General features: G+C 37.9%; 9 protein-coding genes and 1 long non-coding RNA gene across 17 annotated transcripts; 6 read left to right on the top strand and 4 right to left on the bottom strand.

The window, feature by feature from the left end:
• Positions 1–2,496: 2,496 nt before the first annotated feature.
• Positions 2,497–58,724, bottom strand: ppm1e (protein phosphatase, Mg2+/Mn2+ dependent, 1E). Of its 2 annotated transcripts, XR_014202423.1 has the most exons (8): positions 57,710–58,724; positions 17,067–17,188; positions 13,192–13,391; positions 10,283–10,471; positions 10,048–10,191; positions 8,982–9,075; positions 5,308–7,898; positions 2,497–5,274 (listed from the first exon to the last, which is right to left on the bottom strand). XR_014202423.1 is itself a non-coding variant. In XM_082158265.1 (7 exons), exons 1-7 carry the CDS (start codon positions 57,889–57,891, stop codon positions 6,955–6,957), a joined length of 1,875 nt encoding a protein of 624 aa, XP_082014391.1. In that variant the 5' UTR covers positions 57,892–58,724; the 3' UTR covers positions 2,497–6,954. The 2 variants fall into 2 exon arrangements, 1 of the variants encoding a protein (XP_082014391.1); XM_082158265.1 differs by having other exon boundaries at positions 2,497–7,898.
• Positions 58,725–61,208: 2,484 nt separating this feature from the next.
• Positions 61,209–66,478, bottom strand: rad51c (RAD51 paralog C). The gene is made up of 10 exons (XM_082158291.1): positions 66,417–66,478; positions 64,717–64,842; positions 64,365–64,608; positions 64,102–64,259; positions 63,781–63,914; positions 63,553–63,684; positions 62,310–62,376; positions 62,165–62,225; positions 61,526–61,586; positions 61,209–61,406 (listed from the first exon to the last, which is right to left on the bottom strand). Exons 2-10 carry the CDS (start codon positions 64,832–64,834, stop codon positions 61,314–61,316), a joined length of 1,068 nt encoding a protein of 355 aa, XP_082014417.1. The 5' UTR covers positions 64,835–64,842; positions 66,417–66,478; the 3' UTR covers positions 61,209–61,313.
• atg101 (autophagy related 101) lies at positions 65,726–67,159 on the top strand. 3 transcript variants are annotated; one of them, XM_082158296.1, is made up of 3 exons: positions 65,726–65,854; positions 66,093–66,350; positions 66,534–67,159. In XM_082158296.1, exons 1-3 carry the CDS (start codon positions 65,756–65,758, stop codon positions 66,936–66,938), a joined length of 762 nt encoding a protein of 253 aa, XP_082014422.1. In that variant the 5' UTR covers positions 65,726–65,755; the 3' UTR covers positions 66,939–67,159. The 3 variants fall into 3 exon arrangements, with proteins under 3 accessions (XP_082014422.1, XP_082014423.1, XP_082014424.1); XM_082158297.1 differs by having other exon boundaries at positions 65,754–65,854; positions 66,098–66,350; XM_082158298.1 differs by having other exon boundaries at positions 65,788–65,854; positions 66,080–66,350.
• A 395-nt stretch (positions 67,160–67,554) lies between these two features.
• zbtb21 (zinc finger and BTB domain containing 21) lies at positions 67,555–75,770 on the bottom strand. Its single transcript, XM_082158256.1, has 2 exons — positions 75,619–75,770; positions 67,555–72,981 (listed from the first exon to the last, which is right to left on the bottom strand). Exon 2 carries the CDS (start codon positions 72,974–72,976, stop codon positions 69,896–69,898), a length of 3,081 nt encoding a protein of 1,026 aa, XP_082014382.1. The 5' UTR covers positions 72,977–72,981; positions 75,619–75,770; the 3' UTR covers positions 67,555–69,895.
• A 325-nt stretch (positions 75,771–76,095) lies between these two features.
• Positions 76,096–94,794, top strand: umodl1 (uromodulin-like 1). Its single transcript, XM_082158255.1, has 19 exons — positions 76,096–76,738; positions 77,692–77,958; positions 78,703–78,945; positions 79,119–79,313; positions 79,407–79,510; positions 79,669–79,852; positions 80,727–80,867; positions 81,141–81,206; positions 81,326–81,451; positions 82,037–82,300; positions 82,497–82,609; positions 83,872–84,085; positions 84,229–84,366; positions 85,387–85,844; positions 89,493–89,626; positions 90,066–90,305; positions 93,235–93,394; positions 93,742–93,826; positions 93,947–94,794. The coding sequence occupies exons 2-19, from the start codon at positions 77,883–77,885 to the stop codon at positions 94,132–94,134; spliced, it is 3,129 nt and encodes a 1,042-aa protein (XP_082014381.1). The 5' UTR covers positions 76,096–76,738; positions 77,692–77,882; the 3' UTR covers positions 94,135–94,794.
• Positions 94,795–99,436: 4,642 nt separating this feature from the next.
• map6a (microtubule-associated protein 6a) lies at positions 99,437–115,998 on the bottom strand. 5 transcript variants are annotated; one of them, XM_082157233.1, is made up of 5 exons: positions 114,943–115,998; positions 107,629–107,842; positions 106,379–106,593; positions 101,559–101,669; positions 99,437–99,942 (listed from the first exon to the last, which is right to left on the bottom strand). In XM_082157233.1, the coding sequence occupies exons 1-5, from the start codon at positions 115,647–115,649 to the stop codon at positions 99,810–99,812; spliced, it is 1,380 nt and encodes a 459-aa protein (XP_082013359.1). In that variant the 5' UTR covers positions 115,650–115,998; the 3' UTR covers positions 99,437–99,809. The 5 variants fall into 5 exon arrangements, with proteins under 5 accessions (XP_082013359.1, XP_082013361.1, XP_082013363.1 ...); XM_082157235.1 differs by lacking the exon at positions 101,559–101,669 and having other exon boundaries at positions 114,943–115,997; XM_082157237.1 differs by lacking the exon at positions 101,559–101,669 and having other exon boundaries at positions 106,416–106,593; positions 114,943–115,997.
• Positions 115,999–116,856: 858 nt separating this feature from the next.
• Positions 116,857–127,102, top strand: mogat2 (monoacylglycerol O-acyltransferase 2). The gene is made up of 6 exons (XM_082158295.1): positions 116,857–117,053; positions 117,551–117,729; positions 123,365–123,569; positions 124,157–124,331; positions 124,837–125,036; positions 125,400–127,102. The coding sequence occupies exons 1-6, from the start codon at positions 116,960–116,962 to the stop codon at positions 125,552–125,554; spliced, it is 1,008 nt and encodes a 335-aa protein (XP_082014421.1). The 5' UTR covers positions 116,857–116,959; the 3' UTR covers positions 125,555–127,102.
• A 4,294-nt stretch (positions 127,103–131,396) lies between these two features.
• Positions 131,397–141,429, top strand: dgat2 (diacylglycerol O-acyltransferase 2). The gene is made up of 8 exons (XM_082158289.1): positions 131,397–131,748; positions 132,437–132,565; positions 132,713–132,820; positions 132,951–133,021; positions 135,858–136,062; positions 137,093–137,267; positions 137,850–138,052; positions 140,007–141,429. Exons 1-8 carry the CDS (start codon positions 131,709–131,711, stop codon positions 140,159–140,161), a joined length of 1,086 nt encoding a protein of 361 aa, XP_082014415.1. The 5' UTR covers positions 131,397–131,708; the 3' UTR covers positions 140,162–141,429.
• Positions 141,430–142,915: 1,486 nt separating this feature from the next.
• On the top strand, positions 142,916–257,286 carry uvrag (UV radiation resistance associated gene). The gene is made up of 15 exons (XM_082158260.1): positions 142,916–143,258; positions 149,601–149,718; positions 150,424–150,458; positions 154,687–154,848; positions 156,797–156,871; positions 157,047–157,132; positions 169,993–170,098; positions 177,255–177,381; positions 184,957–185,041; positions 187,298–187,385; positions 187,780–187,840; positions 190,598–190,763; positions 208,979–209,054; positions 243,247–243,338; positions 254,015–257,286. The coding sequence occupies exons 1-15, from the start codon at positions 143,151–143,153 to the stop codon at positions 254,730–254,732; spliced, it is 2,103 nt and encodes a 700-aa protein (XP_082014386.1). The 5' UTR covers positions 142,916–143,150; the 3' UTR covers positions 254,733–257,286.
• On the top strand, positions 209,842–212,979 carry LOC309489497. Its single transcript, XR_014202427.1, has 2 exons — positions 209,842–212,616; positions 212,768–212,979. It is a non-coding gene; the product is annotated as an uncharacterized lncRNA (long non-coding RNA).
• Positions 257,287–288,358: the final 31,072 nt, after the last annotated feature.

Here is a 288,358-nt window from a genome sequence, read left to right as displayed (position 1 = left end):
TCAGTGCTGTGTGAGAATAAGCCCAGCAGTGTTTATGTGGATGAGTGCGTGTTGGCTCTGATTCTGTCCTCTTCACATCCGTTCCCTCCACTCCTCCAGCACCTGACTGCCAACACTCACTTCAGTCTCTATGAAGACATGTCGTGATGGATCCGTGTCAATCTCGAGATTCTGATAACTCCTGGTTTGGCCTATACATCCTTTAACATTCCCAGCTATTTAAGCCTCTAAATGTGTGTGTGTGTTTTGTGCAGTCATGACTGATCTTCAGGCAGTTTCAGAGGATTTATGTAACAGGCTGGACCTTTTTTTTTTTTTTTTTGGGGAAAGTGTTGGACGCTAAGTACACAGTTTTAATTTACTGCTCATCCAGAGAGCGGAACACTAAATCCTGTTCTCGGTGCAATTCATCACCTTCAATCTAGACCACTCAACTGGAAAAATCCAGCTTAAATCTGAACTCAAGTACATCTCTATTTTTTTTTTTTGTTACAGGTTAGACACAAAAGCACTAGCTGGCTTTCCACTTAAGTTGTGCTGGGTCATGATCGAAAACAAAATACCTTTAATGTCTTGATTCTAATGCTTTAACACAACATCACTGTTGATTTAGTTTGAAATTAAGTCTTTTAGACCAAAATTGACCTTGCTTGCTTGGTTTTCAGTAACAGCTTGAGTCTTGACACGAAAATACAACGCATGCCCTATTTTGGTTTGCGTAATAATTACATAAACTACATGTTCGAAGAGGAAAAGCTCTTCTGAAGTTCAGCAGGGACTGGTTAGGAAGTGCTTCACTGTGGACTGGCTTTAAATATAAAACCATTAATAATTTAAGAGTGATTAAAGTTTAATACACTCAACACAGACCAGGAGGCACTTCCTGCTATAGCTTACATTACACCTGTACTGCTGATAAACGTAGCATGGTGTTATGTATGTGTGTATTATGTATAGTCTATAGGCCTACACATAATTATAAAAACTATTTCATTATTATTAAATTAAGTCATTTAAAATAGTCAAGTAACAAACGTACTCTACAAGACAATGTTGCATGTGTGACACGGGCTCACGCTCCTATCGCCACAGGAAGTGCATGTAGCTTGATTAAAAGGCAGCTTGTTCAATTAAATTGTCCTGTGTTATTGCCAAGGCCTGACAGGTGGAGGACGGAGACTATAATTACTTGTCCTGGCTCAGAAAACCTTCAGGGGTCACAACCAGGTCTTGTGTGTGTCAGCAATAAGGACTTGCTGTACTTCAGATCTCAGAACACTCACAGAAATTAATAGAAATAGTAAGGCTACTGTTAATGTGTAGCCTACCGTCAGACTGTAACATGTCCGAGACGGTTAAAACTACAGTAAATCTTATGGGCTGATAGAGACTTTATCAGCCATAAAGTGTACGGGTTTGGGAAATCTGAAACTAGTTAGTGAATATGGCATACTCATGTAAGCCTCACGAACATACAGACATAACTAAAATATGACTCTTGCGAAGAGTCAATTGCGAACTTAACGATTCACTGACTGAGTCTGATTCAAACCGAATCTCACGAGCACAAGACATTTCATAAATGTTCTGTTTAAATGACCCTTTACAGACCAATCCAAACATTGCGTTGTGACCACTGTTGCGTGTGGGAATATATATTTAAATAACGCCTGATGGTATATTTCAGCTCTTAAGGTATATTTAAGTACGCCACCTCACAAGATAATTGACAATAGGCCTACCGCATATTGACACACAAAGTTTTCAGGACTGTTGCAAATGTTGATAAGATTTAGGGTCCATTGACACGACACCGTTTTTCACTAAAACAGCATTTTGAGAGCCTGAAAACGCAAACTTTTGAAAAACGGGTTTCAAAGTGCACGTTTTTGAAAATGAAGCCATTATCGTCTTCGTGCAAACTACAAAAATGCTAATTTAGGAAAAACTATGACGTCATACGCATACGTGTTCAATCTATAGGCACGTAGTGTTTCTTTGAATTGACATCGCCAACTACTGGCCTGTCAGCAGAATACAGCGTTTTTAGTCGTTTTTGCAGATCCGTGTGAATGGCTGTACGAAACAAATGCAAATAATTTTTTTTCCTGTTTTTAGTAGGCTCTTAATTTATTGTAGCATTTTTGTTTGTTTGTTCAGTTGCATTCCTTCCAATATTTGTATGGAGGATCTACAAAACATAGCCTATCTGTATGATTGAAGCAAACCGGCATTTCACACAAAAAATTGGAGCAAAAAAAACTTTTTGTTGTTGTTAAATCTGAACCTTGAAGCTATTTAAATCATGAATCACATCATCAGTGTGTTCAATCCATGATCTAAATCTGACTGACTTCCAGGTCACCTTCCCTCTATAAATAGCTAATACTATGACCAAAGTGATCAGTAAAAAATCTTGAAGATGAAACTGCTTTCAGGCACAGACCATTAAAACTATTACACATCAAAAAACAAAAACTCTTTGGAGTACAGTAGTGGTTTCTCATCAACACAGGTTTAATAGAATACAGTGATGACCATTAACATAGGTTTTCTTTTTTAAGATACTTCCCCCCCAACTCTAAGTTGTCTGGAAACCCTTCCTCATCTTTGCTTTAGAGAAGACAAGCCCTTTGAAGAGCTCTCTTCACTCATGGCTTGCGTAGGTTCATTATTGCTAGCAGAAAAAGAGCAGTACTGAACAGTACATGGACAAAAAGCAGTGACAGCAAGTAAGGAGAGGGCTAACCGTCATGAAAGATAGAGCGCGCGCCCTTGACGCAGAAACTATCGCTAAGGGGAAACGCTGCGTCTAACAGTCAGTCCATGGGGGCCAAGGCTCAACAGTATCATACTGAGTATGTGAAGACGAAGTGAGATGTTCTTCACTGAAATTAACCGTCCGAAAACTTTGGTCCTTTGACTCATTACCACTCGGTGAATAAGCGAGAGCCTGCCTGTGACTGTATTACAAACGCCCAGTGCTGCATCTGTTAGACTTTGCGCACTTCCAAGTAGTTTTCAAGTACGTACTTCAGTGAGAAGGGGGCGGGGCCAGGGGTTAGGCCTACTGAAAAGCGTTACAGATTTCTGTATCCATCTGAGTTATCAGTGGTGATTAAAATAGCACATTTAGCAGACAGACATCACATACACATCTCAACTGTTACGCGCACCCACGCACTCAAAACACACATACGTACGTACATGTATACAATATATGTAAGTTACTACACTTCTGATATATAATTTGTGCCCCGTACGAGGTGATGATCGTGAGGGAGATTGTACATGATGGTGAGGGAGAAAAGGGAAGGCTCTATGAATCTATAATCCGCATAGGCTATATCATGTGGAGCGGAGCTTCGTCGTGAGGTCCATGTCCTGTGAACTGCACTCATCAATTTCCAGTCATCAATCCTGCACCGAAGGCCTTGAGGAAACGTTTTTCCGCTTCTAGTGCAGATCTACGATTTACGATTCATGATGGAGGTGGCAGGGCAGCCGGTGACGTGCTCAGAAACTTCCACAAGGGTATAAAACCAGTTGACGAATCTCATAATGGGCGGTAGAGTGCGTACAGACATTCGGGACAGTCTTTTAATGGGGGTAAATGTTTCATTGATCCTCCTCCTTGTTCGTGTTTCAAGCTCTAAGGAGGGTTCCTCTTACATTCGACATCTGGATGTACATTCTGGACCAGTTAAAATGCACAATGACTGTTCAACTTCCCATTCAAGCCCCCTTTTTTGACAGGAGAACACAATGGTGTCGGGTGAGAAGTTGGGCTCAATTCGTGGCTGGAAGCGGATGATGAGGGGAGCTTGAATGACAACACAAAGGCTGAGTGAATGATGGATGTTAAGCCCCGCCCACAACCCTCTGCAAACTAAAATAAATAAATTGAAACTGATCAGTGCAATTCTTCTGTTAAGTTTTCTAAATGAGTTTGAAGACTGAATATAATATTGCACTGACCATTTGGTGATTGATCACACCTGTCTCAAACTAACAATGTGAGTTATACTTTTGTAACTGTGACAGTTGCTTCAGTTCTGTCCACTTGGTAATCGGTAAAGCACGATCAGCTTAATGTTCACCCAAAAAGAAAATTCGGTCATCATTTACTCGACCTCATGTTGTCCCAAACCCTTATGACTAAAACTGTTACCAACATTCTTAAAAATATCTTCATTTTGAGGGTGACGGAATTGTCATTTTTGGGTGAATTCTCCCTTTCAGGCCAAGAATTTCCAAAGCATGTTGCTTCTAAATGGCGCCATGATATCAGTGACTGAGAGACAGATAATAATTTATATTTCTAAACTGAGTAATGAGTCAGAGTACTCTCATTAAATTTTAATGTTAAAGTACAGTATATGTACTTCTACGATTTCAATTTTCAACAAATTCTGATTTAAAAAAAGAAAAGTATGGTAAAGATGGTAATAAAAAGAGACAGTCCTAATCTTAAGCATCCATTTCTGAATAAAGAAACTGGTAGAGTTTAGAATAAATAAAGTAGTAGAGCGGTAAAATTGACTCTACATCAACTTCACAGCGTGTCAAAAACAGGCCAATGTTGGAGATAATAAAGGCACACATTGTGCTGCTGAAACTCTATTATCCATGTCCTCAACACCTGAGGGGCACTTCAAACTATGAGCATCTCCTGTCGGCTTTGTTCTGATGTCAATCAAGCCTTCTGGGCTACACTTACACATCCTATACAAGCTTAGATTGACAATCAAACAGATCTTAATCCAGTTTGCCAATATAAAGAAATACAATATTTGGCTGAGCATATTTGTTTTGACTGGTAACTTTGACTGGAGTCTTTGAGTACTTTTCCTCCGTAGGATTTAACATCAAGCTCTTTGTAGGTGGTTGTAGGTGTAGCGCTGTCTAGGGATGGTAGTGTGCCTCCTGATGATCATATTCTTTGGTTTTGAAACTGAATATGTATAGAATATTTACTGCATCTAAATTTGATCTGATATGTTCACTCCAAGGCGATGATTGGAAAAGCAACAGGTGTTGTTTGTCAGTGACTTATGTTATTTCTAGTTAGCATCATCAGGGTGGTTGGAGATATGTTGAATGTTCAAATGCTTTGACGTGGCAGCCGCCCAAAAAACAGCCCAGAACGTTCCACAAATAGAATACAAAATAAGCCTCTTAAAATTAAAATCATTTTTGTTCTTTCAACAAATGGTCAGTGAAAGTGGTGCTTGACCTTTAGAAAATAGTGACTGTCAACCTCAGGAGATCAAACTAAATATATGAGCTGGTTTGCTTTTTTGCAACTCTTACTACAATTTTGTGATTTTGTTATTTCCTATAGCAATAAACATTTAGCAAAACTAAATTGTACCCTCTTTGTGGAAAGTGCCATTTATGGTTTTCACGTCTTACAAAACGAACAAGGTAAAACAAGGGGCCATAAACAGCACATACATTATGTGTGCTAAAAACATACACAAATGAATATGATGCCACTCGCTTTTCAATGACATCCTCACACCATCATCGAGTAACCAGTTCATACAGCGTACGCTTTGGATAAAAAGGAAAAAATAAATAAAAGGTCTATGAGGTTATTCTGAATAAGTTCATCTGAAGGTGTAGTGTCTGGACATTAAAATGGCTTTAATAACCAAGAGCTGTATCATTTCTCTTGCCTCAGAAACCAGATTTAAGATCTGTACACCTGCTTGCTTCTACACTGGGTTTACATTATGTGTGTGTGTGTGTAAATAGAGGATAGTGTTAGGACAGGCTTAACACTCTTTCCACACACACAAATCAAACTGGATCAGAGAGAGGGTTATGAGGATGAGGAGGAAGCTGGCAGAGAGTAATGAAGGATTCTGAGGCTGGCTCATATAAGATAAACGTGGAAGCGTTAATGCAATGTAGTATCTCATATGTTTGAGTGTGTGTTTCTGTTCCAGAACCCAGTGAGCTGCCTCGCTGCCTGCTCCTTACATAGACAGCAGTCCGGGAAATCTCAAAAGTGACTCATTTGGACCATCTACATAGGCAGTAACACAAATAGCAATGAGCATAAAGGAATTTAAGTAGGGTTTGCTGTCAGCATGTTACTATCATAACAACATGATAAGGTACGGTCACATAGTACATATCAATAGTGTTGAGACAAATGAAGCACAGCTCACACAGACGTCACTTTCAAACCAAGCAGATTTCTTTTGGTCAACGTGGCGAATTCTTTAACAAAAGCGAAATCTGCATAGTGAACATTTCTGCTCTCACATGAAACTCACAATGCGCAAATTCCTATTGGAATTACTGGATTTCGTAAATGTGACCGCAACTATTCTCTGATAAGTAAATACTGTAGCACTCACGAAAAAACTCTGGTTTTAATTATATTTAACTCTTTTAATCAATAGTTTAATTCCTCTCGTTCGTCTACCAAGTTTGTCTTGTTTGCCTTCTGCACAAGTATACATGCAATGCTGCCTTAGAATTAGTCCGAAACGAGGTATCTTTTCCATCTGAAGGGTGCTTTAAAATGCTGTCTGCTCACACAGACGTCACTTCCAATCTAAGCAGATTTCCTTTGGTCACCACAGCGAATTCGCATGACCAACTTAAACATGAGCGAAATCTGCATGGTGAACTTTTTCGCCCTCTTTTTCGCACGAATTTCTATTGAAATGATTGGATCTCGCTCATTAAATTTCTCTAAGCAATGGTAAAAGTGACCGCACCTTTTCTCTGAATAGCATAAAGTTTGTCACTATCGCTTAGAATTTGTCCAAAATGATATATCTTTTCCATCTGAATGGTACTTTAAAATGCTGCCTATGAAGAGTGCTCACAAGGTTTTGGAACGGAGCGTACATGTATGTGTGCGTGCGCCCACTGCATGAGTATGTTTCATCTTCAGGGACAGAGGGCGGCATGATGGGGCAAGGAAGTTGTCGATTAGACCCTTTTGCTGTGGGTTACATGGGGAAAGGCTATCCCAGGCTTCCTCTCTGGGGAGCGGAGAGGATAGGGCACGCTAGGGAAGCAGCTCAGAGGACCGTGGCTTTCTCTGGCCCTCCGAATCAAGCTCTTCGATTCCCTCCTCAGCGGCATGACCTCCAGCCGCCTCTTCCTCCGGCCCTCCTGAGGGAAGAGCGCAGCCACCTCCAGCAATTGTCCATCTGAGGTGGTCTGCGTGTAGGAGGGCACTGTGGATTTAGACTGGGGCTTTTGCCTGTACCCACTGGGGCCATCCTCTTGATAGGGACGCCAGGCCGTGCCGAACCCGCCGTAGGGGTGTATGAGGTCTGGCGTGACGGTTCTCATTGGGGGCAGGCCGGATGAAGCTGGGAGCCTGAAGCAGCCAGTCTCTGCACGCATGTCTGGCCCCGTGATGCTCAGACTTGTTCTGTCCGTAAACGAATCCATGCGGTCTTCGTAGGCCAGGTCAGCGGGCGCCGAGCACTGTTGGAGTGGCCAGCCGCTCCGGTTCTTTCCTCCGTTCTCCGCCCCTCCGTCTTGACACACCAGCTCACTCTGCAAGGGCTCCACTTCCTCTCCCTCCTCCTCCTCTCCCGCATCCTCCACCGGATCCTCTTCCCGTTGCTCCTCCGGTTCATCTGAGGGTGGGGGCAAACGGGGATCTCTGAGGAACACCACAATGACCGAGATGTTGTCGCTGGACCCCGCGTCTCGGGCCGAGGCCACTAGCTTGTGGGCCACCATGGAGGTGTCCCCGCTGTTCTCCTGCAAGTGGTCGCTGACCACTCGCACGGCTTCGTCTGGGTTCACGGTGTCGTAGAACCCGTCGCAGGCCAGGATCAAGTAGTCCTCGCTGCCGTCCAGGGGGAAGGTGGCGCAGTCTGCATCACCACAGATATAGGGCTTGTGTTCTGAATCACCTGCACGTAGACATACAAAAAAATACTTAATTGTCAAAAAAATGATGCCCTAATGCAAAAAAACTAACAAAAATGTCCAAAAATATGTTTCAATATTTTTTTCTTTTGATCTTGGAGTGAAATATGATTCGGACATGTTCTGTACTTTTGTAATTGCAAACAACCAGTTGCCTAGGCTATGGCAGAATTAGCCTCACTTGTCCTATTTATGAATCAAGAGCTTTAAGGGAATTAAATGCTAAACTGATGGGATTATCTGACAGATTAGCTATCAGCATTTAGGAGTGCAACGGTTCCTGTGCACGAAGCCGTGGGAACACTGCCTAAGGATTTTGCTGGAGGTCAGTCTTTGTTATTACGGCAATGTTCATTAGCCTGAAAGCCGTAATCTTACACTAGCTAATGTACATACTATAAAGGACACTGATACTGTATCAATAATTTATTGAGGTAATGAAGAAGTCAGGTAATTCAAATACATTTTTGGTTGGTACATTTTTCAACTCCAACTACACAGTTGGTCTGATTACGCAAGTTTAGAATCAGTATAGTTGATTAAGTTTTAACAATAATCAATATTGTTCTTCACTAGTACACAGACTCAGCTACTGATTTACACCAAGTGGAAGCTGCACAATCTGGCTACATTGATTAAATCGAGTCTGTGCCAGGGTTTCCTTTCTAAAATGCTGTTTCCTTCATACTGAAATCTGTAGTGTGGTGATAAAGGGTTTTCTGCTGTGGCCTGAACATCCTCTTCTAAAAATACGCACACACTGACCTTTAGTTCACTTTAACTTACAAAAGATCCTGTCTAAATAAGTGAATATCTTCTAGGAGCCCAAAAGGAAAGTCCTTTAAAACCGTCTTAGGGAGTTTTTACCTCTCAGCTGATGGCTTTAGCTTGATTACTGGGATTTGTGAGATACTATACTGTAAAGCTGGTTTAGAACAGTACTGTATGTATAGTGAAAAGTGCTATTCAAGTGATTTGTGCAGTTGTTCATAGCATTTTACAGAGCACAAACAGGACTGTCAATTCTGCATGTTAAAATGTGTATTGTAATCTCAAAGGTCGCATACCTATGGCCCTTGACACGGACAGGCTGCCGTTCACCCTCCATGTGCCGAACCAGATCACACACCCACCCAGAGCCTCAATCCTCTTTTTCTCATCCTACACACACATAAACAAACAAACAATACAGTCATGAGGAGTCATTAACTATAACAGCTAGTATCATTTTCAGTTCAGTGTCAGTTATTAAAACTCGAATTGGCTGAAATGTCAGACTGTGACTGACTTACAATTTCATTATATAGCTAAAGCTCCAAAGACTCGGCTCACTCTTGGGAGTGTGTTGTGACTTTTGTCGATTGAATGGGCTGTGAAGGACATCCTTCATAAAGAGCTGGGCCTCGTGTATAAATGTTGCACACAATTTTGCAATTTTCCACACACAAATCGGGATTTATAAAAAAAAAAAACTTGCTGAAAATATGTGAAAAATATGTAAACAATTTTTCAAGACGTTTTTTGTGCGTACGCAAGGTTTATACATCAGGCCCCTGGACTTCTGGGGTAAAAATTAAGGTCATTTGCAAAAGATCTGGGACCAATTTTTGCCAATTCTATATTGGTCTCTATTTTAAATTAAATCTTCTGTAAGGTTTTTTTTTTTCTTTGAAAGAAATCTCTTAATCTCTCCAAGGCTGAATTTATTTGATAAAAAATATAGTAATATTGTGAAATAGTATTACAATTTAAAATAACTTTTGTCTGTTTTAACATGTATCTCAATGTAAGTTTTTCCTGTGATGGCAAAGCTGAATTTTCAGGGTGTTCAGTGTCACATGATCCTTCAGTAATCATTCTAATTTGCTGATTTGGTTCTTATTATCAATGTTGATGATACATTTTTTCAGGATTATTTAATGGATAGAAAGGGTTTTTTTTACAAATAAAAATCTTTTGCAGCATTATAAATGTCTTTACTGTCACTTCAAAACATACTGATCAGTTTAATGCATCCTTGCTGAATAAAAAAAGGTGTTAACCTCTTACTGACCACAAACGTTTGAACTGTAGTGTACTGTATATCAATTAAATATGAAATGAAATAAAAAAATAATGGACAATACACCTCACCTCTCTGTCTGGTTTGTGTGGTTTCATCAGCTCCACCGGTTGACCTCTTTTCACCATCATGACCTGTGAGTCGCCTAGCCAGGCCACGTACAGCGTGTGACCCCTCAGAAAGGTCACGACCCCTGTGGTGCCACAGCGCAGGTTCTGTTCCAGACATATGGATGCACAAAGATGTTATCAGTGCACGAAGGGCTGATAGGAGCATCTTGACTGTGTTTATAGGGAAGGAACTCACCTCACGTGACGCCTTCTGCATGAATCGCTGATCTGTCAGTCTGAAGGAGTGACACAGGGCCTCTATCGGATCCTGACTGAACATTTCCTGTCTGACCAGGTTTACATGCAGATGATTGGCAGCGTAGATGGCAGCGTCCACCCCGCCATGACCGTCAAACACGGCGAAAAATGCCTGCTCTTCCTGATCCTAAACACATGATTTTTGTTTTGTTAGCTTTACCTCATAAAACAACTGCGACAATAATTAAACTTTTAGTTTTTTTGTTTTTATATAATTCATTTCAGATTTGATCATGATTCAAATTTTGTTACAGTCACTCGCTGAACTGAAATAAATGTTTCTGTTGTTAATAGCTTATTGCCACAGAAAAATTCCTATAATCCATTCTTAATTGAAATAAATCTCTATAAACATCTCTCAATGCAAAACAAAACAAAAACGTGCCAACCTCTGGCATCCAACAGATCAGAAGCTGTTCGCTTAATCAGCTGCAGTGAACATGGCTAAATGAAATATTACACATGAGAAATATATGCAAATCAAATGTTGGTGTTTCCTCTAGTCGATCGGTTTTCATTATCAGCCGCTTATGAATCATTAAATGGCTTAGTTCCGTAGCAGGGCTGGTCAAACAGGATAAGCTCTCATTGGTATAAATAAGGATTTCATAATGAAAGACTCCTTGAGCTGCCATTACAGACACTGTGTCGACGATGAACCCAAGCGGCTCGAGGCCAATTGAAAAGCTCCAATTTTAATCAACAAAGCATGACACGTGGATGCATTGAACAACAATTTTAAATTGAAGTAATTTTCTTTGATTATTCAATGAATACAAATTTCCACATCTTGCATGCAATGTTCTGTAAAACAACAGCTGTCTGCCGGAAAATGAGTTTCCTCACCGACTAGGGAACAAAACATACAGTACAAATCAAGATAATCACGCCAGTAAAATCATAAAATGTCTACTTTTTCAGTGTAGTTTATTGAAAATTAAATGCATAATCATCCCAGATTTTGATACTGAGTCTCAGTTATTTAATGTATTCAGGACTGAAATATTAGCATTTGGAATACATTAGTTTGTATTCTAGTTTTGATGAGTCTCTTACATAGAACAGCACTGATAGAACAACAACTATGTTTACATCTCTTGCTCTGAATGATATCCACTTATGGCCTAGACTGGTCTCTGATCTGTTTCTGCCTAAGGCAAAGGGATGCTGGTGTTCACCAATAATACCAGTAAAAGCCCAGCATTTATGTACAAATGGCAGATGTGAAGAACCGCCCAGAGACTATGAGGACAGGGAAGAGCGTATTGATGAAATGTGCTGCCATCAGGATGGGATATTCTTTAGGGAGGGTTTATTTCATGCTACAGTGGACGGCTATGCAACAGTGTTTACTCTTATTGGAGGAAGAATAGCCCACACATCTCATCCGAAAAATCAAGTAGATCTAGATGCGAGACGGCAAATCTGCCTGCACTTATTGCTTTCCAGTGACGAAGCACATTCACGCTCGACTGGAAATTACACTGGCAATCAGGAAAGAAATTACATAATGTTGTTTCTGCTGGGATGTTACATTCCGCACAACTCTATTATGTTGAAAAGTGATGCTAAGTGTATCGGTGCTTTAGCATCTACAGAACCTAGACTCACATTTGTGAGAGTTATTTGTTAAGGCACGGAAGGCTCAGCAGAGGCTTTAACATGAGTTTTTGATGAAAAACAATCATGAGCTGTTGACAGCCTTAGCATTCATGTTAGATGCCAGTGGCTTAGCAGCTCGCGTAGATCCTCAGACACATTGAGCCCTGGTGCTCATGTGGGCATTGCAGGTTTAAATCTGTCTTTCAACATTTCCTGCTGATATTAAATTCTCTTCTCTCCATCAAAAAGGACATAAAAAGAAACTTTAGAGAAAAATTTTCCTTTGCCTGAAATTTGCATGAAACAATCTCTATACGCTGATTTCACGCAGCCGTTATTTTGAAATCGAAAGCGAGGCTCCGGTGGGAAGAAAACCGGAAGTGTCGCCTGTAATCACAGGAGAGTCGTGAATGCGATGGCGTATTGTTGTGTTTAATGATGTTGTGTCAATTCTAAAAATGTACATACATTTCTTTCATACTTTAGACTATATACAGTGAAATTCATTGTGTGAATTCAGAATGTAAAAACAGAAGCAGGAATTAACTATATACATATCCTATATTGAATATTAACATCCAATAGTGTAAATCGCGGCAGCAGCTTCAGGTTGGTAATCCAAGGCATTGTTGTTTATCTTTACTTCCGGGGTTCTTCCCACCGGAGCCTCACTTTCGATTTCAAAATGGCGGCTGCGTGAAATCAGCGTATAACCATTAAATGTGTTGTAAGAATTTATTTGTCATACCACGGATAAAATGTCCCTATCTGACAGACATTCCTGGAATAAGTATATATGAAATTATATTTGTCTCTGTGACAGAACAGAAAACTTGGATTATTTGATGTTCATTATACACTACTGTTTAAAAGTACTGTATGCGGTCGGTATGATTTTTGTAAGAAGTCTTTTATGCTCACCAGCACTGCATTTAATGGATAAAAAACAAAACTGTAAAACTGTAATGTGGTTGTTAAGTATAATTATAATAAAATAAAAAAATTCATCATTTATTCCTGTAATGGCAAAGCTGAATTATTCCAGTCTTCAATATCAGATGATCCTTCACAAATCATTCTAATATGCTGATTTGCTGCTCAAGAAACATTTATTATTATTATCAATGTTGAAAACAGCTGTGCTAGTTTAATATTAGTAATCCTGAAACTTGATACTTACTGACACCAAAAATTTCGAACGGTAGTGTAATAAAAGGTCATTCAAACTCACGATCAAGGTCATACCTTTATATTGAAGAGTGAGTTGAAGTCAGGAATGACAACATGTTTGTCTTCCATCTTTCGGCGCATGTTTTTAATAGCGTGGATGGAGGTCTCGTAGTAGGGCATGTGGCGGCGGCGATACGGGAACTCTTTTAGCCAATGACAGCACGTCTCGCACAGCTTATTAAAGATCAGCCGTGCCAGCTTTACCGAATCGATCTCTGCCAAGGCAAATAACATGTTACATGTTACACATGCTAACACAAACACTCTGCTTTGATTCATGATGACTAATCAACCATTGTTTCATATGTCACAACACTGTAAAAACAAAACAAAAAAACACACATACATGCACCATACGCAAACAGACAGTGCTGTTTTTTGCTCACAGGCCAAACAGATTTGACTGTAATATTGTGTTGGAAAGGAAGAGTGCATGAGCTGCTGATTAAATGCACAGTGGAAGCGGAATTGAGGACAGTGGGCAAAAGAGGCCATCTGCCAACTGAGAAAGAGAGAGAGAGAGAGAGGAGGTGACTGGTTAATGATGATGGGATTGTTCCAGCTCTGGTCTCTATGGACTAAAGCTGACGTTCCTTAGTTCTGTGAAGTTCGATATCAATATGTTTGATACACGCTCTCCCGTTCTCAAAGCTTTTCAGGCGATATTATGAAGCATTTGATGCACAACTAACAGGTTTGTTTTGTTGTTTTAAATAGCTTGAGTATTGAAAAGTGCCTATAGGGATAGTTCACTCAAGAATGAAAAATCTGGCATCATTTACTCATCCTCATGTTTTTACAAACCCACATCTTAAAAGGTCGAGATGCATCGCGTCAGGTCAGATTTAAGTCAGACCAACTGCTATTAGTTATTATGTCTCTCATAACAATGCACCAAATCAGTCCAAACAGAGCAGGGATCTCCCCATTAAATGACTGACAATGATTTTCAAGATAAGGACAAGATCAGCAGTGTAAATAAGATTCAAAAGTTACAGGCTTAAATTTTAGTCTGCTTGTTACATCAAATTGTATTGTATTGTATGACTTTAAAAGTCTTGGAATATACCATATGATAATTACTTTTATGATGCTTTTTAAAACATTTTAGTCTTCTGGTCACTATTTGCATAAATCTTACTATACTGAGTTAAAATTTATTTAGACAAAATACTATAGAATTTTAATATGCATTTTATTTATTTTAACGTATATACTATTTACTATAATGATCATTATTTTCATGTTATGGTCGATATAAAAATTCTTGATTGTCTAAATAAATTAAAAAGTATAGCAATAAAAACTGAAATTATTTTATATGCTGTTTAAAACTGTTATTCAACTGTTTTATATGCGACAAGTGTATTTAGGCAACACAAAATTGTAATGTACCGTATGAAAATGGATATTTATTTTAAGATAAGCTAAAGATTACATTTAACAGTGTTACATAAAGCTGTTGTATGACTTCAAAAGATTTGGAAAATAGCAAGAACTATGAACAACTTTTACGGCGCTTTGGGTCTTCTGGTCACTATTTGCATTCATTGTATGAAAAAAGTACAGCATGGACATTCTTTAAAACATTATGGTTTTTGAAGGTTATGGTTATGGCATTATGGTTATGGTTTTGAAGAAAGAAAGTAATACAGGTTTGGAAAAACATGAGGGTGAGTAAATTAAGACAGCTTTTTATTTTGTAGGTGCAAAACCTTTAAAAGTATCACTGGCAATCAAATTATTTGTTTCTCTATCTCAAAAATTTTTGCTGGAAGAGTTTGCATAGAAAAACTTATGGCAAAGTCCCAGATTTGCCTAATGGAGTGTCTGTTTTTTATGACTCAATTTGTGGCATATTTTTCAATGGCAGTATTTCCTCTTCCCTTTTTGTCCATCAGTCCACCACAGTGCTGCCTTTGACAGATGTATTTTATCATTGTGTGGACGAAGAGGCCTTTTAGATTGTTTGATGGTTGTAAAGTAGACATTACATGCTCTTTCCTCTTCCCTTATCCTTTTAGATGCGCTCTCTCTCTCTCTTTCTCTCTCGCTCTACATCTTGTCTCCGTGGGCACAGAGTCTAAATTGAATCTGCCATCTCAGGGCTGCGCGGGTGAACAGTACGCACTGCCTTCGCCCTGAGCAGACGTCTGTCTGCCGCCCAGTGTACTGATGTCAGTCGTTTCCACTGCTACAACTTCCACTGAACATACTCTCTGCTGCTGGCATGGGTCACGTCACGTAGGCCTGTTTGAAGGACCACACCTCCCGTGAAACCCTTGATGAACTGTCCCGGCTGAGGAAACCCAGACTCGGCTCAAGTGGAGTTCTCGAGCTGTGACGTATTTTTGAACAGTGCTTAAACTCAATGCAGATTGCGGTCCATCTGGCCTTATAAATCTACCGTCCAATCAGGAAAGTGTCTGGGATTAGTGTGCTAAGTGAATGTCTGTGCTAACTCATGACGGCAATAGTTGGATGTTAACCACAGAATTATTTCAGCCTTCGTGACTCGTCGGAATGATTGTATTTATGAGATCAGTGTACATGAACGCCAGCGCAATGTAATTTTCTTTCCGAGTTGGAGCATGTCTATTAAAGAATTATGACAGAAACAAAATGCTGTCGGTCATAATTAAAGATGAAATTTGTCATTTCTGAGTCACTAGCAGTAAAAAACTGAATTGTAATCTGTTTGGTTGTGCAGCCAGACCTAATTTCCCATAATTCACTGTGGCAGCACGAAAACGTTAAAATACATAAATAAAATAGCATACTATTTTGTCGAATTACATTACGAATCACTAACTACATATGGCAGCACGAGAATGTTAAAATACATAAAATTACAAATAGTTATTTTTATTTTATTTAGACAATAAAGTATAGAATTTTAATATCTATTTATTAATTAATTAATACATACTATATATTATAATGATAATTATTTTCATGTTATGGTTGCTGGTAAAATTCTACAGGAGCTTATATTGTCTAAATAAATGAAAAATATAACACTAAAAACTAAAATCAATTGTTTTAAATGCTAGAGGTGAATATAGCCATCACAACATTATAATGTACAGTAAGAAAAATTCATATTCATTTTGATATTTGCTAAAGATTACGTTTAAAAAATTGTTACGAAATTATTTAGTGTTAGTGTTTTTAGAAATATAAGGTGATCCAAAAGTAAAAATAAAGCAACTTGGCATGTACAATTAAGTGCAATATCGACCGATACGTATATAAATGTAAAAAATCTTAAATATAGGCTGATAACAAATATGGTACTGAAAGATTTTGCATCCCTAACTTCATGCACAACATTTGAATGCCAGGCATTTTGACATACTTTCAGTTTGCAGTTATTGCCACAGAAAGAGTCTTGACGGTGAGAGCGAAGTGAAGGGGGAAATGAATGAGAACGGACATGATTTCATATCAAAAAGAGGTGATTGACATTCAAATATGAATCGATTTTCGGAGCTCTCCTTTCAACAACAGCTAAAACTGTGGCACATTAGCAGCCTTTTCCATCTCAAATTCCTTTGCCATTTCAATTCGAATATAGAAAGATAAGAAAGCAATTCAGGCCAGCGTTAAGTTAGTAAGTGACCTAAATTTGCACTTGAATAGGAGGCTCAAAATTGTGCAGAATGGCCTACATTCGGATCAAATATTATGTGATCTCTTCTCTACTCGATAGCAAGACTTCAATACAGATTCTCTGGCTTTATTGATGCTGCATGACTTCAGATGGGTCACGACAAGTGTCAGAAACTACAATGAATCGACGCTAGACTAGTCTCAGTCCAAGATATCCATTCATTAACCGAGTCTTTTCAGTTTACGTTTATGTGATGCAGTTTTTATGGGTCACTCACGAGGAAGCCTGTCTGTTCCGTCCTCCGCATTCTTGATGCGATGGTACACAGAGAGATCGCTTTGCAGAATACTGTCTGCTGTACCACGGGCCAGAGCTGCAGCCAAGGAGAAAGGGCAGTTACTGTGAAAGAGAGATGAGGAGAGAAAGAGAGAGCGCTTTTAAAACATCTGCTGAGTAGATCACGGAAACATTATGCAAAGGAGCGCTGTCAGGATTTGATTCAATTTCCCCTTCATTTTTTCTTTTCTCAGCACCAGAGCGAGAGCTCGTTTAACCGTGAGATGATGAGTAGGAGGCAAAAGGTTCTTATGATCACTGTGCACCAAAAAAAACCTCTTTGTAAACAGACTTTCTTTCAGTATGGGTCAACTATTCCTTTAAAAAAGCTTATGCTGGGGAACAAGGGTAAAAAGCTGAACTGTAAGTGTTAAAGCCTGGTTTTTTAACTACTGATGTGAATATCCTTTTAGGGCTTGTCGCTCTGATGGATTGAGAGAGTGAGGAGAGGCACTCTAAAACTAGCCTGACCCAAATCCACTTTAGCACTCCGCAGTGCTGAGAGCCGGGACCCTGCTGGATCACTGAAAATAAATACAACTGCACATTATGAAATCAAGAGCCGACACTTAAAGACAAGCCCCGTCATCCCCATAAGAGGATTTCATAAGAGATGATCGTGGAATTCTCATCCAAACAGAGCAGGGATCTCCCCATTAAATGACTGACAATGATTTTCAAGATAAGGACAAGAAATCCTATATTTTATATGACATATTGACATGCTGACATTTTTTTGGGGGGTAGATTACAAGAATATAATCTAATTCAGAGTTGAAATGCACATTTTAAGACCTTTATGGAACCGGTTTTGACTGTGAATATATATATTATACACACACACACACACACACACACACACACACCCACACACATACACATACACACAACTACCGTTCAAAAGTTAAAGGTTGGAAAGGATTTTTTATGCTTTTTGAAATAAGTCAAATGCCCACAAAGACGGCATTTATTTGATCAAAAATACAGTAAAACAGCAATTGTAACGTTTTCAATTTTGGTTCCGTTTCACTGTTTTCTGTTCCTCTTTTGCCTGCCTAAGTTCTCTAGTTAGTTCCCCTGGTTGTTAATTAGTTCCCACACCTGTTCCGGTTTATCCTTAATTACACTCGCCATGTATTTAAGCCCTGAGTTGTTGTTTTTTGTTCAGTTCTTTGTCAGTCGCAGAAAATTAATCTAACACAACCCCACACTAATATGTTTTAGTTTGAAAACGTATCTTTTCTCTCTCTGTTTTCGCCTTCCGTCCACACGGAGACAGTGTTTTTGTCTGAAAACTGACCTGGATGCATCAGTGAATGGTGAGATTTTGCTAAATAAAATGATCCTGCCAGAAGAATAGCATGAGAATTTTCCGCCTGTATCATCTCAGTGAGCTTTTATGAGGTTTTGCGCATGCGCAGTGAGGTAAATTTAGTGTTCTCTTACGAGAGGTCTCTCGTACTGCGTAAGATATCTTACGCTAGGGGAAAATCCTTTTTCCGCGAGATATTGAAGCCAAAAATTATCCTTAATTTTGTTATAATGCAAAACGCGTTGCAGCAGCAATGCAGACATAGGCGAGACAGCTCGCGCGCCTATTGGCTGCTCTGCGGCAACTGCAGCAGCCTATCGAGCGAGGCCTGGCGTGACGTCAGACCCAATCAGGGCACTTCGCGCCCGCTACGTCACGTCCCGCCGAAATGGGCGTGGTCTAGGCCTATAAATATCGCTCGCAGGCAGCTATTATCTGATTTTTCATCCTTCAAGCGAAGCACACGCATCGCTGGAGCTGGATTAGGAGCCGCGCCGTCGAGAGAGAGCACCTTCAGCGGGACGAGTCACTGAAGTCGCTGGCCGCGCCGCCTTCCTGCCTTCCTGCTGCGCTTTCCGGCGCTTATATCCTTCTCTTTTATTACACTGTATTTCTGTGTGTGTGTGTCGCCGCTGCGACACACATTTCTAAAAGAGCTAGCGTCTTTTTAAAGATGCCTTCCTGCGGCTCGTGCAGAGCCACACTCAGCGACGGGGACCGCCACGTGATCTGCGTTTCCTGCCTGGGTGAGGAACATGCAGCTCTCGCGCTCGCTGACGGCGGATGCCCTCACTGCGAGCTGATGGCAATGGCGACTCTGAGGACTCGCCTAGCCGTCTTCACCGAGACTGCTCCCCCGCCCGCCGCGGCGTCGCGCCGTAAAAAGCGCCGTGCCCAGCGGGCCCCGGAACCCTCCCTCAGCCGCCAAAGCTCGCCGGTTCGCCCGCTTGCTTCCCCGGCTTCTTCTATTTCGCTTCCTGACGGACAGCGGCCGCCGTCTGCCGCCGCTTCCGTTGATATCGCGGATGAGGAAGCCCTGCTGGGAGAGGATGATTCCTGCTCTATCCTGGCGTCAGGCAGTGAGGATTGGGCGGGCTCTGAGGACCCCGCGCCCCCTGCCCGCACTTCGTCAGGCAAGAGAGCTTCCATAGAGACGGAACTCATGCGAGTACTCGCACAGGCCGCGGCGAGCCTCGGCCTCGAGTGGTCTTCGCCTGAGCAGCCCGCTCACAACCGGCTGGATGGATTTTTCCTGCCTGGGGAGCGCGCTTCACCTGTGTCCAGGCCGGCGCCCTTTCTTCCTGAGTTACACGAAGAAGTCGCCAAGTCCTGGAGCGCCCCCTATTCTGCTAGAGTGCGTCCTGCTGTTTCTTTGGCATTCTCCGCTGTTGACGATGCCAAGAACAAAGGATACCTCTCGCTGCCGCCGGTTGAAGAGGCGATAGCGGCCCACTTATGCCCGCCCTCCGCTGGACGGCGCGCTAAGCCGGCCCTACCCTCTAAAGCTTGCCGCACGACGTCGAGCTTGCTCCACCGCGCTTTCTCCGCCGCCGGGCAAGCTGCGTCAGCGTTGCATACCATGGCAACGCTCCAGATCTTCCAGGCCGATCTCCTCCGTAAGCTGGATGAGGAAGGACCTGACGCGATCTGCGTGCCGGACTTAAGGAGTGCCACGGACCTCGCCCTTCGTGCTACTAAGTCCGCAGCGCAAGCCATTGGACGGACTATGGCTTCTCTCACCGTGTCTGAGAGACATCTATGGCTGACGCTCTCGGAAATGGCCGAGTCTGAGCGCACCGCGTTCCTCGACGCCCCGCTTTCCGCCGCAGGCCTCTTCGGATCCTCCGTCAAAGATTTCGCGGAGAGATTCGCAGAGGTACAGAAAGCGTCTCAGGCTATGAAGCACTTCCCCCCGAAGCGCTCCAGCTCTGCAGCAGGCCGTGCGAAACCGTCTGCTCAGAGCTCACAGCCACAGCCACCGTCCACTGCCTCCACTTCACAGCGCCGCCAGGCCAGAAGCGCGAGACCGCGCTCCCGCTCATCCGGTCGCCGCCCCGCAGGACGCGGCCCGCGACCTAAGGTTACGGTGAAGCCCGAGGCCCCGAAGTCGTCCTAGCACAGCTAGGAAAACGACGGTGTTCCAGTCCCGCTGCGGCCGGACTCACACCAAAGCTATTCGCTCGTCCAGTTCCAGAAAATGTGACTGTTCCAGTGTTTTCTGCAGCCAACAAGTCGGTTCTGTCACCCGCTTGCCTGCACACAAATGCCGTTTTCACGGCTACCCAGATAAATCCCCAAAAGAGCGTATTTTCTGGTGTCCCGGCCACGGCCGATGGTGTTTCGTGTGTAGTAAGAATGCCCACTGCCCAGTGCCCATCCCTACACATAAGCACAGCCTGTCACACAGGGCTCGCGCACATAAAACCGACTCAGGTCGGTTGCGCTTCAAACATGGTGAATGTGCCCACTACCCAGTGCCCACTAACACCACGTTACGCATGTCTCACGGTTTCTGTAAAAACGAAACCAACGTGCACTCGCTTCACGCAAGCGAACGATGTTTTCGGTGTGATAAATGTGCCCGCTGTCCCGCGCCCACATCCACACATAGACATGACAGTTCCCACGGGAACCGCCCAGCCCTCCCCCTCGCGGTTAACCACCGTAGAGGAGTCGAGCGCGGGCAATCTGCCCGCTGTCATCAGCGCGCCCCATGCCTCAAATGTCACGAGCGACACGCTTGTGTTACAGCACACAGAAGCTTCTCCATCGCTGAGCGAGCGGAGCGCGCTTCGTATTCGACCCCTAGCTATCCATGCAGACGCATGGGCAAAGCTGCCCGGGGTTTCGAAGTGGGTGCTGAACATTATAAAAAGAGGCTATTCGCTGCAGTTTCGCCGACGCCCTCGCCGCTATGTGGCGCGCGTCGAGACCACGGTAAAAACAGAAGTAGCACATCTACTTCGAGCCGAAGTGACGAAACTATTGAGAAAAGGGGCCATAGAACCCCTCTCTCAAGATCAGAGCGAAGGAGGGCTATACAGCAGATACTTCCTGGTACCGAAAAAAGACGGGGGTCTCAGGGTGTACTCACACTAGGCACGGTTGCCATGAACCGGGCCCGAGTACGATTGTCCCCCCTCCCCACTCCCCCTCTGGCCTGCACTCACATAGGGTTTCAGCATTCGTGCCGGAGCACGCTTACTTCATTATGGTGCGACGGTTTCGGGATAAACAGGAAGAGCGGCGCTCTCACTGAACACAATGGAGTCCAGCACGGTTAGCGCTCACACTGCATGCGAACCGCGCCCGAGTCCAACTGAACCGTGCTCTGGCCCACCTCTTCCAAGCGGGCCAGGGCCGGCTAATCGAGCCGCGCCCGGGCACGGTTCGGAGCACTCACACTAGTCAAACGAACCGCGCTTTGGTGGTCAAACGCACTCGGGCACGGTTCAAACTGGCTAGTGTGAGTACACCCTCAGACCCATACTAGATCTAAGGCAACTGAACAAAGTGCTTGTGAAGCGACAGTTCAGGATGCTCACGACCAGGCAAATCCTTGTGCAGATTCGCCAAGGAGATTGGTTTGTGTCAATAGATCTGAAAGACGCGTATTTTCAAATACAGATAGCGTCACGTCACAGGCGATTTTTGAGATTCGCCTTCGAGGGCCAGGCATATCAGTACACAGTCCTGCCGTTCGGCTTGTCCCTAGCACCCCGTACATTTACGAAGTGCATGGACGCGGCGCTCGCACCCCTCAGAATGAGAGGCATACGAGTGCTGAATTATTTGGACGATTGGCTGATTCTAGCGCAATCTCGCGCAGTGCTCATAGAACACACGACCATTTTACTCGATCACCTCGAGGATTTGGGTCTGAGTGTCAATTGGGCGAAGAGCTCCCTGTCACCCAGTCAGAAAATATCTTTCCTGGGCACAGAACTGGACTCACTATCCATGATAGCGCGACTATCACAACGGCGCGCGGTAGACATTCGACGCACAGCGAACTCTTTTCGCTGCGGCGCGTCTGTCCCGCTCAAAAGATTTCAGAAGATGCTAGGTCTCATGGCCTCAGCATCGTCAGTACTCCAGCTGGGTCTGCTCCGCATGCGCCCGCTGCAGTTTTGGCTGAAAGCGCGAGTCCCACGCAAAGCGTGGGCACCCGGTTTGCTTCGCCTCAGGGTCAATCAGAAATGCGTTACAGCGCTGAAACCCTGGAAAGCGAACGACTGGTACCAATCAGGTGTAAGCCTGGGGACTTCCTCGAGGGTGAAAGTGGTGTCCACGGACGCGTCCACCTCGGGATGGGGAGCGCTGCTCGAGGGCAGACCGTTCTTCGGCCAGTGGTCAGAACGGGAGAAGCTCCTGCACATAAACTGCCTCGAAATGCTGGCAGTAGACAACGCGCTGACGCGTTTTTGTCCCCAAATAAAAGGTCACCACGTCTTGGTCCGCTCGGACAACATGTCTGTGGTATCCTACATAAATCGCCAGGGCGGCATCAGATCCGAGAAACTGTACAGGCTGGCAGAACGCCTCCTGGTATGGGCTCAGTGCAACCTGCGCTCGCTCAGAGCAGCGCACGTGCCAGGGATCATGAATATAGGACCAGACAGACTGTCCAGGAACAACGTTCCGGCAGGCGAATGGTCCCTACACCCACAGACAGTCCAACTGCTGTGGAAGAAATTCGGCAGAGCGGAAGTGGACCTGTTTGCGTCTCAAGAAAACGCTCACTGTCAAGAATTTTTCTCCAAGAGCAGGAGCGCGCTGGCCCATGTGTGGCCCCGCCGCCCGCTCTATGCTTTTCCCCCCGTCTCTCTCCTGCCTCAGGTGATAGAACGGATCAGGGAAGAAGGATGCTCAGTACTGCTGGTAGCACCGCTCTGGAAAAACCAACCTTGGTTCCCAGCCGTGATGCAGTTAGCAAGTACTGCCCCGTGGCCAGTACCAGTGAGGAGAGATCTCCTCTCACAGGCCCGCGGCTCGATCTGGCATCCTCACCCGGATCTATGGTCCCTTCATGTCTGGGCCATCAACGGGTACATGTTGGACTCCCTAAAGGAGTATTAAACACGATCACGCAGGCTAGAGCTCCGTCTACAAGACGACTCTATTCTTCGAAATGGTCAGTGTTTTCGGGCTGGTGCACAGCCCGTGGTGTGTCACCCACAAATTGTGATGTGACGGAGGTGCTTTCCTTCCTACAAGAGCTGTTGGATGGGGGCAGGGCCCCCTCCACGCTCAAAGTTTATGTGGCGGCTATAGCAGCGTTCTCAGAAACAACGCTTGGTCAGTCAATAGGAAGGAACGATTTAGTCATCCGCTTCCTTAAAGGAGCTAGGAGACTGAATCCTCCCAGACCTCCCTCAGTCCCCGTATGGGACCTTTCTACGGTTCTGGAAGCCATGAAAGGTGCGCCATTTGAGCCTTTACAGTCAATCGATTTGAAACACCTGTCTTTCAAAACGGTGTTTTTGCTGGCTCTCGCTTCGGTGAAGCGCATAGGGGATCTGCACGCGCTCTCTGTGAGCGCGGCGTGCATGGAGTTTGGGCCCAATGACTCAAAAGTTATACTCAAACCTAAGCACGGTTATGTTCCAAAATCCCTCAACACACCGTTTAGGGCGCAGATTATCTCTCTGTCAGCCCTACCGGTCCCTGATGAGGAAAGAGACGCGAGCCTCCTTTGCCCAGTCAGGGCATTACGAGCTTATGTGTCTCGTTCGTCTGTTTTCAGACAGACGGAACAGCTCTTTGTTTCGTTTAGCGGACGTTCTAAGGGACTAGCCGCGTCGAAACAGAGCCTATCCAGATGGATAGTTGATGCTATAGCGCTGGCATACGCCTCCAAGGGCATGCAGTGCCCTTTGGGTGTCAGAGCGCATTCCACAAGAGGCATGGCCTCTTCGTGGGCTTGGTCGAGTGGGATTGCCTTGCAAGATATTTGTATGGCGGCAGGCTGGGCCTCCCCGTCTACATTTATAAGGTTCTATAACCTAGAGGTTCCCGCCCTGCAGGCCAGGCTGCTGTCGGTCTAGACTACCAGTATTATCTGACCTGATGCGTTCAGCTCAGAATGCTGCGTTTACTGAGCACAGCTCAATTTTCGACAGTTTAAAGCTGGGCAAACTGTGTAAGACCCACATTTTTTCCATCAGTTCAGGCCGTACCCCGCCCTGTCTGTATGATGAAATTTGCGTCCCTTCGACGCTACTCTATGTGGAAAGTGAGGCTGCACCCCTCCTTCTCCCGGACTCTCTGTGAGTTCACTGAGTGATTGTGCACTATATGTACCCCGGGCTTTTCGCCCTTGGGTCTTTGGTGTCAGATCTCAGCACGCACGGCGTTTTACACTGGGTCCCCTAGCGTAAGATATCTTACGCAGTACGAGAGACCTCTCGTAAGAGAACGTACTCGGTTACTAACGTAACCTCGGTTCTCTCTAGAAGAGGGACCGAGTACTGCGTATCTTGCCGTGCATGCACACGCTCTGGTTGCTTCGATGATGAAAAACCAGATAATAGCTGCCTGCGAGCGATATTTATAGGCCTAGACCACGCCCATTTCGGCGGGACGTGACGTAGCGGGCGCGAAGTGCCCTGATTGGGTCTGACGTCACGCCAGGCCTCGCTCGATAGGCTGCTGCAGTTGCCGCAGAGCAGCCAATAGGCGCGCGAGCTGTCTCGCCTATGTCTGCATTGCTGCTGCAACGCGTTTTGCATTATAACAAAATTAAGGATAATTTTTGGCTTCAATATCTCGTGGAAAAAGGATTTTCCCCTAGCGTAAGATATCTTACGCAGTACTCGGTCCCTCTTCTAGAGAGAACCGAGGTTACGTTAGTAACCGAGTACGTTTTCTGACGTTTCAGTGTGGATGAGAAACCTTTGGAGAAGGCTTGAAAACGCTAGTGTGGACAAAGAGCGTTTTCAAAACGCCGTTTTCTTAAGTATCCGAATTAATGTAGACATTCCCTTGGGAAAGCGTTTTCGAAAAGCTTTGCAGGACAAAAACTGCATCTCAATGTGGACGGAAGGCCAAAATGGAGAGGAAAAGATGTGTTTTAAAATGAAAACATATTAGTGTGGGCAAGGCCTGGGTGTTCTGTTTTGGATTTATTAAAGACTGTTTTTGTTTCTCCACTTCTTCTTTGTGTGCTTTATTACACCCACACATTACAGAAATATTGTGAAATAGTATTACAATTTAAAATAACTGTTTTCTATTTTAATATATTTTACAATGTAATTTATTCCTGTAATGGAAATATGAATTTTTCTTCAGCCATTACTGCAGTCTTCAGTGTTACATGATCCTTCTAACATCAAGGAACATTTATTATTATCAATGCTGAAAACATTTCTGCTTAATATTTTTTTGTGGAAACCATTTATTTTCAGGATTCTTTGATTAATAGAAAGTGCAAAAGAAGAACAACACTTATTTGAAACACAAATATTTTGTAACATTACAGTAGCATATCTATTGATTAATGTAATGCTTCCTTGCTGAATAAAGTATTAAAAAATCTAACTGACCCCACACTTTTGAAAGGTACTGCATATATAAACTACACAGTATATTACAAAGCAAATCCCCCCAAAAAAGACTATTTAATTATTGCTTTTCCGACCATTCAATAATAATAATAAAAAAACACACAAATAAGTGCAGTTTCTAACTGTGGAAAGAAACAGTTATCTGACTAGAGGAACACATTAATCTCAGTGAATAAATATACCACAGAAATCTTCTAAACGTGTGTCTTGGACAGTGTCAATGTGCCATTCCCGTCCTCTCAGTCAGTGAGGGGCTTCAGCAGCGTTTGCCAACATTCTGTTGAATTAATAGCTTCAGCTGTGGCCTGATGAGAGAGGATAACACAGCCATCCAATAATGTGATGGCCTAATCCTCAAAACATTTATAATGACGCGCTCAATTTATGAACGATGGTCAATAATGAATTAAAACAATTAAAACAATGGATTTAATTCTAAATCAAATTTTTTTTTTTTCAGTTTCTGGTAACACTGTCTAGGAATCCTGTATATGTAATGTATTATAAAATGTTCAATTATAATGCCATATAATACATCTTATACATGTTGTATGTCATCTATACCATTATAATACTTACATATTCTTGGTTACACCCATTAATTGTAGAATATAAAGTATGAGCAACCCACAACTAAAGTCTTGTATCAGTTACAGTTCTCTGTCAAGGTGCTACCACGAGTAAGTATTAAGAAAATATAACCAAAAATGAGGCATTATGAATATGTTAATAATGCATTAAAATGCCTCCGCTCTGGTGGCCATAGAAACATGAGGCTGTACAGCAATGGCAGCTGATGCGCCTGCGTAACCATGACAGCACAACGTGGGCTGCGCCATGACGACGGGATGCTGTGGTGAGTGATGTTGTAGTGAGGAAAAAAGCCGCCATCTGCCCTCAGGTCAGAACACACGTTAGATATTAGAAATCAGAGCAGTCTCTAACTGCTTCACACACACACACACACACACACACACACAAACACAGTCAGCACAAGAGGCTTGAATACCAGCCCCGCAGACAGGAGGGCGGAAAGTGGAGCGTTCTCAAGGACAACTCAATGACGGTCTGCTCCAAATGAAAGGATCCAGCAGAGAGATGAGAAGGAGGCTAAAAACTAACAGCTAACAGATTCTTCCAGACAACATGATATAGTTGGCTCTCTCAGTATGAAGAAGTGATGAAAGAGATTTTAATCAGAATCAATTTACCCACATAATTATCCTAATTACACTGTTCATCTTTTTTGGATCTATCTATCCATGTATTATCTATCCATCTTTCTATCTGTCTGTGTCCATCCATCCATCCATCCATCCATCCATCCGCAGATCTGTCAATCTAGCTATCTGTATATCTAGTTTGGATCTATCTCTCTATATATCTTTCTATCTGTCTCTGTCCATCCATCCATCCGCAGATCTATCTATCTATCTATCTATCTATCTATCTATCTATCTATCTATCTATCTATCTATCTATCTATCTATCTGTTCATTGATCTATCCACCTTTCTATATTTGTTTATCGATTTCTATCCATTTATCTGTTCATCTATATGTTAATCAATCTGTTTATTACTCTCTCTTTCTCTCTCTATCTGTCTATCTGTTTTTTGGACACCTATCTATCTGTTCATCAGTTTATCCATTTATCTATGCATCTATTTATCCACTTATCCATCCACCTATCCACCCATCCATGATACCTAACTATCAGATCCTAAAAGACACTGGAAGTCTTTGAAATCATGTGTGTCACAGGGACAGCAGTGTGCTTTAGTGTCCGCCATGACAGAAATATGAAAAGATGGGAAAGAAAAGTGACAGTGAGATGTGGGAGGAACTGATGGCCTGAGGAGGGGACGACGACAGAAAGAGAGAGAAATGACATGCCAATTGCCATCACATTCTGGGATCCTCCTCCGCATTTCCATTCATAGAAAATGCTCTTGCTCTTTCTCTCCTTCTCACACGCACGCAGCCGTCACTACCTGAGTGGGAGGGGGTGCTGAGGTGGGGAGCTCTGATTGGCTGAGCCTCTCGGGCACAGCTAAGGTGAGCCAATGGGAGACGCCCGTTTCTTAAGCAGCACAGAGGAGTCTGAGGAATGCTAAGGAATGAGGATTAGAGAAGATTCTTTTTTTGTCCTCTCAACCAAGTTGCAAAAAAAAAAATATATATATATACACGCTGCTTTCTTTTTCCCCAGACTTCAAAGCATCGCACAAAGTGCCGTCTCTGTTGTAGACTAAGATCTCACAGCATGGTTATGTGTTGCCAGAGAGACTGTGAACGGAAATTAAGCATAAATAGAATTGTCTCTGCTCTCATTTTGGTTGTGTTTAACAGATTAGCCTGGTTACGGAAGATAAATGCAACTATACAGCAGGAGGGTAAAAAAAGAGAAGGAGAGTGAGAGAAACAGAAATGTGTGTCGGGGAGCCTTGCTTTGACGTCATTCAGAGGAATGAAGGCTCAGTGTGGCTAACACTATATAGTCACACTTCATGTCAGGAGAGAAATGACGCTTTGCGCACACACGCACACGAATACACGCTGTTGATGCGCTTGCATTGCATATGAATGCAGTAATTATAACTAGGGACGTAATTAAAGACCCACACACACATTCAAAATTAGTTTCATCTCATAATACAATAATTAAGCAAGGTACAAGAGGCTGTGTTATATTTTAAAGGGCTCTTCCAAGCTCTGAAGTGCCTTATTGCTTAAATTAAATAGATAATACATAATAAGAATATAAGATAAATAATTTTTCAGTATATATAACTTAACCTTTAAGCGAGTACACTGAAAAAAATTGTTGTAGGATCTACACTTTTCTCTCAGAAATTGCTAGTAAATTTCACAAATAATTACAAAGTGCAAGTGACATTGAATTAATCAAGAAATTTTGTAGAAAGACCGAAATAGTATTTTCTTGTAAAATTAAGTTAGAAAAATCATTTTCAAAAATCGACAACAGTAACGCTGGCTCACCCATTTGGGGCGGGGCTATCTGTCTGTTCAACCAATGGCATACAGATGGAAACTAATGTGAAAACAGTCATTATATTAGCAATTCTGTTTAATAATAAGACTAGATGAACTGCAATTTTATTTTCCAATACATCTGAACTAAATATGGAAATAGTTGTGTATCTGGAAGAGCCTGTCTTTGTTTCAGTGTGGCTTGGCATTCACGTTCTAACCCACCTACAGCAAAATCATGTCACACACACAACAAGGCTCTCAAGGGGGTTTCTACTCCTACATTAACTTTCAACGTCCTTGACTGTGTAAGATCTCCCAAACACTCAACATCACTAGTGTCACACACAGCTTCTCCTCTGAGACACCATTTCAGTTTAGCTATAAGTGGCTGTTCTGTTGTGATCCATGTTTGTGACGTGCAGCCATAATGAAGTATCATTTATCATCAAGATTAAACTATGATAAACATGCCTAAAATGATTATTAATGGGATAGTTCGCAAAAAAAGAAGCAAATTCTTTCATAATTTACTTACCCTCATGTTGTTCACAACTCGTATGACTTACTTTCTTCTGTGGAACGCAAAAGGATTTTCAGCAAATAATGGCTAAAATTTTTGGTCTGTTCCTTACAAAGCTATCATATGACTTCAGAAGAGATGATAAATATGGACTACATTTATGGTGTTTTGTTTCTTTTTTGTGTATTATTTTAGAGTCTGATAGTCCTAGTCCCCAACCACTTTCATTATATTTAGGAGCCAGGATATTCTTTATAAAAATCATCATTTATGTTCCACTGAACAAAGTAAGTCAGATGGGTTTGAAACAACATGAGGGAAAGTAAATAATGACAACATTTTTCACTTTTCCTTTAATGAGTACAATGTGCGCAACATACCATGTTTAATTGTGTAATACAGCATGTAAGTGGACTTTCCCCAGTTCATCAGAAGAGCTGGTGGGTGAAAATTAAATGAAATTTGTGGGTGCTTGTTGATAAGTTGGAGTGTGTGTGTGTGTGTGTGTGTGGGCGCTCACATATATGACTCAAGGGTTATTAATAGAAGCATTCAGGATTAACACCAAACTAAATCCTCTTCCTGTCCATCACTCTCTCAATCTCTCTATTACACCCACTGTCCTCCCACACACACACACACACACACACACACACACACTCACTCTCTCGCGTACAACAACAGCATGCCTAAATAAAGACAAGTGCTTGTTCTGGGTCAAGGACCTTCATGAAAACCCCACTTTTCCCATCATTCCTCTTCTGCTCAGTATAGCGCCTCAGAGTCACGCTTTCGGAAAGGGAGGGAGAGAAAAGAGAGAGATGGCGTCATCACACCCACACATTGCGCTAACCCACACTTTTCATACTCTCTTCCTTTGACCTGCCTGCTGACGTCGCACAGGTTGAAAAGCTTTGCATACCTTTACCGACAAACTGAGTAAGAGCTAAATAGAAAGAGAGACAGAATGAGACCTAAAGATAAAGAGAGAAATAGGGCTTTATCAGAATAGGCTGCTTTTTGATGTCACAGGAAGTCGTGTTATCTCAGGTAACAGATAAAGGTGGGGTACACAGCGCAACCGGGCCTCAGAGAGCATCCTCATTATTTAATCTTTATACGGCAATTTCAAGGCACAGACAAGCAGCATTTAGTTCTAAATGTCACGGACTGTTTCGCCTATCATCATTTCTGGAGGCTTTGTTCAGAGTGGTGTACAAAAATACATTCAAATGAATCAAATGATGTCCATGCCATTATTTACAGAAAAATAAATGACTAAAGGAAAGCTAGATCTTTTCACTGCCTGTTCATACCAAGAACGATAACTGTCAATATAACTATAGAGAAAACAGTGTTAGTGCCCACACTGACGCACAGTATAAGCACACTACAGTTGTCTTCTGCCACTTTAATCATTCTGAAAGTGATTCCAATAATATCGTTGCTCTGTGTGATTAGAGTTATAGTTACTGGTGTTCCCAATTCTCATAGAACTTAATATAGTTATCGTCCTTGGTGTGAACTGTGAACCAAGGTCTTCAGAATGTCATTGTTCTTTGAAGGAACCACCAGCGTGATGCTTTTAGAATGTTGTTAGGGTGTTGCTATGTTCTTTTAAAGGTGTTCTGAATCGGTTTTAGAATGTTGCTGTGGTGGCTAGGATGCATGGTTTGGTTGCAAATTGGTTGCTTACTGCATATATATATATATATATATATATATATATATATACGCTGCATCCAAAATCGAATACTTTCCTACTATATAGAATGCGAAAAACAGTAAACCATAGTAAAAGTAAAAACATTAAAAGTTCCATAGTAAAAACATGTCATATTGAGTTAATGCATATAAAAACAAAAAACAACACATTTTCACCTGTGAAAGGTTATCCCATTTCTTCTGGAATTTAAATTAGCGGTTGAATGTGGCATCTAAGTTTTTTTTATCAATTTAATCGTCCAGTAAAGTATAAAACAAAATTACCTTTTGAAAATAGTAAAAGCACACTTCTCAACAAACTGTATAATTTGATTAAACATTCATGCCCTTTTTTTTTTTTTTTTTACAAAAACGGTGCAAAAAAAAGTCTAATTCTTGACTCTAATTCTTAGTTATGAATTTAAGCACACCCCTATAATTTGACAATTATTGTCTATAGAGAAATGTTGCCCTAGTGTTCTTGATCTCCAGTGTTAATTGGACCACAGGACTGAACAGATTCGAGTGCACTTGTGTTGGAATCTAGGCCATCAGCCCTCCAAACTCTTCACAGACGTTATCGCCATGCCATCTGGGCATCATCTCTCCCTGGCAAGGCGGCTCTATGTCCGAATCTCCAAAGGGGCAAGAACACAGTGGCCTGAAACCCGGGCTGGACGGTTGCCATTAGAGGCTCCAGGCTCTGACATAATACGACACACACCTCCCCCACCTTGACACCTAGCGAGGGGATTGAACACCCCTGAGAGAATCAAAAATTATGCCTGGACATCCTGCAAGCATGTGAAAAATAAAAACAGAACGAAAATCGCTATCATTGAAAAAAATCAACAGGCTGATGAATTAGAAATATGGGGCAACAGAAATGTAGAAACGTAAAGGAGATTAGAGCTAAAGAAACCAGCTGTCTGAAACAGAAAATATGAAATGACCTCACAGATCATTTTTACACAGTACTGATTGATAATGCTTGATAAAAAAAAAACATAGCATGGATTTCCTAATGGGGATCTTCTAGGAATTCTAAAAGCAGCCTATATAAAGTTGCATAATCTTAATGGCATCCTAATCATAAAACCATAAAACATGAACAACAAATAAGTGTGAAATATATGCATCCTCTAGCTAACCTAATTCCATCCTCTCCAGTAGTTTTATTACAGGTCTGTTAAGGTCATTGCTCAGTACTGAATGCATGTCCACAATCATCATGTTGATTGTACATTGCCATAATGCAGTTGAAATGATACTGTGGTCAGTTTCATCACACCCTAAATCAACCATAAGCAAGCAATACAAAACATAAACTGGTTAGCCAATTCGAGTTATAACACCATATACCGAGTCCAATCTGTTGCTAGGTGCTACTAGGCAGAGCGTGTACTGTGGTTATTAAAGATCTTTGAATGTGCGTATCTACCCAGGATGTTAATGGGGCCTGAATAAACACATATTTGACAAAGTGTCATCATGTAATAGAGCCACTGTTTAACACACAGCTCTCAATCACGTAGTTCTGTTTAGCGCAACCAGTGAGGTCGGATATTACCGGACACTTTTTGAGTCATAAGCTCCCTCTGGAATATTTGTTTTTCCCCACAATGCATTTGCCAAACAAATCTCTTTTTGGATTATGGAAAGCAGGGTTTGAACTTTCACTTGGTAATACACCTTTCCTAGAAGTGATATTTGGTTGATTTGTAAATAATAGATGACCATTCAACATTTTAAATATCAATATTTATGAATTTTTTTCAAATTCCTTGTATTTCATTAATTATAGATTATAGTGTATGGAAAAGCAATGTTCAATGATTTCATACATAAATTAAAACATATTATTTATAGTAATATATAAATAGAAAATTATGAAAATATATTTAAATAATTATAATACAATTTTGTACATAATTATAAAAATGTAATTTAATATAAATAAGTGTGTGTATATATATATTATTATAGTCAAGTCATCTTTATTTATATAGCGCTTTATACAATAGATTGTTTTAAAACAGCTTTAGAGGGATATAGAGGAAAATAATGATTCAATAATGCAAAGAGTTCAATTATGCTTTAAAGCAGCTCTAAAAAGACAAAAGTGTCATTGTTCAGCTGAAATTAGTCGATCCAGTTTTGTTCAATAACTGTGTAAAGATCATCAATATGAAATGAGTTCAATTCAGCTAAAAACAGTGATGTCATCAGTTCTCATCCAATTGTGTCAGTAAAGTCAAATTGCGAATATTAAGTGTCCCCAACTAAGCAAGCCAGAGGCGACAGTGGAAAGGAACCTAAACTCCATCAGGTGACAGAAATGGAAAAACAAAAACAAAGTTGTCTCTCTCTCCATTCAAAATTCATGTTGATGTTAATCATAATTCAAAGGTTTCGGTCCATAGCAGACAAATTAGGTCTCAGGCTGGCAGCATGTAGATGCTTGAAAATCTGAAGGATAAATAAGGTGAGCGATGTGGGCTATACGAAATGAAGTGTGCAAGTCTATTTGAGAGCAGATGACCTAGTTGAGCCAAAGAGGACGGTAATTTAGGCTGTAGTGACACCGACGCACAGTCCTACCTTCTGACCAAAACTTTTTTCTCCCCCCTCTAATAACTTCCAAATTTATATTCCACAACATCCAGTTTTCCATATTCATCGAAAAATGATTCCACCCATCCTTAGCAAACTTCATAAACTATTTTAGGCTTCTTTTGTTTTAATTAGAGAGAGTTAGGTCAAGGTCAAAGGTCAAAGCATTTATTGTATAAATGCTAGCCTTATATTGTCAAAACAAGTTTCCCTGTACAATGAAATTCTTTGTTGTTCACAGTGAATGCCAAGACAAGTGCAAAGTATGTAAAAACAAAAACAAAACACACACAAACAAAATAAAAATGCTGTAGAAATAAGAGACTGTATAAAATATTAAAATATTGTACATCTATGTATGCAAATGTGCAATATTGACTATGTGCAAAACAATAATACATTAAAGTGCAATTTGAGTGCAGCTAAATGATAATAGCAGCAATAACATTAACAGATGTGCAATTGATGCAACAATTGGTCCAACTATTCTATGAGATAGATGAGACTAATCTGTGTCCACTGGCTACCTGTTTAAGAGTCTGATAGTTGAGGGGTAGAACGAGTTCCTAAATCTAAAAGTCCTGCATTTCACACTGCTATACCTCCGTCCCGAGGGTAGAAGAGTGAACAGTCCATGTTGGGGGTGGGTAGGGTCCTTAATGATGGAGGCAGCTCTCCTGTGGACTCTGAGATGGTAGATGGCCAGCAGAGAAGGCAGTGGAGTCCTGATGATCTTCTCAGCAGTCTTCACAATTCTCTGCAGACATTTGCGGACCCTCACAGTAGTGTTTCCATACCACACAGATGTTAAAGATGCCAACTAAAACTAATATTGTGTAATGGAAGCTATACGTCAACTACAATGGTGTAATTTATTGTTTTATGCCATATTTATAATAGTTTGATCTTAAAAGGGATTAAAACTCACAGAAAATGGCTGCCAGTCAAAAAAACATGAACAATGTATAAGCACAGAGGCATAAATAGCCGGACAAAAGCCTGGATTCACTGTGTTTCTTATTATTGAGAGCTCCCCCTGATGAGCTTCTTCGTCCTTCACCTGTAATATTTGGTCAGAATAACTTGAGAGGTTGACAAGAGCAATTTTTCAAGAGAAACCAGGGCACTTGGAGAGACTCTACACCTTTAAGTGCACTTATACGGCACTGAGAGCGTGCCGTATAGGACAATGGAACAGACTTGGTTACTTCTTGTTCCGCCCAAGCCAATCATGCTGCTTGGACCAAGGTTGTCTCCATGGCGATGGCGATGCTCAGTTCTTGAGGTAAACCAAGTGAATTTTCTTTGACACTTGAAAGAACACAAACATCTTTGTTATTAATCTGCCAGTTAATTAACCTTAAATCCAGATACCAGGGCAGCTTCATGAATAAATCTTACCAGAAAGGCTTGATATCTTTGGTTTGAATTCCCAAAAGAATTATGTGCTATCTTAGACATAAAATCTTATTTCCCTAAAAATCGGGAAATCTAATGCTTGCTATCGCAGGATTTGACATTGCTCCCTTACAATGAAAAAAAGATGCCTTAGAACCTGCAGGACAGCCAGCCAGCCTCATTTCAGGACACAAACAGAACCTCTCGCCCTATTGTCTTCCAACCCGGGATTAACACCATAATCCAGAGATTACCATTTGCACTATTTTCCAGCTGTATTTGGCTATAGACAGACAAAGAGTCCGGGATGTCTCGGGAAGCAGCCGGCGCTTCCGGCGCGATTGTTAATTTCGGAAGTCCCCAAGAAGGAATTAATCAGCGGCATGGAGATTATTACCCAACACGCCTCTGCTGATTAAGAGTTACGCAAAGAGACATCACGAGTGCACACAAGGCCATGACTTTGGAAGCGAGATGCTCAGCAATGCCCTGGGTTCATCGTCACTGATCTATAAGGCGATCAAATTAGAGTCTCCCGTCCACAAATGAAAGCACAGACACTGCCATGATCGGGGCAAAATAATCATCATGCCCTGTTAGTACTTATGTACTTAAAGTTCTGCTCCACTAGCCTCGAACGCATACCCTGTCTGCCATTGGTTGGACAAACAGATTTTTCCACCACAAAATAACACAATTTTTTGAGCCACTGTTGTCATGCTGGGCTGATCAGGTAAAACAACCTTTGAGGGTATCAACCTAGAAAGTATTACACAAAGATCTACACAAACACTGTCTACAAGACTGCTCTTGTTCCAGATAATGTCATTGTTTGGGTGTGTTCAGATCTCTGGAATGCAGAGGTGATTAAAACAGTTCACTCAGCTGAACCTGTAAAAATACATTTGCACAGCCATGTATGATGAATATATTTTAGCTGTGTTTCAAACCATAGTCAGTTCCCATATCACAAAAAATATATATATTTAAAAATATATTTCAAATTTATCTATAGTATATAAAACTGGGCCGTTTAAGGAAATATATTTTTCAAACCGGAAATATATTCCATTTAAACCTTAAAATGCCAAAATATATTACAAAATATGTTTCAAATCTTTACTAATTTATTAATGAATCTTTATATATCTAATTTAATTTTGGCTAAATGCATAATGTGTTTATATATATATATATAAACAATTATAAAATTATAATTTTTGTTATTATATTATTATATAACTATTGTTATATATATAGGAGAGAGAGAACCTAAGCATATTTTATTTCATAATATAAATATGTACAACAAATATATTTGTCATCGGTATAAAATCAGATGTGCACTTCAAGCGTAATGCATCTTAAGTGCCGTAAACCCATATTATAAGGTTCAATTAACGTGCATGTTATATTTTAGCCCAAATCAAATATGCAATTATTTTCTTGAGAGTCTACCCTCAGGACTTACTAATTACTAATCACTGGAGACAATTATTGAGAGGCACTGTGTGGTAGTTGCTCAGTTCAGAGTTGACTTTGCAGTTTGCTCAATGGCACTTTGCAAAATGAAATTGATCAACTTGGAACAGGCAGTTCCTCTTTAGTATACAGGGCATTTTGACCTCACCCTGAATTTCAGGTAAATCAATGATAAGGTTGTGGATTTGGTTCACTGAACTAAGCCATACCGCAGCCTGCTTCTAAATTAACTACATTTCTTTCAGAAAATTTAAGTTGATCGAGTTGGTGCTTTACGCCATGGTGCATGATGGGATTTCGAGTGTTTTGATGTTTGTTTTGAGTGGGGATATCCTGAGTTAACCATTTATCCTATTATTTCTTCCCTCTCCCTTGCAAGTACACACACACACACACACACACACACAGGAGAGCGCATCATTCTTGTCGCTGATGTATTCCTTCTTCCCAGGTGGAGAAGAGGGGAGCTGACTGGTCGAAACGGCAACGATTGCTGCTGATGCCACAGGAAGAGTCTGTGTTAGTGTGTGTGTGTGTGTGTGCTCAGCATGCATAATATTGCCCTGCACAGACAGGGTTTCTGGCACTGATACCTGTCCTTGTAAACAGAGAAGATTGACAAATTGGCTTTACTCTGATAGGAACACTCTGACAAACTGTCCCACTTGTTTAAAGAAACAGTTCACCCGAAAATGAATCATTTACTCTCATTTCATTCCAAAGGTTTTTTGCATGACTTCCTTCCATGGAACACAAAAGCTTATTTTTTTATGAAAATCCTGACCACTTTTTTCAGTACATTGGAATTGAAGAGAGACTGGGGCAGCCATGCTTAAAAAACTCAATAAATGCATCATAAAAGTGCTCAATAGAGCTTGTGAACTACATTTCTATTCACAAGTTTAATATAAGATATAAATACCAAATCAAATATAAAGCAACAAAAGAAACCTCAACATTTTTTAGAAGATATTTTGCTTTCATTTTTGTGAAGCAAGTCAAATTAGCCAGGCTAAGCGTCGTCAGAGAGCGACATAAGTGGCCTTAAGACCAAAGACTGGATTATGTAATCCACCAGCTGGCAGATCTGTTGTTTTGAGCAGCGAGATCATCTTAGGGGAAAAACCTGCACAGTCATGTATCTATGGACAAAAGGCTAATGAACACATGCAAAGTCTATCCTGTGGTAAACACAGATCCCAACAAGGTCACGATTGCAGGCAACATGGACAAGAGACTGCATTCCATTTCCTCTTCCAAATCCTAGGCTTTCCTCTATAGTTATCCCACTCTAAGAAGCCCCCCCAAAACCCTGATTTAGAGAGATGAGTCAGAATCTAAGCCCCACGGTGGTCCAGATTATTCACTGATGAGTCAGAGCTTTAGCGGAGAGAGAGAGAGAGAGAGAGAGCGGGGTACATCCAGGCACTTGACTGGAACACTGTGGCTAGTCGTGGATCTTTGGGGCGGCTCTGCTCATCAGCACATTGCTTATTATGACTCAGCCCTCACGCGGTCCACTCTCCCAGCGCTGACAGCTGAAGGCCACTGCAGAGGCGGACCGACGCAGCACACTATCTTCAGTCAGCTAATAGCTCCCTGCGACTCGGAGAGGGCCACGCTGTCACTGTGTGCTTTCTCCTTGTCAGTGTTGTGAAAGTTACGGTACCTCATCTCTCTCCCAGTGTCTAAAACGTCTTACTCACTATGTACAACACGCAGGGTAAAGAATAACGCAGGTGTGCGATTCAAAATAGCACTAACGTGGTTTTCCGCCTCAGTGTTTTTCCTGGTCGTGAAGGTCACGACGATATCAAGAACTGAGCAGGAAAGGCTGGAGAAACGGTATGGAGGACAAAGGTCATGACAAAAGGGGAAAACAACTTTGTTGTGAAAGCTTTCAACAGAAAGTTGTTATGACTAAAACAGTCAGTGAAGAATTCTGGAGCCTTGGCCTGCTGATTTCATATTTCAAAAGTAATACTTTTATTCAGCAAGGACGTATTAAATTGATCAAATGTCACAGTAAAGACATATTTCAAAAGATTTTTCAAATAAATGCTGTTCTTTAAACTTTTTCATTCATCAAAGAAACTAGAAAAAAGTATCCTGGTTTCAACAAAAGTATTAAGCAAATTGTTTCAAAAAACAAATTTTTCACAATTTTGAGCACCAAATCAGCATATGAGATTGATTTCTGGTGATTGAAATAATGATGCTGAAAATTTTTCTTTGCCATCACAGGAATAAATTACATTTTAAAATATATTAAAATGTAAAAACATTATATAATATTATTATATTTCATAATATTACAGTTTTTACTGTATTTTTGATTAAATAAAATGCTGCCTTGGTGAGCATAAGAGACTTATTTCAAAAACATTAAAAAAAATTCATACCAACCACAAACTTTTAGTTATTTGAATAATTATAAAAATATATTCTTGCAGTAAAACCAAATGCAAATGGTTTTTTGGTATAATTCTCTTTGGACTTATTGTCCATGCATTGTCCATGATGCAACAGTGATGAAAGTCCAACATTTTGGTTCAGAATTTGATCTGTGGCTGGGCTTCGTGGTGACAAGCTGAGACCCTGAAACACACACACACATACCGCAATACAAAAGCCTGGACTGAAATGAATCTGCTGTTCCAGTGCAATGAATCTTGAAACGGTGCAGGGGGGCATTCTAGTCTGAGGGGGTGGCGAGGGGCGGCAGGGGGGCGGGGGCGCTTGGCATTGTGTGCAAGCGGAGCGCTAGCCTGGAAAGTCAATAGCGGGGCCAGTGTGTTAAATATGTAGATGCCAGTGGCGTCAATAATGCAGATTTTCTCGGTGGTGGCAGGAGCCGCTGTCATAGTACGCCAAACTGCAGACACTAAGCTGTTCGACTAAAGTGGGTTTGATGGGCCAGAACTGGATCATGATGTCCACAAAATCCTATCACGTCCTGACCCAGATGTGAAGTTAAACTTTTATTTTTTGAATTTCTTCCATCATAGAGAATGCAGAGTTTACCTGGCTAGGTCACCCAAAAATTAAATGTCTGTCATCAAGTTGTTCTTTCTTCTGTGAAACAAAAACAAAGATGGACCTCAATGACTTTCACTGTATGGACAAAAACCTAACCATAACCCTAAAAATCCAAAATATCTTCTTTTGTGTTCCACAGACAAAAGAATGTAAAATATGACAGAAATGCCATGCAATGCCATAAAATGCAACAAACATAAGTGACCCATACCTGGACAGAAATCAATATCTTGACACATAACTGGTCATTTGCTCATTTTCATTTTTTTTTTTTTTTACGGATAAAAATATGTAATAAATAATATATGTATCAAGCTGCATATGTTCAGTGAGCTATCAGGGACACCAAAATATGATTTGAGCCCCTGGAGAGTCAAAACTTTCTGACCAAGGAGGAGTTTAACCTGAACCGTCTCTACATTTTTACAACATTTTGCTTATTGTTGCATTTGCGTACATCATCCTGATGCAATAACTATATGAAGACCATCTTAGAGCAATATGAATATAGCATGCAGTATACACACAATATGGCAACATACTGATGTGATAGAGTTACATAACCAGACTGTAGATTGGATTAGCTTTCTAAAGACTGCTGGACAAGTAGAGCCATGGACATGTAAGCTGCAAATGTGCTCTAACTTCAGCCACTGGAAACTGAAATATGTCACTCAGGGGTCTTGACATTCACTTAACTGGAACAAGTCAATGTCATGACCCAAAACTGCAATAGATGACTTCCACAGCAGCAATGTTACAACAAGAATCAGGGGAAAGGTACAACTGGAAAAGGTACAACTGGAATAATGTTCTGGTTGCATTTTGAAGATGCTGTTTCATCCAGAGGACTAACACTGGATGAAGAAGTAGCCTTGAATTGAAACTAGGATCCAGGTCCTAGGTCAACTCTACTTGACCCTATCTCTCTATCTTTCTGTCAGAAGCTTCTGTTGGTAACTACGCCTGGATCATGGTTATTTGATCTAATCCAGTTTATATCAAACTTTTAATTTGGAATCCAAATAATAATATATGGAAATCCAAAGATAATATAGAAATGCTGTGAAATACAAACAATGACAATTTTTTAAGGGTAGAAGTGTGATAGGCAAATACACCAGTGCTAACACTACCATATAGGGGTGAAAATGTACACTCCGTAAAAATAAAAATAAAAAGTTACAAAATTATTTTAAAGAAAATAAATTAATACCATTGTATTAATACCAATGATTAATATCATTCAGCACACATTAGATTATTACGACACTTTAGATTTATTAAAAGTGACAGTAAAGTTATTAGGTTACAAAAAAATTCCATTTCAAATAAATGCTGTTCCTTTGTTCCATCAAAGAATCCTGAAAAAAAAAAAAACGGATCACGGTTTCCGCAAAAATATTAAGCAGCACAACCGATTTCAACACTGAAAAGAATAAGAAATATTTTCAGAGCAGAAAATCAGCATATTAGAATGATTTCTGAATGATCATGTGACACTGAAGACTGAAGGAATGGCTGTTGAAAATTCAGCTTTTCCATCACAGGAATAATTTACATTTTAAAAGGGTGGTATAATGCCCTTTTCACCAGATGTAAAATAAATCTCTGATGTCCCCAGAATGTGTATGTGAAGTTTTAGCTCAAAACCCCCCACAGATATTCAAATTCTTATATAGCATGTTAAAATTTTCACTTTTTAAGGGTGAGCAAAAGGCCGTCCCTTTAAATGCAAATGAGCTGCTGCTCCCGGCACAGAGCGCAGAGCTTCGACAGCTCGTTCTTAGCAGCTTCGATTACCTCACATAGACAGGCACTGAAAATTTCAAAAACTTTTAGCCTTTTATGTTCAAACCGGAGTCAGACAAAGATGGAGAGACTCAAGAAGAAGTGACAACATGTAGACAACATTTCTGAATGGTTAGTTGATGAATTTATCTTGATAATCTATAAATCGTGGGGGTGGGGTTTATGTAAATTTTAGGGTTAGTGATGTCACTAACCCGGGAGGAATGTTGTGTAGTCCTTACCAGCCGTTTGTTGTAGTCCTTAAAAACGATTTCTTTAAAAGTAAATATCTCCCTTTGCTTTGAACTTTGAGCGTCGTAACTTTGCAGATGTTGTTTATGCTCAAAGTACAGCAACATTACACACTAACTAATGTTAGAAAAGTGAAATCATAATCAACCACCCCTTTAAAAATAGAAAAGAGTTTGTTTTTATTTGGAATAATTATATATTTTTTTGCTGTATTTTTGATCAAATAAATGCAGCCTTGATGAGCATAAGAGACTTTCACAAATAAAAAATCTTAATGATCCCAACCATTTTTAACAGTGGTGTATATAATCAAGGCTTTATGTGCATTGTGGGTTTTTTAAATTCACATGGCAAAAATATAATTTTAATTTTTTTCAAGCTAGTCTGCCCTAAAATGGAAAAAGTTAAATATTAGGATGGCCTACTTGTATTCTAGCATTTATGACAACAACAATAACATAAATATTATCAATACTGTAATGCTATTTCTTGGATTCAATATGAGGCTTTTAGTCCATACAATGGAAGTCAATGGTAACCAAAACTGTTTAGTTCTTCAAAATATTTTCTTCCACAGAAGAAAATGAATCTTAATTTTTGGGTGAACTATCCATTTAAGGAGTGCATGTATCAAATTGCACTGTAAACATGATGTCAACCATAAAACATTGTGATACAGTCAACATGAATACGGTGTGTCTGTGAGCTGAAGAGCTCCAGATCCAGGGAAGCAGTGTAATGTAGGTCACTTTACTACTCTGCCTCCACACAGCCCCAGTTCCACAGCCCAGGGACTATAGGTAGAAAGTAATGATCAAGGGAGAGTATACACATACACACACACACACACACACACACACACACACACACCAGCACACTGTATTGGGTCATCCACTCCAGCTAGTCCACTTTCCCTGTCCTCTACAAGGTCACCTTCTGAGGTTGCCAAATGAAACCAGAACACTTTTCTCAGGGCGATGATCCATATTCAGAGTCAGACTGAATCAAAATGAGGTTTAACTTATAGCAACTCACCACCATTTACACTGAGCATTGCAGGACAACAGGTGCATTTCATCCAGATCTCCTCAGCCACAAGGTTCACACCAAAGAGGTCAGGGACTATGCTAGCCAGCAAAACCATAAACCTCTGATCCAACTAAAAAGCACAGATGCATAAAAAAACATTTTGCACCAAATGTTCGAAAACACGACTGAATTATTTGACATTTGGAGAACTGAATAATTGATCTAGTTTCGTAATAAAAATTATATTTATAGATTTGATGTGAACATGTTGCAACAAAAAGATGCTGCATTAATACTGCCATAAAACTAAACTTAAAGTTCAGTAACATCAAGTGTTTGCAGGTCTGGACAAAACCTGAAGTAAAACAGCCGGAGGGAAAATTGCAACTACAGGAGAGAAGAGAAGGCAAAAGAGGAAAAAGGCAGGACGGAAAAGAGAAGAAGAGAGAAACTAATTTTTCAGAGCCAGATTGGAGACGTCAAGTGTCAGGATTAAGAGAGATTAAATGTGCCAACAGTTTTGGGCATTCTGCTTAACAAAAGATGCTTTTAAAAAAGCAATTTTAAGACTGCATCTCAGCACAAAACAAACTCAACACATTTTTTACTTAAGTTATAGATTAAGCAAAACCACAAATTATACTTCAAAATATCTTCAAAGTCACAGAATTTTCATAATACATAATTATTTCATTAAAAGGAACATAAGGTAACTTAAAGTATTGTTATTCAACTAAACTAGAACTAAAACTATAAAAAAATCTTTTAAAAAAAGAAATACCTAAAAAAAATGTGTTAATTAAAATATAAACCAAAGTAAAATATAAGATTAGAACTTAAAAACTTAAAAAACTTAAATGAAAATTACAAATATTACCTTGGGAACTAACTGGGAAAAAAAAGTTGAATTTTAAACTATTAAAAACCAAAAGCAAAAGAAACCTCAACAAAATTAAAACTCAATTACTAAATTACTAAAACAAATGAAAATTAAAATTGAATATAAAAAAAATGTAATCTAATTCAAAATATTATTAAATACTATATATAATACTAAAATAAGAATGAAATAATACTAAAAGCTCTCAAAAGAGGCCTTCGGGCTTTCTATTTTAGAAAACAAAAGGAAATAAAATAAATCAGAGGAAAAAATACAGAAAATAAATCGTACTGAAAATAAATCTAGCTAATTCTGTTAGTTCGATTCATTTTTTGTGTGTGTGTGTTGCTACGTTTTCTAATTATCAAATGAATTACATATCAATTATATCATATTCTTCATTTGTCCTGAGTTGAATCCTCTGCACGTTCTCTAACTCACACTCTAAAATCACTGTAACGCACAGCCTTGAGTGGCTCATTCTATAGAGAAGTACCTGCTAATGACTAGCACTAATCTGGACGACGTTGTGTGCATGACTCTACCACTTCTGACCTCAACGATATTGCAATGGGAAATCCAGACCCTGTAGATCTCAGAGTGTTAAATGAACAGTGTCTCTTCTGACAGGCTGAATAAACGAAGCCCTTTATTGCAGAACCTGAGGGGACCCTGTGATGTCGAGAAGGCCACTGCACTGGTCCATCAGCACTGGTGGAAGGGCAAGAGCTGCAGTGCTGGGACAGCCCTTAGTAATCCCAGCACAGCCTGATGATTAAGGGATTACCACAGCAAGTAGTTTTCCATCCCAGGAGAGCCCTGCTCATTGGACTGGTCAGCACAATATAGACAGGAAGAATGAAAAAGTGGATGAGAGAGAGAGAGAGGCGAGAGGAACCAACTGAAGGGTAAAGATCAAAATCTGGCTTTGGGCATGAGAAACGAATGAAATTATATGTCAATAGGTTCCCTGAATGACTAGATGACTAGTCAGGCTTAAGGAATCCATGTTAAATTGGGTTGACTTGATATATATGTACAAGTAAAAACAACTAGACAGAGGGCAACAAAATTAAACAGAATTCAGGGGTCTCGAGGCACGTTTTTGAAAGCCGTCTTAAAAACGGCTCATGACGAGGTGCAAAAAAACTAAAAACTTAAATAGTTTGTAGAAGAATTTAGGCATTACAACAGTATAATGAGAATGGAAGATTAAAGGGATACTTCACCGTTTTTTCATATTAAACTATGTTATTCCCTTAACTAAAACGAGTTGATACATACCTCTCTCGTCTCAGTGCGTGCACTAAATCGCTCTGTCTTGCAGCGAAACTTTGTTAGCACTTAGCTTAGTCCAGTTCATTCAATATGGGCCAAGCAGAGAAGCTACCAAACACCTCCACGTTTTCCCTATTTAAATACAGTTACTCGCTTAGTGTAACTCGACCTAGGACGGTGACACAAAACAAAACGTTGCGCTTTTCTAAGCGTGTAAAATGGATCACTATATTGTATGGCGGAATACCATAGCAAGTGCTTGTAAGCACTTCGACTTCGGCGCAGTAATACCTTCACTCGTGAAAAATCCTCTCACCGGCCCCCGCTCCCTCTAGTGAAGATATTACTGCGCCGAAGTTGAAGTGCTTCCAAGCACTTGCTATGGTATTCCGCCATACAATATAGTGATCCATTTTACACGCTTAGAAAAGCGCAATGTTTTGTTTTGTGTCACCGTTCTAGGTCGAGTTACACTACGCGAGTAACTGTATTTAAATAGGGAAAACGTGGAGGTGTTTGGTAGCTTCTCTGCTTGGCCCATATTGAATGAACTGGACTAAGCTAAGTGCTAACAAAGTTTCGCCGCAAGACAGCGATTTAGTGCACGCACTGAGACGAGAGAGGTATGCATCAACTCGTCTTAGTTAAGGGAATAACATAGTTTAATATGAAAAAACGGTGAAGTAACCCTTTAAAGATAAATTATCTGAATTTTAATAATAGGAGTAAACATTTTAAATATCTAAAATACTGACTGGAAAATGTACCCTGGTAAACCAGAGTTCTCGCGAGAGCACAAGTTGAATTTGCTCAGCGAGTTACTCTGGTGTCGAGCAATGGAGCTCATTAAATATGCCCCTCGATCTGAGCTGCACCAATCACATCAGGTTATCTGATATAGGCGGGCCAGAGGCGAGCTGAACAGATGACGACAGCGCTCTGACGTCGAAGTCATCAGTAAACATTAAAGAGATGCCTATGGATGAATAGCAGTTGTTTGAAACGGCTTTGGCCGCTACAATGAACGAGTTAGACTTGGCTTTTTCCCAAAAGAGGAACAGAAGACGGCGCTCGAATCGTTCCTTTGCAAGAAGGGTGTTTTTGCAGAAGAGTCTAATCTACCAGTTAGCTCCGCTGGTAGCTAAGCGTATGGGTTTTTTTTTTTTTGTGATTGGTCGTAGTGTTATCCAATTGCGTGCTGTGAGATTTTCAAATGCATGCTTGGTGCCGCCCCTCGAGCTGGCCGATTTTCATTGACCGACACCAGACCATTAATCTTTTAGATTTAGGTCTGGATTTTCAGGCTATGGTAAATGTCCAATTTGAGCCAATAATTAAACTTTTTATTTTTTTAATTGTGCTGATATATCATCCATCCCTAAAATGTATAAATAGTATAATATATGTATATATAATATTACATCAGGAATACAGTAATATTATATTTTATGGTAATCGATAAATTTTGGCATCACGATGGTGGCTCTCCATCGTGATGTCGTCTATCAGCACAATAATTTGAAATGTTGTAAAAGCGAGGTGGAGATGACATTTTTAAGACTCAACATGTGAGCAAAGTATTTTATTGAACAGATAAATTGCTATATGAAGCTTTCTAACAGAGGTCATTGTAAAACATCTATTATGGAGAGTCATTTCAATATGGTTTTTGTAGCAGTGTGTTGGAAGTACCATGTCTATAAATAGATCCTTTCAACCTGTGAATGTTTTATGAGAAGTAGGATAACTACATTCATCTGCAGTCACGCAGAGCTGAAGCACAACCAAAAACAATGTTCATCCACAAAATACATGTTTTTTAACCGCAAGAGGGACAAAAGTTACATAGCGTACCTTTAGTGCTATATGATGGCAAAATGGCAGAACCAATTAAATATTCTATATTGGTCAATAGCAGCAAGACATTTAAAATGAATAAATAAGATAATATGTATATAAGTTGCTGATATACATCATCCATCTTTAGACATTTCTGAGAGTATCAAACCATATGTAAGTGACAGGAAAGATCAATATGCCACCAAACAGCTAGTCAGTTGTCAGACAGCTAGTTTACCATTGCACATCTCTAAATGTACTACAGTATATAACAACTTAAAATGCAAAATTATTGGAAAGAACATAACAACAACACAGTGATTTTTCCAAATGCCATTCCTGATTAAGGGTTTCAAAGCTTTGGCATTTCAAACACACTTCTTAAAGGGTGAACTTTGCCTTTTGAAAGTACAGCGAACTGCACGGTGCACCTGAGCGCGCCAGCACCAAACAGAAGGAAAACCAGCCCCCGTCCAACCCACTCAGCTTAATTGCTCTGCAACTGCAGAGAAGCGGGGAATCAATCATATTTCCATTCAATTAGCCAGCCAGCAGTTAGAGAGGAGGTGATGGACCTCTTTTAAACAAATGAAATACAGGCAGGAATATACAACCTTGGAGGACCTGTGAGGGAGACACTGCTGGCAGCTCTACGGTGATGAGAATGTTGCACAACGCTTTGAATGCTTGTGTTTTTGTGGTCCAAGGTTTACGTAACATGGCGCAGGTGCTTTTTTTTGTTTGTGATGGCTTGTTGACGAGAAAATCCAAGAAAACACAAGTATTATAGCGCATTACACTGACCCCGATCCGGAAAGACATTTCAGTGGCAGATCTGAAATGACATGCACTTTAAGTCAATATGAAACCAAAATGGATCTTATTACCTTTCTTCAAACATATGCCTGACCTTATAGAGCGCTGCAGTGATGATGTATTTTTGTAGGCCAACCCGGAAGTTAGAATCACACTGGTTTCCTCAAAAAAAACAAAAAAAAAACTAATAGGATTTTTTCATAGACTTTTGATTGTCGCAAAAGATAAGCTCTGTGATCAACAAAAGTTGATGACACATCACTGTAAAAAGTGAACAGTTGGATCAACTTAAAAAAATTACTTCAATTGGTAACACCTAAAGAAATTAAGTTTTCTCAACTTAAATTATCATGTGATCATTTAAGTTGAGAAAACTTAATTTCTTTAGGTGTTACCAATTGAAGTAATTTTTTTAAGTTGATCCAACTGTTCACTTTTTACAGTGTACACATTTTGTCCATAAAGATAATTTTCACAAATGAACACAACTTTTATGAATTTTGAAGCCTAAATAAAATCGGCAGGGAATAAAAAGCTAACCTTAGGCTATGAACGAACTACACCCCACGGTCGCACGACTTCAACGGTACCACCACACCACCAAGATTTCGACGACTCTTTTAGCATTCCAGAGTAGGAAGGCATCAAGCAACGTCCGAATCCAAAGTTAGCTTAACTTCCTGTCTCCATAGATGCCTTAAAGATTTTTGGAGGCAGCATAGATGTATCCTTCACTCCCTTTAATATCCCAGAATCCTGTGCTTTCCATTCTGTGACAGTCGAGCTAAAAAATAAAGATGCGGTTGGTGGTCAGTTTGTGTAAATGTACGTTTTTGACCAACGTTTTCCACTTTTGATGTCATGTCTTTTGACGTTCTAGCGAGAAATTACTATTGTGGTAATTAAATATTTGCTTGGTTTTAACGATCTTTGGTGAAAACTGTTACATTGCCTCAAATGTCTGTCCGAAATCAGTTTCGTGAGGTACCTTTGTTCGCTAATGCTGCCTGCAAAGTCATTGCCTGATAGGGCAGCGAGGCAACAAGTCAGCTGCACAAGTTTTCAGATGCAGACTTAGTCTTTATTAAAAATATGATAAAAAAAAAGATATATACCCATACACAAAAGAAATATATTGAAATATATTTTAAAGTGTCAAAAATTTATGTGGCACATATTCCAAATACAATATATTTGTATTGTTGTTCACTTATATTTATCATTTTGAAATATATTCTGAAATATAACAAAAATATATGATGTTAAGTGTGAAATATATTTACATTTATAACATGTAATGTAAAATATATGACAAAATATATGGTCATAAAATGTTTAGCTTGCTAAAGAAGGGTCGAAAATGAATTTTGATCATAGTAATTCCTCTACCTTTTCCCCTATATACAACAGTAGGCTACCATATTTCACTACTGTATTATGACACACAGCTATAATAAATACTGTACTTACATTTAAATGACTGCAATGTAAGATAGTTGCTTTACACTAAGTGCAATTATTAGATTTATTGTTGTTTTATTGACACCTTTCCTGAAGTCATTTAAATATTGAAAATATGCACAATATTTATGATGCAAGTATAACAGTGAAGTACACTTAAACAATAGATATAACTCAGAGTCTAACACTGCATACACACACTATTAAATAACTGTAATCAATTCTGTAAAAATAGGGGAAAAAACTCTGCATTCTGTGTGTTCTTTCCTACATAAAATTGTCATGTTAGACCAATAAAGTCAGTAAAGGGCCGTGGCCTACTGGTTAGGGCTTCGGGCTTCGGGCTTGTAACTGAAGGGTTGCCGGTTCGATCCCCGACCAGTAGGAAAAATGTGGCTGGGGGAAGTGGTAGAGCACTATCCACAGATGAAGTGGTCTATCTAAAAAAATAAACTGAAAATGTGTTGTTTGTGAAAATGTTAACTTTTTAAATTTCAAATGAAACAATTTGCAAAAGTTAAAAAAACATATATGAACATATATGTAAACATATATGAAAATATATTTACATATATTGAACTAAAATATATTTATTGGGCCAATATCAAATATTTGCATATATTCCAAAAATATATTTCAAATATATTTCTTTTGTGTATGGGTATAGCCTGAAAGTTAGAATAGTTTGTAAGAACACAATTATAAACACAACGTAGATGCGTATAAGAGTTAACTGTTCGGTGTGATGGCGTTTAATGTTCCCGACAACGTCTGCAGCAACTTGTAAGCAACCACATTTTTCAAAAAATCACGAGTGGGGTATTACTGGTGTGTTTTATGTTGTGGAATAAAATGTGAAAATATCATGAGCTTGTTTTAATCAGTCACCACAGACCTTATTTCAGGCTTTTAACCAAAATCCCCCAAAAAACAAAAAAACATTGACTGCAGTTTCCAAATTGACAGAGTGTGTTAAAGATATAAAAGATTGGATGACGCGTAATTTTCTTTTATTAAATCCAGACAAGACAGAGGTAATACTTATCGGTTCAAAAAACCGCCCACAAAACCTCGCACAATACAACTTTAACATCATAGGATGTCCTGTTACTTTATCCTCTACAGTAAAAGACCTGGGTGTTATACTCGATTGCAACCTGTCTTTTGAAAATCATATTTCATATGTTACAAAAACAGCCTTTTTCCACCTTAGAAACATTGCTAAGCTACGTAATATGCTATCAGTTTCTGATGCAGAAAAGTTAGTTCATGCATTCATGACCTCGAGACTGGATTACTGTAATGCTTTATTAGCTGGTTGTCCTGCATCCTCAATAAACAAGCTACAGTTAGTCCAAAATGCCGCCGCTAGAGTTCTTACGAGATCAAGAAAATATGATCATATAACACCGATTTTATCATCACTGCATTGGTTACCTATAAAGTTCCGTATTAATTACAAGGTATTGCTACTGACTTATAAAGCCCTAAACGGCTTAGCTCCAGTCTATTTAACGGATCTTCTATCACCCTATAATCCATCGCGCTCTTTAAGATCACTAAATTCAAGGCTTTTGGTCATACCTAGGATATCCAGAACCACCAAAGGAGGGAGAGCATTTTCACATTTGGCTCCAAAACTCTGGAATAGTCTTCCTGATACTGTTCGTTGCTCAGACTCGCTCTCCCAGTTTAAAACTAGATTAAAGTCGCATCTCTTCAGCCAGGCATTCATATAATCCTACAGTTCAAACTACAATCCGGCCTCTATCCAATGCCAGAGGAGAACTGGCCCCCGACTGAGCCTGGGTTCTCCCAAGGTTTTTTTTTCTCCATTAGGTCACCTGATGGAGTTTTAGGACACCATTAGGTCACTTGATGGAGTTTTTCGGTTCCTTGCCACTGTTGCCTTTGGCTTGCTCAGTTGGGGATATTTTGGGGATATTTAATTTAATTTTATCAATCAATAAATTCCTCTTGAAACAAACTTTGTTGTATTATTTTAATTTAATACTGTGAAGCTGCTTTGATGCAATCTGTATTGTGAAAAGCGCTATACAAATAAACTTGACTTGACTTGACTTGACTTGACTTGACTTGCAGTACGATGGATCAGGAAGTGCTAAAATGCTAACTCGTTTCTTGGTTTTGGCCTACAAAAATATGTTTCATCTGTGCGCATTATTCCAGATAAAAAAATAAATATATAAATGTCATACCTTACCCCACATCTGAAATATCTTTCCTTTTCAGCTGACATAATTTGTGACGAAACCCTCTTATTTGTCAAACCTTCGCTGGATATTTCACGACACAAAAATACATAAGTAAAATGTAGCGTAAACACCATTTCATGCTAAAGTCAATGGTATATTTTGCGCTCAAAAGGCCTTAAGCTTACAATTGTATGCACACAAAACTATTTAAACAAAATGAATTACATAATATGCAAATGAATTAATCGAATACTTCAATTCCCTTTGAGATGAAGCACCCTGATCTCTGAACAGTGACAAAAAGACAAGACAATCTGGTCTTAGGCTCTCTCTTATCCTCTCCTGACCTCCCAAGAGGCACATTTAGGGAAAACCGAAAAAGAGAGAAGACCTTAAGCCGAGTCCTAATTAATATCTGGCCCAGAAAACATCCTTCATGGAAGTGCAAATAACGGCTATGGATGCCAATGGTGGTTTATAAGTAATGACTTGTGAATCCTTGAGGAGCAGCTCTCTCCCTCTCTCTCTTCTTGGCCACTGCTGTCATCCTTGTTTGTCCCAGTGCAGTTCTAAATTTGTCCATATAGACTGTCGAAGCGGAGGCTAGTTCATTCTGCCGTCAGCTGAAATGAAAACAAGCTGAGGGGAGCCACACTCGCTTCTCTTAAGTGTCAGGTCTGATCACAGTGGAGATGAACACACAGTCCTAGAAGCCTAGGGGAGGCAATGAGCTGGATTGATTTATTGATCAAATATTCTTCACTGTGTTTTGTGGTTTCAGCTGCAAGCTATTACTCAGAAAATGAAATTCAATTACAGGCAATAGGAGAGCCACAGGGGTTTAAAACGTTGCAAGGATCTGATGGTATTCTGAGCACTTCAGAGCTTGCAAAGGACAAGTAAGGTACTCTACGTTGCTTGCCGAATGCGTTTAACTTGCATTCTTGCATTACTGATCAAAAAGTGTGCAACCATTTTGTTTCTTAACTACTTTAAACCTGACAGAGGTTTTTGAAAAAAAGATCACAATTATTAATTTATTTGGCGGCTTTTCCCACAAAATACTAATTAGTGATGCACCTTTATTAAAATTCTGGCTGATACCAATAAGCAAGTAATTATTTTCAAGCTATGGCTGAATTATCAGTGCCCAATATTACAACTCAATTCTATTTTGTCTATTATTAAATTAAATTAAATCAATAATTTAAATGCAACAACTGAATTTAGGCATCACAACAATTTAAGACTTCATTTTACAATGTTAGCAGATCATTAGCATTTTAAATATTAACTTTAAGTGAGTGTTAGATGGCAATTTTTTTTATATCAATGTAAAAATAGGGGAAATGAGCATGAACAATTAAATATCAGTTGATACAGATAAATAAAAATAAATAAAAAACCCGATGTTTTATATAAATTTTATATACTAGGCTATATATAAATTGTTCTTGATAACCAATATATTGTGCATCCCAGCATATCGTGCAAGTATTTTGATTAAAATTGTAAATGGATTGACAGTTCTAATAATACATCAATAAAAAATTAAATAAAATATATAATTTACAGAATTGTATTACTTTATTTGTACTTTTTTTTTAGACAGCACACAATAGACTAGTTAATAGAATAGAGGTTTTGAGCCTGAAATAAATCTAAATCTGATTATAGCTCTACAAAAGAAAGTCTGTATGTGATCGGAGTGGTAGGGGGTTGGGTGAACGGGCTACGCTGATCATCTGAAGCACAGCTGCTGTCAGTGTGTGCCTGAAGAGAAACCAATACTCTAATGCCAAGCCAAGGGTGCCCGTGGCCACACTGACCCAGATGAAAAATAGCATCCTTTCATCTAGACAACACCTGGCCACAGATACATTGTCTGCTCTAATGGAAACAATGCGCTGCTGACACATCTATTTGTTTTGCTTAATTATCGGATCAATGTTGTCATGATCAGACATCAGAGGACGGATCATCTGTGATGCTGATCAAACACTGATAATGAAGAATCCATGAGAGGACAGCAGTTTAAAGGGACCAAAAATGAGTACTCAACACAAATGTGCTACACATTTGTAATATTTTTCCATTATAGAAACTAGATAATCCCATTTTATAATGTGGTTTATGATCACATTTGTGTGTATATCCTTAAAAAATACAATGTGATTACATTTTTGAATTTTAAACCTTCCATTCTCTTAAATATTTGACAATAAATCCTCACAAAAGAACCCTAAACCTGATCTTCACTCGACATAAAGGGAAACTCCTGCCATCACAGATGAGTGAACGCTGCATATGATGCCACAACATGCAAATCCTTCCCTCTGCAACAGATATTTCCTCCATCATTGATTCTATCATGACACAGTTGTGTTGTGTAGTGTGCCTTTTTTTCATTACCATAGGCGCTCCCTTGGGCTCTGTGCGTGTTGATGTGTTGCACATCTTTTGTGCGTGGGCACACGTGTATGTGTGAGTTTTGTGTACCTCTGTATGTGTGTGGTTTACAGCTGCGAGAGACGGGGGTTTAATGAGCTTTAGGAGAGCGTTCCTCTATCCATTAGTGTCTATCAGGACTCCCCATGGGCTTGGAGGGCCTGCTCACCACAGGAGGAGGAAACAACCTCCCTCCCAACCTCCATTTTTAGCCACACATTCGCCTCACATCCCCATTTATCAGAGAACAACAACTAAACCAGACTGTGCTGGATAACATCATCGAAGGTTTACTGTCAACTAAAATAGAATGGGTATTCCTGTTCGACTTGATTTTGAATTTAGAGAGAGAGATCACTGACATACTGCGGAATAAAAACGCTTTATTATACTTACAATACTAGCATCATGAATTTCACCATTCAGATATGAGGGTGGGTCACAAGGATTGTCACAAAACAAAAGGAAAAACTATCCAAAATGTAATAATAAAATGCAACTAACCATATAATTATACATTTAGAATATCAAAATGATTGTAATTTTTTTTTTTTTAATAATACAATATTTTAATATTCTCAAATTAGTTGTTGATGGTAAAGTATGTGCAGCCAATCAAACTCTATAATATTTTAGAAAAAATTCATGTCACTAAGAAACCATGCCAACATGCATTTAAAAATAATAATAATAATAATAATAATATGTAAAAAAATTTAAAGAATTTTTTTTTTATAAAAGCATGGAGCAACTAGTTGTAAGAAAAAAAAATTATTAAATGAAATACAATTCTGACATTCATGTCAATTAGAATACCAAAATGGAACAGTTGCAAGGAAAAATGAATAAATAAATAAATAAATAAATAAATAAAATAACCTGCCTACATTATGTACAGCATAAAATCTGGGTGCTAAAGCAAAACCAGTTGAGGAAGACTATATTACAATACTGGACCTTCAAAAAGAAAAGTAAAAGCACAAGCTAAACCCTTTCTGTCGTCATGCATTGAGGACCCCACCAGCGGAGTACGCTATATTAATATAAAAGATGCCGCAATAAAATACTTATGTGTAGAGGTCTGCTGTGCTGAGTCACTGTTTCTCTATTGATTGGCTCTTATTAAATGATACCCTGCATTCTTCCCCAGTCAGACATGTCACGCCACTGGTGGGTTGCCACCATCATTGGAGCTCTGTATTTGCAACGAAGCTTATTCACTGTGCCGTCACCGACCTCCCCCTCCCATTTTTTTGCTTCTCTTCTTCTTCTCCTTTTTACACATACACACACAGCCACCCTGTACCCGCACTCTAGAGGGAAAAGAACAAAGGGGATCTCCACTTTTCTCTCAGGACTATTATTAGATCTTCAACCCAGCGACAAAATAATCATACGTTCAGCTGAATCACCACACAGGAAGCAGAAGCTTCAGTCCTGAAGTATGCGAGGCGAGCGAGCAAGCCTTCGTTTAGAGCTAGGATAAACTGATGTAGCTAAATGGAAGAGGATGCATTATTTAGGGATCTAAATTCATGTTTAGATTTGAAATTAATGCATATACACCGCTCTGACTATACAAAATAATTATGCATTCCAGTGGCAAATGGTTTAATCAATCTATGTCAGGTTAAGGTCATTCAACTTAGCTCCCTGTCAGAAAAACGGTAAATACCCATCAACCTCAGGCAAACTGACCATATAACTCTCTCCTGAGGATCAGATATTAGTCAGGGTCAGTAACCTAAAATAAACATTAACATCTGAGTATCCAAACAGACATCGGTGCATTGAGCACTGCAAAAATCTGAATGTGGAAACAGCTCTGTGTGATTTGCCAAAAAACTGTATTTGTGTGTTTGTTTGTGCGCGAGCAAAAGGGATTCTCCACAGCAGGCCATGGCAACCTGCTGCTGACATTTGAATGAAATTCAAACACAAAAACCAATAACCTCTTTGTTGGACGCAGTTTAGATCAAAATGAAAAGGTCTGTAGATGTGTAGAGGTTGGGTAAAATATGATTTGAGCAAATGCATTCAAGGATGAAACAAAACAATCAAGATTCAAGTGTCCAAAGGTCAAATTTTATGAATCACTCATAGAAAATTCCACATTGATTGACCACTAATCTGAATAGTCACATTATAATCCATGTCTAAGAACACACATATTATAAGTGGTGTCTAATAATATTAAGAATCATTGTCGAGTGATATTCATATTATTTACATAATAATCAGTTCATAATAATATAAAGATTTTAATCAATCTCTAATAATATTCAGATTATAACCAATGTCCATTAAAATTCAAGATACTCACATTATAATCAATGTCTAACAACATTTAGACTATTCAAATCATAATCAATTTCTTGTAATTCTCAGAATATTCTTAGAATCATTTTCAAATAATATTCAGAAAATTCATCTTATAATCAATGTCTAATATTTCTTAGAATATTCATAGAATCAATGTCAAATAATATTCAAAATGTTCTAATTATAATCAATGTCTGTGATGGTAATTTATGGCCCTGAAATCATATAGTAATCACAAGACAAAAAAGGACCTATGTATATGTAAAATAATATACTCCATTATAGCCACAAAATGGATGCAGATAGCCTATATGAAACGTGAAACTAAAAATAAATCAATGTAGCACAGTTGAAAACACCTGACTCAGGAAATGTGCAACTATATGGGCATTTGCGCACCCATTTATCACCAGATCCATTAGATGTGTATGAGTAGGTCTATTTCATGCTCATAAAGGTTCTGCTGGGTTTGAATGGGCTATTTATAGCAAGCCAATGACGTAGTTTATCAAACGTAACCCCTTCCCACAGATCTCGCCCAGAATTCAAAACACCGCGATATCCCAATGCTCGCTACACTTCGTTTACACTAAGCTGTTCACGTTTGAATGTACATGAAGATGTAGACAGGTGTGCCTCGGCATATGGCGATGGCACACACAACTGCCGAAATCTTGAAAGAAAAAAGGTAACCGTGTTGCATGAAACATGCATGGGGTCAAAACCAGTCATGCTAAGTTATCTCGTCGACCGACGAACCCCGTCCAGCGCTTGATACTGGCGACACGGATGCGGGATGCTGTATGCTTACTCAGATTACAAACTGATAAGCATGCGATCATCTCAGATGAAAACATATCGTTAACAACTGATCGAAAAGAAAATGGTAACGTCAACTCAAAATATGGAGAAATACAAGTGCTCGTACCACATCAGAGGATTAAAGACACGAGTAAAGGGGGTCACTGGAGAACGGAGGGTGTAGCCTAATCAGAAAAATGGTATACCAATATCTGCTTGCATTGCACTGTGAACGAAACACATAACAAAATAAGTATTTTCCCATCAGGATGACTTTCACAGTTGTCATATTTTTCCTTAATCTGTAATTGCAATCATTGTTATAATATCAATTAGTATCTATTATTAAATATTAAAATCTGACAATATAACGATAATTATTACTATTCAAATTATTGACGCACCTGTAGACATATCATAGTAACACATGAACTATTTGGGAAAAGCCTAGTCTTCGAAAGTGGCCAGACTAAAACTTTACCCGTGTCAAAATGTACGAAACATTCAGATCTGGCACAGTGTGAAACTGTGAAGTTCCCTACAGTAATAATATCCAACACTGTGCTTGAGTTATTAAGAGTGATTAATATTCCTGCGCTTCTCATCCACACACACACACACACACACAAATAACTGTGCAGGTTACTTCTAGGCAATTCTCTTACTTGAACACGGGACAAAAAAAATGTTTTCTTTTGTCTTTCGTCCACATATTTTTATTCTTACGCTCTCTAATGTTATAAGCGCAATTTTACGAATATAACAACATATGCATAGTAAGTGAAACAAATGAAGCGCGACGGCGCATCGGTACTTAACTATTTACACAGGTGCTGGAGACACAGGTCGAGGCATTCCCCTTCCACCTCTTCCTCCGAGATGAGGTCCGACAAGGGGCGCATAGGTAGAGGTCCGTCCTCTTGGAGAGGTGGCTTCATCTCACGCAAGAAGAGCTCCAAGAACCTCTTGAAGGTTTTCTCCTCGTTGGCAGAACCGGCCATTGCTTCTCATTCCTGGAGAGACCAGAGACAGCTGGAGCCGGGAAAGAAGTCTGCACTACTTTGAATCATAGGCTGGAGCGACTCTCTAGTCGCGCTAGTTGGGGAGGGCCCGCGCCGCGCGCGTGAAAAGAGAGGGGAGTCGCACAACAGACCGACGTGACGTCACAAGGGGCGGGGTATGATAGAGGGGGAGGGGGGGGGGGGGGGGGGGGGGGGTGATTCAGGAAAATGAACTTTTTCATTAACCCATTTAATTCCATATTTGTGATGAAAATATACTTTTACATCAAAGGGTCTAATTTGTTTAAGCATTTTACATGGAATGTTTCATTTACGTGGCTTAAATAGTCACGTGACCCTTTCAGTTGGCCCTTCTGAAAGCTGTCAAAGTGCCATAAAAGGAAGCATGTGAAAGAGATACACTTATATGCACTTTAAAATATTATATGCACCAAATACACTTATAATAGCAGATACACTTATAATATTTGTTGCATATTTTGGTACATATAATATTTTAAAGGTCTATTATTAATAGGCTATAATGATTGCTCTTATGTAAATCATGACATGATATGAACATGTCGCATTTTTGACCAGTGGAAACACCAGAGCCTGTTTTCCACCAGTTACAAATATGACCAGAGATTAACAAAGAAAGCATACTTCCCACGTAACTGGGAACATTTAGACATTAAACGGGTTAAAAGGCCATACAAACAAATGTGATTTCATTATTTTGCATTGGAATACTTGAAACCAAGTTTTTATACCTATATTCATTTAAATTAGTTTTTTTTTAATACATTTGGGATTTTTAAAAACGTAGGCCTAATTAAATAGAACATTAATAATGCAAATAATAATAGATTTTTTTTGTGCATTGTGGAGAAAAACACATAAAAACAGACATAAATAACGGAGTGCCATGGTTTTGCACGTGCCATAGGCTAGCCTACTATATATAAAACACTGAAAGTGTGAGAATATCAATTTTGTTATAAATAACTTTCCAGTAGACGCAAGTCCGTGATGCGTGCACTAAGCCAACCTTTTTTAGCCACATCAGTTTCGTAGCTGCTTGAACCTATGACGTCGGTCGAGCACAAAAGCTTGTGACGTAATCAGCCTATGGTTCATTCTGATAGATTTTGGTTTTGTCTGCATTGTCCTCATTTGGCACTCCTTCAACGTTATCTCGCAAATAAACACAATTTAGACGGATTATAACCTATTTCCTGCCAAAGTTGAAATAAGTATCCGATTAATAGCATATTCATATTCTTAATGGCCCCAATACTACAAATACATTTAAAACTGTCAACATGAGGGCTGTTTGCTAGCCCTCATACATTTGATGTACATTAGGCTATTATTAAAACCTGATTAGGCTGAGACTGATTCAGACGCCGTGCGAAACAATTATTTAATCGTTTAATCGAAACGGCCGAGGCTTACTTCGACAGAGCTCTTAGAGAGAATGTTTATGAGTGGGAAAACTCGATAAGTGATGCTCGCTGTGCGTGTATATAGGACATCAGAGCTTAAGCTAAAAATAACAACTGTTGTAGATTTCACATCATCGCTGGGAATTAACTGTTCTGCTCCCAGACATTGTTAGTTCAGCTGCAGGTTGCCTGATATTATCATTAACCATTTAAAATTTAAATAACGGGGGGAAAATCTAAAAGCTTTTTACATGGTTTGAAAAATACCCAATATTTACCGTGGTTTTAAAGTATGCGTTGTTAGTTCAACCGGGGGTTGCCAGATCACATTAAACGCAAAATTAACCCTTTCAAAAATCTACTAGTGTAAATATTTTCACTCAAAATATTATAAACAACTACAGCTATTGCTGAGAAATTAAAAAGACAGAAAATCCTGAAAGCGTCTTAAACGGATTATTGGAATATCCCATATTCAGAATAAACATTGTTATTTCAACTGTGGGTAGCCAGATACTATTATTAGCTTCTTATATGTTTAAAGGATATTCCATATTTACTTTGGTTTTACTACTTGTATTGTTAGTTCAACTGACAACAGCTATCTAATCATAGTTTCTGAAAAAAATATCACAGTTACCACATTTATTGCTAGGTAATGAAAATGACGGAACACTTTTAATATGTTTTAATGACTGTAACTCACTATTTTGAAACTGTTCCCATGGTGCGTATTTGTAAAGGATGACAAAGTGTATCCTTGCCGGTATACAGCAATCTGAAATTGTTTTCATAGTCAGATAGTAACCTGTGATATTATAAGTCTTAAGATAAAGGGTTGTCTGATGCAGTGACTCAGGATGACAGTTACACAGGTGTAGGAATAATACCCAGTGTACCTTCCTCACCTGAGGTCTAGTGTCTGTTAGGACACAAGTCACTCATCTTAAACCAGCCCTGACAAATGATCTAATCCTATTAGTCTAGCAGTCACAGGCAGTTCTTCATTCATGATCTAACCATGTGTCTAACATGGAGGTTAAAAACATCAAGAACACAATGTCCTCTTCAGTCCACAAAATCAATTCTTCTGCCAGATGTCTAAACTATCCATTGCCAGCCAAGGAAATATGAGGTGAAGTGCTCATATTTTATCTTTGTGCTGATGTAATGCTGGCTTTCCAGTGTATAATTCAATTAAAGTGATGAACCTCACACATACACGCTGGGAATAAACTGAACCTGGATGATATACTGATATTGATCAGGAACAATCTGCAGCTGAATTATTACTGTTACTTGGAGGTGAATGTGAGCGGTAAACTCTTTATCTTCATATTGTCACTCATGCAACAAGCAAGACAGAAAGTCATCCTGATGACCTGTACAACACAATATACACAACACCTTCTCACTGGGTTCATTAGAGCCAAATTATTCAATACACTGTTACTAATTTAGCATATTATGGCACAAAGTTTTGGCCCATGCAATTTAAGTGACATGATAAATGACTGGTGATTGTCAATTACTTTGACTAATGGATGGCACTTGAAGCTGCAGAAAAACAATTTTGCATATATTATATACAGGAGATTAGCCAGGAAAAGTGGTGGGGAATATTAAATGGCAAGAATAGTGTGGCGTGCAGGACGAGGCCGAGGGCCGTGAGAGGACGGCGCGAGTGATAATGAGCTACACCTGCGCAACGCGCCGGTCTCGTATCTCTCGCGGAGGAGAGCGACGACAGTGAAGATCGAGAGAGGACAGACCTGGACTTGTGTTGTGTTTGTCTTATTATATGTGACAGCAGTCGTCCGTGAGGGGAAATTTATATCATTACCACAATAACACCAATAACTAAGGGCCAATAATCGATATTCTATACTTTATTATATTAATAATCCAAGAACTAATTGTTATTATTTGAGTTTTCATATAATATATAAATATCTGTACATTCCTGACAGATCCTCAAGACAGATCCTCCATTCGAGGGCGTTTGCTGTAGTTTTCTGAAGGAGATGCATGTCTGGGTTCATCTGTGGCATCCCTGAAACCCTGGACCTATGTGAGATCATATATATAAGGAAAAACTATGTCATACATTTTCGATATAAAGAGTATATATAAGTATATCATATATTCCCCCCTGTCACTAATGTTTCTGTTACTATTAAACTTACTGTAATCTGATACTGAATTGTGGCCTCCATTTGACTTGGGGATTTGTACAGGGAGGCAAGCCTAAGCACAAAGTGGACATGTGAAAAAAACATAAAAATGACTTGTTATATCATTGCACAATGGACATTCTCTTCCACTTTGACCTTGTCTGCTCAGTTTAAAAACCAAGAGGGTCTGCGGCAATTCAAATGCAGGGAAGCTGAACTTTACAGCCAGAAGAAAGACCTTCAACTTTATAGAGAGAGACGAGAGAGCAAGGTGGAGATGCTCTCTGTGCCTCTCAGCTTCCTGCAGTTACAAAGTAATAGACTGGCAGGAATGCAGGAGGCATTATGAATAAGGTCTGGCTACAAAAGGCAAAGCAAGCTACTTGTTCAAAGTGATTCATTCCATCACCCACAGAGGTGAAGGGTAAAGAGTTTATGCAACATACTCTCGCAATCTCTCTCTCTCTCTCTAGAAGACACATTTGGCTGAGAACACCACAGATGTTGGCTGTTTTTTTATATTTTTTTATTCTATAGCAATATTTTGCTGTGTCAGGTTGAGTGGACTAAAAGACTAGGTTAAATCCAGTAGAAAAAAAGCCACAATAAACACCTTCACACACAATTAGCTAATTAAAAAAGTCTGTTTACCTCCTCAGTCCCTCCCAGTGCAGGATGAGCCTCTGTGTCGCGGCATGACCCCAACTCTCACCTAATGTGTGAATTGTAATTGTTAAGACGGTGACTATGCAAAGCAAAACAATGCATGAATGCCCTCATATCTGTTATGTATTACCTAATGCAGGAACCAGCTTGGATTGGCCATTTGAAACTCTTGTGGTCATCTGATTGGTCAAAACAACCTAAAAACACATGGTAACTGAATTAAAAAAATGTTTTATTAAATTTGATGTATATATATATATATATATATATATATATATATATATATATATATATATATATATATATTAACATAGATTATTGTAAATACACATACACACACATATATATATATATATATATATATATATATATATATATATATGTATATATATGTATTTACAATAATCTATGTTAATATATCATATTAATATAGTGATATATATATCAAAATATTAAAAGCTATTCTTGCTATTTAATATTCCCCACAACTTTTCCTGGCTAATCTCCTGTGTATATATATATATATAGTACCCGTCAAAAGTTTAATGTTTGGAAACATTACTATTTTTTTATGTTTTTGATGCTCATCAAGCCTACATTTATTTGATCAAAAATACAGAAAAAAACAGTAGTATAGTGAAATATTATTAACATTTAAAATAGTGGTTTTCTATTTTAATATACTTTATTAAACTTATTTCTGTGATGCAAAGCTGAATTTTCATCCTCCATTACTCCAGTCTTCAGTGTCATTCTAATATGATGATTTATTATACTATTATGTTATACGTTGTAAACAGTTGTGCTGCTTAACATTTTTTATAACCCTTTTTTCAGGATTCTTTGATGAATAAAAAGTTCAAAAGAACAGCATTTATTCATAATCTTTTGTAACATTATACACTACCATTCACACTGGGTTCAATCAGTAATTTTCTTCTTTTTTTTGTTTTTTAATTAGCACTTATATTCAGTAAGGATGTGTTAAATTGATTAAAAAAGTCATAGAAAAGATTTCTATTTTGAATAAATGTTGTTCTTTTTAAAATCGGCATATTATAATGATTTCTGAAGGGTCATGTGACACTGAAGACTGGAGTAATGATGCTGAAAATTCAGCTTTGCGTCACAGAAATAAATTTTATTTTAAAGTAGGCTAATAATATTTCACAATATTACCGTTTTTTTTCTGTATATATATATATATATATATATATATATATATATATATATAATTCAAATAATTGTTTTATTAAATTAAATTTTATTTATTTCAATTTAACCAAATATGAGTATTCTGCAAAAAATTATTAAATCCTAGATTTGTCTACTACTTGTTATTCTTTGTTTCAGTGGTATGAGGTGCTGCGTACCGCTAAACTGTGTTGTGTTGCTAGTTGGATGAGCTGCTGGGCAAGGCCGTTCAGGAGGCGGGTCCTCTGAGAAAGATCCTCAAAGTCATGGCGGAATGGGAAGGCAATGCTGTCAATCACTATTAATCGCACCTATGATTGAACATGTAATTTATGAGCATCTAAATAGGAGTAATATCACTGTGCTGAAAGAGATATCAGTGGTCTAGAAGATTATTCATATTTTACCTCAGGATGCTCAGACAGGAAGTCAGGTAGGAGGTAAACCTCAGCTAACAGCTCTACATAGTCATGGCAACGGACCAAGAAGAGGTTGGATAAGATCTTCTCGACAGTAAGTTCCTCTAAAGCTTGTTTCTGTTCTAAGAGGAAAAGCAAAGACAGATGACAATTATAGCCAACATTTTGTGTCTCATTAATTAATGAAAATTCTCAATAATCTACAGGTAAAGCTGATCAGTATTGAACCTGTAGAGTCAATTAAGCAATTTTTCTGAATATACGTACACATTTAGACATCCCAACTAAGTCTAGCTACTCAAATCAGACCTGTATCCTCTGCTAGGAGGGTGCAATGCTGCACGGCTGCTTTCGCCATATCAGCAACCCTCTGCACCAAGAAACTGCCTTCTGTGTCTACATACAGTGCCTTTCCTCCCAGGCCTCCGAAACACACAGGAATCTGCACATCCACAGCCAGCTGCATGCTTTCAAATGGGAAAAACAGACCACTTTTGAAACTATAGTATCAACACAAATATGTGCCGCTTATTACCAATTTAACACATTTTGAAATCTGTTTCCTCCCATACCATAGCTGAGTCTTTCCGACACCAGGGGCTCCACAGATCTCTGTGGTCTTTCCCACAGGCACACCCCCTCCAAGGACATTATCCAGGCCTGAGCAGAATGTTACAATGCTCCCCAGACTTTGCTCTTGGTGCAGAAGATCCAGGGCTGTTACGCTCTCTGTTGCCGCCCTCTGCTGGTGAGGCTGGGCGTCGTCCCTCAACATCTGCAACACCTCCACTGCCTCCTCTTGTGATATACCTGCCTCTGTCAACGAAACAGGCATGGATATAACGAAAATGTACTTCTCTAGTAATCTGTAACTAGTGTGAGGCTATTTTCAAATTCAAAAGTTGGGTTTAGTTATACAAATACCTTTGCAGAGCTGAAGAGGACGCATGTCAATTAAGTCTGAGGCCACTTGGAAACCCGCATTGATGAGTTTTACCTTCACTGACGGCGCCAGGGGGAGGCTGGGCACGGTCCTGTGCATTTTCAACACTAACGTTGAATGATAAAAACCAGGCTGAAAAGTCGGTACTATGACAGTTTAGAACAGATGATAGCCTCAAATACGCAAGCTTTTAGTTTTAACCGCGTAAAATCTACTCTGCAAGATTTATTATCTATAGATTATTTTCGCTAAATGAAAATAAATATAAACCATTCAAATATAAACATACGAGGACTTATGTTTCTTTATATTTTTCTTCCTTTTGATACTCCCTCCAAAACAAGAGACGACACGGAATGGGAAAATGCTCTTCAAAATAAAAGTCCCAAGACGCCATTAACACATTTCTAGTTTACGAGTACATGTTGAAATGCTGAAAATATATTACTCATGTAATTTCCGTAGTAATGAGAAGGATTTGCATTTATTTTTTCATTGTATGGAAATATTTGGATTGACTAAATATAATTTTACAACTGAGTGGAAGGTCCAAGAAAAAGCATATATATTATACTTTTTTTTTTTTTTTTTGCATTGGAAAGGTTCAATATGCATACAATTAAATGGTTTGGCTTTAAACATTTGGTTTATTTTTTATTTTATGTATTTTATCATGCCTCGGAACAGTACGACTGTAGAATGTAATAACATTATTAAAACAACAATCGATATTTATTAGTAGTAGTAGTTTTACCTGCCACCTTTTATTTGTACATTTTCTTTATTGTTTGCATCATTTAACCACTTTATTAAACGTTGTTCACTATATATTGACTGAACATTTGTTTTGTCGTAAAAAAAAACGATTGTTGACAAGTAGCAAATACAACATCTACACTGATTTAGAAATTAGTTAAAGAAAACAGTTTTTTGCCATTAAATCTTGCTAGCACGATAATGTCAGTCCAGTTCTTCCTACTGAACCTCATCTAGAAACTTTCGTGAAACGCTAAAACTAAAATGCCCCTTATCCCGCCCTGTACGTATTTGACGTATGTTTACAAAACAAGAGTACCACGTCGGAAGAAAAATAATGCGCATCGACATTTCGTACTTCAGGTAACGTTAAATATGTTCTGTGAACGACCTTTTGAGTCTTAAATTACATTTGATTTTCATAATTATATTGTTATATTGAATCTTAGGCTGTGTCACTCAGTCTAAAGTGGCGCTTTTTAGAAGCAGAACAGCTGAAGGTGTACAGCTCCGAGTCTATTTGTATTTGACACGTTTGAGCTCAGATCAACAGATCGAATGAAAGCCCTTTTGTTTTAATAACTCTAGAACTGTATTATAGAGCAGCATGAACTGTCGATCAGAGGTCCTGGAGGTGTCAGTGGAGGGCAGGCAGGTGGATGAGGCCATGCTAGCCCTCCTGCACACGATCCTCCTGCACCGCAGCACAGGGAAATTTCACTATAAGAAAGAGGGCACGTACTCCATCGGTACAGTGGGAACTCAAGACGTGGACTGCGACTTCATCGACTTCACATTCGTGCGAGTGTCTTCTGATGAGCTGGACAGGGTCATCAGGAAAGCGGTAGCAGAATTTAAGGTATTTTTGATCACAGTTACACTTAAAGGGATAGTTCACCCAAAAATCCTGTCATCATTTACTCACCCTCAAGTTGTTCCAAGTCTGTATGAATGTCTTTCTTCTATTTTGAAGAATATGGGTAACAATCTTACTGTTGCGAAATTGCACTTTTTATAACCACAACCTTTTTTTTCTTCCCAGGATGCTCTTGGCAATTCCGGAAGTGATGGCGTGGGTCAGATCTCTGTGGAGTTCTACCAGAAGAAGAAGTCACGCTGGCCCTTTTCTGATGAATGCATCCCTTGGGAGGTCTGGAGCATCAAGGTGAACGTGGTGAACCTGGCCAACGAACAGGAGCGTCAGATCTGCAGAGAGAAAGTTGGCGAGAAGCTCGGCGAGAAAGTCATCAACATCGTGGAGGTGATTAACCGTCACGAGTATCTTCCCAAGATGCCCACACAGTCAGAGGTGGACAATGTGTTTGATACGAGTTTGAAAGACGTCCAGCCGTATCTGTACAAGATCACGTTCCAGATCACAGATTCTCTGGGCACGTCAGTGAGCACTACCATGAGGAGGCTGATCAAAGACACGCTGGCATTGTAAAAATGTGACTGTGAACCTGCTGGAGCCTAATGGTCGTTGGACATTTATGATGATCTTGTAAAAAAAAATAGAAAATAACATTAGCGGGATTTAAAATAAATTCACTACACTTTTCCAGTATAATAACGGTATCCACTATCTTTCAGCTAATTCAAACAAGCATCTAGTTCAGTTATTTTTTGTTGTTTTTGTTTTTAATAAATCTACTTATGCACCCTAAATTATATCATATTGTTGTTCTTTTGAATTTGTTTGTCTGTGTTTTTTGTTACCCTGATAAACACAAATTTAAGAACAACGTGTGTGTTAGTGTTCTTGGAAAATGCAGTGTGAGAATAATTTCAAACATAATTGTTTTATAATCATCACCACAATTAAGCCACAAGTAGGTGTTTTTTCCATGAATTCACTTAAGTTCAGATGGTCATTTAAAGCCTGTTCTTAATTTAAAAAAGAAAAAACAACAACATATCGCTGCAAATTTCATGACAAACGTCTTTACCATTAATTCTTCCCACATTTAAATATTATTTTGCATATTATCAATTACAAGACTTTCTGTAAAATTTTAAACTGACACAATGTCCATAATTACGGTAGATGAAATAAACACAAGTTACACAGTATTGATATTTATTTTATAAAGCAAGCACAGAAAACAGTAGAAAATGCTTTAACACAAAAACTGATACAGTTTTTAAAGCCACATTAGAACAATTCAAGTGCTTACAAATATTAGTTATTGCAGTGATACCACAGGAATACCAAAAAAGATAATGGCTCGGTTTCACAAACAGGGCTTGGATTAAGCCAGGATTAGGTCCTATTTCAATCAGGGCATTTAAGTAGCAAAACACTTGAGACAAAACAATTGCACTGACATATTTTAAGATATGTCAGTGCAAGTTGCTTCAGTTTAAACAGCTCAAACATGCAATTTAGTCTGGGACTAGCTTAAGCCTTGTCTGTGAAACCGGGAGATAATGTTCATGTACAAACAAAGACCATAAAAATGTGTTTGAGGATTAAACGTTCTGTTCTGTCATCACTATTCATTTAATGTCATACAATCTTTCATTGAACCACATTAAGAAATGTATCAATTACTGAGTGAAATACTCGTTTTATCATCTGTCTGCTAATAATATGGTTGAACTTTTAACCCTAAACAAAAAGCTGATGTTAAGTGTCAAGTAATACTGGGGACAAAAGTAAATGCAAACTAAATCAGGTATTTCTATCCTGAGAAATAGCCAACTTATTCATTAATCATAATCAATACCTTTTTTGGGGAATAAGATCAAAAGGAATGTATTACTGTTTTATCCATCAAAATATAGAGTAAATGACAGTAGCTGAGGGAAAATGCAAAGAGCAAGCAACATATTTAGATTTTGTGCTTAAAGGCCACAAGCTTGCTAAGCCAAACATCCCCTAATGTAAGGGAAGAAGACTTCCTAAAATTTAAAATACTTGCTAAATATAAGATTACGGCTTTTGTGCTTTAATATTTTAGAATAAAGATCTTCTCTGGGTCATACTGTCACAGAAAAGGGCCACTGAACATTAGGAATGTCCAACCATTCAACATCATTGCATCAAGACTTCATTAATCACTGAGTACTGAGTTCTGGTAAGTTGAGCTTACACTATGGTAGAGCTCACAATGTACTGATACAGTACTGATACAGTGTGAATATCTACTTAAACTTCATCTCTACACATTTATGAGAAGTAATTCCCACATATACTGCATGTCCTGTACAACAAAAGTATTAGAAGATCCACATTGCAGGCACACACTAAACAGCTTAAAGAACGTCACTCCAAACCTGCTAATTGTACACATAAAGCCTTCTATTTGTTCAATACAATCACTGAATATTATCTACAACCTCTAAACAAAAATACCATGAAAGCCTACAGAACTGGCAAAACACATGAACAAAAATACTCTTAAAATGAGAAATACAACTTAAGTAGCAATGTTGAAATTAAATTATAAACATGTTTTCTTCACCTCGTACATACATTTTAGTCTGCTTAAGATTTGCTTTTTATATGGTGCTTAAATTATCAAAGCAAAAATTCAATATTAAAAGCATAGTTCACACAAAAATGAAAAATTTGACAATTTACTCCAAACCTGTATGAGTTTCTTTCTTCTGTGGAACACAAAAGAATATATTTAAAAAATGTTGGTAACCAGACAGTTGACGTAGCCACTGACTTCCTACTATAGAAGTCAATGGCTGCCGTCAACTGTTTGAATACCAGCATATCATTTTTTGGTGAACTATCCCTTTAATAGCTCTTACAACAGTGGCAGGGCTGAATTGTGTATGTAACAGAAAAATCTAAATGGGGCAAAAATAAACTTAAAGCTATCGTTTTAGGATAGAAAAGGGGGAATACATTTTTAGTTTTGGATGTGATGGATCTTTTCTAACTAAAGAGCCATGTCGATACCAGCCTGTGCTTTTAATAGAGAACAATGTTTATTTGGAATTGCTTGAAAGTGCTAAATAACAGCATAAAGGCCACTAAAACAAGAGAGGTGTACATCTTCTGTGTAATAACCCAAAAAAAGAAATCACACATTTGTTTGCAATAATTCAAAGAAAGTAATTTAGAAGAGTTCTTAAGGTGAAAGAAGTCCGTTTCATTTAACAGTCTTTTTTGATCACTGAACAATAAACCTAAAATAAAAAAATAATACAGGGAAATGCTTTAGAAAACAAATTTGTTTTAAGAAACTCTTGGCATGCAATCCAAGATGCATTCTGAATACTGTTTATAGAAATAAGATGTATTAAGTATGATTAAAAGCTGTTAATAAATCCCTGGGTTTTGGCTGCAAGTGTGTCCCAAAGTAAATCATGTTTAAAAGAGAAACTGTCCAAGTTAGTTGATTCCAATGGTTAAGGGCTACAAATGTGCAACTGCATTTATCACTCTTACGTATGGCTCTGCTCGTGACTCCACAGACTGAAAGCCGTCTTAAATGTCCGGTGACAGAATTTGCACATGTACTGCCGTTTAAAGGTGAGTGCAGAGAAGGTTGGCGCATGGTAAAAAAGCGTGTCGGATTCCTGCGGGGTGATAGTTTTGTCTGTGCTGTTGGACTTGGCATTTGAATGTTCCCCAGGCTCATCGTCACTAGTCTTGTCCTGCTCTGGCTTCTTGAGTTTGGTTGACGGTGACATGGAGCCTCTGGGTTCCTCCTCTGAGGTGTCCACCCCAGAACAGGTCGCTGTGAGTGGAGGTTTTTGAGAAGTTGGAGGCTCTGGGATGGAAATCGTAAGAGGTGGAGAAGGAGATGGAGAAGACGGAAGCCTGTCAATCTCTCTCATCCCTGGCTCTTCAGGTGTGGACATATGGGATTGGTAGTGGCTCCAGAGACGGAAGTTGGTCCTGAACGCTTTATGACATATGTGGCAGATGAAGGGTTTGATATGGCAAAGCAGTTCCTGATGTCGTTCCAGGTCTTTGTGGGTGCTGAAAAGCTTTCCACACTTTTCACAAGGCCAAACGCCCGGTTCCTCGGATCCGGTGCTCACGTTATCCTTGGCTGATACTGCTTCTTCTTGAGGTTCCTCTTTGACCTGCAGCTCCCCTTGACCGTGAGCGCTCAAGTCCTCTGGGACATAAGACGATGAGTCTTCAGAATCATAGATGGGTGGAACAGATGAGTCGCTGTACACTGCTTCCTCTCTGGGGTCACGTATCAACTCCTGAGAAGAGGGAGGAACTCCGAACACATTGGATGATTCGTCGTGATTGCTCTCCTGGAGGCCGAGAGTCAACTGCTCCTTTACACTCATCATGTTGTGATTGTGAACTTCCACCTGATGACGCCAAATGCTGAAAGAGGACTTAAACGTGCGCATACATTCAAGGCAGGTTAGCTTTTTGTACTTGCAGTGAGCTTCATGGTCTTTCTTGACGACTGTGTTGGAGAATCGAAGTCCACAGTATGGGCAGACTGTAGCATACCTGCAAGCTCTCTCATGGTCTTCTAATTCAGGCAAAGAGGGCAGCTTCTCATTGCAGAGCCGGCAAGAAAATACGTCCTTATCTTGGCTTTCTTTAAGATGTGCCAACTGCTGCTGCTGCTTGTATTGAAGGTCTCTCTCAGCATCCGTGTCAAGGTTAGCAGGCTCAGCGGAGTGTCCCTTCATGTGTAGCTTTAAGTGTGACTGGAAAAAAAACATTTTGCCACAGTAGGGGCATCCGTATGACCTTGATCGCCTGCTTTTCCTGCCAAAGGGTTGTGACTGCAGGCCTTGCTTGGTTCTCCTGAGCTTCATAATCAAGGCCTTCTTTATCTCCCGCTCTCGGACTATATCGATTAGTTTCCTCTGAAACTTCTCATCCAGGACCGAATAGGAACTGGAGGAGGGTGCAGGATTTTGCACCACACCATGCTGGGTTTGGCAGTGAGTCCAGACCTTGAAGTTTGTATGAAAGCGCTTATGGCAGATGTCGCAAGCATACGGCTTCTCTGGGTTGTGGTACATGTTTACGTGGCGATACAGACCCGCATTGGACCTGAAAACCTTCAGGCAATTCCAGCACTTAAACATTTTGTTTGGCCGAAGTTCTCCAGGTTCCTCGTTACTAGTGTCCATGTTGGAATTGTAAGGTACCTCATCAAACGTGCTTTCCTGATGCAACAGATGATGCTCATTAACAGGCCTGGATCTCTTAAAGGGCATATAACTACCATCTATCTTACTCTTCCTCTTCATCGAGGGAGTAAAATACCCCCTAGGACCTTCATCGTAGTTTGCCTGAAAGTCTTTGAAATTTACCGGCAGGTTGTCTCCAACAGTAATGCGAACAATTTCAGAAGGGTCGGCAAGGGGACTGCTGGGCTCTGCTTTGATTCTGAGTTGAGTTGTTTGAGTGCCGTCCATCTCATACGCATTTTGTTGTCTCGACCTGAGAAGAAGTGGCATATCTTTTGACACCCGGTCCTCATTTTCAGGGGATGGTGACCTAGCTGTTGTGGCCATTAACTTGACCACAGACTGTTCTCGACTTTGTGAGTCCTTTAGCTCCAGAGCTGGAGAAAAAACAGGAACTGGACTATCCATAGACAATGATCTGCGTAGCAGACTTTTAATAAGTGGCCCACTTCGGTCAACAGTTTGGTTGCGTGGGCCATGTTGCTCACCCACTGGTCTGGAATCATGAGATGCATCCATTCTGCCATTGAAGGTGGTGTCAGTTTGATCTGATTGTAGGCTAGCATGCTGTACAGACTCACTGAATGACACTGATGATGTTAGTTGCGGCCTCGTAGATGGCGATCGGTATTCAGTTCGATGTCTCAGTATGGATGTTGGAGAGGAGATTATAGATCTGCAGTCACCCTCAACTGTGTTTTTGTTTAAATTTCTGCTGTTGGAGGTACTGTTTGATTCTTTTTCATTTGGTCTGATGTGTCCTGAGGATTGGGTCTGATCACTGAAATTGTGTGTGAGCGAGGGTTGCTCTGTGACCTGTTTAAACGGTTTTCCCTGAAGACTCAAACTTTTCCTTGGAAACATTTCCATGTTAGGCTGCTCACCCTGACTTTGATGTACAATAACACTTCTCTTTTGAAAAGCACCATCCTCCTCCTCAGAGAGCAACATTTGTTTTCTCGACACACAGTATGACGCCTGAGGTCTTATAGACATGATGTTAGTTAGAAATGGAATGCCGAGGCTATAGCCCAGCTCCTGTATTGCTGCCAGACTGCATTTCTCCACAAACAGAGATGATGAGTAGATGTAGTTTAGCACAATCTCAAAAGCATCAGGCTCACAGAAGTCAAGTTGAACAATGGAGCGGTTCTCCGAGTCCCTTCTGGAAAACAGAGACTGGAAATACTCACTGCAGGCTGCAAGGATGCTTTTATGGGCCTGGTACTGTTGATCACCCACTAACAACACAACATCACAGAGCTGACCCATCAACCGCTGCTCATTGAGGGCACCCAGCAATGAAATACCATGGGCAGGGTTACAGTAGTGCCCCAGGCTCTCCATTTTGGCTTTGAAGGAGAATAAAAGAGAAGACAAATTTAGTGACATTGCAAATTCGTTACAACAGTACATCAGTACATCAAAATAATCTTGGTAATACTTTCATTCATTAACATTACTTAATGCACAAGGTATCATAAACTACAAATGGACAGCGATTTTTTTTGTCATTTATTTATGTTCATGTTCATTTATAAATACACTGTTTATCCATTGTTCATTAATGTTCACGCTGGTAAGACTTTACAATAAGGTCTCATTAAATATTCTTAATATTTAGCCTTCCAATATTGTCTTGAATAATAAAGCACCTTGGAGTTGAGGTTGAGAACCACTGCATTACAGTATACACTCCTGGGCAAAAAAAGAAAACAAAACAAAGGGCCAAGCCCAAAAGGGCCAAGCCCAAAATGGCGAAACATTAAGCTTTTAATTGTCTTAACCACAAATTATTGTTCAGGAAATTAGCTAAATTTAAGTGCACTACTACTTTTTTAATGCACTACTTAAAAAAACCATTGCGGTCTCAGAAAATGAAGTTTTTGGCAGAATATGGGAAGTTTGATTTAGAGACTGTGGTTCAGCAGTTGTGTGGAGTGATGAATCACAATGAAACACGAGTTGCATAGTGATGCTCCAGAGTGGTGCCTTCAAAAATCTGCTGAGAAATATAATAAATGCATCTCTACCACAGTGAAGCATGGAGGAAGAGCTGTCATTGTCTGCAGAGCCTTTTTAGCTGCTGGGATTGTTGAGATACTTCACTGTGAAAAGTAATTTAATGCTTTGGAATACAGGAGAATATTGCAGAATGGCTTGCTTCCCAGAAATTAAAAGTTGTTATCTAAAGAGTAACGATCAGATGTTATTTCTCAACAAGACAATGCTCCTGCACAAATTGCAAAGACAACCAAGAAGTGGCTTGAGAACAAGTCCATCGGGCTCATGTTTTGACCTGGTCAGAGTCCAGATTTGAACCCTATAGTGAATATATAGATTGGTCTCACATTAAACTCAAACAAACTGGGAGAAGTTTTTCAACTACTCATGAACTGTTTAAAGCTATTAACATTGACTCTTCTTCCTGTAAAAATCTGTCTGCAAGTTGGGGAAGGCTATTCCATGCTAAGTTACTTTATCTACAGTGTTTCTGCAATTCTTGCTAATTTCCTGACCAGTGATTTGTGATTAAAATGGTTAAGACAATTAAAATACCACAAATATTTTAGTTTAGCCCATTAGTAGTGGCCAAAAATTATGCCAGGAGGGGATATTTATTTTTAATGTCCCAACACATTTGATTAAACAAAAAAGAAGAAAAAAAAAAAGAGGAAAATATTTTGTATTTAAAAATAATATAAATATATATATATATATATATATATATATATATATATATCTTTTTTTTTTTTTTTTTTTTTTTGATAGAAGAACAAAACACTAAACTTGGCTAAGGTATTTAAATTAGCCTATTTGGCAAAACAAATAAAAAAATGCAAACTACAGCTACAGGTTCTAGCTTATTTTAATATGCTAAAAAAAAGAATGCATAGAAAAAAAAAACATTGACTACTACAACATAATCAGTTATGAATATTTCATTGGTTCTTCTCTTGTTTTTTCATGTGTTCATAATTTCTTTGTTTGAGAGCATGGCCAAAAATTATGTCTGCATAATTTGGTGTGTTTCCTTGCATTATCACAAATAAAACAATTGACTCCAAGCACAACTATGCAATGTTTACACATTTTAGTAATATTTGAATAAAGGGGGAAGTTGAAAAATCTCCTAGGCCAGACACCACTTTTGGCCATTGTAAAATAAAATAAAATAAAATAAAAATAAAAAATTGGAGCAACATATACACTGTGCAACATTTTGCCTGATTGGAAACATAAATTTATTATGAAATAAAACACTGTTGTTGCGTAAAAGAAAAAATCATGTCTGCAAACACAAACAGAGAGAGAAAAAAAAGCATAATGATCTATTTTGCACGAGATAAACAAGAACTTTTAATTGAAAAATTTGAATCTGTTAAATTACATGTTACCATAAAAGATTTCAACAAGCAAATAAAAGTCAGAAATGCAGTAACCGGGCCTGCCCAGTGTCTACGCATGCGCACAAGGACCGCTGATTACATCATGTCTAACGTTACAGTTGGTTTTACGCTGCCTAGAGTATTCGCTCATGAAAACGCGGAGTGAGTATTTTTACATTAAATGATTTCGCTAGATAATCCAACCTCTTAATCGCGAGTTCCATTTCAAATTAATCATTTGGTGATTCGCCGTTGCCAAACTGTGACCATAATTACCCAACACGTCACAAAATACAGGCAACTGGTTGCGTTTCTTTACTTTACTATTCACAAGATAGGAAATGAAACGATTATAACACGCGTCTGCGCACGCGAGACACACACACACACACACACACACACACACACACACCCTCCTCGGTCACCGACTGCGCAGACGTCGCATCCTGCACAACAGGCTGGAGCAGCCGCTTATGTCAGGAAAGAGAGAGAGCGAGAAAATCTCCTCAGCGTTACGTCAGGAAAGACAAATTTTACCAAAACAACATCCAACTACTTCAGTTAGACGGTGAAATAAAGTTGTTCAGCATTTCAACTCACCCTAGTTTGGTGGCTTTGAATGCCGCGGAGCTCCGACACTGGACTTTGTTTCAGAGTTGCGTTGAGCATGAAGCAGTCGTGATTCCATCCATCTTGTATTTGACGTCATCCCACTCTAGGGATGAGGTCATCGCTAAGAACGCTCGTCACGTGTGCTGCTCTCTGATTGGCTGCTGTATAAGCTGTGGCCTGTGGGCGTTCATGGAGGAAATGAGCGGAGGATGACGGACTGATAAACAGTTGAGTTGAGTTCGCATGCATACGCTTATTAAAGAAACAGGAAGCATTTTGTCTTTAAGGTATACATATAGAAATCAGCACTTCCAAAGAAACGTGTTGTCATTCCCCTGGAAGTGATTTGAAACAACGTGTATTTGTTACTTAATTCACTGTTTAATAATAGGTTTGTGAAAACTTTAAAGTGTATTCAAAATGAAAAATTATTTTTGCACAATGTGTTGTGTGCATTTTATTTAAAAGTGAGAGCTTTAATTGTATTGAATTGGAAAATAATTTCCATCTGATAAATAGAAATTACCCAAAAATATTATTCAAATATAATATTAATCATATTAAGTTTTCAAAATAATAGTTACAGCACGAAGAATTATGTTTTACCATTTTAATTTGCAGTATCTAACTAAACAAACTGCATTGCTCTGAAAGACTTTTTTATTATACTTAAAGTTCCTTATAGACGTGATGTATTTTTGTACTACAATATTCTGTATATGTTGCGTGCTTATCAGAGTGAATAACAAATTTCTGATTATTCTAGAAGATCTGGGTTCTTTTCCCTCTGCAACTAATTAAAATGACATGATAATAAAGTCTGTCAAAGAATCACGGACGTTGTACTCATTATATCTTCCTTGGGGAGAGTTAAATTGTGTTTACCCACAAGCAAGTTAGCTCATAATATGAAAGTGAAACTGCATGAGGAAAGTTCAACACCATCACACATAGTGATTTCTGATGTTTGTGTAGGAAGATGACATGCTCTATTTCCAGGGTTCCCATCGTTACGGAAAACCTGAAGCTATCAAGGATATTTAGAAATGTGAAGCACAGAATTGCCTCGCCTGGGCACCACAGCAAAAATGGCTGCCCACTGCTCCAGGTCTGTGTGTCCACGGTTTGCATTGTGTGTGTGTTCACTTCTCAATGCTCCTCATGTGTGTGCACTTGAATGGGTTAAATGCAGAGGACAAATTCAGAGTATGGGTTACCATACTTGGCCTCCATGTGCCACTTTCACTTAAATCAGGATTTGAAATCAGCGTGTAGTTTGGACAACATATCATTTCTGACTCAACACAGCAGGAACAGCTCACTGTTTAAAAGAAACTGCAATACAGAAACACCACATATTTTGTACTGTAATTTGATATATATTTAAACTTGATTTATTTTCCTCAGTCTATTATTTGACAAATAACGTGTTGAATTATGATCCTCTCGGTAGTTTCTCAAGCACACGGTACATTGTGCTCTCTTGCTCTCTGCATGAGAACACATTAGTCACTCAGTGAGCGCATAACACTAACATTCTTTAATTAGGCAATTTTTCACACCACATTTATTAGCTGCTAGATTTATCCAAATGCCAGGCTGGCTGCTGATAATCTGGTGTCCGTATGTGTGCGTCTGTGTATTTATGACTTGTAGTATGTTCTCATAGGCTAAGTATTATGTGCACTGCTAATTCTAACTAAGCTGGTTCAGTCACAGCACAATTTTAACCAGGAAGAAAATATCATGAAGCAAAAAGCCTTTTGTAGTTCAACAAGTGTGAGCTTAGAGGTTTGCAAAAGTGTGTAAAATCACCATGGTGACACATGAAGAGCATCATTAGGGAATTTTCTCACCATTAACTCAAATAAAGCCTATTGCCATGACTAAAATGTCTGATAAGACTAAAATCAAACCACATTTAGTCATTCTTGTTTATAATAAGCAGCATTTTAATTCCCACTACCAGCCCACAAAGGTAAATTGTCAATATCACATATTACACCAAGGTTACAGTGAAATGTTTTTAAAAATGCCACTAATTTTCCACTGTTGTTACAGGAGTCACCTGTACAGAGCAATTAGAACAGACTCAAGGGAGTTAATGGGCGTCTGTGGAGAGCAGTGGGAGAGGGGCAAGAAGAAGGGTTTGCTTCCAACAGTGTATGTGGAGCTCATAGAGTAACCTGTTCTGTTCACAATGACTGGTTTTTAAAAACGAGAAGCAAGAATTTGGCAAATCAGGAGTCAAAATGCATTGGGTCGTTGCTACCTGGTTAATCACATCTCTCCTTGGCCTTGGAATGGGGCATAATACTTTATTTGAAGGTAGGAAAAATCTGCTTATGTTATCCAAATATGTTTCATTTCAGTATCAAAACTGTGTCAGATGTTTTCCTAAAATTTCCAATAGAAATGAAAATGAGACATACAGGGAAAGTATCTAAAATGAATGTGGATAAAAGTAGAGGTTTTGATGAGAAAGTTTATAATGAAATCTCGGACATTTGATTTCATACTTTGGTATCTTGGCAAACCAGAGCAATAGTTTCACCTCTGAACTTCTTAAGGAGATTTCTTTCTCCCAAAAAAAAATTAAATAAAAAAATCACACACACAAATTTTTTTTTATTGAATCAGCTGGAAAGTTCTCCATTTATAAACTTCCCATTCCCACTACATTTAATCTCATTGATTTTTCTTTTCCGGAGGGATGTTGTCTATAAATATGAATCTCTTTTAAATCTTTTTATATATGTACAAACCAGTTAGAAATATTACTACAATTGGGACATATTATTACAATTTCAAATAAATGCAAATACATTTTTTAAAAACTTTTTTTATTCATTAAAGAATCCTGAAAAAATGTATTATGGTTTCCACAAAACTATCAAAAAGCACAACACAATGTTTTCAACATTATTAATAAAAATAAATGTTTGTTGAGCACCAAATCAGCATATTAGAGTGATTTCCGAAGGATCACGTGACAATGACGACTGTAGTAATGGCTATAAGATTGTAAAATTAGTAAATTCCAGACAATTTAGAATTTCTTTCATTTTTCAGGATATGACCGGACTCTGTCAGGTTATCATCTGTGTAACGTGACTGAGCATGTTTCGGTGACCAATGTGATCTCCTATCCAACCTCGTACACCCAGAGGAGACCGTGTGGTGGGTGGCTGCCATGGGCAATGTGTGATGTCATGGTTTATAAGACAGAATACAAAACACAGGTGTATAACATGTCCAAACAGGTCATGAAATGCTGTCACGGCTACGAACAAGTTGGGAGTTACTGTGCCTTGTGTGAGTATTTTAAAAAAAAATGATTTGATATAGATTGTAAAATTGTCCCAGGAAAGAGAAGCGATGCTGCGGATTGTCTTAATCAGCATTTAAAGTATTATTGTAGCCTTTTTTGTTTTCCTTTTTTTTTACCGTAAAAGTATTTTTATTTATTGATATTGTCATTATCTTAGCCTTGAACAGAAGTGCAGAATTCACATCTAAGCCAGGACTGTGTCCCTCAACAAGTGTGACAAGGTCTCTGTGGAATAATTCAAACTCCTCTGGCTCCATGTGCAAGTGGGACATAGATTGTCCTCAGTGGAAAAAATGCTGTCAGACAGAAAACATCTCCAACATCTATCAGTGCTCAGACCCAGTACCACCAGGTATACACAATCCCATACACTGCATTCCAGAATTCTTATAGGCACATTGTTAAATAACATTCAATAAGTTTAAAATGTCCATTTGTCCTCAAGCCAACAGAACCTGCTTCAATGTGACAATAACAGTTAAGACAAGCTTTCAGCTAGTAACTATGGACAAAGGTCTCTTCAACCACACCAGACTACTGCACTCCGTGGTTTGTAATCATCGGTCTATCATTCAATTACATTATGTAGTTGAGCTCCCTACCTAGGCAGCATACTTGGAGAAAACATTACATTTTGAAATAGCCCATAGGCTTTGTCTAGTGGCTATGTTGATCTGCAGAGATGTAACAGCTGGTTCTTTTCGTAGGTAACTGGCGCTCTGGGAACTGCTGAAATTTCTGTGCATCATGTCCGGTCATGGTCAGCAGGGCCCTTCACAACCTCTTCATCACTGCTGGTTTGTTCTACTAATGTCTTATTTCAAGAAGATATCTCTACAAGACTGGGTTGGTTGGGAAACATTGAGGAGGTGACTAGTGTGGTGGTCCAAGGTACGACAAGTAGGGAGCGTGATTGGCATTTCATATGATTCATTTAGTCAAGAATGACAAAATGTGCTTTTAATGTGAATAGTAACATATTTCAATGTTTGATATTTTTGAATACATTTGTATTGTGTTGAGTCGCCACTTGATGTCTAATGTACAATCCAATAAACATAGCCATTATGTCTTTATGACTGTTCATAACTTTTTAAAGTCAGTTACATAGCTAGATTGGCCTAGTTTGGTACCCAAAGTAAGATTGAATACCCCTAACTAACTGCTAGTTGGTCATACTAGTTCTTAAAGTCCCCCTGTAGTCAATCATTTGTTCCCTTAAAACTCACCTTTGATCACCAAAATTACATATTAATCGTTTTTCCTTGAAAAAAGTCGTCATGCCTTAAAATAGCTTGAATGTAAAACACTACACCCTTGCCTCTTTTAGTCTACGCGTTCTATGAATATGCAAATTAGCCCCGCCCCCCACTCACACCAGCTCCACTCGTTGACGATCACACGTTGACATGATTGGTTACAAGGTAGTTTGTGACGTCAGAAACACCAGCGATTTCAAACCGCCAATGAAACTGTCTTTGGCTCACTGCAGTTTTAAGGAGAAAATCCTCAGCAATGGTGTTGACTTATGAATTTGCACATGGTTTGTCTTAAAGCATATTAAAAACACCACATAGACATATAAACAACATTAAAAGCTTGATTTTCACCACAGGGGGACTTTAAGACACAGTCTTAACAAAATGGCTGTAGGTTTTGGGAACCACTGATCTATATTAACTAACTTTTATGTAATAATTACAGCTTGTCCATTATCTTGATGAATACAAACACACTCATGGATACATTATCATTTCCTACACAGATGTGGATGAATGTGCAGTTCCGGAATTGAACAGTTGTTCTCCACAAGCACACTGCATGAATTCACAAGGATCTTATTCATGTGCCTGTCATCATGGGTATCATGACCGCAATCCTTCACAGCCAGGAACAGATTGCATGGGTAAGAAAGGACAATCATTCAATCAACCACATAAAGCTACCTGACGAAGACTAAAAGGGTTGAAACGTTTTTATTTGTATTAAAATAGAGTTTGAGAGCTCTAGCCGTTTCCTTCTTTTGCTTTTCTGAAGGCCTTCTTGGATGTTTTTGGTCACACACCTGTTTTTTAAAGGTGCACACACCATTTTGTTTTGTTTATGAAGCCCCATAATTCTGAAAGGACCAAAAATCCAGTTAAGTGTTTTTTTGTTTTTTGTTTTTTTTCTAATGCAGCCTCCACCACTATGCAACCTTTCACGAACAGCACTACTCCATCCTCGATTACTCACCCCCCGCCAGGTACACTTGGAATAAGTTCTGCTTTTCTCCAACTCTGTCAAAAATGATCAGTTATGATGCACATTTTCATCAAGAATCACTTCGAATCTAGTTTGTGCTGCTTTCCCTTCTTTTTTAAGGTAATAGAACAATCACTGATGGAGAACAAATGAGTCCCATCCCCACTGGACCAATCTGGACATCCACTGCTGATCCCTCTTCACGTTCAAACAATCCTTCCATCAGCCAACCACCTTCTACATGCGGTGTGTAATGCAAAAATGCCAAGTACACATACAGGCAGAGGACATTTTGTTAATAAATTTTAAGTGGCACAGTATACGTGATTCTTGGATCAAGTAAATAATGCTGAAAAAACAGACCGACAGAAAACAAATGGCTTTGTGGTTTAGTCCCATTTGCCCTGTTTCCAGCATGCACTGGGGTGTGAATAATTAACATGGTTGCATTGTTTTATTTGCAGGTTTTATATTCATTTGTGTTGTCGATTATATCATCATGAGATGATACATAATAATTAACCATTTAAAACCATGTAAATAAAGAAAGACTTTTGTGCAGGTTTAATAAGAGAATCTAAGAAATCTCCTTAAAGAGGTCGTCTCTAAATCTGTCTAGATCTAAATTGGTATAATGTTTATCAAATTTTAAGTCATGGTAAATCTGTGTTTAGAATTGGTCTGAATCAGTTATTAATGGAAACTCATTGTTCAAAAATCGCTTTTGTTAAAACGAATGTCTTTGAACCCCCCTCATTTTCATACACTGCATGTGTAGCCTGTTTTGACTTGTATAGCTATCCAAATACTAACTTCTTTTTCTTTGTTAAGACTACATACCTGAGATCGCCAGTCTGTTCTCTTATGACGTAAATGCATCAACCTTTCATGTGGCATGGACCACCAACAACCAAACTGGGGTCACTTTCCACCTGGTTCTGCTACAAGGGACCACTGTGCTGGAAAACATATCGCATGTGGAGAACTTTAACTGGATGTTCAATAGCCTGAATCCTGCGGTTCTTTATACTGTACGTGTCACTCCATTTGTCTGTGGTAACCAGGGAAACTCCAAGGAGATCAAAGTGAGAACAGGCAAGTATAGCATTGGGTTAATTAGTATTAAGTGCTTAATGTGTAATTTATGTATAATTTTAGACTTTCTTTATTACAAATTCAGACTATAATAATACTCTGGATTTTAGATTCCTGAAGTTTATGCAGTATATTACGGTGTCAGCATGATAAAATGTGCTCACATTAAGGTAACTAAATACTGTGTTTTCTTTAGATGGACAGTCACTTCTAGCTACGGCCCGTTTGACAAACATGAACTATACAGAGGCCTTGAGTGACCCAGACAGTGATGCATATAAGGAGTTCTGTAGAAGTGTCATAGAGGAGGTTTGATGGATTCCATATTTATCTAAACACATGATTAAAAATGTATCAACATAATACTTTAAGCTTGACATAAAATACACTCTTCAATCATCCAGAAAAAAAAAAAAAAAATTGGTAAACTTGATGTTATTAGAGCTATTGCACATCCTTAAGGTTTGATATTATTATTATTAAACACCGTCCTGTACATTTAGACATGAATGAAACCATAAATTATGCAACTAATTGAAGGAAAGGTGACTTACAATTTTCACCTGGAAACAGTAAAATCCTCCATATTTACGTTGAAGGCAATGGGGCTACAGACTGTCCATGCACACTGAGTCCGAAATTTTCGAATGCGTTTTTTCGTATTCGTCATTTGGTGGCTCTGAATTGTCAAAACACCTCTAAAAATGCTTGCTAGGGATGCGATAAACGCAGAAAATGGAACCCGTTCCAAATTTTTTTATGATGGACTAAAGTTTCGGAGGCAGTGTGTAAACGTGTAAAATTTATTTTTTAACGTGCAAAAATTTGGTTTGAGAATTTTGGACCTTAAGTCTACAAATAATCGTGATTATGATTACTGCTGCCTCTTTTTGTGAAAAGTGTTGATTCACCTTTACCTCAAAGGTTTCTATTTACAATTTTCTTCAGCAATGAGCACTGTAACCAATCACAGACTAGCACATAAAATCAATGTCCAGAGGCACAGAAGAAATATGCAAATTTTTGCTCTAATTATATCGAAAAATGTGTAGACACAATGTAAATACGAGATTCAATGTGGAGTATACTGTAGTCAACTTCATTGATTTACAGCGGGTGGAGCTTGATGTCCAGTTCCCCCTCGCTGGACTTAATGGAACGGTTGGTCCAACCACACCCTAACCCTACCGTAACCCTATAGCTAAACATAACTCCACCCATTAGGTCCACAGAGGTGGAGCTGGACTACGTCAAGCCCCACCCATTATGTCCAGAAAGGCTGCACTGAATGCCATTTGGCTCTGCAGTGAGCACCACTTGGACCTAAATGTGACTATGAAATCATTGAGACTTGGTGGTGGGCTCAGTCAGCAAACACTTTAGCAACTACATAGCAACACCTTGGCAACCACCCCGCAACACCCTAGTGTTTTGCATGGGCAAGCACTCACATTTTCATCAAATAATGCAAAAATCTTTTTAACAAAAATCTTTTGTTTTAAGCTATATGATTCATAATAACCAAGATCAATTTAAAAAATGTGTTGATTCTCTTTCAAATGTGTCTGCAGATTCTTTTGCACTTGCCTCCAGAGACCCGTGCACTAGTCAACTCTAGGCAGGTCATAATCCAGATCACATCCCTCTCAGCTGGCAGTGTAATCGTGAACTTCTCCATCACTTTTCAACCCAGCAGCAACCTGACCATGTATAGCATGTCCAAAGATTTTATTGCATCTTTACAAAAAAGCTCTAACTACACAGTAGACAGTATATACACAGAAGGTACGGGTTATTCTTTCATGTATTAAATAATTAAATAAGTTATTACTAAACATTAAATGAAGTTTGATGTTGGAACTGTTTCCACTCTTGTTAATGATGTGACATGTTGACTTGAGATGTGATTGATCTCTTGTTATTTATAGATTTAAATGAGTGTTTGACAGCTGAGGCAGACTGCTCTCCGTGGGCTTCCTGTGAAAACACAAATGGCTCATACACCTGTGCCTGTTGGTCTGGATACACAGATTCCAGCCCCAGTAGACCAGGACGCAGCTGTGCAGGTACATGCTGTATAATGTTACTGTTGAGAGATTTCATTAGAATGTCACGCCTTTAATTGAGATAAACAGAAGTCAATCATGACATGTACAGATACTTGTGACTAAAAATTACAGTATGGATGTGGTATACTGCAGCAATAGAGTGCCACAGTGATGACGTATTTTTGTAGGCCAACTCAGAATTTAGCATCACCCAGGTTGATCCCTTGACAAAAACCCAATAAGATTTTCCCATTGGCTTTTGAATTATTGCAAAAAACAAGCTGCTTGACCAACAAAAGTTTATCATTAAAGTTCATCATGATAATCTTCACAAATGAACTTTTATGAATTTTAAAGCATAACTACATTACAATTTATAGAGTTAAAAAACTAATTGTAGGCTTTAAAGAAACTATACCACAGTCACATGACTTCAACGTCACCAGCATTAAGCTTTCAATAACTCTTTCAGTCTGTACTTAAAAAAAAAAATCTCTTAAATTGAGTTAGAATAGTTACAAAAGTGCAATTATAAATTGTAGTAGTGAGTAGACAAGTTTACCTGTTCGATGTGATGACGTTTAGTGTCCTTTGTAGTCCCATTAAGCCACTTATTAGCAATTGCCTTTTCAAGACAAGTAACATCTTTGAAAAAAAATCACTAGGATTTTTTTTCACTGATTTATTTTAATGCTGTAGAACAAAACTTGAAAATATCTTAAGCCTGTGTTAATTACAGACCTTATTTCAGGCATTTAACCCACTCAATAAAACCATTGACTTCAGGACAACAGAACCGGAAATGCTAAAATGCTAATTGCTAACTTGTTTCTGGGTTTTGGTCTACAAAATATGTCATCCCTGAAGCACTCTATTAGCAAGTGACAACAATCCAATCAATTCTAAGTGGATACAATCAAGTCCTCCCTACATTTTTTTCTATTTCAAAAAGCAGTTTCAATCGAACAGCTATTTTATTCAGATATACTGTATCTGTTATTATATTCTCTTCTGTGTTTCTTCCTGTTCATGACATAGCTTCACCTAACGCCACAACCGTTAATCCCACCACAAACTATCCTGGAGTTTCTTCAAATTCCACTGTCACGGACACTACAACGTATATTACAAAAACTACGCTTGGAAACCTATCTATGAGCAGTACAATGAGCACAGCTCATGTTCAGAGCACCGCCAAAACAACAGTGTCTTCGACTTCCACAACTAACAGACTCACAACAATGCCAGCAAACATTACTACAACAATACTCGCACACATTACACCAAACATTCAAATCCATTTGATCTCAAATGTAGCTGTTGAGTGCAGCCTAGGGTATATATCAGTCTTCATAAGGCGAGATGTCTTCATGGCCTACAACATCCCAGAGATTGCCCTGTACCTCGGTAAACAAGAATGTGTTCTCAACGAAAGAAATGGATCCCATGCGTGGGTCACTACAGCTTGGGATAAGTGTGGTATTACACTACAGCATGTAAGTCCTCCAGTATCATTTAACTCTATACATTGAGTTTATATCAGTGCAACTTTAGTATCATTATCAAGATAATATTGTAGTATTTATTAATACCTTGGATTGTTTTTTCTTTTTCCATATTCATTTTCATTTTAATTTATTTTTTATTTTAATGTTTTTTATGTGTAGCCTATTTGTTTTTTATTTCAGTTTTAGTTATTTTATTATATAAAGTTAAGCCAGTTTTATTATACAATAAGTTGACATGCACTTGACATCCCGTAACAGACATTCTTCTGCCTATAAGAGTATTAATTTTAGTAGACTGTCTGATTAATATCTGCCAACACTTTATTTTGATGATCCCCCAACAGACATTCTTCTTAACTAACTTTGGCAAGTGCCTGTCAACTTTTCTGTTGCTAACCCTTTCCATAACAGTCTACTAGTTAGTTGTGGAGCTCCACGATTAATCGTTAAAAGATCATAATCTCGATTTTAACACCCACGCGAACTCATTCCTACAAAACGATTCTCCCGTGTATATTATACCTTTGAAAAAAGCACAGCGGAACATTCAAATCTGCGTTCGTGCTGCCTGAGTCAGAAAGAGCAGATGGCATGTAGGTATTAACACCTAGTAGCCTATATGAAACAGACAAATATTCATATTATCACAGAAGAACTGGGATAAACGTTTATAGTTCGGATATAAACATTGATGTCTATGGAAGCGATAAAAATAGAGCAGCCTAGCCTAAATCACCTTTAACATGGCCTTTCAAATAACGACTGTATAGATTACATCGTTACGCCAGTAGGTGGCGACAAGTAGTCTCATGTAGTCAGACCTTAGTAATGTTCAAACCAGAGTCAGACAAAATGGAGAGACTCAAGAAGAAGTGACAACATGTAGAAAACATTTCTGAATGGTTAGTTGATGAATTTATGTAGCTTATGTGTAGTTATCTTCTAGTCATTGATTAGCATATTCTGTCTTGATAATCTATAAATCATCTTCTGGGGGCAGGGTTTATGTACATTTTAGGGTTAGTGATGTCACTAACTCGGGAGGAATGTCGTGTAGTCCCTACCAGCCGTTTGTTGTAGTTCTTAAAAAGCAATTTCTTTAAAAGAAAATATCTCCCTTTGCTTTGAACTTTGAGCGTCGTAACTTTGCAGATGTTGTTTCTGATCAAACAGCAACATTACACACTAACTAAAGTGAAAAGTCAGAAAAGTGAAATCGTAATCAACCACCCCTTTAAAACTTAATTTTGGAAAAATACTTTGTAATACAAATCTTTATATTATTAACTAGCTTTTTATTAATGCAATACAGTGAATGACAGCCGTCTGCGGTCTCCCATGGCTTACATTATTGTCAGTTTAATGTTAGTGATTAATTTACAGCAAAACAAAAGATAACATCTATGCTTTCATGTCCGAAAACATTATTTTTGTCCTACATTTCATAATAAAATGAAAAGCTCAGTACCGACTAATTTTCATTCCGTTTATTTTCGTGAATTTAAATGTGTGCAAAGGATTGTGGGTGATTTAAAGGTGCTCTAAGCGATCCCGGGAGTTGTAACTTCTTGTTGACATTCGAATTGTTGTCAAACAAAACGGAGGCTAGCTAGACCCTCCCTCCTCCTCATCCCGTCTCCTCCCTCCTCCCCTCCCTTCCGACATAAAGGAAAGTCAAAATAGTCACTACAAACAAAGTTAAGTTTTACTGATACTTCATTCAATGTGTAATGTCGCCAAGTTAGATAAATGCTTTTATATATTACAGAACAGAATGCAGAAAAAGAGAAACATTATCTTAATCGTTTCGCCACCTGAGGTTATAACTATAACTAATAGCTCCCATACAAGGACGCAATAATAGCAAGATAACGTTAGCTTCGCGTTTCCCAGTGAGCATAAACAACGGCAGCGGCGTAAACAAATTTATTCAAAGTTGTCAATAGCCTATAAATGAACATTCAAATTCATAACAAACCGTGGGTGAAAACAGTCATTCACACAAATTGTCGCCCTATTGTGAATTTGCTTGATCATTTACAATAGAGATTGATCGCTGCTAGAAACATACATGTTGTTCACCAAAGTTAACGCTGACTGCATAGTTCTAGCTAATTACATTCTTGTGTTGGTTTGGCGAACATGAACGTCAGTTTAGAAAGAAAAATGGATTTACCTGTTCTGCAAAAACAGAGCAACTATGTCGGATTGGAAGCCCTTCTTCAAGGGTCAACAACGTTTGTATTTTCTTAGAAAGCTTAATTATTTTAATGTTGATAATAAAATGTTGACTCTTTTTTATAAGTCCTTTATTGAGAGTATTCTCTCCTGCATAGTATGCTGGTATGGACATTCAAAAATCACCCATAGGAACAAATTGGGGAAGATTGTTAAAACCTGTGGAAAAATCATTGGGAAACAACAGGTAGACCTGTACCAACTATACCTGATGAGATTGGCACAGAAGGCAGACAAGGTTTGCATGGATAAAACCCATCCACTTTCAGTGGAGTTTAAGCTTCTCCCTTCAGGTCGTAGATATAGATACCCCAAAGTTAGAACCAATCGAGCAAAAAACTCATTCATTCCCATGGCAATAACCCAATCAAATAAGGTGTGGGGAGGGGTATGACTTGAGAATATATGTGAAGTAATGTGAAGTAGTTTTTATTTATTTATGATATTGTGCATGTGGATAATGTTTATGTTGTGGATTATGTGTCAATATGTCTGTACTGTACAACAAATTGCCTCTCTGAGGACATTAAAGTTTTCTAAGTCTAAGTCTAAGTCTGCCGGCGGAGTTCTCGCCACCTTTCGAAGGTTTTTCCGATGTAAATTCGGGACTTCACGCGTTCCTTATCCTTGTCCCTCTTCTTTGCAATTTGTTCATCGAAACGTCGTCTCTTTGGTCGTGTGTCGGCCATAATTCAAACTTCCCTCTTCATGCTTCTCTCTCCTCCAAACACCCCCTTCATGTGTACGCGCACTAACCCCCCCAAACCCCACCCTCCAATGCTTCTTGTCGGTCATTGGCTGGAGCACTGTTTGTTATGTTTTGTGGTGCGGGTGAGCCCAGTTTGTTTTTGTTGCCGTTTGTGGAGCCTGTGGTGTCTAGAGAGACCGCGTTTTTTTTACAGTGTGTTCAGGGGACAGGCAGCTAGCGGATAGTGAGGAGATGTTTGCTGTATGTGACAAAAAATGTTTGGGCCTAAAAAATGCGTCGCATCACTTAGAGCACCTTTAAGGCCACAAAGGATACATTAGATGCATCCTTCCAAACAGGCCGCGAAATGGGAATGCAATGCGAAGCGAAGACTGCCCTTATAAGGATACTTAAGATTGAGCTGGCCTTCAGCGACGTTTAGCAAATTACATGTTATTATGTTTAGTTGTCTGGTCAGAATCATGTTTGAAACAAAAAAATCGTGATTCTCAATTTATCCAGAATCGTGCAGCTCGGTGACATGTATAGGTGCAATGTTACTTATAGTCAACACAATGTTTGAAGTGCACCATCAAAATAAAGTATTAACAAGTTGTGTTATGGTTTTAGTTTTTGTTAACTATAAAAACTGGTTTATGTAGAAAATTAGTATGATAACCAATGCTTTTTTAAATTTTTTTGTCTTTCAGAACAGCACCCATAATTCATTTAATGTGACTCTATACAACAATGTGTCGGTGTCTTCTAGTGTGCATCTAGAAGTTCCCATCATCTGCACTTACCCCAGTCGCATCCTCATCTCCGCGGGATACGAACCCCCAGGGTACAGTGCTTCCATAGCAACTGTCTCTATGGAGCTTGTTTTTCTCGCTTTTCAGGCTCAGTACCCCGTCTCTTGTCACGTCAAGTACATCTAGACTCAATTTAAGGTGTTAATTATGTCAGCGTATATTAAACAACATACATTTTTCCTAAACTCAGATACCAAACTGAGACCAGATACCTAACTTAGGGGTGGAAACTCCAGATGTCCAGATCACATTTTACACCAAAATCCCCCCCCAAAAAGGAAGGAATATTTTCAAAAAGAAAATGAAGACTGTTTTAAGAACCATTAAATATATATTATTAAAAATATAATTCATGAAATTGCAAAAAATTGCATTTGGTCACAAAAGCAAAGCAGGCTTAATTTTCTTTAAGAATTTTGATTTCTGAGTGAAACTCATTTTGTCGCTACTAATAAACCCTGTCTTTTAAAGGTATTTTGATATGATCAGTGACCCAGTGGCAGGATTGGGTAGCTTCCAGGTTACAGTGCGTCTGCTGAATGGGACGTCTCCATTACCTGACAATTATGCCTTATACCCTGATGAGGAGGTCATTGTTGAGGTTGCGATCAACACTAATATCACCCAAATCAAAGTTGTCATCAGCAAGTGTTGGGTCACTTCAAGCAGCAACTCATCAGAGTCACCCAGCCAAGTGTTTCTGCTGAATGGGTAGGTACAGCTGAATAATGTCTTTCAATATGGGAATGTAAATTTTGCAATGACTATTTTAATTTGGCAAGAACTTGCAGCTTTTAAAGACACACTTCGCAGTTTCCGTTTTTCACAAACAGCGACCCCTAGAGTCGCTGTGGAGTACTTGTATTTAACGTTACTGTCGTAAATACCACTCACACAGAGCCGTCGTTTTATTTTCCTTGACTCTTCCGACCGCACTTTCTTTGTTTTCTTCGTCGACTCTGCCATGATTAACGTCTGAAATGCGTGCTAGTGTCCTCCATAGAGGCTGCTTCATATGTTGTTGATGTATGTGACATCGTCCCGTAAAGCAAGTCGTGATTATCGCGAGATTTGTTGGGGCACCACCTCTCAAAGCTGCATTGCTGGTTTGCCAGCGGCGTATAATTCGTTATAATAATTCCTTCCTTCGATTTACTAAATAGTGCGGACGATGTACTAATTTGTTCCCACGATTTCTAAATTGAGGGAACGAATTAGCAAATCGTGCGCACGATTTAGCTTACTATTGTTTTCCTGCATGTCATGTGCGGGGCTCCGTACTCGCCATCTTCGAAAAGCCAAGTCAATGTTGATTCTTGAGAATCTACTTCTACATTTCAAATACTTATATCACTGACAACAGAAGTCCGGCCAGGATATTGTCATTTAAAAGTGAAGTTGCAGCCCTCAACTGATGTTGATGTTGTCATGTTGTGTTTTGGCCTGATGCGCCACCCTCCACCTATCTACCAATCACAAAGTCAGTAGTGTTTCGGCATCCGGGTTGCCAGCTCTGCTCTAGTTACCACAGCTGCAGCTACAAACAGCCTATCTGGCAACCTCGAGTCAGGGGGGAGGGGATACACCGCTCTGCAGTAATTTGAATTTGTGCGTCGTCAGTAGTTCACGGGCAGAACTTTCCACTCCCATCGGCGCTTCTTTTGGAAATTGCGCTCTTATGGCGCGTTTCCACTGAGCAGTACAGTACGGTACGGTACAGTACGGTACGGTTCGGGTCTGTTAACCATGATCTGGCTAGCGTTTCCACTGCCAACAGTACCCTTACTTGATGGGCGTGGTGTTTCGATCGACGTCATTTTCGCGCGAAGAAGAACATAGTAAACTACAATGGATGACATATACAGCAGATCTTGTTCTTGCTCCTCGACATGTTTGTCACAAGAAGACAAGCGCCGACATTAGGCTTTTCTCAATATTAAGTACGCAAAGTTTGTACTTGCCATGTGCGACTCCTACATGCAAATGGTACAGCGCGTTCTTAAAAGGTCACTCAGCTCGCTCTGCTACTCCGGTTATCTCTGTTACTCTGTATGTACATTTTAAGCAACAATAAAACGAAATATGTTATAAAACACTACTCTGCCTCTTTTCGTTTTCATTTAAATAAATTAAACATTATAGGGACACAAATGTGGTTCATGCACAACGCATATTGATTATTCACTGCACGTTATACGTTATTCTATTTAACGTTATAACAAAACGAAATTTAAAACACAACCCTAACGTTACCTCTTTTCGTTTAAATAATACAAATAATTACACATATTACAGGCAATATATGCATTTGTACAAATGTTGCAATAAACATCAGTGTTAATCTTGTAATAAGAAAATGACAAGAAACCATATTTCTTTTTGTAAAATTTCAGTTTTATCAATAATAGCCAATATAAAAGTTTAAGTAAAAGGTACAAGAAGCTATACAATAAGAAATAAAGCAAACAATTCAGTCAAATGTCCAAATGCTGCGCTCTAATCTAACATTACAACAGTAAAGTTAAATACAAATAGCCTATAATATGAAACTAAACTTAGCCCTCGGCCAAAACGATTGACAGGGAACGAATTATATATTCACGAGACCAAAGATCGCCCGTTAGGTCTGCACAAGACGAATTATTATATCTCATGTTTAACCACTACCGTCGGAGTCATCGGCGAACGTCAGAAGAACTTAGCCGAGGAAAGGCTCATCCAGCCGGGAAACATGAGCGCCGAGCGCCCGCTGATCGCATGGATCTCACAACCGGGGAAAAACAAATAATCTTTATAAATAAACCACAGATTTGAGCTTTAAACAACTACATTCTCGCCTGAAAAACTCTTAAAATTACATTTCGTGACACAGTAACAGTAGTATTATATTAAACTGTATATTAAAAAATGGCGCTTCTTATGTTGTCATTCCCCTCGTCGTAGCACGCGCAAGTGACGATTCTCTGTCAACCAATCAACGTCCTGCAGTGAGTCTAGCTCCACCTTTTAGTACCGTACCACTGTGCTAGGTACCCCAACGGAAGGGTACCCAAAAAGTGGTACGGTACGGTTCGGCTTTTTGGTACCATTCTCAACTTTTGGCAGTGGAAACGCAAATAAAAGGGTACCGACCCGTACCGTACCGTACTGTACCGCTCGGTGGAAACGCGCCATTACACTAATTTGCCCTGTTTAGTAAATCTGGCTTTTAGAGCCATGTCAACCTTTCTCGCTCGCTGTGACAACTAAACTGTGCCACTCGGAGCAACTTTTCTCTATTTACGGATATAACAAGAAACGCAATGGCGAGTGACGTATGTAGGCTATGCATTTTCCCACGAAAACCGTCCCGCTAGGTCTAAGGGGTCGCCGTTTACACGGCACCGTTTTCAACTAAAATCGTACAGTAAAACTTTTTATGTGTTTGGCCACTCATTTACACGATACCGTTATCGTCTCCGTATCAACTACAAAAACACGAATTTTGTGCATGAAAAATAATTTTGAACAAAAACGTTTCATAGTGTATCTTTAAAATGAGGTTTTACCATGATATATAATCACAGGTGCTCAACTGTCAGCATTTAACTGTTCTGTTATCAGAATGCCAGTGTTCACACATCTCCTCACTGCTCCTCAGATGTGCAGTGGCAGACTCCTACACAACTGTTCTTCAGAACGGAAACAGCACTGTGTCTCTGCTGTCAGTGCAGATCTTCTCACTCGTGAATGTGGACGTCATCTACCTGCACTGCCAGATCCAGATCTGTGTTGAAATTCAGGAAAACACCTGCAGACCTGTGGGTTGAGAGCTTACATTTCATGTAATTCTTTCATATACAGTGGCCTTACAAAGCATTTGGACACTTAGGCCTCACAAACCAAGAATTAAGAATTATTTTATACTATACATTTCTGTATTCTAAGTGTCCAAATACATATTGGGACCACTATAGTTTATGCTAAATAGATAAATAATTAAATAATTGCTGTGGTTGTATTACAATTTATTTTACAAATGATTTATTTTTATTTCTGTCACATTTTGTTGTTTATTTTGTACTTTTTGGCATAAATTAAAAGAACAGCATGAGAATGGCAATGTGAGAAAGTTTAATATATATATAATCTTTTTGCAATTCATTAGGAATGTATGGGGAGGGCATACAGGGCTTCCAGCTTATTTGGATCGACACAGGCTTCCGTTGGACCCTTAAAGAGATTACGTAAAGGTAAATTCTTGAGTACTAATGAATATGAATGCTCATATAATGTCTTTATTCCTTGTATATAAGGACATAATTTCAGTTGACAAAATCATTACTAAATCTTTTTTTTCTTTTTTCTTAAAGCATCGCCCCAAACTGATACATCAGATACTCTGCAGACTATTGGATTTGTTCTACTTGGCGTTGGTGTGTTTCTATTTTCCCTGGCTGCCATCGCAGGATTGGTGTATCACAAAAGGAAAATCGGGGTCTACAACTTTAATTTCAAACCACAGCAGGAGAACTTCAGCTATAATGTTTTTAGCACGTAACTGCTCTGTAACCGTAAACTGAGGTATAATGTTATTATTGGATATTACTAATATGCCTATTACTAAATATTACACATTACTACTAATATTACTGCACTGTAAAAAAAATATTTTCATGATTTATCTCAAAATGTTTTCTTTTGTCAAATTAACTTAGATAATTTATATTGTTCAGATAACATATTTTGAATTTATGTTGATTAAACCAAAGTTCTTCATAGTATTAACTCACATTTTCAATTTCAATAAACTCAAAATTAAGGCAATCAGGTTACTTACTTTTTTAAGTTAAACCAACAATATTTTTTTTACAGTGTAGAATTGGATATTTCTAATAATTTAGCATAGAACATTAAAATGAAGAGTTTAATTTAACTATATTTTTGTACTAATTTACAAGTTACTTTAATTTAACTACTGTTTTTTTTTTTTGTCAGCACTATAAAACTTAAAACAAACTACCAAATACACAGCTTTGTCAGTGATGGCACTCTCTTAAATATGCCACTAGAGGACGCTGTTGTATTAGCGGTGCAATTTGATACCAGCTTTGGTCTGTTGTCTGCATGTGCTGTAGTGGCAGATGAAAATTTGACTTTTGTTTTATTAGTTATATTTTAAATAAATGTATACTTTACCTGTCTATTAAATGTTCTATCAAATTAGTGTTTCAGACTGTTCATTTCTTTATTAAAAAAAAGGTTTAAGGAGTGCATGTAATATGAGTAGCCTATATTATTATTATTTTTTTCTAAACCCTATGTATAACCCTACAACTCTTGGAATATATAATATATGGACCATTTTTTTAATACTTTTACGTTTTTTTTTTTTTTAAACCTTAATGCTGGCCGTGGTCGTTATTCACCGTGGAGTGCGAGCGGGACTTTTATTTTTTTAATTCTCATTTTGTGGTACGAAAAAGAAAGTAGGGCATACACAATTAGAATAACACCATGCTGAGTAAATGATTAATTCATTTTTACTTTAGAATGAACAAACCCTCTAACATTTCCTAAAAATGTAGGCCTATCTGAGACTTCGAATGCATGGAGCCTATGGGAGAGAACAAAACCTCCTTGCATTTATTGTTGGCTGATAGTCCAGGCAAAGTAACTCATTTTGGAGCCAAAAATAGAACTAATTGTAAAATAATTTTTTTTCTGCATAGATCTTTTCTATGAGGTGTCCAGAACAACATACTAAAAGTCCTAAGAAATCCTAGTTGAGGAAATATGTTAAATTCTCATCAATCCGAGATGTGTGCCAATAAGGCCAGGCAACAATACACCCCAATGGGGCTATTTTTTTTCCTTTACTCCTATCAAAATGAAACTTTACACAATGTTAGTACCCATGAAAAGTAAAAAAAAATGTACTACAAGTTTCTTTGAAAATGAATTTGAATATGCAAATGAGCAACATACTAATCGTATATACTCCCTAATGGACTTATTTTTTCCTTTACTCCTATCATAATCAAACCTCACACAGTGAAAGTATACATGAAAAGTAACATTTTTGTTTTACAAGTTTCTTTGAAAAATCTATTTTAAATATGCAAATGAGCTCAACACTAGGCCTAATTGACTTATGGCCAAGAAACCATAAAGTAACAAGTAGAAAAAACAGGGGCCAAATACACATTCATGTCCATTCAGTAAGTTAACCTATGCATAAACACGATAAATTTGAAGTCACTTGCCACACTTACCTGGGTCACTTACTACAAAAAGCCTTATATTGACCTTAAGAATTGATTGCACAATCTTGCCTCCAGTTGCTTTCTAAATTTTTTTTTTCTTTCTTCGAACAAGCCTTACCTAATGACATCCCCCCACAGATAACATCAGAAGAAAGTCAGAATAGCCATCTTAGTCATTAGTAACGTGGTGAGATAAAATTTTGGGCTGGTAGATTTACAAATGATTGGTATTGTTGGTAAGATTACGAGATTACAGGCAGAAGTGATTCTTACCAACTAAACGATTCACTCTCACACAGAAGACAGATGAAAAACCAGATAGACACACTTTCCAGACATTCCAGCTCTTTAAAATAATTTTGCCAGACACCAAAACTGCTAATGTGTATATTCAAATTCATTTCAAAAGAAACTTGTAATACAAAAAAAGTTACTTTTCATGTATACTTTTACTATGTAAAGTTTTATTGTGGTAGGAGTAAAGGAAAAAATTAAGCCTATTTGGGTGTATTTTGGGCATTTTCGATTAGTGTATAGCTCATTTGCATATTAAAATTCATTTTCAAAGAAACTTGTAATACACATTGTTTTACTTTTCATGGGTAGGCCTACTTTCATTGTGTAAAGTTTCATTTTGATAGGAGTAAAGGAAAAAAATAGCCCCATTGGGGTGTATTGTTGCCTGGCCTTATTGGCACACATCTCGGATTGATGAGAATTTAACATATTTCCTCAACTAGGATTTCTTAGGACTTTTAGTATGTTGTTCTGGACACCTCATAGAAAAGATCTATGTTGCAAAAAATTATTTTACAATTAGTCTGTCGTAAAACGCTACTTTGCCTGGACTATGAACGGGTTTGTGAATTCTCCAGAGACCTGGAGTGTAATGTAAGTGCATTTCGGAGAGAGGTAAGTCACACACACAATTCGTATTATAGCCTACATCTAGCCTAAAAGTAAAGTAAGGCATCTCGGTGGCAACGTGCCTCCTGGAGCTGTATAATTGTGTATTTGTGTGTTTTCACAGATATACTGAATGAGTGTGGGTGGATCTGTGAGCATGTTTATGTCTGCTGTAAATTCATACCTGTTGAAAGAAATATGTTATCTTGCACACTGGATTTCACTTTCTATGGATATTTAAGTTACAAACATTTCAGTTCTTCAAATCTGGATTTGTAAATTGGGTCAGGATAAAGATGTACATCAACAGATTTGAAATATACAAATATATATCTGTTATTTTAATTACTGGTTCCCTCTGCTTCTGTTAATTAGCACTAAAAGCCCTCCAGCAATTGACCTTCACAGAAGCATATTAAAAGATCCTGAGGAAAAAAAAATTGCTCGTTTGGGTCAATTAAAAATTGTTAAATACAGTAATAAATAAAACAGTATTACAAATCTACATAAAATGTGATTTCATGCTAAATATTTTAAAGCTATATATTTTTGTTTGTTTATTCTTTATTTTCTTCATTATTGTTCTATTTATCATCTATAAAAGAGGATGTGTAATGTAATACACCCAGGTCGTGATATACTCATCAGTGTTTATTAGAAAGAGCAATGGGCTGTAGAAAGGAAGGACACAAAGTTAATGTCTTTTATTCCAGTAAATACAATTATAAGGATGCAGCTGAAGCATTAGTGTTGTAATAAAAAAAAAGTCCATGTTCAATTCCATCTATTCTGCATCCTTGGGTCTCTGAAGATGAGATCAAGTCTTCATCTCATCTAGAATTTCAAGAGTCTTCTTAATAACGCAAGGGTTGTTGTTTTTAAACGCATCCCTGCGGAAATGGCCAGTTTAGATTAGTTGGTTTGGTTCTGGTTAGCTGATGGTGGATTCCAGTTAAACCAGCTATTAACCATCTTTCACTTCCTCCCTTTCTGCAATATCCCTCAGCGTACATGCGCAACCCAATATTATCAGTGATGCTGTTGTAATGAAGGCCAGCTAGTAAAGAGCAAGTAAACCTCACTCCCCAATAACCTCAAGACCTGTGCTATGGACTGACTCTAGAAGCTGCAGTTTTTAGGGTCCTTGTTGCACCCGACTCCCATGCCGGTGACACCGTTTAGAATCCCGCTAGGAGCAGGTGTGAGTAGGAGCAGTCACATTGGTGCCGTGACCCGGATGGGAGTCAAGTCATGTCTAGTAAAGGCCAGCTAGTAAAAAGCTGTGCAAATAAACCTCACTCCCCTGGCCTCAAGAGGCGCGTCTTTAGCATCCTTGTTAGTACGCCCACCTCCCATGACGGTGATGCTGGTTCAAATCCCGCTCAGAGCGGGTGTGAGTAGGACCAGTTATAGCTCGTTCACACAGAATGCGTTTTTCCTTAGAAAAATGCGAGATACGGGCAGTGGAATTGGGAAAAACCGAAAGATCTCGAGACGCGTCTTTTTAAAGTTGAACTTATTTTAACTTGAGCACCGCGTTTTTAGAATGCGGTGTCATGCGCGAGACGCTGCAAAAGACGCAAGACGCCAGCACAACGGTGAAACACGTCTGTCTAGTGTGTTTACATACACATTTCTGATATGAAGGACAAATGGATTTGCAAAGGGCACTTTGTCCCATCCAGTGTAGACAGCTTCTAGCTTTTGCGGCGCAACGTGACAACGGTCGTGTCCGGTGTAGACACAGTTTTAGGTTCAACAGACAATCCCACAATTCACATCAGACAGGAGTAGGCCTACCTATGGATCCTTGTGTGAATGCCTCTTAAAGGGATACTCCACTTTAAAATAAAAATTCTGTCATCATATACTAACCCTCATGTTGTTTCAAACCTGTATGAATTTCTTTCTTCTGCTGAACAGAAAGGAAGATATTTAGAAGAATATCAGTAACCAGACAGTTTCTGGTACCATTGACTTCCATAGTAGGAAAAAAATATATACTATGGAAGTCAATGGTACCAGAAACTGTCTGGTTACTGATATTCTTCAAAATATCTTCCTTTCTGTTCAGCAGAAGAAAGAAATTCATACAGGTTTGAAACAACATGAGGGTGAGTATATGATGACAGAATTTTCATTTTAAAGTGGAGTTTCCCTTTAAGTAAATTTTTCATTAGATCTCTGTCCAAAGACAAACTTGGAATTGAAACTCTACACTTTGAATTATTCTGAGGATTGGTATAAAGAAAGCTGACTTGGAAAATGGGAAATGACAGCTCACCCGTTTACATCAAGATGGGGACTTTCCGTTGACTTCTTTTGTTTTAATGAGCTGAAATCAAATTTGTTAAATGTATACAATATATCACTTGGTGAATAGCATAAGAGCTTTCAGGATGGTATAATTAAATCAAATCTATACAATTTAAATAAAGTTACCATGTCGGGGAGTAGGGGAGAACGATGCTAGTCATTACCTATAAGATTTGGGGTCAGATTGGGGCACATGTATTTTAAATGTTAAACAATTAATTTTCCAATAATATTTCTTGGTCATAATAATAATAATAATAATTTATTTTAATATGATGGTTAATATTATGCCCTACTGAATAAAAGTGTTGGGTTACAGATTTCTTCATGGATATTACAATGAATACAAAGTAGAAGAAGGCAAGAAAGTCGGATAAACTCATCACATTTATTAGACTCTCAAACAGTATGTTATACTATAAGGAAGCACTTAATGACAGATGATATTTGCTACTCTAAACAATCATCATGGCAACACTGTATATGTTTTGAGAAAGAGCATGAAACCAAATACATTTATAGCACCATTTCAGTTGTTGCAAACAGTCTGGGAGCGCAGGTACTATTTGTTCATGTGTTTCTCATTGGGAAGCTCATAATTTAGTCTTAATCATAACATACAATATATACATACAGTACTTTAATTCCACATGTCTCTCTATCTGCAAAAATACATCCTAAAATATTTCTCATTACTTCATTGTTCAGTCTATAGCTGCCTGCCTTCCTCTCACTCGTGTGCTTTGTGTCAGTACTTGACATCCGGAGCGAATCGGACTACTCCCCGACTCCGTGGTTCTGATCGTTCCACCAGTGGTTCTCCTCCAGAGGTACCCTCGGAATAATAATCGCTGACTCGTCCGAGGCCAGACTCAGATTCTCTAGGAAGCAGCACAGTGTTATTGCCAAAGGAGGAGCGGAAGGGCGACAGGGAGAGAAAGAAAGAGAGACACAGAGACACAACATGAGGTGTTTTATCTGGTAGATAGCATTGTGCACTAGAAGAAACAAGTCTTTGAGCATCCTGAGACCACTTTTTACTCATTTCTATTTATAGAGATTCTATTTGTAGCGAGATCAATGTAAGTGAAAATAGATCAAGCGAATGTTCGAATGAAATACGTCTAATATCCAACATATGCTAAAGAAATTATTTACGACCTCGAGTGCCTTCTGTTCGCTATAGTGAATATAGTCGTGGCTAAAGGATCTTGTTTGGTATAACGCACAACAGACTTCAACTCATTTAGCTGGGACTATATTCACAACATGGCACAACTTCGCAGCAAAAGCACATTGTAAGTACTGAACTTTGATGCAAAGGGAGAAAATATAAATATAATGCTGTAATATGTAGTTTTCATGATAAGGTTGTCTGTTGTTCTACTACTTTGATTAATGATAAAGGATGGAGCAAGATTTTTTTTACAAACTTTAATGTTACATCAGCCATTCACGTTAGTGCTCGGCTAAATATGCACTGTTATTGATACTGTTAATGATACAGTTCTTCCAATGTTTCATCATCGAACTCATGCTGGGATTGATATGGTAAAATCAATGTCATCGTTACTGTATTTACAGTGTGTACAATCGATGAGCTTTAGCAAGCTTACGGACGGATCTGAAATTCAGTTATGGTAATGTGTGTTAGTGTAAAAAGAACAGCAATCCAAGACTTTGAAAGTCATGCTATTATTAATAAGTACATATATTATTTAAAATATTTCTTAGTTAAATATTGTACTGTATTTCTAGGTCACTAATTGAAAGCAAATTTGTCCCACTTTTTTTTTCTTTTAAACAAAACTATTTTCACCAGTGGTCTCACTGGACCCCCCTGGACCACTGGACCCCACTGTATATAAATAAATAGATGAATTATGACTGTAATCTCAGGTTGTTCAAAGGAAAAGTGCAGAAATTAAAACCAGCATGAAAACAACAAGACAGACACCACTAAACAAAAATACAATGTGCTGTGTTTCTAAAACTAAAGCAGTTTAAATATCAAGTTCAATTTCATTAATCTTTTGAATACAAAAAGAGAAAAGAAATTAATCTACGAGTGACATTTAAAGTTCACTGTAAATTGATTGTTCCAGTGTTAAGGAGAAGAGATTGATGGTACATCAAATTACAAGTACCACAAATATGTGATGTATGTGTATGTGATGTTAGTCCACACTGAAACGAAACACACATGTATTAAAAAAAAAAACCCCACTGTGACAAAGTTTTCAACATCCTCCAAAAACAACAAACAACAGGAAAACAACATACAGTACATGAGCAGTCAAACTGTCAACCTTTGGCCAAACACTTTCCATATGGAAGAGAATACGCATGGGAGCAAATCAAAAGATGAAGAACATTGAGCAGTTATGGTGTACTCAATTCTCAATGGAAACACGAGCGCAACACTACAGTTCCCCACAGTGAGTAATAATTGTACGGATGGAGACGGAAGAAGCTTTTATTCTCAGGCGAGTATTACCTTGGGTCGGGCAGTGCACAGCGCCACAGGTGTTGCTTTAGTGTCTGCACCCAACCAATATCTCGGATGGGCTGAAAGAGCTGAATGTAGTGGTACTGTTTTAGCATAACCCTTCAAACGAACGACAAGATCACTCGTTAGCTGAACATTAAAGTAGTTAAAGGGATGGTTCACCCCAAAATGAAAATTATGTCGTTATAATTCTGGCATAACTATAATGATAAAGTTCTAAAAATCGTTCTAAATATTAAAGAATAGCAGAGACCACACCATAACTATAACAATAATGGCACAGAGAAACAATATCGTTGAAATCACTTTGGGAACGATTTTTTTCCAGCTGATACGATAAAACACAGACAGCCAATCAGAATACATCCTGCTTTCGAGCTCGAGCATTAAAGCAAAAGATGACAAAGAGCGATATATTGTCCATAATAGTTATTGTTATAGTTATCTTATTGGTCTTTGTGTGAACGGGCCTTTACTCACCCTCATGTCGTTCCAAACCTGTATGACTTTCTTTTTTTTCCATGTAACACAAAAGGAAATGCTGCCGCAGAATGCTCTTTTCCATACAACTGTCACTATGTGTCAAACTTTGTCGAAAACTTTTGTATTCAATGGAAGAAAGAAAGTCATACAGGCTTGGAACGACACAAGGATGAGTAAACGATAACATAATTTTTGTTTTAGGGTGATCTATTCCTTTAACTCCCAAAGCACAAAATCATTATATAGAATCAACCAAATTTCAATCAATCAATCAATCAATCAATAAATCACATCATTAAGCCAATCATTATAGAATGACACATTGATCTTTCAAGGATTATTCTATTCAGGATGGGATATCAATAGTTTTTCATTTGTACGTACATCTATGATACTTGGTCCTGGAATAGGAGACTGCATCTTTTATTACTTTGCACATATGAGACACTGAAAGCTGCAATATATCAGATTCACTCAAGATGCAAACATATATTTCTCAACTCTCAGGTGGCAGCAATATGCACAACCATAAAGATGCCAGAACCTATTCCAGAGCCTGTCACACAAAATATAAGAGTCGCAAAACCAAACGTAAACCATAAACATCGGAATAGTTCTCTTCCATGTGGATTCGACATCTATGACAGCGACAGAGAGACAGACAGAAGGACAGGGCAGAAACGATACAGATGCACCTACCATCGAGTCCCCAAACCCTCCCACATGAACCACCACAAAATGAACCACGACACCTCTGTTTCTGCGTTTGCATTTATTAATTTCAATAAATATGAGCAAGCAAGAGAGAAATCACAATTCACATCATCAAAGTTAAATCTGAGGCCCTTTCATATAACATTGTTTTTTTTCTCTCTCTTTTTCAGTATGCATGGACTATATAGCACCTGTGCTAAGCACACACACACACACACACACACACACACACACACGCACGCAAGCAAGCACACCGGACATGTACATTCCCGCTAGCTTGTCCTCCTCTGTCTCCCCAGGACACCTTCCCTTAATTCCCAGATTATATTAGCACAGTAATTGAGTCACCAAAGGCTGCAAAATACAAGAAAAGGCCCTCACCCTGTGGCGTAGTCATTCAGAGCACAGCACTGAAGAGAATGGGATCCATGTAGCTGTTCTAAAGCCAGACTGAAGAAATGAATACTTTCATTCGTTACAAATTCTGAAACTCTGTGTTTAATTCCACAAGGGACTCTGGATTTGAAGCCTGTATTTAATATATTTATATATATGGTACAACTGCTTTTAAATGGCATTTTACATGGCATGTGGCAACTGTTAGTTCACAGAACATTATCAATGGGAAAGACGTTACAGAAGCACTGCGTCACTTGTCAAGCTCATTTAATAAAGTCGGCATGAAACAAAATTTGCTATAGTCTTTTCTTCCCTATTGTGATGTATATATCCAAGTAAAGCGGCATCTCGAACAAGAACAAATGTAGGGCGGGACTTGATTTTGTCCATCAGGAATTGATTGGATAGTTGTTTGCTATTGCCGTGATCACATGCGAGTGACAGGTTGTCCTGCCTTCGTGCCAGTAAACACGTCATCAGAGAAGAGAAGAGATGAGATGACGCTGCAGAAGGGAGGGGAAGTTTTGATTAAAGATTATAAGGTCACATGAATTAAAAAAATGTGTTATAATAAATACTGCAATATTCCATCAAAAAAATTTGATTTGTCCCTTTTGGTTTCATGGTGACTAAAACCAACCACTTTGTTGTGCACGACAGCGGTTCCTGGCTGAATTTGGAATAGCACACTATTCTTATTATTCCTGTCAAGAGAATTACTCTTAGAAAAATAGTATTATTATACTATTCTGAGTTCAGCCTCTATCTTTTGTGGTTGCCCCCATCATTGACCAATCTGAGATGACTGTATTTGCAATTCAAACAGCATTTTTAAAAGGCGTTTTGCATTATTCACATTCCACAAATGGAAACACGTCAATTTATGGAGGAATAAATGCAATTACCCCTAAACTTAATAAATGCTTGTCAATTTATTTCATACATTTTGTTAGATGTTTATTTATATACCTTTTAAATGCTTTATTTATACAGGCTTCAAGTACATTTCTTCAATCTGGCAATAGATCACGGACTTACTGTGCACTGATAGGGCAAACAGGACAATGAGATCACATATTTGACATACTGACAATGGAGAAGACCTCAAAGGATGAAACCAGAGACAGAGAGGATTTGCAGAGGGGAGGTACATGGTAAAAAAAAAAAAAAGCATGATCTTACACTATGCACTTCCATAATGCCAGGAAATTAAGACATTAGGATACCAAAATTAATGTCATTCAGTCCCATGATCTACCAACATCTTTAGTTCTTCCATCACAAACAGACATGAATCTGCGTCAGTCATGTCACATGCAAAGAAAACGAAAGCCATGATTATGTGCTGTTACATCAGGCCTGATCAGATTATATATAAAAAGGTTTCACTGGCAACACAAAATCATCTCTGTGAATGGATCAGCATTGAAATTTAAAGGGATAGTTCACCGAAAAATGAAAATTCTGTCATCATTTACTCACCCTCATGTCCATGTACCAATCTCATATACCGTTCTTTCTTCTGTGATGTAAATGTTTTTGTTCAGGTGAGTAAATTATGACAGAATTTTTTCCCTTTAAGTCTGCATAAAATGTCCTCTTGTACATGTGCATCATGGGAAAAGGCCATTTTGGGGCCTTACGTTTGAATATAACAAACATAAAGAAATATGACAATGGTCATGCAGTTGAGAGTAAACAAACAGCATTCCAAACAGACTGCATTCGACTTACCAATACATCAGGGGACACGTGATAATAAACAGAACAATTAGTCGAGAATACAGGTCATGTCAGTCATTGAACAACAGGGGGGATGCAGGACCAAACAAAGCAGGAGACACTCTGGGAAAAGTAATTAATAATTAATACGCTGAATCTGCATTTACATAAAAAGGGGCTTTGATTTAAAGCTGGCTAATCTATTGACCTTTTGAGTTCCCTCTACTTTTGGGATCCCCCATCTGTCTACCTCAGGGGCTCCCTTAGGGGGGATGGGAAGTGTGCATGTGAAACAGCTGGGCAGAGCATGGAATAGAAGCCCACTAACACCTCAAAACCAAACAATACAAAAACATGTTTTAGTTTATCTTAGATTTTCTAAAGGTTTGTTTTGCACATAAAAATCACAGTGAACATCCTATTCTATCCAAAGACAAATTGACATCCCATAATGCAATATCATGTTACTGTAATCCAGTTGGCTGTCCAGGCAACCAAGTGGGCTGAAACAAGGCCTAATTTGAATATGATATTGACAGATGGCTTTTTGGAGATACTGGTGTTCCCACAAAGCTATTCGGAGATATTCTGTTCCTGTAATGATTCAACAACATTTTCATGATGGAAAAAATTAGCAAGAAAACAGAGAAAATAATTAAAATAATCACAGCACCAAAGTGATCTGAGATCATAACATATCACTTGGGAGCCTGGGGTGTTCAATCAATAAAATTATTACATAAAACAGGCAAAGCAAGCAGGTAATAGATCGATATAATTGTAAAACCAAAGATGCACATTTATCAAAGATTTTGGACTAAGAAATTGGCCTTTGTGGCTTTTACATGTTCCCTAATTGACATAAACGTGATTTAAAAAGGCTTATCGTACACAAATCAGCTTGATTGTAAAACCCTTGATAAATGAAACCCACCAGTCTGAGTATCTGATGGGAAGTAAAACATACAGAGCTTCTAGCCAATGGCTCCATGCAAGATAAAAGCATCCACTAGCCAACCAGTAGAGTGGTTGCCATGGAAACCTTGTTGTGGAGATGAGGAGAGTGTGTGGAGCTATAGTAAATGCAAACGCTTTGATATTACTGGTGAGATTGTGAGGCAAAACTGGAGAAAAACGTAAAATTCCAACCCTGAAAATGTTCTAAAAACAGCCCACTGACCTCTCAAAGAGAGAGAGAGAGAGAGAGAGAGAGAGAGAGAGAGAGAGAGAGAGAGAGAGAGAGAGAGAGAGAGAGAGAGAGGCAGTGTGTATTGGAAATATACAGTGAGGAATAAAACGAGAGGTGCATCAGATAGATAAAAAGAAAGAGAGAGAGAGAGAGAGAGGGGGAAAGAAAGGGAGGGAGGGGGAAGCAATGGACAGAATAGTAAAGGAATGAGAACCTCTTGTTAAATAATTTTGCAGCCTTCGTTCTGCTTTCACCCTTTCAGGAAGAGATTAAATGAGAGAAGAAGTGCAATGGTTTTTACTCTTTCGCCTCAGCCAGTTTGTTGTTGATCTCTTTACTTTTCTCCTTGTCGCCCTGCGCCGCTCTGCTCCCCGGCTGGTTCTCGGAGCTCTTCTTCTTCGAACCGCGCACCGACGTCGCCTGCTTCTCCTTGGACTTCTTCAGCGGTTTGCCAGGTGTGGCAGATGTGGAGGTGCTCTTTTTCGGTTTGGATCGAGGAAGACTGGTTTTCTCTACCTGTACAAGACATGAAATGGCACACAAATGGTATTTTACTACTGACATGCAACGTATTCCATTATCCAATGGGAAATGTAGGATAGGACTTGGATTGAATGGAAATGTTAGAGTACGTTATTACTGGCTAACACATTAATTGTCTCACCCATTCAGCCCTGGGTATGCCAGCAGAAAAAATATTTTAGAGGCAGAGAAAGTTGATACGCTTGAACTTACGCTTGAAATTTAAGTACATTTTTTCTTCTGTAATGAACATCTGAGTGAAACGTATTATTGAAAAAGAAAAAGAAAAATGTAGGGCAGGCACTGATCTGAATGCGAACTGCGAGATTAAGGCCAGTAATAAGAAAGGAGTGGGTTTAAGTGGACTAATTGACTGGAGAAGTTCATCATGTCACCAGAGAGAAGTCTGTCACATTCAAGATAGAGTTATGACATTTTAAGAGTTATGAGGTTGCACATTTTTTTTTAAATGAAACAATAACATGCATTTAAAAAAACAGACATGGTGAATTTTCCTGTCATGCCGACTTTCAAGAAGTAAATCTTAAAATTTTGATTACACATTGTTAAGACCGCACACAGATTTTTGTGATTCAAAAATAGTAAAAAAAAAAAAAAAACTTTTGATCATACAGTTTTAGTCACACAAAAGCCACACAGTATACGGATCTCAAAACAAACACTGTTAGCAAAGATATTAATTAGCCAGAAGTCCAGAACTGACTCTGATGCTAATGTAAAGCAAGTCAGAACAGTTCAATGAAACAAAGAGCTGATGCTGATTCGATGCTAAGAAAAGACACTAAACCCCTGAAGCCAAAGTTACGTCAAAATACTTTGAAAAAGTACTGCTGAGAAAAAAAAAACTGTTGTTCAGTTCTTTTCCAGCCACTGAGCACATAAATTGCTGACATCAAAAATTTATTTCCAGCCTTCTGCAACAAACACAACAAGAACGTAACTCTTAGTGCTCAACCTCTAATCCGAGTACTGTGTAGTTTTTCTTAACTTCTACACACAGGCTCTTACCTTGCTGCTCTCTCTGTAAGGTTCATGGTACAGTGAGCGGATCCTCCTCCTATCCACGCCCTTGTTGTCATCTAGCTGCTGACTGCCCTGGCAGCCCCTGTAGGTGGCGCTGTAGCTGGTCTCCAGATTAGCCCTCTCATCGGGAGGCTTATACTGAGACTGGGCCCTGAAGACCTTCACAGATTTCACATCTGCGTAGGCTTTGAACTCATTCCTGACATCAGGAAACAGATAACATCACAATTATTGGAAAATTTGTAGTGGGGGATTCATCACATGCATATTGAATTTTAAGACCACACTGTGAATCCAGAAAGGTATAAAACTGAAAGAGCACAGTTAAATCTGAGACGTGTAGTTATAGGCAAAAAAATGGCTTGGGTTTTCACGGCCGTGAACTATGATTTTCAACTTGCTAGTCTGCAGCAGTTAGGGGAGGGACATTCTCATTCTAGAGCGCATTTGATCGGATAAACAAGTCCAAGATGAGTCATCAATATTTTAGATCCATTTTTTCCTGTAAAGAAATGCATATTTTAAATTCATATATCTGCTAAAAGTTACATAGTCAATGTTTAGAGGTACAGTATCATATACTTTATCTAATATACAAATACTAGTTACTAGGGCTGTCACTTTACGTTCGAAAATCGATTGCACAATCGATCGGACCAACAAACACAAGTTTCGAAAACGAAAATAGGGAATCGATTTTAACGGCCTTCTCTCAGAGCGCGTCCAGCTCGTCACGATGTGCCCGCAGCGAACGCGTGTCACACAGCAAATACAGGCTCTGACAAACACACATGACAGCAAATCTACTTCTGCATAATGTTTCTCTTTTTACTACAAAAATGTGAAATCTCTTGCATACAGATTCAGGCTACGGTCTACAATCGCCTACGTAGGCGAAATTTGTTTGACATTTCTAATCGTAAACACAGCCATGTTGAAGACTGCAGTAATGTTTTTCATTGATGTTATGGCAGTCCACTCTGCTTATTGTTTTTCGAGAATGTTGCACTCCTGTTTGTCATTGTGCATGAAACTTCACGCGAAAAAATCATCAGGAATATTGCTGACTTGGGCACGTCTCAAGCGCGGCGTGCCCTTTTTACGTTAGTCCTAATGTCTGTTAGTTGTCCGTGGATTTGCCTATATCTGGCGTTTAAAATGGAAACGTCTTTAGACATGGAAAATTGATTTTACAATCGATTCAATGAATGAACACTTAAAAATCTAACAGAATTTTTTCACAAAAGTGACAGCCCTACTAGTGACAAAACTTCAATTTTAATAGGGTCAATAATTGCTATTCTTCAACCACATATTTTGCCATTTTTACAAGTTTTGACAGATCACACAAATCAAGAGAGCAATCTTTCAGATTACAAGGCGCTACACTATAATACACAACAATGATTGCATATAGAATAATTATTTGATATGGCTAAATATAGACCTAGATATTATGCACCCTCCATAATGCAGAGATTTCTCTACATCTGCATCTCAACTCAACAGAAGAGTTTTTCCTGAGGCAGTGGCCACTTCTTCTGGATGAGTAATGAGTCTTTATTCACAGAGATGACACAGACAAATGGTATATACTTCACGGGTGTGTGCATTGCAGATTACCCAACATCCAACTTATCCGCAGTACATCTAACACACATGCACACACAGACAGAAATCACTGAGAGCAGCAAAAAACAGAAGTCTTATACAAACTCTGTTCACCTAAAGAAGTATTTCAAAATCATTTAAAAACAGACTAATTCATGAATGAATCAATTCAAAACGATTTGTGAACTGGTTTTAACGATTCAGTCAAAAGATTCACTGTCAAATCAGAATCACTCTCTTGCGAGTTTTAGCTGAGGAAAGATGGAACGTTGGATTTCCACTATATACATTTACATGATTTTTAAAGACTTATATTACATTTTCATGACTTTTCCAGGCCTGGAAAACATAGTATCAAAATTCCCCAATTTTTAATAATGGGAACCCTCTCTCTTTCTTTTTGGTTCTGTAACATTACAACCTCAGAGGAGCAGACTATATTGATTAGGACTGATAGAACAGGAAAGCGACGTCAGTGTCAGGCAGGGTGAACCATTATCATACCATTAGATCAATTAGTTGCTTAGCTTCCATGAATAAGAAGCTATTTCATATCAAATCAATACCTCTTTGTATGAAACAGAATCAACCATTCTGACATATTAAGATTAGATTTTAAAAAAGAACTGAGAACATTTGATATCACACACTGTTCTACTGGAGATGAGATTAGATAAGATTACTGGATCTGAAACTCCTTTACAGTAAGAATTAGGAAAGATTCTTAGGCCTGTTAGTATGTGATTGCCAAGCTGATGAACAAAGTCATGGGACAGCATGTGGGAGAACATTAACCCCCACAGAGAAAATAGGGGATGTGAAAACCACACATGCCCCATGCCGTGCTTTATAGAGGAATATTACAGGTTAAAAACGAGTGACTCTTTATCAACAGCAAAAATAGCTGAATACAATTATTTTGACTCTCAGTTTCCAGAAACGTTTAAAAAAAAAAACTTTTAAAATTATCCAGAGGTTGATGAACCTATATGAAGGTCGAATAAAACAATCTTGGAAACAATTTACTTTTCAAATCCTTTTTGTGTATATGTATATATGTTGTTCCAGACCCATTTCAATCTTAAACTATGAAAAATCATTATAAAAATATAATTATTTAATCAAACATCTTTTACATTTCTACCACACAATGCTATTAATGGTGTTATTTTTAGTATTATTTATATACTATTATAGTATTTCATGAATTTACTGATTCATTTCAATTGACAAATTAATAAACAACACTTGCTAATATTAAAAATACATAATTTGAGATGTGTTAGAAATGACATTGTTGTTTTGATCTATTAGATGCATGCATTCTGAGTTTGACTATAAAATTGTGGCTAGTGTTTTGATTTAATGTGATGCCTCCCTTCTCTCCCTGGTGAGAGCACAGAGGAGCGAAAAAGAAAGAACTGAAAATTGTTACATAAGACAAATGAAGTCCAGTCAGAGTGCTTGAAATGTCAGTACAAAGGCAGCTTATAGAAGTCAAGGCCACAGGCAGCAAACACTCACAGGACAAACATGAAAGAAGAAGGGGGAGGAGTCAGAGTTTATACAGCACAAGATAAAGCAACACACACATACACACACACACACACATAGAAAAAGACATAAAGACAGAGAGAGAAGGATTTACACACATACAATTGGACTGCTAACAATGAACTTAGTGTGCTTATTGTAAATCAGTGCTTGGTACCAGCTGTCAAATCATTCATTTGATAAAGGACATCAACACTGTTCATCAATGTTGTTTTATACCTATTTCTTACTAATCTAACAGATTTAATGGAAAAATCACAATATTTATTCAAATGAGCTCACACATTTAATTAACTGTTGTCATCTGTATATTTGAGCATACAGTGAGGTTGATACCTCTTCTTCTCCCCAGGCATTGAGCTTTTGTGAACAGCCATCACTATGGTGATATGCTGGCACTAGAGAATTGTGTGGTGGGGTGCCAGAGCAATGCATCATGGGTAGGCTTGGCACACTGGAGTAACGTGGTGTTTAACAGAAGCATGTAAAGCTGTTTTGCTTTTTACTTGGATCCAAAAACAACATCCTGATTATTTTAATGTAGTCTAGACCTGTCAGATGACAACACACAGCATCTGACGGCGCTATAATAAACAGTATTTGAATGAATCAAAAGTGATTCCTTCTATTAATCCACCAGCATTGAAAACCATTATTTGATTAGTAAAGTCACTTCTCATTCTAGTAACGGACTTGCTCTTAAATGGGTCCAGATCAATAGGTTTCATCCAGCATGTGCATCGTGTTTCAGTTTCTGCTGTATGGCATATTCCTTTTGACATTCCCTTTGGACTCCAAGTGAATCCCAATGAGATCAGTCATGGTGCAATACTGCCTGGTAAGGCAAAACACTCCTTCTCTCTCTCGCTCTCTCTCTTTGCTGCTTCTTCTGTTATTGATTCCAGTGTTTGAATGGTTACAGTGCCTTCAGTTAATGCACAAGTAAAGAGAGGGAAGGCAGAAGAATGAAAACAATTTCATTTAATAGTAATAAAAGTTTTTTCATCTAATATTTATATTTTATTCTATTTCAGCTTTATTTAAATTGATACAAATATTTTTTTGATAGTTTCAGGGTACGTTTACATGACAATGATGCACTAAAAACGGAAATGTTTTTCCTTTGTGATTTTGAAAAGTTTTGTGTACAGACAACAACGAATGTACACACGGATCTGCTAAAGGGGTGGGCGATATACCGGTAGACACGAAAAGAGAGAAAATCTCTCTTGACTGAATCACTTTTATAACTTTAGACTATGCATTCATTGTTTTGTTTTTTAATACATTTGATAACTTTATACATTTACGTAGTATTTCTAGTGCTTGACGTTTTTCAGATAGGTCTATTTCATTTGTGTCTTTCATTGTTGTCAAAAGTACCGATTTCGATACCAAGTCGGTACTGAAATTTTGAAAATGTGACGATATATTTTGAAAGCATGCATCTATCAGCGGATATATTAGGGATCCGGCGAGGAGCGTCAAAGACGTCTATTTACAACACGTTTTTGAAGCGTTGATCATTGTAGCCAATCACAGACATGTTGAGCGTGTGAACACAATGGCCAATCAGAGACATGTTGAGCGCGTGAACACAATGGCCAATCAGAGGTTAAGAATCCATTCAACAGCGCTCAAAATGCTAGAGGGAAATGCTGGTAAAGTCACATTTTTTAAATTCCAGTATACCGACTTGGTACTGAAGACGGTACTTTTGACAACAACTACTGTTTACTTGTCTTCAGTAAGCTTAAGAGTTTTTTTAGGCAAGTTTTTTAAATGATATTGAAAATGGTGATGATAACTAACTTGCACTTTAAAAAACTGTTTTCAAAAGTTTCCAGGCCCCCAAAATGCTGTTGTCATGTAAATGAACAGCCATAAAGAATAAAAAGTTTTCCATTTTTAGCTGAAAACGGTGTTGTGTAAATGCCCCTTAAGTTTTAGTTATCAATAAACAACATTGAATCAGCTATGGTGTGCTATTTTAAAGTCAACAATAAAACAATAAGAAACAAATAAACAACCCTAAAATTATTAATAAATAAAAAATGACTGCTAAACACTTGCACTGCATTTCCAAGATTTTGTGCACATATAATATATCGTACAGAGATAAATGGTAGACCAAAGCATATTGATCTGCAGGGGGAGAGAGAGAGAGAGAGGGACACCAGAGAGATAAATGAAAAGATTGATGCAAAGATAGATGAAGGAAGCAACTTTCTCTCCACCACATTCTGTCAAGGCACACCTGTGTTTTCTCTGGCTCAAAATAAAACACTACAGAATGTTTTTTGCAGGCTTCTTACAGTCCTACAGCTTTGTAGCATGACAAGGCAAAACAATTATAATAAAAAAAAACAAAAAACACAGGACTAAACAAGTCAAATTAATCCTGAGCTTTTCAGTTTAAGGAATCACACTATAACTATTACAATTCATGCATAGACTGTCACACAAAATGAACTGATGACTCAGTGTTTTTTTCCTCTTGTGTATTTTCCTCCTAGTCAAGAAAAAAAAACTGCCCTGATGCAGTTCTTCTCACTCAACAAATAAGCCTAATATATGCAAGTCTAAAGGCTACATCCCAATGCAATGTATTTTAATGCAGAGTAAATTCAATACCATAAACATTGTTTCCATTTACATTTAGTCATTAAACAAATTTATCCAAAGCAACCTGCAAATTCGAAACATCACAAGCAATTTACCATAAATGTACAGTATAAAAAAAGCTCAATCTTGTTTAGATGCACAAATTAGTCATTTGCAAGCGCACATGAATGAGTGGGAGAATTATGGACAAATTGCCACCTGTCAATTAAACACAACTACTCAACAATGACAATGACAGACTTTTGAATTGAGATTCAAATCTGAGAACTTTCTTTCTTTACACATTTATTGTTCACTGTTTGTAATAAAAAAGTGATTGAAAGGAAACAGAATACCACGCAGGACCGGGAACAGCACAGCACTATACAAACTTCAGCTCCATCTGTTTTAGGCTAAGATTGGCAAATAAAAAAGAACTGTTTTATATGCTAGCTAGCTGGAAAACAAAAGCTTATTGTAGGGGTCTGCAAAGAGTGCTCTCTGAATTCCACAAACATGACAATTTTACACCACTTTCATAACAAATTGATTATTAACAACTGGAAATTCCACAATTCACCTACTGCCCTCACTTAGCCCTAAAGCTAACCCTGAAGAAAATGAAAGTCATTTCCAAAAACAGCATCTGTTCCTGCGCTCCCCTGCGTGTCCTGCCATCTGTAGGTGTTGTTAGTACAGCAGTATACATGAGATTCAACCCACAGCTGAGCTCCATTGTATGACCTTTTTTTTACTCCAAAACACAATTTTTTATTGATTTCTATTGCTTTAGTTTTATACTAAGCTAATGATATTTTATAACCCCTAAACTTTAAAGCTAATTGTTCCATTTTTTCCCTCCTTTTCAATAAGACATCATTTAGTATTATTTAGCTAGCCTAGCACAATTTATCATAATATTTAGTATCATTGTGAGAGGCATTTGGTGGTCCTTTCTATACACATATATTCATGTATAGATTCAATACCAGGTATAACACTAGTACATGTGCCAGTTGTTGGTATGCTGTTATGCTCGGTCTCTCCCTTTTGCCGGGAGTTTCCTCCCAAAATCTGCCTCTGAATGCCTGCAGTTCTCAACATTGCACATCAATGCGACAGACAAGATACTACTGGTACTTCTGCTGTAAGTTGCAAGTTTTTAAAACATTTCTAAACTTTTTTTTTTTTTGTGACAAATAGCAATTTATACCCGATAAAATATTTTGGAGCTTGGCATAATTAGAAAATTACATTCATTATAAAAAGGTCCATGCCTTTTTAAGATTTGATAAATTTACATGACCATTCCAGGTTTAGGGATCACGTTTTTTTATTTTTTATTATTAGGCTACATCATATCCAGGTTTTCCAAGAGTTGGGAATAAGTTGTTTTTAGCTTATTTTAATACTTGTTTGGTCTTATTTTAAATATTTTTTATGTTATTCTAAGGAAGTTTGCTGAGGGCCCCTAGTGGGTCCAAGATCCCTCTTTGAAAACCACTGCTGTACAATAATAATCAGTCATACCTATAGGAGCTGCCAGAGGTGACTTCTTGTTTGATCTTCCGGTTGAGGGCATCCACATCTGCCCTCCCTTTTCCCTCTGTAGTGGTGGCATCCCCCATGCCCTGCCCTTCCAACTTCATGTCAGCTTTGATTTCAGAATCCATGGTCACTTTCTTGGCTTGCTTCTTTTTCCTTCCACTAGACAGGATCTCCTTCTCTTGCACCTTGTCTGCAATCTGACTCTTTTCCACCCCACTGTCGATCATATCTGTCTTGGTGTGTTTGGATCTGTCAGGGATGCGGTCAGGGCCCACTGACATGGTCGGAGAGGGTTTGGGGATCCAAGGATGATCTCCCTTCTTTGGGATAGGCCAGGGTTTGTAGTCCTTCTGATACTGGGTCTCGTTGTTAAAAGGGACCTCAGGGCAATGATAGTCGTTCTTTGGCTTGCAGCTGGGCTCCGGACGAACTTTCCAGTGTTTAAAGTCCTGGCGCATCACAGATCCGCAGATGTTCTCTTCATGGGCTGGAGGTCCTTTGGTCACCGCGTCGTGGTCGTTGTGAAGCGGCTGCGTTTCTATGGCGACCTTCTGCTGCAGGTGAAGATGCTGCATTTCGGACACGTCCGAGTACTTGGTGAAAACCAACGGCACCGCAATGTCGGCCTTGTCCAGCTGGTTCCAGAACCGAGCCATACAGCAGGCTCTGGAGATACAGGGCCATGCCATGATGGTTTTCCAACGTCTTACCTTCTGTTATGCCAATCTCTTCCTTTCCCCGAAGCTGTTTTGTATTCAGTTTGTGGAACTAAACGCGCTCGCGAGCCTCACAGGAAATACTCAAAATGTCCGATTCGCAATGTTTTTCCCCCCTTAAAACGATGTTGTCAAAGATGACAGGACACAAATCCACTTTAGAAGATGCATTACGGGTTCTTGAGGGGTTTAATCTATGGAATATTCTAGTTTAGCTCCGTCCTGATCCCCTTGCGTTCGTTACAATACGAGAATTTGTGAAGACACAGCAGCCCCTCCCGCGCGCGCGCCCTGCTCCGCTCAGCATCCATAGAGAGGAGCTGAATCACCTGCCACTCTCATCATCACGCGACGTCTGCAATGCGCTCAAAGCCCCGCCCACTAAACTAGAGTCCTGAAGACATCGTTGTTGGAATTGGAAATGATGGGAGAGATGCTCCAAAAATAGTTTAAACATGTTTTACTCATTTATAATGATACAGATAATCATTATAATGATATTCTACAGATACAGAATTAACCATTTTAAAATGTTTTTGAAAAAGTCCTTTATGCTCAGCAAGACTGCGTTTATTTGAGCAAATATAGCCTAACAATAAAAACAGTAACATTGTAAATATTATTACAATTTAAAATAACTGTTTTCTCTTTTAGTTTACTCCTGTGATGGCAAAGATGAATTTTCAGCATCATCGTTACTCTCGTCTTCAGTGTCACATGATCCTTCAGAAATCATTCTAATTGCTCAACATTTCTTATTATTATCAATGTTGAAAACAGTTGTGCTGCTTAATTTTTGTGATTTTTATTAAACATTTATTTTAAATAAAAATCTTTTGTTACATTACATGTCTTTTCTATCATTGTAATGCATCTTTGCTTGAATATTGCTTGACTCATGCTTAACAATAGGTGAGTAAAGGTTTTATAACATTCCATAAGTATTTGAATGAAGAATATTACTTAATATAAACTTACATCATGAGCATGTCGGGACTCAGTGACTCACTCAAAAACTCCTTTTTGCATTGATCCCTTCTTTTCATGCACATGTTGTTAGGCATCATTTTGCACAGCTCTTTGCCTCTGGGGTCAAAAGTCTCATTGGTGTAATATCAAGGTATTCTTGGGTGATAATCCTATCACTTGCCACGACTGATCAGATAAGGAGGTAGATGAAAGGAGGAGGGGAGCAGACCAAGACATGGTGTCAGACTTTGACCCCAGAGTGGAAATCCTATAGCTCTGCTGATCTCTCGGTTCTTGTCGTCTCTGGTTTAGACATGAAGATTCATTTTGCTCCGGCTGATGTGCCTTTGGTTAGGAGGATCCAGACTGCTGTCGTTTTGCAGTGGGTCTTCTCTTTCCTGGGCCTCGGTAAGTGCACATGCTTTCACTACTTTTATTTTAAGTGTCTTTGCAAAGCCATCAAGCACTGGCATTGAATGAGATCTAATCACAGTCTGTGTTCTGTATTCTGACATATATTGCAATAGGTACATTATTTTACTAAAGTCAATTATATAGGGTGTACTTAATTTATCAATTATTATGAGATATTTGTGATTTGTCCAATGGCTCTCATGCCTTAAAAGGAATAAAAGCTGATAGCAGGAACATAACCTCATACAAAAGCCTCTTTCTTGAAAACACATCACTACGTTTGGAAAAATCAGGGGGAAATGTGTTTTAGCAAATGTATTTTGTTTGTGAGTGCTGTATGTGATTTTGCGGGCCTTGATCAAAGCACCAACATAGTTCAAAACCTCCAGGTCAAAGTCTTCAGATGGAAAGATCCCGATTGTAAATGTATTAGTACTGATGCCTGTGTATTTGTGTGTCCTGTGTGTTTATTTTATGTGTCATTTTTGCAGCCCCCTGCTGTATTGTACTCTTCCTCTTCCTGCTTTTCACTCGTTTCTGGCTCATCTGTGTGCTCTATGCCACCTGGTGGTTCATCGATTGGGATACACCTTCAAAAGGAGGAAGAAAAGTGCCCTTTCTGTGCCGAATGCCTGTGTGGGAGCACATGAGAGACTATTTCCCCATAAAGGTGAGTGGGTGGACCTACTGAAGCATACATAGCAAAATGATATCTCTTGTTTGTTTTGACCTTTTAAATTGGATCAGAAACAGATTTAGTCACTTTTATGAACCATGTCATATGAGCTACCTTAAGAGATATTGGGTTTAAACTGTAGCCTATTAGCATAGTTTACAGAATAGCATTATATGTCAAGTGTCTTCTTTGCTGCCAATCCTTTTGCAGTCTATCATTATGCATAAATGAACATCAGTATAATAGTGCTTCAACCAAATGAAACCAATACATTGTTAATGCTTTAGAGAGAAAAACAAGGCCAAACCATTTAAATGTACAGATAAGCTGTGATTTGCTGGCCCAAAGACTGAGATATCAATCTAGTACTGCCATCTAGTGTCTATTCATTGTCTGAAAAAAGCAGCCTCCATGCATTTCTAGAATGTGAAGTATGATTTAATATATATCCCCGGTTTCAAAGACAAGGCTTAGCGTCCTTGACAGGGCGGCCAGAGCTTCTTTGCAGCTCAAGTCGGCGGCGGTGTGAACGTACAGTTATGCCTAGTTCCGGACTAAATTGCATTATTTGAGCTGTTGTACAGCATGTATGAAATATCTTAAAATATGCCAGTGCCATTGTTTTGTCTCAAGATGCACACCAGTAATGTGTTTTTCTAAGGCACGTTTAAAAAAGCTACTTAAATGTCCTAACTAATACCTTATCCTGGCTTTATCTAAGCTCTGTCTGTGAAACCAGGCCATAGTGTCTTGATTTGCTTAATATAAAAATCATTGTGATGTCTAAAATATGTCCTTTGAAGGAACACATCTTAAATGTCTTAATTCTCAATTAGATATTAGTAACTTGAAAACACTTCATCTTGTCTATTGTAAAATGTTTGTCCAGGGTTTGTGGCATCACCATACATTAATTGTTTTGTTTTCATTGTGGTTATATCTTCTCAAAATACGATCAGTGACATAAATATCAGATTTTTCTAATGCTTTTAAAAGGGCACATTCTTTGAGTACTTACAAATTGCCATTGGCTTACAGAACACTACGTTTCATTGTAATCCTAAATGCATGGTGTGTTTAAATGGTGTGTTTACATTTTATGTGTGTGGGTGTTTGTGTACACGTACTTACTGACTTACTGATGTACTTACTGACCTGAACTTTATATATTGTATTTTTTAAAGACATTTATACTTTTATTCTGCAAGGATGCATTAAACTGATCATACAATAATAAGAAATGTTTCTTGAGCACAAAATCAGCATATTAGAATGATTTCTGAAGGATCATCATGTGATGAGCTGATAAGAATGTAAATGTGTACCCTGAAATGCAATGTAAGTCACTGTAAATGTAAATGACACTGAAGACTGGAGTAATGGCTGCTGAAAATTCAGTGTTGCCATCACAGGAATAAATTACATTTTAAAATATATTACAATGGAAAACTGTTTTAAATTGTAATAATATTTCACAATATTACTGTTTTTACTCTATTTTTTTATTAAATAAACGCAGCCTTGGTGAGCATAAAAGTATTTGTCCCGCCCCAAACTTTTCAATAGTGTGTATGCTTTCATGCATCTGAGGTTATGTAGAGAAAATGTACAGTATACTGCGGATTTTGTCTATAAAAATAACTTGCAAACTTTTTGGAACAAAGTTTAAAACTAAACTGATAAGTGCTATTTTAGTGCTAATCTCGCTATACTTTGTACTCTTGTCATTATGTTAAAAAGACCTTTGTTTTTCTCAACAGTGGCTGCATCGGGTACACCAAAACAGCACTGAATTGATTAGTGTGTCAGAGAAATGTTATCACTCTGGTTATTAAACCCTTGATACACTAATGTCTCTTATCTGTATGTATCTGTCCATAGTGACACTCTTTTACCTTTTGAACAACAGAGAAGGCATTGGCCTCAGAAGACACCATGTGTTCAGAGTAAATGAGTAACTGTAAACAATGTGAGGGGCTTTAAACCCCATTCAATAAAAGTGTCATGGCCATGATCTTGAAAGGAGACAAAAATACCCATTTATACCCATCAAAACAACTTAACTTCAAAGGTTAATGAATGAATGTGATTGAAATTATTTAGATTTTGCTTAAAATGCTACCCATTTCCTTTTTCATGTAAGTTAGTTATTGTTTCATTCTTTGTATAAATCATAAGAGCTCAGCCATTTACTTACAGTTGTGTCAAAAGAAAATTGACTTTTTGTCAATTCACCATACAGTCTGGGTTTATCCCAGGATTCAGAAGGAGACACAACATATGACTAAATGCGTCATTAGTTTTAAAGAGCCCTTGCTGCTAAACAGAGCATTTGTATTCGGAGTGAATAATTGATTAAGATGAAACCTTGCTTCAACCACCGGTACAAATTTTCCCTAATTTCCTCATTCAACCTCTTGACTTGAAAACAGAGCTCAGGGATCTTGGAATAAGCAGACTTTTGCTTATGCAAGGTGGCATGGTGGGAATTTTGTTACCTTAAAGAAAATGGTGTGTGAGTTATCAAGAACCTTCCTCCACAAGAGCAGTGTTGTTTCATTTTGGTGTCTTAAAGGGATATACTCCACTTTTTTTGGAAATAGGCTCATTTTACAACTCCCCCAGAGTTAAACAGTTGAGTTTTACCGTTTTTGAATCCATTCAGCCGAACTCCGGGTCTGGCGGTACCACTTTTAGCATAGCTTAGCATAGATCATTGAATCGGACAGGACCATTAGCATCTCTCTCAAAAAAATGACCAAAGAGTTTCGATATTTTTCCTATTTAAAACTTGACTCTTTTGTAGTTACATCATGTACTAAGACCGACGGAAAATGTAAAGTTGCGATTTTCTAGGCTGATACGGCTAGGAACTATACTCTCATTCCTGCGTAATTATCAAGAAACTTTGCTGCCGTACCATGGGTGCAGTAGGCGTAATGATATGACGCAGCGCCTGAAAATAGGTCTAATAGGTTAGACAAACTTAGTCCCGGTCACGTTGGAAGTTACCGAGCTAGGGACTATTTTCAGGCGCTGAGGTTTCTTGATTATTACGCAGGAATGAGAGTATAGTTCCTAGCCATATCAGCCTAGAAAATCGCAACTTTTCATTTTCCATCGGTCTTAGTACACGATGTAACTACAGAAGAGTCAAGTTTTAAATAGGAAAAATATCGAAACTCTTTGGTCATTTTTTTTAGAGAGATGCTAATGGTCCTGTCCGATTCAATGATCTATGCTAAGCTATGCTAAAAGTGGTACTGTTCGGCTGAATGGATTCGAAAACGGTAAGACTCAACTGTTTAACTCTGGGGGAGTTGTAAAATGAGCCTATTTAAAAAAAAAGTGGAGTATCCCTTTAATATTGGTGTGATAGGAATAGATTTGGTGAGTTTTCTCAAGGAACACCCTATGGCGGGATGCCAGCGTTGTAGAGAGGCGCTGTCCTGCAGAGTTTAACTCAATCAATATTTTAGAGCTAATTAATATTTTCAGGATTTCTAATGCTACATGCATTTTTATCAAGGTTTGAAGCTAAACTGGACAGAACAATGGAACTCCAGGACCAACCTTTGTTATCCCTGCCCTATGGCGAAACTAGGCTACTTGGCATTATCAAAACAGGATTTAGAGACATCAATCGTTCATCAATCAAACACTTCTAATCTGATAAGATGTTAGCTGTGCTCTAACCTCTACTTTTTTTTTTTTTATGACCATCCTTACAGCTTTCATCTGGTTAGGCTCTGGTAGCAGAAGAAATGTACATGGTTAGCAGTCAGAAAAACACATCAAAAATTGCCTGTGTGAGGGAGAACATCGCCAGTCTTAGTAAACAGTAGTTAGTGGAACAGTATTTCCTTAATAATTAACCCATCTACAGTAGACAGACCATTGGCATTCATGTTGATCACTAAACAAAGTGGCAGATCCAATGACAAATAGGCATTAATTTACCTATAATTATTATTTTGCCAATAATGTCCAGCTGGCTGTACATTATGCTTATTACATAGCTACACTGAAGAAGAAAATAATGGTGTAGGATTTACTTGAAAAAGGCTAGGAAACAATTTTCACTCAGATATTACTAGTGAATTTTACAAATAATTACAAAGAAATGACCAGTAGCACATTGATTCGAAGTAGAAAGACTGAAATATTTTTCTTGTAAAAGTACTATACTCTGATAAATATGTTTTATGTAGTGATGCTCCGATTGATCGGCCGCCGATCATGATCGGCCGATATTGGCAAAAAATAGCTTGATCGGCAACCCCCAAAAGCGCCGATCAAAAAAGCCGATCACGTGACGTAAATAACTCGCGCAACTTTTCCGCATGCGCGGCAACACAACAGCAGAGCAGAGCTTGCTTAACAGTGGCAAAATGAGTTCTCCTATGACGGCAATTCAATGGCAATTATAAACGAGCGCACAACTGATGCTGGCGCGCGCGGTAAATGACATTCGCGAGAGGATAACAGATCTACGCGCGAGGAAACGGGAACTCGCGAGCTCATTCAAACCCTGCGCGGGCGCATGACATCTCTGCCCTCGCGCGCGCGCATGATCATTCCCCACACTCTCGCGCTTGATCTCCTCTCGCCTGCTGATTTTGCTCGCTCGAACACTTTTATTTTTGGCAGTCGAGGGGCGGGACTTACTGTTTTAATAACCTCAAATGTCATTGTCATTATTTTATTTTTTGGATCTGATGTAGTTAGTTCCTCAACTACATCCATTGTAGTCTGCCTGACCCCTCTTTGTTTTGAAAAATTATACTGTGCCTTATTTGGAAAAGGTGGCCTACAGTAGCCTTATGTTATCTTGTTTTCTAACTACAATTAAATAAATATTGGTGGTTCTTCAAGATTTTCTTGACTCTATCATATTTCCATTCTGTGATCGGCAGTGATCGGCAATCGGCAGATCATGATTTTGGTGATCGGTAATCGGTGATCGGCCCCAAAAATGCTGATCGGAGCATCACTAGTTTTATGTTTTATTTACAACTAAAAAAAGTTGCAAAAGACGCAAAACGAACACTTCAACAATTGTTTTCGCCTGCAGCTGTGAAGTAGCTACCGTGATAATGAACTTATATTTTTCATATTCATGAAATTACATGAATGCACCACCATTCTCGCAGTTGCCGCTCTTGCTTTTAGGTGGATGTGTGAGTGGAATGGATATTGATCACTGAAAGTCTATGAAAAGTGTTTGCACTCACTTCCACTTTTCCTTAGAGAGCAAAATTGGTTTTTCTTGGAAAAACTGTGTTGGTGATTCTGGTTCTTAGAACTTCCTGTATTTGTTCATGTCAATCCAAATAACAAACCTCAAACACAAACCAATTCAGTCTGTTTGATTATTAATGTCCTTGTTACTTTTAGAATTTTGTTGTACTGTACCTTGCAGTTTAGTGATTGGTAAGGTATTAGCAGATCCTAGATCAGTGTGACAGGTCATTACAGAGCTAAATGCAGGACTACACTGCACATGATCAGCACATGATCACTGACCTTTAGCAGCTGCCCTTTTAAGAAAAGCATGAAACATTATGAAATTCACATTCTCAAATCCTTAAGTTGTTTAAATGTCTTTACTTCTTTATCTCTTTGTTAGCTGGTGAAGACAGCTGATCTGGACCCTAGGAAGAACTATGTACTGGGTTTCCATCCTCATGGTATACTTGTGGCTGGTGCATTTACAAATTTCTGCACAGAGGCAACCGGTTTCAGAAAACTCTTCCCTGGGCTGAAGAGCAACCTTCTTATGTTGCCTCTCTGGTTCAGAGCCCCCTTCTTCAGAGACTACATCATGTCTGCTGGTCAGTAGTTTCCCTGATCACAGAATACTGGATAGAATACTGTAAATATTTATATTTATTAATATGCGATAAACAAACTTTATCATAGAAACCACACTCTTAGAAAAAAGGGTTCTTGGCTCAATTTAAAAGAACCATTTATTGCCAAAAAGGTTCTAAATAAGGAGGAACTATTGTAGTAATGATTACATAGTACTTTTATATTTAATGGGTTATTTCAGTTTTTTCTTCTAGTAGTAAAGTTTGTTTACGAGCTGTTTAATTCCTAAAATTTTATCAAAATCAAAACAATGAAAACTAAATAAAATAATTAAAACTGAATCTATAAAATGATATCATGATGGGAACCTCTAAAAGGTTCTATATAGTGCCTGACAGAACCATTTAAGCTTCTATGTTTAACCTTTTCTTCTAAGAGTGAATCTGTAAGATGTAAAGGTCATCATATTCATGTTGTTATATTTTGAAGATGAAATATGTTTTACTAATTGAATGGGAAAATGTGTATAAACAGCTTTATTTATTTATTTATAAACTGTATTTTATAACCAGCTGTAGTAACTTTTATGTGTGTGTGTGTATTCTAGGCCTGGTTCCATCGGACAAGGAGAGTGCCAGCTATCTGCTCCGGCGGAAGGACGGTGGGAACGCTGTGGTCATTGCAGTTGGCGGTGCTCCTGAGGCTTTGGATTCCCACCCTGGGGAACACATCGTTCACCTAGCCAATAAGAAGGGCTTCATTAAGCTTGCGATAGAGCATGGGTAAGCAGCAGTTAATAGCATAAGAGGCAATCGCAGCCTCGTGTTGTATTTGTGCCAGTTATTCATCGCCAGATAGTTCTCTTGAGCAAGAGTTTGTCGTTTCTGAAATACAAACTTGAGCAACTTGCAGTTGCAAGTAATATCGTTGAATTTATGAAAGACTCTTTGACCCACGGTAATGAGTTTGATTAAGAAATTTTAAGTGGTATAAAAGTGAATGGTATTTTAACAGTTGTGACCAGGAAGAGTAAAGGTCAATTATAATTTATACATATTTATAACTATTTTACACTTCTCTCTGGAATACCTTTGATTGGTTTTTGATTGGTCAATCGCAGCATTCCTCTGTCAGATCTTTTTAATATTTAACATTTAAACTCAATTTCCATTTCTTGTTAGGGTTTGTTTTATGATAATGATTGCATACATTATCTCTTATTTTCTCACAAAGAATTTAGTTTAAAATCTATAAAGTTTAAAATCTTTTATTTCATATCTCCTCCAGTGCAGATTTGGTTCCTATATATTCGTTTGGAGAGAACGAGCTATTTGACCAGGTTCAGAACCCTCGTGGCACCTGGCTGCGATATATTCAAGAGCGTCTGCAACGCATTATGGGCGTTTCTCTACCCCTCTTCCATGCACGAGGTGTTTTCCAGTACAGTTTCGGCCTATTACCCTACAGAAAGCCCATCAACACTGTTGGTAAGTGCAATCAAATATAAGTCAAATATTATCAATATCAGGTCAAGGTTTTGGTGCAAATCACATCCATATTCTGTGCTAATCTCTCTCACATTTGTTAGCCATTTATTTGTTGTACTGTACCAATGCACAAGTCTTATCTGTTACCACTTTTATCCTACTGTAGCAGGTCCAAACCGTTGCAAAAGCTGATATTTGCTTTTTAGCAACCCTAGAGAAATGTCATATCAGCAAAATATCTGTCTGTCTGTCTGTCTGTCTGTCTGTCTATCTATCTATCTATCTATCTATCTATCTTTCTTCAAAATCACATCACCTTTGTTTGTCAATTATGAAGCTAACATATGAATTGTCTTCTCCAAGTGGGTAGGCCAATCCCAGTAGAGAAAAACGAGAAACCAACAGCTGAAGAACTGGATGTGTTTCACCAGCGCTATATGGATGAACTCACCCGCCTGTTCGAGGAACACAAAGGAAATTATGGAGTACCTGAAGACACTCGCCTGCTGTTCCAGTGAGCGATTCGGAGTGTGTGTGTGTAAGAGAGACACAGAAAGAAAGTATATGTGTGTAAGAGAGATACAGAAAGAAAGTATATGTGGTTTAGTTTCAGTGGTGTGTAGTCAGCAATATAAAACATAGTTGTTTTGCTATATAATACCAATTGTTGAAAAAAATATCAGCATTCTGTTTTCCTGATAAATGAGAACAGTACAGTTATAATCAATTGGCTGTACTTTAATTTGTAGTGAACAGCTGTTAAACACTGCACAAATTATTATTTTTTTCATGTTTTAGTTTTTCTCATTCGCTTTGGTACATTTTTCGAAACAGTCTTAACATTCTACTGTAAGTGCAGTTATCACAACTGTTTGCTGGATCATCAGAACTTTATTGGATGTCTGAAAAATTTAACTGTTTCAGTTTATATGTAACACATTTCTACAAAATGTACTGTATAGATACAAATGTATTACTGCTGTAGCTGCCTCTGTTTAGGGTTGTGACGTTCCTCCATGTTCAAAAATGGTGGTGATTGTGCTGGGCGAACTCCATATGCTTCCAAATTTGATTGGCAGGATTGTGATTCCTTTCTTTACAACAGCAGGCCATTTGCTAATTTAGATATTACAAACATTCCATGTCATAGGTTTTTATGGAATATACGTGCATCAGAGTCTACTGACACAGAGCCAGTAAAGTTTCTCCACTGAATCTCAAACTCTCAGGAGGATTGCAGTGTAAATGTCTCTGGCCATTACAACATGTAAGACAAAGTTACGATGGAACTCATTCATCTGATTATGTAAAATATGAAAGTCTTGACATCAGAGAGATAGACAGACAAATGCATCCCTGTCCCATGAGGCTATTTGTGTCCTCCGGGATGATTTGGGTCTAAGCTTGCACCACGCATCGGTCAGTCCTGTTTCACAATGCTGGTTTAGAGAAGACTTGGTCATGCCAAAACATTTCTTCACAGCCAGGTTGACTACACACGCAATGACCACAGGGTGACCAGATGTCCATGCCAATTAAATCAGGCTTTGAACATTGCACTTGGACAGACAGACATTTACATGCTCAAGAAACAGTGCCAGAGACAGACATCACATTTGAAGGTCAGCATTGGACAATGGCTGTTAGGAAGATATGGAAGACATTGAAGTCATTAAACTGTCCGGTTGCTATGTCATTTGTTCAAATAGTGCAAATATGAAATGCATGAGAACATTGGGTCGAAGCCAGGTAAACCCTTGATATGATTCTGCAGTTGGTTACATTAGTACAGAATAAAATAGGTCTCATTTGTGAATGGTGGGTTTAGAGGGGAGGTAAGTGGGTGTTTCACTAACCTGTAAATTTTGGCTCTTGTACTAGCAGCAAGTTTGACAAATTGGACATGCACCGAATAACCTGTCTTGTGTCATATGATAACACCCTGAGGAGCTATTAACGATGCCTGAAGGTACAAACGGCTTAAATTCAAATGGCATGGGGCTGGGGCAACGTTTTTATGGGAAGGCTTTCACAAGTTTTTCTGAGTCAAATACAATAATAAAAGTTTTAAAAAAAGTTTTTTTTTAAGTGTATGTGTGCTTTTTGTTGGTTTTAACCTAATTCCTAGTTCCAGAAATAAAGAAGATCTAGATTTCTCATTTAACATGGAAAATGTGTCATGCTTTAGTGGAGGATTTCTGCCTGGTTCACACGGGACGATTTTAAAATTGTCGGACGATTTTCCAAACCTGAGAGACCCCACACACGGGGATAAAAAATCACGGGTCTAACAGTTTTGGTCGCACAGTGTGTGGTGCGCAGCCACACGGCAAAATCAACACATCACACACGAACCGATTTGACTCCCGAGCATTCTCAGGTCAGACGGGAAATCGCGCAAAATACCTCGAGATCAAACGTGACTTCAGAGTAAACAATCATGGCGGATGAAGAGGATGCAGTGGCAATAGTTTGTAGTTTGTTTTTAACCGGAAAAAAAACGTTATCAAAAGAAAAGGCGATGATCTCTGACGTCCACCGGACTTTCTGGTCCGTGATGCCGCCGGCTGTTTTGATTATATTTCCCGGTGTTTCCTCGCCGCCTCGCCGCCTCGTCACCTCGCTTTCTGATTGGCTACACTCCACAGTCCACAGGCTGCGTGCTCGGGGGACACCACACACGAGAAGAAATCGGGCCAAATAAATCCAACATGTTGGATATCCCCGATTTGAGATCGGAGCGGTCCCGACGTCCTTCCGAGCAGACGAGAGCAGCCTTAACACACCACACATGGCAGGAATATCTGATCAGATTATTTTACGATAATCGGAGCATCCTTGAGATTGTCGGAAGGAGTGAATCGGGGCTAAAATCGGCCTAATTATCCTGCCGTGTGAACCAGGCTTTACTTGGTGGAAAACAAACACTTTTAACATGAAAATGACCTGAAATTTCAACTATAACCAATAGATGGCTGCAGAGGACCACTCATTAGCTCATTTGCCAATTCCACTCCCTTTTTCCACATGTTTTGATTTTGGAATTATTATAAAATTAATATTATAACAAATTGTTAGCAATTTTATTGCTCTGAACTATATAGCAAGGAAAAGTCACAGTCTCATACCATTTAGATCAGGGTTTCTCAAACTCGGTCCTGGAGGGCCACTGTCCTGCACAGTTTAGCTCCAACCCTGATCAAACACACCTAGCTGTGAGTTTCTAGTGATCCTGAAGACATTGATTAGCTTGCTCAGGTGTGTTTGATCAGGGTTGGAGCTGAACTGTGCAGGACAGTGGCCCTCCAGTACCGAGTTTGAGAAACCCTGATTTAGATGAAAGGAACTTCATAAAATGAATAATTAAATAGATTTTACAGTGGATGCGAAACCTTCTTGAATTGCTCCCACATCATATTGTAAACCACATTTATGACAAAGAACTACACAGATGCAGATATCATAACAATCTGTCAATAAATGCACACAAGTTGTCCTCTGCTTTTGACACTGTTGCTACTGTTTGAAGAATATGTTGAATAACGCAGACTAAAATAAGGAGGAGGAGCCGAAGCCTTCCGCTGGTTTCATATGAGTTTTAACGGAGTTAATCGTAATTTTTTAGGGAGGCTGGGTGGAAATTAAGGGGGGTTAAAGCCCTTTCTAAATTGGGCCTAGTGACGAACCTGATTCAAAATATACTAAAAATGACCAAAAATAGCTAAATATTAGCGAAATAATAATATAGAAATTTACTCATATACTAGTGTTTTTTTTTATTTTTTTATTTTTTTTATTATACAGTACATAAGGTAAACACAGAACACAACAACAGAACACAAAAACAACAATAAAACAGCAGTAATAATAACAGTAATAATAAATAAAAAAATAAAATAAATAAAAAACAGCAACGACAAATAATAATAGTAATATTTAGAAGTATTAAATAGTATTTAAATAGTAATAGCATGTATAATAATAATGATAATAATAATATTTTGTGGTGACGGTAACAGTAATATCAGTGATAGCAATGACAGTAATAATACAATAATGATAATAAGGATGGTGATAAGTTGTCATATACTAGTGTTTGAGTGTATATTGCGAAATAATCCGAAACCATTAGAACAATTTAACATATAACATAATTATTCCTCCCATCTTATTTTCTAAAACTTTTTAAAAAATGTTTAAATAGGCTCCATAGGTAATCTGCATGGTCTAATAGCAGAGACAGTCGCTCTCAATGAAAGCCTTTCCTAGGTATCTGCATGATAAGGACAGTAGATTGCATTAATATTTGTGTACATCTTAATATGGGTTATGGAACATGTATGCATACTTCCATGTGTGTGTGCCAGCGTGTGGAGGTGTGTATGTCAACAAACACGTGGTATCTTTGAGACACTGTGGAATTCATGTATTTAAAGCCTATTATGATCCTCATTTTGGTGTTCAAGATAAACAGTTATGTAACATGGTTTGGCCTATAGAGTTCTTTTAAGGTACGGTAGTCTAACATGAGTCTCCCTTACTCATGAATGGCGAATTTCTTTTTTATATTGCACTGGAGTAGATGTGATGAGATTTTTTTAAATTCTAATAATAATGATTTTCTAGCTTAATCAAAATCTTGACATGGGATGTGTGCTATCTTGATATGAAAATCTGATATTTTTTTAGAACAAAAGAGCAAAGTACAAGAAGACCAGAGGCTTAGTATGCTTTTTATCATTTCAACAACACCTTATCTGCACTTGACACCAGTAGATTAATGCATGCAGTGTTGATGGCCATTATTGCAAAGGACAAAAACATGCTGCTGATGAAGAAGTAAACCATAAAAGAAAGAAGAAAAACAATACAGACGCTACAAAAACATTCTCCCCATATCTCTTTGACCTTCAGATTATAATATGAGACATATATGTTACTTTAGAAGCATGTACTGTAATCTGTAAATCAGTACATACATCAGCCAACAAATTAGGATTTGTCTAATACTGTATAGACCAAGGTTCAAAGACCAGCTAAATCATCTCAGCCAAATGGACCTTTGATATTGATACTGTAACTGTACAAATTTGCAGTCTAGAGTAAATTTATTTCCTCATCCAAGTTGGGTGATTATTGGCACTCAGTAAAAATGGTCATTATCAGTTTACCTGCTGTGACATCTGGTATCAAACTCATAGTTCAATATTGTAAAATATTATTCAGAACTATATCAGACAAAAAAAAAAAAACTCCAATACTTTAAAAACACAACCTGCTCAAATTTATAGTTGAAAATTACAACTGTAATTTGTGAAAATGTTTACAATACACCACTGACTAAACTGACATTATCAACTTAATGTCAATAATGAATGATAATAATTTCAACATGATTCTTATTAAATGGGTATTCTTTTGAAAACATGAAAGATTTGCAAATAATAATATAGGCTACTGTATAATATTATTCAAGGCATAGCATGAATTACACCAAAAAGCACATTTTAAAATTCAAAGCAGTTGATAATTTGTTTGAGCAGTTGAAGATCATAGCAATAAAGGTGAGGGTTCTCTCTGCCATCTGAGTGGTGGCCAAGTCTGCGAGAGGAACAGGGCAATGAAGGTCACTGGCAGTAGCAACACTGGCCTTGGTATTGTGAAAAATGAAAAGTGGAACATTATGAAATACCCTATATCCCTAATGGACATTCAGTCTGGCATGCTGCTATCTCACAAATATCATATTTCTTTTCATATTTTAGTTTCTTCTGGGGCTTATTGAAGTTTTGTGTAATGACTAACAAAGTAGATTATTATTATTAATACCCATAATAAAAATGTTGGGTCTTGGGGTAGATTGAATAGACCTTATTCAGAGCAGCGCCATGACAGGTATGAAAGTGAGGCTGTGAGGGATAGACTGTATCAAAAGTTGTACAAAGCTCCTGGCTATCACTTATAATTTTTTATACGTTTTTTTTGTCAACTGACATTTCTTGGAAAGATAATTTTGCAGTGCTTCGTGAGACGAACAATCAAAAATACATTAAATAACAGTATAGCTACAGCCCACTGAAGAGATGTATGTCTATTCCTCACAGCCTCGCTTTTATTCCAGTTAAAAAAAGATGGTGCTGCTGTGAATAAGGTCTATTCTTCATCAAGTTAAAATATATTAGAAAAAATAAATAGCCTAATTAATGTGTGTTTTTATAAAGAGTGGACAATCAGTGTTGGTCATTGGTCAATAAAGTCTGGGGGAGGGGCTAAAGTATCCTCCACCTGATTGGCTGGGGGCCCATCCCCGTCCAGTTTACCTTGGCAACCTTTAAAACCTCCAGATCACATGAAGCGATAACCAGTCAGAGCCAAGTAGGGTTGGCAGCTACAGCCAGGAGCCAGCTTGGCTATTATCGAAAATTTATCAGACTGAATAATTTTTTGGGAAATAAAAACTTGACAACCTTTAACAACGTCTTTCTTTCTGCCAGCGAAGGCGGTTACAGTTTGATTGACAGCGCTTTCGATACTCCTCCTCCAGAGGCGCTTAAATGACAGGCGCGCGCATGTGAGCTCGCGTTGATGCCAGGACAGAGAGGGATGCTGTAGAGCAGCTCAACTTCCACCAGCGAGACTTATTCTGTTTCATTTATCATTCGTGCCTTAACCATGAAGACCATACTCGCTGCATATTCCGGTGTCCATAAGGGTAAGTAAAAAAAAAAATTATATATAGTAATAAATGTGAAATAATGGCTGTTTTGCTCATTTAATTTGTTGTTCAAATTTTTATATAGCCTAATTTTACAGTATTTATATATAAATATGTATTCCATACTTTATTCCATATAATAGTTTTTGTGTAACAATCAGGTGGTCATAGTTAGTGAGATTCATGGAGGTATTGAGCACAAAGTCTGCACCGTGTTCGGTGAATGAGAGGGATAATAAAAGTGTTATGAGCATCAGTGTCTTACTTCGCAGCGTGACTGATGTTTGTTGTTATTTTCAGTCTGTTAAGAAGGGATTATGTTGTCTTGTGATCTGATTCTAAGGGAAGTGTGTGTGCTTTAGTGCTGTATGTCTTAATTGTCTTTTCTGGTGCGGCTTTTTGAACTGTGTGAAATGTGCGTCAGTTTTGTGAATAATGAATTAGAGGTATGACGGTGTTGGTTGTGGGCTCTGATTCTTAGGATATAAAAGCAAAGATATTTCTGTTAAAACACATTCAAGTTTTAACCACAACTGGTTGTTACTGGTGTGTTACTTCTTTGTCACACTCATCATGATATGCATGACATTTATTCCTAGGCTTCAGACAGACCTATAGTGTTGAGAACAAGCATTCCCACAACATTAAGCTGGGTAATTCCGATTGTCCTTTAAATCCCGTGTAGGCTCAGGCTCCAGCATCCTCTCTGCCTTACATGACTTGCCATCCGTCCCCTGGCTGACACGATCCAAGATCGTGAAACATCTGCAGATTATCTCCGTCCTGCAGTTTGTCATGACATTTCTTGCCATGGGTGAGTGGAACAGTTAAGTTCTTTACGAGACTAAAGTCGAAGGCTCAGAGAATTTACAATGTAGGACATTGTGCTGCCTTTCACTTATATGAATTATTTTTGTTGTTTATGAAACGTCAAGTTGAAATGCTCTTTTTGCTCTTCTAGGCATTGGCTGCTCTCTGCTGCTTATGTACATGTTTTGCACTGACTGCTGGGTAATTGCTGCCGTTTACACTGCCTGGCTCATCTATGACTGGAACACCCCAAAACAAGGTAAAGATTTCAGTCTTCTCTTCCATGATTAAAGCGCATCATGATTCAATCTGTTCGGAAGTGTGGGATGCTTGTTCCGACTGCGTTTGCATTTGTTTTCTTTGTTAATGTTCCAACATCTTTATCTTAGGAGGCCGCAGATCGACCTGGGTGAGAAATTGGACTGTGTGGACATACTTTAGAGACTATTTTCCCATAAGAGTGAGTGACTTTACATCTTATACAACATTACGGTTTGAATTCAAAGAATTCAAACGGCTTAGACACTGAATAGCTCATAGTTAGGTAAATACAAAGATAAGCCTCAAACTGGAGTTATAAAATGTATGGACTTTGCAAATCTGAAAGTACAAATCCTTATAGAGTCCTGCAGAGTTTAAGTATAGATTTAAAAGGGACAGTTCACACAAAAATGAGTCTATCATTATTTAGCTTAATGTTGTTCTAAACCTGTTTGACTCTCTTTCATCAGAAAATACGCTATCGTTCAAAATTTTGGGGTTGATAAGATTGTGTAGGCCTAATGTTTTTGAAAGAAGTCTCTTATGCTCACCCAGACTGCATTTAAGCAGTAATATTGTGAAATATTATTACAATTTAAAATAACTGTTTTCTATTTCAAAAAGTAATTTATTCGTGTGATGAAGCTGAATTTTACTCCAGTCTTCTGTGTCACATGACTCTACAGCAATCATTAATATGTTGATTTGCTGCTCAAGAAACATTTCATATTATTCTCAGTGTTTATATTTATATTTAATATTTTTGTGGAAACTGTGATACTTTTTCCAGGATTTGATAAATAGTAAGAACATCATTATAAGTCTTTACTGTCACTTTTGATTAATTTAATGCATCTTTACTGACCCCATCTTTTCAAAGGTAGTGTAATTTGCATATTCTGACTAGCATGAAACGTGTAAACATGCATTGATTAGTTTCATCCTGTTCTTTTCTCTCCTTGACATTCTTGTTGGTTTGGGTGGATCTTGATGTGAGCTGTAGATTTTGCTAGACTTTGGTCGTCCTGATCAGTAGAAGCTTAAGCACTTGTTATTCTGTTCGTCTTGTGTCTTACTTCTGAAATATGAACAGAACAAAGGTGAAACAGGAACTCAAACACAGATTGGAATAAAACAAATACCTGCTTGAGGAACGGAAAAGTGAAAAAAAGTGACCTCTTTGACACACTTCTCTATAAATTCAATCTATAAATATGGTACTATTTAAATGCAAATCTTAATATGAAGTATTCAAATTTAATTAAAACCAAGGACTCTCACAAAGGAATGCCCTGCCTAGGCCAGTTGGCTTGGACGTTTACCTTGCAGTACACGTAGTGCATTTAAGTCACATAAAGTTACAGTGCGTGCCAGCAGTGATAAGAGTGAGGAGGAATTAGGTCAGCAGTGATTAAAAATTGTCTTAATGAAAAGTTTGATAGATATAAGAATGATTAACATCTGATCAATTTCAAAGAAATTTGCTGATAAAATGGGTTCATTAAGAACTAGATACAATTAAAGACGCAAACGCATCACAGAATGAGCCGATGCAACACATGTTGTATATTCCAAGTATTCTGCAATTAAATTTAGTATCGTATACCCCCAGAACACTTGGAATATATGATATGTGTCGCATGGGATCATTCTGTGATGCTTTTTTTTTTAGAAAGCTTGATGCTGATCGCTATTCACTGCCATTAGGTCCATAAAATATGAAAATCACCCTAATGCCATAGTCACCCTCATGCCATATGCCCTTCTTGGACATATGGCATATGCCCTTCTTGGACATATGGCATGAGGGTGACTATGGCATTAGGGTGATTTTCATTTTAGGGTGATCTATCTCTTTAAGGTGTGGTCATTTTAAGGTGTGGTCAGGGTGAATTTTCATGGTCAAAATCATCCATTCATCAGTCATTTAATTTATGAATACATGCAATTGTGAATTTCTCTTGAGGGCGAAACCTCACCCTGATTTCACAAAGAGTTCAAGTTGGTCACGAGAATTAGCCGTTACGACCAACAGAAACCTTGTTTTGGCAACATCTTGGCAACTACTCACAACACCATATTATTGTGGAAAGAATAATATTAATTTGATTTATAATAAATGTGTAAGATTTTGAGTCTTGGATTCAAAAACAAGGGCAACTGCACCTGCAAACGTACACAAGACTAGACTTTCTCTTCAGATGGTTATACATCTCGCCCCGACACAGGATTTGTCTTAAAACCTTTGATTTATTCATCCGTTAATGTCATTATGTAACACTGACTGCTGTTTATGTAAGGATAAGCAGCTCTTAAGTTTGTACAGTTTCTTGTACATACTCATTCACTTCCTTGAGAGGCTGACTGTTGCTCCGTTATATCTGCTGTAAACATTAATACCATGGCATGTCCAACGCTATCTCACGACCAATTCGTACGAATGATAAAAAGTTGGGTAATTCGTACTAATTCGTACGACCTCACTCGTACGAATTTGTACGATTTGTCTAAACCCACGTGATGGTTAGGTTTAGGGGCGGGGTCAGGGGTAGGTCATTCGTATGAATCCATACGAATTGGCAAATTCGTAAAATATGTACGATTTTGCAAAATTCGTACGAGTCAGGTCGTATGAATTCGTACGAATAAGCCACCTCGTAGAATTTGTACGTTTTCCCGTGAGATCGGGTTGGCATGTCTGTCCTTAATTATCTGCTAAAAGAATATGTACTGTATTAGGACAGTAGATAAGTGCTTAATGATAATTTCTGATAAGAAAATGTGTTCGTGAACAATATAATGTACACACGCCTTTACTTAGATAAAGTGTCAATACTGACCTATGTCCTAAATCCAGGAAAACAGGTCTTTTGAAAATGCAAAATATAGCTATTAGTTCAAATGAAGTTATTTAATAAGTTAAGTTAATAATTTCTCACTGTGAAATTTAAGCATCACATCCTATATTTATAATCGCATAGTAAACAATGCAAATTGACTAATCTCCTGCTACATTTTTCTCTGATTATTTGCAGCTTATCAAGACGCATAACCTGCTTCCTAGCCGAAACTACGTTTTTGGCTACCATCCTCATGGCATCTTCTGTTTTGGTGGTTTTTGTAACTTCGGGACAGAGGCCACAGGATTCTCCAAGATATTCCCCGGAATTAAGCCATCTCTTGCCACATTGGCTGGAAACTTCCGGTTGCCAGTGTTTAGGGATTACCTGATGTCTGGAGGTACCTATAGCTGCACTACTAGTATCATTTTATGGATTAAACCATGCATTCATTGTTTGCAATTGCATCATGTATCAGTGAGTGAAGAGTAAACTTTCTCAATGCAGGAAGTTCGTTTTTTGTCTGATTAAAAAGAGGACCATAGTTGTTCTCTGTGGTGTAGATAAGAATCCTGTAGTCAAGGACCTCTGAGCTTTGTCCTATTGCGTACAGAGACACAGTCCAGCATGTGCTGATGTCAATATATTTTTGAAGAACTTCTGTTGAAACCTGCCCTATGTACCCACTGATTGATAGACTATTCTTCCACCCTCTTGTAAGAAACAAACATCGGTAGTTACTTAAAAAACTGTCAAACAAATATTTTCCTTAAAATTCCAATATAATATAATATAAAATTATATGAAATTATATGATATAATATAATAATATAATATAATAATACAGTTTTGCCGTCTTCTGCTTTAAATGATTGTGCTCTTTAAAGCGGGACGTGAGCTGTTCCATAAATGTTGTTTCTTATGCGGAAATAGCGTTAAAAAAGCTTATATTTCAAGCTGGATAAGATATGTGAATGTGCAGTCTTATGTGCGCACATGAAATGGAAGTTGCGATTTCTTTTCTTTCCTATTGTGACGAGCGAAATGGCTTCTCGAACAAGAAAAAATGTAGAACAGGACTTGATTTTGTCCATTGATTGGATCGTTGTTATTGGCTCATGTGAGTGACAGGTTGTCCCGCCCTCGCACCAGTAAACGCATCATCAGAGATGAGAAAAGATGAGATGTGGTTGCAAGAGAGAGCGGCAGCTATTTTAATTCAAGATTACGAGGGCAATAAATACTGCAATATTCCAATGCAATAATTGTTTTTATTTTAAAACGATTTATTTGTTTTAGTTTGACATTTTTATTATTTAATTAATTATCTTTTCATTGTCTCAAGAGCCCCCTGCAGTTCCTTCATGAACCCGTTTGGGATATAGTAAACGTTCACCAAAGTTCTGACACTATACCCTTCCGTTGCTCAGGTATCTGCCCTGTAAATCAAAACTCCATTGACTACCTCCTGTCTAGTAACGGTACTGGCAACGCTGTGGTCATCGTGATCGGAGGGGCTGCAGAATCTTTGGACTGTGCCCCGGGGATGAACGCCGTCACGCTGAAAAAACGCAAAGGCTTTGTGAAACTGGCCCTCAAGCATGGGTGAGAACCGCAAATAATTTTCCTCACCACCTTCCCAGTATTGTTTACTTCAACACTATTCGGTTCAAATCGATCAAATTCAGTGTGCTGTTGAGGCTAGGTTTATGCTGGTAGTAGCTTGAGTTTTGCCTGAAGTTCTTAGTCCTCTGATGCTTTCAGTCCTGTTCAGGTTTTCTTGGTCATCATCAGTAAATGGCAGGGTTGTTGCAGATGAAGCAACACAAAGCCTTCAGAAATAAGCACTTGTTGGACTAGCAAAGCAGTTTGGAGTGAAGTATTAAGCCAGTATTTTGTGATCAGAAATGTGGAGAAACAACAAGAACTCTGCCAATATTTTTTACTCTGAATGGAACTACATCATTACAAAGCAATGCATAATAATACAAAGAAAATCCCTAACTATTCAAATCTCAAAGAAGCTTAGAAGATAAGTGCTTTTGAATAAATTCCTAAAATATGACTTACCTCTCTCACAAGATTCTGTGAAAAAATTAAATTGACTATTGCATATTGTCTTTGCATTTTAAAATGTGTATTTCCTTGTCATTATGATAACTTTTTAACTTCTTGTTCCCCTCTCAGTGCTGATCTGGTGCCCGTCTACTCATTTGGTGAGAATGAGGTCTACAAACAGCTGATTTTCAACGATGGTTCTTGGTGGCGTGTGGTTCAAAAGAGGCTTCAGAAGATGTTAGGCTTTGCCCCGTGCCTGTTTCATGGTTGTGGACTGTTCTTCCCAGAGTCATGGGGTATTGTACCTTTCTGCAAACCCATCACTACTGTTGGTGAGTAACACCACATTTGTCACCAAACAGATGTTTTAGATATTTAGATTTTACAGATATTTTCTCTAGGTAATCAAGTTTTTTTATGTTAGCCTTTTGCTAAATTACATAGAGTTTGATAGAGTAAATCAAATATAACAAATATATATATTAGGGATGGGAATCAAAAAAAAAAAAAAAAAGAATTAATTGCACAATTTGCTGTAATTAATTGCAATTAATTGCATTTCCCCCAAGCTTGTAATCATCAATATTTAAACTTAGAATCACCTAATTAAATTAAACAACACAGGAAAAAAGGAACAGAAAATAGCCATATTAAAATAATATTAAACATCAATATATTATTATTTTTCAGTAATCAATCAACATAATCAATTTAACAGATTTATTTGTATTTTTATTTTTTATACTAATTATCAAAATAAAATCCTATAGTCCTACAAAGCTATTATTACCAGAGCATGTGATCAGAGCAGGTCTTTTTACCATTGTTGCCCAGCATGACTATACTATACCAGCTCAGCAAACAGAAGTCTACTACAGAGAAATTTCACGTTATTTGAGCGGACTTTGCTTTTCCAGTGCGTGATCGGAACATGATTGGAGCGTTTGGGCCGTTAACGACAGAGCAGAACATTGAGCAGTGAGCGCAGCGCGCCGACACACACACACGTTATGCGCGGCGCACACACGGAGCGGAAAAGACTCGCTCATGAAAGCTGGGCGAGAATAAAACCTGATCGTGATCGCCGAACATGGGGCGGGACGGCATATTTCTGGCCTTTTCAATAGCAGCCGCAACAGGAAATCATTAAAACATTCATTTTTGCAATGAACAAATCAAACAAAAGTAATTTAAATTGCTTAACAAAACAAATGTTTCAAGTGGTTTCCCCAAATTCAACTGAAAGTGCAACTTTAAATGACTTATGGAGTCTCAAAATTATTCAACCCCCTGAATAGAATCCCTCACAACGGCACAAATCTGCAAAACAGGTGTTGTCTCAAACACACCTGATGCAACTAATCAAGGGCTTCATTAGTTGCACCAGGTGTGCTTGAGCTAGAATACATGAAATATCATGAAATCCTGTTGGCAGCAGGTCCTAACAGCAAAAGGGTGTTCTACTAAGTACTAAAGATGCTTGCCATAAAGGGGATGAATAATTGTGAGATTGCAGAAGTCATTAAAAGTTGCATTTTCAGTTGAATTTGGGGAAACAACTTGTTGTGTTGAGCTGTTTCAATTACTTTTGTTTGATTTGTTCATTGCAAACCGCTGAAAGTCTATAAATTTTGCCAATAAACCTGATTTTGCAGTGGGGGTTGAATAATTTTGATTACAACTACAGTGTCCTACACTGTACCTATATATATATATATATATATATATATATATGAAGAGTTCAGATGCAAAACCCTCTAAATGCCATTTGAAATTTTCTTATAGAATGATCATTTTTATCAAGCTTGTATATTTAAGTTCAGTAATTTCACTATCTTCATTGCCATTTAAGTGAAATTATTGAATTTAAATATACGAGCTTGATAAAAATGATCATTCTATAAGAAAATTTCAAATGGCATTTAGAGGCTTTTGCATCTGAACTCTCCATATATATATATACATATACTTATGTATTTACAGGTTTAATGCTGGTATTTAAATATAATTAATATGTGTATATGTATATTTGAATTGTACTAGATATTCTACTTATTCTATGGGTTATGCATGGGTTATTATGAGACATACCTTAAAATAGTTTTATACAGTTCAAGGACAGTCTCTATGTTGATAGAACTGCTCTTTCAGCTTACGGTCGATATTTGCTGACATCAGAATACCATTAATGTTTAGAATTTAGACTTTTGTTGACATAAACTTGGTTTAACTAGCGTTTAATGTTCTGTGGATGAACTTAATAAAAAATGTTTCTCTCTTCTACAGTTGGTGAACCCATCACAGTTCCAAAAATCGAGGAGCCGAGTCAGGACGTCATAGACATGTACCATGCTATGTACATCAGGTCCCTCAAGTCTCTCTTTGACAATTACAAGGCTCGTTTTGGTCTAAATGAGAGTGACATCCTTCTAATTCAATGAAAGAAAGCATTGATGAATAGTAATAACTTTATAAAAGAACACTCTGGAGCATCCACCCCCTAACTAAAGTGCCTGTTCAGAGAAGATGAAAGAAATCAATGCGGTTTCTATTCATTCAATAGTGTAAACTGTACTGAAATGTACTGTTCTACATGGGATGTTAATCCAGCCTGTGTCACTTCTGCTCATTGCCACTGGGTGGCAATCCACAATAAATACTTTGCAGACTGCTGCCAAGTATAATCTAGATTTCTCAGATGGTGGATGTATATTCCTCAATATATGCCAATATATATATATATATATATATATATATAACAAGTAATGTATTAAAGATTTAATTTAAATGCTGTTCTAGATAAAAGTGTTTGCCCCATTATATTATTTTTAATGCAGAAGCAATGCAATTATTGGGAGTTTTGCCTTACTAAAAAGCCAAAGGGTGGTTGTGTAACCAAAGAGTGGAGGTGGATTTTGGCCTTTTGTTATATAGAAACTAACCAAAAAGGAAAATTGTGATTCAATTGTTGGAATAATACGTTGGAATGAAGGACAGGATATTTTGCTTTTAAGAAAATTATCCCTTTTTTATCATAGCTCGAAGGTTAAAGTGAAGTCTAGAAGGTGAAGATGATAATGAATACCTGTAAATGTGTGATGGTACAGTATTATAAGAATACTGAATAATGAATGCTGGTCATTTTTCTGTAACACTATTGATAATTTACCACAGAAGTATTAATTTTGCATATATACAGTAAGTTGCACATACATGCTTTGTTAAGCTCAAGCAAATCGTTTACCTACTGCGTTTGTAGCCTTGAAATAAGATCAGTTTTCACCATAAATCCTTACATGACATCAACATTTGTCCCAGTTACAGGTCATTATTCCAAAAGCAAATGCTTGAAAGACCTCAAACATGGGTTTGTATGCCAAATCAAACAAGCCTTTTTTTGAACATCAATTAACCTGAATTCAAGTGCCAAGATGTATGTACATGTATGCAATCATATTTGAGAGAATACATTTTTTATTGTGATTGTGTATATAAATGGATTCAGGGGACCTGCAGCTCTTGATTGGTGGATAAGCAATACATGCTGACATTTAACCAAGGATCGTGACTTATCGCCTTTTAAGTTGTGAATATGCAATAAATGCTGCAGTTTCCATCTCTGATATCAGCCTTCATTTATGTCCATGAAATCCTGATTCTTTGAATTAAACTTTTGTATATTTTCAGAATAAACGTTTATGGAAAAGTTTCATGTTCTGTCTTGTTTTGAGCTACAACACTGTCTGTGAATGACACATAACAGCAAATGTTCTTTTATTCCCATTTTAAAACTCACTGGAATTTTTTTTTTTACATCAGAGATTTATGCAACAGTTCCAGATTATTAGTCCAAAGTCCATGGGTCATGTAAGATAGTTCTTTAAATTAATCAATACGGCTGTATGACCAAATCACTAGTCTCTTCACAAATTAAACATAATAATGTTTGTTTTACTTTTGTAAAAATTAAAATATGCATTTAATAAACCAAACAACACATTGTAATTCACATTCACAGAAAACCCCAGGATATGTTTAAGGTACATTATAGGATTTATTACAGCATGTAAAGTCTCAAGATATATTAATAAAGCAACCCTACACTAATGTCTCTACACTAGTGTAAAAAATAAATTAAAAAATAAACTTTGTAGGGCAAAAAAGTGTAACTGCTTGGGACTTCTTATTTGATTGGCTTATAGTGAAGGTGGGGCACATAGCCATGAATGAAATATTTTGAATTATTTATCTAGGTCACTAATTGTTTACTTTTTATGTTTAAATATTGATTTCACAAATGTAATAAACTGAGGCCTTAAAATTATGATCTAGGAAATTATATGATTTGTTTAACCATTATGGTATTGTTTTACCCCATATATCTTATTTATTTTGCTTTTCTCTTTTTTGCTTTTAGTTTTTTTTTTTCTGGCGTAGTGAGTAAGCCTATGCATGATGAATAATTTAGTCTGTAAGGACTTTATATATGTTAACATGCAATGTTCTTTTAAAATTTGATTGCAATAAAAAATAAAATAAAATGAAAGATTATTTTAAAATGAACAGACATTAACTAGGTCATTTCCCCCCCTAAAATCCTTTAAAATAATTGTATCAATAATTTACATTTATTTAAACATTATGGACAATGCTTCATTTCATTTTCATATTTAATTTAAGCAGGAAGGAAAAGTTTACAATTTGGCTTATTATTAGTTAAGTTGAGCAATGGCGCCCCCTTGTGCTTCATGGACACTTCTACTACTTCATACAATAATAATGATAATAATAATACTAATTAAAGTTATATATTGATTATTAATAAAAGTTATATATCGATTCATTAATTTGTAGTAATTTAGAAAAATTTAAATCTCTTTGTTCAGCGCACGTTTTCGTTTTATAAGTACGTGGAACAGGCTCGTTTATTGCACATTATTTTATGCTCGTATCAATGCAATGCTCACCCAGATACTGCATTAACTGGAGAATAAACGGTCTTCATTCAGCGGTCCTGATCACGTTACCCCTCGCTTCCTCATTTTTGTACGAACTAGAGCACAGCATGAGTTTCTAAAGGCCTCCTCCCGCCCTTTTCCATTTGATTGACAAGCTCTACACCAATCAACGTAGAATATCCATTTACGTCACCAAGTTTCTGTTTTAGTGACAGCTTCCTCAGCAAATAGGCACGAAGCGAGGGTTTGCCGATCAAGGTCGCGGTAATGGCTTCCTAGGCAAGACTTACTTTGTTTATGCCGCTGTGGGGACGCTAGTAGCTGCGTTTAGTGCGCTTAATGTACATTATAATACAAATCTGCACGTTTTTGAAGAAAGCTCAGAATCTGACACCTTCGTACCGGGAGTTTCTCGCCGATGGGGCTGAGTTGTACGGCTGAATGAGGCTATCGCCTATGGTAGCGTAGAAGGATGAACTCAATCGCCGGTCGGGATCTCGCAGTGTCCGCTGGAGCTGTCAGCAGCAACCCCGGAGCAGCGTCCTCCAGAGTCCTGCATGTGGAGCTCACATCACAACAGGTACACCTGCAGCTTCCAGCCTTATGTTCCATATGTGCGCGCGAATACCTAGCGGATCTTCTTGTGCATGTGTCACATGTCACCGGATGATCATAACACTGGGCCTCCATGTCCAGTCAAGCTCTGGTCCACATTTATGAATGCAGTGGGGTTTGAAATTGACATTTCGGAAGCAACTAATACGACTGTGTTAATAATAGAGCGCTGGCTTGTTCATGCCAGAAATAGCAGAGCGGTTTCACAGTGTAGTGTAGTCTTGTCACTGTGGGTCTCCAAACTCAAAACACAGATACAAAATAGACCAGACAACGTCCTAACATTTATTATTCATGCTTAAAAGACTTTGAAACTGGCTAGGAAGGCAGTGGTGGTGCTGTCTTATGGAGTGAGCTGTGCTTATCTCAATTGCTCTGCAGCTTGACAGCACTGACTTAAATTACTATAAATGATGTCATATTTGCACATTGGCACACATTGTTTGGGGGCTCTACAAAGAAAAGCCCTTGTTATCAATGGTTGGTATTATTGTCATTTGAATGGTTTATCAAAAAAAAAAAAACTTATATTTATAATGATATTATGTATTTTATTTTTTTAGTTTATATTAACATACCTTTTTATTAAAAAGTCTTTGCAATTAAGGATTTTAAAATTGTTGATGTAATGCTTGAGATTGCTGTTAGAGAGTAGTTGTGATTGTGTGTGTGTGTTGTAACAATTGCAATGGTGCAATGTTGCACAATACACGTAGTGCACATACATGCCCTGAATCTGTCCTAACTGAGAGTAGTCCTCAGTTTTGTGGAATGATAGTCATGGCCTGCAGCAATCGTCTGTTTAATCACATCACTGGTTCCCATGAAGTGTTTTGGGGATCGCAGGGTTTCCTGTTAAGCAGTGTCTGTTGATGACTTGGCATTCTGTGCAGAGAAATGTTGCATTACTTAATGCTGCAAACATGGGGCTGGAGTTATGTTTTAGCATGGCTTTAAGTAAAGAGCAGTTTCTTGCAGGAAGAACTCACTCTGAATCTTTGCTATATAATATAATATAATACAACATATTCCATTTTTAAATTTAAGTTACTTTTTTTATAGACATAAATATGTACTGGTATAAACTGCAGCACATGAAAATATACTAATGGCAATGTGAATATTCTAAATCTAATATTGCCATTAGTATATTCCCATGTCCTGCTGCAATACCAGTAATATTGATGCTGTCAAATGCAGGTATAGAAGGATGATCGTAATCACTATATGTTTTGAGGGCTTCATGCAGAGTTGTATGATTAATTAAAATAAAACCGAAATTGTGATATGGCTCAAACACAACATGCACCAAACATGCAACAACTTGTAAAGAAAAGCACTTATATAAACTGACTGTTGTAAAACAAAAGAAAACTTTAAAGGCTCCCTGCCCCAGACTTACAAACAAGCACAATAAACCTGCACTTTTTTCTACAATCACATGTTTAATTGCAAACACAATTTTTATCAGAAATAAACATTCTCATTGTTGAGAGCATCTGATTGGACAAAAGTCTATGTAGTGCAAGATGAGTCATCAGTAGCCTATATATTTAGTCGATTTGCAAGAAAAATTGTCATCTTCACCCTTTATTCAAATATTATTAAATATTTGTTAAAGACTTTGTGAGCATATTGCGTAGTTGCGCTTATTTGGAGTCAATTGTTTTATTTGTTATAAATGGCACATGCCAAATTGTGTGGACAATTTTTGGCCAGGCTTTCATACAAAGGAATTATGAACACATGTAAAAACAAGAGAGGACCTAGGAAAATAATAACTGATTGTGTAGCTGTAGTTTGCCTCTTTTTGCCAAATAATTTTGTCAGATAAATACCATAACCAAGTTTAGTTTTTTTCTTCAATCATATTTTAAATAAATATAAAACAATTGACTCATATTTGATGGTTTAATCGAACTTCTAGGGTCATTAACATCCCATATGGACATTGCTTTTGGCCACTATTGTGGACAAGTTAATTTTACAAAATTTTACACGTAAAATAGCAAAGAAATGGTTTCAAACCTAGTAGACTTTAGTTAAAGTTGCAATAGGTGATTCTCTACAGAAACATTTTTATTATGCTGGTTGAAGTCTTGAAATCACTATGTTAAGCGGTCTAAATGTATTTTATAAATATATATCGTCTGTGGAAGGCATAGGACCATAAAATGTTCGTTCAATCATTGCATTCGGAAATGAAATGAAATGTGTGCCGTCAGTTAACGTGTGTTTTTGTATACCACTGTGAAGCTTGTTCACGCAGACATCATACGTCATCAGCGCATTTCACGTACGCTGTGCAGACCGAGCAAGAATGGCAGGCAAATAGTTGTTTACGTTTGTTATTGTAGTACTGTTACTCACTGTAAGTACTTTAAAGCTGCATTATGCAGCTTTGCCGATTTCTTCGCTGTTTTCTCGCTTTTTGCTTGTGGATTTCTGTATAGAGCTCCCCCTACAGCTTCGGAATAGATATTTGACAACACTGTCGTCAAAACTTGTTGGCTCGTCCCATCTTCTCCCGCTGGTCATGTGCATTTGTTTTCAAAGAACCCGGCGAACGCACGGAGCCATGTCCACTGAGGTATGTATAATATACAGAAGGCTAGCATATACATGTTTAGATAGTATATGTGTGCAGTGCCGTAAAGCAGTTTGTTACATCGCGAGACCTGATATCACGCGATACTTCCTGATGCTGCGGCCGGCGGCCCGCAAGGGTGGTTTTTCGTCTCACAGGCGCTCGAGGGGTGCGAGAAGACCACCATCCAACCCGAAAACAGTCATATAACCATTCCAATGACTCCGAAGCTGTTCGGTTAAGACTCATGATGTAATCCAATAACGTTGTCTCTCTTTTGGTCTGTTCGCGTGTTTAGGAGGAGGCATGGCTTTGGACGGCGATTTGCAGGAAGGGTGGGTTCATATGCTTTCAATGCTAGCATGCTAAAGTTAGCATTTCCCAGATCACCTATTACACCTTTAAATGCCAAGGTCTTTCTTATGATGGTGATCTCCGGTGGCCTGTTGCATGAAGCTGAACAAACTCTTGAGTTTCAGAGTAGGTTTAGAGATAGACAAAACCATACCAATCAAACCTGGTTTAGATCAGGTTCATCAGGCTCACAACGCTCAATATAAACGTCCTCTGTCAACTTGGGTTTGATCAGAGTTTGTGATTAACTCTGAAGACCAGAGTTTGCTCAAACTAATCTCAAATGTTCCTGGGTAACAACTGATACCGGCTTCGTGCAACTGGCCTCAGTTCTGCTTTTGTTAAAAATGGCATGACTGTTATCAGAAACACTGAAATGTGAAACCAAATGTGAAGTCCCTATCACATGAGGGAGGTTGTTAGAGCTTGTCACACCTGTCTGAGGTTTATTTTACTGGAAATGGTTGTTATGACACCAATTTCTTTGGCAGTTACACAGTCACTTGTGACACTCTTATTGCCTGAGGCAAAGTCTTAAAGGACCACTGTTATGGACTACAGATAACCTCGTTCACACCCTTGAACACCATTCATTTGTTTTCTGGCAGAAGACATTTTTTTTGTTCAGTGTGATATGATTTATCATATTCAGAATGAAGTCATGCTTGATGTTTCGGTTTCATTTTTTTTAGCTGTTTGAAACAGCTGCAAAGTGAAAACTGCCTAATAAGGGAAAGTTGATCGTACGCTAGCTTGTTTGTTCCTGTGCTAATTAAATAGCCAGTTAACCTACTAAAATTTACCATTCAACCACTACGTTTCATAGTATGGGACAAACTAACCCTGGATATTCCTCAGTGTTTTGTTGTCTGAAACAAGACAGAAATGGGGGGAAAACTGAACAAAGTGTGGTGTTGTTCCTGTAGCTTCAATAATCCTGTGGGGCATCCCATGACTTAGATTTAGTATTTAATGCCTCACGGTCGGCACTGGAAATTCTTTGTGGCTGGTTGTGATGAAAGCTGGTCAGGTGAAGACTTTAGTGAGCTGAACTCTAAGATTAAGTGTTTCATTGAAACGGCTGTGGCCCTGTGCCTTAAATCTGGCCCTTGTGAATGGTAACTGGACTTTCTCTCCATCTCATTTTGTGTAGATTAGGATCACAAGGTTGACGTATCTGTTATTTATTCATGACCGTAGTTTTTTTTTCTTTTTTTTTGTAGTAGAGGTAGGCTATTTAATTATTGTGCTGACAGCACTCTGTACTTTACACAAGGGTTTTTAATGCCACCGAATCGCAATTATGATGATTATCCCTTTCTAAAATATAAAGAATAATGCTGTGTTTTTTCATGTATCTAGTGGTTGACCAATAAATTGCCAATATCTGCCAATGTTTTTCAGCTTATACATTTTTCTGTTTGGCCGATGTTTTGGAATTATAATTTTTATTTTGAAGCGCCAGTGCCTAAGCGTCCAGTTTCCATTCTCTGTCTTCATTAGTTTACCATCTCTGTTTAACAGTTCTGTCTAATAAGTTATTAGATATTATTAGAGCTGTTAAACAAAGAAAGTAAATGGTAAATGAAAAAGTATCCTCATTTCACCCTCAAGTTGTTCCAAACCTGCACAAAAATATATATTTTACCCAGAATGGTACCAAACTTCTACAGTAGTACAAATAGGTTCTGTACTCATAAAACGAGGCATTGAAAAGTTTGTACATCAGGAGTTTATTTAAATAACACTTGCCTGATGGCTCATGCTACCGCTAACCTGGACGTCGAGGTCACTTCCGTTATTTGGGAAAAGCACATAAAAGTCCTGGCAGAAAGCGATGCATAAGGATGTAGTGTAACGACGAATTATTGTTGACAACTTAGTGTTAACTAATAATTGTTGCAAACTGGTACTACCAACAAAATATAAGTACATTCCTGGAAATGGGCGTCATTACACTACATCCTTTTATGTGCTTTTCCCAAATAACGGAAGTGACCTCGACGTCCGGGTTAGCGGTAGCATGAGCCATCAGGCAAGTGTTATTTAAATAAACTCCTGATGTACTTTCCAATGCCTCATTTTATGAGTACAGAACCTATTTGTACTACTGTAGAAATTTGGTACCATTCTGGGCATTATTAGTGGGGTAATTTACGGGATACATCCTTGGATCCATTAGCGCCTTGCACAAAGCCATTCAGCTGATATCTCTAAATAAGCTCTAACTTTAATAATGTTCGACCAAGGGAAAAAAAGCTTCTGGGGGGGCGGTGTTTGGCTCGAGGTCATGGTGCAAAGAAGGACCCTAGGTTGATTGTACTCCGAACCATCCCTTTAAAACTCATCTTTGATCACCAAAATGACATATTTAAAAGTTTGTTCCTTGGAAAAAATATTCTTCATGCCTTAAAATAGTTTGAATGTAACTCTACACCAGTGTCTCATTTAGTATACGTGGTTCTATGAATATGCAAATTAGCCCCTCCTCCACTCACTCGCACCAGCTCAGAGATCCACTCGTTGATGATCATTGACGTGATTGGTTACAAGGTAGTTTGTGACATCAGAAACACCAGCGATTTCAAACTGCGTTTTTGAGTCTGTCGTTGGTTCACTGCAGTTTTAAGGAGAAAATACTCAGCAATGGTGTTGACTTATGAATTTGTACATGGTTTATCTTAAAGCACATTAAAAGCACCACATAGACATATAAACAACATTAAAAGCTTGATTTACACCACAGGGGTACTGTAAGAATTAGTGGACTAGTTGTTCAGGCAACATCCCTTCTGTGATCATATCATAGGCCTTTCTTGTTATCTTCTTTTTAACCAAAACTCTTATATGGTAAACCTTTCCATGCCGACTCCTTTTTTCCCCCTTGGCTCCTTCAAAGCAGTGGATTTGTGCCCAATGTGCAGCAGTGATGCCATGTTTCGGTCAGGGTGGAGGACTTGGATTTAAAGTGACGTGACGTGAGACTCACAATGATGTTTTGTGCCTGTGTGTTGGTCTGTTCCTGTTCACTGTCAGTTGCTTGTGATGGAAAACGGAGAACTGCAAAACATTCAGAATTTAGCGCGTTTAAGATGACATCACCTAGTCATAAAAAATCGTGAGAAATATCTGAGATATGTCATGAGTCATGATGTATTCCCAATTGTATTCGCTTAAATCGCCCTAGTACAAGCATTACTTTGAAAGATTAAATCTTTACTGTTTGATTACATGAAAGTGTGTTCCCGATGAGTACGCATTGATGTACAGCTTATAAAAGTAGTAAAGTATATTTGAAAGGCATCTTTAAAAAAATTTGATTGTCTTTCTTTCTCACTAAATGTCTTTCTCTCTTTGTCCCAACAGAGGCGTTTACGTCACTTGCGGAGCATAGCGGCCCGTAACATTGTGAACAAGAATGGCTCTCCTCTGCTTGACACTTACTTCAGCCTTCACCTCTGCCAGGAAGAACGGATATCACGAGGTGACTGATGCTAGCTGAGCTTGGTGGTACTCTCTGACTGTTTGCTTAATTTAGTACTTAAAGCTGCAGTGCATAATTTCTTTGTCATAAGTGACACCAAACAAAATCGCAGAAAGTGACTGTTTTAAAACATTTTTTCAAACATTCACCCTGTCTTCCATATCAAGGAGATGGCCCCACCCCTAAAGTCACGCTATTGGTTGAGCTGTTGTCGGGCTGATCGGACTGCTCATATAAATAGTACAATGTTTTGATAGCAACTTAGTGTTTACACTTCACACGTTCGGGGACATCAACCCACGATTTGTGTACTTGGTTATTTCTGTGTATTTTGCAGTTGGAAATTAAAAAGCCAACAGTTATGCAAAGTAGCTTTTAACTAATGAGAATTGCAACTCTTTTAAAAAAAATGGCACAATATAGCCTTTCCCTTCCCTTATGGATAGTAATGTAGTAAAAGAGCTGGGCTGGTTGTAGTTTTTGTGGAATAAATTTTTTAGCATTTATTTGAAATAGAAATCTTTTGTAACATTACAAGTGTCTTTACTGTCACATTTGGTCAAATTAATGTGTCCTTGCTGAATAAACACATTAATTTCTTAAAAAAAAAAAAATCTTTAAAAAAACGATTGAATTTTAATGTGTAAGTCACTCTGGATTTAAAAGCTTTTGGATGACTTTAACTTGCTTCTTTTCCTTTTCCAGATTTTTATAAGAGTGAAGTCATCCGAGACTCATTGGTGAGTGCTTTTGTTTTCATTGGTGTGTGGTCATGCGATTTAATGCTTATTTCAAATTTGTGAAATTGTAGACGGCACACAGCATATCAAAGCTTAGTAGCGTGGTGTAGCTTAACATGTTATAGCGTCGCATATCATATGCTCTTCTACTGTAGGATAATAAAAGTGAATGTCTTTTAGTTGATTCACTAATGTCCTTAATAGCCTTATGGGACTGCTGAAAAATTAACAATGGTAGCAATAGCTTTCATAGTTAATTTATTACTGTTAAACCATAATAAATATGGGGTCTTTGAACAGTTTAAGACACTTTCAGAATCTTTCTGTCATATTTATTTAGTCATTTTAACTTATTTATTAATATTTGTGGATGCCTTTGGCAGAAATTTTGGTTACCATAGTACATTTTACTGCGAATTGATTAAAGGATTAATTGGATCTTAAAGATGAGGTATGTAATTATTTTATGCTAAAATACAAACAAAGAACTTTGAAGATTATGGTTTTGTGGTTATAAATAATGTTCCCTCTAATTTGTTTTCTTGCTGAGCTAAACTTTTATCTATTGGGAGGACATTTTTTGCCACCTGAGCAAAAACATTCTTTATACCTGACCTGTACAGCGTACGTAGAAACACAATGGTTTCAACATGCAGTTGTAACTTTTAACTTGAATGTGCCATTTCTATTTTACTTGACCCTTGATGTAACTTATTGGTACTAAATAATATTTTTGAAAACAAGCAGTTAATTAAGAAGTCACTAAATGAAGCACATTTTAGGTTACCTGAGAATTTTTTGTTCTACAGTGCAGTTTACTGTATCGGTCTTTACCAAGAAATTCTATAAAAAATCATTTACAAAATCTTCTGCAGGACAGTTCAATTCTTTAAAATAATATATGAAAATAATTAAGCTGTTACACTGACATGATTTGGTAACCATAAAGTGTTTTTGCACAGTCAATTACTGGCTACAGGCAGCATTAAACCATACAAATTAAATGATTGTTTATTGCTTATGAATTTCCAATATTTTCTTTAGCATGGGGTTTCAAACTTTTTAATAGCAAGGAGCCCTAAACAATACCCTTGTGAGATAAATTCTTTATTAGGCTTATAATATAATAAAATATAGATCTAATATAATATAAAATGAAGTGTTTTAATATATCAGATTCAGCACATGTGCAGCTTAGACGGAATATTGGTTACAAACAATCTGTCCGACAACAGCAGCAGTGGCTCAACCAATGTTGCGAGTTTGGGGGCGGAACGATCTGTTTGACCAATCAATGCCAGATGGGGAGGTAAATGGGGAAACCTGTTTGAAAATAGTCCTTTTTTGGTGCTGGTAGTGCAGAAATTACACACTTCACCTATTCATTTTATTGCAGGTGCCATCATATTTAGTCATAATAAGAGTTGTAATCATGCTAAAAGAAGACTGACCTAGAGCAGACCTGGCAGTGTATGAAAAAAGGCAATGTCCTCAAAACCAAAAGATTCAGGACTTCATCTTTACACATGTTGCAAATCTACACAAAAGGCATTGCTACAGCTCCCAGCAGCACTGCGTCATTTACTGATATAAAACAGGTTTGCTAAATGGACTTTTTTTGGGGGTCACACCGGCAACCTTTTACTTTTGAAACAATTCCTTATTTTAGTTCGCCAAGAAGGCCTCCGAGCCACTAGAACGGATGTGGCTTCCTTCATTGACGACTAGAAAGCGGTTTAATGACTGTGTGGTCACTCTGTCCGAGCCTGTAATTCTGTTGAAAAACATTGATGCATGGCAACTGCTAAAATGAGAAGAGAATAATAACACAACACCCAAAAGCAGATGATGGTCAGTAATGTGATTTATACAGACGATTAAAGGCTCTGTTCTTTTCCGTTACTCTGACTGTAATGGACGTTTTGATGATAATAGTGATGATATGAAATATTGTAGGCTATGACTAATGTATTTATTAGTGTTTTCACATGAGATGACACCCTCAAAGACAAGTTTGAAGCTGGAGGGCTGTTCTTGTGTTATTCTGGGTGTGCTTTTCTCTCCAGTAGGCAGAGCTGTATTGAATGCAGTTGTTTATTATTAAATTTACAAAACGATGATCATATAAGTGGAATATAATGGAGAGTGGTCTGTAATTTTGTTTATTTTCTCTGCTTGTTCTCAATGTCATATCTTTGACCGTGATTAATTGATTCAGAGCTCTGATTCACAGCGTCATCATCACTCAAAATGTGAAGTGTCCATGCGGAACTTTTTATGCATTGAAACGTTTTAGAAAACATATGTAGTTAAATATTGCTTTTTTTTACTATATATTGCCATATTGATTCATTTTTTATTATTTAGTCTAAAAGTATTTCTCTCTCTCTCTCTCTCTCTCTCTCTCTCTCTCTCTCTCTCTCTCTCTCTCTCTCTCTATATATATATATATATATATATGGTACTTATTTATACAAAGTCTATATACAGAGTACACGTACACGTACACGTACACGTACACGTACACACACACACACACACACACACACACACACACACACACACACACACACACACACACACACACACACACACACACACACACACACACACACACACACACACACACACACACACACACACACACACACACACACACACACAGACAAAGCTTAAGCCTATTCCCAGACTAAAATACATGTTGAGCTGCTTTACCTGAAAATAACTTGCAATGACAAATCTTAAAAAATGTCAGTGCCATTGTTTTGTCTCATGATGCACACCAGTAATGTTTTTGTGTGGAAGGCATTTTTTGATAAAAGCTGCTTAAATATCCTAATTTAACTGGCCTAGTCCTTGCTTAAGCTACAGTAAGCCCTGTCTGTGAAACAGAGCCATCTTTTGTGAATTAATGAATATCATCCATCCATATACAGTACAGGCCAAAAGTTTGGAAACATTACTATTTTTTATGTTTTTGAAAGAAGTTTCTTCTGCTCATCAAGCCTGCATTTATTTGATAGAAAATACAGATTTTTAAAAAATATTGTGATATATTATTACAATTTAAAATAATTGGTTTTCAATTTATTATACTTTAAATTATCATTTATTTCTGTGATGCAAAGCTGAATTTTCAGGATCATTACTCCAGTCTTCAGTGTCACATGTGACATCCAGTCTATCACATGATCCTTTAGAAATCATTCTAATATGATGATTCATTATCAAAGTTGGAAACAGTTCTTTCAAAAACATTAAAAATAGTAATGTTTCCAAACTTTTGGACTGTACTGGATATGAATATATATGTGTGTGTGTGATATGTATATGTGTATTCAAACATGCTAAAAATCTTACAGATTCTGCAAAGACTATTTTAATGAGCCCAAATGTAACTGGTACTGTTTTGTCAGACACACAAAATCTTTTCTTCTTTAACCTCTAACCTTCTTGCCCCTCTCTGCCTCCTTTTTTGTTTCTTCATTTCCCTTCCTTTCTGGCCTTCCTGTATGTCCTTCCTGTCTTTCATGTGATCATGCCTTCATTTCGGCCCCTCTGGTGGTCGTGTTGATGGCTGTTTTCAGTGTTTTGTATTTATTTCTGCTGACCTAGTCACTGCGATGGCAGTTTTGTCAGCTGCACGTCCTCTTGGGGAAAGACCCTCTTTAGCCTCCAGACTGTATGACGGGACAGTTTTGCAAATCTGTTTCTGCTGTTAGTCTTTGAAAGCTTGGCGTGCTGCGTCGTTGACTGTGCTGATAGGCCACACTTATGCATTATTAATAAAATCGACATGTCTAACAGCCTTAATTGCTGGTCTATTGGATCATATATTGGCTGCATTTTTGGCTGTATTAGTTTATTTATGCCTAGGCAAGATCTGCTAGCAGAGATGTTACTCACAAAGTACCCTTCAGGGTCGAAAATGAACACGGCCATCCGCACGCACACACGCACGCACTTTATTTACATTACTCAAAGGTAACACTACATTACAACGTGAGGTACACAAAGCTTCGCTCTTGCGAAAACTCTGCAATGAATCTTTTATTGACATCTTTGTTGGTTATAATGGAAGGATTCGCGTTTTGAGCAGTGTTGAGCAGATTCTGTCTAATTAAACATATCTGACTGGCCATTGCCTTCACACGCTTAACAGATATGTCTGTGATTGGCTACAATTTTTTTTTATTGTATACTAATTTTTTGCTTGTATATTTTTCAGAACCCGACATGGCGGAGCTTAGATTTTGCCATGCTGCCGGACCTCTTGGACATGTCTGTGTCGTGTTTTGTGGTGAGAATATGGGGTGGGAGGGAAGAACAATACCAACTGCTTATTGAGTGGAAGGTCAACCTAGATGGGCTCAGATACACAGGACAACAGGTGAGTAGTCAAATATATATATATATTCAAACTTGCCTTTCTTGCTTTCCTTTTAGTTACCATCCATTTATCTAACCATCTAGTTTCCTGAAGTGTTTTGTTCTAAGATTTTATTAAACTTTTATGAGGGATTTTTTTTAAAAAGTGCCCCTATTATGCTATTTTAAAGTTTCCTAATGTTGTTTTGGAGTGTCCTACAACAGGTTTACATGCATCAAAGGTCAAAAAACTGTTTCATTTTCTCATAATATACATTTGCAGATCACCACATTTTCAATGATTCTCTAACGACTCCTCAGATGAATCAGTCTCTCTAAATCCCTCCTTTCCGTGAGCTACTCTGCTCTGATTGGCCAGACAGCTCAGTCTGTTGTGATTGGTCTGCCGTGTGCAGCGCGCGTGTCAGAAACCAAAATGCCCATTGCCATAACAACGTTAGCTCTGCTTGTCCTGAGGCTTCCTACACCGTAAACTAAAGACCGTAACGAACAATGACGTCGATTTTTACCATATCAATCCTAGCGCGAGTCCGATGATGAAACACTGGAAGAACTAGTTATTCAACCCGAACCTCCATTGCAAGGTCAACTCGAGCAGGACGTTTCTCAGGGATACACTACTCAGTTTGAGGCACATTATGAGATGTTGCAACTGTTGCAATTCCTCACCATCAGCATTAACAAGTGCATGTCCATCAACAAACCGATTATTTTACTTGTACTTATTTATTTACCAAGTATTTTTCTAATTTATTGCGGTGAACATATGGAAACTGTATCAATAACAGTGCATACATTAGTGAAACAAATCTTGCTCCATGCTTAATGTTTCCTGACAGACAATCTGCATTAATAAACACAGCTATAGGTAATAGTGGCCCACAACTGATTAGCAGAAGTATTTCAGTAAGACAGTGATAACGTGAGTTAACCAGTTAGCAGGAGACCAACACAATATAAAACTCAAAACTAAGTATTTTGAACACCATCTTTCAAGAGCAAGCGGTTTGCGAATCCTGCATTGAACTCTGAGATTTGAGAAGCAGTCGTCAGTAAAATAAAGGGATCACAGCAAAAGTTTAGGATTATACTGCTGTGATATCGTGGTAAAGATTAATTTTAACTACTGATTCTTCACATGCTCGTCCTTGGGCAGTGAAAAAAAAACTGGCTTTACCTTCACATTGTAGAGCAACAGCGTCTTCTCCACATGATGCTATCCGGTATCCACAGGGATCAGCTGCAGTGTTTGAGGGTTCAAGTTTTCCCTGGTGTCTGCGCACGCAATAAGTGGGCGGGCAATATGCTAATATTTCGTCTTGACGTCACAACGAAACGGCTTATGACTCGTTTGAAAAACAATTCATTTCATTGACTCAAGAGTCGACTCTTACTTTTGAAAGACAATAACTTTATATACGGTGCACTTTTAGATTTATTTTATAAGATCATTTTCAGAAATCCATAATAGGGGCACTTTTAAATATGTTTCGAATTCTTGAGTAACATTCCAAGTACAATATGTATATAATCACTTTTGTATTAAGTTTATGTTGAGTAATTGTAGTAGCAATAATAATTATAATATTTATTATTATATTTCACTGTAAAAAAATTTGCAGTAGAAAAACTGGTATTTTCTGGAAAAGTTGTTTTCTGCAGAAAAGTTTACGGACATATTTTCTTAAACCCTAAAACACAACGCAATGCATAATTCAAAATATGGGTAAAAAACCTGTGAAAAATCATTATGGAAAATTCCTTCATATAAGGCTGTACATTGAGTCCTATTTTTACGAATTATAATTATTATATACACATTTTATATATAATTAAATTAATATTAATATATTAATATATATATATTATGTAAATTCTGCTTCAGGTTCACATCACATCCCAAAAATCCTTTAACATTTCTCTTTTCTCTCCTTCTCAATTTTTTTCAGATTCGCTCCAGAAATCCAAATGAGATCATCTTTGGACTGAACGATGGCTACTATGCAGCTGAGTTTGATCAGAAGGTATTGTTCAAACTCTCGGAATGGGTTCCAAAATAAATTCCAGGCTATCTTCAAACCTTGTCATCTATCAGAGCTCGAATTCACTTATATCTCTTGGGTTTTTCAACCTGTAGAATCTTTCATATGGTAAGAAGACACTCTTTGTGAAGCTCATGGACTGTTTTCTTTCCCACAGGAGAATTCTGACAAGAAGAAGAACAGTTTGCTCCAGGTGGACCAGAGCTCTGTCAGAAACTCCTACAGTGTTTTCTCTTTACTGAGGTGAGAGAAGACTCAATGGAACATATCATGGAAAAAAGGCCTTTTTACCTTTATTTTACTTTAACATTCACAATTCAATGCAATCAAATACTAAAATCCTACAAAAGTGTAGAGTATGGCCATTTCGAATGTCCAATTGCCATATATAATAAAAATGAAGATCTCTTTTGATTAATAATACATCTGCAGTACTTTGACTGTATTGACACATCGCTGACTATTGGGAAAAGAATTGGAATTTCATTCCTACAGGACTAGCATTTGCTCTTAACATAATGTTCAGCTCCAATTGTAAAGTTCCTCAGTTACTTTCCAGAATTGTATTATCTTCCCTTTTGAGACCCAGAAGCAGTTCCCATCATCAAAAAAAGTTCCTTTCCTTGTCCGCCAGATAGCGCTCTGTGTTTTTTTTCTCTTTCAAATTGGACCCCTGCTGCAGGGTGGCGTCTCGTTCTTCAGCCAAAGATGACTGATGTTTTTGCAGTCTTGGATAACCGTAATCCTTGGATAAAAGAACTGATGGATGAGGAGAGCAGGAAATTAAGGAAGAAAAATTAGTCCACCTTGTCATGGTATTGGCAGACCTCTCCAAACCCATTGAAGCTGAATGTTGGCTCAATGTTCTGCTGTAGCTTCATTGCAGCACTAGATGGCAACAGCTCTCTGCTAATACCAATATGTTTTGTAATGTAACACAACCTGAGAGAAAGGAGGCACTTTGGAGAGTGTTAAATAACTGACACACTTCCCATATTCAGATTTATCGGTGTGAACACATCTGCACTATTACAACATCAAATTACATTCATTAGTTTTCCCGAACCTTCATTCATACGCACCTCAATGGCCATGTGCATATTTTGTTGTGTGGAATGTAGGGCAGTTCCTCAGAGCTGTGCTGTACTGGGGTGAGATAGAGTTAGCTGGAAGCTGCTGCTCACTACGTGCGATGGTGTTTGTGAGTCTCTTGGTAGTCTTGATTATGAGTCTGTGCAATATCTTGGCTTCGGCCTGAGGTGGGCCCATGTCTTGGCCGAAATTCCGAAATCTTATGCATAGGCCGCATATTTGTATACACACACCGACTGACAGAAACATGCATGGGATACATTATTCTAGCTTTTTACTAATTCTTATGGACTTCTTTCTTTTTTTGTTTTTTGAGGATATTTGTGTGGAAAATGAACAATGGCAGAAAAAAAATAATGCTTCGTTCCAAGGGATGGGAATTACAAATTGAACAGTTCCTCTTAACAATTCCAGTACCTTAACAATTCTTTTAGTACTTTAAAGAGATAGATAGATAGATAGATAGATAGATAGATAGATAGATAGATAGATAGATAGATAGATAGATTGATTGATTGATTGATAGATAAATAGATTCTCGAAAAGGGTGTTTACAAAGGCTTTTTAATGACTTTACAGTCTTTTTAGAGGCAGCATAAATGCAATCCAGTCGTTGGCCTTAAATATATATCAAACAACAATACTAAACAAATAAAAAATGGTAAAATTTCATTCATTTATTTTATAAAATACCACTGACAAACTGCACAATGTGGTAAAAGAACAGATTCATTAAGTCATTCATTTGGAAGTCGGACTACACTGGCTTGTGTCTTATTAAAAAGAACCAGTTCATAAGAGTCATCTTTCTATAATTGGACTAAACTTTGTCTGTTTTGTAATTTGATTAATTGTAAAATTCAGTTATAATTGGATTTGCATTTGTTTTGCCGTCGATATTCTGTTTGTTTGTAAGTTAGACGGACCGAAATAAAGAGAGAAGAAATGGTTGGTGTGTAAAGTCTGTATAGCTCTTGGCAAAAACTCCTTGTGTTCCGGGTTGAATGGGCGGATGGCGGCTGTTGTTATCAGCACTGAGGAAACATTTGATTTGATTGACAGTGCTGTGTTGTCAGCGATTAACTCACCCTGGCGATCTTTAAGTAGGAATAATTCAGAGAGGAAAAGAGTAAAAACAAGAAATCAGAGTAGTTAGTCTTCTAATAAAATGAATCATTAATCTGAAGAGAAATGTTTCCTCTGCATGTGCGATTTATGCTACTCTAGGGTGGGCAGCCCGTCTGTCATGCTATAACGGGCCACTCGTGGGAAAAAGAGTGTGATTCGGTGATCTAAATCAGTCTCAGTTGTCAGGAGTTGTTGTAAGGGGTGTTTTCTTTTGCATTTGTTTTATGATTGTGTGTTAGTGGGCCAAAAGTAGCTTTTTGTCTTTGGAAAAGGTGTTTGCTGTTTCTCCTGGTTCTTTGGTTCTTGGTTCCTTCCCGTATTTTCTTATACAGGAAATGTTCTCAGCGAGGAAAAAAGGAAGCCAAAGGAAATTCCTGCTTGCGTATGAATTCAACTTTTTATCTCCCATCACCCCTCTCAGCTGGTTCACACTGGGAATAATCAACACTTGCTTTCGAAATCCTTTTTCAGTGCAAAGAACTGTCATAACTAGACTAGTATTCTTCGTAGCATGACTAAATCTAGTTTATATTTTTAAATATTTAATATTTCACCCAAGAATCATAGTGTATTTTTTTTTCTGTGGAATATTTTGGGAGAGCTATTCCTTTAAGATTCACTCGCAAGAATTTTAAAGCATTTCCCCTTCTTTTTAAAGATCGATTCGCCTCACTCTCCCATCAATAAAGTAGCAAGTGAAAAACAGTGGCGGCGTTGTACGGCAAAGTTCAGGGAGTAGAGTGTGACCCGGTGGTTGCTGCGGCGATAAGCCTTTCCTGCTTTTAGCGCCTTTCAACAGGTCGACGGGTCGTACGCTCCCCCGCCGAAGGGCATAGTTCTGGACCGGATTATCGGGTACGGCTTTAACAGCTGGGTTCATGCTAGCCCCTCAAAACCCTAAAGCAACAACCTTCAGGACCGGTAATGCCTGCCATGCCTTACGGAAAAACAAACTCACCCTTAATCTCTGCATCACCCGGCTGAAAATGGATGCTGGTGTTTTGGTCTCTCAGGGCTTTGTGGGAGGCTGTGGTAATAATAGTGTAGAGAAGGCATGAGGGGATATTGGAGCCCTGCTTATAGAGAAGCTTTAATAAAGGGATAAAGTGCATCATCATCTCCCCATCACCTTCTACAAGCCCTGCCTTATTGCCTACACACTGATCAAAAGTTTGGGGTCAGTAAATAAATGAATACTTTTATTCAGCAAGGACACGTGCAATTTATCAAAAGTGAGGGTAGTCAAGACATTTATAATGACACAATGAATTCTATTTCAAATAAGCAGATGTAAACTTTCTATTTGTCAAAGAATCCTGAATAAAATCATGGTTTCCACAAAAATAATAATAGTAATATTATATATCATATATTTATAATTAATTAATTAATAGTAATTAATATAACTATTTTCAACATTGATGATAAATGTTTCTTGAGCACTAAATCAGTAGCCTATATTAGAATGATTTCTGAAGGATCATGTGAACTTGTACAAATAGATTTTATTGAAATCAACTTTAGGAACGTCTCCCTTATCTGACACACTCACTTCAGTTCATGGAGCTCTTTCCCAATGAGCTGATGATCTGAATCAGGTGTGTTAAATAAAGAAGACACCTCCCTTTCTGTCTTTCATTTTTGACCTTCAGTCTAAAGCGTCATGTTTAAAGGTGCAGTATGCAATATTGACAGCTAGAGGTTGAAATAATGACTGCAGTCCAAATAAAAAAAACTGGAGAGAGTTCTACCCTGGGGTGTCGAAATACTATCGGTTAAATTGGCAGCGTGTGGTATCGCACAGACCCATACAAAAACACACTCCGACACGGAACGCACATTTCAAAGTAGAATAACTAGTTGTCGCATTGTTTTTCGGAGTAACAAGTATTTGAACTTAGAATATTTTCTAAATCTCTGCAAGCATATTATGGTATTTTTATGCTTTAGTTCGTTCAAAATAATTATATACGTCACTTTTAATCTGGGTTCACGTTGACTGCTTTTATTTAGGGTTCCACATGTGATTACTTCTTTGGCATGCGCTGTAGAGTCGAATGTGCGCTTAATGTGTTTCACCGTCTGTTTGGTTGGATGACTATAATGTTTTGATACAAATTTATGTTAGTCTCATCACGAAGCACAGTCCCAAAGCTGTTATAATCTAACTCGCTACGGATTGCAGCACTACAGAAGACTGCTGAATGTACTGAGAGACACTGATGTAAGGGTCAGCCGAACTTGAATTCCTGCTCGCCGTGAGCTGGAGGGCCTGATCGTTTTCAGGCCTGAAAACAGCAGATCTGCAGCTTACATGATCTAAGCTGCAGATCTAACTCATACAGCTGGATTTGTCAGAAAGAAGTTTTCCTTTTGAAAAGACATTGTTACAGAATGCATGGTTAAATGAAAGCTTTTTGGCTCACACTAAGGAGCTGGCCTTGTTTGTTTGATTAATCACCATGGTAGTGATTCTTCATGGCATGTCATTTTTGAAAACAGGCATTTTCCATGAACAAATATATTTTAAACAGTAACTTTGGTAACTGTGGAAAGGTTGAGCTTGACAAATATAGACATTTGTTTTGTACACTAGCTACTTTTCTCGCTATGTTAATTTTGCATTAAATAATAGGTCATCAAATTAGGAAGAGTACCTAAGTGTTTTTGTTTTTGCTTGAAAGAACATGGATTTGTATTTTTTTATAGTTGTAAAAAAAAGAGAATAATGGACACCAGTTTGTACCCTATTGTTTGTAATCCAGACCTAAATTTAACCATGTGCTGTAGATTTTTTAAATTTAGTCACTTGTTCTTTGTGCGATGAAAGTTTTTTTCGTGTGGCATTTTTTTCAACTCAATTTGGATAGTACAGTAGAGATCCACAAGCTGAACTTGAACTAGGTTGCCCGAAGCGGCCAGAAGTCTTGATTCTGAGCAATAAAAGTGTTTTTTTTACCTTTTTTGTGAAAGATATTTGGACACAGGTTTAAAATATGATGCGAGTTTTTTGTAAGCACGACCCAATATTTCCGATTCCCCCTCACAGGCTGTTTTATCTTAAAAGGACATGATGGGATTTGAAGCTTTAAAAAAAGAGAGTAATGGGCACCAACTTAAATCCTTTTGGTTGTAATCCCGAAGTGCCAACAAGCAAAATGCAATAATTCACACCCACAGATGGAACCTGATGGAGTTTTAGGACACCATTAGGTCACTTGATGGAGTTTTTCGGTTCCTTGCCACTGTTGCCTTTGGCTTGCTCAGTTGGGGATATTTTGGGGATATTTTGGGGATATTTTGGGGATATTTAATTTTATCAATCAATAAATTCCACTTGAACAAACCTTGTTGTATTATTTTAATTTAATACTGCGAAGCTGCTTTGATACAATCTGTATTGTGAAAAGCGCTATACAAATAGACTTGACTTGACTTGACTTGACTTGACTTAAATTTACCCCGGTTGAGCCAAGATATCCGTTAAACTGTTTTTGAGCAAAAATGCGCACAGATGATGTCATTGCGAGGTGTCAAAAGGATTGGTCGTCTCTCTGCAAAGACCAGGCAGGAATGTCAGCGCCCAAAATATTTCCATGGTGCACAATCTTATCTGTTCCCTTCAGTACTGGAGACAATGGCGAGTTCTGAGGTGTGTGGAGACGGAGGCGTGTGTTGACATTCTCCTGGTCTGAGCAGCAGGTAGGGGTTCACTGTAGATAGTTGCGTGTTTGTTTTCTTTTCCGTTCAGGCTCACATCCCTTCGAGGTTGTTTGCACTCTAGATTTTTCCGTGTCGTGTCACTTGTTCATTGTGCAATGAAAGTGTTTTTGTTTCTTTTTTTTGTGAAGGATATTTGGACGCAGGTTAACAGATGTGATGTGTTTTCATAAGCATGACCCAGTATGTTTGATTCCTTTGCACAGGCTGCACACATTATCTTTGATTTATGTACTGCGAGTGTAATTATTAGCCTACAGTGAAATCCATATCGATCAGTGACACTTCAGGTATGATCATACCAGTGCAATGAGTGCAATGCGTTTTGGGGAAACAACTTTTTGTGTGTAACATTTAAGCATTAGTTTATACTGGATCTAAGTGTTCTTTTAGGGAAATTACACATGATACGCATGCAGGTCTGTGGCTTTGGCAGTTGTGTGTTGTGTTTGACTGAGTGTGTGTGTGTGTGTGTGTGTGTGTGTGTGACCCATATCTCCAGGAGGGAAAGAGGACGTGAAGGAATTGCAAAGACAACAGAAGACTGGCTGTCACCTGATATAAGGGCATTTATCAGCATTTATCCAAACATAAAAAGAGACAGAAAACATTTTTCATCCCTTCATTTTGTAGATACCAACCAGACAGACTGTATTTCATTTCCTTTCTTTGTCTTTTCCACTCACATTCATACACACATGAAGCGATCCATGGAATGTTCCATTGAAGCAGTTGCTTAAAATTGAAAGGTCAAATGATATGAAGGCCATTCTATGAAACGGGTGATTTTTAAAAGTACATTTTTGTCAATTTTTTTTTTTTTTATCTGATGCATAAATGTTAATAAATTGCATTGAGCTTCTCAAGCTAAATTATTATTAAGTATTAAATAAATATAAAAAATAATTGGTTATAAATAATATACAATTCATATCATTATAAAATGGAATAAAACTGTCATTTGTTAGATAAAATATAAAGGATATATAAATAAAAGAGCATGCTAACTTTTAATCAAAGCTTTTTTAATCAAAATGTGCATATTTGCTAATATAAGCCACACTTTGACAACTAATTGAAATATAAATTATATACAAATATAAAAATACTGAAAAAAATAATAATATAAAAATAGCACTGTTACAGCCAGGAGAAGTTGGTAAAGACAAAGAAAAAGCTAAAAACAAAATTTATGTTTACAAAAATTCTTTAACAAGTCATTATTTACAGTTACCCATCATGAGATGAGGAGACAAATGGGAAAAAATGGCAGTAACTTTTTTTTTTTTTCATGTTTGTGTGTATTTTTCAGTGTTCTTTTCAAGATCTTCATATTTACCAGCGGCAAGCAATGTTAGGATTAGGCAGCAAAATGTAATTGGGTTTGACGTGCTCCAGTCTTTCTTGGCCATTTCAGGATATGACATAAGGTGGCCGTCAAAACCTCTCAGAGCGCATCTTTGTTCTTTTCCTGAAGCATCTGTCTTTGTTTTCATTTCCTGTTTTATTTTCGGCCTGGTTTTACAATGCTGCACTGCTGTGTTGCATACAAACACAAGTCGAGATTTATTTGGTTATCAATGAACGGTAAATACATAAACACACCGAGAGGTAAATGTGGGAGAGAAGGAATGTCAAAACGAAAGAGAGAACAATGTTTACAATAATGTGCCTCTGTTTTTGTTCCAGCGACTCTGGAATGAATTAATTTGTGTTTCAGGTCAAGGAGTTAATGCTTTTCTATGTTTATTTTTTTCTCTTTTAAGTCTTTTTTGTTCTTTTTTTTATGCTTTTCTGCGATAAGTGAAACTAGATTTTTAAATGTTCTTGTCTGTAAAAAAACAAACTGCCGTAATGTTAGGATGATCTGTGTGGTTGCCAGGGTGTTGCTATGCACAACATCTAAGTTGTTCTGACTGGTAGTTAGCGTGTTTATATGCACTTTATAGATATGTTTGGGATGGTGGTCAGAACGTTGCTGTTCGGTTGCCAAGGTGTTCTGAGGGTTAGTTGTGTGTTGCTAGTTCATTGCCGTTGTCACATGGTTGCAAAGGTGTGCTAGTTAGAGCAATGTGCTAACACACAACAATGTGCTGTGTTTGCTTGGGTGATCTAGATGGTTGCCATGGTGTTGCTATGTGGTTGTCTGGTTGCTATGGTTGTCTGAGTGGTAGTTTGTGTGCAGTATATAGGGTGTTTTGAGTGATTGCTATTTGCTAGGTTAAAAAAATCAATAGTTTGATTGCATAGAAAAGTAATTACACACCTTTCCTGAATAAGTGATTAAATGTTTGATTGATTTTCATCTACTAAGTTTAATACTTCCCTAACTCTAAGGCTGCGTCTAAAATCGCATACTCTCTTGAGTAGGTACTTATTGGACTAAAAACTACGTTCTATATAGTATGAATGTAATCTGGACGTACTAACATTGACCATGTTGCCCTTATCACGTGGCCTACGCTTCACTTCAATTCACAAATCCTTTACCGTGGCCTCATGGGATACTAAAGTGTCCATTCTATGCACTTTTCAGAATCTCAGTGGAAGAAGTCTTTCCCTACTCTTTTATGAGCACTGTGAATTCAGACATTCTTCTTTTGTCACATACTGTTTTTCGCCTACTATATAGTAGAGAAAGATGAGATTTCAGATGCAGCCTAAGTGTGAAAAGTAGTAAAAGTGATGCTTGACTTAGCAAACATAACTAGTAATCTATTACTTGGGTCACTGCACCCAGTTTCCCTCCGATGTCAATCTCAGAAATCATTCCCCTAGTACTTTAAAAGGTGATTCGCCAGAAAAAAAGTTGTTGTGATTGAAGTGTTTGTGTTTGTATTCTAGCGTGTGTTTGATGTCTGAGCTGCCTTGCTGGTTGCCGGGTAGCCTCCTGTGCCCTTCTCTGATTGGCTGAGGGAGATAGGTGTTGACGGGCAGACGGGTTGAGGGTTGATAAGAGTGCAGACATGCGTGAAATCCGATTGGGCGATAACTGCCGCTCACCTGGGGGAAATGGCCTATCAGATTTCTTCATCTCAATCACGGTGACGATAAAGCTGTCAAATCAGCTTTGACTTGACTTATCGGCGTGCCATATCACCCTGCATATAACAAGAGAGAGACATGGCTGATAAAAAAAAATAATAATATTTTTCCTGTCGCTGTGTGAACTTGTTACAGGGTAGATTTTAAAGGCCCAGTGATTTATGCCCTGGTCAGCTCATGCAGAGTACTGCTGGGAAAGTGCGAGAGGAAGAAAGGAGAGGCCCCAAATATGAGCGAGAGGGGTGTAATTTTCCAATCTCTAGCTTCAGAAAAAGAGGTATATAGAAGAAAATGTGGATTTATAGAAATGGTAGCTGTGCATTATATAGTTTTGGTGGGCAACCACCGGAAATTATCACCATAGTTGTGTTTCCTGAAACTTTATTCAGTTTTACAGGGGTTTGTTAAAAGTAGATAACTTTTGTATGAGCTTCGCTTGGAGTGGCAGGCCAGCTGTACTAGCAGATGCAGAGTCTAGGACTAGTTTTGGACTAGTATGGTCACGGGAGGGCCGAAACGTAACCCAGATGAATTGCTCAAGGAGTATTAGTCTGCATTGTTTCACTATGCTGATATTGGCACTTAACCTTTGTCAGCAAGCTGTTTGAATTCTCTAATGCTAGTCATAGGGGTATCTTGATGGTCTGGATCAGAAGCTGGCCATCTCTCTGTTCTTTCTTGGACCTCTAATTGGATTGCTGCAATTCGATGATTGCTTATGAATGACGTGTGTGGTAATGAAGTCATCAGTGTGAAAGCTTTGGGAAGAAAGGAGCGGTAGAAAAAACTTAAAGCAGTGTCACAAAGGACTCTGGCCCCCCTTGGATGGATTCAAAAAGGCCCACAGATGGGAAGATACAATGCAAGGTTTCTGTCGGCATGTGGGAGGAAATTCTCTCCCCGTTACGCTCAATGTGGTATGCTCAGTTTTCCCAGGATTTCTCAAAATCTGTTAAAAACAAGGAGGTCCACAGCATTTGGAGAAAACTTATCGGAAACTAAGAAACCCATCAATAGTGACCTATCCTGGGCAGTGAAAGACAAAATGTAGATCTGAAACATGCACTGTAATGTAATTAAATGTTGGCAATGCACACTATTGTTAAAAAGTTTGAGTTTGGTAAGATTTTTTTTTATATTTTTGAAAAAAAGTCTCAAGGCTGTATTTATTTGATCAAAATTACAGTAAAAACAGTAATATTTAGAAAAGCATTACAATATAAATTAGCTGTTTTTATATTATAAAATGTAATTTATTCCTGTGATGGCAAAGCTGAATTTTCTTGGTACTCAAGAAACAATTTTTATTATTGTCAAAGTTGAAAACAGTTGTACTGCTTAAATTGATACATTAACCGTCACTTGATCAATTTAATGCACCCTTGTTGAATAAAAGTATTAATTTCTTTGATTATTTTACCTGCCCTCTTCCTCACTTTGGAGGAGTACAGGTCATGCAGGGTGGGCAGGGGAGCACCAAAAATCCTCTCAGCATTCCGGATTGTACGTTGTAGTCTTCTTATGTCTGATTTGGTAGCTGAACCAAACCAGATAGTTATAGAAGTGCAAAGAACAGACTCTGTGATGGCGGAGTAGAACTGTGTCAGCAGCTCCTGTGTCAGATTGAACTTCCTCAGCTGATGAAGGAATTATAACCTCTGCTGGGCCTTTTTCACAAAGGAGTCAATGTGATTGTCCCACTTCAGGTTCTAAATCATGGTGGCGCTCAGGAACCTGAATGACTCTACAGGTGCTGCTCATGATGGTGAGTGGGGGAAGTGCTGAGGTGTTCCTCCTGAAGTCCACAATCATCTCCACTGTTTTGAGCGTGTTGAGCGTGTTTTGACTGCACCAAGGCAGCCAGCTGCTCAACCTCTTGTCTGTATGCAGACTGATCACTGTCCTGGATGAGGCCGATGACTGTGGTGTCGTCTGCAATCTTCAGGAGCTTGACGAGGGGTCTTTAGAGGTGCAGTTATTCGTGTACGGGGAAAAGGGCAGTGGTGAGAGCATGCGACCCTGAGGAGCGCCAGTGCTGATAGCGAGGGTCCTGGATGTGAGTTTCCCAAGTCTCACTAGCTGCTGTCAGCTGCTTTCCTGTCAGAGAGCTCCACTGACAGATTGGGATGGCACGGAGAGGCATGATGGTATTGAAGGCCGAACTGAAGTCCACAAATAAGATCCTGGCATAGGTCCCAGGTCTATCGAGATGGTGCTGGATATAATGCAGTCTCATGTTGACTGCATCATCCACAGACCTGTTTGCTCTGTATGCAAACTGAAGGAGATCCTGTAGGGTTCGGAAGCCGCGCTCACGGAGCTTAACCAGCCGTTGTCGCGTTTCCCCCGTTTGCGATTGACCGCACGTTTAAATAGCACCACCGATTAAAATGTCCAGCAAAACGTCAGAATAATCAAAAACTGGAAAAATGTTGTCTGGTGTGTTGCCTAATGTCCAGTAGTTGGTATCAGGTAAATACCACATGTAGTTACAACATCTTCCAGCAGGGGCATAACAGGCTAACTTTGACTCCTTTACTGACATCTGAGGCTGTTACATTCAAGAATGCATATTCTTCTATATTTTTACTGCACAACAGCTGTAGTTTGTGTGCTAATTAGCATCCGCCTTGTCTGTTTGTTTTTAATCCCGGCCATGTGCACTTCTGATTGTCCTTGAGGGATGCCAGTGAGAATGTGTTAATCTTACTGTTCAAAAAGAGAGAGAAAGAACCATTAATGGAGGTTGCGCAAGTGTGAAACAAAGTTAATTGTATGCTGTCGCTGAAAGGTTTCGTGGTCGAGCGAATCAGCTGCCTTTCATGAAAAGCTCCCGAGTGGGAATACGCCACTAGTGAGAACAGCAAAAAGTCCATCAATGCTCCCTGGTTTTCATGGTGCAATGTGGGACCTTTTAGGGAGCGAACATTTCGTGCAATGAAAGAATTTTTGTATTAAAATCCATGGATGCACTTAATTCTTAAATTCAGTTAGACAGATTTTTTCCTTCAGGTGAATCAAACATTTCACCATACCACTGCAATTGAACAATGTGTATTAAAACCATTTGGTTTTGTTGTAAAACCAGATGAGTCAGAAAATTAGGCCCATGGTGCAAATAAAAACAGGCAAAATGAGGAGACCCATCTGCGGTGTTATTAATCTCCTAACAAACCTGTTATTTATAAAAGTTTATCTTAACAAGCCCATTGCCTTTGGAAAATAAACAAACAATACAAAAACAACGCCTGACCTCCCTTCAGTTCAGCGGTCCTGTCATGAGGTTTCAGTTTATGTGTTCTCTAATTACCGCAAATATAAATCTGAAATCGGTCACCGTGTGAGATCATCTCCCCCACATGCGGCAATTCTATTTCCATTACATCTGAGAATGGGTGTTTATATGTGTCGCTGTCATCCTTCATTTGATTGACCTAATTCCATCTATTTGAGTCAAGATCCAATCACTGATTGTGTTTTAGTTAGGTTTTACAATACAAATGCTCAAAACTTTTCAAATTAAAGGAATATGAATAAATTCTGTCATCATTTACTCACTCTCATGTCGTTCCAAATCTAAATGACTTTCTTGTGTTTAGCAGATTAATATACTTTAATCATATGAGAGAGCAGCTTGAACATTCTTCAAAAATAATGTGTTTGTATAATTACTGTTTAAAATTTTTTTGTGTGGTTCTTTTGTTAATTTCTTTTGTCAAATTAACTAGTTTGCATATGTTTTGTGGGTCCTATTTTTAATAACCGAGTATATTTAACTACACATTGTCATATTAAAAACTAGTTGAAATCAGTGTAATTCTGATTTGCTTGACTGCTTCATCAAAAAGAATCATAAGAGTCGTTCGCTGGTCACACTATATGCTTGTTATTGAGAGCAGATGTGAAATGAACACTGTGTCTTTTTTGACTTGGTAGTATTTTTGTTAGGTTCACAGCTCTGATCAAACATATTTTTATCCGTGGTGCAGGAAACTCAGTTATTACAAAGTTTTGTGTGCATTTAATGTCATTAAATAATTCGGTTCAAGTACTTGATGGCTTCTTCTTCACATTCTCAACCCTAACAGTGATGCATCCTGTGTGTGTTTCCTCCACAGGCTTCACACAGCCCAGAGAGCCATTAAGCAGACTCAGGTGACGGTTCAGAAGATCGGAAAGGAAATTGAAGAGAAACTGAGGACAACAGCGTCCTGCACAGAAAAGGTGAGACCCAACAAATCAAACCAGTGGCATTTCTTGGGTTGTCTAGGTCTGCTTGTGTGCTCCTATTCATTCAGGATTATTTTTATATTCTGTATACTTTCTATGTTCTCTAACTTCATAAATCCTATCCGGCCTGTTGGGTTTTCTTTTCCATTCCACCTGGTACATAGTACTGATGGTAAGACTCTGTTAAGCACCTCTGCAAGTATAAAAGGCTAAATTTACAGTTGCTGTATGCTTGACAGAATTTTATAGCATATTGTCAAACTCAATTTAAAATTCAATACTTCACTCTGTAGTGGGGATATTGTCTTTCCAGGCTCACAGAATTACTCTTTCATGAGAGATGGCAGTATAAACCAGCTTTTGATAAGCTATCTAGCAGTGTATCAGACAAGCATTTCATTTTAGTGACTGTCCTAAAGAAAGCACAATTGGGAAACATTAAAAACTAAATGTACATAAAAGTACTATTTAGTCTCAATTGTAATATAATTCTCAAATGTGCCCCCAGTATTATATTTTGTCAATTAAAAACAAAGCTTCAAGCATGAATAAATGAATAGGAGTCTGTTAGAACAAGCTTTGGAAACACTTCAGTTTACATTTTTCGTTTACATCTGCATTAGTCAACAGGAACTTAAAGCTGCAGTCCGTAACTCTTTTGGGTTAAAAATTATCCAAAATAATTTGAGCAAGTACATAACCAGCCAGTGTTCAAAACTATCTGCTTGCCTTAGCTCGATTCAAAACGGTAAGCTTGTAAAAATGCTTTTATTTCCAGTGGTACTGGTGGATTTCCACGGGAAATTCGAGCATGTCTTTGCGTCATTACGTCACATCTGTACACATAAAGAAGGAGTCTCGGCTAGTAGGCTATGTTGCGTGTGAGGATGTTGGAGGTGGAGATTTATAGCCTTTTCTCACAGCACTTGATATAATTAAACATCAATTTGATGGCGGATCCTGAAAGGTTCAAACGACAATCACCAGTGACAACTGGAGATTCACCCGTTGTAAAATACAAAAGACTTCGGACTTCGGAGTGGCTGCAGAAAAAAAGAGACTGCACCCGGGCCTATGCGAAGACCAGGATAAGAAGGGATTTTTTTCCCCTTAGATGGTTAGAACAAAAGTGTTTACTTGTTCAGATTACATTTTCCAGTAAAAATTCATATGTTGGTCATACTTCCAAAAAGTAGAATCTGTGATTGCGAATGACAGTCTCCACACCGGCGCGGTGACTGACAGCCGTACATTCTTCTCAAAACATTGGATTCATCCGCGCTGTGCCGTACCGAGGCACAACCCACGCAAAGTTGATATTTCCGCAAATAACTGCAATTGCAGATTTCGAACAGAGATGGCGACAAAGAGGAAAAACTACGGACTGCAACTTTAAAATGAGCAATTCTGTAGAATTTATTATTCTTAGTTAATGTTAAACTCAACAATTACTACCACATTCTTACGAACTGAACATGTTCCATCATTCTGAATTAAGTAGAAAGATAAGTAGATCAATCATTTACTTTCAAAAAAAAAAAAAAAAAAAAAAAGTAGTAGTTTTACCATAGCAACTACTAATGCTTTATTATTTGCTGATTAGTTCAAGCAGTTGCGGTGTTATTTTTACAGGTGAGAATGAGAGTTAAGTATGCTGGTGCTAGTACCCTCAGTTTCAGACAGGAAGTCAGGGTACCCAGTCACTCAACACAAACAGCAGCAGTGTGGTAAATGGCCTCAGAGTTGTGTATCTTGTGTTACACAGATCCTCATAAATATGTCATTAGGTCCTCGGGCGGTTCTTGTATCCTGTGTTTTGGTGGATTTAGAGATCCCGAATCCCACGGCTTTATCCCTTCTCTATGTATCACCGTGCCCTTGTTACCAGAAAATCCTCTGTTTGTGTTTCCACACTCACTATATCCTGCAGTAGAATGAAAAGGAAAAGGAAAACATATTTAGCATTTTTGGAGGTGGCAGTCAGCAGCTGCGAAAACGCAGCCGTTTGAGAAGGTTTTATTGTTGTTAATGAAAACTTCAAAAGTCTGTCCTCTCTCCTCTCCCAGTTGGCTGTAAATGCCCAGACACCTTCCACTCAGAATAAATGTAATCACACACACATTATAATTTTTTTTCTCCTTCTCTCAAACTCTTCAGAACTCTGATCCAGTGCGTAGTGTGTGTGTGCTCTCTCACAATTATTTTGTCAAATTATGTGTAAATATGCTTATCAAATTATTATACTGTGTATGATTTGTGGGCATCAGGGAGCCACTATCAATATACTATATAATGCAATCGCTTTTGAATTCACGCTCTCTTTTTATTTGCTTTTTCCAATTCACGATTATGCGTACTCCAAAAACAGCTTGTTTTGATATTGATATTTTATATTGTTTTGATACCTGTGACGTCACACGGGTGAATACATTTGCATATGCCTGTTTCCAGAGCAAGACACAATGAATAATTTTAACATCATCGCTCCATAGACCCCACCCACTGGCATTCAGTCTCTTAATGGTTAACATTTGCTTACACTATATGTGAACTCCGTTTTATCATATTAGATCCATTTGAGTGTTGAAAGTTGTTATAATGCTACTCTGTGCGTTCCCTCGGCGGCTACTATATGAGACACTTGTTGCACACTACAGTGAGCTAGATCGATAGTAGGCATGGTACTCGCTGAAAATCAAGAAAACTAGATTTAAAGGGATACTTCACAGTTTTTTCATATTAAACTATGTTATTCCCTTAACTAAAACGAGTTGATACATACCTCTCTCGTCTCAGTGCGTGCACTAAATCGCTCTGTCTTGCGGCGAAACTTTGTTAGCACTTAGCTTAGTCCAGTTCATTCAATATGGGCCAAGCAGAGAAGCTACCAAACATCTCCACGTTTTCCCTATTTAAATACAGTTACTCGCTTAGTGTAACTCGACCTAGGACGGTGACACAAAACAAAACGTTGCGCTTTTCTAAGCGTGTAAAATGGATAACTATATTGTATGGCGGAATACCATAGCAAGTGCTTGGAAGCACTTCGACTTCGGCGCAGTAATATCTTCACTCGTGAAAAATCCTCTCACCGGCCCCCGCTCCCTCTAGTGAAGATATTACTGCGCCGAAGTCGAAGTGCTTCCAAGCACTTGCTATGGTATTCCGCCATACAATATAGTTATCCATTTTACACGCTTAGAAAAGCGCAATGTTTTGTTTTGTGTCACCGTCCTAGGTCGAGTTACACTACGCGAGTAACTGTATTTAAATAGGGAAAACGTGGAGGTGTTTGGTAGCTTCTCTGCTTGGCCCATATTGAATGAACTGAACTAAGCTAAGTGCTAACAAAGTTTCGCCGCAAGACAGCGATTTAGTGCACGCACTGAGACGAGAGAGGTATGTATCAACTCGTCTTAGTTAAGGGAATAACATAGTTTAATATGAAAAAACGGTGAAGTAACCCTTTAAACAAAAAGACAAACTGTGTTGAGCTATATAACAACGATTAGTTTTCTGTCGATGAATATATCCAAACAGTTGCTCACCTGTCTAATGAAACATAATTCATCGTCGTCTACAGTCGACGTCGGCCGAGTCTCCTAACCTTAACTTGCTGCGTAGCAATAATAGACAGACTTCTGCAAATGTCCTTCAAATGCTTTAATCACGGCCGGGAGAGTTCTCAGAAAAATTTCAGAGAGAATCCCACCAGCAAACAGGAATACAACAGTTTTTATAGAATAGGGCCATGGCGAAAATGACATGATACATTACATAATTTCCCTAAAATTTGATTGGTTCTTCATAGACAAACCCTTCTGTTACTAGGTAGAAGCAAACTCTGTTTTGAAGTTTTGAAACCTAGACATCTGTCTAGTTTTATTTCCCCTATTTGTTATTTATACACTCACACTCAAAGTCACGAGTTTCGAATAAAGGGGAAACATTTAACATTCAAAAGCAAGAAAAATGTATTTTAGTTATGATTAATTAAAAAATAAAATATATAACATTTTTCCGGTGGTTTTTGGATATTTTGATCCAAAAATCGTACATAATGTGCCTTTAAAAAATAAAAATAAAATCAATGTCATGACCCCTTTAAATGAAACTGAAATGTGTTTTTTTTTTTTATAGAAATGCATTGAAATATAGCGCATCCGTGAAAGACTTTAGAAAGAGTGAAAATGAGAGATTCCTTGAGTCACATTTGCCCTCTCACACACTTGTGAGTCATAAAGACGCCATCACTCGATATGCCCTACCACACACACACTCCTGCTGTCTTTGATGTTTAAGTGCTTAGTGTTTGTATGGCGGCGGCCCCTCCACCTGTTGAAATGCTGTTTTCTCAGAGGGTGAGATGTTCACAGGACCATCTATTGATCTCCGCTGTCTCAGTGTCCTGGAGGTCTGTCATTTTCTTTGGAGTTTCTGTTTTCAAACTTTTGTTTTTGGTTCCTTTTTTTTTTTTTTTTTGGTTGGCCAAAGCAAAAAACATGACCCCACTTTTTTTCTCTCACTATTGCTTGAATCTAAATCAGCCAGAAATGATCATGACGTGAAAAGAAGTTGCCAAAACATGATGCGTTTATAATGAACAAACACGAGAAAGCACAGCAAACACAATACGACATGCAATAATTACAAGTACGTTTTTGTCTTACAATATCCAACACAATACTCATCCAAAGGCTCTAAAAGCCTTCTGAAGCCTACATATGTTGGGAATATTATCACACGTCTTTCTTAGCGGTTCGTCAAGTCTCAGTGAATGACTGTGAAGTCTCTTCCTCTCCAAAAACGAATTGGCAAGTTTCTGGAGTTCTCCACATGTCAAATTTCAGGATACGTTTACACTAATAGCTGACACTCTCCCTCGATCACAGGAGCGCTACCTGGACCGCACCAAAGGTCAGCGAGGGTCTGAAATTCCTGCAAAAGTGTATCAGTTACTGCGCTTAATGAGCAAAAGTCTGTTTTGAGTTTTTCCTTCAGGCTTGAGGTTATGTGAACCTGATTACGGATCAGAGCGTTCGCCTCTGAAACAGCAGTGTTGTCACTTCTCACTGGCCTCAGGTCAGTTTGGAGCCTATTAGGGCACTTCAAGCAATCAATCAGCCCATGCACGCTCGCTACACTGTACCGGTTATTGCTACGGTAATTGAATTATTCAGAACTTTCTTATTACTGGCAATTAAAGCAGAATGTGATTTTTCGTGTGTGAGAGGATGTGAGGTACAGGTTTGTGGCTTTTAGTCCATGTGTTTTGCTTTAAAGCTAAGTTATATGCTAGTGTACACCTAACACTTTGGACTTTTGTTTTTGATTCAACAGACTTTTGTTCAATCAAATGTTTTGTTTTTTTAAGAGCTAGCATTTATTTATTTATTTTCTCATTTAACTTATTTACTAATTTATTTCTTAATTTATTTCTTATTAATGTATTATTTATTACTTTTAAATTTACTTATTTACTTTATTTCCATATTAATTTTTATTTTTCAGCTGATGTTTGTTGTTTTTATATTGTTATGATATTTATTACTTTTATTTTTTACTTTTATTTTTTTATGATTTTTATTTGTTATTATTTAACAGTTAATATTTTGACCATTATAGGATTAATTGAGCATGTTCAATTCTGCCTATTTTTACATTTAGATGACTTTTGTTGTCACTTAAAGTTATCTTTAAAAACGTATTAATTTAATAACATATTAAATGTTATCTTGAATTTCAAAACGTTTTATTTTTTTTAACTTTATGTATAAAATGTTTCATTTATGATTTAAATTATAATGTTGTGATGGCTGAATTCACCTGTAGTATTTTAAACTATTTATTATTAAGATTATTTTATTATTAATATTGTTATTATTATACACAAACTTGTATAAAATTTCAATATGAAACTATGTGAAAATAATAATGGACTTATCAGTATCAGTAGTATCAATAAATGCATTCCTACTTTTTTCTAGGTTTTAATTTTTTTCAGGGAAAGTTTTGTAGCGTGCATGTGCGCGTTTTTGAAGCGTTTAGCTATGTGTGAAACGTCATATTTTGTCGTGCCAGTGGCGTTGATAGTAAACACGCAAGCTCTTGGTCTCTTCTCACCGTATAAGGGCTCAAGCTATCTGAAGGTTGAGGTGCTGTCTTCTATATCTCTGTGATTGACACTTCCTCAGCTGCCAAGTGCGAAAATACAAGATCCTGAGATGTTACCTGCAGTAGATCCTACAGATTTCATTGCTATATGACTTCCACTCAATTTCCCCAACACCCTGTGGTGTGGATTCATGTTTCTTACATCTCTGTTTATAGAGACATCACATCTATGTCCATTCTGTAAGTTTTGTAATTGCATGCATGATGAATATGTTTGTTGTTTATTCTGAATATGTCTCTAATGGACGCTGGAGGCCGTGAGGATCAAACATTAGAGATGCTTCTCCATCCTGCTCTGCATTAAACTCAGCAGTTCTGGTTATGATAGGGATCACCACCACCAATCACATTAAAGACATACTGAACTTTCTCCGCTTGTTATCTCTTCTCCTTCGCTCTCTTTCTTCTCCTATCTACTCTCTATCCCACTTTCACCCTCGTCAGATCACTGTTCCTCATTAGTGCGCTTGGCTCGCTAACAGTCCCGAAAGCCGCAGGGCTGTAGATGTAGATTAGATAGATCTACCGTGGACTGATCTGTGCTGGGTGCTGGTGAATCTGAGGGAAGATCTGGCACTGATGTCTGCTGTAATCAGCTTAAAAAATCACATCTTACTGCGTTATTACTTTAATGTGAATGTTTCTGGCTTGCGCTTGCTTTCCAAAGTGTTTTACAGGGCATTGCAAAATATATACATTGTTTTTGAAAGAAGTCTGTTGCTCACCAATGAATGAATAGGGTTGTCACAGTACCAAAATTTCAGTAGTTGGTACTAATACCAGTAAAATTGAGCAGTTCTCAGTACCAATTTCGGTACCAGAGCAAAAACTGTTGAATTAAGTACCGTACTTTAAAAAATGTTCAAATGCCTGACCAGTTGTTAAACGTCTTTAATAATTGAGCTACCCAATAAAGTTGGTTTGGGCATAGAATTGAGGAAAATGGAAAAGTTTTTATACTTGTTTCTTTCCGCAGAAGAAAGAGAGGGAGTGTATGCAGCTACACATCGGGATTCTGAGGTGTGAGTTGGAGAGACAGAGGAAGGCACTGACGAGAGAAATGGACTTGATGCAGAAAGAGAGAGCACAGCTTGTAAAAAAAGGTAACCAAATTCACTGATGAGAGATCTGTCCCACTTTGGTCAAAAAACCATCACCATATGTATTCAAAATATATTCTTTCTTCCTCTATACTGTTACACACCAGTGGTTCACATCCCCACACATCTGCAATCAGCCAGCATTCTCTTCCAAAACTGTGTGTCAGACTGAATGTGTTGTGAAACTCTTCATCTTGTTTTTCACTGATGTAACTTCATGCGTGTTCCAGTACTTTGGGGGACCGTATAGAGTTCCATCTGCTAAAATGTATTTCCAGATCTAAAACGGCAGCTCCACATTTTCATGTAAATATATTTCCGTGCCTTGAATTGAGCAAGGCATGTGTTTTACGTCTAAACAGCCTTCATAAAAAAAGTGTCCAGCATCAAGTAAATTTTCCTGTCCTCACTTAAAGTAAAGAAAACAACAAAATTGCAGCCATTAAGAACACATTTGACATGTAGTGATGCATTCGATTGTTACTTGATATCTGCACCTTCCGACCAAAAAACATCGGATGTATAAAAACACAAATGACATTGCTATCATTTGTTTTGCTGGTAAGCGAATAGCAACACGGATCTTTTGCCATGTTTTACACACCTGTCTCTAGCCTGGGAAAACCCAGACAACTTCCGGCAAATTTAGATTTGCTCTGCAAGTAGTCTGGCAAAGAGCTCATTCAAGCCCATTTCTAATCCCTCGAAATCGCGGCACCAATCAGAAACGTTGGGGCGGGCTTTACACGATGACGATTGCTCTGATTGGTTTTAGGTCTATCCAATTGTGCCCAGAGGCATTTGAGCAACGTCCGTTGGTGAAGCGCAGCAACTTTTAAATGCATTATTATATTAAAATTGCAAACACATGAGGCCAGTCTCCATGAAAGACCCACTGGCAGATGAACGTGCTACTACATTTCTCTCCGAAACGGTAGGAAATTAAATTAGATTTAATAGAGGATTTTAACTGTGACAAGATGATTGACAGGGCAGTTTACGTGACAGGATGCACGCGACAGATCTGTCCGATAAAGATGACGAAGTAGTATGTCCCAAAGCTTGCCTACTTTTTTTGCTACACATTCAAAAGTAAATACCTTTTCTTCACAAAAAGAGTACATACTTTTATGGCGTAGTGTAACTTAGGCGAATTGGGACGCAGCATATGGCTTTACACGATGACGATCGCTCTGATTGGTTTTAGGTCTATCCAATTGCGCCCAGAGGCATTTGAGCGACATCCGTTGGTGACGCCCCTTTGGAAATGGGTTATTAATGAAGCTTTGCCAGACCATAACTCAGTTACTACTGAGAATGGTCTGGTTTTAACCAGGCTAACCTGTCTCAGCAAACGTTTCCCAAACCCATTTTATCATCTTGTAATCATGTTATTTAGGCATTTGGATTCAATAATTTGCCTGAATGGGGTTGTTGTTCACCATTATTGTGTAGTTCGCTCTGTTTTTGCCACATTCATCTGGCACATGCATCTTTGTGAAATCAGAGTTGTGAATTTCCATGTTGGGAATCCAACTTAAAGTTGGCATTCCTTTGCTGTCAGAGCTCTTTAGATTTTAATTTGTGTCATGCTGCCCAATCAAAGGACGTGCATTGTTGTACATTGCTTTTCGTCATTGATTTGGACGATTTTTTGTTTAAATTACTATGATGTACTGCCTGATTCGAGCAGTTCATTAGTCATATTTTGTCCTTAACATTCAGTTATTATAATGGCAGATCCTCTTGTAGGAAAAGGGCACTTCTGCGGTTTTGGCCTGTCAAGACCAACAACACCCTGTTTGTTGTGATTTACTGGTCTCATTATTCTTTTATGTTACTTTACACTGCTTCCATCAAAGATCCAGACTGTGCAGGCGGACATTGAACATTCAGAGTTTATTCAAAGCTTAAGTTCCTCACCGCCCCATTCGTCACAGCCTCCTGCCATTCATGTTTGATTTCTGAATCCTGCTCTTTTTATTTGCCAAATGTTGTGCATGGGACGGGAGGTGCGAAGAGGTGAGTTTGATTGATGTGGTTGCTGGTGTTTGGGTAGAGGGTTGGGCTGCATACTGTTGGTTCATAAAGAATACATATACGCACACTTGCACAACCGTAATGATTGAGTGGCCTGGCACTTGCCATCCCATAATGCATTGTGTTCATGACCTCCTAGTGTGTAGAAACAAACAACGGATTTGGGGTTCAGGGAAAGGTCTGTTTTAGATGGATGACGTCTACCCAACAGCCTCTGCCAAGAGGAGCCTGTCCTGACTGGAGCCGAAGGGAGCGGCCCATTCACATTCATTCATTGGAGAATACTTTTTAAGAGCTGAAGAAAAAATTTATTTGAACTAGAGTAAGAGGAAAGGATGATGGCACACTGCTTGACCTCCTACTTCATTCATTCATTCATTCATTCATTGATTTATTACTCTTCTTTCTTTCTTTCTTTCTTTCTTTCTTTCTTTCTTTCTTTCTTTCTTTCTTTCTTTCTTTCTTTCTTTCTTTCTTTCTTTCTTTCTTTCTTTCTTTCTTTCTTTCTTTCTTTCTTTCTTTCTTTCTTTCTTTCTTTCTTTCTTTCTTTCTTTCTCATCACTTACATATTACACACGAATTGGTGAAGAATTCAATGCAAAAAAGATAAAACTACAGAAGAAAAATTCCTGCACCTTACCAAGTGTTTTTTTATTTTTTTATTCTATTATAGTATTTATTAATATATATATTTTTTAGGTAAGTGAGTTTTAGTAATTATGTGCTTTTACCATTTTATTTTTAATATATATATGAAGCATTTATTCAAATTAAAAATAATATTAAGTTTTTAATTTGATTTTTAAAACTTAATTTATTTTTAATTTTGGTTTTAGTAATTTTAGTACTATAGCTTAAACTCACATACTTCAGTTAGTTGCGATACTTTTTTTTTAAAAGTTTGCATTTTTCATCTAATATTTATATTTTATTTTATTTCAATTACTGAAAATGACTTTTATTGTTCTAATTTTAGTTAACACTTGGATGACCTTAATGTTTCATTAAAAATTTTATATTGTATATTTTTGTATATTAACTATGCCACTGGACATGTTTTTGAAATTATATGTGTGAGTTTTTTCTATTTATTGTTAACAGATAATATAATAATATATAATGTTTTAGATTTCTTTGTGAACATCTTTTCAGTAAAAGATGTTCAAAGGGTTATTAGTAGTAAGGAAAAGGGAGAAAAGCGCTCTCTTCTGGGAAAGAGATGAGAAAAACAACAGATTCCAACTTTTTTTCTTTCCCGTCATGTACCTCTCAGTTAATTCCTGCCTTTCCCATTCCCGCTAACAAATCCCCCACACCTAAATTTCATTTAAACACTAATGGTCCTTTAAGCTATTGTCAGTCAGCGCTTATTTACTGTGATACTAACCGGTCCAGCACTCCGTGAAACAGCATGAAAGCCTCCTTGCAAAACTACCGTAGTTTATCCCACTTACAAAGGGAGATTGCCAGAAATTGCACAAAATGACTTAAGTGTAACCACGTCTCATCTCTGTTTAATGTACAAAGCTGCAGTCATGCGCTCTCGCGCTCCCCCGCCGGTTCTGGTCACTGAGCGCTTCCTCGTTTTCATTGAAGCACAGAATAAAGCTTTGCAGGGTCAAGCCTCCTGTCACCGTTTCCCTCGCTTTAATTTCTCATCACGTCCGTACACATGTTGTAAATTATGCTCATAAAAGCGATTTGACGTTGTTATGATCGGTAGTTGCGCTCTGGACCGTGGGCCTGTAAACGTCAGATGCGGAGGGACTCTACAAACGAAGGGGAAAATGTAAAGTGCTACAGAAAAAAAAGTGGTACAGAGTGAGGGGACACACTTTTACTAGTCCTTTTGGTCATTAGAACACGAAACACCTGCTGGCTTCACCATGCTTCCTGTGGTTTAGCTTTCATGGCAGTTATTGCCACGATGTCTCGATGTCATTGGCGGGATAAAAAAAAAAGCTTTGTCAATGAATAATTTCATCTGTAATTTTCATTACCAAGATTAACTGTGTCTATGGAACATAAAAGATGGTGTGAACATTGTGTCAGTGTATTGTTTTTTCCTTACAATGTAAGTCAGTCATATATTTCCATCCACCTATTTGTATGAAAATTGGCCCTTGTTTTTTAGATGTCCCACTTGCAACTCATTCTACTAGGCTGTTGGTGGCCAATTAGCATGAAAAAAGGTCAAAGGGACACAGAACTCTAGAGCCCATCCCAGGGGCCCGTGACGGGACACATGTCAATTTCGGGCCGATCGGACCTTTCTGTCACACCGTCCACGAAACACCCGTGAAAATGAATGGGATAAGTTGCATGTGTCAGTGGCTCCCACCCAGTCAGATATTTTTTTTTTTAAATATCCAATAAGAAGAAATGCGCATAAACTGCGATGAAAACACATTTACCACAACAAAAAAAGTCATGTGACTTTTCCTCAACAGATCATGTGATTAGAGAGAATCTCACAGAATCTCAGATGTTGTTTTGGTCATTATGAAATGCCTGAACACAAGATAACATAACAGTGTTTATAGCATTTTGTCTGCATGCAAGTAATTTATGATTTACGAAAAAAGATTGCAGCAACTTCCATTGTTCTTACAGATATTTTGCGCCAATTTCCTAGGAAGTGACGATTTTCTTCTATTGAAAACATGGAATGGAAACTGCTTTATTCACAAATGTTTTTTTATTTATACATTTTTTTTATTGATTGAAACAGAACTTATGCGGTCCAGGGTTGTTTTGATCCTCATTAACATTGTAGGGATAAAAACAACTGAAACTTTCATAAAAATGTCTACATAGGTTCCTCAGCAGGAATGAGAGTGAGTGAATGATGACAGAATTTCTATTAGTGGGTGAACTATTCCTTTAACCTCTGCTTTCTCCCGGGCAAACTCAGATGACTTCCTGCCAGTAGTCTTTAGGAAAGGTGTGGGCGGCGAAGAGGAGGCCTTAACCTGGTGCTGACAACTCTGATGGTCGAGAGAGACGATATTACTAAAGCAGAGTGTGTCATAGGGGATCATTTAAAGAGAACAAAAGCATTTAGACCTTTCAGTCTTTTTCTCTGCCTCTGGCTCTCTTTTTCTTTTTCCTGCCGTCTTATCCTAATGAGAGGTTCAAGGCTTTGCATATGGGACCGCTTTGCTCCAGCGACAATCATCTCTCTTTCAATTTCCCTGGTTCACACCTCCGATGTCTTCAGAAAGACAGCACCAGGGCCCAGGATGTCCCGCCATGCATTGCTTTAGGACAGAAAGATCCCACAGAGCTGTAAAAGAGAAGAGAATGTGAGGCATATTATAAAGCAGACACTCTCTGTTTTTACAAGTGCGGGTCAGAACAAAAGAGTTTTGCCTTTTTTTTCTTCTTTTTTTACCAGACAGTCTGCTTTGATTTTCTCTCTCCACTCTCATCTTCCCTCATCTTCTCATTTTATGTAAGTGAAGTGGAAAAGAACAGACAAGAATCAACTCTTTAAAGGAATAGTTCACCCAAAAATGAAAATTGTCTTCGCTTACTCTCCCTTATGACATTCCGATCCCCTGTGACTTTCTTCTGTGGAAAAAAAAAGGAATTTTAGAAATTGTTCATGCAGGTCTCTTCCACACAATGTCAGTTTTGTTTTTAATGTTTTTGAAACTTCTCATGGTCACCAAGGCTGCATTTATTTGATAGAGTAAAACATTAATATTGTGAAATATTATTACAATTTTCAATAACTGTTTTCTGTTTTAACATCTTTTAAAATATCAATTATTCCTGTGATGTCAAAGCTGAATTTTCAGCATCATTACTCCAGTCTTCAGTGTCACATGATCCTTCAGAAATCATTCTAATATGCTGATTTGAAGAAACATGTCTTATTATTAACATTTTAACCATGACGCTGTTTTTTAAAGAGTCTTTGCGAAATAGAAATTTCAAAAGAACATCATTTATTTGAAACAGAAATCTTTTGAAACATCGTAAATGTCCCTACATTCACTTTTGATCAATTTAATGTGTCCTTTCTGAAAAGTATTAATGTATATTTATATACAGTATATCTATGTATGTGGTCTTATAGAGACTTGAGGCACACCACACTTCTGCCTATCCTCCTTTTGATCCATCTATAGAGAGAATTTTAAAATCTCCTCCTCTCTTAATTTCTCACTCATTGATCTCTCTTGCTTTCTGTCTCGATCTCTATTTTCCCTCTTCTGTGAATATAATGTATATTGTAATATATTGTATAATATGTAATGTAGTGTCTGAAATAATGAACCACAACAGTATTGCAAAGAAGTGGGCCTGACACTTGCATTCCACAGCAACTCATACTTGTGCGCACAGACACAGACACACACACACACACACTCCTGGCTGATGCTTTGATGACATGGGGGTGGTGTGGCCATGCAGGCCGGGTTGGAAAATGTCTTTTGAACACCATCAGCAAAACCCTTAGATCCAGTAAATCTGGGCAGTGTGTCTTTCCAGCAAATCAGATGGAGATTTACTGTTCTGTTTTCCTTGAATGTACGCAAACATACTGGAGTTCGGCACTGAGCGAGATTACTCTATTAATAATAGAGACTATTATTTTGCACATTTGAAATTTAGGGATTTTAATATTCATTGTTTTTTTGGAGTTCTGTTTCAGGGTGTGTTGAACTTTGGGCACTTTTATGTGCCAGAAGGTTGATTTTTATTAGAACTAACAGATTGTCCTTTTCATTATATTTAGGTCACATTGTTTTTAATTTAATTTGATTTGAGTCTTTACCTTTTACCAGACCCAGGTAGTCAATCTTAAAATATGCTAAATAACGAAAATATACATTTTAAATGTAAGATTTTAAAATAATTTAAAATAAACAGAAACCTTTTCAATATTTTCGTGTGAAAATTATTTCTACCAATTTTTACACCAATTTACCTCCGTTATGGAATCGTTTCCACCACCACCAACAATTTTGCTCCCAATAATGTTTTAATAAAATTTTGTATACTTGATTTGTGTACCATGATTGAGATTTAATGGAAAAATCAAGTAAATAGAATATTTTAAAACCATTTTTATTTTCAAGTTCACAAGGTCAAAGAAACGTGCTCAAGTTCAATCACAACACAATCACAATTGCAGGATTTCATCATTAAAACCTGTCAGACTTTTTGTAATCTAAGCGTGTCTTATCCTGCTCCCGGGAATCGTTATCCAAATTTCATGTTGGGAGTGTTTTTGATTATATGGTCTCGTCTTTTTATTATAATTCTGAGCAGTTATATTTATGTAAAAAAAAAAACCCTACAAGCATTTTTTGAATCTCAATTAGTTTTATGTTGCCTGTAGAGGAAATGTTTTTATAATGATGAAAGACTGCACAATTTATGACAGCACAATTTAATAGACTGCTATCAAAATGAGACACTCCTACCCACCTGTACAAACACACACGAGACTACCTGTTCATTCACCTCATTCCCGTCTTTTCTCTCTCTTTTATTCTCTCCACCTGTCTGTGTTGTTCTCCTTAGAGGAGGCGTCGTCTACCAAGCACCAGGGACTGGAGTCTGAGCACAAGTCTTTGACGGAGTTGCAGAAGGAATGCACTGCCAAAAGGTGAGTGATCGTCACCCTGCAATTATCCGTCCCTCTCTTTTCTCGTTTTCATCCCTCGTTTTCTACCCTCGAGTCCAGTGATCTCACATCTGTCAGACATTACCGTGATGGGCCGCAGAACTGGGCGCTCCTTCATTCTGTCGGTTTTTCCGAGCGCTTTGGGAGATTATACGGTCAACCCAAGCAGACTGAGGACATGCTGGATATATTTTTGTTTTCCCACCCACTCAAATTGCATAGTGTGACAATAAGCAGATTATGTTGTGCCAACCCTAATGGGTTTGACACGACCCAAAGGGTCACACACAGTGGGCTGACCTGTGAAATAATGCATTTGTATGTCTGATGGTGTTCATCTGCTTCTTGTTTGAAGCAGAGTTGTCAGGTCTTGGGTAATACTGCCGTAAACATTGCTATTCATTTCGTATTTTTGCCTTTTTTTTTATAGATTGCAACATTCAATAGAGGAGAAACGAAATTATGAAATGATATAATCCAGTTCAAATGTTTCAACCCAGTTTATATATCATTTGTATAGTCATAAATCACGCCATGTTCATTCATTTGATCATAGGAGAATCGGCTGAGCCTGGTTTCTCCCAAGGTTTTTTCTCTATTTCTGTCACCTTATGGAGTTTGTCACTGTCGCCAATGGCTTGCTTAGTCTGGGTTTATAAGACACTTAATGTTTAGTAATATTATTGATTTAACTGCACAGACACTATTGGATGGGAACAAAGCTTGATCTGAATTGAGCAGGATGATGACCTCTGAGTTGCTTTATAACTGAATCAATTGAATTGAATCAACATTGAACTGACTTATAGGTGAATTGAACGCTTTTAATAATTGAACTTTACAGTTACTGAACTGAACTGACTTCAACTGAATAACGGCGCTGTATTAATATTTATGATAAAATACAAAAACCATTTTAATTCATCCCCCTTAAAGTACCATCACTACAGCCATACACATTCAGACAGATGTCTCATGTTGATTCACACCTCGTGCTTTTTTTGGCACATCGAATACCCACTTCCAGTAAAGACAGATCAAGTTATGTTCACAGTTTAACAGTGGTTGTTTTGACCAGATTTTGGGTGGTGTAGAGCAGGCGGGTAGACCCACATGGAAGCTATAGTCCAGTAAGGAAGGTTTATCCTTCATACCTCATCATTATTTCCTTCCTGCCTCCTCCTCATGACTGTAAATGAATACCACATTATCCTCTATCATTACTCTTCATCTTTCTCCTCAAGTCATAGAACCAGTAGCTGAAAGCTGAACATGAAAAGTAAACATTTTTTCAACCCCTTGCACCTCACCTAGACAGGTCTTGGTTTAGCTGTGCCCGTCCTGAGGTAATGGTGTGTCCCTTACTTGACAGATGTGTTCTGATTAGGGTTGGTTGTGCCATTGGAGGATGGGGTCAGAGTGGAGGAAGTTCATTGTAATTTGGCAGTTATGATAATTGAGTAGCTCTTACCATTACTAGAGAGATGATTCAGAGCATCATTAGCGAAGTGAACTTCCTGAAGCCAATATAAACATTGCAATTAATTCTTCTTCTCTTTCCTCCTCTTGTTCTTTTTCTCTTTCGTCTCTATGTCATTGTGACTCCCTGTTATTTCCTGTCTTGCAACTTTCTTTTGCTGGTTATACAGTGGCCTCAAAAAGTATTAAGTAACTTTTGACACTTAAGATGTGCGAATTTCATTTTGTTCGATAAATATAAATATCAAACCAAGTGACATCGGCACACAAATGTCATCAGAGCTTGATTTTTGTAGCCATTTTCTTCAGTAACTTTTAACCAAATGGTCCGAAATTTGTTTGTTTTTAGTGGATGTATGAACACACAGGTTTCCTAGTACATTATATGTACATATTTATTCATTTTATATAATGATATTATAATAATAATAACAACAGCAACAATTTTCATTATTATTATTACTTATATTTATTTTTATTTATATATTGAAATTATTGTATTTATTCTTATTCTTATTATTGTTATAATAGTAATAATATAACTAATAATAATGTATTAAATAATATCAATGTAGATAAATAAATACATATTATTAATGTATTATATAATAATATATGAGAAAATAAAAATAAAGATTAATCATTTATTATTATTATATTATTATTTTACTGATAATAATGCAAATCATATATGTCTGTTTACACTTCATTTAAATATGAAGTGAAAGATCTTGAAGTTCTGTGTTTGTTCTTCAACAGAGAGCTGTTTCTGAAGTCGAACGCCCAGCTCACCTTCCGTTGTCGTCAGCTTATATCAGAGCTTTCCTACATTTATCCCATTGATGTGGTGAGTGTTTAACTCCACACACGAACAATGTGTTCTCATGTTGTGCTGATAGCTGGAGCGTGTGGCATGCTGGGAATATTAGAGGTCTGGGTCTTTGCGGACTGGCTTTCCGTTACTGGCTTTTAACAAGTTTTGGTTTCTCACCATTTCAGGATGACCTAGAACTACTGTTCAGTGTGTACGCCGCCTGGTACCCACAGAGTCCCGCTGCCAGTCAAATCAGTTTACAAAATAAAGCCACTGAAAATGTGCAGAAAACCACATTCAGACCAAACTATCCTCTGCCAAGCTTTTTCAGTCGATGTATGAAGGATTTGATTTATCGGCTGCTCATGCTGTTCCAGAATGCTGTGCTCACAACTGCTTTTCTGCTGTTTTCTTTTTCTGTTTGCAGAACAATCAGAACGATTATGTGATTTGTGGGGTTAAACTGCCCAATTCTGAAGACTTTCAAGGTAAGTTTTGATTTTGCAATTTTATATACCTGAGAAACATTTGAATTGGGTATCCTGAGTGGTGACAGACTGATTTACTATTTAACCAATTAATTGGGCAATATTTTTCGTTTTTGTTACTATATATTTTTTAGTGTTTGCTCTCACTTGAGTCAAAAAAATCTTCAAACAGCTCGACAAAGCTCACATTTTCCGTTCTCAAATATATTGAGTGAATTTTGAATAATGTTATTAAATCCCTAACGTTAATTTGGAAGCTTTAGTAAGTTGTTGTGCTGTGGACATGAATGAAGTGTCAAAGCACGCTACGGTTTTTAGGACTTTTTTGTGGTTTTATATTTCCAAGCATTTAGACTTGGCATTTGTGCTTGGTGGACGATAAAATGAGCTCAGAATTGTGTTCACACTTGTTGTTCGGTTCACTTAGTTCTTTCAGTCTGGATTGAAAAAGAAAATTATATATTTAGTCCTGGTTCGCTTAGCATTCACACTGTCATTCTTAACAATGTTTTAAACGAACCAAACCTGCCAAGTGTGAACACACCCTTACATCGGAGGAGGAAACTGAGCCAAGTGGTTTAATCAGTTTATATTTGGCCATTTGGAAATTATGATCGTGCCCGCTTGGTCAATTAACATACAGTGTTACCTGTCCAAAATATACTGATAGCTCATATCAGTAATTTCAGTCGCTTTTGAGTGAATTTCGAGAAACTTCCCATGAATTTTGGGGGTTTAAATGTCTCATTTGATGTCATTAAATTGTGTTACAGTATATCATGCATTAAAAAAGTCAGAAATATTTGTCAGATTTCTTTGCATTGTCAACTCTGGTCCACTGTCACTCTCTGAATTAAATCAGTTCAGAATCAGATACAGCCAATCTAGACTCATCTGGTGAGGAGCTTTTGAATCCCCAGTCAGTTCTGCTTCACTGGCTGTAATTCTCTGGATTTCTGCGTTTCTTCAGTCTGGCTGTGGATCACAGGCTCCAGGCCATCAATCAATCATCCTCCTCTGTTCTGATCAATGAAGCCCTGTGTCCATGGAACCCTTCAACTTGTGGTTAAGAGTGAGCTCACTCTAGTCAGTTATTCACACAGCAAGAACCGTGGTCGGACCTTCTGACTTCTCGCATTATATGAGAGAAAAGGATTTTATTAGGGCATTCATCTCTCAGTTCCCTATAGTTAGGCATTTGGGGTTTTTAATAAGGAGAATGAATTGTGTGTGATGGGTACAAGTGATGTCCTTTGTTGTGCTGGCTGTGGGGAGAGTTATTCATCTCATTTCCCATGTGTCCTTTAGGCAGCACTGTATGTGTCGCAGAGAATCAGGTTTGGCTTTTTTCAGGCAAGGGAGGCATGACTTCAAAAGAACAGAGGTTAATGGAAGCCAGGTTGAACCGCGCACGCAACAAAACGCATATTCACATACATGCATATACAGTCCTTCACGTATGTGGCTTTTGCTTGTCAGTTTTCTCATTCATGCCTTTTGAAAGCACAAAATGACAACTCGTATGCATATACAACTTATTTCTTATACAAAATAAGTCTCACACAGCTTTCCATAAGTGATATGGTCTGTGTCCACAGCGCATTGTTTTGATCTGCAAATGTGTGGCTGTTCTAGCCTGGAAACTTTCTGTAAGCTGAAATGTAGTGAGTACAATGGAGCATGTGTAGTTTAAGGGGTGTTCTGGGAAATGTAGTTTGGATGCATGTTTATGCTAAAGCAGGAGTGTGTGTGTTAGGAAAAAAAGCTTTATGCATTTTTTTCTTAACACGTAATTACTAGTTGACCTGTTGTCCTTTCAGTTGCTTAGCAACTAAATATTTTTTGCTTGGCATTTGGGCTTTTTATTTGAATTTGCTAGAAATGCCCCAAAAGGTTGCTGTACAGACTGAAATGGGGCCATCAGAGTGATTTAGATTGCATATAATTATTTAGGAAATGCACACGTTGGAGTGTGATTATACACATTTAAAGACAGAACACTAACATTAAGCCGATCCTTGTTTTCAGAGTAGCTTTTAGCCTCTGGTGATGCCTTTGACCCCATCAGGAAAGGGCATCGCTGAGGTGAACTGAACTTTTGCATGGTATTAGGTTATTATGCGGCTCCCTATTACTCAAGGGCCCTAAGGAGACAAAATGAATGGCCTTCATCAGCTTCCATCAACTTAACAAATGGCCTCTGATTTACAACTTCGGATTGGAGTGAATTAACTTCAATTGTTGTGACTCATCCTTTAAACCAGAATGTACAACTTTTGACCTCAACTGAAATGAAGGTTGTAGCACTGTATAAAATAAAGTAAATAAAATAAAGTACTAATAATAAAATACTAATATTTTTGGCATAGTGACATTTATTTAATGCTCTCTTAAAAAATGTCTAAAATGTTTTATATTAATTATTAGATACTATTATTAGGCCCCGATGTTATTACAATATATATATATTTTTAAATATTTAGAATTGTAATTGTTTGTTGTAGTGAATTAATATTTTGTTTTGCATATTTTAGTATAAAAGCTCTATAATAAAAATACATTTGTAATGCAGAGGGATATGGGTGGGAAATGTTGCAATGCAGAAAAATCGTAATGGTTCTAAAACAGGTATTTCATTCCTTTTTGATTCTGGTTGAATATGACTGTCTTCGAGTTTTATTTGCACTTAATTTTTCTTTTATTTGAACAATTTTTCTAGCAAATTTACCAATGTTTTTTCTGTGTTTTCCACTGCAGCAAAGGATGATGGGAGTATTGCAGTGGCTCTGGGTTACACGGCACACCTGGTGCTGATGATGTCGTGCTTCCTGCAGATTCCGCTCAGGTATCCAGTCATCCACAAGGGTTCCCGTTCCACCATCAAAGACACCATCACCGACAAACTCACAGAGAAGGAGCGAGAGTAAGAATGTTTTTTGTGATTCTTTGTGTTGTATTGCTCACTGATTATTTGGACTATGTTTTTCACAAGTCTGTAAATCTTTTTTCCCCTACTTTTTATTAACAGTTTTAAGCAGAAAAGCTTAAAAAAAACAAAACAATTGATTTATCGTATGCATTACACTCTAAAGATTTTCTTCCCTTAACACAGAAGGATATTTATGCATCTTTTTGCACCTGCGGTTTATGGCTGTATGTAATTTGTACACCTGTCTGGTTCAATATGTGTGTTCTGGGGTGGTTTAAGGCCTATCTTGAATTAAACGCTACTTAAACGCCACAGGATTCTGGCTTTCATGTGCCAGCCCTGAGCCCCTTGCCTCCCTTTCATCCATTCCTCTTTAAGTCTATTTTCTTTCATCTTTTTCTCTCATCCTCGTTCCCTGTAGATTTACTGTCTGTTGCAGCATGGGAGATAAATAGCATCCTCGAAATAGGGTCTCTTGCTTGCTTAAGTTTTTGTATAATATATTTGCATATCTTACTAATTGACACATTTTGTCTAAGTGGCAAAAGTTCTCCACTTATGGGAACTGAAAGAGATTTATAGCTTTTTAAAGATTCTTCAGTATTTTTTTTATAGTATTTGTTTGTACCGTTTTACTTTTAAAAAGAAGTGCCTTTTTGTCACATTTATTGATTGTAAAAAGAGGGCAGGAAGCGATAGGGAATTATTAAGGGCTGCAACTAACGATTATTTTGATAATCGATTAACATATTGATTACTTTTTTTCGATTAGTCAATTAATCCATTGATTATTTTTCTAATAAATAATAACCGTAACTTCTGCCATTTAATCTTTTCAATGTTTTATTCAAACATTTTCTCATATAATACTTACCAACATGAAAAATGAAGTGCCAAGAATTCAAAGTCATCTATCAGTGTGATGCGTCCTAGAATTGTTGCAAACCAGACTCAAACTTGTGTTGTCTGAATGAGCACCACAACTTACGTGTTGGTACCTACCACTAGGCCATGGCTTTGACTTTTTTCTTCTTCCTGTAAATGACTACATCATGATGACATTTTCATTAACCCATGAGTCATAGGTGCATTGATGTTATTTGGAGATAGCAATATGACTGTGTTAATGCTTGTAAGGTTCATTCTATTCCTCCAAGTCTGTTGGTAAACATTTGTACTTTTGATATCCATCTTAAGTCCATGTTTATAACTCTAGCGGCTAGAGTAAAATTTCATCATCTAATGAGATTTTTACGCAACTTTTGAAGCCACCACCATGAATGGAGTCTTGTCCCCCTAATCTTCATAGTTTCATGTTAAATTGCATCCTCAGGGTGTGATGTGTCCCTACCGTGTCTTAAGATACTTGTAATTTGTAATTTGACTTTTTGTGTGCATGCTATGCTGTGTTTGCCATGGAGACGGGTACATACTCTTCAGGCTTGGCCTTTGGGGTCCGAAGACCCTGGCATTTGAATGCCAGAATGTGTGGGCACTGCAATTACGGCGCCGGCTACCCTGTTGAAATTATTGTTTTTCTGTGTTTTGGTGCCGTAACTAAGCATGAGCGATCCAAGAAGCGAGGCTGCTGGTGTGTGCTGATTACATGTCTGTGGTGCACATGCCCAGAGAGGTATCGCATTCCTGCATTCCGCACATGGCGAAAAGCCCCTTAATGAAACTCGCAATAAAATTGGATTGTTATAATCAGATGGGCCCCCTTTTGAGTGACGGGTCGAGATGCCTTTCTCTGCTTTTGATGTAGGATTAATGGCTGATTTCAACAGCTTATAAATGAGGAGGAAGATGATGAAGAGGTGAGAGAGAGGGGGGCAGAAAGAATAATCCTGGATTGTGCCAGCTCTTCTCCTCTTCCCCTCTTCTACTCACGCTGAAGTACTCGGAAATGACTCAATAATTGCATGACTTGATTGATTTTTTTCAACTTTCATTTTTAATTTTGATTTGCTACGATGGCATTTGGCAGACATTTTTATCCAGTGTTACTTATAAAAAAAAAAAAAGTTTATGCACTCTCTGGAAACTTACCCATGATGATGTCATTTCTAGCGCCATGCTGTATTGTTTGTGCTACAGGAACCTTGCGGTCCGATTGGGACACTTTTGAAAAACAGGTGATGAAACACAATGACATAAACAGTGCGACGCAATGTACCACCAAAGCTATCTATCTAATAATAATAATAGTAATAATATTAATAATACAGTACCTTTTCAAAGTTTGGTGTTAGTAAGATTTAAAGAAACTTTTATTCAGCAAGGATGCATTAAATGATAATAAAATGTGAGTGTAAAGACATTTATAATGTTACAAAAGATTTCTATTTTAAATAATTGACGTTCTTTTGAACTTTGTTCATCAAATATTCCTGTTAGAAATGCATCACAGTTTCCACAAAAAAACATTAAAGCAGCACAACTGTTTTTAATCAGCATATTAGAATGATTTTTCTGAAGGATCATGTGACACTGAAGACTGGAGTAATGATTCTGAAATTACAGCTTTGCCATCATAGGAATAAATTACATTTTTACATGTATTATTAGAAAATAATTACTTTAAACTAATAATATTTCACAACATTACTGTTTACTACATTTTTTTAAATGCAGCCTTTTTTCACAAACATTAAACAAATCTTACATAAAATCTGTTTAGAAATAGATTTTCTAAACATCTAATTTAGAGTGTTAGCTTAAACTACACATCATTTGATAATAAATGCAACTAAAAGCTTGCTTTAGTTTTGAAAGCAGCTCAACTTTTAGGCTATTAAAAATGTAGTTAAAAGAATAGCTGACCCCCAAAACAAGCATTCGGTCATGAGGTTTTTATGTAACCTAACGTTGTTGAAAACCTGTATGACGTTTCCCTAAAAATATTTCCTGTGTTTGATGGAGTTAAGAAAGACATTCAGGTTTGGAACGACATGAGGGTGATTTAAATGATTGCTGAATTTTCATTTCTGGGTGAACTATCCCTTTAAACTAATAGTGTCACTAATTTTAGTTAGCCAGAACCTTGACTCTGCTACATAGACCAAATATTTAAAAGAGCCCAAAATAGCATCTGATTTATCTGTCAAGTCCTCCAGCAGTAGAAATGACCACATCCCTTTAGCTGCGGCTGGCTCAGATTAGGCCTTGCACATTTCCCATTTTCAGTTATGTCTAGCGCACACGTCCCCCACAAAGCTTTCCGATTTGTTGCGTTCAACATTGATGTAAAGATCTCTAGATGTTCTGTGATTTTCAGCCACATGAATGTAACACAATATAGTCCGTCTTTCTGCGGAGCGCCAGTGAAGTAGAAGCTTTAACAAAGTTCACAGACAGTACATTCGTCCGCCCACCTCCCCTTTCTGCCAGTCACAGCGACTCCCTGGAGACAGCACTGTTATGAAAGTCAAACAACAATCAGGACACACTTTTCCTGACCCTTAGAATGTGTGTTTGTGAATGTACGCTTGTTTGTGTGAGGGCAGGCCAGCACACGGCCATTAGCAGCAGCTGAGCAGGGGGTGAAGCCGCTCAGCTGTTTAAACTGCCCCATGTATGTGTGTTTGCAGATGAATCAGGTGCCGTTGAGAAGATGAAGGTCTAACCCTTCAGAAGTCGGACTCCAAAGCTCATTTAGGTATGAGTTACAAGGAGAAGGAGAACAGAGGGACCTATGTGGCCCTCGTAATTAACTCCGCACGAGCCGGGCCTGCACCAGATCCTATTATCCACACTCCTACCTTGACCCCGTGACCTCCACACACCATAACTTACAGCAATATGAGCTGTAATCAGCCCCAAAGTGTCATTGTTTAACATTGTGTCAGCCTTACGCTTGACAAATGTTTTTTAAATCATCTTCTTTATCTCTCTCATGGCCTGTTGGGTCTGGCATTCATATGTCTATTTCTCTGTCGTAGAAGGGTCTTGGGTTTGTATAGTGTGCATTCTCTGAGCTGCAGTCTAGGCAGCTCGTTAATCTCCTCCAGTTTGGGAAGAAGCACCGGATTTCTTTGTAACCTGTGCTCTACAGCCAAACAGTGCGAATCAAGCTGTCATTTTTTAGCTCTAAGACGCAAGTAGTCATTTAACAGATACTTTTATCCAAAGCAACTTCAAGTACACTTATTACAGGTTTTCACTCAACACAGGGGTAGGCAAAATTCAGAATTGAAGATTTGGCTCCCTTTCAATTCATGAATGTGTGTTTGAAAGGTATTGATCACATCACAGGAAGTTGAATTTGAAATGTTATGTTAGAAAGACGAAATAATGAAAATAAATTCAAAGAATGTGATCCATCCATCCATCCATCCATCCATCCATCCATCCATCCATCCAACCACCGCCCCCCCCCCATTGCAAATCTAGCCTGGCAAAACCCAGACAAACTTCCGGCAAATTTAGATTTGCTCTGCAAGTAGTCTGGCAAAGAGCCCATTCAAGCCGATTTCTAATCCGTCCCAATCGAGGCACCAATCAGAAACGTTGAGGCGGCCTTTACACGATGACGATCGGTCTGATTGGTTTTAGGTCTATCCAATTGCGCCCAGAGGCATTTGAGCGACGTCCGTTGGTGAAGCGCACCAACTTTTGAATGCATTATTATATTCAAATTGCAAACACATGAGGCCAGTCTCCATGAAAGACCCACTGGCAGATGAACGTGCTACTACATTTCTCTCCGAAACGGTAGGAAATTAAATTAGATTTAATAGAGGATTTTAACTGTGACAAGATGATTGACAGGACAGTTTAAGTGACAGGATGCACGCGACAGATCCGTCCGATAAAGATGACGAAGTAGTATGTCCCAAAACTACTGTGCCTACTTTTTTGCTACACATTCAAAAGAAAAATACCTTTTCTTTACAAAAAGAGTACATACTTTTATGGCAGAGTGTGACTTGGGTGAATTGAGACGCAGCATATGGCTTTACATGATGACGATCGCTCTGATTGGTTTTAGGTCTATCCAGTTGCGCCCAGAGGCATTTAAGCGACGTCCGTTGGTGACGCCCCTTTGGAAATGAGTTATTAATGAAGCTTTGCCAGACCATAACTCAGTTACTACTGAGAAATGGTCTGGTTTTAACCAGGCTATTGCAAATCAGGTTTATTTGCAAAATTTACAGACTTTCAGCTTTGTTCAATGAACAAATCAAACAAAATTAATTGAAATAGCTCAACTCAACAAAGTTGTTTTTCCAAATCCAACTGAAAATGCAACTTTTAATGACGTCTGCAGTCTCAAAATTATTCAACCTCCTGAATAGAATACCTCACAACAGGTAAATTCTGCAAAACAGGTGTTGTCTCAAGCACACCTGATGCAACTGATCAAGGGTTTTTATTAGTTGCACCAGGTGTGCTTAAGCTAGAACGCATGAAATATATGAACTGGCTTGGTTAGTTGAGTGTCACGTTTGACTGCATTTTAGAAATATGTTAAAAGAATGGTCCAAAAAGTTAAGAGAAGATATAATCGCCTTTCACAAACAAGGAACAGTATACAAAAATATAGCAAAGGCACTAAATGTTCCTAGAGACACCGTTGGAAGCATAGTTTACAAGTTCAAAGTTAAAGGAACAGTGGTTACACTACCTAGACGGGGCAGAAAAAGGTAGCCATCAATGGCTGCAAACTGATTTCTGAGAGGGCAGGTTCAGAAAACCCCTTGAGTGACTGCAAAAGATCTACAACAAGACTTGGTGACAATAGGTACTGAGGTTTCAGCTTGCACAGTAAAGGTCCTTTCACACTGGACGCGATTTTGACGCACAAATAATTCGCGCAATGGTTTTATTTTTTTATCAGCTGTTTGTGTAATGAGTGCTTCCACACCGAACGCGAATGTGCTGTGGCAAAAAAACGACTTTTGTTTTTCGCTTCGATGTCGATTTATTTTTTACTTTTGCGTTGACAGAAAAGGCTTCAGCCAATCACATACTACAAGGACAACGATTTGAAAGACAATGTGTGGCGTAGCATTGCCAACCAACTCATCACGACTGTGAGTTTTTTGTGTGATGGTTTTAGTCGTTGTATAGTCCTGTGCTGTGTAGGCTAGCAGGCTAAACTACATTTTGGGATAGAAAGCTAACACTATTATCGTCAAAGATAGAGACAGAGACCGTGTTTACTTTGAAAATGTAACAAGATGTAGTGAGACTATTTAGGGCTGCTTTTAGTATACTATATATTATCTACAGTTTCTAGTCGAATGATTTTAATTTGTTACTTCGTGTGTTACATGTAATGTGTATTGACAAAACGCACTGTGTTTAGTTGAAGATGAAAAAAAACTGTGGAAAAACCTCAGGGACACCTATGTGAGAAAACGGAGAGAGGAAAAGGAAACTAAAAGTGGACATTAGCATACTCCCCTTCAGACTCTCTGTTCTTTAAGATTTGGTGCACCCGTCTTCACTGGATGATGATGATGATGAAGTGTCCACTGTCCATGTTTTCTCAGCTGTTGGTGCGAAAGTTTTGGAATGTTGAAGCTCTGAACGTCACAGACGTCGCAAATTCACGTCGAGCTGATGTGAATGGTTTTTTTCTACGCTACGTTTTTTCGTTACGTGTCCGGTGTGAAAGGGCCTTAAGGCACATACTAAACGCATGCCAGAACTCCAAGACGTACACCACTACTGACCCAAAAGTGGCTCCAATTTGCTCAAAATCATATAAATATGACACAGAAGTTTTGGGATTCTCTTCTGTGGAGCGATGAAACAATACTGGAACTTTTCGGCCCTGTGGATCAGAAGAATCATTTCAAATTGGTTTCTTGAACATGACAATGAGTTCACTATACTAAAATGGCCCCCACAGTCACCAGATCTCAACCCAGTAGAGCATCTTTGGGATGTGGTGGAACGGGAGCTTCGTGCCCTGGATGTGCATCCCACAAATCTCCATCAACTGCAAGATGCTATCCTATCAATATGGGCCAACATTTCTAAAGAATGCTTTCAGCACCTTGTTGAATCAATGCCACGTAGAATTAAGGCAGTTCTGAAGGCGAAAGGGGGTCAAACACAGTATTAGTATGGTGTTCCTAATAATCCTTTTAGGGAGTGTGTGTGTGTGTGTGTGTATATATATATATATATATATATATATATATATATATATATATATATATATATAAATAATCATTATCATTATTCTTCCTTACATTGCAATTCTTTATCTTGTTTGCTACTGCTATTCAAATTCAGGAGTTAATTTGAAATGTAAAAGGCATTCGCAGTTCAATTTTAAATCCTGCACAATCATAGATTTCTTCTTGTCAGGGTCAAACCTATAACCTTTTGGTTACCAGATCACATTTCTTGCTATTGTGCATAATGGTACCATTACTGTTCCCACAATCTGTACATCCTCTTACTTCAGCTTCATTCAGCCGCCTCCTAGGTGTCAGTGAGGTGGCCCATAAGCTGGAACAACCTCTGACCTCACCTCCCTCACATTGTTTAGGGCTTCATCCGATCACCCAGCGTGTGTATATACAGATTTAAATGATGTGGCCACCCCAGGCCAAGATTTACCCATCTGATGATAAAGCTGTCAGGATAGTAATTGTGAATAAAAATGAGTGAAGTGTGAGTATTTTGGTGATAATCACTAGTCATTTGTCACTGAAGCACAATCAAAGAGCCAAAAATCTTCCTTAAGCAGATGAACTTGACATTATGAATCATGGAGTTGGTTAGCTGGACTCAAATTAAGAATTATTGTGTCATTTTCCATAAGCAGTCACTGTTGACCTGTTTCTGTATGACTAGGCTTAACCGACCCATTATAAATGAGATGTTGGAGAGATGTTATTGAGATTTTGACTTGTGTTTCTGTGCGTTCACTTACTGAAATGATAATGTTATCTTCAGAGCTTTACAGTTGATATCAACATGCTTGAATTTCCAGCCTACTGTGTACATAAATTGAGATCTAGAATTGTCAGGCCAAATTCCCAGTGTCATAACTGTGAAGCATTTGGAGATCTTGTTTTTCTATACTGTTACTTTTTGAAATGATAATGGCTCTGTTTCAAACCCTAGTGAGCCGAATAGCTAGACATGTTAGGGTGTCTCATGTGTTCCAAACGCAAATGTTGTTCATATTGTAAGCAACGAAATAATGCTTCCTAATTTTTGACTAATTTTATGGCAGCATCACATTTATCCTTTACAGATAATTATCACTGCAAGTGTGAGGGAAAGTTCTTTTCATCAAAGATTATGAGGGCAGATACATTTAAAAAAATAATAATGATGTGCATGAATAAATTATTTATAATAAAGTTGCAATATTTGATAAAAAAACAACAAGAATTGTCAATTTTGATTTTATGGTGACTTTAACAATAAACTCTGTGTTAACGCCAAAGTAATTACCGAGTGTAACATCATGTGAATTTGCGTGGCATGCTTGAGTGATTGTTAACAGAGTTGGTTCCATTAAGGTTCCCTTTTGGCTATGATGCTACCTATGTAGACAGTAGACGGAGAGGCAGCTCACTAGGTTTTGGAACAGCCAGTATTTTCTTGTCATTTTTTTTCACCAGTATATGGTTATATAGCACTGGATGCCTCATTAGCTGTAATAGTGTAACTCAGTGTCAGGCCACATTCCAATGTCACATTCTGAGTCATTTCCGTGTTTATTTGATTTTACAGGTTCTTAAATTGAACAGGGCTCATCCATTAAACCTGAACATTCACTGTAATATTGACCCACCAGTCTCGTAATTGAAATCTGACGAATCCCCATTCGGCCATAAAACCATAATTTTCGACATACAACCTTCTTTGCTTCTTGTTAAAGCTTTTTTCCCCACTACTTTTTCTTATTTAGCCAAAATTCCTATCTAAAATGACTTGAAATGCACTAATTGGACGGACAGAAATGGGATCTCAATAAATTTCCGGATCCAAGGTCAGTTCAACATGGTGTTGAATGCGTGAACTTAAGGTTAGCAGCTCTGACAATTACGCTACCACCCTCCCAGACCATTGCTTTTTTCCGCTTTTCTTTCTCTGCATATTAGAGCAATTGTCTCCCAGTGAGACAATCTTGGAGTGCAGTCCTGCGGTTCCTTCCTTCCTTTCTCCACCTGGGATGCCTCATCTGTGACCAAATGATGTGGTTTGGAGGTTGTTGTTTTTTATAAATGTTTTTGCTCCAGAAAAACAAGACCTGCACATATTTAATCTACTATCCCTTGGCCCTCCTCTTTCCTTAATGTAGCACTAAAAATACACACAATTGTTTTACCGTAACGTTCTTTGCAATCTTGGAAGCTTCTTTCGGCCCCCCGGATGCATTCTTGAAATGCAATGGACTCTAACAACACGTTGCACCCACATTTCTTCACTTCTAGCCCATCGCGCCACGGCTGATTGCCGCAGAGCTCGGAGAGGCCGGGAGATGCGATCCAGATGTACTCTGGGTGATGGAGTCCAGAGATTGGCCCATTAAACCCAAGCCCCCCTCTCATATTGGCTTTTATGGGGAACTGTATGATGGCGCTGTCCACATTTTCAGAAGGACTTTATGACAAGCGTAAAAATGGAAGTAGGGATTGACACATCGCTCCATGAGTTGAGGAGTTGCCAGCTTGGGCTCCCAGACCAGAGAGGGCGGCCATGAGAAACAGTGAGCTCAAAGGAAAGGAAAATTATTAAAGGATCCTTTGATGATGCCTGCTAAGATGGCCTGTACTTCCTTTTTGGGGTTGGCTGGTTGTATTTTATTTCCATCTTTGAAAGGATCACAGCTCAGTTCCTCCTTGTCTGAATGCATTTCTTGAGACACATCAAAAATTTTAACCATTCCAATCAAACCATTGAATTTTTTTGATTTAGCAGTGTGATTCATAACATAATGACTTCTTCAAGGGCTGATATCATTTAAAGACAGTGGAAAGACTCGTCAGTCTTTTATTTGGCCCTCAGGGACGAAGTCCGGGTCTGCCAGAATCAGTTTGATGGGACTGAAAGTTGATAAAAGCTCTCATCATAAAGACAGAAGACTGGACCCAGGCTGTACCCGGCAGCTGAATACATCATGCCTCTGGCTGTCTTCTCCTTGTTTCCATCCCTCTATCTTCAAAACGTTCTTGAGGTGTGAATCGTGCCATGTTTCCATTGTTCTTTAAATCATTCAGTTCTTGTTAATATCTTCAGGTCCAAATTGTCAAATATTTATATATATTGTCAAATATAACCATGTTTTGATTAGTATTTGTTGGGCTACCTGTTTATGATGCTTGGAAATGTTTTGATTGTTCAGTTTATCTTTTCAAAATTGTCAACATTCTTGTTTGTTGAAAAGATGATCTTGTTCTTGTTGATCTAGTCTGGCAGATACGATCTTCATCATGTTACGTTCTTATTAGGGTTGCACAAAATATTGATACGAAATTGGTTATTGGCTAATTTATCATTTTATATACATCAATAAAATAAAGATTTGATTTAATTTGTTTGAATATATTAATTATAATTAATTAATCTACAAACTTTTTTACAATGGGCATGTATCAGTCATCGGCTATAACATGAAAATAAATGCTTTTGTTGAGCAGAATATTAATATCTATAATATAGATCTGAAATTGTTTTCTTTTTTTATTGAACTTTAAAAAACTTTTTTGTTTGTTTAAAACTTTTTTGGTTGTTTTTCAGGACTTTCATTGGTATTCAGGTGCATTTGACTGAATTTCCGTGCTCGTGCTGCAGTTTTCCAGACTTGCTACGATCTTCATTACGAAGCTTTATTCTTTGCGTCCGTCTGGCGTGCGACTGGCTTCGATGAGAGTTAAGGGAATTCTACAGCAGCCTGCTGTTTGGTGGGTGGTCGGAGCAGATCGTGCATGGGTCCAAGAACTGTTGAAAATCTTCCCAGCTACTCAGAATGACCTGCGCTAATGTATACTCGCCGCAAGCCACGGCACATGTTGCGCCTGCCTGTTTACACATCATAAATTGATACTCCAAATGTACATAACCATGTCATCCTAACTCTGTTTCGTGCTGGTGCATACTCTCTCGCCATTTGTGAACAGCCCATATTTATGTATTAACACGCTTGCATGCACGTTTTCTCACAGTCCTTCATTCTTTCCGGTGCGCACACTTGTTGCTTCTATCTCCTGCTTTTATGATCACACATAAATGCAACATACCTTTCAGCGTTCCCTCTCCACACATTGTTGTTTAATTCACATGGGAAACATAGAACATTCCCCATAACTACAGAGTTTTTAATGCAGTTTCAGATGTGGGGAATCATAAATCAAGCCTGCTTCTTTTAAACAAACACCTGCCTCCAAACTGTCACAGCTAATGGCAGCACTTGCCGTATAAATCAACCATAGCTGTAACTCCCAATATCATAGAAACGATTACACTGAGCACCTGCCACACAATGCTATTTTAATGGGCCAGGCACAGCCGATAACCCACGCTGTAACCGTTCTGATATTTTCGGGCTCTCTTTTAAAGTATGCGTGTGTCTTGGAAAAGGTCTAAAAGGGATTTGTGGGTCACTTGCTCTGTCGACTTAGTTTCTTTATGAGCTGGTGTAAGAGAACAAGGTGCGTTTTCCCCCACAGCTGTTTAATTAAGACCAGAAACGGGGCCGGAGAACTGGAAGCGAACACTTTTTACTGTATGCTATTGCTATTTATTATGCTATGCATCTGAACTTCCTCATAGATGCCATTTACTGAGTCAAACATCTCTATATCTGGTGCTTGTGTAATGTTAGTTTGAATAATAACATTTCAGACATATTTTAAGATGATCATAGCGGGAATAAACAAACTGTAGTGTAAATTACAGTGACCCTGAAAGTATTTGGACACACTAGACAGCACAAGCACACTTTTAAAGCAAAACATGACACAAAAATAATTGTGGGAACTTGATTTGATGATAACTGACTTCACACATTGACTGAAAATCACTCCAGGACCAGTTAACACTTTTTTTAAGCCACTGGCTGCTTCTAGAAGGTTAAAGTTCATTTAGAGAATAATATGGTAGATATGGTACCCTACACCCAAGAAAAACCTCTCATAAGTATAACCAGTCTCTACTCCTTTTATTTCAAGGTTATGTTTTTTTTTTACTGTATTTTTGCAACAAAGGATATTTAGTTGTACTTAGGCCTGTCACGATAACAAATTTTACTGGACGATAAATTGTCCAAGAAATTATTGCGATAAACGATAATATTGTCGTTCGAGACCATTTTCATCTAATATAATGATAATGGCATAATAATGCAGGTACACCTTTTCAAAGATCTATAAACTTTTATTTCTTAAGAATATTAAACATTGAAAACGGAAAACATTTTAAATATCCACAAAAAATTTACAAACAACCAAAAACAATAAAAGCAATGTCTGTTAACAAAAAAATTCTTTGAATAAATACCAAAAACAGTAAATAAAATGGATGTAAACAAAATTGCACTTCCAAAAATATTAAACATTAGGCTCAGACATAAATAGTGATACATTCCATAACAGGCAAAACTGCCGGTTAGGACATTTTGTAAACAAATAAAAAAAGCCTCAACAGAGGACATATCACACTATTTTGCACTGTCCTCCTGTTACTTTGTCGACTAAACAAACGCCCGAGTGATTGTGTAACTTACTGTCGGGAAGACGGAGACGCACTTTATTGCGTGTATATGCTACGCACTGAAAATACTTGGTTAGGATTAGGGGTGAGGAGTGCGTGCGTATTACACGCCATAAAGTGCGTTTCATATGCACCCAAAAACTATTTTTGGCGTATAAATCAATATTTAAATGGCGCGAGAAATAACATTCGTGGTATAGATACGCATTTTCATGAGATCGGGCTCGCTGTCGCGTTTGTCTTTGAAACCAATTCCATCTTTTTCTTTTTTTTTTTTTTTAACTCATAACTAGCGTCTTTTCTCTCTCCCGGCAGTCGCCGCAAGCAGTCCCGCCGGCGCTTTCCCATACAAAGACCATGTGACTGACAAGCGCCGCGGCGCCGCCTCCCCACACAAAGACCATGCAACTGACAAGAGGGTTCACTCCTCCTATTCATGGCTTTCATCAGGTCCCTTTCCACAGGTGTATTAATCAAGCACAATGCAGTCTGCATTCATAATCTAGGTGCTTGATTTTATACACCTGTGGAAAGGGACCTGATGAAACCCATGAATACGCTAAGGAACCGAGAGTAGTCATCCAGTCTCTTTGGTAGAGAGAGAGAGAGAGAGAGAGACACGAGGAATACAAACAAGCATGCAAATGGAATTATCGCGGCCGGAAAAATTATCGAGCTCATTTTTTTTATCGTGCGATTAATTGATTTATTGACTTCGCGACAGGCCTAGTTGTACTTTAGAATGAAGTTGATATCATTTTTGTGAATAGGTGATAAATCAGTGGGAGGTGAGTTAGTCCGTTGAGTCTACTTTAGATTGGTCAAGTCTTGGCTGAGCACCATTACTTTGTCATAGAGCGGTTATACAGAACAAAGAGCTTATGTGCTAATATGAGGTCATGATTCTGAGGTGGTGCACACAAAACCTTTTTGTAATCGTACGTGCCCATCTCGTCTCTTTTTCTGCTCTTGTGTAGTTAATTGATAACATCTCACTCATTCTCCGTAACTCAGGGAGAGAGAGAAAGAACGAAAAGATGGAAGCAGTCAGAAGGAAAACGAATGAGAATGTGCGTCACTGTCATGTTCAATTATCTAAGCTCTTTTTTTTAAATAAAGTATCATTCCAGATCAAACTTTAGAAAGAAATTTAGGCAAATCTGGAAACATGGAGGATTGTATATGTTGCATATGTTTTGCCCCGTCACAAACATTTACTGGAAAAGTACAGCTCTGCTACTGGTGACCCTGTTTGTTTGAGGTGGGACAATGATGAAATTAGAGTTGCTACATTTATATTAGGATAATAGAGGTTTTTCACCAGAATTGCAAGGTTCTGGATGGGACAAATTGGCTCCACAGCACCCCAAAACATTACAAAACAAAGTATTAAATATGCGTTAAAATGTTAAATGATCAAATCACCCAATTTTAAGCAGTTTCTTAACATTACATACAATTATTTAAAAAAATGTTTTATATATATTTAAAACAACATTAAGAGATTAAACTGTTTTCACAACTTGAATGCAATTTTAAGCAAAATTATTGGTAAAATTTTCTATGACGCTATAATATATAGATATACTGTAGAAATATGAGTGTGTAACTATTTAAATGTTTTAAATTGACTTTTCTTTTAAGATTTTAACAAAAGTAGTAAGATAATGTGCTACGATTATTTGATGGGCAGGTAATATAGTAACATGGTCAGTTAAATCATCTTTCGGTTCAAGCCTATGTTTTGCCCGGTTCTGAGAGAGGTTCACATATCCTTAACCAAGCACCAGCACTATTTTGGTGGACGACCAATATGGGTCACTTCCAAAACTGATATTCAGCTATATCCATGCATTTGTGATGGAGTGTGAGGTATCCTGCCACATAAGAGTGAACATTTCTCCCGCTCTCACTGTAATCCTCCACATTTCCAATAGCGATAAAAACACTTCTTATTTCCTCTCCATTTCTCTCTCTTTCTCTCTTGTTAACCCGAACGCACTTTTTCACATGTAAGTACACACACATACTCGCTTCCTGCCCCCTGTTGCTCTGTTATAATATATTTGACTGGACATTCCCTTGAGGAATTCCTGGTGCTCTGTGAACCAGAGTCACAGCAGTATGATCTCACACACACACACCGGAGAACGCTCATTAATCACTGTTAGGTGACGGTATGTGCACGCCTGCGTATGTTTGTGTGTGTGCGAGTGATTTTTGGCTGAGTTACTGTCGTTGTTTTTTTATGGAATGTGGTAAGATGTGGCTTTTGAGGATATGATTGGGAACCAAGTGATTCCCAAGTGGTTCTTGCACAATGCGGACGGAATACTATTCTGAAATACCCTGACAGAGTTTCTTGCACTTCTTATTTAGTTGCGACACAAGACTTCTACGGAATCTACTGCAAGAAATATACGTTGTGACCAGTGTAGTCCGATTCCCGAACGAATGACTCTAACAAACCAATTATTTTTAGTGAATCAAATACATGTCCAAGTCCAACAAATGACTCTTATGATCCAGTTCTATTTAGTGAACCGAAACCAAACAGTACAACACAGTGTAATCCGATTTCTGAAAGAATCCCTCTTATGAGCCGATTCTTTTCAGTAAATCAGAAACATCACAACCTGTTTTGTCTTATCAAAGAATGAATTAATCTGATTGAGTCAAACACATTCAGTGTAAATTAATCATTTAAAACTACCTTTAGCAATACCGTATTTTACGATACATTCAGAAATACCGATAAGTACCGCAAGTAAGACTACACTGGTTGCACTGAATGTGTTTGACTCAATCAGATTAATTCGTTCTTTGATAAGACAAAACTGGTTGTGATGTATGTTTCTGATTCACTGAAAAGAATCGGCTCATAAGAGGGATTCAGTGCAACCAGTGTAGTCTTACTTGCGGTACTTATCGGTATTTCTGAATGTATCGTAAAATACGGTATTGCTAAAGGTAGTTTTAAATTATGAACAACTAACTGCTTTACATTTATTGCTGTTTTGTTGCCTCCTAGTGCAAATCCGCCACTTATGGGGTTCTATGACTGGTATCTTGGAAGGTAGCGAGGCAGTTCTCTAGGTTTGGGTGAGGAATAAGTTGCAACATTGTACCTTGTTCTGCTCTTTTACACTCAAAGTGACATGAATGGCATGTTGAAGTATGTGCGTGTGTGTATGTTCAGTCCGTTGAGGGTTTTAAGTATGCACCTGCTTCAAGATTATGCCCCCCTGGGTCTTACGGGTCAGACAGGAAGTATGTGAGTGCGTGTGTATGTCTGTGAGAGACAGAATTGTTAAGACAGGAAGTACAGGGTGGGGATTTCTGGGTCTGTCTCCACTCTTCCGCGATTAAAAGCACGAGTTCCAGGTGCGACTGACAAAAAGGCCTCACGGATTACAGAGGAACTTCCGGAAGATCACTCACACCTCTGGGTTGTAGGTGTCTGCCGCCCGTAGGCTAAAGTCTGTGACCCCAGGCCAGTTACAGTCCACGACTTCTCCTACTGTGCAGTTTTATGAAAATAAAATATGAATGACTCTACGTCGCACGTTCACAATCGTGAGACTCTTATAAAGGCATTCCTCAGGTATGAAGTCTTGAAAACTCACACGCTGTGTTTTAATAAGCCTGACAGCACTGTCACGGGAGCTTTGTGGTTGAAGTGGTCATATTTTTGTTGATCACAGGTGGTTAAGCTGGAGGCTTTTCTGTCCTCTTCTTGTTCTGTCTCTCTTTCTCTCTTTCTCTCCTTCCCAGTAAGCTCTTAATAACAGGGCAGTAATGTCGTACTCTGACATTACAGGGGCTGCAGTTATGTCAGGTGTTAGTGGAAGTAGCTTTGAGGAGGGTGCAGAATATTCACAAGTTGTCTTTCTGTCTGTTTGTTGAGCCTTTCCCATCCTATGTTTTTTTTTTTTTTTTTTGAGGGACTTTCCAACTGGGTTTTTTTTTAGGCCGTATATTCCAAGAAAATTATTAGGAGCGTGTGAATCAGAAACATACATCACAACCAGTTTTGTCTTATCAAAGAATGAATTAATCTGGACGTCTGCTTGTTTCAGGACGTCTGCTTGTTTCAGGACGTCTGCTTGTTTTTGAAACATGTCCATTGCTGCTAAACTGCTAACTGCTAGCGCAATTTGATAATCTTAATATTCCTCAGATATTCTGTTTTTTTCTATTTTATTTTATTTTATTTTATTTTATTTTATTTTATTTTATTTTATTTTATTTATTTATTTATTTATTTATTTATTTATTTATTTATTTATTTATTTATTTATTTATTTATTTATTTATTTATTTATTTATTTATTTATTTATTTATTTATTTATTTATTTATTTATTTATTTATTTTATTTATTTTATTTTATATATATTGAACCAAAGCTTAAAACCTAAGTGTACTTTAAAACTATAACAAATCAATGCAAATGAAGTTCTTGTTTTATTATATTATATTATATTATATTATATTATATTATATTATATTATATTATATTATATTATATTATATTATATTATATTAAACCAAACCAAACTTTACTACTACTCTTTTGGTGCCTTACAAGCACTTCATTTTTTTTTTAGAAGTGCAAATTCAGCTCTTGTTCATATTTTGACTAATGATCAATATATATATATATATATATATATATATATATATAGATATATATAGATATATATAGATATAGATATATAGATGTATTGCTACAAGAGGATAAAATTAATAGCTAAAAATGAGTGTTGTCCACATCATAGGCATCCAGTGATCTCTGAAACATGTACCTTATTGTATTGCACTATTATTATATAAAAAAACCTTTTTCTAAAGTCTTACATTCTCAGTAAATGCTTCAATGTGCACCCTTCAGAATTGCATTAATAGTCCAGCGTGTTCATCTGTTGTGCATCTTGACTGGTTAGTTCATTATTCGTTGCTCTGATGTAGACATTGATATTGTGTGCCGTTCGGCCATTTCTGAATCATGATTACGCTTGTGGTTTAAATGAGAACTGACCGAAAGAAACAAGCCAGAATGATGATTTTAAGGGATAATAGATTGTGTTTCAGACATGCATTTGAGAAGCGTATCAGAACCAGACCTCCAGAGCTCCAGGCGGTCTCTTAACATCTGCACAAATGTCTTACGTCAGAAACAGCCGTTGCTTTGCGAAGTTTGTGAAGAGTTTGAAGCATCATCATTGCTCAGTTAACTACACAGGACACAAATACCCTTAAACACTAAAAGAATCTGGACTCTGAATGTTGGTTTGTAAATACAGTTATTAGTTTCAGGCTTTAAAGTTTTGGTTAGCTGTTTATTCAGATGACCTGCTGTTTTTTTGTTTTGTGTGAGGTTGTCCTGTGCAAAGTTATGAACTGATTACGACCTCATAAAAAATGTTCTTTGCTTTGTGTTTAGTATGGGAACCATGTGTAATGGCTCAGAGGTGAGTGCTGAATCTCTTTCTCATGATGCCTCTGTGCTCTTGTTTGCAGGTTCCCCCTTTATCCCAGAGGAGAGCGTTTCCAGTTTGAATACGGTGTCTATTTGCTCAACAAAAACATCGCCCAGGTAAGAATCTCTCAACAGGTTCCACTGTAAAAATCAAGATGGCTGAATGACTGATTACACAGGGTGTGTATCTGAAACAGAAGGGATGAATGTTGTCCAGTGAGTCAGTACTTTAAATAACCCCTGAACTAAACTTCTATGTTGAGATTTTGCTCTCAAAATTTTCACAGCTGAAGTTCTAGGACTGATGTACCTTGTAAATCACTTGCATTAGCGTCATCCAAAAAGAGTTTCATAAGCCATTGCTCAAATCCAATTTCAAGTTTGAGCTTTGATTCAGAATTATACAACATGAATTTAATCGATTTCCCTGGTTAAGTCTAAGATTAGCATGGCTCTGGGAGTGGAATCCAAGCCTCCTGCGCTCCAGCTGTTGCCCCAACTTAAGGCGGAGATGAATAACACAGAATAGACTTCAGAAAGAACCAAGGAGGTCGACCGAATCGGTCCATCTCTGACCCACGCGAGCGGCACGCACGTTGCTAGAACAAAAACGTAGCTGTGCGTGGTATGGAGTGATATGTAAGCTTAGCCAACTCTGAGGGGAAAGCTTATATATCTGTCATGTTTGATATTTGCCTCCATTTGTAGTCTGACTGCGAGATGCCCTCCGCAGCTTGTTCTTCATACTGCCTGTCGCCCACCATTTCCATTCCACGTCCCCTTAATCAGAACGAATGTAATGCTTTGCACCTTTGCCAGAAATCTTCATTAACCTTGTCAGTGTTTCTCTGTAGGGCAAACTAATGGAGCTTATCTCGGTGTGTTCAAGCGGTTTTTAAGTCAAGCCGATCCATATGAGCTCAGTGAACTCAACATTTTGAAGCATTTGAGTTGGTTGAGCTCAAACATGGCTACGTAGCATACTGTAACAGATGAGCTATAACCCATTTAATTTTTTGGGCCTCTGTGTCGCACATGTGTTCCAGTTTGGGAGAGAAACTGTCCGGAGAATGCATGACGCTTTGCCCTTGAGTCACGCTACTTGTTATTTCTTTTTCTTTTAGCTTTAACTCGCGATCCCAACGGCTAGGCCTGCTGTACAGTATATATTCCCCTCTGCATCTTTCTCGATACGCCCCTTGCTAATCCGAATAGGACTGGGCTGCTTCATCGACCCCTAAATATTAGAAAATTGAGCTTGACTTTTCCTACCAAATATGATTTGCGAATAACTAGCAAGCGAAGTGCTGTTTGTTATTTTGTTGTTATTTTTCTCGTGGTCTCTGCCTCTAACTTTTTCCCGTCTGTCCCTCTCGTCTTTAATGCGTTCCGTTCGTTAGCCGTAGCCGCGGTGGCTCAGTGTGTCCGGCTGCTGAGACTAAGCAGAGATCGGGTTTCACAGCGGCGCTCTTGTTCTGGAATGGAGGAGATTAAACGTCTATCTTTTATTAAATTGTGTGTGTTTGAAAACGATCCAAGCAGGCAGGAGGGAGAGAGAAAGGAGGGGTGTTTTAGTTACTTTGAAGCAGCGCGCTGACTGGATGTTGTTTTTATTTAGTCCTCGTGTCATGGGAGGAAGGGAGAAGAATGTCAGGTGGCCAGTGGGGTTTCGCCAGGGCACTTTTGTCTGTGATAGATGAGTTAGGAACCTGGTGATAAATATATTTTTTATTTCATATAATGTATTTTTATTTGTTTTTCTCTGTCGTTTGCACTATTGCTTTGCTGCTGGGGTTTTGCTTTAATATTTCGTGACGGTGCTTTTAAAAGGGTTGAATTTATAGAATTTTTTAGCGTGCTGTTTTAGTGTGCTGTGAGACTGTCAGCAGAGAAGTTATCTGTCTTTTCAGGGAAGTTAAGTCTCTAAATCCATTCCCTTTAAAGCACTGCCGCTGTAGCCATCAAAGCAAATTCACCAACATCAACAATACATTTAAGGCAAGATTAGTTTTTTGTGTGTGTGTGTACTTAACAGATAGTTTTGTGCAATATTTGTATATTTGTAGAATATAATTTGTACTATTGAAGGGCTGTGCATTCTTGCATGTAATTCTTTTTAATGTTGACTGATGTTTTATCATGTCGCACAATGAATATCACATTTTAAAGATGCCATTTCAATTAAATAAACGTGTTTTGAGAGCAGTTTTTGAACGTATGAAAGCATCCTATATGAACACACCTTAAGAGGCCATTCACAAAGAACGCATTTTGCATTTTTTAACGCAGGGCAGTGGAATGGAAGATAAAATGCAATTTAAAAAAAAGAAGTTGTTCTTTTTTAAATATCCTTCAGAAAAAATCTATTTAAAAAAAAAGAACAGTTTATTGAACCTTTAGACAAAATCTTTAAAAAACAAAACAAATTTGAATGAAAAAAATGCATATGTGTTTTATGTCTGGTATCATATTTGATAAATCAGGCTTTTATGGCTTATATAGTATGAAATAGGAGAATATGGAGCTCCTACTCGAGGTGGAAAAACACCTAGAGTTTATGCAGTTTGTTAAAGTTACTGATATTTACATGGTCAAAAAGAAAGATGAAATTCTGATAGCTTTTAATGTAAATCAATGAGATCTTTATAACAGTATAGCAGACTATATACATTAAATGCATATAAATATAATTTGTCACTTTATATTTTCTAATAATATGTCTTAACACAATATTTAAATGCTTAGTTTTATGATCAATGTGCTGTATTATTTATTGTGAAGTGCAAAACATATAATGCAAAGGAAGACAATGACGATTAAGAGATTTTACAAATACATTTTCCTCAAAAGCCTGATGTATCATATTTGAACATGACTTTTCTATAAACTGATGTATGGATAATCAGTTGCTTCAGTCCAGTAAGTGTTCATCTTGAAGTATTGCTAATAATACTAATAAGTTGTTCTGACATTTACTTTATAAAAATCAGTAAAGATTTCACAGCTAAAAGACACGTGTACACAACATGAAGGGGGACATTTTTACTTGCATTTTACCTTTTACTTGCTAAAAATCAGATAGCTGAAGGCATGTAGTAGATTGTGTACTACAGGTTTTTCAGCAAAGTTTTGATCATGTTGATCCTTTAGAGGCCTTAGACATTTGGATATCAAATATGAAACAGTACACTAAAATATCCTGGGTTATTTTTTCAACTCATACTGGGTTGAGCCTTTTTTGTGGTTATTTTTGTCAGTGTTTGGGTAGTTTTCGTGTTACCCAGCTCCTGGGTCAAATGCGACAACCCAGCAGTTCAGTTATTTATCACAGGGTATTTGCATCCTCTTCAGTTTTCAGCGACATCGAATTGGTGCATTTCTTTGGTAAAATTAGTGTAAATGGGACAACAGAGACTGGTGGAATACACGTGATTTACTCCTAACCCTACTTCTAAAGTTTAAATGTAGGCAATTTTGTATAGCCTACATATTAAAAACGGTATACAATATGCTATACTTTAAAATATGATAATCATCGATAATAAATGAAGTTATCATGCAAACCAGTGGTTGTGTGGAGTAGTTTACAAAAGTTTAGAGGATTAACCTGTAAGCACTAATTCATGTATGAAGTAAAAAAATAAGCTAGTATTACAGTAAAAATGAATGAATAAGTCAAGTTTATTTGTATAGCGCTTTTCACAATACAGATTGTATCAAAGCAGCTTCACAGTATTAAATTAAAATAATACAACAAAGTTTGTTTCAAGAGGAATTTATTGATTGATAAAATTTAATTAAATATCCCCAAAATATCCCCAAAAAATCAGCCCATTATGCTGGGCTTAATAAACAACCAAATTGCTGGGTAAAATTAGCCCAACATGTGTTCTGTCCTACTGTATATTTGCCCTTGGACTTAAAACAACCCAAATTGTTTTTTTTTATAATTGTTTTAGGATTAAAAGCTTCTTTTATCTTGACTGCAGAATTATTATGCTGCAAAAGATATAATAAGATGTGAGCACAATGGTCAAAAACGAATGGTCTGTGTGAATGACCTCTAAGGAATGCATCTTATTGGTGTCTCGTGACCCTAATCCAATGTAATTATAAAAGGCTTCTTTCGACTAGATATTCCGACAACCCACATACATGCCAGCTGTGAAATTATTCTTAAATCGCAACCTTACGTGACTTATTTGGATGTTGTCAGCAAGGTAATCATGGCATAAGCTTGTGTGTGTGTGTGAGAGAGAGAGAGATATTCAAGCAGTTTTTTGTCTGTGTTTGTTGCATTATAGAGCATGTTTCAAGACTGAAGCTATATATTTTTTTTAGGTAGTTAGGCTTGGCTAGTGTACTTCCTTTGGTTTGGACTTCAACACAAGGAAGACAAGTTAAACATTCTGTAAAGAAGAAAAAAAAAACAATCCTTTTATTTTTATTTTTTAACATCTTTTCTGTTTATGTTAAATAACAAGAGTATTTAATTCATTACGCCTCCGCCGAGACTTCCTTCAACTGTCATAACAACATCTGGAATGTTGTGAATTTGGCTTTTAATAGTCATTATGTTTTAAATGTTGTTCTTGTTGGCAGCACAACAAACACTCTTGTGCTGCTGTTGTTTAATATATTTCATATGGATCATTCAGAATGTTGGTTTGGAAATTTGGACACCATACCATTGAGGTCAAACTGTGTTTGAAAGTGTTTCCAAGCTTTCAAAACTATTTAGCATGTATATGTGTGAATTTGTGTGGTGTCTAAGTGGTTCATCTTCCCCTAGATGGCAGAAGCACTGAAGTGACCAACCCTCAGTTGAAGCTCCTGAAGCACAGCAGCACTGAGGACAGATTACCTTCTCTCGAGACGCTGCATAAACTGAACGTTGAAAGAAATATTACAATTAGCACTCAGTTGCCAAGCTAGTGAGATATCTTATTTGGCAAGGAGCTCAGCAGGAAGGGCTGTGCTTGGAATTAAACCCAGAGTGGGTTGAAGATTATTGGGGAATTTGAAGTGTAGGTCTAGCATTGTGCCCTGTTCTCTGCAAAGCCAGGAAAGCTGGCAGTATCAGCACTGCTCGATGACCGGATCTAAATTTCTTTCTAATGCTAATATGCATATTTTGGTGCACTCATGATTGTACGTTTGATAAGGAGGCTTTGGTTGCACTTGTTCATTCAACACTTTTGGACTTGTTGAGGTACTGAGAGTTTCCACTTGAGAACCAAGTTCTTATATAGAATATTTTATTTAATCTACATTTCATTTATTTTCATTTTGTCTTTTGGGTTTAGTTCTGTTTTCATTAGTCATTACTATATCATTGTTTGTTTTAGATTCATTTTAGATTTTAATGTTTAATGCAAAAGTGGGAAACTGTTAAAATGTTATATTTTTCAGCGCAGTCTAGTGTTATAGCTATCTAGTTGCATAGTTGCAGGTTTTATGGTATATTATCAAAAACTACGATTAATTTATAGCCATTGGTTTCATTTAGCTTTAATTTAAATTTTTATTCATGGTAATAACACTGGTTAAACACTTTTTTTTTATTAGTTTTGTTATTGTTTACCCCGTGATGAAACACTTCCCAACCAGGCACACATACTAAAACTGGCAAGGTGTAAAAAAAAAAAAAAGGAGGTTCTACGCTGCAGTCCAGGATGCATTAAGGTGCAGTCACATTTACTGTTGTCTTGCGAATTTCGCTGACAAAAACTTGGAATATGTTTTAAAACTTGGAAAAATATACCAATATGAAAATTTTGACCGATAACCCATAATTCTTTATATCTGAAAGCCTATAACTGATTTATTGGCCGATAAATTGGTCAATTTTTATATAATCTTTTTGTGAGCCTGATTTAAAAAAAACTAAAGTCTCACCATTAAAGGGATACTCCACTTAAATGAAAATTCTGTCATCATTTACTCACCCTCATGTTGTTTCAAACCTGTATGCATTTCTTTCTTCTGCTGAACAGAAAGGAAGATATTTAGAAGAATGTCAGTAACCAGACAGTTTCTGGTCTCATTGACTTCCATAGTATATATTTTTTTCCTACTATGGAAGTCAATGGGACCAGAAACTGTCTGGTTACTGACATTCTTCTAAATATCTTCCTTTTTGACAGCAGAAGAAAGAAATGCATACAGGTTTGAAACAACATGAGGGTGAGTAAATGATGACAGAATTTTCATTTAAGTGGAGTATCCCTTTAAAATCCATGTCCTAAGTACACAATTATAACATTCTCATTATAATTGTACTGTATGTAGCCTACATGATAGTCCCCCCCCCCCCCCCCCCCCCCAACAGAAAGCAACTTGGTTTAAAAGAATGACTTCTGTGTGAGCCGTGCTTCATGCATCACTACACTATTGACAATAGACCTTTTTTGCCCTATTTCACTATTTCCTAATTCGCTATTTCGCATTTTACATTTAGCATTTGTGCTGCGTTTTCAACCCTCCTATTTACACCTTCATACCTCTGACATCTTGCGATTGAATCATTCGAGATACATGAATATGTTTCGTTCCCTAAAGTCTTGCAGGTGCACATGAACTCTAGCTGTAAAGCGGTGAGAGATTCTTGGTTGCCATTAGTGTCATGGCTGTTATCTAACATGACTTTTCTGAGATGGAAACCATATGAACCTTAGGTGAGAGAGGAGATATGCATGCAAACACTCGCACGCCTGTAAGTCTCATTTTCATTCGCTGTCACACGTGTAGTGAGAGGCTGCTGGTTCCTGTATGAGAAGTTAACTACTACTATTACATACCTGCCTTCCTGTGAGAGCGTTTTTCCTTAATGCGAGAGTTAGCAAGGCCACAACGGTGCTTTGTGAACAAAATCACCTCTGTGTGATTAATGACTCGGGCTAAGTGGCTTTATTTGTGTATATTAAGCAGGAATTTCCATATGTCACATTCAGCATTTACCTCCATCAGACTGTGTACATAACCTCAGAGTGTGAGCCGGCAATGACTCTCCGTTAGATGTGGTGCTATTTTCTCATACGTGTTCGTCTATGAGTGATTTGCTCACTTCTTGTTTTTTTCCAGCCCCACTAAGGCTTTAATTCCTTTTTTCATATGTTGTCTTCATTCACGTTTCTTCTTCCTTTTCTTTTCTTTTTCTGCTTTTGACTGAGGGTTTTCCTCCTGTCTGAATGCATTCTAACATGACTGCGCTTTTATCTTACTTGATTTACTGTGTTCTGTGAAAGAAAGATCAACATAGCGTTGAATGCGATTACCATCATGGGTCGCTAACCGTAAGATGAGCCCAAACACTGAGAGAAACGGAGAGTTAGGGAATCAAATCATGATTTTGAATCCTTTTCAGTTGCATTCCTGAAATAGAGACTTCGATCTAATGATCTGCACAAGCCTGTTGCTGATCTACCCTTCCCTTTGTGTATATATGGGTGTTTCTTCAACTTTGGGCACTTTTATGTCCTATAGGTTGATTTTTATGAACGATAACAGATTTGAACTATTTCTGTTATATAAAGATTGCATTACAACAGCCTTAGAAACTTTTACCATGCCTGTTTCGTGTTTTAGCCTTACGCTAGAACTAGACTTTCAGCCACTTTCAACGACAAAAGTCTGTCATAACTATGATAATCTAAACAAATCCACTAAACAAAACTGAACAGACTAATTCCATATTTGTGTATAAATGTAAATTTTTACAGAAAATACTACTGTACCACAGTTTCCACCACACCGAACTGAATCAAAAGTTGTTTGTGTGAAGTTAGTTGGTGTACTTGTTAACCAAGGACACAATGGTGTCAGTAAATAATTTCTATTTGTACTCTTGTCCTAGATCCAGACATTAAATCTTATACTAAGATCTTAGATCTTATATTTCAGTATGTATTGTTCCAAGATGATTTACATAGGTTTTTTCAATTCCATCAGCCGATGACTGACATAGTTTCCACCCCACCATGACAACCATGTCAGTATGAAAAATCAAGGTAAATGTAATTTTTTTTGTTAGTGTTGTTATTGTGCATGATTTCTAATCAGAAATTGTGAAATTATCAACAAACTGTAAAAATATAATTTATTTGTGTTTATTTAGGATACATAAAGTGCTTGCTATGAAATTAGATTTGTAATTTTACAAATAAAGTGTCAAATGTGTCCGTCACAGAATGATATACATTATACAGTAAATAATGTGAGACGTATTGAAAATTACACTGGGGTGGGCATTTTATTAGTAGATAAATGAAGTAAACTAGTACGATTGTGCAAAGTGTTTATTTTATGTGTTTTTAGTTTCTAATAGTCCACAGGGCCAAAAGTGGTCTTAGTTGAAGAAACACCCACCTCTCAATTCCTAACTCAGTTTACCATTGAAGGCAGCCCATTGAGTCAAAAAGGCTGACTGGTCATATTTACTTATTTACCCTTCCTCCTTTAATTAAGATCAGACAGGTAAATAAAAGTGGGAGTTGATGAGTGTGAGAGAAAACTCCCAAGAGAACAGCATATTTAGCACAAACTATTCCCAGGCTATCCCAGAATCCTTCCTCCCTGTCCGGCAGACCTGCCTGCGGTGATTGAGTCAGTCCAACGCGGTGAGCTGGACCCTCCATAAAAAGCCGATGTATTGCGTATGCACCTTCCCTCGCACAATGAGAGCCCTTCTCCTGTCGGCCCTCCATAAAAAGCCTCATCTTCACAAACCAGGCTCAGTGAGTCCGTCCAAACCAGCGTTACGCCGTGTTTGTTTGCGTAGCCGTGAACCCTGGTCCCCCTAGTTTCACCGCCAAACCAACATCACTGGGGACAAGAGAAGAACTGGAACTGATCAACTCTTTAAACAGCTCTCCATCTCTCCCAAGCCAGACGGCATCCGCTTTCCATTTCAAGGAAGTTTGCTTTGGTGAACTGCATAATGAATCTTGTTTTCTGTCTTTAAGCCCTATGAAAGTTCACTCACTGTACTGGTAATTTTCATTTTCCTATAGAGGAAATCGAAATGCGATTTTTAGCAAACATATGTTGGTTATTACTGTACTAAGAGCCACTCTGCCTGCAAAGCAGGCGGCCACGTAATCATCGAAAATGTGGTTTATATTTTAATATATTTAGGTGCCATTTTAAAAGGGTTATGAGTTGTGTCCCAACTATAAAAAAATACCACTTTTTAACCCACTTTATTTTTCACATCTCAACCGCAGAATTGTTTTTGGCAGAGCGTAAACGGGCTGCACTAGCATACATGGGGACCACCCTATGTTCTCCAAAAGGGTATGGGAACGAAGCCTGTGGACCCGCGTCTCCTTATTCAGAATTGATTTATGGACGAGGGAGGGAAAAACGGATTAACGGACTACTGGACTCAACTAGTCTAGATGAAGAGATTACATCCCATTTCACCCCACTGCTGCACCTGACTTGTGGAATTTCTGAGAAAAAGACTGATTATTTGGTTTGTCTCAACAGCTTTATGTAATGGCGCTCCGTGTAATTGCATCGCAGTGCGGGTGCACGTTTTCGCTGTTATCTTAGGAGCGATTTGTTTTCCATAAGTCATCAGGCTTAATAAGCTGAGTTTCCTTGAGGCCTGGGAAGTGTGTTACACCTCATCCATTAGGACTGTACATGCCCACCCAGTCAGTAATAAAAGCCTTCACCAGTTATTCTAAGATAACAGATGGCTGCTGTATTTCAAACCAAACTGAAATTACTGATATTAATGCAGCCAGTGATGAATGAATCTATCACTGGATAAGACCCAGCTAAATTCTTTCTTTTTCTTTCTTTAAGAGACTTCTTTCAAAAATATTTAAAAATTTCTTACCGACCCAAAATGTTTGAACGGTAGTGTACATTTTGAAAATTGTTATATTTTATATAAATTAAATACATTCCTCATTTTTAAACTCTATTTATTTGTATTCACTGTATTTATTTATTTATTTGATTTATTGATACTTTTTCTTTGTCAAAATCTTCATTGCATTTTTTTCTTCCAGTCATCTTTCCATTTCTTTTTTCCAAACTTTTTCTGAATTATTTCCTCCTTACCTCCTCTCTCCCTCTTATCTTTCGTGTACAGTCAATGACTAGATGAAACATTGAAATTAGATCTGATACTTTGGCCAGTATTTCTCCAGTGTTTTTATATGACTGTGTCACATCACCGGAGGAAGCCCCGTGCTTTTGTCCAGAATTTGTTGGCGAGCGTTTGCTCCTTTTAACTGTGATATTCTGTTCAGGGACACGTGATTCAGATGTCCTCAGAGATTCTCAACTTTCTCCTTTCTCATAGCTTTATATATGATCCCGGTTTCTCCTGGCTGATCTCTTGGCAGAACAGCTCATTTTACTAGACTTCACTCTTAAATATAACCTTCTCATACAACATGTCTATGGAGATTTCCCCTATTGGGAAGGGTTTCAGAAGTTTGTGTTTTTCTATTTTGCTTTATAAGATTTGAGTTTAATCCACATCAGAAGCATCATGGCCCTTTATATTTTTAAGCCAATTGGTTTGTAAATTCAACTTCAATATTTTTTGTAAGTAATTTATTTTGTTTTATTTAAAGCTGCAGTCCGTAGCTTTTTTGGGTTAAAAACGATCCAAAATAACTTTTTGAGCAAGTACATAACCAGCCAGTGTTCAAAACTATCTGCTTGCCTTAGCTCGATTCAAAACGGTAAGCTTGTAATAATGTTTTTAATTCCAGTGGTACTGGTGGATTTCCACGGGAAATTCGAGCATGTCTTTACGTCATTATGTCACATCTGTAGGGATGGGACGGTATGAAAATTTCATATCACGATTATAGTGACCAAAATTATCGTGATTATCAATATTATCACGGTTTTGTTAAAACGAGATTAAAGTGTTCAAAAAGAACTGATGCTCACACTAAAAACAGTTTAATATTTGAAAATCAACAAACAACAAATAAAACAAGCAGCTCTATGCACTTTTTTAAGCAAGATATGCTTAAAAGCATATTTAAAGCTTGCTTTAAAGGCATTTCCTTCCTTATAATGACCGTCGTCAATAGCAACGCATTATAACGCAGCGCACATCCATGTATCGCAACGGACGCGCACGCGCTCTCTCGTTTCATTCAAATACAACTTGCCGTCTTGCGTCTCAATTCTTGGGCGATTGTTTTGTACGCTGTACAAAACTGATTTATAAACAGGTAAGATTTAAAACGTTAATCTCAATTCAATATGTCCCTGTAATTGTGTGGTAAAAAAAAAAAAAAATATTTGGTGTAATAAGTGTACAATGATAGTCTTGTTTGAACTTGTTCGTTTTTGGCTCAAAGCCACTTGCTGCGAACTTTTATTCGCGGAAGCTTCACGTTTATTTCAAGTGAGTGAGCTAAAATATTTCAACTCAAAACAACATTTGTGCCCAATTATTTCCCAGACGTAGTTTTTGGTAAGTTAACTTGCCTTGCGTTCGCTATAAACAGTGGGTGATGGTCACACAAGAGGACTCGGCAGATTTGAAGTGTTTCCCCCCTATTGTATTGACCATCCTCGATTAAGTTTCACTCAACACTTTTGTAAAAGGCCCAATGACGTGACGTGCAATTTTGATGTCCAAACCCCTTTATGAAGTCAAAATAAGGAAATGTTTAATAAAAAGCACATTTATTGAATCTATTGATCTCTGTTTATCAAATGATATAAACATATATTGAGGGTATTACAAAGTGTAAGAATTATTAGACATTATAGTCACATAATGTCATACCGGATAACTGTCCGGACCTTAGAGTGACATACAAAAAAGCCAAACAAACTGTAAAAAATCTAATAAACCCTAACATCTCTGCCACAGGCATTATTGTATGAGTCTTGACAACAATATATTTAAATATTACAAAGAATATGACATCCAGTTGATTGTTATGCTTTGGAGCATTCTGTCCCAAAACTGGAGCAACAAGCAAACTGGAGCAATTTTATTGTGAATATTATTTTGACACGATGTGAGATAGCATGTTACCCAATCAGGAAGACCCTGATGGACCCCCAAACAATGGTGAAAGGTAAGTATGTCTTTCATAAAATGTGTTTAACTTACCCTTTTTCTTCACTAGCACACTATGTAGTAAAATCCTGTCATATGGGATAACGCTAAAATAACATATATAATGTGGATTTTATGTAAATATGTTTATTTAGCATGAATTTACATATTTGGAAGTTGAAGGTAAAGGTTGCAGATTTCTATAGGTAGCCAAAAATACTGCCTGATTAAGATTTAAACTGAGTTTTGTCATACCGGATAACAATTTTGTCATATAGGATAACAGTTACTTTCTGTTTGACAATATATTATTATACAGTTTTCAGCTTTAATTTGTATAATTTCCATTAAAATTGTGATATTAACATATCATTAACATTGTTTAGTTAAATATTAGCAAATTATATAATTCATAATAATATTCAATTACACTTAATTATTGTCCAACCTGTCATATTGGGGAATCAGCCCCTTTAAGTCTATAAAAATATAGTGTTCATTTAATGAAACTAATGAAATTTAGTGATTCAAGGTACTTCAACCCATTAATAAGATTTTTCTTTATAAATAGGCCTATGTTGTTCAATTACATGCTTTTGAAAATTTGTTGTTCAAATAAATGATGTTCAGTGAAATGAGTGAAGATCGCCTACTTTAACCCTTTACATTATTTATGAATATTGATGTAGAGTGACTATGATCATCAATAAAATGATTCACGGTACTTTTCAGTACTAAATTAAACCTAATGTTGAAAAGTTGTGCTGTTCTGATATTCATAAACATGAAAAAATGTTTAAATGTATTTGTATACTTGCCAAATCTGGGAAGAAACTACACTGAGTTTGTGTGTAACAGTTTACACACTGAAAACCACATCTGTATTTCTTTACAGTGGAGCCTAATTAATTTCCTTGGAAAAACATTGCATAACAAACATTAATTATTTATGAACATTATTAAGTGTTGTAAAAATGACAATTCATGTGTTAACTCATATGGTGTCATACCGAGTAACAACTTAAGTCAGGCGGGATAACGCTGTTTTTTTCCATTGAAATGCATTATTTCACTTCATGGAGTTGAGGAAACAATAATAACATGTTACCAAGTCCTGTAAAACATTTTCAGACATTTCACATTTTAAATCACATTGCAGTGTTAAAATGTGAGTAAAGAACTTGAACAAGTAGGGTCACGTTTAAAGAAATCACAATATAATGAGAAAAAATTGTTGTGCAAAACATTTTTTTCTGTGCTCCAAATATTGTTTACTGCATCACTTTATATATTAATTAAGTATTATTGATTTGAAAAGTTTTAATATCGTAATATTTAGAAAATGCATTAACGTTATCCCGTATGACATTTTGACTGGTGTCGTCACATGATTCTCAGTTAAACCGCTTAAAATACATTGTTTAAGATTGAGATTTTAGTAATAAGTAAAAAACATCCCCATAAAGATAATAACTACTTTGATGTGCAGTTTTAACCTTTTTGAATTTTTTATCAGTTGAAAACCTTATTTGTCACTGGCCCAAAAGCCAAAATATGACCACACCTCAGATTTGGTCCTCTTAAAACGCTGAAAAATCTCCCGAGTACGGTCATTGCCTTTCGCCATTCCTTCTCGAATAGAAAAAACAACATTGCGCGCTGCGCCTGCGTCACACTGTTGCTGGCTGGAGCGGATTTACAGTGAGTTATTAAAATCGCGATAATCAAACACGGTTTTAATGATAATTAAAATTTGAACGATAATACTAACCGTCAGTACATTTTATCGTGGTTTATAGTGAAACCGGTAATCGTCCCATCCCTACACATCTGTACACATAAAGACGGACTCTCGGCTAGTAGGCTATATTGCGTGTGAGGATGTTGGAGGTGGAGTTTTATAGCCTTTTCTCACAGCACTTGATATAATTAAAATCAATTTGATGGCGGATCCAGAAAGGTTCAAGCGACAATCACCAGTGACAACTGGAGATTCACCCGAACAAACGCGAAAGACTTCGGAGAAAAAAAAGATACTGCAACCGGCCCATGCGAAAACAAGGATAAATATCGGAAGGGCATTAAATGTAGATGTTGTTAACATCAACAATTTGAGAATAAAGTATCATTTGCACGGTTTGACGTGATATGATAAGCAATCGTTAGATTTAATCAGCGCAATTTACTGCAATGCTTTCTTCCGTTAGTTGGTCAGAACAAAAGTGGATGTTACTTACTTCTTCAGACGACATTTTACGATGAAAATTCTTATGTTGGTCATACTTCCAAAAAGTAGAATCTGTGATTCCGAATGACAGTATCCACACCACCGGTGCGGTGATTGACAACCGCACGTTCTCCTCAAAACATTGGATTCATCCGCGCTGTGCTATGCCGAGGCACAACGCACGCAAAGTTGATAATTCCGTGAATAACTGCAATGGCAGATTTTGAACAGAGATGGCAACAAAGAGGAAAAACTACGGACTGCAGCTTTAATCAAAAACTACACTAGACTGCTTAGACACAGATAAAGTTGTTAAAAGACTGCCACTGATGCCCTCTCAAAAATAGGCCCATGTAATGTATGCATGTCACAGCTGAGTTCTACGTTCTAGCCATTACATGGTGGGGCCTTGATTCTTAATTTAAACCTGGCAATTGGTCTGGTTCTAAACTGTTACAGCACATGCTGTTGTGGTTGTTCGTCTGTCTGGTAACATTATGTGTTTTAGCACACACTCCTCCCTTGCTTTTACTGCTCCCACTAGTTTTAGCTTTGTGTGGTCTTGCTTCCCCTCATAGCTTGTTGCTGTTGCACCTACAGCAGCCTGCGGAGTGAGCTGGAAACCTCTCGGGGATGCCTTCCAGTACTCATAAAAGCTATATCACACCACAAGAAGTTACTGAGCATGTCACCACAAGGAGTTGCCCCCTTCATGCCTATTAATGCAGCGCCCAACAGCCAACTGTAGCTCAAATTTGTGCTCTCTTGACTGGTCTTCCATTTCTAATTATGATATAATTTAATCGTCCTCACCCTTCCCAAACCTGTATGTTTTTTTTTCTGTCAAATTGCCACCTTTTGAAGAAATGTAGTCATTACTTATTTAATTACAATGAATGTGGATGAAGCATTTATTTCAGAAAGTATAATAAAATGAATCCATACCACTATATTCTAAGTATTCTGAGGCCATTTAATAGCTTTATGTGTGGAGCAGACCGAAAAGTATTTTTCTTGATTTGAATAATGACTTGCATTCTGGTCTGTTTCTCACTCAAAGCTATTTTATGGCTATAGTATACTTGGAATATAACACACAATTTTATGGACCACAAGCTTGAAAACCTTAGTACCATTCATTCTAAATAAATGGAAAAGTTTAACCAGTACAATTCTCTAAATTTTCACCTTTTGTGCTCCAAGAAAAAAGTAATGCAATTTTGAAAGGACATGAGTGTATACAATGACAGAACGTTCCTTTAAAGAAAATATAAATTGGCCCTAAGACAGAGACCTGAGGCACACCGCACTTTCTGCCTGTCCTTCTTTTGATCCAGCTGTAGAGAAGATTCAAAATCTATTTCTCTTTCCATTTCTTGCTCATTCGTCTATCAGTGGATTCTACATTGGCTGGTGACCCTGACTGTCTGGGTGGGTCTTCCAATGAGATTTTGGATGTGCATAAAGCTCAGAAACAGCAGCTTACTCTTAGCCCAGGACTTCAGCCAACCCAACTGATTTACGAGTGTATCTGGGGCTGTTGTTTTGTCTGTCATTGTCCTCCTGGTAACCCATTCAGCGTTTCTAAGCGAGGAGAGGGGGACAGATGGAAAGAGGGAGTATAAAAAGAGAGCAACTGGGAGAGCACAGTACCGTTAGCACTCGTCACCTTCACTTGCTCCTGGTTTTATAAGCATACCTCTGGCTAGCCTCCTATGGCTTTATGAAACACTTAAATGGCTGTAATTGAATTTCCACGGTTTTAGGTCAGGAGCCAGGGGTTCGCCTCACACCGCAAAGAGGAGAGAGAGCCACTAAATATATATGTTTCAGAAAAGGTAGTCCCCAGTCTCCAGTGGCCCACTAATGATGCGGGTCTGTCTCAAGGGTACTGTATGTGTTTGTTTGTTTGTTTGTTTACTGCTCTATGGAAAGTGAAAGCTCACAAACAGAAGAAGGGTTTCCCTTGAGCCTGACTGTTAGCCAGAAATTTGCTGTAAGCCATACTAGAAGAGCCAATTCTATATCATCAGGTTATTTGAAATTCCAATCACTTTTTTTTAGAGCTGAACTTGAATTTATGATCTTTTTGGTGAAAAACTAAGTCCAAGTCTGAAAATATATACGATCTTGAGGAGAATACATATCATACTTTGAGCTTCATACACTAAACTCCAAGTTTTTCAAGAACATGTTCTTTTGAAAGTCTACGCCTGCCAAGCCCTTAGCTCTGCTGACAAGAGCTCTTTACCAAATAATTTTTTTTTCTTTTTTCTCACAGATGCAAGAAAGAGTTGGCGGACAATCATTGTCAATGACTTAATAGCCGGGCTACTGTTTCCAGCTGTTTTTAAATTTAGAGTGGTTTGCAGTGGTATGAAGTCTCATTTGGCTCTCTTCTATTTTCCAATGAAGTGTACTTTTAAAAAAAATAATTGATAACCTCTGCGGCTCCTTATAAGTTACTTTTCAAATACAGTTTTTATAATGACTGACAAATTACATTCAGGGAAAAAAGAAAACAGGAAAAAGTGGAGAAGTCGTCATGTAGTCTGCAAGGGGTTTATTAAGTTCCTGTTATTCTCCAACTGTGTTTTGAGTTTTCATCTTATCAAGACAGTGTTGTGACAAAGCTGACTGCCATTTTTCATAGCTGTCATTTGTCTCGCTGCAGGAACAAAGAGACCACGTGAAAGTTGAGGCTCTGTTCCACAGCTGAACTGAAGAATTTTACAATGAAAATGTGTTTGTTGACTGTTTCAAGATTAATGTTTACTGATTCACATAACAAAATCCAGTTTATTCACACACAGTGGTCCAACCAACCCAAAAACATACTACTGGGTTTACAAATAGCTTGTGCCCTGGCACTGAGAATGGTGCCAATGTATTGCAAGTGTATGGTTCCATTGTACATAAAGTTTACCCAGAAATTTAAATTCAGTCATTTATTCATGCTCATGTCATTCAAAATCTGTATGGCTTTCATTCTTCTGCAGAACAGAAGGGAAAAAAAGAAGATATTTTTGAAGAATTGTTATTTTTGTTTTTGTTTTGTTTTTTGTCCATCCAGTCACTGGATCAGCTGGATTTGTATGGACAAAAAAAGTTTAAACATTCTTCAAAATATCTTCTGTTGTGTTCCACAGAAGAAAGAAAGTCATACAAGTTTGGAACAACATGATGGTGAGTAAATTATGACAACCTTTTCAATTTTGGGTGACTATCACTTTAACTTGTGTTTTCCTTACTGTGCCAGTAACAAAACTCTAGGGGTTGATATAGTTACCTTCAAATGTCTTTGCCGTTTAAACCAATCGTGTTATTTAGGTAGCGATCTATGAACTTGTTGAAAGTTTACCCAACTTTAACTTCCTCAGCAGGATTCTCTTGAAACTATTGCTCCACTATGGCGGTTTTCAACCTGAAAGGGAAAACTGACCATAGAATACGTTAGAAGATTACTTTACTTGAAGTAAAGTGAGTTTTTAAAGTGGTCTAGATTGTCATCACGGTGGTCACAGAGCACATCCGTACAAAGGGAATGCCAATTGGTTTAGAGATTGCAACCGCTACGTTTGGCTCTCCTCTGTTCCAGCTGCAGATTCCTGGGAAGTTTTATGTGTTTAGGGCAGGAAGACTTGTTGTTCTTCTTAATTCACACCAAACCTTTGTGGGCTATTTTAACGTGTCACGCTTAACTTGCTCTACACATCTGCTGGGTAATTCTCCCTTGATGAAGTTAAACCATCTCCCAGAAAAAAAAAAAAATACAGGAGAAAAAGCTTGATTCCATCTGGTGGAGATTTAAAAAGGATGAGGATGAGGGGGAAAAGAGTGAAAGCCTGATGCTCTGGTAGTTTTCAGGCCTGTGCTGGCTATTTCGGAAGCATCTGGGTTTTATTACTGCAGATCTGCAGCTTTTCGATCTCATTTGGGCACAATGGATGAGCTGCTATACTTTGAAGAAGATCTTTGGAAGGAATAGACAATAGTTCAGTTATATTCTAGCTTTCTTCTTCCATCATAATTTATCCTTCATTTGGCTTTTTTTCTTTCTTTTGCTCTTCTATCTCTCTTTTCCATTCCCTCTTCGACTCTCTCTCATCGTTCCGTTCACATTCACGCTGATTGTCACATTTTTACGGACTCTCTCGGGGCCCATAAAGTATCACTCCATTAAGGAGGATCATCTCTACCTTGCGTCCATCCTGTCAGCCTGTATTACTTGCCTGGAAGGGGAATGGATATTTATCAAGGATTTTGAAAACCATCAGTCATGAACTTCACCCCAAGAGCTTACAGAAAGCTGTGGATCTTAGCAAAGTGAATGAAGTGTTTGGTGATGGGGTGAGGCCTACCGGTTCCCTCTTCTCCCAGGGCCCCTGTAATGGTTTCACAGCTGATGAAAAAGAGTTAACTGGCCAGTGAAAGTGGCTGTTAAATAAACACCACCGAAGTTTAACAGTCTGGAATTGCTTAATTTGACTCTCTCCCATGCAGACACACACACAAACCACATGACTCCTGACACCTCTATATCGCCACTAATTGGTGTTAGATGTCACTCAGTAGTTGATGCATCTTTTTTAGTCAGATATGTGATATGAGGCATCTAAATGGCCACAAAGACACCAATTGGCTTTAGCACCAATTACCATGTGCCTTGTTCTTGTGTGTAATGGGGATAGAGCATGCTCAGATGCTCAGCCTTTCAGGCCTATAGACCCAGGGTTGGAAATTTTAGGATGCATAATAAAACATAGCCCAGGAATAAGAAGCGCATTTCTTCACAGAAAGTTCAATGTCTTTTCCAACAAAGCAGTATTCTGTTGCCTTCACCGTTGTATGTGTGTTTGCCCATTACAACAGTAGTTTTCTTTAAGCTTCCAGAAAGACTTGGCTTTTTTCCCCTCTGTCTTTTACTTATCACCTCTAACACCATCCATTCATTCTGTCTCCTGAGGAAGGCTTAACTTCCCAGTTATCCAGGCATTTCCTCGTGTTTCTGATGTGTTGTGTAAGCTTTTCCATCATCCTGCCAATTGGAAAATTCCCACCTGCAGCCATTAATTCAGATATCTGGTCCTCCCGTTTACATGTTTTTTTAATTTTCAGATATTCCGTACATTTCTAGATTTTTTTTTTGTCCATATGCCAGTGCAGTAAGACAAAATACATATTTTAAAATACAATATATTTTTATATATTTTCTGAACACAAACCTTATCTCGTGCATTGTTGCTTCTCAAGAAAAGTTTTTTTTTCAAGGATATTTATTTATTTTAATTGGAATATTACACAAAAATACTCAAGATCAAGTGTTTTGCAGTGTAGTCAGCAACAGATTAATCTACACATCTAAATGTCATCAATGTACCTAAAATATGCATAGTGTGTGCATACATTAGAAATAGACTTTCTTGGATTGTTGCTTATTGAACAGAACAAAGGACCAGTGGATCAGTGACCATTTTGTATTTTTTTTTTTATTGATTTGAATCAAATCAGACCTTATTCTTCTAATTCAATACTAAACAGTTATTTTTAATATATTATATTATATTTATAATATTTTTGTTATAACAGTGCTTAATTATTTAACTAGGTATCTTTCCTAGGTATTGTTTAAAAAGGAAAATGTTATATTCCACTTCGTGATATTCTACAATATTCTACAGCTTAATTAACACACTTAAATGTAAATAATAATTTATAATATAAGCAATCAAAATGCAAATACAAAATAATTTTTGCCCCTCAATATTGGCCAAAATATCTATAGAACTTCATCCCTAGTTAAAACTCACTTAGACATGGTGCTATAGAGCAGAGGTAGAGGAACATGGTGAGAGAGCTGCAATGTGTTAAATGACTCAAGGAATATGTACTCATTATGCACAGCCTTATTCACAATCTCCTCATTAGTCTGTTCCTGCTCAGAGCTGTTGGCCAAGTCCTGTTTCCACCAATGGCCATTAACCAAATCACCATTAACAGGACACGCTGTGGGTTTTGGCCTTAGCAAGTAGGTGTCAGAAGCGGAAAAATGCAGGACGTTATTCATAATTTGGGCTTTTATAGTAGTCTGCTGTAGTTTTTTTCTGTTAACCATATTCGCATGGCCTCCTTTTGAATTGCTCTCTGAAGTTGCGGCCAGGGGTGAGAATAATGCCTGACTCTTTTTCTGGCGTGGAGTTGATCGGAAGGTTTAGCCCTTAATCTCAGTCCTCCCTCCCTCTTTTCCCTCTACCTGCACCTTTCTTGTTTTTCATGAAGGGGAGAATGGAAACTTTGTCTCTGCCATCTCTAGGTCTGCCCATGAAAATGCCCACATTTGCTGTGTTGTGGGAGCAGGATGTAGTCAAAGCGGTAGCATTAGGAAAACTGATATCGGCTTGGCATTTATCTCAGTCTCTTAGGGATTAGTCAGTGTATTGGAAAGATCTCAGGCAGGTATAATTTACTTTCTAGTTGATGTTAACCTGTTCAAGCTTTTAACTAATCTTTTAAGAGCGATTATGAGTTGGACTGAGAGAAAGATTCCTAAAAAAAAATAAAAAATCCCCAATTGAACAATAATTGAGGCCATTGAGAACCTGAGATTCTGAACTCTGGTTTGCTAAGATACTAAGATCATTATTTGCATAGTCTTAAGTTGTTCTATATAATATCACATATGTATTATTTAGTTTTGATAAGTGCAATAGTGGTGTTTGGCATTGATCTCCATCTGAAATATTGCACAAACAGGAATTGTGGATGCTTATCAAAAGCTCCCACTTTTGTTCACGTATAACTGGCTCATGTTTTTAGTCTTTTCGTTTCACAAAAGAAAAAAAAATATATTTTTTATCTCTAAAGATTACGCCGTACCTCAGCTGGACAAATCCTGGGAGTGTTTTCTTTTTGAAATCACAAATTCTTGACACAAAAGGTCTTGGAAGAGACAAGTCTTCATGCTCACATGCTGCTCGCTCGAGTCTCCCAGAGTCCTTAGTTTTGTTTGGGGATGCATATATGGATGGACATTTAATAGTTGTGAAGAAATTCTGAACAGGCTGCTTTTTACCTTGTAAAAACATTTGGTTTGATATTTGTTCCTGTTCTTTTTTTTTTTTCTTTTTTTTTTTGAGGTCTGATACAGGAGCTCTTGGTGGTTTGTTGTTCTTTCGGGAGGCATAATGTGGACTTTGTGCTGTGGCTGTTCTGAAGCAGACCACAATCTCCTGCCTCAGATACTTCAGGGTATCAGCTTTAGCTTATCTCACTGTTGGCTTTCTGCTAGAATATGGCCCACTACTTATAGTACAGTATATGTAGGCAGACACAAATTTATGTTTACCTAGTTACAGCAGGGAGCAAAAGTCACAAAATGCTTCTGTTTTTCATTTATCTAATTTAATAGCATTTTTACCATTCTCCTACATTGCTTATAAAGAGCGGACTTCAAATGTATCTATTTAGTAAACGACAAGCACATGAATATTAGTGCCTTGCTGCTATTATTTATCAAGCAGTAAAAATCTCTGGATGAGAGTCCGAAATAAGGACTAGTGGGACGTTGTACTTCACTGACGATGACTGGAAGGAGAGTTTCAGAATGACACGACAGCCATTATACATTTTAGACAGACACTTCATTCAAACAACAACAGCTCGTTCCACGCGTCTTACGTCATTTTGCCCTTTCCACGTCACTGCACTACAAAGTGCAGTACTTTCCTGTTTCAGTTTTCAATCCGATCAAGTTTACATGTCCTCTTGATCGTATTAGAAAAGGTTTAAACCACTCCTTATAATCTGAATTAACTTTAACTTTGGCAAATTCATTCTGATTGATGTGGTTATATGTGACTTTTTTTTATTTCGACTGTGCTGCAAGTCCGATTACAATCAGATTATTAGGGTCCATGTAAATCCTTTTTTTGTTTTGATATAAATCTAATAATTATTCCACATACAAAAATCCAAATTCCATTCCTACCCCTAAAATATTGAAGTTTTTAAAAGCTAAAAATCATTTTTGTTTTTGTTATATTTCATTACTTTTTTTGGGGACAATTTAGGGTTAGTAAACCTATTTGGACATAGTGTAGCCTACAACAAACACAATCATACTCTACAGAACAATCTCTACAGACTCTACCTCAACAGAATGGGCTTTATTAATATACTTTAATGGATTTGCACGAAGATACACAGTACACAACATAGCTTTCCCTTGACCCAGATTAATTTACAGTAGCTTTTTCTTATACCGTGTCCTTGATATATCAACCAAAGACCACCCAGCATTTGAAAACCGATTAAAAAAAACAATCTCAAAGGGCCACATAGAGCTTCTTACAGTATTTGTTTCGTCTGCGAGGAGGCACAGACTGACATACCTGTGTTGAGAGATTGCTCTTTGAGCCACACGCCAAAAACGCTGTTCAAGAACTCACAGCCTGGTGTTAAACTCCAAAAAAGCAAAAAAACAGATCTATCATCATCTCAAAACAGGAGGTTGTCAGCACCCTTTAGCCTGAACTGCAATTACAATGATAAAACTTGCTGTCTAACTATCATTGGTGTAAAATGGCTTGAAATATCCGGTTTGAAGTGTTTACTGCAGAAATTCCCTCATCTCAAATTTGGAATGGCCTCTTTCAGGAGTCTGTTGGCTTTGATGGATCCTTTGTCTATTGTTTTTAGGTTATATTAACTGTTTGTCCTGGCAACCGCTCATAACATCACTGTAAATTATGTCATAGTGCTGTGGGGTTTCATTTCAACGTCAGATTAATTGATCTTAACCTCTTTTTTTTGTTTTTGTCTTGTATATCCTTACAGCCTCTTTAATAATGCTCAAAAAACCTTTTCATTGACACCAGAAATGTTTATTTTACCTCTTATTACACCAAAGAACCGTCACCAAGAGAGATGAACAAGAATGTGCACCATTCAGGGCTTGAGCACTAACCTTTGACCTTTGCTGAGAGGCTTTTACGCAATCCTCCACCATAAAGTCCCTCTATTAATGCAGACTAAGAGGGGAGAGCACAATCGAATGGCAGAATGGAGGGTTTATTGCAATAAGCTGTGATTGTGTTTGGCTCTGTGTAGGTTGGGCATCTCACAGCTGCTCCGTGTCATGTTTTTCCCCCCCCGTGCCCTTTATGGAGCCTTTCCTCTGCCCTAAAATAACAGGCCCAATAAAGAAACCCTCAACAAGTTCTATTCCAAATTATAAAGGCTGATTATAACCTTGCCAGGCGTTTTGGCTGAAATGAAAATAATGTTTTAATGGCTTTATTTGGCAGTTACACCTAAATGAGGGTTTTTCATTCGGTGTGGGTTTCCGAAATGAATCCATCTTTCTATATTGGGTTATAAAAGCAGAACCTGCTAAACGGAAGAGGCACTGTGTTGTTAATTCCCTTTTGTCTAAACTGTAAATACAGTAATATAGCAAAAAAATGTCTTGTTGACAGTTCAAGAAATGTGTCCTGTACACATTTTGTGAATGCTTTAAGTTGGTGGCGCGTCCCTCCCCACTTGATCGGATGAATGGCTGTCTTTGTTTGTCACTATGGTGTTAACAGGTTACTCTGACCCCTTGGAGTGCAGTGTTGGTTTAGAGTTACCCCTCCTTAGGTTAACACGGGCTGACGTTACTCCATTCATTCAAGTTTACGACTCCAGTGATGGCTCTGGGACCCCTCTGAGGGCGACTGCTCTGACAGGTGCCAGTGCACCCTATGTGGTCATTAAAAGTGTTTACGCTCTATTAGGCTTCGTTCGTTCATTCTGTCGGTCGTTCGTTCTTTCTATCTGTCGTTCGTTCTATCTATTCTATCTGTCTGTCTGTCTGTCTGTCTGTCAAAAAAACAATCAATTAATGACATAAAAAAAAAAATTTATGGAAATTTTTGAGGATTTTTCAAGTGTTGCATTCATAACATAAGAAAAAAAACAATTTGGCATAATACTATAATTACTGTAAGTTCAAATTTTAAAGGAACAAAATTCATAATGCTGGCTGTGTAAATGTTCCTTTTAACATCCAGTCGTCATTTACTCTTACATGTGCGATTAATATGCACCATATGTGCCTATAATATTACAAACCATAGATTATAGCTTTGCCATTATATTTTGTGACTCACCACTCAGATATTCTCTTATAATGTTATAAGGCCAATTATTAAAAGCCATAATCTTTTTGACGGCATCTAATGAATAGGCACTCTCTCCCTGTCTTTTGATATCAATACTTGTTCTCCATGAAATAACCAATAATATTAGAATCAATTATATTGTCTGCCAAAACGTTCAATATTACCGTCTTTTATGCCATTGTTTGTTGAAAACGCCATGGGCAAAAGCCCAAAATAAAAATTAAGAATTAGAAGTTGATTGATTTTTAGCATTTGTGCATATAAATCAGCAGAACACAGGATAAATATGTTTGAGTGTTGACAATATAACTCTTTTGGCAATAGATTTTTTTTATAGTTTTTTATTTATTTCTCTAAATCTATGACAATTCACAGTATATTTGCAATATGTATAAAATGAGCTGTCATTTACAGTAATTTTATTTTGTCTAAATTTGTTTTTATTGACAATATATCTTTCAATATATTTTGTATTCATATGTATTCATTTAAAACATATTTTTAATATTTTGTCTTAGAGTAGTTCACCCAAAAATGTAAATTCTGTCATAATTTACTCACCCTCAAGTTGTTCCAAACCTGTATGAGTTTTTTTCCTCTGCTGAACACAAAAGAAGATATTTTGAAGAATGTCGGTAACCAAACAGTTGTGGTGCACCATTGACTTCCATATTATTCTTTTCTTTTTCTACTATGGAAGTCAATGAGGGCCAGAAACGGATTAGTTACCCATATTCTTTAAAATATATTTTTTTGTGTTCAACAGAGTAAAGAAACTCATACAGGTTTGGAACAACTTGAGGGAGAGTAAATGATGACATAATAAAAAAATGTGGGTGAACTATCCCTTTAATCTGGTATTGCTAATAGCATATATTTTAATATTCCATATTTCAACTGGGTTTCCCTATTGAAATTAGCCCATTTTATGTTTTTTAATATATAAAAACATATATAACAAATTTTATATATATTATTGTAAAAAATAATTAGTGTATTAATCAATCAGATATTCACTGTGAGACAAACTCTGCCCATTTTCAGAGACTTTTCTTAAAACTTGACTGAGTGTTGTGTAGATGCCCAGTCAATGACATCACATTAAGAATGGCACATTGGTTTCCAGACATCTACACCCTTAAACACACGTGTGGCAAAGCCTTTATCGGACAACCCTTTATTGTATTATCGAACGAAAGTGTGTACACGTCTGAAACTGAAGCGTGTTAGTCTAATTATAGTCCTGTTATACAGCAGCTTTGGTGTGTCTGTCTGTCTCGTACGGGCCTGGAAACACAGTGGGCCCTTGTTACCAGTGGTCTCCAAATTAAATTTCCCATTCGTCTCTGTAACCCTTTCCCATAATTATGTAAATATGTTGTCTCTGTAACGTGTCCATATGATACTCAGTAAAGTGTAAGGTTGAGGAACGCAATAGCTGGAAATGTTTTGAATTAAGCTTGTTGGCATCTGTTTAAATTCGATGTATAACCACACCTTTGTTTTATTATTACAGGATTTGACAGAAAGAAGGGAAGAACAGAGAAAGGGAAATAAGTAGTGATAGAGAGGAAAATAAGTGGTAGAAGTGTTACAGAGGGCTTGAGATATAAGGGTCAAGGAACTTGGGTATCCATCCTTTAAACGTAATGCATATTAAAAAATGTATGAGCTCTCAAAATAGCTTTTTTTCCCCTGAGCTCTCAAAAGTAGTATTCTGATTTGGCATGAGCTTATTTGCCAATCAAGAAAACACATTTCAGTGTTATCACTCTAAATCCAATATTAAGTCCTTGTTAAAAATTTCTGTCCTCATATTTTCCGATAGTTTTGACAACTGTCAGCAGTGTTTTGAAGGTCGAGGAAACTAGGCTTAAAGATGACAACAGTTGTTAAACAATAAGAAGACAAAGATATTTGGACATTGTGTTGACTAGAAGAGTGTACTTATAGTGTACTACAGAACTTTTCTTTACTTTGTCTTTACTGTGTGTGTGTGAGTAAATAAAATAGAAATAGAAATAAACCATTTAGTTCAGTTTGACAACTTATGCTACAATGATAAACTGAAAGCTTCTGCTCAACAGAGCACTCGCAACAGGAGTCAGATTTCACTTATCACGTAGCGGAGTAAGGAGAGATGACTGACAAGATGATGGCGGAGGATTTGGTGTCAAAGTGATAAGTAAGCGCAACAGATCCTGAGCATCATTGACGAATATCTTTTCTTTTAAAATGTGTGGTAAATACAGCCTTTCCTTATACACAGAGTAGACTGCGTGATCACGAATACGAAAGCTAAAGTGAAAGGGGAAAGCGAGTGCTCATTCATATCTCCAAATGTCGTGTAAAAAATGTCATCAAGTTTCAACTCATTTGCTGTATCTGAATTGTATTTTTATTCTGTTGCAATGGTAATATTATCCACATGCTAAATATGCAAGGTTTTGATTGGCATCTTTATGGCCACAGTCCATTGAGAGTTTTCATGGCTAATTTTGTTAGCGTTGAAGCCAGAACGCCTAGCATGTGTTTTCAAGCAGTCACTGTGTTTTTCATTAGCCTGCTTCGTTGTGTATTGGAGACTTTAGCTGCTCAGTGAGGCCAAAGCTCTACATTATACAAGTTAACCTAGCCTGAAAGTCCATTCAGAATTGTTGCTTAGACGTTTATTGATGGCTTGAGTGTTTTGTTGCATATATTTACAGTGCCATGTTGGCCTCCGACACAATGAGGAACCTTTCGAGAGCACTTTCTGATTCTTTTGATGTTTGATTCAAAATAAGTACCTTGCACCATCGAAGCCAAGACATCTCCAGGCCGTTTTTACCTTCAAATCCTTTGCAACACTTGACATGTGCATTAGCCCTGATAGCTAATATATGCATGCCTTTCTCCTGAACAACCCGAACAATATGGTGCCTTTCTGATATACCGTTTTATGCAAGTGTGTTCCCAGTCTCCGGTGCCAAACAGTTAGGCTTTGGAGTCACAATGACTTTGGCAAAGCAAGTGAGAATCGAATGTAACCCAGATAATAATAGATGTTATATTATGGAGAGGCTTATCAGCACAAAATATAGACCAGTACCTCATTTGAGTTACGGGGAACTTTCAGCAAACAGAGTTATACAGGCATTCACCACCTTAATGAAGGCCTGTCTCTTTTTAAACTTTCTCAGGTGGGTATAAGCAAGTACAGTACTAAATGGTCAATGCATGGGCTTGACAAAAAATTCTTCCCTCATCTATTAATTTACAAGGAATGGCCCTGTAAGTAGTCAAATCTGAGGAGACATCTCTTTAGAAATGCTTTCTCGCTTAGAGCAAAGCCACCATTTTGTGGACTTATGAGACTGTATACCTTCCATATAACATGAGAAAAGGAAGTTAGACCAATCAAAAACCTGATTAAGAACATCCAGAAATTGATAATTTAACGAAGTCTTTGAAACACTTCGAGAGATGTTTGTGTGTGTCTACTCCCATAGTATGTTCCTGGCCCCTTTATATCTCTGACCTGGGTGGGTAACATAAGGAAAGCACCTGTGCCGGCCCCTCCTTAGCAGACTAATAGGGGACCATCCGGGGCCCCTGATTACCATCCCTTGGGGGGGCAAGAACTCGGCCAACCAGCAAAACCATTCCCCATGTCTATTTTTTATGAAACGTGGCAAGAAGGGAATGTCCTCATTTATACCTAAAGGATTCGTTTTTTATTGTAATTTACTGTAAAGTTCACTGCGTGGGTCCAAATCTCAGAGATCTCTAGAGTTTGGATCCAGAGCTGCTGCTCGGCCATCTACGTTTGTAAAATGACTCCGCTGATGAAAAGTTATGGCCTTGCAGATTTCCGACCTTCCCAAGCATCTGCCTCACTGTGTTATCAAGAGATTCTCTGCACCCCTTTGCATTGAATTGATGTGACTTTTTCGATGACAGAACCCTCATCAACACGACATCTGATGGATTAAAAAGGCTTCATTTGGGACACAGTCTTCATATCCTGTGACATTTCTAATTTCCCTCAAAAAATGAGAACCTCTTTAAGCCTTTAGTATGTAAGAAAATTGGCTGTGGCAGAAATGGGAAAAATAACACGGTGAAAGGGAAGAAAAGGGGAAAAAACGGTTAATTTGAATACAGACGATGGAACACAAATACAGCTGGGATACCAGGTGTTAAGATCATTTCTGTTAAATGTTTTTGTTATTTTGGGAATCTATATACACAGTGGAGTTCAAAAGTCCACTTGTAAAATTATATTATATTAATATATTTTTTTTTTTTTATGTATTATTTTGTATAATATTTTTTTTATATTTTTTATATATTTTTGTAATTACGTTGAGTTATATTTGTTATTATAGAATATTATTATTAATTTTGCATGTTAAATTAAGAATGATAGTCTAATAGGGAATGATGGTAGATGGACAGTCTCAAGCATCTCAAGTCTTATGTTAACCTCAAATTTTGACAGGAAAATGGAAAAAGTTACTTTCTGCCATATGAATTTGCTATAGTGCCACATTTGCACGCTATTAAGTTTGACCAATATGTTAAAAATTTTCAAGTCGTGACCCAACTCATTCCAGAGCTTCTCATGTTACTGGGACATCAAGACATGTTCGTTTGCTGTAGTATCCCATGAACCTTTTCAAACCTGCACTTGGAAAACCACCTGTCTATTATCCACAACCAATCTGGCCATTTCATTTATGTGGTTATTCCCATCCATAGAAGAAATTCAAGAACCTTGGTTGAGTCGAGTCTGGAGAATGTGCGGTAGGAGTCTAGAGCACCTGGGTCAAGATGCAGACACAGCAGAAGAAAGATCCTATATCGTTTTCATTCGTACACAGCATGCATCCACTACTTAGGTGTTATTCTCAGGTGACCTTATTCCAATACCAGCATCGAAAACAAACAGAACACCTCAGGCAAACAACAACCCATAGAACCACAAGGGGAAAAAGGCAAGAAGAAAAGTTTGTCGCCTTGAATCCTCGTATCTGACAATTTTATATAAAAAAAAAAATGCACATACTTTCAAATGGCCCTGCACTATAATGTTTATCGAATTCTCACCAAGGTTTTAAATCGCAGCAGATGCCTCGGTCGTTACACTAACACCACATCATTCACCCACGATTCACTTTGCTCTGTGTCTGTCAACACCCGCTTTGATTTAAAACTGTCTCCAGAGCGAAAGAAAAACTAAATACACTGTCGTGTTAGTTTCTCTCTTCTCTTTCATACATTTTTAAATCTCTATTTGCGAGAGCCCAGTGCCACCCGCTGCACTGTTTGTTGCTTCAACTTGTCAGCAAGTCAGGCTGTCGTTTTTAATTAAGGCCGACGTGCCGATCCGTGCAGGGCCAAGTTCCCCAAGACGCACCTATACTGTCTTCGCCGATGCCGCGTTTTTCGGTCTTCTGGATATTTATTTGTTTGTCCTCGAGCTCAGGGAGGGGAAAAGGCCAGTTGTTTGCTTAAAAATACTTTGTGTCAAGGTTTATACCATAATCTATCCCAGCGCTCTTTGCCAAAAGCAGTTCACGGTGTAATGTGAAGCACACAGGGGAAAGAGGAGCGCACATACCTCCGTCACGCAGCACGCCAGCGTTGGGCTCGTGGGCCAGATGTGCTCGGCTATTAAACACATGTAACAAAAATTGTAAGGATGAACAAAGCCAGTAATGAAATCAAATGTCCATGCCAAATGCCTTTGACTTGCAAGATTGCAGGAGCAGATTTCTTTTCCCGTAATGCATCGCTTTGTAGGGGCAGGCTGCCCGAGGGAGTGGGTGGGTGATTATTAATGACTAGTAGTTGAATTATCGACATGCCACTTGAGTTTTTTTTTTACGGTGTAAAACATATCTTTCCTTTTGTCCATTTATATGCTCATATATGTATGAATAAAAAGGGATTTTGTTGTTTGTGTGATATGAGAAGGGTTGGCGTGCAGATGGAGGAGGCACTCACAATGGTACTCTAGGACACACACACTGACGCAAGCTTACAGTCGAAACAATTGCGATTGTGCCCCTTTCGATCCAATGATGTCACAATTCCGCTCTTCCTTGAGCTTCCTATCGGGTTTCAGATCAGCACCCTTGGCTGCATTTCAGCTCTCAGTTTTGGAAGAATTACAATCCTTGAATGAATACACACACAAATGCTCCATTCCAAAACTAGTGATATGCCTACAGAGACAGTTTTTTAAGGCATCATGGGCCCACTCCCAATTTTTTGGGCTAAATACTAAGGCAGCGCCACATTTGTCGTTCACCAAAAAACCAATCCCATAATGCATTGTGATGAGCTCAGTGAAATAAATCCAAGATGGCAGAAAAAGTATATGAAATAAATCTAAATCTAAATAAATATACACTAAAGGTTTGGGGTCAGTAAGATTTTTTGAATACTTTTGAAGTCTCTTATGATCACCAAGGCTGCATTTGTTGAATCAATAAAACAATAAAAACAGTAATATTGTGAAATTATATGCAATTTACAATAATTTTTGTATTTTAATAACATTTTAAATGTAATTTATTCCTGTGATGACAGCTGAATTTTCAGCATCATTACTCCAGTCTTCAGTGTCACATGATCCTTCAGAAATCATTATAATATGCTGATTTCGTATTATCATCAATGTTGAAAACAGTTGTGCTGCTTAATAATTTTGTGTAAACTGATGCATTTTGTTTTAGGATTTTTTAGAAAGTAGAAGTAGAAGTAGAAAGTTCAAAAGAACAGCTTTTATTTGAAATACATGAACATTTTGATTGGTAGTGTATTTGATTCCATTAATTAAAAGTAAACAATGTGTGATTAAAAATGTATTTATAATAGTTCTTGTTCCAAAACCTACTGAGCAGCACTGCCATGCTGAGCATTATAACCACCATGTAATCTCATACGTGACTGATATATAATATCACTTTATCAAATATAACTTTGCGTTGAAGACTAAACACACAAGTGATTCAATAAAGCTTTATGTTTGCGTTTCGCTTAGCTTACAGTATGATACTTATAAAAACATGAAAAGAAAAATGAACTCAAAAAAAGAACATAACACATTTACACTTACAAATATCTCATTTTAATTACACTAAGCAATTTTTATTGATGCTTTTCTACATTGAATGAACTATATATCTAATCAAGATTCCTTTGTGCTTATTTAATTTTCGCAATGCATTCTGGGATTATAATTTTTTGGGGGCAAAACTTGCAATGCTGCATTAGAATTTGACCAAAACGAGTAATCTTCTGCCTGCAAAGCTAGCATTTTTAAGGTTTTGGAACAGACCTATAGACTCCTCATCAGGGAAGCTCATCAGGCAAACCGATAATGATCGTCTTCATCACCACAGAGTGAAAGCCACGTTTCCTAGCATTAGTGACGGTTCGTAAAAACATTCACGCCGAGTCAACGTTTTACGAGGGGGGCGGATTGGATTGTGTGTTTGGCTGTTCAACCATGTCCGTCCTACTTCATTTTCAGTTTCACTTTTCTGGAAACTCTCACCGACTTTTGGGTTTAATCTAATCAGTATCTTTGTCAGAGAAACACTGAACAAATATGGTTTTAGGCCGTCGGCCAGGCATAAGTGGTACACCCCGTTCTGATTCTAATACGGAATGTTGTTGCTGTTGGCACATACTTCCAAAGTCCTTTTTCCTTTTGGTCCACATGCGGATCCCAGCACATGGTCATCTGGTCAAAGCCAGAGGTGTACTTTTATCCATGAATGAATAAGGCTGTTAGTTCTGTGTGGAATTGACCATTTCATCACCAGTGGAGACTTGGAGCTGTGCCCTCTATAAAGAAACAAAAGGTAGATCCCAGGGGTCCTTTGTTGAAAAGAAACTACACATATTCACAGTGATGTCAAGTTGCTCTAGGGAGGCAAACAGAAATAGCACAATGAATACAAAGAAATGATGTTATACTGCTACTAACATTACGATATTTGCACAATACACATGACTGACAAATAGGCATCACATTCATTTTGTTAGTTTGTTGATGTTAAAACCATGTAATCCAAATGGATGGAAGTTTTGTATGCAATTCAAATACATTAAAGTATATCATTTTTTATATTTTTTTATATTTGGTGCCGTATCGACCAATTTTATATTGAGTTTTACCATTTTGGTTGATAGTGGATATATGTTGATAATGTATATGTAACATGCTCATTCCCCCAATTTCTGTCCAGTATTATGAAATAAACAGTCCTTTTTTTGGCCTGTAGCAGAGCACTAGCGAACCAATGGAAATGGCTTTTGCTCCGTGTTGTCATTAGTTATCACCTACTCCATTTTCCAAAGTATTTCTGTCTCTCATTTTCTCTCTCACCCCTGGTATCCCTATTGAATTCTTGGCCTTTAGGAGTGTGATCGTGGCAGCAGTATCAGTTGTAATTGAAATCACATGCGGATCATCTGTCACAGTGTTATTATGATTGATCTGGTTTTATGAAGACAAATAGAGGGTGCTGCCATGCGGCCAGATAAACCAGATGTTTGTCAAGGAGTGTCCTTAATGCATTAGTTGCCCTTGAGACCTCATGCACTTGCTTTTCAATTAAAATAAATTGACTGCTATTGTTGTGTTTCACCTCCAAGCCAAAAGGGGTGCTGTGGTTTTCTAAAAATATTGTTACTTTTACTGTTACATGTTTAATTCTCGCTTACTGTTGGGGGACTGTTTGGATTTTGGCTCTTGGGAAAGACAGTTTTGTCAATGCCATAGTCCAGGAAGGAAGAATGTTTTTTAAGGAGAGCAAGAGAAAATCTTGCTTTTTGGGGAAGAGTTGTGGGTTTTTTTCCCCCTCCCATCTTTCATTTGTTCCAGATGTGTGCCATTTCTCTCTCTCTTTCACTTCCTTTTTCTTATCTTTGTCTTTTTCCACAACTACATCCCATCCCCATCTGTACACACACACTCACGCTGTATTATTGTAGTTGTTGTAGTGTGTGTTGATGTTAACATGTCAGAGAGCAATGATGGCCAGTGTATTAGACTGAGCGATTGTACAAGAGGGGGAAATAAAATGTTTGAGCTTGTTAGGTCTTCTATCACAGAGATCAGTCTCGTATTTTCTTTGACAAAACATCTCTTTCTTTTACTCTTTCTCTCTGTATCTCTTCTGAAGCTCTCTCCCCTTCTTGTTTTCCCCTATAAAAGTGCTGTGTTATGGTATGGCACAGAATTAATTTTATTTTTTTACTGCGGCCAGTGGTTTACAAGGCTATAAGTGTGTGTGTGTGTGTGTGTGTGTGTGTGTGTGTATATATGTATGTGTATATATATATATATACACACACACACATATATATATTATTAGTTGTATGTTAATAAATTTAGAGTAGATGTGTATTAATTATGCAAAATTATTTAATAAAATATATTTATTTTAAATGCTTTATTTGGTTGCTTTACTGGTCAGTAATAATTGTTGTGTCAATTTTGGTTATGGTTCTGGGCAGTCCGTGAATATGCCTGAACAGCTCTAGGACTGCTTTCACTCTTTAAAAAATCCTCTTTTTTTATGACCTGATCTTTATTAAATATTAATTTGAAACTTAAGAGAACCAGGAGCTGGTTAATGTCTCCTGTCAGTGGTTCTGCAGCATGCAGACTAAATAACTTAAACATCTGCAGATGGAAATCCTTTGTGTGTGTGTGTGTGTGTGCGCAGTATGTTCACCTGTGGGGTAATGCATTAACCTGCTGCACTAGCTGAAGCCATATAGTGATTGTATAGTATACTCATCGTTCAGACAGGTGATGATGGTTGTAACAAACATATTTCCTCTGTGTTTCTCATTCTGCAGTTGAGGTATCAGCATGGGCTCTCCACCCCGGACCTACGTCAGACTTTACCCAACCTCAAAAACTTCCTAGAGCATGGACTACTTGTAAGATGGTGAGTTATATAACATTATTATTGGTGTTTGCTAAGCTGTGGACATAAATTATACCTCAATTTGTGATCAGACTTTTTTTTTTGTGTGGTGGTGGGTGATAAAACATAGACTTACTTTAAATGAGGGACCCAAGCCATATATAATGACTAGAATGTTATAGAGGCTTGGGAGTGGACTCTTGTAACCAAGTAAACACCTAGCAAAAACCCAGAACATCATAACAACGGCATAGCAGCATTCTGGCAACTATGTATATATGTACAGTGGGGAGAACAAGTATTTGATACACTGCCGATATTGCAGGTTTTCCTACTTACAAAGCATGTAGAGGTCATAATTCATGTAAGGTCATGTAATTTTTATCATAGGTACACTTCAACTGTGAGAGACGGAATCTAAAACAAAAATCACATTGTATGATTTTTAAATAATTAATTTGCATTTTATTGCATGACATAAGTATTTGATCACCTACCAACCAGTACGAATTCCGGCTCTCACAGACCTGTTCGTTTTTCTTTAAGAAGCCCTCCTGTTCTCCACTCATTCCCTGTATTAAATGCACCTGTTTGAACTTGTTACCTGTATAAAAGACACCTGTCCACACACTCAATCAAACAGACTCCAACCTCTCCACAATGGCCAAGACCAGAGAGCTGTGTAAGGACATCAGGGATAAAATTGTAGACCTGCACAAGGCTGGGATGGGCTACAGGACAATAAGCAAGCAGCTTGGTGAGAAGGCAACAACTGTTGGTGCAATTATTAGAAAATGGAAGAAGTTCAAGATGACGGTCAATCTCCCTCGGTCTGGGGCACCATGCAAGATCTCACCTCGTGGGGCATCAATGATCATGAGGAAGGTGAGGGATCAGCCCAGAACTACACGGCAGGACCTGGTCAATGACCTGAAGAGAGCTGAGACCACAGTCTCAAAGAAAACCATTAGTAACACACTACGCCGTCATGGATTAAAATCCTGCAGCGCACGCAAGGTCCCCCTGCTCAAGCCAGCGCATGTCCAGGCCCGTCTGAAGGAATGGGAGAAGGTCATGTGGTCTGATGAGACAAAAATAGAGCTTTTTGGTCTTAACTCCACTCGCCGTGTTTGGAGGAAGAAGAAGGATGAGTACAACCCCAAGAACACCATCCCAACCGTGAAGCATGGAGGTGGAAACATCATTCTTTGGGGATGCTTTTCTGCAAAGGGGACAGGACGACTGCACCGTATTGAGGGGAGGATGGATGGGACCATGTATTGCGAGATCTTGGCCAACAACCTCCTTCCCTCAGTAAGAGCATTGAAGATGGGTCGTGGCTGGGTCTTCCAGCATGACAACGACCCGACACACACAGCCAGGGCAACTAAGGAGTGGCTCTGTAAGAAGCATCTCAAGGTCCTGGAGTGGCCTAGCCAGTCTCCAGACCTGAACCCAATAGAAAATCGTTGGAGGGAGCTGAAAGTCCGTATTGCCCAGCGACAGCCCCGAAATTAATTATTTAAAGGGATAGTTCACTTTGAAATTAAATGTTGGTGTGTTTTAGCTTACCTCAAGGGCATCCAAGATGTAGGTGTCTTTTTTTCCGCAGTAGTTTCAATTTTGATATTTTTAGGTCAAACCGTTCTTGTCTGTCAGTCATATAATGCAGGTCGATGGTCAGTCTCAAAGAGCATGCACAGAGTCCAAATTAAAACAATTCCCCATCGTCCAAATTAAAAAAATTCCCCATCGTAAGTACACATTGATGGCCCAAGACACGAAACGAGCGGTTTGTGTGAGAAAACGAACAGTATTTATATCGTTTTTACCTCTTGAACACAGCTGCGTCCAAATGATCTGAGAGCGCGGGCGGGTATAGAAATATACACTAGATGTCGCATTGGCTACGGTTTCGCAGTAGCCAATGCGACATCTAGTGTATATATATATACCTTTAAAAATCATACAATGTGATTTTCTGGATTTTTGTTTTAGATTCCGTCACTCACAGTTGAAGATTACCTATGATAAAAATTACAGACTTCTACATGCTTTGTAAGTGGGAAAACCTGCAAAAATCTTTGAACAGCACTGACTTTTTTTTCTCTTATATTTATATTTTTCATAATTCCTATTTTCTACAGAAAATGTAAAAATATATATATTTTTAATATTTTCTTTTCATATTTGTTCTTTTATTTTTCTGAAAATGTAAAAAAAATTATAATTTTAATATTTTCTTTACATATTTATAGTCATATTTACCCTAGAATTTTTTTAATATTAATTATATTCATATTAATTTTCAGAAAATGTTTTTATTAATGCCTAGCAAGAAGCTATTTTTATGATTATGTTTTTGAACTGGTAAATCATTGTATCTAAAAGGTTTATAAACAGAACATTTGCTTTCTAAATCTGGAAACTGTTGGATATGCACTATGATTTACCGCTGTAGTAATACCTAGCCAGCTTGAGAAAGCAACAAAATTAACCTTCTTTGGATCTCTCCAGCTCTTTCTTGGTTCAGTGATAGATAAACCATCTATCTGAACGTTAATTTAATAATCTTTGTTTTGAAAGGAATGAGGCCAGCGTAAGTAAAATGCTTCAGTACCCTTCCCACCCCCCCACCCCGTCCCAAAAGTAAATGTTTAATGGATTGTGGAAACGCTTAAGATGGAACAGATGAAAGTATGACCTTTTGACCTTTTGAACTGTACAGAGTGGCAGGAAGTAAAGGAGGAAGTGGAAGTCCGGTGAACAGGCGGTTGCGCCGCATGGCTAAGCGAACCTGGAGGGCAGTCGTGTTGACTCGACGGTACGCTTAGAACCGTGAAAGAGCAGTTTCCGTCTCCCCTGGGGACCGTATACACAAACACAAAACTGCAGAACATTCCTTTCAACATCTTCCTCATACGGCCCCGCAGCCGTAAACCGTAACTTACAGCACATTGAGACCCTCTAAGAATCATGTTACGTTAAACAGATTGGCGGTCTGCTAGCGTTGACTCCTGAGTGAGTCAAACACGAGGTCTAGACTCGTTCTCCAGCGCAGGAAGCAACTCTCTGGATCCAGAGCTGAAATATGAAATATAGAGTAAATGGATTCTTTTATTTTCCGTTTGTTGCAGACTGCTTTTATTACTCTTGCATCCACTTCCTCTCCTACACTCCCTCCCCTCTCAGTTTAGATAATGTTTCCAGGGCAGGGGCCAGAGATGTGAATTATCGGCGCATAAAAATCTGCATCAGGGCAGCTGCAAGAGTTCCTTAGAGGGAAAAAGAAGGGGACGGGAATCGCAGAGAAAGCACGGGAAGATATGGGAATGGTGGGAGTACTGCACAGGTGTACCATGAGAACTTCTGTGGATTCAGAGGAGCTCATTTTGGGAAAATATGAAGATTTATTTTGCCCTTCTTCCTTAATCCCAAATTACGTTTATATAGTAAAGGGAGATGGTGGAGTTTTCGAGACAGGCTTAATTCAATTGTTTGATCTGGTCAAATTTGTTATAAAAGTTGACGGTAGGAACACATACATTGTACATTGCCCCCAATGTCTGAGTGTGTTCTGGAGTTTTGCACGTTGCATGTCTCACAACTGAATTTCTGAACAAGGGGTTATTAATATTTGATCCTTTAGCAGAACCGTTGGCTCAGATACCTGGACTCAGCATGCGTTTCAGCTCAATTTACAGACTGGACGATAAAGTAAAGATCTTTTTTCAGGGAAAACTAACTGGTTCCAAGTTTTTCAGAATAGTTTTTGGAATACACTATTTGGCACACCAAGTCTGAATGATAACACTGATCCATGATAATTTCCATTATGACATTGTTCGCATATTTATTTCCAATGGAACCACAAGTAAACTGTCAGTTTGGACATCGTCTGTCCTTTACAACCAAAAGTTCATGGTGTTGTACTATTGTGTAAAGTTGGACTACATTTCTCCAACTTGGAAACTCTAGGAAGCAAATTTTGCTGAGTTGCGTGTATGTGATGAAATAAACATGGCGGCAACAAAGGAGTTATTTGGTAAATGGTGACTTAAAATTATCAAAATTAGTAAAATAAAATGCATCAATTACTCAATTCCTACATTACAGAACTTGTTTTGCAAACTTGTGCAGAGAGAATTTAAAACACGGTAAATTATGCACTTTTCGTAGATGTACAGTGTGAAAAATGCTGATTTGCTTCCTTTCATATCACCCTTGACCCTTAATGGTAAGAGAGCTAAAAAAAAGAAGAAAAAAAGTAGGAATATCCCACATATGACTTGGGTTTTTGTTTTTGTCACATTAAAATCGGCATGAAACGGAAGTTGTGATAGTCTTTTCTTCCCTATTATGATGTATATCTGAGTGAAACAGCTTCGAACTGGGCCTTGATTTTGTCCATTGGTAATTGACTGGATCGTTGGATCATTGTGGTTTGCTATTGGTCGCTCTCAGTGGCAGGTTTCCCCGCCCTCACGCCAGTAAACATGTCATCAGAGAAGAGATGTCGCTGCAAGTGGGAAGGGAAGTTATTTTGATTAAAGATTATGCAGGCACATTAAATTACAAAAAGATGAATCATTTATAAAAACACTGCAATCTTCCATAAAAAAAAATAATATTCGTCAATTGGATTTAATGGTGACTTTAAAAATGTCACATTAAATAATGTTTGCTCAAGTTAAAGTCTATTAGAACCAACAAAGCCCATGCAGAATCTGTGCGCTCCCGTCTGTTGAGCTTTCTGTGGGTGAAAATTGTATGCATCTTTTAGTTTAGTCTAAAATGTTGACATGGCAGAGTCCTGTCGAACAAGCTCAGAAGCTTATCTCACATCTCTAACTGATCCTTTCACCATCCTGTTGCTTTTTCCCATTCAAACACTGATTGTCAGCGAGATTCAGTCTTCGCTGCCTTCCTCTGGAGCCATAATCGGTTTCATGCGTTCTGGCGGTTTCCAGTTGGAGCGGGAACAGTCTGAGATGCCAAGTAGGGAAGAAGAGCAAAACGATGAGAGAAAAAGTCAGAGTTTAGAACAGTGGATGGAGTATAAGAAGAAACAGAGAGCGAAGATGGTGAAAGGCAGACGGGGGGGTGCAAGACATGGTGCCGCTGTGTTAATGACGTGTCCTGCCGAGTTCAAAACGAATATGCGAAACATTCTCTTATTTATGGCACAGGACTCTGGCAGCGCTTTAGAGGTCCTGCAGCCCCACTGTGGAGCTCCTGAGAGCGGGTAAAGACAGGGAGGCGCAGGGGGGACTGTGGAAGTGAAGGGGCTGATGTGACTCAACACCCCAGGATGGAAACTCGAGGGTGGGGTTGGAAGTTCTGAAGAATCTCCTGGAACTCTGATGAAAGTGCAACACTAACACCCCATAAATCTTTTTCAACCCTTCTTGTTTTTGTTTGGTTTAAATCTAAACCCGCCCACCCAATTTAGCCTATAGCGCTGACCCAAATTCACAAGCTCCACCCATCTACAGTAAGTTCTGTAACTTGGCACCATAGGTGGATTCTTTTCCATCCATTTTTTTTTTAACATGATTCATCAAGCAACTGTTTTATTATTGATTTTCACAACACGCTTTTGCTAATCCAGTATATAAATGGCTGTCAAATAGCTTGGAGGAAGGCCTGATTCATAACAAACAATGTTTTTGGATGTCCACCCATAGTAATCCCTTAATCCTGGGTACACTTAGAAATATGGGTCCTTTCAATGTTAAAATACCTTCTCTTATGCCAGTTTAATGTGCAAAGACAACTTTAAATTAGCCAATCTTGGTTGAAACACAGGTGTCTCACATAAAATTATAAATGTATATACAATGTATACACACACACACACACACACACACACACACACACACACACATTGTATATACACACTACTGGTCAAAAGTTTTATATCGGTAAGATTTTTGATGTTTTTAAAAGAAGTCTCTTCTGCTCACCAAGGCTGCATTTATTTGATAAAAAAAACAATAATAATAAACCCAGTAATATTGTGAAATATTATGACAATTTAAAATGACTGTTTTCTATTGTAATATATTTTAAAATGTAATTTATTCCTCAGATGAAAGCTGAATTTTCAACATCATTACACCAGTCTTCAGTGTCACATGATCCTTCAGAAATCATTCTAATATGTTGATTTTATGCTCAGAAAACATTCATTATTATTTTCAATGTTGAAAACAGTTGTGTACAATTTTTTTTTCAAAATTCTTTGATGAATAGAAAGTTCAAAAGAACAGCATTTATTTAAAATAGAATATTTTCTAACATTATAAATGTCTTTACTGTAACTTTTGATCAGTTTAACTCATCCTTGATGAATAAAAGTATTGATTTATTTTATTTCTTTCCTCCAAAAATAAAATTACAATTCTTACTGACCCCAAACTTTTGAAGGGTAGTGTTTAATGTTACAAAAGCTTTCCATTTCAGATAAATGTTGTTCTTTTGAACTTTCTATTCATCATAGCATCATCAACTGTTTTCAACATTGATAATAATCATATATGTTTCCTGAGCATCAAATCATCATATTAGAATGATTTCTGAAGGATCATGTGACACTGAAGTGAAGACTGGAGTAATGATGCTGAAAATTCAGCTTTCATCACAGGAATAAATTACACTTAACTATATATTCACATAGAAAACAGCTGTTTTAAATTGTAATAATATTTCACAATATTACTGTTCTTGTTTGTATTTTTAATCAAATAAATGCAGAAGGTGAGCTTGGTGTGCAGAAGATACTTCTTTTAAAAACATTAAAAATCTTATCGATCTATAACTTTTGACCGGTAGTGTATATGTGCAAAAGTCTTAGGCATGTTAATACCCAAATCCAGAAGAACTGCGGGAACGTCTCCAAGATGCTTGAAGAAACCTTCCTTAAATCACAAATAAATTCAATTTGTGATTTTATTTTTGAAAGCATTCTCACTTTACAGCATTTTAACACAAGTGCCAGTACTTTTCACAGTACTGTAGCTTTGCAGGAAGGTTTCTTCAAGCATCTTGGAGACGTCCCCACAGTTCTTCTGGATTTAGTTTGTCTCAGTTTTTTCTGTTTCTTCATGTAATCACAGACGGACTCGATGATGGTGAGATCAGATCATCCTGGCTGTTGTCAGATTCCTTGTGCATACACAAATCTCACTGGATTATTACAATTAATGGCAAAAAGAAGGTTTGGAAATGTTAACTGATATTTCCTACACACACACTCTACAGCAAAAGTGTGCTAAAAGGATATTAACATGCCTAAGACTTTTGCACAGTACTGTATGTATGTATATTTAGATTACAACATATAATTTTATTTCAGTTGCAGCTCACAAACAAAGTTATAGGTATTGAATCTGAGTGAAGAAATCTTGGAACTGTCCTGACAGATTTGCACAGTGGGATGAAGCTGTCTCTGTGAATAACATATTGATAGGTGTTTGTACTTACATCTGGTGGAGCGTCCCTCCATAATTCCATCAGCATTCCTCCAGTGTTCCTTTATTCTTTACAATCCTCTCAGCCATCCCGCCAAGAAAGCATTCCGATTACAGAACTCAAAGCAGACCCCGGTCGCCATGACAACTTTAGCCATCATCCCAAGTTTCCGGAAACAGTCTCCATAAAATCTCTAATCTCCATAACATGCAGGATGTGTGATCATTCCTGTCAACGTTTTGAATTTTATGTCAATAGGTAAATTAGCGCAAAGGCATTTTTGCGATGCTGCTTGACTCTGAATGAAGACCAGCCCTTCTATAATGTGAAAAAGATGCTTCTCTCAGTTTCTCGGATCCAAAAAGAACAGAAAATGTCATATTTCATTTTCCTAGTCACACCCTCCTCAAGCGAATGAAGGAACGCTGCTCCGCTCACTTGCAAAACTATTTTTGATTACAATATAAAATAAAATAAAATTTTCAGTTATATTAATGTAATTAAATAATCGTCAATTAAAAAATTCTCAATTCTATTATTATAATTACATAATAATATAATTGTCCATTTTTAGAATAGGCAATTATTGTATAGTGTTAGAATTTGTTATTATAATAAAAAGATGATACTCTTATGATTATTATTATCTGAATGTCTGCATGTATTTGTCAGTATGCTATTACGCGGACATATTTGCAGGGCCGTTAATATAATGTTTGTAGAAGAGGTGTAAGGTCTTAAGCAAACATTATTCAAACTATCTTTTTTATTTATCGTCATCCTTTTTCATTTATTTTTACTTCTCACCCAACTGTGGAGAATTTGTGGTTTCCCAAATTCCTCCTGGGTAGTTTGAGTCTGTTTCACAATAATACACACACCTCTGCCGCCGTTATTCTTCCACAGCCCCTCCGGTTCGCTCTCGGACCACCACCCATCCTCACACAGGAAGCCCTGAGATACGTTCCCTTCTCCCTGCCAATGCTCTGCTCTTGGAGGGAGGGGAGGGGGTGGGGGTGGGGAGGGGTGGGGACAGCCTAATTGGCCCATATTAAGAGCCAAGTTTAAGTCCAATAGAAAAAAATGTGCTGCATGAAAAATATTATGACGGTTCTGGGAGATCAGTCTGGCATGCTTGAGCGCAAAAAGCCCCCTCTTCTTCTGTCCCGACTCTACCTCACAGGCGATCTTTAGCCCCACACCATCCACCAGCACACACCGGCCCCTTGCTCTTGATTAAGGGTTGCGGTTTGACACATGTTTAGAGGAACTCATTTATAAGGGGAAGCACTGTGTAACAAATAGCCTCCTGCTCCAAACAAAAAATGCTTTATTTTTCCCTGCTAGGGGGGGTATGACGTCTAAACACTTGGCTAGATGGAGCCCATATGTTTTACATATCTACATAACACATGCATAAGTTGGTCGTTAGACAGTATTTAAGATATTTTTAAATAACCAGCTTCTTATTATAATCTGTAATCATATACATAAATGATTTTAGTCTAAGAGATGGAGTTTAACGACAATCAGAGGTCGTCTTTAGTTGACCATAGCCGACACATTTTTGAACGCCACCCTAATGCTTTGCAGATTCATCTGACTGCTGTTTTGAAATGCTATGGTTTTGCTCACAGTAACATTTCATTTGGAACATCTCTCTCAATTTCACATCTGAAAACTGGATCTAATTACGTGCCGAGCGGTCTGAGTGCAAGAAGAATCATTTGGGAAATCGAATATACGGTACACGACACGCCATGGTCAACCATTAGATGTTTGTTTTCAGTGAACTGATGAGGAATTTGGGAGCATGTTTCTTTGCTTATTCTTGGTAATGAAATTCATTGTTGCGGTTGGACAACATTAAAGCTGCCATATAGCAATGCAGCCTGTCCAGACACACAGGAATAAAACCGCATATCTCTCCACCACACATATTGTACGGCTTCGAGTGAATATCCTCACTGCCGTAATGAAGACACAAAAACATACGGACAATAGATTACATTGTATATCGCCTACAATTGAAAAAGAAAAAAACAATGTGAAAGAAATAACTATACATCCATAAACATTTCAAACAGTATGTTAGTTTCAACGAGTGGTATCCAGTTGTCATCTCGGAAATCAAGCAGTTTCTTTACCTTTTAAATCCATTTTTTGTGTACAAATATTTTTTTTCTCATAAGCAAATGGAAAATCTATTTAAATGCATTGCATTGTGAGACTCACTGACATTTTATGTGAGTGTTAACAGTTTATCTACATTTATCCATTTTAATTATAGCGGAAAAGAACTGCTTATTGAATTTTTAAAATGGCATTTTAGGTACACTAGTAGTTATCGGTAAGTTTCACTTCAAAAGTAGTGGTCCGTAAGTTTTTAACAAAAAAAATGTTTTGTTAGAAACTTGTACTCACAAAGGCTGCATTTATTTGATCAAAAATATAATAAAAACCGTTACAATCTGAAATATTTTTACAATTCAAAATATCAATATATGTATAATGTAATTTATTCCAGTGATGGCAAAGATTATTTTTCACATAATCAGAGCTCACTCTAATATGCTCAAGAAACATTTCTTATTATTACCAAAGTTAAAAACAGATTTGCTGCCTAATATTCTTGTAAAAAATATAATTAATTTTTTCAGGATTATTTGATGAATGCAAATTCATTATTTAAAAGGAAATATTTTGTAACATTATCAATGTAAAACTTTTGAATGGTTCTATGGGGTATTTTACCTTGAGCCTGACATGCTATTTTTTTTTTTTTTTTTTTTACATAAGATAACGAGACAGTTTTTGCATGTGCATGGTGCTTCTTGTATAACTTTGCAGCTTGTTTCAGCTCTCTGTGAAAGCTTGTGAAGGATGACTAATCTTATACAATTGTTTTACTTTCTAGACGTCATATTTCAGATGATGTATGTAGTCCAACAGCTGTGTGTGTTTTAGGGGGGTGTGAGTGTATTTGTTTGAGTGTGTGTGTGAGGTTGAGGATCAGAGACTCTTGCTGAGCTCTCCCAGGCTCTGAATGTGTATAAATGAATTATGAGATGATCCATCAGCAACAAAGAGCTCCACTGACATCAGCATCTTCACACTCTCGAGTTTCTTTCCCATCTCTCGATTTCTTGCCCTCCCGATTCTGAAGCGAATTAAAGGTGATGGAAAATCATAACTGTATGCCTCTGTTTCTGTTCTTCTCTCAGTGACAGGCACCATGTCTCCATGTCCATCCCCGTCCCTCTGAAGTCTCATCTCAGCGTTTCCACCGCATCCGAAGTGGGACTTCCAACCCTCTCTAGTTCCCCTGAGCGGGACGTCCAGAAGCGGTCTGGCTCAGATGCGGATAAACAGAAATACCGAACCCCTCCGCCTAGTTACAACACCACTATGGCACAACCTGACCCCATGACCACTCCGGAGATTCCATCAGCGCCGTCCACGGAGATTACGAGCGTGGAAGTAGGTAAGACTGTAGAAACACATGGGGATGGAGAGACTGTTCCCGAGACACTTACGGAGAAACCTCTGGAAGTACCTACAGACATAGCCAGTACATTACTGTCTGACTCCTCACCTCAGCACGCAGGGGCCATGAACGGCTCGGCCGTGCCCAGCGGGGGGATGGGATTGGGTGTTGCGAGCGGAAGTGAGCTGTGCTGCTCCGTAGAGCAGGCGGAGGAGATTATGGGCACTGAAGCCACGGGGCTGGGATTGGGACTAGGTTTAGGGTTGGGATTGGGAGGCGGCGCCAGACTGGACGATTACCCATGCATCCCCGTGGAGCACGCCATCGCAGTCGAGTGCGACGAACAGGTTTTGGGAGAGTTCGACGCCGCCGGGATCGAGGAGGTCTCGCGGCGCATCTATGCACTAGAGAACATGTCTAGCTTCCGACGGCCTCGGAAGAACTCTGAAAAATAACTGGGATACAGGACGTGGCCCTGGAAAAAACGGGTCAGAAAGTGACGGGTGTCCAAGTTGGTTGGTGACACAAGGCTGAGCCTGCGTAATATTTCACCCTGACTGCAACAAGTATAGACATTACATAAAGAAATATATTATTATTAATATTGTTATAATAATCATTAATATTATTAGGAAATATCTGGAATATTGACCAATTTGCACTTCTCAAAGCATTTCTATAATCCTTTAAAGTGAAATAAAGAGAATGTTTGTGGTTGAAATGCGTGCTGGACGTCTTTCTGGGTGAATGGATGCGCAGTCTTAATGAGATAGTTCAACCAAAAATGAAAATTCTGTCATCATTTATTCACCCTAATGTTGTTCCAAACCTGTGTGACTTTCATTCCTCTGTGGAACACAAAAAAATTATTTAGAAGAACTATTTTGGTCCATACAATAAAAGTCAACTGGATTCATCCGGTTTCCTTCGGTGAAAGGTGTGATTCATTTGACTCAGCACAGAACAAAATAGTCTAAACACAGAATTTAGAAAATGCAATGTATATTAGTAAACAGTATTTTTTTATATAGTATTTAGTAAAATAAAATAATAATAATTATTATTAATAAATCGTGGCAATGAATCGTTAATTCGTTGCCACGGTATACATATTTTCAAGTCATGTGCGGGGCTCTGTACTCAAGTATATTCCTTTACTAGTTTGTTTAATTTGTTCAATTTAATTTAATAAAATAAAAAGATTTAAATGGCAATAATAATATTTATTATCAATATTATATATTCCTTTTGAACGGGTCGCAAATAACAACAGCTTGAATAATTCAAAATTATTGAATAAAAAAAAATAATTCAAACTATAAATGGTCTAGATTGAGTTTTTCTCTATATCCTTGTGCTCAAGCTAATATTGATCAGCATGCTAATATTAAAACTTTTTTTAAAAGTTAAAAATCACTTGAGACACTTTTCAGAATGTCTTCTGATGTGTTCCAAAGAAGAAAAAGTAGGTATGGAACAACCTGATGGTGATTAAATTATGACAGAATTTTCATTTTTGGGTGAACTATCCCTTTAAATGCCACTCAGTGTTACAGCGGGAGCTCTGGTCCACCCGGATCAACCTGAGAGCAAACCCTGATATATACCAGGCCATGCGGCGGGAGGAATGGCTGTTGGTCAGGGTGGGCGGAAAGGGCGAGGAATGCCCGTGTGCCAATGACACCCTTTCTCATGCTGCACACCCGAGTCCTGCCTCAAGAAGATGAAAAACATGCACATATTGCGCAATCTCAGTTTTTTTCCCAGTCTGACCGTTGCGAGACCTTGTATTCTCTCTGATTTATTCACCCAGGATTATAAAATCCTGACAGCTGTGCTTCACACACAGTTTGATGCCTTGCCAACACTGGATGTGAGTGGCACATCACCACCTAACAAATCTCAATAGCTCCTATTGTAACCAACAAATCTGTCTACACTTGAAGTGTTCATTGTGTCGCATTGTTGACGGCCCGTTTTTATTTTTGCACCCAATTCTCAATTGTTAGTTTTTTTTGTGCAAAATATTTTTGTTACAGGCTTTTGCCCGTTTCTTTTTCTTCTTTTTTTTTTTTTGTGCTGTACAGCCACTCCAGCTTTGTTTCCCATCTGTTTAATCTAAATAAATCAATTTCATAAATGAATTAACTTAAATCATCTTTTGTTTTTTTTAACATATAAATAAGCAGTTGTAACAATATGTCTAAAATTGTTTTGTTCTTCTAAAAATAACCTATACAAAGTAAAATGGCATACCTATGTGGAAACATGCGACATCAGTCACTTTCAGAATAGACATGGTGTTAAAAGATCTAGATTACCATGGGCTTAAACAACAGTTTAGGCAAAACCTTCATGGTTGCGAGATCTTTATTCTAAAACTAACTTTTTCCTTGAAGGTGCTTTAATGTCAATGATCTTGCCCACTGTATACAGTTATTCAGCTATTAGAAAAACCAAAATACAAATGATGTGCACTGCATACTGTTGAAGAGGAGCAGGATGGCCGTTCCTCTGTATTCACTGCAGTTTTGTCTCGATTATGGCATTATTCCTCATTGTTTTGTCTTGCACACTACTCTTCAATGTAATTTCCTCTAAAAACAATATTCATCCATCTGCACAACTTTTAAAAGCCATTTGTGTGTGTGTTTTTCCCTAAGCAGTATTTAATTCGTATATTTATAATTTGGTGTCCTTTATTCTAATCTGCTTTTCAGGTATACACAAGAGTCCTCTTCCATAAGAATCACATCATGAATGTAATAAACACTCTTAAGAAAAGGACTAAGTTGTCAGGAAGGACTAGTAATGGTTGACTTTTACATAATTTCATCCTGGCCTGAAACCCTTGTTTGATTCCCTGTCTCTTTTAGATTTTCTTTGAATGACTGTTGATACATGATGTATTTAAGACAAATACAAAGAAGTTTGTTTCCATAAATTGCTGTGACACTGTACATATACTTTTGTATGAAAGGTGTTTTATTAAAGACCAGTTAAATGATATGACTGAAGTTTTTCATTCTCTTCTTCTCACCTCTTTTTGTCTCTAAATCTGGTCTATATATGGCGGGATCTTGAGAGAGCTGTGCATCAACAGATGCCCACAAACCTCAATGAACTGAAGCAATGTTGTAAAGAAGAGTGGGCCAAAATCCATTAACAATGATGTGAGAGACTGATAACGTCATACAGAAAATGATAACTTCAAGCAATTGCTGCTAAAGGTGGTTCTACAAGCTGTTAAATTATAGAGTGTACTTGGCACAGATCGGTTCTTCTAACGCTATGGCATTAACCAGTCAGACGTACTTCTTAATCCATGTAATCATATATTTCATACCCTAGCCTGTGGTTTCCCTTCTGCGTGATTATGAAAATTTCTGTTTACCCCTCCTCCTCCCCAGCGCCACCTGTAGAGATCTGCTAGCATGTCCTTTATTTATGTTATTTTAACTAAGCTGAACAAATTATTGTATTTGCTCAGCAATGTAGCAGATCTCGTCCAGAAAAATCAAGCATTTGTACATTCTATGCCATGTGCCAATAAATGCTGGTTAAAAAATATTCACTCCAGAGAGTTGTCATGACTGAAAAAAAAAGATATACAGTACAGGCCAAAAGTTTGGAAACATTACTATTTTTAATGTTTTTGAAAGAAGTTTCTTCTGCTCATCAAGCCTGCATTTATTTGATAAAAAATACAGAAAAAAACTGTAATATTGTGAAATATGATTACAACTTAAAATAATAGTTTTCTATTTGAATATACTTTAAAAAATAATTTATTTCTGCGATGCAAAACTGAATTTTCAGCATCATTACTCCAGTCTTCAGTGTCACATGTGACATCCAGTCTATCCTTTGGAAATCTTTCTAATATTCTGATTTATTATGAGTGTTGGAAACAGTTCTGCTGCCTAATATATTTGATGAATAAAAGGTTAAAAAGAACTGCATTTATATAAAAAAAAAAAAAAAAATTCTAATAATATAAATCTTCTTTACTATCACTTTTTTATCAATTTAACACATCCTTGCTGAATAAAAGTATTGATTTATTTCAAAAAAAGAAAGAAAAAAATTTCTGACCCCAAATTACAGACCAGTAGTGTATATTGTTGTTACAAAAAAAAATTGCTTCTTTTATTTTTTTACTTTTTTTTTTACTTTTTATTCATCAAAGTATCCTAAAAAAGTATCACAGGTTATGAAAAAATATTAAGCAGCAGAGCTGTTTCCACCTTTGATAATGAATCATCATTAGAATTATTTCTAAAGGATCATGTGATAGACTGAGAAATGATCCTGAAAATTCAGCTTTGCATCACAGAAATAAATGATAATTTAAAGTATAATAAATTGAAAACCAATTATATTAAATTGTAATAATATATCACAATATTACTGTTTTTTTTTTTTTTTTTTTTTTTTTTTTTATCAAATAAATGCAGGCTTGATGAGCAGAAGAAACTTCTTTCAAAAACATTAAAAATAGTAATGTTTCCAAACTTTTGGCCTGTACTGTATATATATGCATGTGTGTGTAGTCTATGTATGTGTATGTTTGCCTACAGAACAACCACTGGCTCTGCTCCCTTTTACCTAAACTAAACTTCAGACTTGCGTGCCATCCAGAAACTTGCTCTCTGCAAGCGAACGTCATCTCGTTGTGCCATCTCAAAGAGGCACAAAATCTCTTTCTCAGACCTTTACCTTGACTGTTCTCTGCTGGTGGAATGATCTGCCCAACTCAACTTGAGATGCTGAGTCCGTAGCCATTTTCAAGAAACGGCTGAAAGACATATTTTTCGCCAAAACTTGATCCATTAATTCTATTCTATATCTATTTATATAAAAAGTTCGATTAAACTGAGAAGGGTCATAGCACTTGCATATTGTTGTCCTATTGTTAGTTTAACTGCTTCTATTCTCATTTGTAAGTCGCTTTGGATAAAAGCGTCTGCTAAATGAATAAATGTAAATGTATATGTGTAATTATATGTAGTAATTTCTATATATATTTATTTCATATATTTGTATGTAGTATATTTTAACACAATTACTTATTATAGAATTTATAGGCTCTGTCAATTGCTTACATTTCTTAAATTCTATTTAATTCTGCTTAAGCCCTATAAATAATCTATTATGTGTGATTCTGTGGCAGATATAATCATTTGGTGCTGTTGTTCTCACAGAGTGCTGCTACTTTAATAAATCGCTCTGCAGGAGGCGCCTAATGTGAACACGACCACAGATAAACAGTGTTCTGTCTCCCAAGACAGAGGAGCTGTGGAGTGAAGACTCTTTCAGACTCGTCCCTGTCCTTCTGGATAGTTAATCCACTGCAGGTGTGAGGAATTCTGGGATTGAAGGCAGATCTAGCAGTTGGCTTCGCTGGAAAATCACGTCACCCCATCTTAGAGGCAGCAGAGAAGCAGGTGACGGCACCGCCACGGCAACAGAATTGCTGGAATGTGTGAATGTGTCTGATGTATTATTATGGGATGGGGAGACCGCATTAGAAAACTTCTTGAACTTTTCATGCTGTCATAAGAGTGTCACTGATTTGGCACAGCTGACTGAGTCTGGTTCGACTCCTGTTTGAGGCTATGAATAGGCTATTCAATATATTTTTTTGCATACATTCCGTGTTGAATACGCTAAACTGTAGATTTTGATCAAATAAAATCCTTTTCACACAAAATAAGAATAAAAAACTATACACTATATAAAACAAACCACTGCAAAAGACATTATGAAGCTCATTTTTGTTGTATAGCTTAAAGGGTTAGTTCACTCAAAAATGAAAATGCTGTCAATAATTACTCACCCTCATGTCATTCCAAACCCGTAAGACCTTCGTTCATCTTCGGAACACAAATGAAGATATTTTTTATGATAGTAAAGATCTACGATGTTTGCAATGGTATTACCACTTTCAAGGCCCATAAAGGTAGTAAAGACATCGTTAAAATAGTCCATGTGACTACAGTGGTTCAACCTTAATGTTATGAAGTGACGAGAATAACTTTTTGTGCGCAAAACCACCCAAAAATAATTACTTTATTCAACAATTTCTTCTCTTCCGTGTCAGTCTCTGTTCACGTTGTAAACGCAGTGCAACGCTTCAAGGATCTACAGAACGCAGGCTCAGTATTGGCCGGCTCCTGCCTCGGCACCACACGCAAGCATCGTGTTTCTCATGTGAAAAGCGTCAGAGACTCACACGGAAGGGAAGAAATTGTTGAATAAAGTCGTTATTTTTGTTGTTTTTTGCACATAAAAAGTATTCTCATCACTTCTTTTGCCATCTGAACTTTCAGAAAAAGACAAAACTTGGTATTTGACAGTGTGAATTTTATACCTCCATGTTGTTTGGTTGCAAAAAATTTGGCGTGAAAAGACCTTGAGACTGCCATGTTAACACAGTGCAGCTCTTTCTTGTTGAATGCGTTCTTGATCCGCTGTATGTTAATTCAGCTCATTCATGTGTTGCAGTGAAATCAGTCCAGTCAGTGTGTGCGTCTGCTTTTCTGTTCCTCATCAACAGCACCTCACAAAAGCGTCCAGCACCCAATGGCCTCAGAGACACACTTGCACGCTCAGCCTGTGCACGATACTGTTAAAACCTATATTTGGATTACAACTGAACAATAACTCCCCATAACACCTCTACATGATGGGAGTGTGGTGTGAAAAGGGAATTGTTGAGAAGTTTCAAATTCAAAGTAGCAGGGTGCTTTAAGATTTTTGTGTTCTTTCAACAACCGTTAATAATTGTCATTAGTAATGCTACTTCGTTTAGCCAATTTGCAAAGTTTCTCAGCCAAATTCAAGCCAACAAAAATGTCTAATCATTGTAATCTTTTATATAGTTTCATATGACACTTGATGTAAAGTCTAAAAAAATATTTAATATTAACAAAGTAGGCCTATATTTAATTTTTATTATTAAATATTTATAGAATATAATTTTTTATAAATTTAATTTATCTTTTACTTTTTGACGTAAAGTTGTATTGCATAATTTTTCATGCTAATGCAGTTCAACAAGGTGGTTTACACCGCGCTCTCTCGTCTCGTATGTTGTCTCGTTTTGGTACTTAAATAAAAAATTCAGCTGTAATTAACACTCAAAATTCTATTTTATTTTGTTATCATAGCTGTCGAATCACAGCTGAATTTTGGATTTAATTCTTCATGTTGCAATGCAAGCTGAAAATGAATGACAGCTCTGTTAGGATAATTGGGACAACATTTGGATGAATATTGTTGGTCTAATATGTGTTTTGATGTAAATAAAAAAAGCTATTTCAATATCTGTGACTTAAAAGGATTGTTCACCCAAAAATGAAAATTCTGTAATTAATTACTCACCCTTCATATCGTTTTGTTCATCTTCGTAACACAAATTAAGATCGTTTTTGATGAAATCGGAGAGATTTCTGTGCTTCCAGACAGCTACACAGCTACTGTAACACTTTGACGCTACAAAAAGTTTGTAAAACTAATCAATAAGAATCGAGCGGTTGAGTTCGAATCCACAATCGCTTTATATGATGAACAGTTTTAATTTAGGGTTTTATTCGCATATAAAAATAGCCTGGTTAAAACCAGACCATTCTCAGTAGTAACTGAGTTATGGTCTGGCAAAGCTTCATTAATAACTCATTTCCAAAGGGGCGTCACCAACGGACGTCGCTTAAATGCCTATGGGCGCAATTGGATAGACCTAAAACCAATCAGAGCGATCGTCATCGTGTAAAGCCATATGCTGCGTCCCAATTCGTCTAAGTTACACTACGCCATAAAAGTATGTACTCTTTTTGTGAAGAAAAGGTATTTACTTTTGAATGTGTAGCAAAAAAGTAGGCAAGCTTTGGGACATACTACTTCGTCATCTTTATGGGACGGATCTGTCGCGTGAATCCTGTCACGTAAACTGCCCTGTCAATCATCTTTTCACAGTTAAAATCCTCTATTAAATCTAATTTCATTTCCTACCGTTTTGGAGAGAAATATAGTAGCACGTTCATCTGCCAGTGGGTCTTTCATGGAGACTGTCCTCATGTGTTTGCAATTTTAATATGCATTTAAAAGTTGCTGCGCTTCACCAACGGACGTCGCTCAAATGCCTCTGGGCGCAATTGGATAGACCTAAAACCAATCAGAGCGATCGTCATCGTGTAAAGCCCGCCCCAACGTTTCTGATTGGTGTCGCGATTTCGAGGGATTAGAAATGGGCTTGAATGAGCTCTTTGCCAGACTACTTGCAGAGCAAATCTAAATTTGCCTGAAGTTGTCTGGGTTTTCCCAGGCTAATATAAACATTGATCAGCAAACATAAACAGAAGCTCAACCAAATCTGCTTCACGCACAAGAAGAAACCTCTTGCTGAAGCTCAAATGTGCTGCGTAACACGAGAATGAACCTCATTGGTTCTTGCTGAACCTCAAATGTGCTGCGTAACACGAGAATGAACTTCATTGGTTCTTGCTGAACCTCAAACGTGCTGCGTAACACGAGAATGAACCTCATTGGTTCTTGCTGAAGCTCAAACGTGCTGCGTAACACGAGAATGAACCTCATTGGTTCTCAAACGTCAAACGAACATGCTTGAGCTTCCATTTACCACAACTGATGTGTAAGCGAATGGATGTTTATGTGTGAATAAAAGGCTAAATCTAAATCTGTTCATCATGTAAAGCGATCGAGTCTCTTCAGAAAATTTGAACTAAACCGCTAAATTCATTTGGATTCGTTTTACGATCTCTTTATGAACTTTTCATCAAAGTGGTAGTTGCATAGCTGTCAATGGAGGGACAGAAAGCTAGACCTTCATTTGTGTGCCAAGATGAACTAAAGTCTTATTGATTTGGAACGACATGAGGGTCAGTAATTAATGAGAGAATTTTCCTTTTTGGCTGAACTAACCCTTTAAATTGCTTGTTTTACAGTGTGGCTCGTTATGTTGGTTATCCCTGTGTCATTAGCCAAGCCAAATAACCAAGAACACGAAGTCAGACATGTTGGACATGAAAAGTTATGTTGGCAGTAGATGCTTGATTTTTGAAACAATACATTTTCTTATGATGCATCTGCTAATTTTATGACTCCACATCTGCATGCTGCAATCTATTAATATATTTGACTAGTTAGCATCTAAGTGCCTCAAAGTCTCCTAGTCTTATTGAAGACTCCATCCAATCAGCTGTCACCGCCGTTACGGCTCCCAAAAGAACAAATCACTTCTCGAAAGCTCTTGGCATTCTGGATGTGTTACGCAGTTAAGCCTCATTGCTTAAAAAACACATCATGTTTTTATTCAAAAGCCTTAATGAGACTGAACTTTGCTTGTTCTCTCTGTCTCTCTGCGGTCTTATGTTTGGCCTCTTGAAATGCATTTGAGTGGAACGGATATTACTGGATCAATATCAGTATTTAAATTGGACCGATTTGGGGCACGTAAGCTCCAAAAAGAATAACAGTCAGGTGACCATGACCGCTGCTCCGCGACCTCTGCTGGAAACGAGCGCTTTGGACACAATGGCCTGAGACTGACGTCAACTCATTACACCCTGACAAGCTCAAGTTCACATTTTGTGTTAAATTAACACTTTTACACTGTGTGGTTTTCTATAATTACCTTTAAGCAGGTGCCGATGACGTAACTGACACCAGACGTAAGAGTGGGCAACATGGAAAACTCCCTAAGTTACAAAAGACTAACCTTTGTTTAACAATGGGTAACAAAATCACCGTAATCCCTCTCATAACGGCAAAGGCGGATCATATTTGCAGCATATGCCTTTGTGTTTGAAATTTGGATGTATATGTTATCTTAGACCATGCGTGGATGTTTCTTTGTCTGTTTCCTGCATTATTTGTGACTAGCGCTCCATCCGTCATCTCCTTTCTCCTATTCTGTTCTTATTTCAGTGCTTTTCTCCTTTCTCCTCTAGCCATCGGGGGCTGTTATAGGTCAGAATGCTTTTGTGTAATACAGAATGACTGTGCAGCTCGGCCGCTAGCCTGAACAAATCCAGCATCACTTAGCAAGGGCGGTTAGTAACACCTAATGCTTCATGCCAACAAGCCGAAGGACAATCTCTGAATTAAGGATTGGTCTGGTACGCTGGTCTGCAAATTCCATGACTTCAGTACATTTACATGCACTTTCAAAGTATGAGTTTCCTCCGGTAAATACACTCTCTCCAAACTTCCCGCTTTTCACTGCGTGCAAAACAGTACGCAGTAAGCACCAAACTATGAGAATGATTTTGGCGTAAGAAAGCCAATTGGTCAAAATATGTTGAGGGCCAATAGCAAAACATAACCTCCAAATACATCTGCATAAACCTGCGCTCGCTCTGTCTCACGCCGCACTGTCACCATGTAATGCACTTCTTAATGCTGGATCGTTAAAAACAAATACCAGAACACAAAAATCCAAAATCTGACATTTTCCGGAACAGGGTCTGGTGTTGTGCCGAATTTCAAGTGCCTGCCAAATTATTACTCCTTTCGTTGAAGTCGTTACCTGATTGCCTAATCCTAACGCCGCCCCTAATCCTAAACCTACCCATACTAGTAAAGGGGTAATCATTTGGCGGGGTCAGAATTCGGCACAACACCGGCTTAAATTAAGGGTTCAGTCTTTCTGCCGACAGTAGCTATCAGATATCTGTATTGACCAGTGTTGGGTGTAACACATTACAAGTAACCTGAGTTATGTAATCAGATTACTTTTTTCAAATAACGAGAAAAGTAATGGTTACTTTTAAATTTACAACAGAATATGTTACCTTTTCAAATTAGTAACGTAAGTTACTTTATTTTCCCACTTATTGACTGACAGATTCAGTTCTGTAAAACTATTAGGCAAACCTGCAATAATTAAAATGTTGAATAATATATACATTTATGTATTTAATCTCACTTTATTAACCAATGTCTCTGCTGTTGACTTTCGATGATCCAAGTCAAGCATACTAATCATCAAAAAGGACTTTAAACATCACATTTGTTTTTCATTTTATTGTTTTTATTGCTAAAGTAAGGGTGTTGAACTTTTGAAGTGCCACTTTTGAAATGCCAAAAAACAGAACTTTTGTTATTAAAAAAACAAACAAACAAGTTCAGCCCAGGTAAGAAAAAGTAATAGTTTCCATAAAAAGTATCTAAGTAACGCAATTAGTTACTTTTTTGGAGTAACGCAATATTGTAACTCATTAGAAGTAACTTTCCCTAACACTGGTATTGATCATGCAGCTTATATAAAGTATTTTTTTAAATTTTATATCTTCCATGCTGTAATTGTTCAGATGAAGATTATAAATTAATTTGAATATTTAAATAGATAACTTAAGTCTGTAATGTAATAATCCATAACTTAGACAATGTTATATTATTATTATTATTATTAATAACAATCTGTATTATATAATATTAATAATAATATGTTAAATATTATATATAATAAAATTTGTCAATCACATTCTGTGGTCAAATATTTGACTCTTTAACTGTATAATTGACCGTTGTGCAACCTACATAATTTCTTAAATTGTTGTACTAGTTTTGTCATTTGAATGACTTCAAACATAAAATAACTTTTAGTGACCTGTAGTGGTCAGATTTATGTATTTGCTGTCTCAGAAGTGTGTGTCGTACAATGTGTAGCTTGTTTTAAGTTGTTTCTGATTCTAGATCTTAATTTTAAATTAATTTAACTGAACTGTTTGACAAATATATGATAAGTTTGTTTTCATTTTGCATAAAAAGTTCATTTCTGCCAGTGAGTTGTGCTACATTGTGCAGGTGAGTGATTTTAAATAAATAAATAAATTGAATGTCTTCTCTACACTGAACCACTTTTTAAATCTGACATCCATCCTGTAAAAAAAATAATTCCTGTCTGAGTTATTGTTGAAAATATCTGATGTTCCCAGATTATGATCATAGTGAATGCTGTCTACACAGTTTCCACATAACCTTCTTGATATGATGATCCATTAGAGGAGTGAATTAGACGTTGAATTAATTAATCGTTATTTTTCTTTCTTCTCTGACTCACAGACACTGTTACTTTCCAAAATGAAGCGAAGGCCTCCCTAATTCATTGGAAGCATCATAAAGGTTCGGTCGTGTTGGAAACTGATCCTTTTGGCAGACAGAGTTTAAGATCCCTATACATCTGCAGCTCTGTTGACGGGTTAAAAGATGGACACTTTGAATGATGGAGGACAGGAAAAACCGGGATAACGTGTGGAAATGACGAATGGAGGTGAGAACAGATGAAGCTTAGAAGAAGGGAGTGTTGGAGAAGAAAGATGTACTTGATATTATGTTTCAGGTCAGAGGGGGTAAATGAGGCTTTGGCACCAGGCACACCAAGGGTTATCTGGGTTGGCCTGACACTCATAAACTTATGGCTCTCACCTGATAGTGCTGTACAGTGTGTGTGCTTCAGGGGGGTTTCCGTGGTGGTCTCGTTCTCTGACTCCTTCTGTCTACACACACATACACACTGAGTGGAATTCCTTCCAGTCTGCTGAAATGCTTCACTATCTGTAGAGTAACACTATGGAAACATTGGGTTTGGCTTTTCTAACCTCCTGTGACTAGAGCTTTGAAACTTAGAGCCAAACCATTTAAAATTTATTTGATGGGTTTGTCTTGACAGTTTCAACTTGAAAATACCAATTTATATACATATATTTCTAAAACATTAGACCGCGCTCTCCTTGCCAAACCCAAAAGTTGGTTTTGTGTGTCTGGGAAATCAAGTTAAGCCAGCCATTTATAGATATGTCACCTTACATAGGCTTTAACCTGATTTAATGATTTTTTTTCTTTTAATAAATTTGTTTTACTACAACATTTTACTTTGATACCTTCATCAGACAGTTCCTAAAATTATATTTTTTTTTTTAAATAAAAATTAGCTGAGCTTAGATGTCTGTAACCTAAAACATTTTATTATATTATATATTTTTTATTTTATTACAAGAAAACATTTAGCACATTTACAGCCATTTTCATTCTTTTTTTATTTTTTATTAAAAAAAAGTATATCTTTTTTGACTAGTGCTTAGGTTTCTAACTATCAGGCATCAAATGCACACTTTTGTTTTTGTTTTTTGAGAATCTTCCCATTAAGCTCTGGTGCAAAAGAGTATGCATTTCGATAAATCCATTTGGATTATCGGGAGTCATGCCTTGTGGGGGAATGTATTTGCTGACTTGCTTTTAACAAACTTAATGTAGGAGACCACCACATTCATTTATTTTCATCTTTTCAGATTTCAATAACATGCCAAGCCATTTCCTCCTCCTCTCACTTTGTTTCCAAAGGAGCCATCAGATTCACCCGGTGCATTGGCTCACTAGCAGTTTTGGATGTCGATGTGTTTCATTTCTCCAAACTCTTATTGTTTTTGATTGTGTTTTCCCATGTGTGCATTAACAGCTATTATTAAATATGAGCCTTCATTTCCATCATCAGAGGGACACATAATATATGATTTATGTTGAGACATATGGAAGATCCAACCTAGCGGGATTGTTAATGTTTTTTGCCAAGTTAGCGTTCTTGGCATAAGGACACAGACTTCTGTGCAATGGCTCGTGTTATCTGTGTCATAGACGTTCTGTGTTTATGGTCTAATTTCCATGTGGTCAGAGTGAGTGATGTGAATGCATTCTTTTGAGGACCACATGGCGTTATTTTTTCACTTGGGAGATGAAGAGCATGCCAAGCCAGATCTTCTCTTCAGAACCCCTGCTGAGGGATCCAGGACTGTGGCTGGCCTGGCAAGCGAAGCCCATTCCTCACTTCCTGTCCAGCCTTTTTTCTCTGCCCAAGTCCCTGCTCAGACTCGGCTCAGCAAATTATAGTTATTCAAGCTCTTATGAAATCCATCAATGCATTAGTGAGATACTTGATTTTTTTCATCACTGGTTTCTGTCGGCTACTTTCTTCTCTCTCTCTTCTTTGTCTCACACATTATAGAAATAAACATGTCTTTGGTCTGTGAATGTTTGCAGCTGTGGTGCATTGCTGTGTCAATATAAAAAGAGAAACAAGCTACATGGCCTTGGTGCCATCAAGGTTGGTTTGCGCTTCTTGGATCCATGGGGCCTAAATCTTTTTTGATCTTGAAAATCTTTTCAGTCCTGCTTTCTCTTTGGTCCTTGTAAGAAGAAAATAGATAAAATCTTGAATTTGTTATATGTCTGAGCTGATTAGTTTAGAATCTCTTAATATTGCCTGTTGTTACCAAGGGTCAAGGTTTGGCTGGTTAGCATGGTACGGCATATGAAATATGATTATTAGATGTTTTTGGAGGGCTATATATTGTTTTTATTGTTTTATATTTTTAATAAAAAATATGACAATTTTCAAATAATATATTTACTGGGCTTGCTGTATATATTAATATCTTAATATGAAATAAATGTTTATGTGAGAAAATAAATACATTGAAATAATTCAGTAGTTTCCTCCATTAAAAACTACAATAGTACTTGCTAGTTTTACCGCTGTGTTAGATAGAAAAATCTTTTCTCAGTGTAACTGTTTTCAGTTTGTGGAAAACACTGCCAGCAGACTAATATTCAGCCTGTCCATCTGTTCTTATTTGTGCTTATTATATATACCTTGCAGTGGACATGACCTTTTAATCCAAAGTCAAGATATGAATTTGGATAGCTTGTGCTTTTGAAGATAATTATCATGTGAGGACTGAAGCCCCTCGCTATGCTACCTGACTTTGAAATGGCTTCTTCTGCAGTGACATTCGATATTAGGGCACAGCATTAAAAACAATTAGCTAAAATGTTACGGGTAAACACGATACCTTCATTATAAGGGATTTTCAGCATTTTTGCTGATGAAAGTAGCCAGTGCTGCCATTTTTGTTGATAATGACTAAAATAATCACCCCTGAAAATGAGGCTGTCATAGCTTCATGGCAAGGTATGGAAATACACATAGACACACACACACTTTCATAGTACTGTATGTCATATTTCTCTGTAAAAGTGGTAATAACAGTAAGCTTAATGGTATAATAGAGCTATTCCAGACTTAAGGGAAAAGTGATATAAGAGATTCACTTTCAAAGGCTTCCAAATGCACCATTCTTCGGACTATTACCATTAGCTGTGTTTTTCACCAAGATTTTCACCAGTTTTGCAACTATACTTACTGTTTACTACAGTATATACAGTATCTACTACATATTTACTAATACATAGCTATGCATTGAAAATAATGTTACTAAAAAATACATTAATTTATTAAAAATGTATATATTAGTATATTATTTAACACACACACACACACACATATGTGAGGCTGATAGGTCCTTTACTTGCAATCTACAAGCAATCACATAATTTCTGCTTGCTATCAGAGTTCCTCTAGTCTAAACCCTCCACCTGCCTAGATCTGCAATGGGATTTATGTATGTATACTGTATTTATGGAGCTGCACCATATCTGACATACTCACAGCAGTGCCTGTGTATCTATTAGCAATAGCAAGTCCATATTTGCTCTGTAGCAGCATTATATACTATACAGGGGTTGGACAATGAAACTGAAACACCCGATTTTAGACCAGAATAATTCATCAGTTACTCCTGTTGAATGTAGGCCGTGGAATGCCAACATTACCCTGAATATCATAGCTTTCGATACACTTCAAAGACTTGCTGCCCTGGTCACAGATGAGCCAGCGAGACACGCACCAACAATTTGTCCTCTTTTGAACTCTGATATGTCTCCCATTATGTTGTGTGCATTGCAATATTTTATGTACAGCTGTGCTATTGCTCTGCTAATTCAACCTTCACACTTTGTTCTTACGGATGGAATGTAAAATCAGTGAAGATTGGCCACGAGGATTGGCCACCAGGCCGCGCATTTATAGCGGTGAAACCTCCAACACTACATAAGCCAGTGTTTCAGTTTCATTGTCCAACCCCTGTACGTACTATACTAAATAATGTACTACAGTATATGTATTACTTAAAAACAGTCTATTATGCATAATTACAAGTAACTAACCCTAAACCGAACCCTAACTCTATATAGTAAGTACATGTAGTTAGTTTATATTACTCAGTACTTAGAGTAAGTACAATGTAAATACATCATCTTAAAATAAAGTGTAACCAAACAAATGAGTATTTATATTTAAAAAATATATAAAAGATGCAGCCTTAGAAGACGGCTGACTATGTAGACAGGAAACAGCGAGGCAGTTTCCCAGGTTTTTGTAACAGAGCTTAATTATATTATGCTGGTTTAATCACAAGCACGTCCAACCAGAACATTCTAAATGAGAATTTTTTGGCCCAAAAAAACTTGAGCTGCAGCTGGACCGAATACAAATTCTTTCAGCAAACGGTCTTGTCTAAAACCATTATCGCTGTCTGTAACTGACAAGTCAAGTCTTCTTCAATCTATCACTCATCTTTTCCATAAACAGATTCCTGAAAGCTGTCAGAAAGAATTTGAGTAGTTAGACCAAATTGTTTGTTGACTCACTCACAACAGTCTGATTAACTACAGCAAATACAGGGGAAGAGCCAGAAATATGATTAAAGCCTTCAGCTCAACATAAAGTGTATGTACGTACATGTGTATATATGTACAGAAGGTCATTTGGTGGGTTTGATTTCCATCAGTCATTTTAGTCTATCCACCTTTTCTTAAACTGTCACAGATGTGTGTGTGCAGAGGAAATGCAATGCAGACACTGTAAGTAGCTCATGTTTCATACAGATAGAGGTTAAAGGGTCAAAGGTAAAGGTTGTGAAAGGCTTTCATGCTGTGTAGATTTATCCCTGCTGTTGTTTACACAATCAGAGCTCCTGATCTCTGGTTTCTGGCTTTTTAACTCTCGTCACCTCGGTCTGAGAACCCTTCACTATGGCCTGGAATTTACTGGGATATCACTTGAATATGGCTCAAATTGTTGTGTTTGATTAAACATGGTCACAGTAATAAAAAAATAAAAAATAAATATATATATATATACTGGTTTGTTTAAACTTTTAGACTTTCTTTAAAAAAAAAGTAAGAATAATTTCTGTAATAAATGTTTTTGTTGTTTTCCAGTAAAATGTCTTTCTTGCTAAAACATGATACATGTACTTGTATTAAGACATATATTTTCAGAGAACAAATATTAAATTAACCCTTTGCCGTGTGTACATGTATTTGTGTCATTTGGTTTTGTTTTAAGAATGTTTAATAGTTAAATAGTTACTATTTATAACTGAAAGACAATTGGGCCCCACGCGCAAGTGCACTTAGGGTGTGTCAGAATCAACTTTTGTTAGTTTAAGGACGGAAAAATGGTCGGCGCACCCGGCGCATGGTCTAAAAGGGTTGTCCCTATTCTCTTAAAGGTGTTCTAAGCGATGTCACGCGTTTTTTAGGCCGAAACATTTTTTGTCACATACAGCAAATATCTCCTCACTATCTGCTAGCTGCCTGTCCCCTGAACACACTGTAAAAAAAACGCGGTCTCTGTAGACAGCCCAGGCTCCACAAACGGCAACAAAAACAAACTGGCCCAACCTGGACCACGAAACATAACAAACAGTGTTCCAGCCAATAACCGGCAAGAATTATTTGGGGGTGGGGGTTGGGGGGTTAGTGCGCATGCACATGAAGGGGGGTGTGGGGAGTGGACGAGAGAGAAGCATGAAGAGGGAAGTTAGCTAGAGGAGAGATGTCCTAGACAACAAAAACGACTAACGTTAAAATGTTATATTATTTGAGAATTTTGATATGGCCGACACACAATCAAAGAGAGGACTGTTTCAAGAAGCACGGAAGGGAGGAGGAAGGGACGGGATGAGGAGGAGGGAGGATCGAGCTAGCCTCCGTTTTGTTTGACAATACTTTGAACGTCAACAAGAAGTGATGTCACCCAACATCGCTTAGAGCACCTTTAATGAGTAATGTGTGTGTTTTGAGCGTAACGTGCAATAAACCAATCAGAGTCTCATCTATACCCGTTCCGCTCGCACCATGGCGGATTCGCTATTTACATGCCAGAATTTGGAAGCGGAAAAACTGAACGATTCTCTAGCGAGGAAACGGATCTGCCCGTGCGCAAGGTTAAAGCGCGTGAGCAGACCATACGGGACAAAGTGTACACGTGTTGTGGACCCGCCTATAGGCGCACATTACTAACGCTCTACATAAATAACAAAAATATTGCGCCATTGACTTTAGACCAGGTTTCAGTTAGTCAATGACACAGTCTATTTCAGTTGCCTTAAAATAGCAAAGCGCCAACAATGCGCCTGAACACACCTTGTTTTCAGACGCAAATGCATTTGCTATTTAAACAACGTGGGTCATGACGTGAAAATTATAACTGCGTCGGGCTGAAACGATGATAGGGCCCAATAAGTTTTAAGAAAAATAAATGTTTTTTGCTGTAATTATTTGTACATAATTAATGAATGCTTAATGAAGCTTAACTGAATTATTATTATTTATTTTTTTGGGTTGGTTGGTTGGTTAATTGGTTGGTTAATTGGATGGATGGATGGATGAATGGATGGATGGATGGATGGATGGATGGATGTGGTCAGAGAAAATCATCACTACCAGCGTCATTGGATTTGCGACACGAAACCCGAACAAACAAACTTCTTCGCTTTGCAGTGAAAAACATCCACATGCTGAGAATCAAGAACACTATTCCATCAATATGCTCCATTGCTCCTGTGTTGCGCGTTTGCGATGATGTCACGGCAGTAGAGGCTGTGCAACTAACGATCAGTCTATAATCCCACCCCCTTTGAAGCGGTAGAAAAGCAGATAGATAAATAAATCATTTTTACATATGGAAGACAGTTCACTAGATTGCAATTGTTACTTATGCATTCATGATGTGTGTAAGAACAAAAATTTATAAAATAAACTGTAAAGATTATATTTTTCGTAGGACAGGCCATTGGGGGCAGTAGCCACTTTCATCTCTCCAGATTAAGAAACATGGTAAATCTCTAAAGAGACAGTCAGGTTACACATTCACCCGAACAGTAGCTCACATCTGTCTGTGGAGTGTGAGTTGAATAATTATTTACTACATCCCAGGTGGTCTCTCAGTGAACTGAGCCCCATCAGAAACTGTGAGTTGTGACTGGGTCACCACAAAGTGCTTCCACCTTTCCACTTTAGATTGAACAATGGGCACCCCATCTAACTGAATTCAGAAGGCTGTCTGTCTTTTCCTTCTGTGTGAAAGAAGCTTCCGTTCTTCACCTCCACACCTGCCTTTTTGTCTCCTATTTTCCAGGAGCCGTATGAAATTAAATAGACAGATAGGGCAATAAATGGTTTGGCCTAGTCGTCCATGGCCTGGTCTGCGTTAAGACGCAGCCTTAGAGATCTGCCTCACATTGCCATCCCTCTAGATTCAGGAACCCCGCTGGCACGGAACATGTGCTAAATCCAAACCGGTCCTTTTTTCTGCACAGCGTCAGGAATCATTTCAGAAGAGACTGGATAAATGTGGTCTTAAATCCTGGTAGGGGGGAATTGTATTTTATTTACTGTGTGTACTTTGTGGAGCACGACCCGCCACTTGGGCGTCTAAGTTGTGATTGATGGACTTAATCAAACCCTCCCATGGCTGATGTCTTTAATATTATATGCTTCTCAAACTCACTTCAAAGACTTGCTCTGGAGAGCCTTGAATACAGAGGTTGTAATATTTCATTTGCGGTATATGTCCATGAGCTACCTGATGGATTCCAACCTGACTGAGATGCATAAATTTCCTTCTTTCTTGATCTTCTTTTGAGATCTTGAGAGATATTGGCTGCTTTTAGTGCAAATATGATACAATGTGAGAACATTTCTCAAACTATATATACACTATACCTGTCAAAAAATTTGAAATATGTAAGAAATATTTTTGAAAGAAGTCTCTTATGCTTACCAAGGCTGCATTTATTTGATCATTTATTGAAAAAACATTAAACACAGTTATATTGTGAAATATTATTACAATTTGAAATAACTTTTATATTTTAATATATTTTATAATGTATTTTTTCCTGTGATGGCACAGCTGAATTTGTAATGCATTACAATTATAGTAACTTTCCCCAATATTGTCAAACACAGTACTACTGGCATAAAGTTTTATTTTTGCATTTATATATGCCTCTCTGCTTATGTAATCCGTATGAAATTTGCATTTTACTCTGGCGCTTTCACTACTGCGAAGATCGCGAGTAAGGATTTGCCGGTTCTTTGTGACAACATTTGGGTGCTTTATTGGCAGCATATATCGTTACAGTGACCAGTGTGTTAGGGTCACCTGTTAAACAAAGGAAGTTAATAGACTTGTATTAGCCTAATATGAAATGTTGTGTAGACTGAGTTATTCACATATAGTCTGGAATGCCAGTGTCTTGTTAGGCTCACCATTTTAAAGCAAAGATAGGCCATTAGGCCTAATAATTAAAAAGTTTGTGTGTTTATGAGATGTTCAGTCTTGAAAGGAGGCCAGTTGTAAGGCCCATTTGTTAAAATCAAATAATAAGAATATATAGTAGTGCATCAACATAAAATGTTGAAATAGTTAAATGTTAAATAGCCAATGGTTTACTTTTACTCCATACACACTAATTGCCTCCTTCATGGCTGGTGATAATTTCACATTTTAGAAATAATCTCTGGTTTTAAGTTAAGGCTTCCCCACTGTTGCAGTCAAAAGATTATTGATTGGCTATATTGAATATATTGAATTGGGGGGTATTGGGGCCCTTGAGTCTTGTTGCCCAGGGCACAGGAAATTGTTAATCCGGCCCTGATATGTTGGTCTACGAACACACACGACACATCAGATCATATATTTGGCCTTTACATTGCATCATGATTGTGTTTTAAACATTAAATGTCAAGTTAAGAAAACTAATATCTAAAATAACTGCCTGTTCATTAACTCTACAATGCATGTGCATGATCATTATTTGGGCCAGCCATATTATTGAAATATAATCTTGACAAATAGCTTGGAGATTTCTGTTTCCCCATTCAAGTAGAGTTGAACTGCCTTAAAGGGACCTTGACTTTATCTGGCCATGAGGATGTGTAGTATTACACATTATTAGCACATAAATATTCTGTCATAACCAAAAGTTCCTGCAGAGCATCATAACTACTCATACAAATCAGACAAAGCTAATGTAATCCAGTTCCAAAGAAAGTGTCTTTGTAGAAGCTATTATTTATGACCTGTATGTTTGAAAGTGACTTGTTGGGATCTTTAGTGGCTTTTTATTTGCAGCCTGGAATGAATTAATTATAGAGGCTGTCAGTTCATATACTCCAACGATGTATGCATCACAAAACATTTTGCTATCTTTTTGATCTCCTTTGCATTTACATTTACATTTAGTCATTTAGCAGACGCCCTTATCCAAAGCGACTTACAAATTAGGACTAAGTTCAGCGAGTCATCATAAAGAGGCAAAAGCAACAACAACGCAGGAAGTGCTCAAAATACGAAGTTCAGGTATTATTCAGAGTAGCATAAGCCTGATAAGTGATGTTTCAAAGGGAAAGGATTTTTTTTTTTTTTTTTTTTTTTCTATAAGGTTAAGTGCTCACGGAAGAGATTGGTTTTCAGCTGTTTTTTGAATGTTGTCAGGGATTCTGCATTCCGGATGAGGGTGGGGAGAGCGTTCCACCAGCATGGAACTGTAAATGAGAATGTTCTGGAAAGTGATTTTGTGGCTTTCTGTGATGGAACCACGAGACGTCGCTCGTTGACCGATCGTAGGTGTCTGGTAGGGATGTAGACTCGTAGGAGTGAGTGAAAGTAGGAGGGAGCTGAGCCTGTGATAGTTCTGTAAGCAAGCGTCAGTGCCTTGAACTTGATGCGAGCAGCTAGAGGTAGCCAGTGCAGAGAGATGAACAGAGGAGTGACGTGGGCCCTCTTGGGCTCGTTGAAGACAAGACGAGCTGCAGCATTCTGGATCATCTGTAGGGGTTTGGTCGCACATGCTGGGAGTCCAGCCAGAAGGGCATTGCAGTAGTCAAGCCTAGAGATGACCAGGGCCTGGACGATAAGTTGTGTTGCATGCTCAGTTAGGAAAGGCCTGATCTTCCTGATGTTGTGCAGTGCAAACCTGCATGATCGAGCTGTCTTTGAAATGTGATCTGTGAAGGTCAGCTGGTCATCAAACGTTACTCCAAGATTTCTGACCGATCTTGATGGGGTGATTAATGATGACTCTAGCTGGATGGTGAAGTCGTGCTGTAGAGACGGATTGGCAGGGAGGACGAGAAGCTCAGTCTTTGCCAGGTTGAGCTGCAGGTGGTGTTCCTTCATCCATGTGGAGATGTCCGCCAGACAGCTTGAGACCCGTGCAGCTACTGTGGGATCATCTGGTTGAAAGGAGAGGAAGAGCTGTGTGTCATCAGCATAGCAGTGGTAGGAAAAACCGTGTGCCTGTATGATGTGTCCCAGTGATGTGGTGTAGATGGAGAAGAGGAGGGGACCAAGAACTGAACCCTGGGGAACCCCTGTGGTCAGCTGATGTGCTCTGGATACCTCGCCTCTCCATGCGACCTTGAAGGACCTACCTGTGAGATAGGACTCAAACCAGTGGAGTGAAGTTCCTGTGATGCCCAGCGATGAGAGGGTGGACAGAAGGATCTGATGATTCACCGTGTCGAAGGCAGCAGACAGATCCAGGAGAATGAGGACTGAAGATTTGGAAGCAGCTTTTGCGATCCGTAGGGCTTCTGTGACTGACAGTAATGCAGTCTCAGTTGAATGTCCTTTCTTGAAGCCAGATTGGTTGACATCCAGCTGGTTGTTTAGAGACAAGAAGGATGTTAGTTGGTTGAAGACAGCTCTTTCAAGTGTCTTCGCAATGAATGGTAGGAGAGAGATAGGTCTGTAATTCTCTACCAATGATGTGTTTAGCGTTGGTTTTTTGAGCAGTGGAGTAACCCGAGCCTGCTTGAATGCTGTAGGGAAGGTGCCAGTGTGGAGGGATGAGTTGATGATGTGTGTGAGTGATGGTAGAAGTGTGGGAGAGATGGCTTGTAGAAGGTGTGAGGGGATGGGGTCAAGCGTGCAGGTGGTAGGGTGACTGGAGAGGAGAAGTGTAGATACTTCTTCCTCGGTTAGCGAAGAAAAGGAGGACAGAGGGGTATTGGCTGTGGAAGGGGTCGGTCTGGGTTCCTGTGTGTGTGGATCTGAGAACTGACTGCTGATAGCTGTTGTTTTGTTGGTGAAGAAGGTCGCAAAATCGTCAGCAGTTAAGGAGGAGGCGGGAGGTGGTGGAGGTGGACAGAGGAGAGAGTTGAATGTCTTGAAGAGTAATCGTGTGTTGGAGGAGCTGTTGATCTTGTTGTTTGATCTTTGATATTTATATCCCTGCCCTGCCTTGTCAGCATTTGTTGTCAGTTTATTTATCAATGCATGTCAACTCTAGCAGCTAAACCCCATACAGAATAGATGGATTTTTCACACTATTGGACGTTAAAGGCGTTTCCCTTTCAAAACAAATCTGAGGCATAAAACAAAAATATACTGTAAAATAACACATAAGGCGTACAATAAGAGATTGTGCCTGTCATTTTCTAATAAAAATCACGCCAGTACATTACACTGCTTTAGTAAGCTGATATTTTGATTGACTGTTTGTGTAACACGTTTGAACGTTCTGCTGAACAGAAATGTGACTAATTGTGTTTTGTTTCATTGGGAGAGATTCACTGTCAGCCACAAAGAGATGAATGTGGGATGTGATTCTGGGATGCTGGCTTTGGGAGGTGCGCGGATTCTTGTGGAAAGTATTGGGCTGAGATCAGAGGCGAGTCGTAAAGCGGGATCAGGCTAAACGAGACCGACGGGATGAAGATCTGATATCAAGATACAATCTGAGGAGCCAGATTGTAAAACGCAGTTTTGATTCACTTTTTATCACTTGCAAAGCATCACCCTAGACCTGATTTATTCACCTATCCTCTGATGTTTTGTTAGTTTTAGAGGCTTGAACTTTGACTCTCCTCATCCCATCTTGGAATACAGTATTATTGGAATCACATGTGAGCGTTTTTGGAGTCATAGGCGAGATCCTGTGCATTTAGCATGCCTATTATGAAGACGGCCTCGGAATGGATATAGTGACATGGTGGCTTGGTTCAGAGTGATTTCGGATGGACTTTAAACTGGTTTAGTTCCGTCTAGCCACAACATCCGCCAGTCTCCCTTATCGCTGCATCTCTGACCCCAAAGGCCATTGAGCAAAGCGTCTGGACCGCTGTAGGGCAGGCTTTTTCGTAATAGCATGTAATTTTGCAGCTAAGTGTGGGCGGTTTCACGCTTCTAAAGAGGTTCCATATCCTGTCCGGAGATTATCATGCTTAACGTGGAATTTCTACACACTGTTTCCATTCAGTTTGTGTGGAAAGTTTGATATATGCCCCCAAAACTGTCCCCACGCTGCTTCTTTTTGTGACGGTTTACATGTAGATGAGTTGTTGAGTACCAAAAGCTGATCCATCTCAAGAGGACGTTCATTTAAGACGGTGCTACCCTGCAGCCAAGGAAAGCAGAAACGGCCTTACCTCAATCAAAACTGCTCTTGAATGACCTATAAACAACATCTGATACTCAGCTGAATCAGAGCGCTATTTTGGGAAAGGTGGGAATTCCGTGTACATCCTTGCTGTGATCTCTGTCCTTTTGTTTGGCATGTAAATACATGTGTAACACCCATTGAGCACTTAGCCTGAACTGTGCTATCAAAGAGAAACCTTAGACTAGCATAGCCCTCAGAGTCGTTCTCATTCTCAATGACATATTGGATAATATGGTTTACGTTTGCAAGGCGAGCTATCGAAAAAGCAGATTGTCATGATCGGTTTTCACATCTGATTGTGTGAAACCGATGGCGTCATATCTGTTTAACTGTACCTGTCAGGGTGTTCTGAGTTAGAGCTGTAAACCTTATCAGGGCGCAGCAGGTGAAGAGGTGCCGTCGCTATCTGTGAGCGGATGTGAAAATGATCCCGTGTGATTTTGGGCTGTCGGTCAGTGGGAAGGAAACGGCATGTGTTTTAATTTAAAGCTGGGGAATAAATCTCCCTAAATGAGCAGAATTCACAGCTTGAAATCAGAATTGTGGCCTAGCAGTTTTGTGTCTTGGTAGTACTCATAAGAGAAACATAATTTTTAGATCACATTATACATAATATAGTATAATATGTATGACAGTATAATATAATAGTTATATATAAATTATTCACAATTAAACAATTTTTTATATTTGTCTGTGTGCGTGTGCGTGTGAGCGTGCGTGCATCTATGTATGTGTATATATATATATATATATATATATATATATATATATATATTTATTGTGTATTCATTAATTAATAGTAATTATAAATTGTTTTATTAATTTGGAACAATTTACTTTCTAATGAATGTTTAAAATATTAATATATTTTATTAATATTTTATATATTTTATTAAATAATACAATTAATTACTTCAAACATGTTTAATTTCCGAATGTTTAATAATTTCTATTAAATGTATTAAAATAGAAAAATATTTATTTTGAAATAAACGTACACAGGGATATTTTTAGATTATTCTGAAACTGAGTGATGTCATTGAAGGTGATAGGCAATAGTGTCTTCCTCCCCATAACACATTCTGTCACGATATGAGGCGACACAAAGGTGATGATGATTCACCTGCAGGAACTATTGAAACTGAACACTGACATCAGCCTGTGGCATGTGTGTGTGTGTGTGTGTGTGTGCTTGTATGTATATTTATATGAGTATGTTTTTGTACGTTTTGTGTTAGAGTAGAGAGAGGGGGGCAAGTAAATGGAGAAGACGGATATCCTCTGCACAGGAGCGCTCGGTCCCGAGGGTGAAAGGAAGCTGGTTTTTGAGTGTGTTTTAATGACAGCTCGGAAGTTTCAAAAACAGCAGAGAGAGCGGGTGAGCTGTATTAGAGTCTGAGTGGAGGCTTGTCAACAAGGTGAATGCTTAGGAAATGAATGCTGTGAGGATGCCAGCAAAGAGGAATTAAAAACACTCATGCATACGCATGTGGCCACACACGAGCCTGTTTATGCCATAACTGAGCTCCAAATAACTCGCTATTTAATGATGTGTACTGCACACAAACTTCACAGACTCAATGTGTTTCAGATATTATTTCATGTGCAAATCAACTTTGCGTGCTTCAGATTTCAATCAATTATCAATTATTCAGGAATGAATAAACACTCCAAAAAGTGGCCACACTGATATGAATATCATTGCATTAGAAAACTAAACATTTTCTTATAAAACATATTTTGTTAGCTTTGCAGTTGAATTGTCAAAATACTTGGTAACATTGTAATACATTTTTATTTTGTAATAACTTTTTAAATTACACAATACCATTCAGAAGTTTTGGGTCAGTAAATTAATCCTTTTTTAAATACTTTTACAGTAATAAAGTAGTTTTTTTTTTCTTTTATTTTTAATTGTTCTATTTCAAATAAATGCTGTTCTTCGGAACTTTCTATTCATCAAAGTATCCTGGGAAAAAAATTATCCTGTTTCCACAAAACATTGACAATAATAAGAATTCATCATGTTAGAATGATTTCTGAAGGATCATGTGACACTGAAGACTGGAGTAATGATGCTGAAAATTCAGCTTTGCCATCACAGGATTAAATTACATTTTAGGACATATTAAAATAGAAAATTACACATCTTTCATAATAGTAATGCTTCACAATAGTAAAATTGTTCTGTATTTATTTGATCAAATAAACACAGTCTTGGTGAGCATAAGAAGACTTCTTTAAAAAAAAAAACATTTAAAAATCCTCAAACCTTTGAACAGTAGTGTATATATTAAATATTTTTGTGAGTATTAGTTACTTTTAAATTGCTTTCTAAAACTCCCACAAAACCACAAAAAAAAAAACCAATGTGACATCCAATAAAACCTTTGCTTCATTGAGGTTTCTGTTCACCTGGAGTATCTTATGTTACTTTTCGGAGTTCCTCAGTGGTGTTGTAATCTAACAGCGGCAGAGCAGAAGGGACATTATTCTCTAGCATTTCAACAGCTTTATGACAAAGTGTCTTTTCTGTTCTGATGGAGACCTGATGTCATCATGGGAACGTTTCGAGAGGAAGGGGGGGGGGGGGCCTCGCTTGCTCCCTCTGTCTGAATACAGGTTTATGACAAAGAGGAGATGAATTTTTGTGTTGCTAAGGCTGTCGTTATGGGACCTGTTACTCATTTTGATTTAATCGCCTCACACAGACTGAATGCTCTCAGATGGCTGGAGCAGAAGTGCTGTTTCTTAATCAGTTCTGTAGTAATAATGCTGCTGATGGAGATCTATGGACATTGCATTTATAAAGTGTATTTGATTCGGTTTAGGAACAGTTCTCTTTATTTATTAGTAAAGAAAAAAGAATCAGTTCTTTTTGTTTTCTTTTCACAGTTGCTGTCATTGACTGCGTCCGAAGACGTATTCTAAGGCATCAAGGCACATCCAAATCCAAATCCTTCACTTCATGTCTCACCTATCGGTTTTTAAGTGCTAATAAATGGCATAGTGCCCCATCAAGGTAAATTAATCAAACAAATATGATATTCTGAACATATGACAAAAACCTTCTGGTGTCAATACATTTTGTTTTCTTCCATAAATGGTTTAAAAACACATTGTGATACAGTATTACATATATTTTTATTTTATTTTATTTTTATTTATTTTTATTTTATAAAAAGCAATTGTATAATCAGATACATTTCTATGACTGGCTCAAAAACAGTCACCAAAATTAATCGATTTTATTATTAGATTTTATTATTTATTTATTATTACGCAGGCTGATAGATACTTAACTCAATCTGCTTGCAATGACATCGTTCTCTATAGGTCACAGCTGATTGGTTCCTGCTCTATCAGTAGCCAATGAGCTCGCAGCTCAGCCTTAAAATACTTGGTCAGCATTTGCTGTAGCAGTTGAAGCATGCTTTCAGAAACCCTCCCCCTTCCCCAGCTCCACCTGTATAGATCTGCATGTATGCTATATTGTACAGCAGCGACGTGTCTTACTCACAGCAGTGTCATGTATGTTTTGGCAGCAGTAGCAGCAGCGTAGCAGATCTATTCTGCCTAGACCAAACATATCAACAAATGTCATATCCGTTACCATGCCAAACACTCACAGAGTTGTCATGACAGAATTATTTATACTGTTCATCTTTGCGTTTTGAATAACATAAAATAATTTATGCAGAACAAAAACATTTAATTAAATGATAGGAGAATTGTGTGTCTGAGCTCTCTCACATACTATTGTAACAGCCGGCCACATGTTGCGTGAGAACGGAGGGTATGATGTGCATGTGTGTGTGTGGAGCGAGAACTCTGGGAAATATCTAGTGCTGTATGATTAATTCCACTGGATCAGGCTTTAATACAGGGGTTCGCATTGCTGTAATGTTCAAAGCTTTGGAGATGCCTGTCTGCTTTCACAATAAATGCGACGAGTGTGAGAGAGCGTGCCCGTCATGCCCCACTGAACCATGGGTAGATGCTCACGGATTCCCTCTCTCTTATTCTCGCATTTCACTCTCTTTCTTTTGAAGGTGACCATGTGGCCTAAGACAGATTTTAGTATTTGTCCCAGGTGGAGAGCAGCTGTTGAGTGAGTCTCTCTACCCTCATCCTCTATAAATAAAAATGTCATCTGCACCAGAATCAGCAAATTAATGATCCCATGTGACGGTTGTGAAGTATTTGTCTAGTGAGGCTGTTTCTACCTCCCTGGTATTTCCTCTCCTGTAGTGATTGGTGTAGTCTTTTTATAAATGTTCCAAGCTGTCCCATAACATGGAGCCCGCCTCCCTGTTCCAGCTCTCACTGACCTCTACAGAGCCCTCTGATCATGTCATACGCGTGTGATGGTAAGCGTGAGTGAGAGCAGGCATTCCTTAGAGGAGCTGATTATCCATCAAGGGCATTATCCATCAGCGCTTTAGGAAGGAAGCACAATGACGGGCCCATCTAGAAATGACATGCTAGATTATAACAACTAGAGTTAATAGCATTGAGATTTTGTAGCTTTGTTTTTTGCTTTTGTTTTTGCTTTTTTTAAGAACAGTGTTCCTGTTTTATTTTCAACCATTACAAATGCGCATTTTTAAAGGAATATTTCACCCAAAATAATCATTCTATTGTATTGGCAATTTGTATGATACTTTTATGGTCTGATCTGTGTTTTTTGTTTAGTTTTGTTTTATTCGTTTTATTGTTTTAGAATGGGGTGCTGTTTTTCCCCTTTTCAACATTTTGCCATTACAAATAAGATCTCTTTAATTTAACCCCTTCCTCATCACCCCCAATTTTGGCAAGTGCTGCATACATGACATACCCAAAATAAAAAGGTTACTGCTCATAAGTAATTCTGAATAGAAACATAACACACATACATTTAGAAAGCCAACCCATGAGAGTTTATAGTTCAAGACTCAAAATTTACCAGACTGTTATTAATATTGAGATATATAAGCTCAAACATATTTTGAACTACAATAATCCGGGATCACCAGTGATCCCTGACGGGTAAGGGTATCTCAGTTGTTTCTCCTAAACACTTAGATTATATTTTGAGCAAAATGCACCTTTTTAAAGGAATAATTCACCCAAAAATGACCCTGTCATCAGTGGCTCACCATAATGACAATTTTTCATTTTGATCATTTTATGGTTCTTGGGGTTTGGTTGTTGGCTTTATTTTGTTTTAGAACAGCCATTTTCATTTTTAGAAGAATAATTCACCCACAAAAAAACATTATTTGGATTTTTTTCACCAATTACCATTTTTATGATACTTTTACGGTCTTTTTGATGGTTGAATATCACAATTCTTCAAAATGCAATGATCTGCCATAGAAGAAAGAGATCAGGTTTGGAATGACATGAGGGTGAATAATTAATGACATTCAATTTTCATTTTGGGTGCAACTATCCATCTAAATCTCCTACTTCACTGAGTTTTCTTCTAATAAATAGACCTTAGTAATCTCACACGTGTTTAATCTAGAACTTCCAAAGAGATCTCAAACATGTCTCAAGCTGTGCTAAGATTTGCTGAGATACTCAGATTTGGTAAGGTATGAATTTTCAATATACACTCACTCATCAAACTCTTGCAATGTAGTGTAACTTATTATGTTATCAGTTTTGCCAAGGCCATGGTCCCACTACCAACTTACCAAGTTTACACTGTTGGTTGTTTTTTATCCCGCGGCTTGAAGTGATTTTTACCTCCTGGAATTTTTACCGGGGGAAAACACCCCCCATCCCCGGAACGCAATTGGGCTAGTTTTGGCCGTGATTGGGCGGGTTATGAATGGTAAATGGGCTGGTTTTGTTACGCAAACCTGGCAATCCTGAATGCTATCCAATATTCTTACTATATGCTAACAATTGTCTCATTTTTATTTCCCTTCAGGATTTTTACTAAAACACCCGAGACATCCTCAGTAAGAACTCCATGAAGTTTCCCGCCATTTCTTTGACTAATTTTACAAACAAATTCAAATTTCCTCTGAGAGAGGATAGTAAATGATGACAGAATTTTCCTCTCTGGATGAACTGTCTCTGTAATATGTGCTGCTGTGCTACCATAGAAAACAAATATCAATATCTTCAAACACCTTTGCTTGTGTTCAGAAAGTAATTTATGGACTATGTGTATAGTAACACCTACGTTTGGTTGCTACCTTTGCACTCGGTCACCCTGAAAGAAGTCTGTTTGCAAACCCTTGAACAGACCGTTGTAGACAACACGTTTTGGGTTTTACTGGAACACTGACTTCACAGGCTCAAGTGAGGTTAGAGAAAAGCGATCCCTTAGAACCAGCGCTGCGCTGCGATCCAGACCTCACTCCCCTTGTACTGCTGTAAACACAAATAGCCTTGTGTTTTTATGTGCCAAGGGCGTTTGCTTGAATAGTTCGGCATACAAAATCCCAGCCAAAGCCCTGTGGGTGCACCCTGCTCATAAACTCAGCTGTGTGTCCAGAGGTGTTTACATGGTCAGGTAAGGAGTCAACGAGTGCTTGGAGACGCATGCTGACACGTTATGACCCCACCGCCTCTCACCACACACACACTGTATGTGTTAGTGACCTGTAACCGCATGGGTCCGTATACCTCAAGGTCATGTTTACATGGTCAGCGCTGGAGCCTGTAGCATAGGACAGACGCTTATCAGAGAGTCCCGGCAACTCCCGGAAAAAAAGCGATGGCGGAATCCACAAGTGTGGGATTTTTAATATTTCCTTGGAGCAAACAGTACGGTCTTTGAACCCCAAAATGTAGTTCTCACCTTGAAACTGCGAAATACAGAAGAGGCCTCTTGAGCAAAGTGAAGATTCACTCTTGGTTTATGTCAAACATAGGCTTATGAGAGGAGAAATGCTTGTCATTTCCAAGAATAAACTTCCTCGGAGGATAAACACAATTGTCCTCAAGTGGAAGCAATCTCAGCATGGTATCATGGGAAAATAATACCAGCCAAAATGTTTCCAGCACTGTCAAATTCTTCTTTTCGCATGACATGAGAAAACCGCAAGACGACAGACAACGAGGCATAGGTAAAAGCTCTTCCGATCGATTCAGAGGAGAGGGAGATGCTCGGTCGCTGGTTTAAATCATAGCTGGCGTTAACGGAATTCTTCAAGTCCCTCGTGACAATTAAACTGGGGGGAAAGTAATAACTCTTTGATCCCAAACTGTTGCCAGACACTTCTTCAACATGCCCTCGTTCATGAATCTTACATTTTACCATGCGTCAGGGACGCGACAGTAAACCGATCCACCAACCTCAAGGTTCTGACTCGGCCAAGCAATTTCGACTGCTACAGCACAACACGCACTCACCAGAGACTTTCAGTTGTAAAATTGGAGTTCTGTTTTTAATCAATTATAGTTTGTAGTTTGCAATATTGGGCTATTTTATGTATTGGATAATGGAGGAAGTGATACATATTTATGACCGTACCTATGTTTCCTTAATAGCTGTGCTCATGTTCGGTCTCTCCACAAGTAAGCTAATTTGTCTCAATTTTCATGCCTTTGAATCTAAAGTGACTTCTATTTTTCTGTAAGTTGTTAGTTAGAAGTTAGCACAAATGATAGATGCTAATTCTGTGGCTGGTAGCTAACATGCAAGATTTAATCTTGGCTGTGAGGTCGGAGCGGAGGCTGTTGTAATGCTAATTATAAATAATATAAATATAATGTATGATTGAATACTGATGATTGAATGTTTTTGACTCATAATCTGCTCAATCCTTCAGAAATCGTTCTGAAATGCAGATTTTTTTCACACAAAATAAAAACAAGCACCATAATCGGTTGGCATGAAGTCAAATAAGTGATGGTCCTGTGAAAGCCTTCCAAATGAATCGTGAATGATTCAGATCCCTGCTGTTTACTGGGAGATAATTTAAGCAGTTGTTTTGTGGGTAAACCTGATGATGATGTCCGACTTCAAAGCGCATCTCTGGAAAGACTATTGTGCGGATCAGGGCAGAGTTATGTGAAGGCACTGAGTGGTTTGCAAGAGTTTCTAGGGTTTTCTTCCAGAGGAAATGGTCACACTGTGCTGGGATGTGTCTTTCAGGTGGCTTGTATGAGTGCCGGTGAGGCTGTCTCTATCTCTCCCATGAGTATTTCTACTAGCGAGCCGAGAGGCCCCAATACAGAAAACATATTAGACAGGCAAGTCCAAAAAGTCACCACCCCTCCTTTCTCTTCCCCTCTCTCTTTCATTTCTAGCCTCGTTTACTCCGTCACTCTCTGTCTGTCTTCTCTCCTGAGAGTTATATATACAAGCTGTGATGTTATTGGGGCTGTTACCCGAGCCACCCCGACATACTCCTTTAAAAACAAAAAAAAAGTGATAGAGATGCAGCACTTTTTTCATCACTTAGAGAATGACCTTTGATCCTTGCTCAGAAACTAATGTTTTCCACACTAATGCATCCCTGCTTTTAATATGGCTTGTTAAAATGCCCTCTTTTTACCCCCCCCCCCCCCCCCCCCCCACCCCATTTTTACATCCCCTTTTCCTCCTCTGCAGAAAGAGGTATCAGCTAACACCTGACATGCCTATGCAGAAACAGCCATAGGAAAGAGAGGAGGTCACACGCTCGTCAGATTCTGACCTCGCAGAGACGCTGAGACAATCCAGACCTGCTAAGGATGAAGAGGGAGAAAGTAATTTCTTTTTCTTGCAGACAAAAAAAAATCAAATGATGCTTTCCGTCTGCACAGAGAAAGTACTTAATTCAATTTGATTATATTGTTCCTTTGACTGATTAGTGGGTTTGGAGATGCATTCTCTGAACAAATTTATTTTCAAAATTTTTTATGATCAACTGCAATCCGTATATTGCATTATGGTGGGCAAAGCTATTGGTTTTTGCGCCTGAATATTTAATTACATAGACTTGGTATAGAATGGAGGCATATAAGGACTGTTGTTGTTTTTGGCAAATAATAGAATTTATATATCTGTTATCTATGGAAGCTCGTTTCTGTCACAAAATAAAAAAGACAAGCATAACTTTTTATGTCACAATTCTGACTTTTTCCCCCTTGCAATTCTGAGTATATATAACAAATTATACAAACTCAGAATTGCGAGATGTAATCTCATAGAAAACTCTTTGAAAGTAGTCAGAATTCCTAGAAAAACTCACAACTGTGAGAAAAGAGTATCAATTACCTTTTATGTTTTTTATTCCGTGACAGAAAGAAAAACAGGACTGCGAGATGTAAACTCATAATTACGAGTTTATAACTTACAATTGCGAGATATAAACTTAATGAAAAACGATTAAAATTAAATATAATCTATTTTATTTATAAAAAGAGAAAAATGTAATGGTTTAAAATGATTTTACGAAAGTATGCTATTACGAATTCAGCTAATATCTCTCTCACCA

Source organism: Leuciscus leuciscus, assembly GCF_965113295.1.
Source record: "Leuciscus leuciscus genome assembly, chromosome: 24".
Classification (NCBI taxonomy): domain Eukaryota; kingdom Metazoa; phylum Chordata; class Actinopteri; order Cypriniformes; family Leuciscidae; genus Leuciscus; species Leuciscus leuciscus.
This window is presented reverse-complemented; position numbering and strand designations above follow the sequence as displayed.

Coding starts and splice junctions, on each gene's coding strand:
- ppm1e (XM_082158265.1), bottom strand. CDS start 57,891: ATGGCCGGTTCTGCCAACGAGGAGAAAACCTTCAAGAGGTTCTTGGAG. Junction 13,392..17,066: donor CGGAACAGACAGGCTTCCTC/GTGAGTGACCCA, acceptor TTGCCTTGGCAG/AGATCGATTCGGTAAAGCTG. Junction 10,192..10,282: donor TGCAGAAGGCGTCACGTGAG/GTGAGTTCCTTC, acceptor TGTCTGGAACAG/AACCTGCGCTGTGGCACCAC.
- rad51c (XM_082158291.1), bottom strand. CDS start 64,834: ATGCACAGGACCGTGCCCAGCCTCCCCCTGGCGCCGTCAGTGAAGGTA. Junction 62,377..63,552: donor CAACACAACACAGTTTAGCG/GTACGCAGCACC, acceptor ATGTGTTTTTAG/GTTGTTTTGACCAATCAGAT. Junction 62,226..62,309: donor CAAGCTGGTTCCTGCATTAG/GTAATACATAAC, acceptor TTCACACATTAG/GTGAGAGTTGGGGTCATGCC.
- atg101 (XM_082158296.1), top strand. CDS start 65,756: ATGCCCCTTATCCCGCCCTGTACGTATTTGACGTATGTTTACAAAACA. Junction 65,855..66,092: donor ATCGACATTTCGTACTTCAG/GTAACGTTAAAT, acceptor ACTGTATTATAG/AGCAGCATGAACTGTCGATC. Junction 66,351..66,533: donor AAGCGGTAGCAGAATTTAAG/GTATTTTTGATC, acceptor TTTTCTTCCCAG/GATGCTCTTGGCAATTCCGG.
- zbtb21 (XM_082158256.1), bottom strand. CDS start 72,976: ATGGAGAGCCTGGGGCACTACTGTAACCCTGCCCATGGTATTTCATTG.
- umodl1 (XM_082158255.1), top strand. CDS start 77,883: ATGCATTGGGTCGTTGCTACCTGGTTAATCACATCTCTCCTTGGCCTT. Junction 77,959..78,702: donor GCATAATACTTTATTTGAAG/GTAGGAAAAATC, acceptor TTCATTTTTCAG/GATATGACCGGACTCTGTCA. Junction 89,627..90,065: donor GCGGGATACGAACCCCCAGG/GTACAGTGCTTC, acceptor TGTCTTTTAAAG/GTATTTTGATATGATCAGTG.
- map6a (XM_082157233.1), bottom strand. CDS start 115,649: ATGGCATGGCCCTGTATCTCCAGAGCCTGCTGTATGGCTCGGTTCTGG. Junction 106,594..107,628: donor CTTACAGAGAGAGCAGCAAG/GTAAGAGCCTGT, acceptor TGTCTTGTACAG/GTAGAGAAAACCAGTCTTCC. Junction 101,670..106,378: donor AAACTGGCTGAGGCGAAAGA/GTAAAAACCATT, acceptor GTTCGTTTGAAG/GGTTATGCTAAAACAGTACC.
- mogat2 (XM_082158295.1), top strand. CDS start 116,960: ATGAAGATTCATTTTGCTCCGGCTGATGTGCCTTTGGTTAGGAGGATC. Junction 117,054..117,550: donor CTTCTCTTTCCTGGGCCTCG/GTAAGTGCACAT, acceptor TCATTTTTGCAG/CCCCCTGCTGTATTGTACTC. Junction 123,570..124,156: donor AGACTACATCATGTCTGCTG/GTCAGTAGTTTC, acceptor TGTGTATTCTAG/GCCTGGTTCCATCGGACAAG.
- dgat2 (XM_082158289.1), top strand. CDS start 131,709: ATGAAGACCATACTCGCTGCATATTCCGGTGTCCATAAGG. Junction 131,749..132,436: donor ATATTCCGGTGTCCATAAGG/GTAAGTAAAAAA, acceptor AATCCCGTGTAG/GCTCAGGCTCCAGCATCCTC. Junction 138,053..140,006: donor CAAACCCATCACTACTGTTG/GTGAGTAACACC, acceptor TCTCTTCTACAG/TTGGTGAACCCATCACAGTT.
- uvrag (XM_082158260.1), top strand. CDS start 143,151: ATGAACTCAATCGCCGGTCGGGATCTCGCAGTGTCCGCTGGAGCTGTC. Junction 149,719..150,423: donor GGAAGAACGGATATCACGAG/GTGACTGATGCT, acceptor TTCCTTTTCCAG/ATTTTTATAAGAGTGAAGTC. Junction 154,849..156,796: donor TCAGATACACAGGACAACAG/GTGAGTAGTCAA, acceptor AATTTTTTTCAG/ATTCGCTCCAGAAATCCAAA.